We start from the raw sequence: 224,919 nt of genomic DNA, 5'->3' as shown, positions 1-224,919 counted from the left end.
TTTCCCCTAGGAAAGTTTTTTAACTTTGGGAAGTCCAAGTGAATAAGATTTGGTCATCTTCTTTGGCTGATTGTGACATAATCATAATTTGGGCCAAATACACTGCTCATTATTTTAGGATTATAAACTATCAGCTTCTAATAGTGAAAAATATAAATTATATAGAAAAATAATATATAAACCTATCTGACCATTATGTTTTCTCCAGAAGCCCGACTCATTGTTTAATAGGTAAATGTATAAGACAGGGACCAATGCTATCCTTTAGAAATCCCCCCCCTTTTTTTTTCTTTTAATGTAAAAAAAGAATGAGGGATCCACTTCATTAATTAAAGTTTATTTGATTCTTTATATTTCAAATGATGTTTTCAGACTTGTCTGGTTTTATTGTGATAAGCAACCTGGCATTCAATGCAATAATTCAAGAGAACTAAGAGCGCCAATGCCAGGTTTCTTGCGTCCTTCTACCTCAATATTCTTACTTTGAGAGATTTCAGACAACTTTTACTTTATTTATTATAATCTGATCCTTTTTTTACTGTAGAATTTAATTTGGGATCCTTCTGCATAAGTGCCATTTGTTTTACTATTGTACTATGGTGCTTTCCCTTTATATATATTACATACAAGCCATACAACACCAATGTATTATGTATTATGTATTATGTGAAGTGCAGGACCAAAGTAAGACATTAAAAAAGAAAGAAAGAAAATACAAGCAGGAAATAAGGGAAGAGAAACTGTTATTTTATTTCTCTTCCATATACAAAGCTGCTAAGTTAAATATGAACAAGACAGTGTGATCATCACACAATGGATTCTGCACTGAGCCCATAAGAACTCAGTTTGGGCTGATCCCTTGATTTATTTCCATAGGGTGCTGCTGCTCTCTTGTGATATAGCATGGGATAGCAAGGGTTGGTAGCACAGGAAAACAGCTGTTTTCAGATGATGAGGATTACTGGTACACATAGAATTCTGACTTAACTGATAAGTCCTGAAATTATACAGCTTGTACTTTTCTGCCAGTTAAGTTAAACAATTTTTGCTACACTACGAAGTATGACTCAGTTTTTATTGAGGAAGTTTTGTCACTTCCCGAAAAACAAAGTTTATTCTGAAAACGTAATTATGTCTTTCTTAACTAGAATGGTGAGCAGGCACCTCCTACTTATTTCAGACATAATTTTGAACAAAGAATATGAAGAAGCCTAAACAGAGCTGAGTTGGGTGACCAGCCTAATTAGACTCAAAGAGCATTGTGTGAATGTTATGCTTATATGAAGAGGGGAGGAAAAGCTGCCAGATAGTGAATTAATTTTAGCTGTTCATAAAATGAATACATTTTATATAAAAATTCCATATAGTTCACCAACTCCATCAGCAACCGTATTCTATACTGAAGATGCCTTTTCTTTTTGTTTTTATCTAAACTCAAAAGCCAGCTGACTTTTCATGCTATGTCCATCTGAAATGTTGGGGTGTCCATAAAACCATTGGGTCTTGAAGCTTTTTGCTTTTGAATTTGTGTGTTACCATAAATTGTTATGCTCCATATTTAATATTTATAGATGTAATAGAACATAAAAGATATAATTATTCTCTCATCCTGGCCCAGTATTAGTTTATGTTTTTAGTTGCCATGATTTAAAAAAGATGTTGAGATTCTAGAAAGAGTGCCAGGAAGAACAACAATGATGATTAGGGGACTGGAGGCTAAAACATATAAAGAACAGTTGCTGGAATTGGATATATCTAGCTTAATGAAAATAACTAGAGGTGACATGATAGCAATATTCCGGTATCTAAGGGACTGCCACAAAGGAAAGAAGGTCAACCTATTCTCAAAGCACTTGAAGTCAGGACAAAAGCAATGGATAGAAACTAATCAAGGAGAGAACCAACCTAGAACTAAGGAGAAATTTCCTGACAGAACAATTAATCAGTGGAAGGACCTGCCTCCAGAGGTTGTGAGTGTGTCAACACTGGAGGTTTTTAAGAGTTTGTCTGAAATGGTATAGGGTTTCTTGCTTGAGCAGGGGATTGGACAAGAAGACTTCCAAGGTCCCTTCCAATTCTATTATTCTGTTAACCTCATCATTTCAGTGAAAGACCAGGTCCACATGTGAAGATCCAATTAAACCAATTTATTGCTATAGGAATCTTCTCAATTAATGGTTAGCACCTGCTTAGAGTTAGATAAGGGTCAATGGAATGTAGGGATATAGGGATTCTAAGCTGATTCCTCTTTTGACTTGGTCTCCAGGTTCTGCCACCCCTTCTCCTATATCATGTCAGAAAAAGTCCATTAAGAGTTATCAAAATAACAGGATACTTATCTTGATCAATTAACCAACTTTATATTCTTTCTTTTTACTTTTAACAATCTCATCTTTAATCTCTTCAAATAATATCCTAGAAATTGATTTCTTTTTTTTTCTTTGTTTCTAAAACAAACAAAAAACAATTTCCCCATGCGAAAGTTTTTTTAAGAATTAATTCCAAAATCTTATTTCAAATTTATCTGGCCCCTTAAGTCAATTTGGAACTTTTTAAATCGAACTTTTAGTTTTAGCAAACTTTTTTGCTGTTTATTTCCTCCATTCCCAATTATTTTAAGTTCTTAAACTTGTCTTTAAACGTCTCGCGCTAATGTTTGAAGAAAATTCATCTAGTCTGTTGCTATATAACATGTTGCTCCAAAGGTTCTTAATAGCTGAAAAGCATTAACAAGCAATTTCCAAAAGTGATTAGAAAAGGGAGAAAGCAAATATAGTATCCTTTCAAAGGTGCCAACCTTTGTTTGACCAAAATGACTATTCCCTCATCTTGCAGAGCTCTACATCCTATCTTGTAGTCTTTTCATGAGGAGCAGCAATCTGGAGAGATCTCAACTCCTTGTCCAGAGAAAAATTGCAAACAACTGGTCTATTCACTGGCTCTTCATTCCACCACAGTCATTGGTCCTATTTTTCAGAGCCATCTTCAGTCCATTGTTCCCCAGGAATTGGGGTTCTTTCACCTGTTTCTTAAGGTTTTGCCCATTACTTGTATATACAATTAATTATCAGGCATCATTCATTGAATATGCTTTTTGAGTAGAACAATCCTATGTTTTGTTTCTTGATAAAATCATCCTAAACGAGTTATGAGAAAGACAGGGGAAAAAATCTTGGATGTTTCTGCTTTATTGCACCTGGCCTAGTTTGCATTGCCATATCTAATTGGAATTAACATACGCGACACTGTTTTGCGCAATAAGCTAAAAATGATGTGCTAATTAATTCATATCTTTGCAACTGTGTAATAGCCCTGCATCATAGTTGTGAGCTAAAGTTGCAGCTAGCTAAAGAGCACAAGTATTTTAGAAGGCTAAAGAGGATAACCTGGCTAAAACATAATTTGCCTGAAAATTCTAACCACAGCAGTGAAATCATTGCTCCTTTCTTGCAAGTCCTTTAGTCAGTCTTTTGCTGTTTATTTCCTCCACCCCCAATTATTTTAAGTTCTTAAACTTGTAATTAAAACTCCTTTCACTAAGATTGGGGGGGAACTTCACCTGGTGGTGTAAAACATGTTGATCCAAAGGTTCCTAATAGCTGAAAAGCATTAACAAGCCATTTCCAAATTTGATTAGAAAAGGGAGAAAGCAAATGTAGCGTCTTTTCAAAGATTCCAACCTTTGTTTGAGCAAAATGGCAAGGGTGGCTTTTCTGCACCTGATTTATTCTAGAAATATTGGACCTCAATTTCCCAAATTCACACTTTCACAAGTTGGGAGATTGTTGGAATAGAAATCCCATCTATCTGTGGGTCACCCAATTGGAGAAGGTATTTTCTGTTGCATATACATCTTCTGTTACTTCTTCTGGCCAGAGCAGTGGAAAAGCAGACAACGATTGGCTTATTCTAAACTTTTTTATATACATAGTTGTGCTATAATTTAATTTAGGAGAAGAATTTCCATTCTGGGGGGAAAAGAAGCTGAGGTGGAGGTGGGATTGAGGTTGAATAGAAAAATAAACCTAAGGAAAACAAACAGTAACGTCTCCTACTTTTTCTCCATACAAATGTAATGCTTTTTGAGGATGTTCTCAAATGACTGATTTCTAAATCAACTAGGAACTATACAGCAAAAGTACTCATAATCAAAAGCATTTCCAGGTTACCATTTTATGCCATTTTCAAGTTTTGCTAAATACAATGTCAAATATATACATTCAGATATAAACTACTGCATCTTCATACTTATTTCTGTTCCAACATTCGTAACGTTATGCTTTGCCCATTGACTGCTCTGTGCCGTGCAAAGAACATTGGCATGTTTGCTGCGTGAACTGACCCCTTAAGTTGTTCCTGCTGTTTGTCTGCAGATCCTTTCCCAATTGCCTTTAGCTTTTACAGGTACTGATACATCTCTCTGCAGCAAGGCAAAAAAGAAACTAGGGATTTGTTATCCCTTCCATAAATCAATCCAGTTATTTGTTTATTCTAAACAGGACCACAGGTCCCTTGAGAGCTAGCTAGTTGAACAAAATAGCACAGTTGAGTGCACTTTAGAATGAGTGAACTCTTTGACATGAACATTATGAAAAATTGTTCTATCTAGTGGAAGTGAAAAGAATGGCAGAATGTCCTGATATTTCAGTTAAGCCAGACATGAGAGTTGATGGTGGAAGCACTTGGGTTCTGAAGGAAAAACATATTCCTTATTGGATGAGGTTAGCATCATCAGGACAAGCAGGAATTTTTGTATGAATGAGATGTTTTGCTGGTGCAATAAATTGGTCATCTTCCAAAAAGATCAAGCCTTTTAAAGAACCTTTTAAAAGACAAAATGTTAATGATTTCCAAGATTTGTTTGTTTGTTTGTTTGTTTCCTCCTTATTATCCTTATAAATAATGGAAGTCCCAATACCTAATACCTAACATACCTAATATTCCTTCCTCCTATTTTCTCCACAACAACAACTCCATGGGGTAGGGTGGGTTGAGAGAGAGTGACTTGCCCAATATTACCCATCCTGCTTTCAAGCCTAAGGCAGGACTAGAACTCAGTCTCCTGACTTCTAGGCCAGCACATTCACCATAAAGAAAACTGGGTCCCATAGTGCAAATTTATTTAATGCAATTTAGTGCAAACACTTGGAAGTGCTTGGGAGAACAAATAGAGCTCACTCCGTTTTAGAGACACTGAACAGCCTTCTAAATCTATTGCCCTCTGGATGATAGATAGATAGATAGATAGATAGATAGATAGATAGATAGATAGATAGATAGATAGATAGATAAATAGATGAGAGAGAGAGAAAGAGATGGAATACACACACACTATCTATATCTATATCTATATCATCTATCTATTGATCTATCTATCTATCTATCTATCTATCTATCTATCTATCTATCTATCTATCTATGGAGTGGATCTGTTATGAGGAGGGCTATAGAAGTTCATTCAATGATAGGGTAATCAGGGACAGAGGGAATACACAAAGAAGGATTTGTAAACAGATTTACAAACAGAAGTTTGTAAAAGGACAACTTACAGCAGAGAAGCCCAAGCCAGTAAGTGGTCCCAAGACAATTGTTGGTAAGCAGATAATGTCCTGACTTGTGTGATGATAATAATGAGTCTGGAGCCGGAACATATGTTGGGAGTACAGACTAGTAGCCTTTCCTTGGCACATTCAACAACATAACAGCTGAGAATCCTAGCATGACTCAGTCTGTTTACAATGTCCTGGGTTGTGTGGGACAGGACCCAAGGCATATCTTGCATTCAAAAGCTGAGTTATCATTCCAGAGCCTTGGGTCAGGGAGGAAAGATTGGGCTAGTTGCTTGGTTGATATATTTTACAGTATTTGTAATCTATCCCAATGACAGAAATTTTGGGAAGAGTGTGACATAACATCCACAGAATATAACATCACCTCAATTACAATAAGTCCAGTTAATGCAGTTGCTTCATAAGATGAATTAATAGAATAGAACAGCATTCTATGGAACAGTCTCCCCACACCCCAATATCCAAAGTTCCTGCCCTCATGGTTTTCAGAAAAGTCATTAAAACATGGCTATTCTAGTAGGACTAGGGGAATGAAATGGTGGCAATAGAAGATTGACTTAACAGATAGATTAATGTTCCAAGTGCAATATTTTACTGATTAGTATAAACAATCTGAGAAATTACCTTGAAGCAAATATTTGGAAGCTATTATGTAAACAAAAAGAGAGAAAAGCTTTCTTTAAGCCTGAGAAGGAAAATAGTATTCAGAAGAGACTGAGGTGCTGACTCTTCCTTAACTCACAGAGCGGGGAGGAGAAACACAAGTAGACTTGCAATAAGGTATGCAGGTAGTCCTCAATTTACGACTTCAATGGAGCCGAACATTTATGTTGCTAAGTGAGAAAATTGTTAAGTGAGTTTTGCCCCATTTTATGATTTTTCTTGCCACATTTGTTAAGTGAATCATTGCAGTTGTTAAATTAGTAACACCATTGTTAAGTGAATTTGGCTTTCCCATTGACTTTACCTACCAGAAGGTCACAAAAGAGGACCTCATGATCCTAACCCCTGGACACTGCAACCGTTGTACATATGAACCAGTGATCAAGCATCCGAACGTAAATCACATGACCATGGGGATGCTGCAATGGTCATAAGTGTGAAAAATGGTCATAAATAAAAAAGTTTCAGTGCTGTTGTGACTTTGAACGGTCACTAAACAAACTGTTGTAAATTGAGGACTACCTGTAATTTTCATCTCTGAACTTGGTTTCCTGTTCTGATCTATCTCATAAGGCTGACAGTTATGATGTTTGATATATTTTGGCTTATTGCACTATTGCTTTTTAAGCTGACATATATTTATTGCAGTGGTGGGTTGCTCCCAGTTCGCACCGGTTCTATAGAACCGGTAGTAAAACCGGGGGGAAGCTCCACCCACTGACCCCGACATCATCAAAATGCTTCTGCACATGCGCAGAAGAGCGCACACACGGCCCCGTTGCGAACCAGTAGTAAAGGTAAGTAGAACCCACCCCTGATTTATTGGGATGTGTGCCATACAGAGTTCTTCATGACTGGAACTGCCCATAAACTTAGTACAATAAGCAAATTAATAAATAAAATAAACATTATATAAATATCATCCATAATGCAGTACGTTCAGTTATGGTTCATGAGATAGAATTGGTAGAATGGGAGCGGAACAACCTGGATCATTGGCCACTGTTAGGTTCTAAACTAGAGAAGGGAACTATTCCCCTATTTTGTCAAAGGTTTTATGAAACAAATGAGTCATACAAAAACAGAATAAGTCAAGGGACCTTAAGTACCACAATACAGTTTGAAAAACCCTTGTTTGTTTGGTAATTTGTTTATTGGATCCCATCTTTTGTCCGGAATTTCAAAATACCTTACACGTAAAGAACTGACTTTCTAATAATCTTAAAATACGATTGGTAGTTTGAAAGAAAGATGTTATTTTAGTTTTGTTATTCCAAAATCTGAAAAGAGTTTAAAAATGTTTTAATCTGTCTGCTCTTGTGTGCAAGTCTGCTATAATATTCTTCCAAACTCGAGCTTCCAGACTGTTTTTAGGAAGGTCACATTACTAAGTTATTCTGTGGGTTACCAAGCCATTATTAATTTGGCTGTCTGTGAAGAAATAAAGTTAGCCTGTCAGATAAGACTGCATGCCTTTAATGCCATGTCCTTGATCCTGACCAGACGTGAACTTTCTCATAGAGGTATATCATCTAAACAGATTGATCAGGGTTGACAACATGTGTTCTTGCAGACATTGCTGCAACTTCCAAATTCCTCATCATTGACCATGATGGCTAAGACTGCATTTAAGAGAGATGACACACTCCCAGAGCCTTTGTTCCTCACCCAATGCCATTTCCACAATCCAAATTTAGTTTGTCAACCATCTGACCCAGTCTCCAAGTTCCCGGTCTCATTCAGAATAATTACATTTGTTCCTTGTTATTTGGTTTTAAAAATACATACTGATGAGTAAATGACATGCCACCTCAAAGTTTTGTATATCCTCACCCAGCGGCTTCAGATATACAGGTAGACCTGGACTTAGAACAGTTCATTTAGTGACCCATTCAAAGTTACAACGGCATTGAAAAAAGTGACGTATGACCATTTTTTCACATGACCATTGCAGCATTCCGATGGTTATGTGATCAAAATTTGGATGCTTGGCAACTAGTTCATATTTATGACCACTGCAGTGTCCTGGGGTCATGTAATCCACCTTTTGTGACCTTCTGACAAGCAAAGTCAATGGGGATACTAGATTCACTTAATAATAGTGTTACTAACTTAACAAATGCAATGGTTCACTTAACAGCTGTAGCAAGAAAAGTTGTAAAATGTGGCAAACTCATAAGGAATGTTTTACTTAGCAACATAAATTTTGGGCTCAATTGTGGTCGTAACTTGAGGACTACCTGTATAAGTTAAATAAAGTATGAGACAAAATAGTATAATAACCCATTCCCCTACCTACATCTACTCAGTTTGATTCCACTGTTAGTGGGCCAAAGTTCTTTTTCATTTTCAGTTTCAAAGGGAGGGCCAGCTTGTAAGACCATTTTAGCCCAGCTCATTTCCCCTTCATTAGTTCTTTTCAATTATTATCATCAGATTACAGTATGTTGTACATTTGGAAACAGTTCTCCCCATAATAAGTTGCAAATTGCAGGTAACAGCTGCATGTGGTGAGCAATCTATGAAGTACCAAATTAGTAACACTTTGGCTTAAGAACAACATGTTGAGTTAAAAACATTTTACATGACTTCTTAAGTGTCTTAACATTTACAATCATATCTAACCCTAGGGGCAAGTGGGGGGAGGATTCCCCTTAGATTGTCTCTTTATTTCCTCCTTAGATCTTAGATCTTTTCAATGTCCAGACAGCTGCCATTCCTTTAGTTTCTAGTGACTGCAATATAGCACTGACGCTCCTGCATTTCCCTGTCTCAGATCAAGCCACCTGTCTCCTCACCCATCACCTAGCCAAAGCATCCACATCCATTATTAACAACTGATATCCTCACTACTTTTTTTCATGTGAGTGCATTGAGCAAGAACTAAATTGTTTTCTGTGGTGCAGTAGGAAGTGTCAGAGTAATGAAACCCATGCAAGAGTGAAATCCAGCAGGTTCTAACAGGTTCTGGAGAACCAGTAGCGGAAATTTTGAGTAGTTCGGAGAACCACCAAATACCACCTCTGGCTGGCCCCAGAGTGGGGTGGGAATGGAGATTTTGCAATATCCTTCCCCTGTCACGCCCACCAAGCCACACCCACAGAACCGGTAGGGAAAAATTTTGAATTTCACCCCTGCCCTGAACCCATGGTATATGAAAAATAGTTGAACACAAGTGCATAATATTTAAGCACAAGCATGTCATTCAAAGGTCTTTGAATGGGGCAATAATGTATTGAGTCATGGGGCAATAATGTATTGTAATAATGTATTTCTAATTGAGATGTATTGTGAAGAACAGTTCTTAGCTACCATAATGAACTTTTGAATAGATCATTCAGGTTCTAATACGCTTAGAAAACTGGGCATTATTAATGCATTCAGGATTTTGAATACATTATTTCATGAACCTATTATACCACAATAAATTTGGAGCAATGTTTTTGGACTTTGATTCAGGTAGGTCTCAATAGTTTGCAGTTGGGCTTTGACAGCAACCCTCTGTGATTTCTCATGTAAATCACTCTGCCATAGGCTGAGTCAGGTGGGCTGCTTACATGCATGTAAGATCAGTTTTGTGCAATGGATTGCAAAAAGATGAGAAATGGTAGCTCTCCAATCTAGAGTAAGATCTATTTGCCAGTAGGATTCTGGTGGCCATGAATCTTCCCAACTATAGTCTGTTTTCTTTTCCCCTACTTGGGAAAATAAAGTATATAGCCTAGCCACAGACTGAATACTTGACAAACATGCCTATTCAGAACTTGATGGGAGAAGGAAGGTTTCTGCAATCTCACTACTCTCTTCTGCATAATTATTGTATTTTGATATGCTGGAAATGCTTGAAATATAAAATTTATATAATGTAACTCAGCTTTCCACACCTTGGAATGAATTGATGAATTGGGACTTGCTGCTTCATCCACACTGGCTGGGAATTTTAGGAATTGAAATTTCAACACATCTGAAGGGCATCCTGTTGGGAAAGCCTGCAATATGTTCCACCCCAAACAAATATTGGAGCAACTTCTAAGGGAGGGTATTAACTCCTCATCGCCCCACAATGGCAGTTTTGCCATGACAGTCATGTGAATCATCCCTTGGTCACCAGCCATGGTGTATACATTTCACACTTTCATGTCCACAAGAACTCATAAGCCATAATCCAACACAAAGGTAAGCCTGCTTAAGACCATTGAAATCAATAAGCTTACACATGTTCATCTCTGCACTGAATTCTAGTACCAGTCTCAAACACCAACTAACATTCCATCTCTAAGCAGGCTCTTGACAGCAGGGAGGACAATTCATCACTTTAACCTGACTTTAACCTTTCTGTTCCTAAGACTACAGAAAGATTGTTAGCACCTGCCATACTGCAAAGAAGAAATGGACGGGTGCCAGATACAAACTAAAATTGTTTGTATACTTTCATTTCTATTGAATTAAGTTAATAGAATTATTCTTCACTGGCATATTTAATTATTTGGGTCATCTAGCCCATCAAGAACTGCAGCTAGGTAACAGATGTTAGACATTCTTGTAGAGTGTACCCAAAACTTGGGAGTGGGCAGGGGAGTACATGTAGACTCAGGCCTCAGTTTGGACATTTCTATTGTTAAGGGAATAGGATAGAAATTAGAATAGAGTAGAGTAGAGTAGAGTAGAGTAGAGTAGAATAGAATAGAATAGAATAGAATAGAATAGAATAGAATAGAATAGAATAGAATAGAATAGAATAGAATAGAATAGTTGGAAGGGACTTTAGATGTCTTCTAGTCCAACCCCCTGCTTAGGCAAGAAACCCTACACCACTTCAGACAAATGGTTATGCAATATCTTATTAAAAATTTCCAGTGTTAGAGAAAGTTTAATTTACAACTTCTGGAGGCAAGTTGTTCCACTGATTAATTGTTCTGTCAGGAAATTTCTCTTTGGTTCTAGGTTGCTTCTCTCCTTGATTAGTTTCCATCCATTGCTTCTTGACCTACCCTCAGGTGCTTTGGAGAATAGCTTGACTCCTTCTTTGTGGCAACCCCTGAGATATTCGAACACTGCTATCATGTCACCCCTAGTCCTTCTTTTCATCAGACTAAACATACCCAGTTCCTGCAACCGTTCTTTATAACTTTTAGCCTCCAGTCCCCTAATCATCTTTGTTGCTCTTCTCTACACTCTTTCTAGAATCTCAACATCTTTTTTACATCATGGCGACCAAAACTGAATGCAATATTCCAAGTGTGGCCTTACCAAGGCATTATAAAGTGGTATTAACACTTCATGTGATCTTGATTCTATCCTTCTGTTTATGCAGCCCAGAACTGTGTGGCTTTTTTGGCAGCTGCAGCACACTGCTGGCTCATATTTAAGTGATTGTCCATTAGGATTTCAAGATCCCTGTCACAGTTCTACATTTCTATTGTTAAGGCTCCTTAAAAAGAAACTATTTGGCCTAGATATTTCAATTGCTCAAATCCAGAAAAACCCTGGTGTCTTCTGGGTGCTGCTGTGCAACTTGCCATTACAGTTACAACCAGGACCACTGGTGTCCAGGGAGAGGTTGCACAACAACGCATATCAGCACAGCATCTGTTCCCTTCAATTCAGGCTGCACTGACTCTCCCCGGAAGGAGGCTGCTTGGAAACTTTGTGTGTCACCAGCGCAGGGAAAAAGACTGTTTCACATTCCACAAGAAGGGATAAGAGAGCGGGTGGAGTCAACCTAGCATCTTAGGGCAGGGTTAGAACAGCTGTTCCAAAATATGTTGCAACTTGTCATTGTCAAAGCAGCAGGGATATATGCTACGTGAATGGAAAGAAGCAGGGATTTGAGTGTTGGTAAGAAAGACAGTAGAGGAAAACCTGGAAAGAAAGTATAGAATTATCCTTTAAGCATCCAAGAAGCAGGAGGAGATACAATTGGGCATCAGTTTGATAGTCAGGAAACAATAGGCCTAGCAGTAAGAAAGAGTGATCTGAAATATTTTGAAAGAATCTCACTGTATTCATTCTAAATGTATCTTTCAATCCTTTGTTTAGTCAGGTCCCTACAAGCTAATAATAGCCACGTTATACATGAGGGAAAAAATGTAAAATGAATTCACTTTAACAGCAAGAATTAATATTTCCCAAACTGCAGATTTTACCAATATTTGTTTTCTGTTATCTTCCCAGCAAACATCATGAGAGGTGTCCTTAAATGAAAATTAGTATCACTTCACATCTGGTAAGAACCCGCTTACATGTCTAAAGGTTGCAATCATTCCATCTAACAATGTAAGTGGTGTAGGCATCATTCCAAAAACAATAAAGATAAGTTTTCCCCACCACCTTCATATTTTTTCTAACCAGCTTATCTGATAAAGTGCTCTTGAAACTCAACGGTTGCAGCAATGTTGTAAAGCCTGAGTTCAGTTGCAACTTTGAATTGTTTAGGCAGAAAAAAGTTAAGTTCAGTTTAATGCTGTAAAAAATACAATATACCACAATACTATTTTGTCTTCGCTGGATATGAGAAGCTGGAGAACAGAAACAGCCATTCCAAGTATGCAATATAGTTTTCTGCTGTTCAAACTGGGGATGAAGCCTTTGAGGTTAAAAAAGAGGTTAATTTAACATAACTAACTAAAAGCATACAGAGGAAGAGCCAAATGAAAAATCTGCAAAAATCTGTTCCTGGCATGGATTCAGTGCTTCTATTTAAAAGTATCAGGTTGTCATACAAGTATAACAAATGGAAGATGTAATCAGGGTACAAAAACAATGTCAAGATGAAAGGTCACTATTGCCTTCAGTAAGTTCATCATCCTTCCAAAAGGCCTTGATTATGCTGTAGTTCCAACCACATTGGATCCCTTTAATCCTCTTTATTTGCTACCGGTACTTTTGAAGACAATAGTAAAGAAGCAGTTGTTACAAAGTTTGTTACTAAGGCTAGGATATGGATGGAGGGTTGATGATGTTGCAAAACTATAGTTCCTGGCATCCTTGCTATATTGATCGTGTTGGCTGAGGCCAATGGAAATGAAATGCAGCAATATCTGTAGGGTTGCAACCTTGGGCTAAGAATGGAGCTTATTCTGTCAGCTTTCTCTAATTTATGGCGCTGCCATCTTGGGGCTCATGTTCTTGGCTTTAAGCCTTACATAATCAGGGACTAAACATTTAGGGATCATCCTAAAAAGTCCTTCAGATTCCCTCTACATAGCCAGCATCTCAATTAACAGGTGTGTGGGAAAGCTTCCATCATTGTATCCAGATGGGAAAATGTCCTGGCAATACTTTGTCTGACTCAGAATATGTATTGTTGTTCTTTAATCAAAATATAGGTAACCCTTGCTTAACAACTACAATTGGGACTGGCAACTCTGTCTCTAAGCAATGTGGTTAAACGAGGCTTATACCTTCACTTGTGTTGTGGTTATAAACCAAATACTCTTTATTAAGTTATTGAACAAGACATCCTGTGACTGCAATTTGCAATTTTGCTGCCAGCTTTTCAATGGACTCTGCTTGTTGAAAGCCGGTTGTGAAACATGGAAATAGCAATCACATTACTGTGGGACACTGAATATCATAAATGCCCACAGTGGTGAAGCACCTGAATCTCAATCAGTGATAGTCATAAAGGCCAGCAACAGGTCAGCAAAACTTTTTCATCATGCTGTAGTTTTGAACAGCCTATAAACAAAGCAGTTGTTAAGTAAGGACTACCCTTAACACTGTTTTCATTATTACTTTGCATCTGATGTCTTAGCTTGTTTTGTTATTTAGAGTAGATCTCTGGCAATGTATGGTCAAATATCTGCCATCTTGACCTATTCCCTGTGATACTGTAGCTAAATCTAGATAATCTATTCATCTTATTTGATGTTCTCTTCCTGCCCTTCCTTCAGTCTTGCCAAGCACATAGTTTTCTGTCCATCATCTGCTCACCTCACATGCTTAAAATGTATGTTTCTGCATGCTAATTATCACCTTAAACAATTAGTCAGTTTTTATTTGGTTGATTTTCTTTGCAATCCATGGAACTTCAGTAACCCCCTCCAATTCCAGAATTTGAAGGTGGTTCTCCTTTTTTTTCTCTCTTTCTTAATGTTCAATCTTCATAGCTTGTCATTGCCCCTGGGAAACAACTGCTTTAACTATTTTGTTTGTTGTTATCATAGGAATATCTTTGAATTTCATGATCTTAACTAAGTTTGTCCTTTAACCTAGGATTAACCTGTCTATTATTAAATCTAAGAAAAGATAACTGATCTGCCATTAGCTGTGATTTATGAGGCATGCTTAGGTATTACCTAAGCCCTTTCCATATTTGCTTTCATAAGCAAATTATTTATTTAAAAATTTATTCTTCATTTTCAGCTAACAAGGTGGTGTCATCTAAATATGTCAGATTGTCAGCAATCTGGTTTTGATCCCAGCTGCCATCTTTTTCAATCTTGCCATTCTTATAATACATTTGCAACCAATATATGGAGTCAATATGCACTCTTATCTCACTCCTTCACTATTCTGCACATCTGTCTTTCCAGACTTGGTTCTTACAATAATGTATTGTTCATTGTATAGATTCCGCAAAAGAATCAGGTATTTTGCCAATAAAATGAGCCTTTATATATTGTACATTCTGGCATGTGCAGACTGTCAAAGACTACTGTGTAGTCAGTAATGCCCAGATAAATCTCTTCCTTAGATTCTCTGTCTTACTCTGCTCTCATGGCTAATTTTTGAAGTCTCCCTATTTGGCATTATTTTCTCTATGTATACTTCTGTTCTGTTCTTTGCTTGCATAAGAAATTAATGCAATGGTTTGATAATTTATGTATTTTTTGCATCTGTTTTGTATTTCCAGTCCCTAGGCTACATACTCATGTTCCAAAATTGTTGATCTAAAGCTGTTGGCAATTTAACATCTTTTCTCCTGCAGCTTGAAACACAGTTCAATGAATTTTCATCTGTGCCTAATGTTTTCTTCTTTAACAGCTGGTCTTTTGCTTCTCTTACCTTCAGGTAAAGTCAAAATCTGAATATATTTCTTCTGTACAAGAATTACTATCATTTTGTACTTCAGTCTTTCCCTAAGTATTTTAACATAATTGGCCACTATTAGGTATGTTCCATGATTATTCTTGCATATTCTTATCTGAGTTCTTAATTTTCTTGTGATTTCTCTGATCTTAAAAACACCCTTTGTTTTTAAAAGCATTTCATTTTTTGTTTTTTTATTTGGTTACAGTTTTGATTAAGATGTTTTTCTGTGTCCTTTCTTGCTTCTTACTGAAAATATGCATTTATCTGTTATATTATGTATGTCCTTGAGATTTTTGGATTTCTTTTCCATTGTGATTTAATTCCTCAGGTTTTGTTTTGGATGCATTAAATGTACATATACAATTAAATACAGAAGGTGTATGGACACATCAAACATCATTGGCATACTTACTGTGTTTGATTTGTATGCTATGCTTATCCCGTAGATCTGACACCAGTAATTCATGATTTGTTTCACAATCTGAATCTGGAATTGTTTTGGCTTGAATGAATGGTGCTGCTCTCTCTTGTGTTTCCTATTATATAGTCCAATGTTATTCATTTGGTGTAGAATTTGCATTTATATTACTTGAATATAAGCAGGTGTCAGCAATGAACAGAAAAGATCTTTGCAAAGCTCCATTAATCTGTCTCCTGTATTATTGTGTTTACTCAGTTCAAGTATTCCTCTAATCCCAGATCTCTTTATTTCTCTGATTTTTGTCTCCCAGTCACTCAATATAAAATTTATCCAGCATATGGCATATCATACATGGACTAGCAATATATATTAACATTACCCAATATAATACTATGTCTTTTCTTGCATTTAGCATCTCTTGAAATTTACCATAAAATTGCTCAATGTTTTCCACCACTACTTCTGAATAGACTAGAACAGGCTAGTAGTCTTAATATATGTGAATAATATATATTATATTATATATATTATCACATGTATATATTATATGTGAATAATATATTATAAATAAATAATATATTTATTGAGTTAAAGTCAATCATATGCTTTAATATAGAAAAAGCCAAAGAGAAAAGAATTCAGAATGTATTTTTGTGATGTAAACAAGGTTTGGAACACATATTTAGTAATGTACTTTTTAAGTATCATTCATTCCATCATAAGTCTTATGCCCTAAATCAGGGCTGTCAAACTCGCGGCCCGCAGGCCAGGTGCGCCACATTCTGGCCACTCCCACACCCGGATGACACGAGTTTGACACCCCTGCCCTAAATAGTTTATCATGTCATGTGATCATCTTATTTAAAGGAATGTATTCCAGTCCACATATCTTCACTTAGTTCTAAAACTTTCAATTTAATGCACTTCACTTACATTTTGACAATTTCCAGTTTACCTTGCTTCGAGCCTCTCACATTCCATATTTAAACAGTGTGTTTCTGTGTAAAATTATGAATGTTTCTTTCCATATTGGCACTATCAGGGACCTGCCTTCTTTGTGGTATAGAAGCATCACCAGCACCAAATCTACTTGTAAAAGTTTTATGTTCTTCTCCAGTAAATAGAAAATCATCTTCTTTTCTGAAGTTCTCATCATTTGTCAGCCAGTTTATTTAAATGATACAGCCAAGTCCAAACAGTTAGGTGGGAGGGCAATGATACAGAAATGGTTTGCCATTATCTTCCTCCACATTTAATTTTGGAGTTTCTTACCTAGGTTGAAGGCTTCCTTGTGTTTTCAGAACCTTATTTTTATTTGTCCCATTGTAGCCTTAAGAAGGTGGATCTATACCAGGAATTCTTGCTCCCACTGGCAGGGCTACAAAACATACCAAATCTTTGCACTGGTTGTCAGCGAGGAAGAAAGAGTTATGAGAAAATTTTGTGGAAGTAAGGTGGATGGAATGGTTTTGCTGTGAAATTTCTCTGAGAATTTGATGTCTGACAAGCCTCTCTTGAAGTAAGTCAAATCCTGGTTACGTTTCTATACATCTGAACGTCAAGTTTCTTCAGAGATTCTACAGGCATGTATTTTGGATATTTCTCTCCTGAATTCTCCCATAATATACACAAAAGTTGAAAAAAAATCTGAAGCAAATATCTATCTACAGTTGGAGACCCTTGAGGCTTTTAGCAATAGCCATCTTCCCCACCACCACCACTACCAAAACTCACAAACTAAAATTGGAAGTTGCAACTCTTGTGAATCATACCATTAATTTTCCCAAGACAACTATTGTGCTAATGCACTACTACAGGGGTGTCAAACTCAATTTCATTGAGGGCCGCATCAGGGTTGTGTTTGACATTGGGGGCTGGGGTGGGTGTGGCCAGGATGGGCGTGGCCAGCTTGACGTCATTTGTGTCAGGGGTGCCTGTGGTGGCCCAAGCATTCTGCCAGAAAAAATAGGCTCCTGTTTTTGGCTGTGACAGCCTTCTACAACTCTCTGCCAGTGAAAATGGAGCTCGGGAAGGCTGCGTGTGGCTCTCCCAAGCTCCGTTTTCCCTGGCAGAGGCACCGTGGGCTGGTCCTTCACTGTTTCCAAGGCAGCCCCGCAGGCCAGATCTAAGCACCCCGTGGGCCAGATTCAGCCTGCAGACCTTCAGTTTGACACCCCTGCACTACTACATCTTTTAAATTTTACAAATCACTAAAAAAAATAGGCAGGCTATTGTTAGCATTTCACTCTTCCCAGGAGAAAAACCTCTCTAAAATATTTCCTTGAAACCCAACACCAAAATGTTTCTGCTTCACAAACTCAAAAAAAGATCTAATATTTGAAACAGAGAAGTGCAACATCTGCTTGAGAAGCTAATTTCAAAGGTATTCTTAATGTGCTGCCTCCTTTGGAATGCATATTATAGTTTCAGAAAGTATAATCTTATACTTTTCAGTTTGGATAAAATATTGACAGAATGACTTGCTATTTCAAGTATTAACAGCAACCCTTTAGAGTTCATGAAGAAAATAGTTCAGCTTGTTAGCATTAGATATCGTGGAGTGGGGGAAATAGATCCTCTTTATGCATTAGGTGGTAAATTTGCATGATAGATTATCTAAAGTTCTTTATCCAAATAAGGCAACCTGGCGGCCTTCACACATTTTCACCTTCACTTTTTATCATTAGTGGCAAAGAATACAGGAGCTGTAGTTCAAAAGATGAACTACAATACATTTCCTTGCTTTGTTCTTTAGTGATTCTTTTTGCTACTCCAATTTAAATCAGAACATATGCCACTGAAAGACAGGGCTCTGAAGTCTAGATCCTACTGGCCACATGCTTGAAATTACCGGGAGTGGGGGGAAACCTGCAGCACCCAACTTAAGGTCTAAATTTGGTTTTGCTATAATTTATTACAAAAACAACAATATTTCAGTAAAAGTTATGTATTTTCATGTATTTGTGTGTGTGTTAACAACCATCTTTTGAAATTGAGCTTGAAATGAATTATGCTAGATGATACATATTTTAAAACAGATGAGTGAAAAGTTCCTTTTGTCTCATCCACCATAGCTCATAAACCTCTAATTCCATTGCAGTTATAGAATGTTACGTATTTCTACACAATGCAATTCCTCTAATATTTATATATTCCTTGCATATGTGTGTGTTTTATATCGGTTTGTTCATTTAATTCGCCATGAATTGACAGGTCACATTTTAACTGCATATCCTGATACATACAAATCAAATGTAAACAACACAACTCCATGTGCAAATACTCCCAGCAGTTTAATGTTTCCTGAAAATTTCTCCATGCTACTCAACTTTAACAATGAAACTGATTAAAGTTTGCATCATTGAAAGGAAAGGTACACTTTGGGCTCAGTGGAATGTGTTAAAACTATGGCATGTGATTCCTAGAAGGCTGTGCCAGAAAGGTGTTAAGAGCAAAGAGTGAAAGAGCTGGAAGCAAGATCTTCATCAAAAGGAGCAGGTTTAAATTCAGCATCTAGGAAAGAAACATAATGAATACTGCAGATATGTATAACTGATAGGAAACATATGAATCAAGGTAGGTTGAAGGTTTATTTGTGCAGGATGGGCATTTTGGGAGGCACTGTGGCAGCTATTCTCAGAGAACATCCTGAGCACCAGTCAGAATCCAAAGTTTGAAATGAAGGCTCTGCTTCCTCAAAAGTGGCTTTTTTCTTCTTCTTCTTTTGAAACAGGACTCATCTCTGCAACGTAGCTACTTTTTGTCCTCCAGCGTGAGCCTCCCCCACTCTTGGCCCACCAACTATTCTCCTCCTTTTAACACAAAAATGTCAACCCATGACGGATTGGAACACGTTCGCCTCTTATGCGCACAGTATTGCCTTTGTGTTCTTACCATCAGTGGACATCCATCATGTTCTAACCTGACAGCTGGCAGCAGAGCTTTAATCCCTCCAGCCAGTTTGGAATTACGGACCCACAAAAGGACTGTCCCCAGTAGCCTTGTCCTGGCCATATCCAGGAATGGATTGGTTAATTAAACCCTTGCCAAGCACATCAGAAATCCTTCCACACAGACTTTCCCCTATACCAGTGTAACCAAATTTAAGAAAATATGTTACCCAGCTTCACTAGGCAGTAGTCCATTTTACTCTGGGTTCACCCGTCCCCTGAGTCAGAGGGGAATTGTGGGACTCTTGAAGAAATGTAAAAAGGAACAATTTGAAAACTTTTCCAGCTTTTCATCAACAAAGATGGTTTGTTCTATTCCGATGGGATAAGACAGAACCAGCTGTGGAGCAACCAAGTTGCAAATTGATCTCTATTTCTACTTAGTCTGCTGCTGGACAGTTATCCTAGATGGGCAGCTTCAAGGCCCATGTTTGTTCCTCTTATTGCTCTTGATCTTTACATTGAAATTGAACATCAAAGTTCTTCAGATAGACAATTTTCAAAAGAGAATGCCCTCTGTAAAATAGGCTACATTGTAACAAGATGCCAGAGATGCATCTTTTAATAAATGACAAAACCAATCTTATAGAGCATATGAAAAACCCAGTGGGGCTCTAGATTGCCATACATTTATAGCACATTTATCCAGAGTTAATTAAATCTCAGTATATAAAATTATTCCAATTTTATTAGGATTTTAGGATTGCGGATCACAGGAAAACTGTTATTTATAATTTGATTTATATCTCACCTTTCCTTCAGGAGGCCAAGATAAGAAACATAGTGTTCACTTTTCCAATTTTTCTTATGATGACTCTTCCAGATAAAGTAGGCTGAGGGATGGCTGGCTGAACCATGTTCTCTGAGTTGGTATAATATGAGTCACAAACTAGCCAACCAAGTTTGCCTTTAATCATTTTAGTCTAGTGTGTTGTGCTAACCCAACCTGAATGGACTCTGTATGATACTAGTCCAAACTACCATGTTTCCCTGAAAATAAGACCCTGTCTTATATTTTTTTGAACCCTGAAATAAGCGCTTGGCCTTATTGCTATGCGCTCAAAAGCATGATTGGGCTTTTTATCAGGGGATGTCTTATTTTGGGGGAAACAGGGTATGGTTGCCACAACTAGAAAGGACTTGCAACATTCTATATATCCAATATTAGAATGACATTTGGAGCCAAATGATAGTTGTAACGATTGACATAGGATTCATATATTTGGACTTCAATGAACCATCTTCGTTGAATGTCCCGTCTCCCTTATTTCAGGAAGGGAGAATTAGATACAGACCTACACAGAAGCTACAGGCTCTGAAATTGAAGATCTAATGTGCCTCAATGCCTGGTATTTTGCTGGGACAACTTTGATGGGCTGTTCTTTATGACCAAGTTAAAATGCTATACATCATTTCTTGAACTGTCCAAAAATATACCAAAATAAAATTTTCCACTTCCATTGGCAATCGCTACAGGTAGTCCTTGACTTAGTGACCATTCCAAGTTACAATGGCACTGAAAAAAGTGACTTACAGCTGGTCCTCACTCTTATAACCATCCCCATGGTCATGTGATCAACATTTCACCCCATGGCAACTGTATTTGGCAGCTGTATTTATGATGGTTGTAGCATCCTTGGGTCATGTGATGGCCATTTGTGATCTTCCCAGTAGCTTCTGACAAGCGAAGTCAATAGGGAAAGCTGGATTTGCTTAATGACTATATAATTCACTTAACAACCACAGCGATTCTCTTAACAATCATGGCAAAAAGGTTTTAAAATTGAGCACAACTTACTTAACCACCTTATTTAATAATGGAAATTATGGTCTCAACTTTAGTCATAAGTCAATGACTACCTGTGTCATTCTCGCCACCAACATGATACCAGCAAATGATACTGTCCTTCCTTAAAACATTCAGAGCATGCTAGATTGGTGGATTTTGTAGGCTTCATTTCCTCCACTCCCAGCAGATGTGACAGCCTAGGAAACTATTTAGGATGGGGAAAGTGGACATCTTGGATAATTAAATACTATTAAAGTTAATGATTGTTCTCTACCTCAGGAGTAGATTGATCATCATATGAAGGCAATGGATCATGAGGACAGAAGAAAAAAGTGGTTGCCATGGACATGTTTGCTTTACAATTTGATGCAAGTGAGGAAAAAACTCTTCATCAGCAGTAGCTATTATTGTTCTTTATAGGTTCCATTCCTCCTATATAGTTTATTTTCCATCCTGATTTGCCTTACCATTGAGATAGGCATGCACACAAGTAGCTGTTATATCAGTGCATTTTTTTCCAATTGCTTTTTCTTGTTCTAGCATCCCAAATCAGTTTTTTTTTGTTGTTTATTTTTACCATTCATTGGGAGTTCAAGAGATAAACTGTTGTGCTGTATAGATATGAGTGTGTTTCTACATGTGAAATAGTGTGGGCTTTAAACTTGGTTGGGTATAGTCTTTAAGCTTCTTTTTTAACACTGGACTTGCTTTTCCATGTTTCAAACACAAACACATTCTCTCTTTTTATCTCTTATGCAAAAGGGAATTGGGTGAAGGTGTAAAATTTCAGGCCCCTATACACCTGTTATATGATTATCCAATTTATAGTATATGGAAATTTGTGACAGACCTTCTACCAGTTTACAGGTGCTAAAAGGAAAAATAGACAGGACTTAAGTGCTGGACATACTTAGTTTCAGGTACAATAATAATAATAAAAAGGATGACCTTAATACAAATATCAGAAGTATTGCCAGTTTGGAGGAAAGAATGGAGAAAGAATTGAAGGAAAAGATAAGTCGAGCAAGAAATGGAAATGGCCAGGGTTAACAGGGGATGGCAAACAGTATATAGCAGGTTCTATAATGGTAAAATACAGAATAATTAAAGTGCAAACACATCCCATGGATCTGAGAGCAAGAAGTAGACACATAAAAATATATGAACTTTCAGTTGGACTATTGCTGCCACCATCTTGAACTTTTTAGCACAACCTGCATACAGCCCAGTAATTGCAACAACATTTATGTTTTATACAAAAAAATAAATAAATAAATAGGAGAGCAGAAGTACCCAAATGGCCTACATCCAATTTTGGGAAATGTCTGCTTATTCTAATCAAAGGTAATTAAAACAAGCCAGGTTTAAATCATTTAAAAAAAAATCAATTGGGGTTACAAAAAAAAAAAAAACACCACACTGCCAAGAGTTGAGCTGCCTTGAATCACAAAAGTTATGAAGATGTCACTCTTCCTTGTGAGCACATTAATGAAGGAGAATGTGTAAGTACAAGATTCCTCTCGGTTTATTTCTCTCCGCCATTTAACGTTTAGGTGGCTAGCTAGATTTTGAACCATCATTTAGATTATTGTTCAGCCTAGCCCTGCGGTTGTGGTAGTAAAGCAACTCCAAAATTCCAGGTATTGCATGCAATTAGGGCAGACAGGGATGCCCTACTTTTCTTATACTTTAAAGAAAATGTGGCAAGAGAGGATCTTTTTCCAGACGGCTGCTTTTCTCACCCAACAGCATTGTGACTTACTCGATTAGATGAAATTCTCTGCTCTGCATAATAATTAAAATGTACTGATTCTTGAAACTGTATAAACATGTGATATAGAGCAGGCTAAAATAAGGCACATACTTGCAAATAAATGCAAAAGCAAATTTCTTCCGAGTGTGCATGTATGTATTTGCATACATTTTAGGTATGCTACACAGATGCCAAAAATTTGAATATAGCCAAAAATGTGGGTAAGGGAGGAACATTCTCAAAGCAATTATATTTGTGCTCTGTTTAAAATTAAACATCATATTCTGGTCATAAGTGAAGCAGCTCAGTTATGAGCATCCCAAAAAGTCCTAGCCTTCCCTAATGAATCATAGGCTGGTGTGGCTGCTAACTGTGTAGGGCAAATTCGAAACATGCTAGAAATTTGCCTAAAGTCCCTCCCCATTGAGCCTGTGGGCTGAGAAATGTGAATAAAATAGAAAGTCTTTCTGACTGGGTGGGGGGATTTTGAAAGGAAAAATATCACCACTTTTTTTTTCTTTTTTTGCTTACATTCTTTCCATTGACCAGACCCTCAACTGGTATTTGGTCTGGAAGCCATGCTTAGATGAACTGGATGGATGGTCAACTCTCATATCCTAGCATTATGCATGCCAGTCAAATTTAAGCTCTATTGAATGTAGCGTGAATTATTTCTCCAAAAACAATGAAAGAAGAATGTGGATCAAATGAAAAATAAAACTTTACTTAATAAGTAGCTAGAATACAAGATGCCTGGGTGGTGCTAAATAAGGGAATCATTGCAAGGTTTTAAATTTCTCTGTGTTGAATTGAAATAGCCATAGCTGTGCACTTAAATCTAAGAGAGCTACATTCCTGTCAAAGATGATGCAAAGTTGATGCTAGATGTGATGGACATTTTAAATGGATTTCTTTTTTGGTGCCTATCCCATACATAGAAAAAAAATCTATTATACAGAGAGAACAATATTTTTGCTATCAATTATCCTAGCTCAAAACACAGCAATACCTCACAATGAAGCATATCTACAAAATGGGTTCTTTATAACCATTTTTTTTCTTTTTAATCTCACCCAGACCTTTTGAAATCCTCTCCAAAATACTTTCTGTTATTTGGCTAGAACAGAGATGGGACATTAGTGGCACCTCAGATATAGATGATATCTTATCATGACTGTGCTAGCTGAGAATCCAACAGCTCCTGGAAGGTCACAGATTCCCAAGACTACAGTAAAACAATTTTAGGAAAAGACTGACTGATCAACTCAACTTTTAAACCAAAGAATCCTTTGGATTATAAAATGGCAATTTTATTAGGACCAATATTTCATGGACTGGAGTCATTTAGTAAGATGCATAAAGTGCTATCTTCAGTTGAAGAAGGGATTGTATGTGCAGCACTTAAGTTTATCCAAGAACAGAACAGAGTAATCCATTTATATTCGGCAAAGAATATACATCCTTCCATTCACCACTATTCAATCAGAACTGAAGAAGGTTCTTGGATGAGAAGCAAAATGTTTTCAAGGAAAAAAAACCAGGCAAGTCCAGTTGTCTTTTGATAAGCACCTTTGGGATAACCATGATCTGGATGGTTGAGAATCTCCATAGAAAACCATTTATAATAGCAATCCTTCGTGATTATAGGATTACTTACTGGATCCCTGACTAGCTGGATGATTTTTCTACTCTCATAATTGTTGGAAGATTGTCATTTAATTGGGGGAGGGGAGCAGACAAAGGGCCTCCAGAGAAGTACTGTGTTTCCCCGAAAATAAGACCCTGTCTTATTTTTTTTTTTGAACCCTGAAGTAAGGGTTCATTTTCGAGGAGGTCTTATTATTTTGGGGCGCGTGGAGTAAGAGAGGGCTCCTCTTGCTGTCTTATCTGATTTCCAGCTCTGTCTCCCTAACCCTAACCAGAGGAAATGGAGGGGACCAGCTGCACATGCATTTAAATATTTTTGGGGAGGGCTTATTTTTGGGGAGGGCTTATTTTCAGGGGGGCTTATTTTAGCACATGCACTCAAAAGCCTGATTGGGCTTATTATCCAGGGAGGTCCTATTTTTGGGGAAACAGAGTAGGTACTCCATTACACTGGAGGTACCAATGTGGACTAGTGTATAATCCAGTGAATCGGTGTGAATATAGCAAGGATATTAAATAACTATCTTCAGCAAATTTGACTCCTAAGCAGCTGCAGTATGTTCCAGTGGACACACCTGGTAACTATTTGGAAACAGAAGTTATGCTTTATTCAATAGTATTGGAAGCAGCCAAAAGTCTAGATTTTTGATTAATTCTAATTTAAAATGAGTCCAACCTAAGGTTCAAATTCCACCAAATGTTATGCCACAGAACATTTATCCATTTAATTAATTTATTAAATAAATCAGAATTGCCTGACCAAACCCATAAACTAAGTAATTCATATAATTTATAAAATATATAGCAAGATACTTACAACTTGCTTTGACAAAACCAAATAGAATACAGTACAATTAAGTATATGTGAGGGCCGTCTAAAAGAAAGTATTTTGTATAGCCACCCATTAATCTGGCATGGGACCAAACATTTGATACTGCGGCAAGTGGATTGGACAATGGCCGCACAGTGTCATTGCAACTTATAGCCCCCCAAATGCAGTCATCCCCCCTTCCCACCTGCTGCTTGCTGAGATTCTTGCAAAGCATGTTAAATACCCCAGAGTCTGATCTAGCAGCACGCTGCTCTTGGTCTTAAGCAAGGGCCCATTCTCAGAATCACTTAATGGGGATTAGTTATACATTAAGCACTAAGAGATCCTGACTATGAACTTTATGTTCTTCTGGTTGAGTTGGTTCACTCCCAGCACCTTGGGTGAATGACAGAATATGTAAGATGAAGTGTGGAAAGAGATGTAACAGAAGATGGTGCAATGAAGCATACAGAATAGGTTTTCTGTTTGTATTTGTTTATTACAGCAGTTTTAATACACTTCCTTTCTCCGAAAAGGTTACAAGGCATCCCTAAAATAAATAAAAGGAGTCCCTGGGATTTCACTCTGCTAGTCGTTGCCAAATATAGGGAGCAGTGCTCATAAATAGGTACCACTTCAGTGGTAAGGTAACAGCGCTCTGTGACATCATGCTGGCCACATGACCATTGAAAGTCTTCAGTGATCGAGTGCTTGTTGAATAGCCTCAAAATGGAGATAAGCAAATAAATAAATATATATATAAAATAAATAAAGCAAAATAAAAAACATCAAAAGTTATTTCCTGCATTCTGGAACAACAGCTACTTTCCTCTCTGCTCAAAGTGGACAAGGATTGCCCCCCTCCAAGCCTTAGCTAGAGGTACAGCCTGTCTTATCCAGATGCTTTTTATGCCACCAATGCAGCTTAGGCCATACTCCTTTTTTTAGATATGTTAGTTGGTAACTTTTAAACTGTTAGCCAGCTTTGCTGTCTTGGTGTAAAAGGTGGTTAGTTCAATATATTTGGTGGGTGAAAGGCTAGAGAAGTTCAGTACAATTGAAAGCTGACCATCTAGTGGTCATCTGGATTTTTGCAGCTCAGATTTGGTTGCCCTCGTGGTTCCAGATTAGTGATTTTTGAAAATCAAAGCCAGGAAACTGAAGTAAACCAATCTGAGAACAAAAACAGCTGATAAAGGAATAAAATGCCCTGAACTCCTGGCCCATCACTTCTATCCGGGCCCATGGTTTAGCTCATTGTGTGAACTCAACTGGCTCTAAGTTACACAGTAGGTTTCATGGCTAGTGGAGAGTTGGAAGCAAGTCTCCCAGTGTTAGTCTCTGTATGAAGAGCTCCTTACAGTAATCCCATCTCAAGATGGCTAAGGAAAGGATGACATCTGGTGAACGGTTCCTCCATTTTATGGGTAAAGTATGTTTGCACTATTGATTGCATGGGAGTCAATAAATCAACAGTCAAACATCTCCAGCATGGAGCTGCAGTGCTTGTGCAGTTCAGAAGAGTCCGGCCAAATCGTGTCACCTGCTCCAAGAAAGAGGTTGAGGTGAATCTTCCTTTCAGGATATGTTCTGGACTCACCTTTGTGCCTGTCCTGGCACCCTTCTTCCCCCAGACTCTAGGAAGCTTTAGGACTGGCAGGAAGCAATAACTGAAAGGAGCAGATGAGAAAGGAATGTTGCACAGAGCGGCCAGCTCAGCAACTGATCATCAATATCATTGTAGGAGTGCAAGTGAAAATAAATCCACGGGACTGCTGTTGGAGAGGCGGCTGGGCTTCTCTGGAGCACATGCCAGTTCCTTCATCCATTCACCCCCCCAGCCCCCCTTTCAGCCACAACACTGCCCCAAGCAGCCAACTAATCCCCATAGGGAGAGTACATGAAATCAGATGGACAAGTTTTGATGTGAAGCAGCAGCTTAGGGCAAGCTCAGGTTTCCTAGAGATTTGCTATATTTATCTCTGTGATTTAATGCCCACACGGGGTTTAAATGCCACCAAGCAGTTGGTGTGAGGAGCCAGAGTTTCATTCCCCAACACAGACTCTACTTTGCCAGACGCTTGCTATGGAACTCCTAGAGACCAACCCATATATTTTTACAGACCGGTTCTATGATGGGGAAAACTACCTGAGCCCACATTTACACAACTACGAACAGGCCGCCTATCAAGACCGAACGGCCATGACACTTTGTCCTGATGGCCGGGCAGGTATAGAAGAAAAAGTCTCAGTTGTGGCAGACCATAGTCCCGGCCAGTGTCTGCCTTGGGCATGCAAAGTCTGCAAGAGGAAAAGTGTGTCCATCGATAGGCGTCGCGCAGCCACCCTCAGAGAGAAGCGCCGGCTGAAGAAAGTCAACGAAGCCTTTGAAGCTCTGAAACGGAGCACTTTATTAAACCCAAACCAGCGGCTTCCCAAGGTGGAGATCTTGCGCAGTGCCATCCAATACATTGAACGCTTACAAGCTCTGCTCACTACCCTCAATCAACAGGAACGGGACCAATCGGAACTACGCTTCTGTAATGCCATCACCCAGCCAGTGGTAAGTGCCAGGGGTGGGCTCAAACAATTATCTACAGGGAGACAGAACTCACAGCAATAGGAGCCCTTCCAGCTATGTGGGTAGGCCACAGTACTGTAGGCAAGTTACAGTATGTTCAAAATTCACACTGATCACAATACTTTAGCACATACAGTTGATGAGATGATGACTGTCATTTATGTAGCTCTAAAAGTGGACGAGACAAAGTGATGGAGGCTAGTGATGTAAGTACTCTTGAATGACAGGCAATGTTTCTTTATTGGCAGTTTCTGGTAGTGGCAGTGTTTGGCCATCGTATTGAGCAGACTCTGGCACCAGAAGGGCCTTTGGGCTAATCCAAGAGGGCTCTTGTGTTCTTAGCAATGCCAGCTTTAAAATATTGGCATTACCAATACCCAATACTCACTACTGAGTAACTTTACTGAGGTTAAAATGATTCCTGCCTAGATCTATGGAGAACTATACAACATCAACCATTCTGGGTTAGAAAGATTAATAATCCCTTTTTTTAAAAAAAAAAATCTGTGTTTGACTACTTTATTGTTTTTATTTTTTGATTTTTACCACACAAACTCATTTCTTGTGAGATGGGCTGCCATTTAAATGATAAATAAATAAATAATCTGATCCAGCATTATTACCTTTCTATGAGCCTATGAACAGAATAGCCTGACTCAAAGCAAAACCAAGCAAGTCCACAGTCTCATTTATTACTTAGTCCTATTCTAAAGGAGTTATTTTCCAAAGGAGCCCACAGCAGTTCACAAGAGAACGCACATTATCTTAAATGATACCATTGTAATAAACCAACATTCCTTAAAACGGACAAGCATATAAATTATAACAAAAATTTTGTTATACATTGTAGGTAATAAGATAACCATGTTCATTAACATATCTGATCCATTAACAAGCATACAGGCAACTCAATGCTGGTTCAGAAAAGTCTGTATAAACTGGAAGATTATATATCCAGAAGAAGAATGAATTTTATTTTAATATAGCTTTGTTAAATGTATGTGTTGTTAAACATACATTATTAGTTACTGTTGGCCAATCATGTGTATTTCTTCACTGTATCCCTGTAAATTAATTTGTAACTTTTCAGGACTTCTCATTTAAATTGCCTGAACCCATAAATTACTGACTCCACTGTAAAAGTGTGGAAGAACTATAGTAAATAAAGCAACCCCACAATGATCAAATACATTTTACAATGATACTTCAGTTGTTTAGAGACAGCATGCTATCACACCTAGTATTTTTCAAGATAAGCACAAAAAAGGGGGCAATGATTAAAACAGAAGATACTGATAGGTAATGTTATATTCAATGGATGACACTTCAGAATCAAGCTCTAGTAGATGTGCCAAAGTAGAGCGATAGGATGAGTGGTGGGAGCTGACATTTGCTAAGTTCAAGTGGATTCCTAGACATTTCCATTTAAAAACACCCACGGACATTTGGATACCGACCTGGAGTATCAATCGAAAAGGAAGAAAAATGAAAGAGGAGCAGATGCCTGAATGTCTGGGCTCAGTAGCAGAATTTATGATGTGATTTCAGCTTTCCATATTTTTCTATGCCCTTTCAATATATGAGCTTGCCAGAAACATAGTTTTTCTAATAATTAGATTAAGAAAATCAGGAATGTTTGTTTGTATATTTGGGAGAATGAGAGAAATGTGTGTTTGAGAGAGATAAAATCTCACAGAGTAGAGTTGTTATCAAAGCTATTGAAATTACAATGGCAGCTGCTTGAAATTACAATAAAATATTCAGAATTTGTAACTTTTTATTTCTATTCACTCTTATCTGTCATCTTGATTTTTTCAAGGATAGAATTAATGGAACTTTAACATCATACATATTTTTTTTCATCCCCTCTTCTCAATATATCCACATCTTTGGAAGAAAAACTACTTTTTTGCAGAAAGAATATTCAGCCGTTAATTGCAGATAATGACGAGGGCAATTCTATTTATTAGCACTAGATGGAGATAATTTGTTTTTTTACTTAGGAAATCCTTCATACAAATAACACATTCACATTTGTTCTAAATAAAAAGACGAATGTGTTAGCAGAAATTTCATAAGCGATGATCACTGCTATATGTCACTTTTGCACCAATAGATCCAATTTTCCTCTTGCATATCTCCATATTTACAAACTACTTGCTGATTCAATTGGCACAGGTTAAGCAGGTTGTCTTGGACAAGTCATCCAAATTTAATAATTGGGTGTATTTATTTAAGTTCAAAATCCAGAATAACTGTGTCTCTTGTCTTTTTCTAAAATATTTTACTTCAGGAAACTTGCTTTTCACTGCATCTTCCCATACTACACGAACCAAAATCTGGAATGTGTGTGTGTGTGCATGTGTGTGTACACATATGTATGCATATATACATACATACATTTCCAAAAAAAGCCAAGAGGACAGCTGCATGCCAAAACACACAGACGTAAGAAAAAGCTGTTGCACCACTAACACTTAATACTTTGTCATAACATGTATTTCAAACAATGTAAAGGTTAACAAGTACAATACAAATCATATCCAGAAAATCTCATTGTTCTCTCAGTTGCTGGAATATTGGGTTCATGAAGTAATAATATCTTTGATGAGCTAAAGTATTATCAAATTCATACTTTAAAACAGTTAATTCAATCTGCCCTTTAGCGATCCAATTGCATTTATATACATGTTCAGAATCAATTTAATACTCAGCTCCCTCATTATGTAATCATTTGAATATTGTGCAAATGATACATATGAAAATCATATATAGTTATGTATAATATATAATTATATAATATGTGAATATAATCCTGTAAATCTCATGTCTTGCTATCAATTTTGAACAATAGCCAGGTTCATCTCTGAAGCTACCAAAAAACAAGAAGTGGGAGGAAATAACTCCAAGATAAAGAAAAAGCGATAAGCTATGTTGAAAATTTTTGAGCCCATTACATTTTAACTTGGGTTCTTCTTTAAGGCCTTTCTGCCTTTCATGTTCAACACAGGGGAAAATAGCATAATTATACTGTAACCATTTTTCATTTCTGAAACCTTTGGTCTAGGTGTTCATGAAACTATTGTTGCTCGATTTCTCCTCTATCTTATATTTTGTTATGATAACTGTTTTACTCTGTTTCAATAATATCATCAAGGTAGACTCATCAACTTTTTCATTGTGGATTGATATTTTGAACAGGTGCATATATTAAATGTGCATATTTCCTCACAAAATATATTTTGGAAGAACAAAAAGCAATGGTAGGAAAAGCAAGCAATAAAAATAACCTGTTTGATCTAGTACAAAAGAGAATGCAAGGAGGGTACAATCAGTGAAGAACTTTGATTCAATTCCAAACATCTTCATCTTCTTATTGCAGGTGCCAAGTGACCATGGATCTAGTAGCACCTCATGCAGTCCAGAATGGAGCACTCATTTAGAGTTCAGCACTCATCCTACAGGTAGGCTGGGTACAGGTATCCAAATTCAAATCCCAAAATCCTGACCATTCTTATTTGAAAGTAAAGTTCTACCCCATTGTACTGTAACTCTCTGCCAACTTCCGTTCCTGTACATTTTAATATATGCACATTTTTATACTATGTCCATGGAACTACAGACTGGGGAAAATCATGCAATGATAAAACGTTTGTGTTTCTTAAGAAATAGCAATAAATTCTGAATTGTGAAGGAAATTGTAGGCAACTGTGCCTTTTTAGAAGCAAGCATTGTGTGAGACCTGGAGATTCTTCTGAAGATTAGAATTATGTAGAGTTCTCTGAAAAGCAATAGAAATTCCTCAATTTAGATTTTAAAATAAGCTCCTTAAAATAAGGAACTGCTTTATCTGTGATATTTATCCCCAAGGAGTCCTGGTGGCGCAGTGGTTAGAATGCAGTATTGCAGGCTAAATCTGCCAACAGTCTGGAATTCAATCCTGACGGGCTCAAGGTTGACTTAGCCTTCCATCCTTTCAAGGTTGGTAAAATGAGGGCCCAGATTATTGGGACAAATATGCTGACATTGTAAACTGCTCAGAGAGTGCTGTAAAGCACTATGGAGTGGCATATAAGCCTAAGTGCTAATGTTATTGCTAAGGAAGTTTATTTAAACTGATCTTTTTGATACAACCTAAATGTTAAGAAATAAGTGAATAAATTGAACCTCTTCAAGTCACGCCAACAAAAAACACAAAACTCCAATAAGCAATATTGTATTTGAAAATTGTTAATGACCAAGCCCAGATCTCATCACACTGCCAGTATAAGTTGCAATGTTTATGTTTTATCAGTGGCCCAACATTGTAGCTGTCATATTTGTTCCTCCAACTGAAACTAAGGAGGAGAAATGATAACATTTCCATATTTCACTGACAAGGGTGACTGTTTGCCCTACTTTATTAAGCACAGTCCTCCACCTGATTCTGAATGGCTAACAAGATCTAGTTTAAAGTTAAATAATTTTATCACTTATTCTGAAGTTACTATCTGGAAAGCAGAGTGATACTTTTCAATACAGTTCTCCTCCAAGTGGCCATTAATATGTGACTGCATTAGGACCCACTGAACGTGATAATTTTATATACCCACCTATCCATCTTTTAATGATTCTTAGATTCTTCACTTTTTAGATGCAATAAAATACCTTGTAAAAATACATTGAATGACTTTAATAATCAAAATGATAGAAAGTATCTTAGAGACAGACAGATCAAAATTATGACTGAATCCCACCACAAGGTGTCTTCAGATTTTGATTCTCCCATAGCACAGGTGTCAAACTCACCATGTCACGTTGATGTCATGTGACATATCATGGTTTTTTCCTTCATGGAGCTGGGGTGGGCACGGCCTGCACGTGACGCATCTGGCCTGTGGGCTGCCAGTTTGATACCCCCTATAGAGCCATAGGATCTCCCCTCCTTCCTATCTTGTCTAGTAGCAATTGGGTTTTCAGAGAAGGCTCTCTACTTAACATTACTCCCTTGTTCTCCACAGATCACTTGCTGAGTGATGATTCCTCTGAAGACCGCAATCTTCATTCTCTGTCTTCAATTGTGGATAGTATTGTGGTAGAGGATGTAGCTGTTGCGTTCCAGGAAGACAGATCTCAGAACTGAAGCAGCAGCCAACAGTAGCCATCTCTTCATTTTAGTCATTACCAGTGCATTGTAAAATAGAAGAAACAGGATACTAGGACTTTATAATTAGGAGATATTTTTATTCTCACTAATACTGAATGATATTCCAAATAGGGAAGAGTTCCCAGCTAACACTGGATGGCATTTCGTTTCCCAATTCTGATTGTTCTAGATAACAAATGAAGCCACTTATCCAATTCCATATGCCTGAAAGTGGTTTTGTTTTTGTTTTGTAACCCCTCAAATCTAGGCAAGCTAGTGAGAGATGCCTAATCGTACTCATTTAAGCTTCTGCCTGGTTTTCAAAAAGAATATTGTGACTTCAATGAAAAATATGGATCTGAATAGCATGTCCAATGTCATTTGATGTGTTACTGCAAACACTAATTAAAGTTGAAAAAAATAGCAGAACAGCATGCTAACGAAGAATGTGTTTCCTTCCCGGTTTTTAGAAATGTTGTTCCTTTGGGGGCCAATTATTTTTTTTATTGTGGGTGTGTGCAAATGTTGTGTGTGTTTTTAAAAAGATCCTATTCGACCAACTTCTTTTGGCAGTTAGTTTGCAATTTCCAGGTGCAAAAGCTATAGAAAATGCTGCCACTAAAGTTTTCTCTTTCTCTCTCTTCTTTTTTTTATTTTTACTGTGTGCAGTTATCATTTTTGTATTTTGCTAATTTATTGTGAGATTTTTAAAAAAATAAAAAATAAAGGTTTTCTTTGGTTAAATTTATTTTGAGACAGCATGGAATGCTCTCTTGGTTTCTTTTTGAAAGTACTAAAATACTCCCTGAAAAAGAAATGTAATTTCATACAAATTATATTCTCTGTACTGTATATCTTTTGAGTCCACCCCTTCCCCTTTCAGTGCTACATTTGATACATCCACTTTTCTTTGCCAATACAAAACTTAGCAGATGGTATGAATCTCCAGGTATACAAGAGACATACTCTAACTAGTAGACAACCCCCCGGCTAATTTGTTCTAATTATTAACATACATATGCGAAAAGAAAATATGGAGGGAGGACAGTTCTATGGAGATGCCGTCCTAGCAATAGCACTGATTTTCTTGTTGATTACCTTACAAAATTAATGACAAAATATCTGTCCATTTTTCTCATGAAAATTCACTCTGTGACTTTGGGCCAGGCACTCTTTCCAGTCTCCAACCTACATCACTGCGTTCTTGTGGGGGGGGGAATGGAGGAAGACCATATATGCCACCTTGAATTCCTGAAGAGAAAAGTGGAATATAAAACTAACAAATAAATAAATATAGGTGTATAATGACCAGTATAGTCGACTTTAGATTCTTATTTTGAAACCTCTACATTCTGAGGCTATTTGAAAAACATGAGGTCATTTTGTTTTCAGTGCAATCCTCTAAGCCCATATTTCTCTTAAAGAATACTGTATAGAAACAGCCATGGAAATACTATGAATAGCAATTCATTTTTTAATAATGTAATATCGCAGCAATGTTGTAGACATATGCTGTTATTTCCCTTATTTCCTTCCCTGAAGCTAAAATTGAGAAATGCTATAGCCAGCATAATTATTAGCCATTAAATCATAAGAAAAAAAGGCAGGACATTGAATATTCTTACTCAACAAACTCAATCAAAAAAGGCAAGCTAGACACTGCAAAATAATGTTGCAAAATGTGCTTTCAACATTAATTCAGAAACATGTGTCAACTATTAGCAGCTAGGATACAATTCCCCTTGTCTGCAGTGTATACTGGTAGAAAAACAACTAAAATAGCACATAGTTGTGAAGTTGACAAAAGAAGTCAGCACATCCACAGAGACAAAATGTTCTGTGCAGGTCACCCAACAGAGGTGTTTTGCATTTACAGCACTGAGCTCATCTTGCCTGAATAACTCATTGCTAAAGGAAAATGCTCATGTATTAACATGACCAATTTAAAACAGCATAATGAACGGTATCCAGTCATGACACCCAAGTTTATTTTCTCTCTCAGCCAGAGAAATTACAGGAAGCCCCATGTAGCACTTAAGGGGCTGTCTGTCCTCAGTCACAATACCCATCCCACCAGGTGCAGCAGAGGTGACATGTTACAGGTCCTGTCTGCTAAATCTATCCATCTAACAGGACCCAAAGATTAGCCTTTTCTGCTGTGGAATCCATTCTTTGGAACATGATTCCCTGAGGTGAGATTAACCCCAACTTTATTGTCCTTCCAGAAATCTCTTAACATGTGTGGCAGATTTTTTCCCCAACAAGTTTGGGGATCCCATGGTAATAAAGAGCCCATGACATGGTTATATTATATGTGAGATTTTTGTTTGTGATCTTATTTATATTTTATGTTGTTTTAACGATTAAGATGGTTTTGTTGATTTTATTGTACCCTTACTTGGATTCGAACTTGGGCTGCCTGCATGTTAGGCAGTTGTATTAACCTCTGAGCCACAAGTTCTCCTCCCTTCATCAGCTTGAGCCAAGTCTGAATCCAAGTAAGGGTATGGCTAGCTGATGAGGGCTAAATAGCTTGAAATAGATCTATACTAGTCTCCCTTTATTTCTTTATCAGCGAAATATAAATTTGGTATAAAATGGTTTTTCGTGAATGCGATTGCTTGAGGGCTCCTGGATTGGAGCTGAAAGGCGAAAGGGATGCAGTATGCTCCCTCCCACATTACATGCTGGGGTAGATCAGATGTCTCAATAGAAAAACACTTAATATATAGAGAGAGAGGGAGGAAGGGAAATAATAAATTTTCCAAATGGTATAAGTAAATGAGATAAACCTTCCAGTTCAATTACATTCATGATATGATTCTGAGGAGAGACACTGCATTTATGTAGAAGACAAGTATGAATCAATCAGCCTTGTTTTAAAATCAGATTTATTGGAACACACATACACCCATTCCTGACCTATTTGCAGGGTTTGGAATCCATGCAGTACCAATATAACAAAAGAAAGAGATTATTCATATAAAGGGATCACTTACTCTGTAAATTAAAAAAATATTTAATACTGTATTAGGCAAGTCGTACACCAAAAAAGACATTGCAACTGTACAGTCTCTTGGATATTGCACTTTCAAACAGCACTGTATGAATATATGGCATTCCAGCCACCAAGAAATACCACATCAGTAATAGGGGGGCACACAAGGCAAAAGGCATCATGAAGAGACAAACAGATCCTACCCTAGGAGAGAGAAATAGTAACAGCTAAAATTTTGTGGGGATCACAGGCTACCTGTAGATGCAGAGAGAAGGAAAGGGGATTTTCTGTCTGTCTATGTGGAAAAGATAGAGTATTCCTGGTATAACCAACAGAGATGTCCAAGAACATCTTCTTCTTTCCCAGCATCAGGTTTAATTTTCTTCCATACATGAACATGGGATCTAAGAAAAGCCCATACCAAACTTGCTTGGTAACCAACCTCTCCCTTCTTTCCATCAAGCATCAGTCCATTTTGTTTCTAGCCTGGGTATTTCTTAACTGAGGACCTATGTTGTCCATGGTCTTGTGGTGCGATGAGAAGCTCCAGCAGAAGCCCAATGCACCTGAGGAAGAGTTCAGAGCTGGGCTTTCCCATCTTCATTTGCCTTGTTTCTTGGTGATTGTCTTATTAGGTCCAAACTGTACAGTAGGAACAAGCAGCTTCTGCTGCTCTCAGGCATAATGGCAGAGTGTAGCACAGGCAGACAACGGTGCAGGAACTGCTGCAGAGCAGCATTAAGGTGCACCCACTTCTTACCAAACCTATGTCAAAATCATTGTGTCATACATAGTGCAGACGTAGAGACAGAGAAGCCTGTTCTCTTTCTCAATGAGGGTATCTTTAAAGCCAAGGGAAAAGATTTGATTGGGATTTAAGGATACCAAATAGGAGATCAGAGGGTTGTATACAAGCAGGAGGAAGAAAGTTCTGCTGGCCAAGAGGCCTAAAATGATTGACCAGTAGCTTCAGTTCTTTGGAGCTAAAGGAGCAGGCATAATCTCCTACTCCCGGAAAGCAGCCAGCATATAACCATAAAGATAGTGGGAATGTGCTGCAAAAGATCAGAAAAAAGGAGATAATTAAACTTCAATAAGAACAGACACTGTACTGTGAGAAGTTTGTTCTGCATTTCTTTTCATTCTGAACTGGCAATCTAATTTTGCTTTACAACAGCAATTAAGGTTGTCCTGAAATATGTACTGTTTGTTGACAAAAAAAAAATGCACTTTCCAGTAGAATTAGGATCAAGATTTTTAAAACTGTGTGCTTTCAGGTTCAGTCCTAATATATTTCAAGGGCACCTGCCTGGAAAGAGCTCACCTATAGTATTTTAAAGGAATATCGAGAAAAACTAATTTAGCTTTATGTTCTCACATGGCACCTCCAATAACTATTCAGTAGGGCCAGCTCTAAAGGGTGACAGGCTAGGCATCCCCAAAGGACTGAATTCAAGTGAATGACCCACACTACTGAGAACATATGGGAGAATCTCCTGGTTGATGCCTCTTTCCTCTGCTAGGTTACATGATTCCATTAAGGTTGCCTCACCTGGAATTGTCAAAACAGTGGAGCTGGCATATTACATCACTAGGCCTTTATTGAAGAGGCAGAATGTATTCTCTACTGATAAACATAGAACTTGCAGAACAAATGGCAGACACAAACAAAGAAATGGGTGATGCATCTAGAATCCCCAATAAACAAGGACAAGTCTGTTTTTGTCTCTGTTATCAATATCAATGTTGATGTTGCCTTGGGGAGGAAGGGATAAAGTTTGCTATCTTTATCCAACAGCTGTCATCTTCACTTCCACAGAGACCTTCCCTGCCTCTATTCAGCACATTCCTAATGCTCCCTCCTCTTTGTTATTATAACCCACTAAGATTTTGTGGACATTTCAGTCATTTGCATCTTGCAAGCTGATCAGTATCCTGCTGTGTGGAGAAAACATCCCCAATAATCTGGAATAGAAGAAGGTGCCTAAAAGCTCTACTGTGGTAATTGATATGTCATAAAATAGATCTTCAGTGCCAATGTTATAATTATTAACATGGTTTTGAATACAGTTTCCTTTTAATAAGTGTTTTGAAAAAGTTGCATTTCATTCTAGGATACTGTCACTGTTACTGACATTGTTATAGCCACTTGATAGCTATTCTTTCCTGTATAATTTGAGTTAAAATATAATATTCTCTCATATACTATTAGCATTTTTCTTTATTTTATTTCTTGTTCTTTATTTATTTTAATTTCTTTATTTTATTTTTCTTTCAAAAAACTCAGGAGAGCACTTCAGGAGACATTCAGAAAGCTTCACAGCCAAGCAGGAATCCATATAAAAACTAATAAATCTCATTTTAAACCATACTTTCTACTGTCCAACATTATTTTATCCATTTAAGGGATAAAGCTGGAATTAAAAAGGTCAATTATTTTTATCATTTCTTTGCTGGCTCATGTCATATAACAAGATTTCTTGGTTGGAGGTGAAGTGCTTTCTTTTTCTTAATATTGTCTCTTGAAAATTAAATGTAGAGAGAACTGGTTTTACAACTTTTCTTGCCAATTGTTAAGTGAATCATTGCAATTGTTAAGTTAAGGTTAGTTAAGTGAATCTGGCTTCTCCATTGACTTTGTTTGTCAGAAGGTTGCAAAGACCCAGGACACTGCAACTATCATCAATATGAATCAGTTGCCAAGCATTTGAATTTTGATCATGTCACCAGGAGATGCTGTAACAGTAATAAGTGTGAAAAACAGTCATAAGTCATTTTTTTAGTGCTGTTGTAACTGAATGGTTGCTAAACGAACAGTTGAGGTCGAGGACTACCCGTACATCAAGTAACTTCTAGTTTCATCCATTATTTTCTAGATCCTCTATGGAATATGAAAACTGTGTTTGTTCTGTCCTAGTTTCTAAACTTACCTGGAGCCTTGGCCAATTCCCACTGGAAATTGCATTTCAGCAGGAATATGTCCGAACTGTGGATGTTTCCAGCCTTTGGGACCCAGGTGCACCAACTGCAAACCATTTAGCACAGCACATAAAAGCATGCAATTAGTGGGGTCAATACGCTCTCATGCAAAGCTAATTAAATTTTGGTTGCCTGCCTACTGACTGCCTATTTTATCTTATTATGGATTTCAGAATTTCTTAGTGGATATATTTTAATAAATTATATCCAACAAGCTTAAAAGCCATGAAACACATAATCCTGGTCCAGTTGTGGGTTTCAAAAATTTTTACTGCCGGTTCTGTGGGTGTGGCTTGGTGGGCATGGCATGGCTTGGTGGGCATGGCTTGGTGGGTGTGGCTTGGTGGGCATGGCAGGGGAAGGATACTGTAAAATCTCCATTCCCACCCCACTCCAGAGGAAGGATACTGTAAAATCTCCATTCCCTCCCCAATCCAGGGGAAGGTTCCTGCAAAATTCTCATTTCCTTCCGATCAGCTGGGATTTGGGAGGCAGAGAATCGATGGGGGCGGGGCCAGTCAGAATTTTTACTACCAGTTCTCCAAACTATTCAAAATTTCCGCTACCGGTTCTCCAGAACTGGTCAGAGGTGCTGAAACCCACCTCTGTCCTGGTCTCACCAATAAATGGTTTAGGATATGGTAGCAGAACTTTTAAAACCTGAAAAGTAGTGAAATGAATTTCATAGTTTATGATCATTGACCATGGAAATTGTTAATTCTAAATTATTTTAGAATTCAAATATTTTTATACTATATTTTAATTATATTTTATTTATATTTTATTTTATATGGGTGGTTTCTATTTTAGCTCTTTCGGCCAAATTATTTAATATTTTTAAATTGTCTTTTAACTTTCATATAGTTGCGGCTTTTATTTTTGGCTGTACACCGCCCTGAGTCCTTCGGGAGAAGGGCGGTATAAAAATTTAATTAAATAAATAAATAAATAAATAAATAAATAAATAAATAAATAAATAAATAAATAAATAAATAAATAAATATTTTGTTTGTTTGTTTGTATCCCGCCTTTATTATTTTTACAAACAACCCAAGGCAGCGAACATATTAGCAACTAATCAGTAATTTATTTATTTTTTGGGTATTAGAAACTTCTCATAAAATAATTTGCTCTTTCCTTAACCCCAACTAAGGCAACTAAGGAAATGCTCTGAATGGAATTCAGATATACCCTGTTTCCCCCCAAATAAGACATCCCCTGATAATACACCCAATCGGGCTTTTGAACGGTTTGGCAATAAGGCCAAGCGCTTATTTCAGTTCAAAAAAATATAAGACGAGGTTTTATTTTTGGGGAAACATGGTATGTTTTTCAGCAAACATTAATTATTCTTCTAATTTTTTGTCTATGTCAAACCTATGTCCAGGAACTCAAAGGCTTGAATGTGTTGGAGGTAAAAATTCAATGCACAATATTCATTTAGTAGTTAGGCTGATGCTTAAAAGAACTTTGCATATCAGCAGAGAATATACCATACACACCATGCAGGATCCAGAGAATCATCTAAGTTTTTAGAATGGTGTAATTCATGTCTCATGAATAATAGTAGAGTTTCACCCTACCTTCTGGTGGCATTTTTTTCGGTGGTGCTGAAGGAGGTGGCAGAGGCACCAAAGAGGTCACTCGAAAACCTGCTGGAAGTGTTTCTGCTGACCCACTAACCATGGTGATACTGTGAAAGTCTCGAGGGCGGAAACGTTTTCGCCAAGAAGGAGTTCGCCGAAAAGTCTTGTCTTCACCCTATAAAGAAAAGAATACTCATATATCGCACAGAGTAACCACAGGAGAATACATAAACTCCAGAGGGAGATCAAAGATTAGGACAGCCTGTAAAAACTGGGTTAATTATACATGGGTTTCAAGTAGAACTGGGTTTCTCAGAAGACATTTTTTTTCTTTTTGAGAAAACCTTTGAACTTTTTCTCTCATCATATTAGAAAAAAGGAAGCAGAAATTTCTCCAAATATTATTCACGGTATACAAGTATGTATTAATGGATTAAAGACTATAGTCAGATCTAGCAACACTATGCTTTGAAATTAGTCCATAATTTTGGAATCATGATGTTGGATGAAAAATTGGAAACAGGCTGTCCCACAGTTTGTCACTACTATCTCCTGCAATGGCAATACAGGCAATCCTAAAGTTATGCCTGCAGTTGGGGTTAGGATTGCCATTGCTAAGTGATGTGGTTGTTACATGACAGCATTGTTTACTGCATGTAAGCAAAGGGAGGAAGGAGGAGGGATGCAAACAAAGAAAGGGTGTGTGTGGGGCGAGAAAATTACTCAAGCAACTTGCAATCTTCCCTGCTGGTGTACCACTAACTTTCTATGTGGGAAGCCAGCAGGGGAAGTCACAAATGGCTATTATGTAATGTGGGACACTACAACTGGTCACTAAGTGCCCAAATTTTGTTCATGTGTCCATGGGGGCACTGCAATGGCTGGAACTTTGAGAACCAGCCATAAATCCCTTTGTTCAGTGCCCTCATTAACTTTGAATGCTAGCTGAACAAATGATAGTAACTTGAGGAATACCTGTAATGGAAATAGAAAATGACAAAGAGGTATTCTACTTGCAGCTGAAGATAGCAGTATTTCCAAAGATCTTCAGATCTTTGCCCAGAGGAATTTAGGAACATATATCATTCTTACTACTTTTTAGGAGTTGATTCTATGATACAGAAAATGAAATTTTGTTTACAGAATTTGTTACAATGCTGGCTGGGGAATTCAAGGAACTGAAGTCCACACAGGTTAAAATCGCCAAGGTTGAGAAACACTGTCTTAGATTAGCTCTGTTCATCTGAAAGTGTTTAAATTAATCTAAATTAGATTATCAACACAGGGTTGTTATGTATGCATTTCTTTAAAAACAAGGTTGCTGAAATTGGTTTTGACAAGCAACTGTTGCTCGCAGATCTAAAAGAAGAGAAAATAGCATATGCTCTGCCAATCCTTAGGCTTTGTCTCTCAAGAAATAAGGTGGCTTCCATCTCAATTCTTGCCCTGCCACCTAATTTTATAATATCTCTCTCACCCCATGCATGTTTGCAATGTGGAAATGCTCACTTCTACTTTTCCTCCACATAATTGAACATTACAGTGAAACCTCCCAGAAGATAACTACAATATCAGTTCTATTTCCAGATCTATAGTTGCTTCCTAACTGACAGTATAAGCACAATATTTCTTAAATTCCCATCCTGTTTTAGTAAGTACTTTATGCTCACATCATCAAGTCGTCTGTCAGTACCCAAGGCAAGAAGATTGTTGAATTCTCTCTCCATCACCTGTCGTGCCTGTAAACAATATTGAATAATTAAATAGAAGCAATCTAGGCAAATAAAACTACTAATGCAAATTGTTTATTATCAGAACGAAAGAAGAAGATAAATTGATATTTATACTAGTATATCTCTTCATAGTTTTTGGTAGACCAGCAAGATTTCCCTAGTAACACAGGGGTAGGTTTCTATATATCTATTTGCATAACTCTAGTATTTGGCATAGCAGTTGTGGGAAACTACCAGCTCCAACTAGAGTGTTTTTACTGCATTTGGTTTCACTCATCCATTTTTAGCATAATTCCTCCTGTTGGTAGAACTTAGTGCAAATAAATTAGATCTCCCAAACTAGAAGCTTATCACTCCTGGTCAAGGTAAATCAATTGCCTCCATCTAGTTCAGCATTCTGCCTTTCAAAATAACAATACAAAATGATTTTTTGAATGTTAAAAAAAAAGATGCATTCATCCATATCCTAAAATTCTGAAAATCGGGACTCTGGTTGGTTCAGTTCTCATAACGGTATAGAGCAGGGGTGAAATCCAGCAGGTTCTGACATGTTCTGGAGAACCGGTAGCGGAAATTTTGAGTAGTTCAAAGAACTGGCAAATGCCACCTCTGGCTGGCCCCAGAGTGGGGTAGGAATGGAGGTTTTGCAATATCCTTCTCCCAGGAGTGGGGAGGGAATGGGGATTTTGCAGTATCCTTCCCCTGAAGTGGAGTGGGAATGGAGATTTTGCAGTATCCTTCCCCTGCCACGCCCACCAAGCCACGCCCACAGAACCAGTAGTAAAAAAAATTGAATTTCACCACTAGAGATACAGAAAAGGGATTTCATAAACAGATTTGCAATGAACAGTAAAATAAACTTTCAATCTCAGACTTTGGTTACCCTTAAGAGGAAGAAATATGTAACTGAAATAACTTATAGCACAACAAAGTAACTTTTATTGTATCATTTCTGTTTTAATTTAATAGTGTTAGATTAAAAATTCAAGGAAGATGTTCTTCATAAAGAACAGAAGGTTTATTAATTATATGAGAAATAACCATCAACTCTGTTGGTGTAAAACATTTTTTCCTACCTGAGTATTCTGAGTGGGAATTTGTAAAATAAGTGCCAGACTATTATAATCAAAATTTTCATCCAGAGCAATAAGTGCACCATGGACTCCACTTTCAATGATGTTGTTGGCATATTCTCTAAGCCCAATGGATTGAATCCAGTGTATTACTTGATCGTTTGTCCAGACCAACACATCTAGAAGACATTGAAATTATATACAGAAATGAAATTACCCAGAAGAATGCTCACTTTTTCTGAGCTGTTCATGACATAAAAAGAACAAAATACTGATGTAGTATCTAAAAATAGTCCAACTTGTGTATTCAAGTCATATTCTTCTAGTATTGTTTCAGGGGAAATAAGTCCCACTGTAAAATGTCAAACAAGTATGTGCTAATTTATTTATACACCAAAAATCTATATTTACACCTTTAACTTGAAGACAATCCAGAAAGAAGATGTAGCAGGCAGAACAGAAGTGTTCCTGACATATGGCTGAGATTAACTACACAGTGAATATAAATGAACACGATGAAAACAAATACAGTAACATGAACAGTTCAAAATGACATAAGCAGCAGCTATAAAATCAGCAAAGCCATGAAAAACAGAAATCAACAAAGCAAAATAAAGAATATTTACAATATGCCATAATATTGCTTAACGCATTGTAAGCTGCCCCAAGTCTCCGGAAAAAGGCGGCATATAAATTGAACCAATAAATAAATAAATAAATAATATCTTAAGGATTTTTTTTTAAAAAAAATTTGCTTAGATGATATTAACTTTGCAAAGATAATATCAAAGTTAGTACCAGACAAGCCTCTCTGGTGAGGCATTCCATATGTAGAACAGCATGACTGAATTAATCCTTGCCAGGATGATCATCTGGCACCATAAAAAAGCTTTGGAGGACATCTTCTGATGAAGTATGAAGAGTTGGAGTGTGTTCTTTTGTATGTATTCCCAGAACAAAGCCTGGCCCGGCCCAGCAGCAAAGCGCAAAAGAATCTCTTGCTCTCTCAAGAAACCCCAGCCACCTAAGCCCAGTCTCAGCCACCCTGCACCCCTGGCAGTTACTTATACTCCAAGACTACAATCTCCCATCAGCCAGAATCCCCCTACAAGGACACGTGAGCATGATGTATAAAATAACAGGAAATGTATTGAAATATAATAATATAAGAAACATTAAAGTGATAAATCTGAGACAGATTTCACAGGCAACAAATCCTGCTGAAAAGTCAGTAACTGGAAAACCTCTGGAGTATTTCTACTCTCTATAACTTGGAAATTTGATTTTGTAAACAGCATTGACTAAAAAAAGGTCTATATTTCATAAAGAGATTTGACTTTTTTGAATAATAGAAAGGAAAAAGCAGCTTTAAAAACTATACTTCAAAATCTGAACTACAGTCATGTCCAGAGAACCAGGAACCTTAATTGGACTACTTCTGAATAGTTCTTTTATTGTTGCTCACCTACAAAAAGTATATTACCAAACTAAAGCAATTAACTGAAATAATTATAGGTAAACCTCCAGAAGTTTGCCTCCAGAAGTTGTAGGTGCTCCAACACTGGAGTTTTGAAAGAAAAGATTGGACAACCATTTTGTCTGAAATAGTATAGAGTTAGAAAGACCTCCAACGTCCCTTCCAACTCGGTTATTCTGTTATACTCTGAGAATTGCTAGGGACTGTCTTTCTGCCTCCAGACATTCCAAATTCTACTTCACTTTGTTTTCTGGGAAAGAGCCCCTCCTTCTTGCGACTCCTGACTATATTCCACTACAACTGTATTTTTGCAGCTTGCCTTGAATTCATTTCTAAATTGCTACTTGCCTTTGATTTCATGCTGGCTTTCTTCCCGCCTCTTCTCCAGCTCCTTTCTATCATAGTTCAATCTTTTGAGGCACATAATCCCGTACTGGAGACTTGTTCTGCAACAATGCAATACTTAGAACATACTTAGAATACTTTTACTTTCAAGAGGTGTGCATGTGAATATGTATTTTTTGCCTATGGCATAAATACATAGCTACTTTTGACACTATTTCAAAAATACTGAACTGTCTACACTATTCATCCAATTTTCTGATTTTTGGCTTTAATGTAGTATAACCTTTAATATTTATGGGATAAGCTACTACTCAGCCTATAAAAATCTTACCATGCCTGTTATTATTGCTCTTCATTCAGAGGAAGGACTGATAAAAGCCAGAGTGTACAAGTTGAACTTCTAGGATCACATGCAACTCTCAAAAGCATTGGATGCAGTTTCCAGAGCCTCTCCACAAGCTGTCACTAAACTGTAGCTTTTTTAATGTAACAGAAGCAGAAAGTTATGAAATACATGGGGGATAACTGTATCAAAGTTATTATTTATCCATTAAATTTCAACTTTAAATTAAATCAAGTTTAGGATATTTATTTATTTATTTATTTATTAGTCATATTTCTATGACCCCCACTCTCCAAGGACTCTTGGTGGCTTACACCAAAGACAATATACTAAATAGCATATTGCCCCCAACAATCTGGGTCCTCATTTTACCCACCTCGGAAGGATGGAAGGCTGAGTCAACCTTGAGCCGGTGAGATTTGATCTGCTGATCTGCTGAACTAGCAGTCAGCTGAAGTAGCTGCAGTACTTCACTCTAACCACTGCGCCACCTCGGCTCACATATGGTCTCAGAGATGTTTAATATTTGTTTTCAAATATTTAATTATATTAATTTTAATATGATCAATTATAACTGTTAAACATATAACTGCAGAGTATTATATTAACTTTGTTTAAATAATTTAAATGTAAAGATACAGTGACTCAGTGCTTCGGATTTAAAGGCAAAAAAGTGTTTGGAGCACATACTCGTGAAGCACTTTTACGCAAGTACTTGAAGCAGCTTCATTTCTTTACCCCATGGTTGCCTTTTGGAGCAGAAGTAGGATCCTGAAAAAGATGTGTTTGATTTAAAGAGTTTCAGACAACTGCTGTATTTGTATCCTGGCATGTTCCCAAACCCTTTCTTGCCTTTGAATCCAAAGCACTGCACAACCCTATTGAATAAAATGAAATCAGATTTGGGGTCTGTCCAGGCTTCACCTCTTTTTGGAGTATAGCCCTATTCTCCAAAGCAAAATATGGACCTCAGCCTGAAAAAAAATTACACACCCTTTGACTATAGGAATTTAAGGTGGCTGCAAGAGTGCTTCAAACATTATCCCAAGAAAACTTGCTCACCGATGGAAACTGTCTACCATCTTCAAGTGTACTCGAAGGTCTTTCTTAGTCAGATGATCCAACATTCGTGCATCCACAAGACATTCCATGAAGTAACTGCGATACTGTGGTAGACCTAGACTAGGAAGCCATTCATTGCCTATCCATTCATGGTTCATGTCCCCATAAGCCAGAGTCTGTGGAAATTTTAAAAAGAAAAAGCAAATAACATACACAGGATATTTAATTGGGTTGTTCCTCTTGTTAAACGGTGTCCAACTCTCAAAGACTGGCCAGAAAAGTTCCTACAGTTTTCTTGGAAAGGTTTTTCAAAAGTGGTTTGCCATTTCCTCCTTCCTGGGGCTATGAGAAAAAGACTGCTGCAACATCACCCAGCTGGCTTTGTGTGTAAGGTGGGACTAGAACTGACAGTCTTTCAGTTTCTAGCTTATTCTCTTAATTACCACACCAAACTGGCTTTCACATATAAATATACCTATTAGCAATACTGAAATAATCCAAAGTGGGAGGTCTACAGATTGGAGTTAGAACATTTTAGTAGAGAAAAACTACCAGAGATAACTGAAATCTTCTATCTTAGATCTAAAATTCCTAATGAAATATACTAGTGAGTTGTGTCACAAAAATAAGTGATATAACAGCTTTAAAATGCTTCAGGACCATGTTCAGTAGATCTGAAATAATTCTATTACCTCAACAATTTTTGTTGAGTAACAATTTTCAAACAAAAATTGTAACTTCTAAATAATATACATATATTGAAATACATTTTTCAATATATGACAGTATGACATACTGACGGTTGTAACAAAATCTCAAATCAATTGCCTGAGTATTATTAACCATGCATATTATATGTCATAATATAAGTATGCCACACTTCAAAAATCTTAAACACAATAAAGCATTTATATTCTGTTTTCAATACCTTAGGAATAAATACACTACATAGCTTTTTCTAATAGTGCAACTTATCTGAAGGATATTTTTAGGTGAATGTTAATTTTATTTGAGTCTGAAGACACAGTTAAATAGAATTTGTTACATGCTAAGCACAGAATTAATAGATAAAGTAAGCAACGGAGTTGCTGGAAAATTTGGCTCAGAAGATCTTATCTTCAAAGGAAGATCTGTCCTCTTAGCTGTCAAAATTTTCAATGGTAAAGAAGCAAAATCTGAAAATAAAAGATAACTATTCCCTATTAATTCCTGACAGGATTCTTTACTTTCTGCTTGTCAAACAAGAAATATCTGATTTTTTAAAAAGAAAGTTAAAGAACATACTAGAGATATATTAATGGTTTGTATGGGGAAACAGGAAGAATAAAGAATCTGGTTAGGTATAAGTAATGCTAAAATTAAATGAAAAGCACCAATAAAATCAATATAGCAGATTTTATATGTTGATATCCTTGACAAGGAATTAGTTATTATTAAATGAAATATGACTAGCTTCCCATTTGGATAAAATAGTAAGGTACTACAATAGCAACTAAAAGGAAGTATAGGAAGATTTTCAAATATTCTGCATTTGTTTCCATTATTCCCTAAGAGGATCTTAAATGAATCTAGAGAAACTGCTCAAAAAGACAATTTGATATAATTGTTGATTTTGATACATAACTCCATTTCACTGGAAATTACTGAGTTTTGTATTTCCAGTACAAGGGGGAAAAACCCACAAAATAATGCAGGAGTCTCACCTGTGCCCAACTGCCTTCCTCAGTATCCTAAATGTGACAGCGCAGCATGTCAATAAAATAAGTAAAATCAGATACCACAGAAAACCGCATTTGTTTCTCCCCTTCCCCAATAAAGCAGAGGCACTGTCTATCATGAACATGATCAAAAAACTGTCACATAAACACGGTTACAAGTTAAGAGGCTCCCATTATTCACCATTTCTAATTTAAAGGATCTCACTGTAGTTGGCATTTGATCTCTCAAGAATGTGCTGAAGTTTTGAAAACAAACAACAAACAAAACTCTCAGTTAATTATTCTTGTTCTTAAGGAGCTATCAAAATGAGGTGCCAAACTGGTAATCTTACAATTGGCTTTGCCCAAATGGTGATTTGGATGTTTGTTGCCACTAAGCACAACTAATGTATTTCTGTTCCCAGAGCTGCGAACAGATTTAAGCAAAATGCCACACACAGTCATCAAAAAGCATGTACTAGATATTTAAAGATATGCTATCCGCACAAAGAGTTAAATAGACAAAAAGATCAGATAGGTGAACATGTTTCTCTTGTTCCTATCTAAACACGAAAGTTTTTATTTTATTTATAACATATTCATTTTTTAATATAATGCACTCATATAATGCACGCCTTGGTGGCGCAGCAGACTAAAGTGCTGTTAAATAGCACCAGCTGCCTAAAATTACTGCAAGTTCAAATCTCACCAGGCTCAAGGTTGACTCAGCCTTCCATCCTTTCGAGGTAGGTAAAATGAGGACCTGGATTGTGGGGGCAATAAGCTGACTTTGTATAAAAAAGAACACCGCTTGGGGGGGCCCGAAAGCCCTACTAAGCAGGTATATACAAAAGTATGAAGGCTATTGCTTAATCCATTGTTAGCCACCCTGAGTCTCCGGAGAAGGGCGGCATATAAATTGAACCAATAAATAAATAAATAAATCTCCACTTGAATAAGAACAAGTGATCTATCCACTGACTCGCTCTGGCACTAATATACAAATATTAGTGCAGTAAGTAAAATAGCTGTTATAGCCAGCCTAGTGCCAGAATACATCACAAAAGAGCCCCTTACTAGAACAAATCAGTTACTATGCATTTGCATTCAGGTTGGCTTTCTGAACATGAAGTAGATCATTTGTATCCCATAAGAAAAGGCATATTTGGAGTTTTGGCCATTTAGGCCCTGTCTTTCCAACTATTTTCAGAATTCCCAACATGGCTTGGAACAATTGATATTACTCCAATGTTATCTCAATTATTCTTATTATCTAAACCAAAGAATTAAATTGCTTGTTGAAAATTGAGCTTTCTTTTCTTTTTTTTTTAATCAGAAGCAAAATTATTTTCCTGTCGCTTACAATGAGGACAAGATGGCAGAATTCTCTTACACAAAAAAAAAAATTACCATTTTGGTTGAAGGAGCCATGGTTTCCATTTCTTCATGAGTAACCCAGACATTTCCAGATGACTAGGGTGAAAATATGACACACATCAATCAGAAAGCAAGGAATATTCAATAAAACTTTTCAACTCAAAACCACTGCTGTGTCCATAGTTTAGGCCATAGAATCAATAGTTGTGACAATGTCAAAAACAGTTAAAAGCTCCCTTGAGTTGAACTCCTGGAAACAACTTATTTTCTTTTACAAGATGTAGCTAGTATTATTGCACAATATCAATAGCTTATAGCCTTAGAATTTCCTGAAGGTTTTCTATCCAAATATCAGGGGTATCTGCCATCTTGACTTCTCTTGTAACACCCTGCTGACACCCCTGTTAAATATTAATTATGGTTTTGTAACAGATATTTTCTCCCAGCTGGTAAACCACGGACTGTTGTAGTATCAAGCTGTTGTAGACTGAAGAAAGTACCTTTCAGAAATTCCACATTAAAAGACCTACAACTATAGCCTGTTTCTTCAATTTTCAGCATATTACTTGCTCTTCCTGTTGGGTGGGCACAGGAAAGAATCTCAATACATATTGTTCCATATATTTCTGCCTATAGTATTAATATTTTTCAGACAGCAAGCAGGGAATACAAAGCAACTACATCATTACATTTCAGGAAGAAATAACTGTCATAGCTGCTAATAATGCACATTTAAGTTGGCCAGAAAGTCAACTTACAAATGGGAATAATAACAATAACTCAGCACTTCATATAAAGCTATTGTGAAATTATTTCTGGCAAGTATAGAAAGATGAAAAAGGCACGATATCCTTTACTGATCTTACAAACATATATTACAATGGGACAGAAAGGGTACGATACAATTAACTTTCTCTGAGGAATATGGGGATTTCAATTTTCATCAGAATGCTAGCGAGGACCTGCAGTCTTGAGTCTGACTAAAGGGATATGTGTTTGTTTTACATCTATTCAAATGCAGGTTCTTAGTGTTAAATATGGAAAGAAAGCCCAGATTATAAATCCCAAGAAGCCAAGATAGAGTGCTTACTGTTCTGGAGGTGGGTGGAGCAGAAGGGCTTGTGAGAGACACCATTTCCTGGATTGCCAAGCGCAGTTTTAACCTGTGAAGGGCATTACTAATTCCAATTTCCCTCTGGATCTCTGTATCTGACAAGGCAGACATAATAGCACCGCTTTTCACATTAGCTCTGCAAGCTGCAACATACCAGGCAGGCATGCCCACCCAAAGCTACAACATAAAAGGCCAGAGATGAGTCTGCATTTTGAACTGCACAAATTTCACATACTAAGAATTTACAATGAACAAAAGCACTGAAAGATGAGATTTTGACTGACTATTAAATTCTTCTGATTCTTATGACATACATTCTTATGACAATGCTGTATATTTCTTCTATCATCTCCACATTTCATGGTATAAGATACATTATGCTGAATTATTAACATCTGGGAAGGGTAGTCAAAACAACAATACTCAAAAAATATCTATGCTCTATATTTACATAATATTTTCAATATTTTTACTTAAATTTGATAGGATCCAAAGAGAAAATTATTTTTTTTTATTAATACAGTTTAAATCAAAGTTTGTGACATTATATATATTTGTATATATTTCAAACTTGAGAAAGGTTGTCAGTTTACCCTTAGGGCAGTGAGTAGCCAAAACCTTCCCTATGTTGCCTGCTCACTTTTACTGCTATTACGAACATAGTCACATGCCTCTACTTAAAAAAACGATCCTAGGAAATTAAAAATCAGACTTTGCAACACAGCACAGAAAAAAGGTCTGTGCATGTGATTATATTGCAAAGTCAATTCAAAATGATGATAAAACTCCAGATCCTCACACTATGAATGTGTAAAATGGAAATTCTATGTGCAGATACTTCCCCCAAATGTCTTCATTTGCCTTAAATCTAGATATGCAACACCGGTTTCCAAATATATCAGTCCATTATGAACTCAGGTTGCCTGGCCAAACATGATTATTTAAACTGAATAGGTAAAAGAAGCTTACCTCCAGCCAGGAGACCACAGTTGGCCCATCCCACTGAGCAAAGGGAATACCCTTTCTTCTAGCATCTTCCAAAAGTTCATGTCTGGAAAGGGAAGCAGTAATATAACAATTCTTACTAGCTGTGCATTCCTCCAGAAAACAAACAAAGCCCCAAAACTGAAATTTTATCTAAACAATTGATAACAAATTTAGCAAGCTGTCCCACAGAATGTGGCAACAGGAAAGCATGCAATATGCAGTTAATATCATTTGGTATTATTCTACCCTGATCATATATTTTGAGTTCACTGAGCAAAACTGGAAAGCCAGCAACAGCTTTCCCGTATGAATACTGATAGACATTTTGGCAGCATGCTTCCTTCACACATCTCAGCTGTTCAACACCACATGTGCTCTGGCATAAGACACAAGAATGAGCAGCTGGCACCATTAAAGAAAAATTGGTTCTATTCCTTGGCGAAAGAGAGTTAACAAGCCTCTTGACTAAGTTTTAGTTGGAAGGTAGCAGCTATAGAGTTACATATGAGTGTGGAAGGGTGGTCTTTAGCATCAGGACTAGAGTCAACTTTCTGTAGGTAAAGAATTATCATATTCTAGGAAGTGAGTGGGTGCCAGATGTGATACCTGGACCATTGGTTATAAAAAATCTGGGGAAAGATTTTTTTTAGGTTTTTTTTTTAATTAAACCAGGTTTTGTTTTAACTGAATAGGCTCTTAGGAAGTTTCTGAAAGAGATATGTCTTGATCGCTTGCCCAGATAGTGACAGGCAAGTCTATTCTGATAAACTGTGATAATCCTTTTATAACAGTTTCACAATGTAGAGACGAAAGCCTTTGAAAGATGAGAATCATGAAGTTTCAGATCTCCCTCTTTCTTGTTAAGCTGCCATCCTTTAATATCTCCATCTTTCTGTTTAATTAAATTGTTTCTTAAGAAACTTGAAAATGTTATAAAGTATTTCTTTCAGGAGAAGGAAACAGAATAGTTCTCACAAAGCAGTTAATTAAACTTTTCTAACAATTTATTTCAGGAAAAAATGAGCTTATTCTAGGATGATAATTCAGTCCAATCAATGTGGAAACTTGTGCTAAAATATTTCCCAAATATTCTACAGTGACCCGCAATTCATCAAGAGTCTACCCAAATCAAGACATAAATTTTCACTAACTGCTACAATATTTATCAAGACAGTAAATACAACTTTCCTCACTTTTTTTTGAGTCGTCGATCTTTTTCTGCTTGTGCTCCTAGCTTGCCAAGACCAAGAGAGTCCTGTATATTCATTTCTGAATCTGTTAGCAAAACTATGAAACACAATAGATGAAGAATTAGATACTCCTTGTGATATATAATAGGTGTGATATATAATATTATAAAAATATAATAAGCCTTTTTTAAAAAATCAAAAACAAACTAATTTATGCCTACTCAGGAAATTCAATTTGCTATCAAGAAATTTAAACTCAGTAATTCTATCTGCCAAGAGTAGCAAGCTTTACTTAGCTTAATTTAAGCTTGAAGATTTAATATTTGACAATATCCATGAAAATCCAACAGTATTGACAAAGAGATTCTTTTTATACTACCACAATACACTAGCCTTAAATATATACAATTATAAAATTATCTCCCATCCTCACCCAATGTTTCAATTTTTTCATGTATATTAGTAATCACTGTTTTATTGTGGCATGATAGACAGGCTTATGAAAAATTTAAGGAAGAAAGTACTTAAGCTGGGATGAAACCAATTTATCCTGGGTTTCATCCTAGATTAGGTCCTTTCTTCCTTAATTTTTTTATAATCCTGTCAATCCAGACCTTTTCAGTTCTACTTCCATGCTTCCCTTCTGCTGGTCTCATTACATTATTACTTTCAAGATCCAGGTCTATGACTCCTTGCCATCACTATATTTACAAAAGCCTAATTAGACTACTATCAGCCATCCTGATTCATTCCCATACTTTGAAAGTGGGTTGAAGGAAAGAACACCCAATGATGCACACACACAAAAATAAACAGGATCCCCAAGACTCCATTTCCTGTTCTTGAAATCTTCTGTGGATAATTCTGTAAACCTCATGCTACATTGACATTCTTATTGACTGCTAAACTATGGCATGCTTTTGCAAACGTTTGGACTCCTAGTCCTTCCTTGTTTCAAAACTTTTCAATCGTCCACCAGTGAACTAATCCAGCCTGTGTAATAATATATGCTAATTTAGGCAAATAGAAAGATTTCTATCTCTATCTCTAATCTTATGAATAAGATTAGAAATAAGATTATTGCTCAGTTTCCAATACTGTATATTAAAAAGGGTGACCATTTTTTGTTATTTCTCATATTCAGTCTAGAAGTAAGCAGTGGAATCAATCATCCAGAAGAGTGTTGGGCATCTATTCAATACAAATGTTCAGAGGATAGGTAGCTACTTCAGTATGCTTTAATTTGGATTCATACACTGATCAGAGGATTGGACTCCTTGATATAAATGGCCTCTTCCATCCTGATAAAAAATTTGAATGAATCAAGGGCGTCCTTTGGGCGATTTCTCTGCTTCTGCTATAGTACTTTCAAGCTATGCCACTCCTTATCCATCCAGGAGTTCTATGTGATCAAGTCATTAGCTTTATTCACTGCTTCTGATAATTCATAGCTCAAATTCCTATTTAGAAGATCTGATTACTGCAATCATATTGATAGGCCAAAGGCTAACACTTTATTGATATAAGTGGGATATTATCAACATACATTTTGCAGCCCTGTATTATTTCTTTCTAATGCCTTTGACGGATCTCTACAGCTATTATATCATATTTTATTGTATTAAAATATTCAACAATCCAAGCAAATGAAAATATAATCCTGGAATTTGTAAAAGACAAATGGTCAGCTTCCACAAAATTTGTGGAATTCCTTTATTTAGAAAAGGTGAAGACAATCAATTACCTTGCCCAGTAGTGCCTTCTCTGCTCAGTTGGATTAAGCGCCCTTTTTCTTTCTTTCCAAACAAGCGTCCAATTGAAGATTTGATGCCTTTCCTCTTGGAGCCTTTATGCAGTGAATCCTGGCTGCTATTACTGCTGCTGGGGTTACTTGCTTGATCCTCTAGAGAACTAAAGGATGGGAAAGAAAGTTACTAAAAATAGTGTCATTAAAAATAGTGAAGTTAAGGTCCTCCTCTTGGGATCAGCCACATTCCCCCCATACCTGTTTTCAAAATGCCCTAATTCTTCTCAGAGACCATATTCAGCTAATCTCTAAAGGACAGCAGTGCAAAACATCTAGAGAAAACACAACTGAGACGTGTAACTGAAATTCTGCGGAATAGTATCAGCTGCATAAATCTTTCATATATGAATAATTATTTCGTTAGTTAGTTAGAACCCAGAAAAGAACCCCAAGATTTTTTGTTACAGACTATTATGCACTGAATGTTATACACTATAATAAGACTTCCATTAACAGATTTTCTATCCATCATCGTTCTATCATCATTAAAGTATCAAAGAAAGGAAACTTCAGTGACTGTAACAACTGGAGGGGCATAACATTGCTATCAGTCCTTGGAAATGGAAAAGTTCTATGCCTTGTGTTGCTCAGGAGATTGGAGCATCAATTGGATGCACATCTAGGTCAAGAACAAGCAGCATTCAGGAAAAGACGCTCCTATAACAACCAGTTCCTGACCTTAAGACAGTGTTTCTCAACCTTGGTAGCTTGAAGATGGGTGGACTTCAACTCCCAGAATCCCCCAGCCAGCAATTCTGGGAGTTGAAGTCCACCCATCTTCAAGCTTCCAAGGTTGAGAAACACTGCCTTAAGATATATCACTGAACAGAGTTTAGAATTCCAGAAGCCAATGGTAATTAATTTTATTGACTTCAAAAAAGGCATTTGACTCAATTCATTGAGAATCACAATGGAATATTGTAAAGTCCTATGGTATTCCTCAACATTTTATCAACAGCTTTAAGAACCTGTATTATAACTCTAGCTGCTGTGTACAAATAGAATCTGGCAACACAACCTTCTTTAACATCAATACAGGAGTAAGACAGGGATGTATACTATCACCAATCTTGTTTTTCCTCTCCATGTACTTTGTTATGAATAAAGCGATGGATAACCCTAGCTTTGGAATCCTATGGGCAACAGCCCATCTAATAAATTTAGATTTTGCAGATGACAATGCACTGCTTGGTGAAGCAAAGGGGTGTTTGCAAGAAATGACCAGCAGTTTAGCTAATGAGACCAACTAGATCAGCTAATATATAAATTATGAGAAGACTAAGTCATGCAAATCAGAAGTGCTCAGGATAATATGCCTATAATAGTCTGTGGCCAGACTATAGAACAAGTCCAACAATTTACTTATCTCTATCGATGAAGGTAGATAAGGATATTAACTCTCAAATTCGAATGGCAGCAGCTGTGTTTCAATGCATGCATCCAATTTGGTCTATGGCAGCCATACATATTATCACAAAGTATTATCAGTCTTCTAGGATTGTTGTTATACCAACTGCAATATATGTTTGTGAAACATGGAAGTATACAACCAAGATGATTAAACAGTTAGATATTTTCCAATAACCCTGCTTGAGAAGACTCCTCCGCGTCTGATATTCTTCTACTATTCCTCCATATAGAAGGAAAAAATAGTATTAAGCACATTCTTCAAGAAGTTTTTATAGATGTAGTATACTGAATAAATAACTTATCTGTCCATCCTAATTCAATAGAGCAAAAGTTTGAAAACACTTTTTTATAATCTGCCTTTTCACCTCATATAGTTGAACATAACTGACAGCCTATAAAATGACAGATTGCATCTGTTCTCTTCCCAGACATGTACCTCTTGCCTTCATCTTGACTAAAAGCAGGATGTCCAAGTTTCTCCAGCCTGAGGCTCCTGGGTGAAGAAGGAGGAGAAGTCTCACATTTGATGGTCGTTTTATCTTCTCGATTCTCATCTCGACCAGCTGGTGACTGAACAGATAAGGTAAACTCAGACTTAGGCGAGAGATTCCTGTCTAAAAACTTTCCTCCAATCTCTACCACGCTTATCAGAAACTTGCTAATTAATTAAAGAAGAAGACAGAACAGAATCACATGCATCAAGTATATCATGGGAATTACTGCTCACCGTATGCCCAACAAAAGGACTGAATGGTCAAGTTATAATTATGAGTGTTATTTGGAATGATATAGTCATAATATGAGGCAATAGAGCCAACAGCAACAGGAAGGAGCCGGCAGATTGTGACACATTAGCAATATGGAGTCTGTAATATGTAGCAATCAGGGAAGGAGCCTTTGACTTGCCATCATTTAAATAGCAATTCATATATTTCTATTTTAGATTTGTATGAATCATATACAAAGTAGTACTCTATGGGCATAAGGATTATTTTTGAAATAACAATTGCTAATATATTTTGTCAGATGGGAGTAGGCAATTTGCTACCTAAGCCAAGGACCTGGGACCCTCTCATCAGGATTGGAAGAAGTACCCTGCAGAAACTGCCTATTCAAAATCATCGGAAGTACAGTTTAAGGAGCACTGCCTACGTAACTGAAAATAATAGAAAAGTAACCCCCAAAAATGGAAGATATATCAATACACACACTGTTTTCCAAGAATTTGGTCTTGAACAAAGCCACTGTTACTGCCTCATAAAAATACGTTCACAATTCTCACTCATAGAAATTTCTGAACTCTCACTGGCAAATCAGCAAAGAAACCGATTCAGCATATCTTAGAACACAAACCATTCTTCTTAAAATAAACAGAGTTTGACACTACAAATAGTTATTTAAGCATCCAGAAATAAAGAGCAGTGACCTTTCTAAAAGAGAAATAAATTATAAGCCCCTAGCAGAGAAAAATTACTTCTAAAATAGGAATTGGGCGCAAATCGATTTATTCTGAACACAGAATGATCAGGCATTCTAGTTTAATGCAAAGATGTATAAAAGGGAGACGTAGGTGAAAGCATGCGAGAAATAGCAGGAATATGGCACGAATAGCACTGTCCTAAAGGAAAATCTGGATTAAATATCAAACCCCAAGTCCCAATTTAAATAAGCAGAAATACAATGAAGAGAAACCTACTTTTCAACTTCTCCACCTCTCACGAAAGATATTCTCTATTTACAACCTAAGACTTGCAATATTCTCTAATCTGTTGTAGTTTATGGGGTGGGATATAGTTATGGGAAATTAGCACCGTGTGCCTTTTATTGACCAGCTATTCTTTATCTTACAAAATCTTATCCTTTAATTATTTTAATATCTCAATATACTCGCTTTAAAGCTTCCTGTCTAATTTACTTTTTTAACACACTTCCTACTGTATTACATAGTTAGGTGCATCTTGAATGTCTGCATTTGGGATTTTTGGATTTCAATGTTTACCTACTAACTTGTTTAATATATACCCTGCCTTTCTATGCTAGCAAATACTCAAGATAACTTTACTTGAAGCATACATGAACAAATCAAATACATATATCTATTCACTCTTGGAAAAAGTGTGATATTGTAAACATTCTAACAATTTACAAATAAGCACAGCAACATGGATTCTATGTAAGTTGATATAAGTACTAATTATATGAATCCATTATATATAAATAATTACTACTTACAACCTCCCAGCAGCAATCTGTTATGATCTGAATGGCTTGAAACGAACGCATGAGCTCTCAGCAACAAAACTTAATTTGGAAAAGAATACTGCAATACTTATAGCTCTGTATTTATGGTAGACCATTTATATCTATATGTAGGACGAAGGAAACCACCTACAGGACTAGAGCTATACAGTATGGTAACATTTTATCCGCATCTGAGAATGACACATTTTCAAATAATAGCCTAAGTAAACATTGCTTTATTCTTTAAAATATTTTCAGCATAACTTTATTGTTTGGAAGACCACAATTGCAATGTTGTAAATTAGATTGTGTTTGTTTAAGATGACAAAATACAGATACAGAAAAGGAGCATGAACATAAATCTACAAAGAAGAGCAAAGAAAGGGACAGACTCACAAGTAGTTTCCTCCGGTGTTTCCTCAAGTCACTTGGCTGTCAAAAGATTGACATAAAAACAGTGGAAGTTAGCTCAAAATTACCCTAGGGAGCAGATGGCACACTATTCAATACAACTGGGACTAGAGAGGGCTAAAGAAACTATGAGCAACAGCCATGGTGGAGGACTTGTCAAGAGAAAAAAAATGTGGCATTGTAATATTGGACTAAATAGCTTTAGATTTTAAATAGAAACAAATTAGAAATGCTAAAGGCCATCGTGGTTGAGCAATACAGCTGACCATTATAGAACATAATGGCAGCATAGCATACCACCAAAAATCCCACTTCCCAGTGGAACACACTTTTTATTATTTATTTATTTTTCAACTCTTACCAGGGTCATACTGCATATCCGATCAAGGTCCTGAGCTGTGCTGCGAGAGGTGAGTTTTGGAGTAGAACGCCCACTGACAGGAGGAGATGAGCTTGCCAGAGACAGGGCAGTTAAAGATGTGGGAATGGATGCTCTCTTGCGTAACTGGGTCAGATTTAGGGCTTCCATGCTACCACTGGTGACACGGCTCTCCAACTGTTCAGCCCGCAGCTCAGTTGATTCTTTCTCCTCCTGGATCATTCTAGACCAGATCATAATTTGAATGAATGCTCTATGTGACTCCGTTGTTACAGCCTCAAACCCTCTCAGCTTCAACCTCAAGCTGTCTACCGTGGACCTCACCCCATTCCTAAGAGGTCCGTAAAGGGGACGTGCATAAGCGCAACTGCGTGCCTACCGTCCCTGTCTTACTATCCCCATTCATCTGTACTTACTTGCTCTGTTTATGTTGCTATCTTGTACATGTTTGACAAACAAAACAAAACAAAACAAAACAAAACAACCAAGACAAGACAAGACAAGACAAGACAAGACAAGACAAGACAAGACAAGACAAGACAAGACAAGACAAGACAAGACAAGACAAGACAAGACAAGACAAGACAAGACAAGACAAGACAAGACAAGACAAGACAAGACAAGACAAGACAAGACAAGACAAAACAAAACAAAACAAAACATAACATAAAAATACATAAAATAATTTAATCTCAACTGGGATTTTACTATTTTTCATAAGGAGGGACAGATAGAAGCATTCAAGATTTGTATGTTAAACACAATTCTAGTTCACAGAGCAATTCGGTATAACATGCTTATATACTACACCAAAAGAAACTGGAACCATCTAAGTAGTAGTTGGGTTTATTCAAACGGATACAAGAGCTCATTTTTAAAATAATATTTTGAAATATTTATCCATACAACCTAAAACTGTTCTGATGCACTCCTTACTTATAGTCCACGTTTTCTATGTTCTCAGAATCCAAAATGCTTGAAAAGTCAACTTTTTTTTAATAGCTCAAAACTGTGATGTGGTCAAATGACTCCACATATTGAATCTCCTTGTATTTTAATCTATGGCTATATTTTATTTTCTGGAAAATCATCAGTATAACTTTATTACTACATTAATGTAATGTAATTTCCATTACAAAATTAAGACAATCATATGATTTGTTTCCTGTATGTCATTGCACACATTAGGCAAACCTTTGTTAAATCAGATTTGTCATTAGTTTAAAAAAAAAAAACCTCTTGCAGGCAGTAGAGCCAAAAAATGTTTGTGATGGACTTTCAACTATAAGATTGAGGTTGTGACAGAAATAAAATTGCTCATTAACTTCTACCTGACTTGGTAGTAGATTCATCTGGGATAAGATATACCTATTTCGTACCATGTTGATTCACCTTATTTATTCATTTATTGTTTTTATGTTTGTATCTCTATACTCCACAAGGACTCATGACAATTAACAATTAAAACTAACATTTATTCATGAAACAATCAGTAATTGTGGACCACGCTCCATCATGCTCTAACTGTCCTCTTGGAACAACCCATGGGTCTGAGGCAACTGAACTAAGAGCTCATCCAGACAACCATTTTAATTTAATTGATTTGGTATCATTAAACTCTATTACCTCATAACATAAGAAAGAAGATAAAATACAATACAATTCAAAAACACCATCAGCAAAAAATAAATAAATAAATAAATACAAGCAAATAAAACACAAGATGGTAAACCCAGCAAACAGCAGAACTCAGGTAGCTGGGGTGAGTTCTGTTGTTGTTTAGATTTATCATTTTGTCCAATACCAGATTTTCAAGGACCTCCAAAATGCTATTAAAATGGGAGCCACCCAGAATGCATTTAATATTTTTCCCTACTATCTACTCATATTTAATGTGCTTTCTTCCAATTTCTGGGGTGGCAAAATGTATTCCAGCCTAATTAGCTTTTTTCCAGGAACAAGTCTCCCTTTCCCCTTATAATTACGCTAGTAAGCAATGCTGCCCTTACAGGTTGAATATGGAACAAGACACTTCCTCCCCCACCAAAATTTCTGTTCCACCTGTTGAATAGGGAAAGCAACCATTAATTGGTCTCCTCAAGACTGTGATGCAATAGAATTGGTCATAGGAACCTACCAAGTAAAGACCAGGCCCACTTCTTTCACCCAAAACTATTATAACCATGAAGACGTTTAATGGTCATATTTAAAACAAAATAAACATTCTGTACCATCCTTCAAGTTGCCTAAATAATAGGTGTCCAGCAGAAAGATACTCCGCAACAATAGGTTGTTACCAGTGGTGAAATCTGAACCGGTTTGCTGTTCGTGCATGCGCGGTGTGTGCCAAATGCATGCTGTGTGCGGATGCATAGTACATGCCAAAAGAAGGCTTTGGAAGGTAAATAGAACAGTGGGGGGGGGGGGTCAGCTGTGCCACAGGATTTCCTGCTTTCTAGCAAAGCTAAACTGCATAGCACAGCTGATCATCGGAAATACCCATTCAGAGGAACCGGTAGCTTTTTTTAACTACCGGTTCGAACGAACCCATAGCTTTTTTTTACTATTGGTTTGCCCGAACCGGTAGTTTTTATCACTACCCGTTCGCCCGAACCGAAGCTAACCGGTAGCATTTCACCCCTGGTTGTTACCTGGGCTAGATCTAAACAGCTGCCTAGTTCTGGGAGAGTGATGTGTGTAAGTGTATGTATATGTGCATAGGCATGTCAAAGAACCTCAAGAAACCAGCTGACAAGTCAATGGCATGGTGAACAAAAGCAGAATGGAACACCGAAATAGTCTCAACTGAAACCTGTTCTGTTGCACTCATAACAACATATCCTTTTCTTACAGTTAGCTGTGAAGATCACTGTATAACACTGTTCCTAATGCGCTCAAATACACACACACTTACATATATTTTCACCCAAGTACTCGATACGTTTTTGAGCAGGTCTAGCACAATTTTACAGGAATGGTGAATACAGGAATACATGTAAGAGCTGATTTACATTTCAGAAAGCACCAGCCAGGCATGAAAACAGGCAGCTGCCTGTGGAAACCGGTTGTCATGTCAACCAAGCTACACAAACCAACTGGCCATGAAGGGTGATGCTCAGCAAGCATACAGGATAGCATATATACCTGCAGCTAAAAGCATCCAGTAGGAGCTGGGCAGATCTTAATTCCTGGCTAAACATCACCACAGCTATTGCCAATATGCCTGTATAATGAGGCCTGCTGCCAAATACATACACCATTAGATTGGATTTGCAGGTTCTTCTAAGTGGTAGTCTCTCAACCTTCTCTGACAATCTACTATACTCTTTCACATCCCTGATGACAGCCTTTTCACTTTACTGACACTATCCATTTTTCCCCAAAGAAATCTCTCTGGTGCTGAAGTATTTGGGTATAGGTGAAATGGAGACCACCTCTCTGCCTGCCTGCCTGCCTGCCTGCCTGCCTGCCTTCCTTCCTTCCTTCCTTCCTTCCTTCCTTCCTTCCTTCCTTCCTTCCTTCCTTCCTTCCTCCCTCCCTCCCTCCCTTTTCATAGCTTAAGCAAAATGAAGACATATGCTTTTGAGAATGAGTGTGCTGATTTAGAAAAAATGTGTTGCAGGGCTTATGGCTGTGTCCCAGCAGGAATACACAATCTACATAGATAGATATGAACATAGACAGGACAAATTAACAAAGCACAGCAACAACACACACTTCAAACGATTTTCCATAAAATATCCCCTCTTGGTCTGTTCCTCCAGCAACATTTTTTTTTAGCAATGAAAGAAACTAAAATTACACACTTAATACTCTTCATTTATTACAGAAAGTATAGATTTTGCATTGTGTTACCCAGACCGAGATCTTTGGAGAGATGGTATTAGAGATAAATAAATGTGCTATTTCTGGGGGCAGTCCAATCAAACTGCTCATATATTTTCTCTCAAACATTTCATTACCGCTCACAGAATTCCTTATCATCTACATGCAAACATTTGGAAGTATCAATCCAGACAATGTCTTCCTAATTTATTTCTTGGAGACAAATCTCACACTTTTGTATCCAGTCCTTGGACACATACAAAATCAGCTAAAATATACAGAATATATACACCTGATGTAGATACCTAATCTCCTCGTTGATGGCATCCAGTTGTTCCTGCAGCATCATGGCAAGAGTCTGGGCATCAGAGTGCCCACTGGGAGACAGCATGTCCATAGAGCTGAAGACTGTCTCTTGGTCATCCTCATCAACATCCGAAATCTCCGGGTCACTATCAAAACTGTGAGCTGAAGTACTCAGGATGCCACTTGTTTGACCATGCTCCCAATCCTGGACACAAAAAATCATAAGGTATCCTACGTAAGGTATGATTCCCACATAATTGCAATACCAATTTCACCATCTTGCTGAAATGTCTGTTTGACATGATGGATTGTTATGTATGTAATTTAAATGATTCCAATGTTTCACCTAAGCAAACAAGAAAATTCTGCTGAGAACAGGGCCTTCAGAAGATAGATTTAGTTCTTTGAGAATCTCCTGCATTTGAAAGGAATGCATAGCATACAGTGCAGGCCTTCATCTTGTTGCCAAGCAAAAGAGCAAGCCTGTGCCAGAGATGTAATTTCCACATTACTCATTCCCTAGTTTATCTCTTCCAAGCCTTATGAACATGGCTTGACTGCTTGTTAAGAATTTTTGCCTCCAAAAGTTGTGGGTTAAAAACACTGAAGGTTTTTAAGAAGGGACTGGATAACAATTTGTCTGAAATGGCATAGTGTTTCCTGCTTGAACAGGGATTGGACTAGAAGACCTCCAAGGTCCCTTCCAACTCAGTTATTCTGTTAAAGAATGGTCATGTACACAGACATAAAGCCAGGAAAGAAACAAAAGGGTGGGGGGATTTCAATAATTCTTCAATGCTTCAGATATTTGAGTACAGGTTGGGGCACAGATTCTGGCTTAGTAAAACAGCTGCATTTTACTCATAATAAGCTATATTGTGCAACATTAATTTTAGTGGTTTAAGTCATCAGCCCCCAAACCTTTGGGCACCAGGGACCAGTTCTGTGGAGAGAGGTTTTTTTGCGGACTAGAGGGGACGTGGTTTTGCATACTGCCTGCATCCTGCAGATGGGGCTTCGTTTGTTTGTGCTGCCCAGTGCAAACGGACTGGTGCCGGTCCTTGGAACAGGGTCTCCTGGCTTAAGTGTTTTATGCAAACACTTTAAAAAGCATAAAGTTGTATTTATAATGCTATAGATATACAAACAGCAAAATAATACCCCTCAGCAATTTAGACAAGAAAATATTAAATTATCAGGTTAACAAGCAGATTACTTTGACTTTCAGCTGATTCAACCAAGAATCTCGGTTCTTAAAATAATGAGTTTAGATTCTGGGTGAGCAATTTCATCCACTCCAGATGTTCCAGATTGCTTATTTTACAACCTGAGATGCTAGAGGCCATCTCAGGGCTCTGTTCTCCAGACTTATGGTTTGGGGGGACTTCAATCTGCCATCCCTGGGTTCGGCCTCAAAAGCGGCTTAGGAACATATGACCATTATGAAGGCCATGGGCTTATCCCAGATCATTTCAGGTCTGACTCAGGACAGTGGTAACAGACCAGATTTGATCTTCTTTTTGGAGCAATGGCAACATAATCTGAAGAGATCGCATTGCCACTGCTCCAAAAAGAAGATCAAATCTAATATTATCCCTCCTGCAATGGTCATATCACGCCCTGGTGTCCTTGAGACTTTTTTATGTCGCCCCCTCCACAGGGAGGCCAGGTCCATTTGAGAGGTTCACCTCCAGAGACTGATGGACTCGATTGAGTTTCAGAGGGTACTGTGAGATATCTCAGAGACTTTGCGGCACAGTTCTGCCAAAGCCTTGGTAACATCCTGGAATCAAAGGGCAGCTAGGGACTGGACAAGATTGCGCATCTCCAGATCCATCACACCTGACTTTCCCCATGGTTCACAGGGGAATGGCAGGTTCTGGAAAGGGTTAAGAGATGCTAGCACACCATTGCAGTAAAATGAAGGATGACTCTGACTAGACACAACTTAGAGTTGCTATTATAGCCTACCTCGTGACAATAAGTGCTATATGGGGCTAACCTTGAAGAGCATTCAGAATCTACAACTGGCATCATGGGCAATCTTTGGGTCCCCGCAGTGGTCCATGTTTCACCACTCTTCCACAAGCTGCACTGGTTGTCAATTTGCTTCCAGGAGCAATTCAAGGTTTGTGGGATCACCTTTAAAGCTTTGCATGGCATGAGGTCCAAATTACCTGAGGAACTATCTCACCCCAATAGGACTGGCCTGCCCCACCAGTGCTGGGAGAGGAGGGATACTGTAAATCCCATTGATCAAGGAATTCTGGCTGATGGGGTCCAGGAGAAGAAACTTCTCTGCCATGCCTCCTGCCTTCTGGAACATTTTGCTCCCTAGGGTGAGATATGATCCCACCCTCCTGACCTTCAGGCAAAGAGCCTGAAGACCTGGCTCTGCCAGTTGGCTTGGGCCCCCAATGGGGGAGTATCATGCTGAAGGTGGTTGATGGACCATCTCCCCCCCACCATGCATTTTGCTCCCTCCCTTCCTACTTTTAATAATAATTTGTGTTATTAGAAATATATGTTTTTTTCATGGTTTATTGCTAAACCACTCAGAGTTGCCTGTGGCTAAATATGCAGCAAATAAATTTAATAATAAACAAATCTCTTACAATACGCTTTATAGGCTGGGAATGATTGAAGTTGATACTCAAAAACCTGGGTGGATACAGTAATGGTTCATAGTAAAGTGATTGTGGAGGAGTATGGAGGTGGCCTTATTTATTTATTTATTTATAATTAAATTTATATACTGCCCTACTCCCGAAGGACTCAGGGCGGTGAACAGACAGAAAGTAAAATATACATAATACAAACGTTAAAAACCCTTTAAAATACATTAAATACATTGGCCAGATTTAAAACACCCCAATTATAAAACCAATTAAAAAACAATTAAAAAGGGAGGTTAGGCCAGACCAGCCTGCTGGAATAAGAGTGTTTTGAGGGCGCGGCGGAAAGTGCACAGATCCGGGATCCTCCGTATCTCCGCGGGGAGCTCGTTCCAGATGGCAGGTGCCCCCACAGAGAAGGCTCTCCCCCTGGGGGCCGCCAGTCGACATTGTTTGACCGACGGCACTCTGAGAAGATTCCTTGAAGAAGGAATTCAAACCTTTGTGTAAACATCAACTTAGCCTGGATAGATAGAACAGAGTAGCGACAAACTCAGAATTTGCCTTGCCTTGATCCTCCTTAGTGTAAGAGAAGAGAGCGAAAACCTCTGTCAGGCTTTCAAGATTCTGTTATTATACCCTATAACAATATTAATTCAGTAATACTGTAATTATTACAGTAATTATTATGTGGCATTTATTTCTTGACCTAGTTTATCTCAAAAAGCAGGTAGTGATCCTTTATTAACTTTACAGCTGTCTTGATTTTATATGGGAGTTGCAGGCCCTATACAGAATTTTAATATTTATATTAGAATTTAAGAAGTTTATTACCCTTTATTCTGCAGCTGATTTGACCCTTTCAACTCTCAAGATTTATGGGAAGCAGTTTGGAAATATATTTATTTAATTTATGTATGTATGTATCTATCTATCTATGTATGTACTGGTGTCTTGAGTTCCATGAAAAATATTTTCTTAATAAAAAGAATTGTTAATACATTTGCTATGATACTGAGTGCATTGGATTGAGGAATGACTTAATTACATGATTAAAAAATAGGCAGAAATATAATTAATTTCAAAATTGTAGTTTCAAAGAAGCACACAGAAAAGATATCTATTTATTTCAATATATCATTTTACCCAAAATAAATAATACTTATTTGAGCAGTTCACTGATCCCCGAAAATTTTTTAAAAAATATATACATGGCTAGCTCAAATTTCCAACATGGGTGGTGAAAATAATTACAAAATAAAATATGAGAAAATAAATAGCAACACCGCATCCCAACCAAGTATTGAAATACAAAAGCTAAGAGCTCTTTCTTTGTTTTCCAGATTTCACAGTATTGCAAAGATCCTTTGAAATTTCATCTTACCACCTTCTTCTGTATAAGCCCATCCCATAAGTATTGTCCTGGCCACCATCCAGTGAAGTAGCCTTTCTGCACAACAGGGAGTCTCTTTCCTTTAGAGGGGTTTAGGTTTGCAGCTGTCACTGCCAAGCGAAAGGCCATTGTGCCCCCCCTCTATTTTAAAAACACAAAACAGCTGTTGCAGCTGTTGCCAATACAAAGATTTTATGGTGCACTCCAAGATGTAACTGGAGCTGCCCCCTAGAGATTGGTTTGCAGCAAGGCAAACATCAGGAGTTTTACCTTGGAGGGTTCTTCCTGCAGAGCTACAAAACGGCTCTTTGGTGCCCGATGAAGACTAGAAGGTGTTGCAAAGGGGTCCGTGGATGGATGGACCATAGTACTCAGGGGATATCTGAGATCAGGAGTACTTCCAACAAGGGACCTATTAAAAATTAAAATGGGAAAAAAATATTTATTTTAAAGAAATAATGGAAGTTGTATTGCTTAAAGTTTAGCTTTCTATAGAGATATCCTTAATTTAAAGACATCCAATATGGTATTTTTTATCTTCTATCAATATCCTAAAATACAGACATATTGTCAGAGATTATGCATTGAAAATCACAGGATAGGATGGGTCCTTTATTTTTTCTGGCTGGTGTGAAAATTTGGGGCTAATAAACATTTCTAGAGCAGTTGTAACTATGCTATAGATATTCTTACACAAAGATTGCCATGATGAGTATGACCCCCATCGACATACCAAAGGAAAATAAAGAACCAGACTATTTCATTATCTATGGATGTTCTGTTTTAAAGCAGCATTGACTGGGTCTTTCAGAGGCATAGGTTAGTGGTTTCCAGGATGCTAGCTAGCGGAGTACTGAAAAGCATCTGCAAGTAAACAACAAAGCTCAGGAGGCACCAAGAACTCCACAGTAAATTTCTTGAAACAGTAAAGAACTTCTGGAAGCTAGTAGACCATCTTTGTATACCACATCCAGTAGAAAAATTGAACTTTTCAGTGTTGAACTTTTGAAAATTGAACTTTTCCTAGAACATTCTGTCCTGAGAAGGTAAATTTTATCTTGACTTTATGTGTAGATCAAGTCTTTTTGGAAATATAGATTATACTTAAGACTGCTGCTTTGCCTTGTAGCATCCCAGCTTCCCATTGGATAAGTTTTAATCAAAAGACTTATTTAAAATAAAATAAGGTAGGACAGGATGCTGGGCAAATACTGAGGAAAATGTCAGCAGATATGTCCTTTGTTTCTCCAAGGCCTTATCAAAGACTAAGCCAACAATAATACCAACATTTTCTAAGAAATAGCCAAAATCCTAATACATTTATAAGCAAATAAGCAACCTTTGTCGAAAAACTTATCTTATTATCATAATCTAGATATATTGAACAGAGACTTAGATAATGGGGGCTGAACAAATATCTCCAAGACTCTAAGTCCTGAAACAAAAATATAGTCAAAGTGGCTCAGAATAAATTAATTAATTAATTAATTAATTAATTAATTAATTAATTAAAGAATAAATTTAAGTAGCAGGTGGGGTAGAGTACTGCTAAATATCAGTGAGGAAACACTTGGTGTCCTGAAGATTAAGACCTTTTTCAGGAATACTTTCTCATCTCCAGGGAACAGAGACACAATTGTTTTTCTCTCCTTCCTCCCTCCCTCCCTCCCTTTTTTACTTTAAAATTTTATTGAACAACAATACAGTATCTAATGTACAGTATGTAGAAATACACTTATTTCCTTCTTGTAAGAAGCTACGCAAAAGTGCTCAAAGCTTGGTTTATTTTTTAGACTTATTATTAATCCTTTTTATTTTATTTAAAACAGGGGAATTTTCAAAAAAGATATTACCTATGCAGGCACAAATAACTATTGGGGTTAAACAATTACTGCTCAATTAAGCATTAGTAAAAGATACCAAGCAGAGTGTGTTAAGTTGGTTTTATGATATAAAAAATATATAGGTAAGTATTTAATTTCCCCTTTCTATGAGTCCAACCAATTTTGCAATACCTGATGGCTTAAGCTTTAGAATCCATAATCTAGAAACACAAGCTATTTTGGATAAGATAAAAAGAAAAGAATTGAAGAAATTTCCAGAGAAGGTAACTATCAGTATTTCTCAATAAACTAACCTTTTAAAACAACAGTTATCTATGTTAACAGTAAAAGAAATGAAATGAATTATGTAAAGTAAAAAAAAATTGCAAATAAATCAGGAAATGGCTGAAATACAAATTATGAAAAGAAAATGATACTGAAATTACAAGAGGGGAATATTGTATTAATAGACAATGTAACCAGACAAAATTTGATCAATACTGTTCCAATTTTTATAAAAGAAGTGATGTCTCTCTAGAGAAAATAGATGAATATCTAAAGAATCAAAATTTACTGAGGATTACAGAGGAACAGAGACAGGTTATGAATGTACTTATAACAATAAAGGAAATTTCTGAAACTTAAAAAAAATTAAACCAGGAAGAATGCCTAGGCCAGGTGGATTATCAAGTTTTATTATACATGATTTAAGGATTTTACAACCTTTACAAAAAACAATGAACTCTAAATTGCAGGAGGAAAGATGTTGGAGCGTTGGAAAGAGGTCAGCAATAGAACTAATATTTAAAGAGGGACAGTTTTGACTTGAATAAAAAACTATAGGCTGATATTAAGACTGAAAACAATTTTGCAAGAATTTATGCATGAGGATCAATGGGGGTTTTTATCTAAAAGACAGTTAAGGGACAATGTTTAGAAATGCATTGAGCATTTTGGAATATTTAGAGCAATATAATGAAAAACAAGCCACCTTGACTTTCTTAGATGGGGGAGAAGACCTTTGATTATTTGAACTGGCTTTCTTGTTCAATATTTTGGAAGATATTAATTTTGAACATTATAAAATGAGTAAAATCAATTTACACTTCACAGAAATCACAAATAATTGTTAATGGAGGTATCAACAAAACCATGTAAGATACTAAAAGGAACAAAATACGGTTGCACACTGTAGTTCTTGAAATATTGAATAGAGATATAACACAAGGTGAGAAGATTGTGGGAATATAGATTTTAAAAGACACTTGTTAAGAGTTTTGGCAGATAACTTGGTTTTTTGTTCTGGAAGATCCTTTAAAGGGAATTGAAACATTAATAGACTATTTTAAAAAATGGTTACATTAACAAGTTTCAAGATTGATAAACAGAAGATAAATATAATAACAAATAGAAGAGCAAATAGAATTGTTGAATAAAATAGGTTTTAAAATTAAGAAGGTAAAATGTCTGAATATCACTATGTCAAATATGAACTGTAAGATTTCAAAATAACTATGGTAAAATATGGAATTGAGTTCAATGGCTAAGTTAAGATAGGAGAAATTGCAACTGTCATTGCTGGAGGAATTTCTGTGATAAAAATGAAAGTTTTGCCTAGAATGATACTTTTGTTTCAGACAATATCTGATTTGACAATTGATGATCCATTTAACAGAAGGCTGAAGGATATATCTATATTTGTGTGCTGGGGGAAAACATGACTTAAATATAAGGTGTTACAAAATGCAAAGGAAAGGAGGATTGAATCTACGTGATTTTAAATTATATTTTGCAGCTTGCTGTTTAGTTTGGATAAAAGAATGGATATTGCTGAGAAAAAGAAGGCTCTTGGAGTTAGAAGGACACAACCTAACATTTCGGTTGCATGAGTGTTTGTGGTATGATAAAGTCCAGGTTAATTTAGATTTTAAAAATGATTATGCTAGGCATGCCCTATGGAGAATATGGAATAGATACAAATCCAGATTGTGCCGGAACACATCTCTATGGATCTCAGCACAAGATTCATTTTATAGATGAGAAATAATAGAGAAAGAGAAATCATGAGATAATAGAATTTTATCAAGGGTAATGTACTGTAAATAAACTCAAGGGAAGAACTAGTGGCAGTAGGATATAGTTGCTAGTGTTTTTTTTTATTTATTTGTCATATTTTAAAACTCCTACCAAAATGGAACAGATTCAATTAATTAAGGGCAATTAACTAAATTATAAACTTGGTTAATAGATAGTATAGCCTTTATTGTCATTGTACATCATGTATACAATGAAATTGGTTTTAGCCTCACTGGTGCAATTTATGACAGAGAGAAAGAGAGAAAGAGCATTACATAGATCTCCAGAGGAAGCATATTTTAGAGCGTGGGGGCCACTACCGAGAAGGCCTGGTGCTTAACGTAGGTCCTATGTATGAGACGGAAGAGAAGGAGAGAGAGAGGGAGGGAGAAGGAGAGGGAGAGAAAGAGAGAGGGAGGGAGGGAGGGAGGGAGAGAGATCTAATGGTATGTAAATATAATAAATAAATACGCAAATGTAACAGGAATGTAACATGTAAGTATTTCAAGATAAAAGTGGGTATAAAAAAATAAAATAAAAATAATCAGATTTAAAGAATTTGTACCTGAATATCAAAAGAAATTCAGAAATATTTTGAATATTAAATAATAAGCAGCCATTGGTGATACTTAAAATTCAACCCAGGCCTAGAAAATCCATAAAGTGTGCCAAAGGATTTCAGTGATTTAAAAACATACTTGAAATGTACTGTCTAAAAATATTTATTTTTAAATAATGTATATGTGCATGTTTAAAATTAATGATTCCCATGATATAACTGAAGTCCTCAGTTCTCTTTTAAATGTTTATCTGTTAAGCTTGTCATATGCCACATTAAGCTCCCTCCCAGGCCAGCAACCACTCTCTCATCGCAAGGCATATTTCTGAGAGCCTCATTTCATTCTGGAGAGAATAAAATCAAAAGGAAAAGCAACAGCTGTGATCTCTACTGGATACAAGTCTTTTCAGCCCTACCAACTGGCTTCTTCTTACACGTGACTTCCAACTTCATGCTCTGCCAATACTTGACAAGGAACCTTCTATAACATTCAATAGATAGTAAGTCTCATCACATGACACACAACAATATTATTTTTTTAAAATGTTCTACTTTATTTTGCATCACATACAAATTTTGTTACATTACTACAAGCAAAATATGAAATCTCAATGCTGAACAGTTGGGGGACTTGTGAGGATGTGTTTAAAGGAGTGCTAAATGTGCAATTTACTCAGCATGGAATTGATGAACACCAAAACTGAGAGTGTTTTTATGTTTTTATTTCAATTTTATAAAGTTTGTACAGCTATTAAAATAATTTTGGGCATGTCTCCAAAGATAATCATTTGAAGTTAGAAAATTTGGTAAATACTATTCAAACAGCTGTTGGATATGGGATGTTCTAAAATATTAATTCGTTTCTATGTGAAATAGGTTTTAGAAAAGCATCCTGTCTTTTTTGCTGTCCCTTGCTACAAAACTTACTTATTTGTAACTGTGGCTCTTCATAGGATCATCCATCCATTCACAGATATGAGATCTGAATCTACACAGAAGCCTACTAGAATATTCTCTAGCTGAGATTTTTGATGGGAAGTCTATTTCATTGTGCATATCTAACAATATGGTTCCCAATGTTTCTTCGATTTTCCCAAGGTAAACACAACAGTTCTAGAAACAAAGCAGTTACTACAATAAGCATCTATACAGACAAATGGGTTATGTGTATGGGTTATGTGTACGCAAAATGACAATTCAAAGAACACAATCACAGGTGAGCAATCATTTTTTTTCACCATGCTTTCTGTGCAACACATATAAAAGAAAATATCAGGTGTACCTTAGACAGTGTGCAGTACTTCAGGTGAGGTTAAAGACAGCACAATTCTGGCAATTTGCTTATGCTTGGACATCCATCTATAATACAGGTAAGTCCTGTCCTCGACTTACAATCACAATTGAGCCCAAAATTTCTGTTGCTAATTAAGACATTTGTTAAGTGAATTTTGCTCCCTTTTATGACCTTTCTTGTCACAGTAGTTAAGTGAAAAACTGCAGTTGTTAAATTAGTAATATGGTTTTTCAGTGAATCTGGCTTTCCCATAGACTTTGCTTGTCAGAAACGGTTGCAAACCTGGTAGTAAAGATAAGTAGAACCCACCCCTGCATATTGATTATGGGTGGCTCTTTTTGGTCTGGTATAAACTGAAGTTGAGAGTTCTGAGATCATAGGAATGGGTTCCAGTTTGAACAATCCTGATCCACACACCTTAGTTTGAATGAAAAAAAGGAAGCAATGGCCAGCCCAGTGCCAGGTCAGCGCAGAAAAAGAGACAGAGAATGAATGCTAGTATTAAATGGCAGGTGTCTGTTGGGAGTAGCTACTGGAAAGGGCTATGAGAGTGCTTCTATTGGTAAAGTGTAATTTACTCCCCCACCCATTCTGGTAGGGTTTTTGCACAGATGGAGGATCCATATATGGAATGTGATGCACAGAGACCAAAATAAACCAAAAATAATTAAAAAGTGTAGAACCAAAAATAATTATTAACTGGGAAGATTAAAAGAGAAGATCAATTCCTAAGTTCAAAACTGTATATATGCTACCCGCTAATCAACTATACAACCAAGGGACAGCTTAATTGAGAGATATCTGTCTCGCTTTTCCTCCAATTAGAAACAAGGGGGAAAAGTCAATGTTATTTAAACAGGAATTAATCAGACAAAAAGCTTAGGCAGAAATAATATTCTTTAGACCACAGTGACTAAACATACAGAGCTGCATTTCATACATTTTGCTAAGAAACAAATAGCAAGCTTACAAAAATGCTGTACATTTTCTTTTTCAATAAAGCATGAGTGCATATTTTTTCTCAGGCAGAGGGCCTCATAATATACTGTCTCTACAACAGATGAATTGGAGTCTGATTTGGTATGGTAGCATCAACAATGGTTAAAACAATCAGCTACAAAGTGAAATGTACATACAGTAGTTGACAATCCAGATAATAATTTCAACAAATTTTATTACATTGAAGTAATATTCTCATATGAATTGTAAACGGCATGAGAAAAAGAGTTCAGTACACTATACAGAGATAATTCCTATTCCTATTTGCAGCAACATTGCAAAATAAAAACTAAACAAAGCAATTGCATTTTATGTGTTTGGCTGCTTTACTTAATGTGTTGGCATGTTATATAAATGCACCCTCTACTGGATCCCAAAATTACAGCAACTATCCAGATTTTAAGATAAGGATAAAAATTTCTCTGAGTAAAGATCACCTTATAATGATTACATGGGAAAATTAATCATTCAATTTATTTTCTTATTTAAAACATGCAAAAAGTTCTCCCTTCTTTCTTGTAGGATTTTTTTTTTTTTTAATAACCAGTCTAGCCACTATCCTTGCAATTTCCTGGTGATCTTCGTGTTGAGATATAATGATACCCGATTCTGCATAGATAGCTGACAAGCCAATTTCACCTTCTTTTAAATTTTATTAGACTTATTTCGCAGCCTGAAAATGCAGAAGAATGTCAAACACCTTCTTTGAACATACAGCAAGATGTAAAGTCATTATTGTAAATCTCCTTTAACAGTCTAATTAATATCCCTCGCTCAAAAGAGATCTTTTTGTACTTCTGTGTCTCTTGAGATTACTCAAACCCTACTGAAACCACCCTTCTTGTCAAGTATTATTTAGCTACATAAAGGATATATGCTAAATGTATTTGTTGTTAATATACAAGTTACTTTATAATTTAGTAAAAGTTTCACAGGGTTTTCAAATCTCAAAGTCTGGCTCCCAAATTAGTGGCATCTATAATATCCTCCTTACATAAAATAATGTTCCCACTAGTAATCAGGTCTGATCAGGCTTACAAAATAATTTTATTGAATGAAAAACAAAAAGAACTATTTATTTTCCTTATCTGATAATGATAACATATCATTCTCCTATCTTGAATGGAATGCTATCTTAAACCAAATCAGACTCCAATTCATTAGAACAACAGCTTTTCCTCCAGGGTTTCAGGCAAGAGCCTCTTCCAGGTGCCAGGAGTCAGTCTGAGTTGCAAACGGTACATTTTGTCATTGAAAAAAATAGCACTTTTCTGCCAATAAATGAATCATCATGAGGTTGATCTCCTTGTTGTGTTCCAAAGAGTTTGAGAGGTGCTTAAGAGGAGATAACTAGCTTACTGGCATTGAGTCCTTTGATGTGTTGTCCCTGAACCCAATCCTTCCCCTCTGCCCATAATAATTATTTTGGGAAAAGTGAGCTTTTCTTCCCACCTTGAAACAGAAAAGTACACAAAGAAGTAAAACTATGAATTATTCCTTTGTTCTCTCAAGTATGCAAGATTCTAGTCATGATTTAAAAAAAAAACTTATGAGTTCAGAACTTACCAATAAAATTCAAAAGTACAAGGGACTATCATAAAACGCATGCTGCTGTGAAGCAACCACTAAATAAGTGGAAAATACGAATTCGAACTGCCTTATATAAAGACAATTTGTGACTCAGTTGAATCAAAGTAGCCTTTTTACTTCTGAGACATAAAAATAATACAGTATCTATCACAATAACATTGGATTTAATAAAGGGGAACAGTTTCTATTGGATAACAAGGTTTTTTTCCAAGTTTGAATGAACACATTTTTCCCAACAGTGGGAAAAATTCAAAAAGGTGCAAGAAACTGCCTACGGATAGGTTTTTCAGCAGATTTAATTATTATTCCAGAAAGAATCATAGATAAAGATGTTCCTCACAGAAGTATTAATTTCTGAAAGTGTTAATAAAATAAAAAAGAAATAACTGTCCTCACCTGGTATGTACACTGTCAAGTAAAGGACCACTTCTTGCCTTTAACTGGTCGATTTCTAGCCTCAACCTGTCAATTTCATCAGACAGCCTCCTCTGTTCAGAATAAAAGCAGAAATTGTTTCTCTACAATCTCTAGGCAATTATAACTAATTTTCAAAATGAATGCATTTGTGAAGTTAAAATGCAGAGCCAAGCCAGAGGTGGGTTTCAGCAGGTTCTGACCAGTTCTGGAGAACTGGTAATTGAAATTTTGAGCAGTTCGGAGAACCAGTAGTAAAAATTCTGACTGGCCCCACCCCCATCTATTCTCTGCCTCCCAAGTCCCAGCTGATCGGGAGGAAATGGGGATTTTGCAGTATCCTTCCCCTGCCATGCCCACCAAGCCACACCTACCAAGCCATGCCCACCAAGCCATGCCACGCCCACCAAGCAACACCCAGAGAACCAGTAGTAAATTTTTTTGAAACCCACCACTGATACAAGCAAATAACAATGAAACAAAGCAGGAAATAGAAAAATACTAGTACAAAGAGACAGAAGGAACATTTCTGAAGTGCTACCCAAAAAAGCTGAGACTGATAGAAAATATTATTTCAGAGAAGAATCTATAACTGTACTACCAAAGAGCCTTGGTAGTACAGTGGACTAAAGCACTATTATTAACATCTGCTGCTTGCAATTACTGCAAGTTCAAATCTCACCAGGCTCAAGGTTGACTCAGCCTTCCATCCTTTCAAAGGTAGGTAAAATGAGGACCCAGATTGTGGGGGGCAATAAGCTGACTTTGTATAAATATACAAAAGTATGAAGGCTATTGCTTAACGCATTGTAAGCCGCCCTGAGTCTCCGGAGAAGGGCGGCATATAAATTAAAGCAAAATAATAATAATAATAATAATAATAATAATAATAATAATAATAACAACAACAACAACAACAACAACAACAACAACAACTAAATATAGAATAAATCTCACATATGTGACCTGTTTATCTAAATTTTTACTGAATGGAAGGCTCAACAATATATTTTCTAGATTATGACTTTGTACTTAATTTACCTTTGGTTTACTTGCATATGTATAGAGCAGGGGTCTCCAACCTTGGCAACTTTAAGACTTGTGAACTTCAACTTCCAGAATTCCTCAGGCAGCGTTGAAGTCCACAAGTCTTAAAGTTGCCAAGGTTGGAGACCCCTGGTATAGAGGTCGAAATTATGCTTTTCTAATCAGAAAAAGAAGCAGTAGGTGCTTCATTATACAAGTTACATTTACTGTTGGTTATTACTATGTAAACTATCAGTCATGCCAGTATGACTATTCAATATCTTCTGACTATGTTACTTGAATATATTAAAAGTAATTCTGATATATATATGTCTGGTACTTCTTACACAAGGTTTAGTAATAGCATTTACCTTGTCATGCTGCTGCTCTTCAATCTGTTTTTGAGTATTTTCCAATTCTTGCAACAATGTGTTCTTAAAAACCAAAAGATGAGTAGTTAGAAACATAAGGGGCCTGAGATAAGATCGTAGAAGGTATACCCATCAAAATAAATTATTTATTTTATCACAATTATTAAAATAAGTAATTAATAAGGAGCAACACTCAAGGGAATAGTGCTAATTACACTAAAAGGAACAATATCACAGAAAAAATTACACATAACAGACATGGAAGAAAGGATGATTCTTCTTAGATTATCATAGACATGGCCAAAGAGTAAAAATCTCTCTCCTCTCCCTGCCTGATCCCAATTCAATCCCATTGCCATTATTCTACCTAATTACTTCTGAAACTTTTATAGAGAAGATTAACCATAGGACAAATGGAAAAATTGTAAATATTTCATGAAAATGGACCAGAAATCTTTTTCACAGTGCTGTACAGGAATAATATTCACCAGTTATAATAGAGCTGTAGCAATTATACATAATTTATAATGATAATTCTTTGTTTATCTTCATGAATTGAAAATTTATCAGAAAAACTACAATACATGCTTTCAAATATAATTTGAAACTGAAGTATCTTGGGGTCTTTAAGTATATTTAGTAGCATCACTGAAGATATGGGGGCGGGGTGCCAAAATCATTTAAACTTTGCAGTGTCAAATATAAAAACAACAAGTTTCTTAAAACCTGACAGCATTTGAAGATAATTTTTTCTTAGATGGGCAACAACTGGATTTTCAGTCCAGAAATGACTCCCTGAATTTACAAAATATCATTTATATCTGGAAGTAATGTACCCTGTTTCCCCGAAAATAAGACATCCCCTGATAATAAGCCCACTCAGACTTTTGAGTGCACAGCAATAAGGCCAAGCGCTTATTTCAGGGTTCAAAAAAATATAAGACAGGGTCTTATTTTCGGGGAAACATGGTAGTTTAAATGATATTGTTATTCAGCACTGATATAAATGAAAAAAGCAAGTAGCAATGGCACCAAAATGCCATGAAATTTAGGCTCATTCGCTAGAGAGGAGCATTTTATTATAAATGGTACTGACTATCATTCTTGTTTGTGATCCTTGAAAATGGCATTCCCTGAGCAAAGAAATGTGAAGACAGCCTGGTTCACCAGATCTAACTGGATGGACAGATACTACTACTACTTGTGCAGACACTTTAAGGGTGGCAACTTTCAATTGCACCCAGAAGTCAACTGGAAACCAATGCAGCTTGCACAGTAATAGTGTTATATGGGTAAATCAAGATACATGTGTAATGAGTATTTTGTAATCCTGTGTATATTTATTTAGTAGGACTACCTCATCACAAAAGTCAACCAATTTGCAGTTAATCAAAAGTACCTTTCTCACCCATAAACTCTCAACTGCATCTCAACAAGCAACCAAAATCTGGCTTTTTGATAGTGTATGTGTGTGACTGTGTGTCACACACATACATATACATGCACAGAGGAAGACAGGATAAGTTTCTCAGATATTCAAGATGTGAATGTGGATTGATAAAATAAAGGGATTTCAAAAAAATTTTAAAAGCCAGAATTCTATTCCATACTTATTGCAACAGCTATTTGAATCTACTTCATAGTTCATAGTTCATGATAAGAACAAAGAGAAAAATCCCAGAAAGAAGGCAAACTCTGGTAAAAACCAAGGCAGCAAAGAATCAACCCCTCGAGCTAACCTATTCCCGTGCTCTAATGCGAGGCAGCACCAATAATTTTCTAATATTCCTTCTCCATAAATCACTGGCTGAATACAGCTGCTACACTTACTACAGGTAGTCCTCGACTTACAACCACAATTGAGCCCAAAATTTCTGTGGTTAAGTGAGACATTTGTTAAGTGAGTTTTGCCCCATTTTGCAATCTGTCTTGCCACAGTTGCTAAGTGAATCACTGCGGTTGATAAGTTAGTAACCAAGCTGTTAAGTGAATCTGGTTCCCCTACTGATTTTGCTTGTCAGAAGGTTGCAAAAGGTGATCACATAACCTTGGGACACAGCAACAGTCCTAAGTATGAACCAGTTGCCAAACATCTGAATTTGTATCACATGATCATGGAGACGCTGCAAAGATTGTAACTGTGAAAAATGGTCATAATCACATTTTTCAGTGCCGTTGTAACTTGGAACGGTCACTAAATGAACTGTGGTAAATCAAGGATTACCTGTATTCAAAACATCTATGATATGACCCATCAAATGTCTTAGCTTCTTTTTAAAGATGGATTTTTGAGGTTATGAACATTCCGGTACCATTTTAGTTATCAGCAAAATTAATTTTCCTATTTGAATATAAAATAGTAAAAAGAACTGCACTATACCTTTTCTTCAAGGGCTGCCATTCTTTCTTTAAGATGAAGCTGAAGTCTCTCATTGGATTCACTCAGCAGCCTGTCCACAGTATCAGAGAGCCTCTTGTTATGTTCCTCATTCATTTTCTCCCGTTGACGGGCCTGGGGGACATATCAAGATCAGCCAAATATTCCCAAGCAGTTTGCTCTGAGACTGCATTAAAATTAACCTTAATGATTCAAGAAAACAGAAATTACTATTTCACTATAACTAGCCCATTATAATGTAAGAAGATATTTACAACAATGTCAAGGTCATTTTATTGACTGGAAAATGTTGAGACTTACCCTCTAAACTTTTTTTTAACTTAACACCAGTTGAGAGAACTCTATAAATATTAAATGCACTGAAAATCAGAGGTGAATTGTGCTATAATTTGAGCATATATTTATTCTAGGATATAATAATATTCAAAAATTTATCGCCATTAACTGTTGTTGAAATTTTAATCAGCATATCATAGAATTATAGGGTTGGCAGTGACTATGAAGTCTTCTAGGGCAGAAATCACAGACCATTCCAAACAAACAGCTGTCCAACTTTTGTTGGAAAACCTCGAGTTAAGGATGGAGTCACCCACAACTCTAGGAGGGAGGCTCTTCCCCTGCTTAATAGCTCTCAGAGTAGGAAAATCCTCCTGATTTCAAGTCTGCATATCTTTATATAAAGCTTCTATCTATTGGTTCTTGTCTTACCCTTGGAAACTATGGTGAATAAATCCACATCCTCTTCTAGTATTCAAGTATTGGAAAATTTATAAAATGCCTCCCTTTTGCCTACTTCTCTAGGCTATACATACCCACTTATTTTAAATTACTCTTCATAGGATTTAGCCCAAAGTCTCTCAATATGATTGTGTTTTTCTTTACTCTCTTTCCAGTTCTTCAGTATCCCTCTTGTATTATGGCAATCAAAACTAGATACAGTATTCCAGATGCAGTCTGAATAGGTCATCATAGACCAGAAGTATCATTTCTCAAATCAACATTATTGATTCAGGCCAAGACTGAAACTTCTGCTAGCTCATGTTTAATCTGTGGTCTATACTAGTGGTGGGATTCAAATTTTCTTACTGCTGGTTCTGTGGGCATGGCTTGGGGGACATGGTGTGGCTTGGTGGGCGTGGCTTGGGGCGTGTGGCAAGGGAAGGATACTGTAAAATCTTCATCCCCTCCCCACTCCAGGGGAAGGTTACTACAAAATCCCCATTCCCTCCCAATCAGCTGGGACTCGGAAGGCAGAGAATAGATGGGGGCGGGGTCAGTCACAGGTGGTATTTACCGGTTCTCCAAACTACTCAAAATTTCCGCTACCGGTTTCCCAGAACTGGTCAGAACCTGCTGAATACCACCTCTGATCTACACCCTACAGGACAACCAGGTTTTTCTCCTGAGTACTACTACCAACCCAAGTTCAGCCTATCTTGTACCTGTGCATCTGGGTTTTTTCGTCCTAAATGCAGAACCTTACAGTTATTGCCATTGAACAGTGTTTTGCTGGATAAAGCTCATAGTTTAAATCTATCAAATTCCCTTTGAACCTTTAAGCTATCTTCTGTGTTGTTAGCAATCCTTCCTAGCTTTGTGTCACCTGCAAATTTGACACGTATTGCCTTTATCTCTTTTTCTAAATTATAAAAATATTGTTCCTTTCTAAGTGCTTGCAAACCCACTGCTTGATTATCCTTTTTTTTTTAAGGATTTTCTCAGATACCAATGACAAATTGAATGATCCACTTTTCCTTTTCTTTAAAACAGGGGAATGATGTTAACTCTACTCCAGTCTTCTGACCTGTATTCTATATCAGTGGTCACCAACTGGTGGTCTGTGAAAAAATTTTGGTGGTCCGCAGAAAAATTATTTGCATTTTTTATATTGCACTAAATCAGAGGTCCTCAAACTACGGCCCTTGGGACAGATGCTTGCAATGGATGTTTGTGTTGCTGCAGAGAGTCTCCCCCTTCGAGATCTTCTTGTGTGGATCGGAGGGGGCAGAGATTCTGACTTGGGGTCTGCTTCAGTTTCCTGGTGTGGGGCTTTGGGCGAAGGCTGGAGGGAAGTGCCGCTGGTGGCGAAGAGCCGGAAGACCTTGTTCCAATGGGACTGCATCAAGGCCTGGAACTGGCTGACCATCTCACCCGCTGAACCTTCAGGCACCAGAACCTGGCCTTGCACTCCCACAGGTCTTCGCTCTGCTTGGAAAGCCTATGTTTATAGTCCTTAGTGAGGTGCTTCGGCTAAGCCTCATTCTCAGTCAGATCCAATTTGAACCGAGTTCTTTTGCCAACTCTTTCTCGTGGTGGCTGGTTAGCTCCAACAACTGCTTCCTGTTGGGACCCTAAGGAGCCCAGGTGGGGAGGCGAGGAGTTGGCTACACCCATCCAGTCACATAACCACCTAGCCATGCTCACCCAGCCGGACATTAGGCAGATCATATTAGTGGTCCACAGGATTTAAAATTATGAACTTAGTGGTCCCTGAGGTCTGAAAGGTTGGTGACCCCTGTTCTATATGAAGGGCCACAACATGACAGGCAGAACCAGGGAAAGGGGAATGTAGAAATAGGGTTCAGAAAGAAAAGTCATCATAGATGGGACCAACTGATATTATAACATTAAATTAATTTAATTAAATCAGGAAGTGAAGCTAATTATTTAGATAACTATATCTAACACAACTATACTACATTTGCATATAATAAACATGGGGTTAAAGTGATTTCTTCTATTGCTTCAGTGCCACAGATTTAACTACATTGTAACAACCTATCACTTAACCATAACTTAAGAGTGTGGCTGAAGATGTAAAACAACCATGTGGGATCCCAAAGGTGCTTTTTCAAGAGGCAACTGGACTTTCTGGTTTTTCTTTAAAGCTGTCTGCAAAGAGTATAAATCCTTCCATTCCTCACCATCCAATCAGAGCTGAAGAAGCTTTTTGGATGAGAAGCAAAACGTCTTCAAAGAAAAATCAGAAAGTCCAGTTGCCTCTTGAAAAAGCACCTTTGGAACAACCATGACCTGGATGACTGAGAATCTCCACAGACAATCATTTGGGATATTCGTTCTCACAACAAGCTATCCATATGATACCACATTTGTAAAAAAAAAAAATCATTAATATCATAGAAGAAAACATAACAAGTAATACCAAGTTACCATTTTCAATTTGACAATAGTCTGACCTGAAATGAAATAAAGCTACGTTCTCTAGAGAAAAAAACTTACCCTTCCCAATTCTTGGTTCTTCTCCTCCAACTGAGTTTCCAGTTGCCGCAGTCGTTCTTCGATACTGCCATGCCTTTCCTCAGCCTACATAGAAAAAGACATTCTCTAAAATGATGGTTGTCAGCCTCCACAAGCAATGAATCTGAATCTGAACCTGAATCCCACCAAAGTAAAAACAAAGCTCTGAGTTTTTAAAGAACATTTCTATATTTATATGTCCTCTGTTATTGATTATTGTTAGTTTTAACTATATGAAAAATTGTTCTTAACAATAATTTGTACATTTATAATTGTAAAAGCAAACAGATAATAAATACTTTCATATTAGCCTGTGGTTATATTTTACTAATTGGCATCTCAGTAAAAAAAAAAATCTAATATTTACTTTCATTGGAGTAAGACATTGTGATTGTATTCTGAGACTCTCTTTATTTTACTCCAGTGCTAGAAGAAATCTTGATTTTCTTCAGAGATATTCAACCAATAAGAATGAAGTTTCTGTTTCAGTCCAGATGTAATTTCTGCACAACCCTTAATCTAGCAACTACTGAGATGTAAACCTCACTGATGATTCAAAAGATCAGTCTTTCTCCAATAAACAGCTTCTTTTAGCTCATTTTATTGGCGGCGGCAGCTAGAAGCTGGGAAGACCATAAAGCTAAACTGGAGACAGGTTGCTTGCCCTTCTATCAGTTTCTCTCATCTTCTCCCATGCATTGATTTAAATACAGGTAGCCCTCAATGTACAACCACAATTGAGCCTAAAATTTCTGTCGCTAAACAAGACAATTATTTAGTGAGTTTTCTTCCATTTTATGACCTTTGTTGCCACAGTTGTTAAGTGAATCACTGCAGCGTTAAGTCAGTAACATGGTTGTTAAATGAATCTGGCTTCCCCATTGATTTTGCTTGTCAGAAGATTGCAAAAGGTTTAAGCATGACCTTGAGACACTGCAACTGTCATAAATACGAGTCAGTTGCCAAGCATCTGAATTTTGATCACATGACCTTGGGGAGACTGCAACAATTGAAAGTATGAAAAATGGACATTGTAACTTTAAACAGTCTCTAAATGAACTGTTGTAAATCAAGGACTACCTGTAAATTAATCCTATCCTATCCAGGGGCTACCTGTATATCATCAATGATATTGCTAAGCACTGCTCTAAGGAATTAACAAATCAGCTATGGAAATATGGGTTGGGAAAAATGGTGAAGACTTGTTCTTATGTAAGATTGCACTTATATACCACATAGATAAAACTAAGCATCCAGGATATAACCAATGTGGATTTACTTTTATAAAATATTTGGAAAGGCAGCAAATTATTCTCTGAGAGATTCTAGAAATAGACCCTCTCAACCCTAGGGCACAGACATGAGTTCCTTGTTGAATTCATTACTTGATGGTTGAGAAAGTTATTTGAATCTCAAAGCATATTTCTTGGATAGTTCTAGTTTATATCAAGCCTTGTAAGTATATATTTCATTCAAGAAGTATACAAAATGCTCCCATCTGATTCCTTAAATGCATCTATGTGAAAATAACAGACTTTATAGCAATACCACAGGCTTGGTAAATGGATCTTAATCCCAAAACTAAAATAAGCACACAAAATATCTGACAATTTAATGGGATAAAATCTGCTTTAAAACATCCTTGGACAGCAGTTACTGCCCTCCAATCCTGTGTGCATTAAATAGTAAAGCCTAGTATAATCCATTGAAAAGTTCAGCACCACCAATCTTACCTAAATACCAGCGTAGGAAGCAGCTATACACAAATTGAATATAAACTGGATTTCTCAATCAGTTCCAAAAGTTTAGCTCAAAATAACCCAATCCAGTGCTTCAACTATTCAGAGCCCCAGCTTTTCTGATTTGGGTAGCATCAACTATTTGAATCACATTAGAGCTTAACTGTACATCACTAGTAGCTACTTCTTAGGATAATTATAGCCCTAAGAGAACTTTATGCTGGTCCAATTGATAATGCTGAACTTTCCATTTTTTTAAAAAAAAATCAATTTTTAGAAAACAAATGAGTAGTTCATGACTTTTTCTAACTTGCTTTCCATTGCAAGAAAGTCATATGGCCTGGATAGATGCCAAACTATCTAGTAACCTAGGTTTTATTGAAAGCTCATTACAGTCCTATCTACTTGCCTTGGTAAGAGCTGCTATTCTTTGTGCTAGCTCAGCTTCCACCTCAGGCAGAGTCTCAGCTTTCCTCATTGTCTGCTGCAGTTTCTGCTCTGCCAGCTCCAGAAGCTCCTGAAGATGCCTTGCCTTCTCTTCACACTGTGGAATGATGCAGAATGGCAGTAATGTATACCAGGAGCCAGAAATGCTAAGGATAATTCCAAACTATGCCAGAGCTCTGTATTCTAATGCATATATTCCAACCAGAAACAAAGGAAAAACTTGAATGCCAGTTTTCATTCCACATGCTTTTGATTCTGATTTTTAAAAAGCTGAATATCAACATTTACTGCTATAGGATTATGGAATATTTACATTATGTTCATTAGATCATGTTTTAAACCTGTATAAAATGTTCTGAATTGAAACACTCTGGCTCCAAAACATCCTGTCTCTATTCTAACTACGTAAGAAATTATTTAAAATGTAAAATAGGCTGTTTTGAACATTTTACATGATTCAACCTGAAACAGTGCATTTTGTATTTGAAACAGAAGTGTTCTCATCTTAAAACATTTCTAAGATGCTCAAAATGGAATGTTTTTACTCAGAATGTTTCAAAATCAGAACATCTTGCATGCCCCTACTAATTTTATATATTATAAAGTTCCTTCATATACATTTTATTGGATTTATTTGTCACTCATAAAGTTTTCATAATGGAAGTTATTAAATATCTTCCCAAATAAATAAATAAAATGTTAAGCACAGCAGTAAATCCATACAAACATTTTAAAATTACAGTCTTGTAATTTTAACACTCTGAATATTAAACCACTAAGGTAAATGGATTTGAGGCCTGTACAAAAGTTTAATATTAGGCATCGCTTGGAACCTGTACATAAAAATTGCATTCTCCCACATGAATCAACATAATAGGCCATTGTCTAAATGTTCCACAATCAGAAAATAGGACTTTTCAATTGCGATGCCCCATTTGTAAAAAGGTTGCATGGTACCTAATTTAATAGCCAAGGAATCGTTGGCAAAGACAAGGCTTTAAACATTTTTTACTCAAAGAAAGTTGTCTTTTAATTTTAACTGTCTTTACATTTAAACATTATTTAAAAATTCTGTAGTTTTATTATAGATTTATGTGCAAGAATAGCCAAGCCCAATCTTTCACTTGAACAGTGGGTACAGTGCTAGTCATGAAGGCAAAGTAGTAGTACTCCTGGGAAAGATCATCTCAACAAGAAGAATATCTAGGAAGAAAGTTCTGGAAAGGAGGTAAAATGGGCCTTCACAAATAGAGTGCATCATCCATGAAGCTCTCCATCAGATTGACACTGTCATTCCATTTGCCATGGCATTAAACCCCCATTACCTGACGATGGAGAGACTCTTTATTGGCAAGCTCATTCTCCAACTTGTCATTAAGGTCATGAATGGAAGTGGCTTCTCTCTGGGCTGCCAGATAGCGTTTCTCTAGGGTGGTTATCCTCTCCTCCATGTCTTCTTTTTGTGCCAAAGCCTGGGAAAGAAAATATTAAAAATGCAGGTTTACTTCTGCAGTAGAGTCTAACATAGTCTAGTTCCATTGTAAATCAGATTCAGCCTATATCCATTTTTCCACTGTTATAGTTGGGAGTGGGGCAACAAGTGCTGGAAAACTCCATCACAGTTAAATCCTCTGATACCTGGCAGCAAATTATATTCTACACATCATTTGCAGCTGTAGAACGTCTGTCCAGTACTGATTGGTGCCTTTCACTATCTGTCAAAGATATTATTACAGGGGCTGGTAGGAAAAAAATGTAACCTGGATTTTCAAGAACTTGCACTAAATATATAAGGAACCTGCTGAGCTTTTTCAAGAATTTTAACCAAATATTCTAAACTAGATTACGTTTCTGGAAGGGTTTAGAACAGGGGTGAAATGCTCCTGGTTCGGACCGGATCACCTGATCCGGTAGCGATGGTGACGGGTGGTTCAGAGAACCGGTAGCAAAAATCCCTGCCCCCTCCCCATGCCTAGCTGAGCCGCATAATCATCAGAGGCTTTTTTATTATTTTTAAAAGCATTTGTTCTACAACCTCTTCAGCCGAAAAAATGCTTTTAATAGTAAAAAAAATAAAAGCCTCTGATGATCGTGCGGCTCAGCTAGGATTGTCAGAGGCTTTTAAAAACATTTTTTAAACAACCTCTTCGGCCGAAGAGGTTGTAGAAAAAATGTTTTTAAAAGAAAGAAAAAAAGCCTCTGCTGATCAGGCAACTCAGCTGGGATCATCAGAGGTTTTTAAAAGTATTTTTTTTACAACCTCTTCAGCTGAAGAAAAAATGAAAAAAAATGCTTTTAAAAGCCTCTGACGATCCCAGCTGAGTTGCCTGATCGGCAGAGCCTTTTAAACGCATTTTTTTACAACCTCTTCAGCTGAAGAGGTTGTAGAAAAAAATGGTTTTAAAAGTAAAAAAAAAAAGTTGGCCATGCCCACACAGTCACATTACCCACCACCACCAAGCCACACCCACAGAACCAGTAGTAACGAATTTTACATTTCACCACTGGTTTAGAATAATTTAATAATTCATTACTGCATAGCTAAACCCACTTCTTCAGTTACTTCAATAAACTCAGGATTCAGTCTAGCTGAATTATTTTAAATTGATTTAGAAGAGGAGTTTTTCTATGCCATCACTTTCACAACTGGAATTTAGCACTCTGACCTCTCGTAGGTCTCTCTGGTACTTGCTGCTCATTTCTTCAGATTTGATGAGGTCCCTCCTGGCTGTGCTTAGATCTTCTTCAAGCTCAGCAACACTGGCAGCCAGACCGGCTAACCGTTCTTTAGCTTGTGCTAGTTCAAAGTTTTGTTTCTCTAGAAGCTCCTGCAATTCCACAATCTGACTTGCCCCATCATCTGGGTGTATAGAGCCATTAGGGAGTCTCTGTCAAGTAATATGGAAAAAGATTCCAACGTTTCATATCAATAGAGAATAGATAACTTAGAATATTGAACTAATATTCAATGAATATTGAACAAGTGTCATTGCATGTTTCTAAAATCTATTCAACAATCATCCTTTTTATTTGCAAACCACATAATAAGGTGGGTTTTTTCTTCCATTCAATTGTGTCAGAGGCTGCCTGGACAAGTTCCTGCAGTTTTTTTGGCAAGATTTTCAAGGTTTGCCATTGCCTACTTCCTAGGGCTGCGAGAAAGTGACTAGCCCATTAGGTCACCCAGGTGGTTTTGTGCTTAAGATAAAACCAAAACTCAGAGTTTCCTGGTCTGTAGACTGATTCCTTACCCACTACACCAAACGGGGTCTACATAAATGCATAGCTCTACACAATGTACCTTTTGAAAATAAGGTGTCTTAAATCAGATGAAATTTTAGAACATGTTCAATCAGCCTATTTCAAAATTTTAGAAACACAGCAAAGAAAACACAAAATTTGTCTACAGGCTGAAGAGTCCCATGGAACATAACTGTCTGACTCACAATTGCAGACATACAGTATTTCAATTGTATCTTGGCTATTTTCCAATTCCCAGAAAGTTGCCTCTTACCTTCCAAAGCATTTTTTGTCCAGATTCTTTGCCCTCAGTCCTTTTTTCATCTTCTCCTACAGGTGCTTCCCTTTGGGAAGATCCTTGCTGAAGAGCATTTACCTGGAAAATACAGATTCAGTAGAATTTACAGTTCTCATAAACATGAAAACATTGCAAAGCAGATCTATAGAACAAGAGATTTGGAACACTTCTGACAGTTAAACTGATATTTTAAAAGCTTTCAAAGGAGGAGGCGCACCTACTTTTTACTTACGACAAATTATTGGAAAGAAAACTCCACATCCAATAAGTTATTTTGTGCAGTTTAAACTTCATGATATAATAAATGCATGCATGTACCGTGTTTCCCCGAAAATAAGACTCTTGTCTTATATCTTTTTGAACCCTGAAATAAGCGCTTGGCCTTATTGCCATGCGCTCAAAAGCCTGAGTGGACTTATTATCAGGGGATGTCTTATTTTGAGGGAAACAGGGTATTTAATTAATCTTACTCATTACATTGCTGCCATCTATTCTGTTATTTTCTCTTTTTTTCCCTCTTCCTTAGATATGATATTGTCTAGACATTATTTATTTTATTTGAAGCCCATTTTTATTATTATTACAAATAACTCAAGGTGGCAAACTTATCAAACACATTTTCCTCCTCCTATTTTCCCCACAAGAACCTTGTGAGGTAGCTTGGGCTGAGAGACAGTGACTGGCCCAAAGTCATTCAGCTGGCTTTCATGGCTAAGGCACGACTTAAACACATGGTCTCCTGCTTTCTAGCCTAGTGCTGTAACCATTAGACTAAACTGGCTCTCTATTACAATAAAGACAGACTATTCTGCATGTTTACATTGGGCTTTGTTGCTCTATGTGCTTGTGTAAACAGAACTGATAGATTACTTGAGAAATATTCCTACAAAATCTGGGATAGAAAATGAAATGCATATTTACTTGCTGGTGGGCACTGGATAGCTGTTCTTCTAGTGTTGCTACTCGTTCCAGTGCTGCCCTTAGGCGTTCTCTTACCTGAAAATGTAAAGAAACTGAATTGTTATTTAAAAGAGAAACTGATGAATAGAGAGGTTTCTTGGAATTTATTGGACTAAGGTGCCAGATTTCAGAACACCTAGCATCTGAAACTCCATTTCATAATACAAACAATTTAATGAGATCACTCTCCTCTTGAATTATTTGCCAGAAAGGTGCAGAACTGTCAACAATAGGAGCCTGGATCTCATTCAAATAACAGAATGCTCTTGTGGAAGACTATGATCTTTCATATAGTGACTTGGACTGCATGTGGAAAGAGTACTGTCTGTAAGTATAAACAGAAGATGATTTCAGAAAGTTGTCTAAATTAGTATTTTTCAACTTCAGCAACTTTAATGTTTGAACCAACTCCCAGAATCATCTAGTCAGCATCCTGTGAATTGAAATACAGAGTTAAATTAGAATGGAAGTGGACTGCTGGAATATCCTTTAGAGGAGCACTTGTACAAATTCAGTTTTGACAGTAGCTTCCTGGAATGTAAAGCAATAATATTTGAGAATTTTCTTCAAAGGGCAAAACCTTTTAATATGGAAATCATTTAGTGGAAGGATCAAAAGATGCATGAGAGTTCTAAGGAAGTGCTGAGCCAAAGCAATACTAGAGATCACCACAGCTTTGTTATTAAAAGGCTATGAGTTAAAAACAGATGGCTTTATTAAAGCTAAACTTTCTCCAACAAAACTAACCACTAAGTAAGTCTCACCTTCTCATCCAATGCTTTATGATGTTCAAATAAAGACTTCAGGGCCTTCAGAACTTCAACCTCACTGGAGACACCTGATGGAGACTGAGCTTGCCGCTTTACTACTGTCATCCTCAGAGAGCGTTCATGCCTTGAGACCAGGCACTCCAAGTGCTCCAACAAAAGCTGAAAATCAAACAGCAGCTCCAGTTATTCCTTATGTAAGTCACCGTAAGCAAGATAAAGCCTTCAATCCTTGATTTGAATAATTACCAGGTTTAACTGCAAGGGCATTTTCTGCACTAGAAATATAGACATCAGACTAAGGCTGAAGTCTTAAAACCTAATAGATAAAATTTTATGTATAAAAATAAATTAATAAACATACATACATCAAGAGATTATTCACAGGAAATGAAGCAGAGGAAAAGATACGTAAACTTTATTAAACTGTCCTTGGATTAATCCAGAAATTATCCCATTTTTTAAAAAAAACGTATTATAAGATGATTTACTAGATTGGGGTCTCCAGAATGGTGGTTGTAACACCCTAAGATAGTTACAATTTACCAGGAACAGGTATTTTGTCTTAAGTTGATCACATTTATGCAGGCAAAATGGGAGTAGTGTTAAAATTCACTCATACTTTATCTTGACAAATTTACTTTGGTCTTGTGTTGCCAAAACTGAGGAAAAAAGTCCAGTCTTAAATTTTGAGAGATGGCTAAACCCCTGAGTGTAGCCATCTGTCAAAACCATTTGCCAATCATAACAGCATTGTGTCTGGCAGATGGTTTCTTGCTAGTGTGGCATGTAGTAGTACATCCAAACTTTGAAGCATCTCTAAGTATAGAATTAGACAATTCTTCTATTTCTCATTTTAAATTTCTAGCATTTCAAATGGAAAATGTATTGACGTGTAGTTGAAAAAGATAACCATCTTCCAGTAATGCTGAAAACAGTAAACCTAAGCAAAGAAAGCATGGTGAAAGTTATGTATCTTTTGCCCAAGTTTAACTCTCAAAAGAATCATTAGTTATATTCATGAAGTAATCATATAAATTAGCAATTTTTCTCAACAGAACTTGGCTTTTCTTTAGAGATTGCCTTTTTTCTGTTCAATTGTGCCCAATTCTCAGAGACTGCCTGGGCAAATCCCTGCAGTTTTCTTTCCAAAGCTTCTCAGAAATGGTTTGCCATTACCTTCTTCCTGGGACTGAGAGAGAGTAACTACCCCAAGGTCACCCAGGTGACGTTAAGGTGAAACTAGAACTCATGGTCTCCTGGTTTCTAGCCTGTTCCCTTAATCACTGCACCAAACTAACTTTCTGAGAGATTGCCTTTAACAAGTCCCTAATGTTCTTTGCAGTGGTTTACAAATCTTGAAGGACTGTCACAGACAGAAGGGTACGAATTTATTCTCCATAACTAGATACGGTCTTAAACTGCCTCTGCAGGTATGAAAACCAAGCTGCATTCTAAGAAATATAAAAAACAAGGACAACATTCTATAGAAATTACACTGAATTTAACAGAGATTATGTTAAATCCTGTCATAATCAAAAGAACAAGAGAACAGTAATATTAAATATTACTGAAGATGGCAAATTCTACAAAAAGCTTTCAATCCTCTTAAAACCTAGGGCTGGGGAAAACTGCAAATTTTCTGAATAATTGTCTATTAGATAGAATTGGGGGAACCTTAGCAAAAGGCAGACCATGCTGCATCTCAATTAACCTAGGTAGTTAATTCTAGGTTCATAAAGGAAACCATACTGATTTCTTTCCTTTTGGCCTAGAATGATACACAAATCAGGCCATTATGGCATATTCAACAACTTATGATTAGAGCATGGCTGAATGTTATCTGCAAATATAAATGTTGCTTTTGGATTAAGCTAAGAACAGAACTATGTCCAGCATAAAACTCATTTATTACTCACCCGCGTATTATTGCGTTCTGCTTTCAGCTCAGAGATTTCCTCTTCCCTTTCCAACAGCTGTTCTCGACATGCATTGAGTTCCCTGGTCAGTGTTGCAAATTCCTGCAAGACAATCATAAGCTCCACAATTGAGTTAGGTTCCTATAGATTTTGCCTAAATAAAAGTAATGCCATAAAAATGATAATTGTATCCCTATCCTTCCCAGCCTCCCTATCCTACCCAAGAAGATCACAAAATATTTCAATTACCCAAACTGGATTTATGTTGCCCATCTCATTATGAATTATAAAATCAGCTAAATAAAATGCATAGTCATTCTTCAGCAAACAAAAATTTTAAAAAATGTTTTTTATTCTGACACTTATCAGCAGGTTTTTATACTTCACAAGGTATTCAAGTGTTCCAAAGTTACATTTATTACTTTGGTGTAATCTGAAATGGCAGTAAGATTCCACTACCACCAGTACCTCTGCCCTCAGTTCCTTTCCAATGTGAATTCAAGAAAATAAGAAACAGCAAGTAAAGTGTTTCAGTCTGTTCACATAAGACAGTTACTAGTAAGTGCATTTTTAGTATATAAAATATCTTGAGACTTATATGCCAGCTCAAATTGCCATCTAATTTTTTGTAGCAGAACAAAACATAGTTTTGCTTGTTTGTTTTCCCACCAAGCAAGATTTGGATCAGCTTTCTGAGTTTTTGTGCATGGCTTACACTGGGGCCTCCTTTAATTTTATTCGCACAGTAAACCCAAGAGGTATTTTGGGCTGAGAATGGCTGCCTAACATTATTCAATGAGTTCTGAGCTTGAATCTGGGCACGTTAAGACCTTAAGATGACTATAATCATTATGCTACATGGATTCTGTGAAGTTAGAATGGTGTAAGCATTTTTTTTATTATCAAAGGGTAATATCACCTGAAAAGGAGGGGGCAGCCCTGGTATGAAAGGTTGTACTTACAGTCCTGGTGTGATAGAAGGTTCTTCCACCCACATGCACAGAGACATGGTTGACTGGTCTTTCTTGCTCCCATGTAGGATATCCAGCTCTCCCACCCTCAACTGTCTTGCACCCTCCTACAATTTCTGGGCAAGAATCTACTCAGTAAATATCGCCATTATCCTCTTCATTCCAGAGAAAGTGCTTCTCTGCACTGACTTACATTTGGAGAGGGCAGAAGTAGCATACTGCTTTCTTTCCTTCATTCTTGCTTAGACAAGCAACCAGGCAAATGATAAAAGTTAAATTCTCTATTAGAACAATTCAATAAAAAATGTAATACTTTCTAATGAGTAGCAAAGTTAAGGTACTTAAGATAAAGATAAAGCCAGAAAGAGAAAGGGAAATAGGAGAAAATAACAATTGAGTTTGTAGGAGGTTTCTCAGTAGCTGCTCCTCTCGACAAGAAATGCATATACAGAACACATAAAACAAGGTACAGCTCAGATCATTTCCCATTAAACAAATTAAGGTTATAATTTGCATCAAGCTTTTACTAGTTCTTAGACTGCTGTTGCATTCCCAATTTCCAGCTTCTGTGGAACTGGAGTGCTGCTTTTCTAGTTGTGAGCCAGCTGGGAGAGATACTTTGTCTTCTCATGGGAGGAAATCACAAAACCAAGACAAAATTGATTTTGCCACCACCATGCACACTCTGAAGGAAATCTCTTCACTACTGATTGTTTTTTAACTCTAGTCTGACAGGTTAGATGTTGGTTCTTCTCTTACGGGATGAGATTTTTTTCACACTAGCATTCCATGGTGGCCTCCCATTCAAATAGCAATAGCACTTAGACTTATATATTGCTTCACAGTGCTTTACAGCCCTCTGTGAACTGTTTACAGAGTCAGTGTATTGCCTCCAACAATCTGGGTCCTCATTTTACCAACCTCGGAAGGATGGAAGGCTGAGTCACCCTTGAACCGGTGAGAATCAAACTGCTGGCAGTCAGCAGTATTAGTCTGCAATATTGAATTCTAACCACTGCGCCATCATGGCTCCGTCAAAAAATAAACTCTAAAATAGTTCTCAATTTTTAGCTTACAATTCATCTATACATTGTATACCACTCCAGTCTGAGTACTCTCCATGTCAATATTTTTCTCCCGTGGACCACAACATAAGAAAGTCTAGCACTGGTTAGAAATACTAACACTGATTAGCTTCTAAACCCAGACAAGATCAAACAGGTACTGTCACCTGCCAAAGTGAAAGTACTAAACCACAGTTCATAATTTATCATTTGCCACTGAATGTTGGTGGCATTGTCCTGGGGGAGAAGCAAGAGAATCAACAAAAAGGTACTGATTGCGGCTGCCCTCTCTGACATACAATATTGTCTCTGACAGTGCAAAGCTACAGCTGCCCTTCAATGAACCTTTCACTGCTATGAGACACTATATATTTCCAAGAAAACTCCGATAACTAGTTTTTTTTTGCCTTTTCATTAGGATGGTGTTGCCATGTGTTTATCAATTAGAGAACCTGCTGTGATGATGACTCTGTTAGAGATGTAAAACATTCCTGATGATAGGGAGAAAGAAGAAAGCTAAAAAAACCAATAGCCATCTCTCACTTACTCTCTCTCAAATATCCCTTCTATAATTTCAGAGGACTTTAAAAAGTAAATGACAATTGGAGAAATTTCTACAGATACAGTTTACCTCAAAAAGGGCAGAAATAAAGCAGTGTACGAAAACAGGGAAATACAATAGGAACTATTTTGGGAGATACTTGATTCTCTTTGACGAGAAGGTGAAGGTATTAATAAATTGTATTTTCATAATATAGAGCCGTGATGACGAACCTATGGCACGCATGTCACAGGTGGCACACGGAGCCATATCAGTGGGCATGCGAGCGTTGCCCTAGCTCAGCTCAGTGGGACCGGAAGTTGGCAAACGGGCCGTTTCCGGCCTCCGGAGGTCCTTCAGGGGGGATGGGGAAGGCCGTTTTCACCCTCCCCAGGCTCCTAGATAGGCTCTGGAGCCTGGGAAGAGCGAAAAACGGACCTACTGGGCCCACAGTGCCATCGCGTGCCAAAAGGGGGGGAAGCGCTGGGGGGGGTCATGCGTGCAGGTGCGGGGGGTCGCATGTGCATGTGGGGGGGGCGAGGCACACTGAATTATGGGTGTGGGCACGCACGCGCATGACTCCCCATGCTCCCCCTGCTTTTGGCACGTGACGGCAAAAAGGTTAGCCATTACTGATATAAGCATATGAAATAGCTCAGAGTGCTCTTAATGGGCTATCTTTCCCAAATATTAGAATGCAGACAAGAGAACGGCATTCAGATAATCAGCTTGAATTTTCTCTGGCTTGATATTTTGGTAAAATAACTGTAGTGTAGCATAAGAGAGGGACGTAGTGGCTCAGTGGCTAAGACACTGAGCTTGTTGATCAAAAGGTCAGCAGTTCAGCGGTTCGAATCCCTAGTGCCACGTAACGGGGTGAGCTCCCATTACTCGTCCCAGCTTCTGCTAGCAGTTCGAAAGCATGTAAAAAATTCAAGTAGAAAAACAGGGACCACCTTTGGTGGGAAGGTAACAGCATTCCATGCATCTTTGGTGTTTAGTCATGCCGGCCACATGACCACTGAGACGTCTTCAAACTGCACTGGCTCTTCAGCTTTGAAACGGAGATGAGCACCGCCCTCTAGAGTCGGGAACGACTAGCACATATGTGCAAGGGGAATCTTTACCTTTACCTTTAGCATAAAAGATGAGAAGGGAGAAATCCTCCTGTGTGTGTCTTTCACTGAGGCAAAATCCAAGTACATGTATACCACAAGTAGTAGTGGGTAAGAAAAATTAGGAAAGTCAATGCAAAAGATAATTATCTGATTTATTATACTGTAATGTAAGTAACAGCAGGTTGACTTGCAAGGTAACCTTTGAACCAAAGATCCTTGCTTGCATATTGTAATGTGAATATGTCTGGGGTGGAACTACATTTCATTTGTGCTTGAGGCACAGTAACTAATATGTGCTCAACTGATTGGTGTTATGTCCTTACTGTTAAAAGGGAATGCTGCATGTGACATGGTTATACTGTAACTAGGACTGATAACCTACTTCTTGATGAGTGATGGAGGTCAATATTCATGAGCCCATTGGTTGGCGAAGATGGTTTATGGAAGATTGCAACTTGGACTTTAACAGAAGTAAATGATAAAGCATATGAATTAATGAATGAAATGAATGAAAGAAAAAATAGATACTGTATATTTTTGTGACTGTGAAACAAATGAAAGGGGAATGATGAAATAGATCTGATTGACAATGACCTGATTTAAAGTAACAGAATTGATGAATACACACAGGGAAGTGAAGGTGTAGGTTTAATTATGAACAAAAGCACTAAAATATATCTCAGAAAGTATGATTTGGTATCATCTAAGTTATTGTGCATGTGCGTAGGAATTCATTAGGTAATAAAATTGATTGATTGATTGACTGACTGACTGACTGACTGGGGGATAGTGAGAGAATTAGTGAAGGATATTAAGATGAAGAGAGATTGTACCATTATTTGGTAGAGTCAAAAATCAATTTTGGGAGAAAATGGACATCCAAAGAACTAAATTATGTCAGAATGAAGGAAGAATGACAACAGGAAGAAAAAGGTTGACAAATTAACAAAATTAACAAAAATGATTGACAAATAGCTGTAAAGAAAGGCAAGATGAAATTGCTTGGAACAAATAAAAATAATCATGTTACAAAGTACTAGAGAAGCACATGGAGTTATGTTAATAGGAAGTATGAAAAAGGTTGCTTGATGGAATGATGAAGGGAAAGGGGTGTGGATGGGAAGAAATCCATATATAAGAGAATAACTGCTGCAAAAAAATGAAGGGAGGAAGACAGAAGATCTATGGTGGAACTACCAGCTAAAGGAGAGGCAAGCACTTCTAGGAGGAGTAAAAAGACATTCCAGCTTGGAGTCAGTTCAGGGGACAAAACATCGGAGGTCTGCCATTTTCCAAGGGAAGTCTGATGAGATGTTTGTAATATAAGGTAAGCAATGATAAAAGTATCTACTATGGATTAGTTCTGTTTGTTTGCACCTGGCCAATCAGGTGTTTAATAAGAAAATGGTCATAGCAAAATATATATCAAAAGGAGTAAGGAATTAGTTAAGGTACAGTTTTGATGGAAATAAAACATTGTTTGGAAATCTGTGATAAAGGCTATGCAAGAAGACTTCAGCAGAGTAAATAGAATTAAAATTAAAAGTGGTTGTAGATGACCAGGCTGAGCCCAAGGCGTCAAACGTGTCATCAGTGTTGAGTCCCTTCCCACCAATAAGAGATAAAAGTCCAGCCCATCTTGAATTCCATTGATTCTTATCTATCACCAATTTGCTTTGACCATTAATAGTTCAGATTCTTGTACAGTGCATAAGATTGCAATAAACCTTTATATTCATTTGAACTGCTTGGACTTCTGGTTTTCCTGTACTTGACAGTGGTAATAAAATTTGGAATGCAACTGAAGTTAGGGAATGTTGGAAAGAGTGTTTCTATCAGAATTTATAGAGTTGTAGTAGAATTGAAATAATTACCATAAATTATGAACCTCAAAAATGCTGTGAGAAAGTTGAATAATGTAAGGTTGCAAGAATAGATGATATAACATGGAGAAATACTAAAATATTTGATATGATTTGCTTATGGTGAGGCTAGGTAATTGTTCCACTTTAATGTAAGTACTACATCTATGTCTGATGGTTAGAAATATACTATTATTATTCCCTTATATAAAAGGAAGAGTAGCAAGAGTATATGCAAAAACTACAGAGATTTTTTTTCTTATGAATGCCAGGAAAGATTTTAGCAGAATTTCAGGTCACAAGAAAGTTGCTTAAAAGGGAATAGTGTGATTGGTATACGGCAGTGGTGGGTTGCTACCGGTTCTACCCGGATCTGCAAACCGGTAGTGGCGGCAGCGGGAGGCTACACCTACCCATGCCGGATGCTTCTGCACATGTGCAAAAGCTTCATGCGCACGCACAAGCGCACATGCATGCACGAGCAAACCAGTAGCAATGGGTTTTGCAACCCACTACTGGTATACAGTACAATATGTAAAGTTTTTTTAAAGAAACATTTAAGTATTTTTGCATGGGACTCAAGATTCCTTTGTAAGTTTGTAAGTTCCTTTGTAACAGCAAAATTCTGTTAATGTAAATTAACAGTTAGTATTCATGGTTGTGCTTCTTATCTGGACTATCTCAAAGGGTTAACATAAATCTTGCAAGACTGAAAGTACTTTTCCCCTCTTTTCTCTTTCCCCTCCAAAACACGAGAGAGGGCCACTTCTGAAACTCTTGGTTTCTCCACCTGTAGAATGAGATAACTTTTACATGCCTGTTTGTCTAATCTGCAGCTCTTCCTCCTGCCTATCAAGATAATTCTCACACGGCATTATAGATACAGATTTGTGAGATTTCCTTAATGTTTAAGCTAAACAGCAATTTAAAACTGTTACCTTTTGGAACCCAATATTACCTTGTCTCATTGGTATCATGGTTCTTGTAGATACATTTAACAAGTTTTTCCTCCTTTTATTAATGCAATTCTTTATAAGATGATATTATGTTGAATGATAAAATGTACAGTCATAAACTTGGCAAGACACCAGGATCAGCTTTAGTTATGGCACCGGCCCAGGACACCAAAGCTTAAGGGGCTCCATTACCATCCTCCTTCCAAATTATTCTAAAAATACATTTTCACATCAGCAGGAAGTGGCACCATCATTCAACATGGCCTAGGGGTGCCATATACTCTTAAGTTGACTATATGAATTGTTGTTGTTGTTGTTAGTTGAGAAGTCGTGTCCGACCCATCGCGACCCCATGGATAGTCTTCCTACATCTCACCCTATACAGCAAGAATGATAACACTTGTTGCTTTTAAATTTAAATATTTAATAATTATTAGTTTATGGTTTTTTCAGAAACAAAATCCAGTAATATATGAGGTTGTCAAACTCTTTTATATTTCCTATCAAGTTGTTTCATTCTTTTTAAAAAAACCTTTTAAAGTATCTTAATAAGATCCATACATCATAATATCTAGAATAAGTATATCCACTAAAATCAATGGAATTTTAACATGACTGACTAGAATGCCATCTATTTGAATAGATCAATTCTAAGCATGACTATGTCTGGATGGGATCCATAATAAACCATTCTTTATTTATTTTTATTTTTTCTTAATAGAAGGAAGAAATAAATAATTCTGGAGTACTGGTCTCATTTGAGGCCTCTAATTGGAATAATGGTTTCTGCCAAACTTATTTTGTGAGTCAAAACAGATGCCAAAGCAATCAGTACTATTGACTAAGCATCACACAAATAATTAGCCCAATGGGTAGCCAGAAAAACCCTTCAAAACCCCTCAAAAAAGGGGGGGGCAGAAAATAATGTCCCAATCAATCAGCACAGTGGTTTCAAACTTCTCATAATTGTCAATATGCCTCTTTAGTTTGCAGAAACAAATATTAGCTGAAATGTTAGAAAATAAAATAGCAGTAGTGATAGCTGTAATAATAATAAAACAACAAAATTTTCTTAGCCATCTTTCATGTCTGGGGCTTTGCCCAAAAATTAAGAAATATTGGATAAAAATAAAAATTTGGATATCAGAAATAATTGCGGAGGATATTGAGTTAGAACCAGAAATCTTTTTGTTAGGAATGCTTAAACAAAACATTAGAAAAGAAAAAAAGTACCTAATATTACATATAATTACGGCAGCTAGGTTAGCCCTAGCACAAGTCTGGAAAACAGATCAATTGCCAACGGAGCAGCAAATAATTCAAAAAATTTATACATGTGCAGAAATGGATAGACTAACGTTGAAATTGAAAGATAAGGAAGACTCACAGTATTTTAAGATATGGGACAGTTGGTATGAGTGGATAAACCAATGGAAAAGAAGGTAAAGTCAAATTTAGTAAGAAATTAAAAGTAATAATTATACACCGTCATTAAGGAAAAAAGGAAATAAGTCACTGTGTATATTTGTATTTATATACATTATATATACTTAGTTTGTTTGTTGTTTGTTAATACTGTTGATTGTATTTTAAGGTTGTGAATGTTTTATATAATTTTATTTTTTAAAAAATCTAATAAAGTTTGTTTTTTAAAACTAAAAAAAAATAATAATAATAAAACAACAAAATTTTCTTAGCCATCAGAGTTCAAGCTCAGTTTTTCTGAGATTGCACATGAGCACAGCTGAACTGTCTCTGCAGCCATTATTTCAAACATAAAAATCTCTGTTGGATTATCTAAAAAAAACCCCACTAGTTCACCATACTATTTCTCACATGGTAAAGTGGGAAGCTTTTAGAAAGCCCACAACAAATATGACAGCCCCTTTCTCCTGTTCTTCCCCATTCAAAGTATTCAGAATGGGGTATTCAAAGCGTGCTGCCTCTGATTTTGGCCTTGGCATAAAAGCATCTTCAAAAAGAAGAGGGTGAACAATCACTGTCAGTTGAACCCCTGTTATCAGTAGAACTTAATTTTGTAGCTATTTAAACATACAGACTGAAGTGTGTGAAACAAAAAAGATAAAAACTAACAGGAACTCATAATTAAAATGAAAGAAAGAGAGAACAAAGCCAAAAGTGTAGGAAGAAAAGGAAGAAAAAAGGAATATAAAGAAATGGGTTCTGATTTTCTTTTATAACAGTTATAAGCAGGGGTGGGTTCTAAAAATTTTTACTACCGGTTCTGTGGGCGTGGCTTATTTTGTGGGTGTGGCTTGATGGTCATGTGACAATTCTTTAGGATTTAGCAGAGGTACTGGTCTACCAGGCTTTTAATTGCTTGCAGAGCTGTACCGGTCTAGTCATTTGTTTTTGGAGGCACTGGTCTACCCATTTATTTTTGCAGACACCGGTCTACTCATTTGTTTTTGGAGGCACTGGTCTACTACCACACTGCCTTTTAACACTGATCAGCTGTAGGGCGGCCCTTTGAAGTCCCGCGGCAAGAGTTTAAACAGTTTTTTTCCTTCTAGACGATCAGCTGGGACTCAGGAGGCAGCAATAGATTGGGGGTGGGGCCAAATAAAAGGTAAGAATAACGCGGAGGGGCAGGGGAGGCACAGAACCGGTTCAGTGACGATATACCGGCTCGGAGGAACAGGGCGGAACCCACCACTGGTTATAAGTATAAATTTAGATTGACTTCTTTAAAATTACAATATTAATTTCATTAGAGGGAAATATTAAAATTGTCAAAGTACAATATACAAAGAAGCAATACTAATCATGTCTCTGGAGCTAACTTATCTAAAAGTACAGCTTAAAGCACAATCAAATCGTGCAAGCTTATTTGACCAGAAAAGACTATAAAAGAACTGGGGGAGGGTGGTGGTGGAGAAATTAATTTCAGGATTTTTTTAAAATATCCTAATTTTAATATATCATTTCTACATAAGATTTCTACAACTCTTGGTAAACGCACTCTGGGAACATAGGCGTATAGAACAAAGTATAAATGTCTGCCCTTTTAATCAACAAACACAGCATGCAGTTTGAAACAGCAGGGGGGATTTAATAAACTGCAAATTCATACTCACTCAGCTATTACTCACTTCCAGAACCCTATACACAATTTTCTGTGATTGTTCAAGTAACCTAAAGCAAAGAACAAACATTTCTAAATGAGTAGTTTCCAAAAGTCAAGGGCCCCATTTCTTACATACAAATGCCAATCATACCAGGACACCTTTGAGGGGCATATTTGTTTCCAGGAAGCAGCCCTAGAACTATTAGCTCTTAATGTTGGTGGTATAACCAGCAGCACTAACACTGCCCAAGTCCTCTTGCCCTCACAAAGACTTTTGGCGCTACCAATTGCAACTTGGTTTCCATTGCTTAACAAAGAAAAAAAGCAGGATGTCATGCCCGCAAATAACTTCTGAAAGAAGATGCAAATCTGTATGAAAGTATAGACAGGCCTGAAAACCTAATAACCCTGGAGTATTTCTATCTAGAAAAAGGAAATTGTAGGATGGATAGGTATTGCAAGCAATACCCTGCTTACCTGAAACATGAACATGCTGAAATTAATGCCATTGGGAAGATGGATGTTTATGAATTGGTGCCCTGTATTCATGCAGGAAAATCATAGCCACCTTGATCAATAAATCCATAGCTCTACAGACTGAAGGGAGAGTAGCAACTAAGTCCAGGAAGGAAGGTTAGAAACAGCACAGATTCTAGATGCCACTGCACACCTTGGTTTGAGATTCAAATCAGTAGGAAATCACTTCCTATTGTACCTAGAAGGATGAGGCGGATTGGGCACTGTAACAGTGTCACCAAAGCTTGCAGAAATTCCCCATCTGCTGCCTGTGTTAATCACATCGCTTTTCAAGATACAGAGAAGGCAGATGTATGATTTGGTAAGAGAGGCACAGGAGCTACAAGCAGGAGCTGGGAGCCAAAAGAGCCAGCAGCCTCCCCCAGAGGATCTCGCAGATACACAAATGACCTAGTTTGCTTTGCATTGCTTGCATGTTCCCTACCCTGAATGTTAGAGGCAGAGGAATTGAAGCAGGAGCAGAAAGTAAATCACTGGATAGCCCCTTAATCCAAGCGGCTGCAGAGCCCAGGAGGCATAACCCTCCCTTGGTGACCTGGCATGCTCTCTGCCCAGCTGCTCAGCATGAACAGATACTATTGCTAGGGCTCTCACTCCAAAAGATGAGCGATTAGCAGGAAGGTAGCAAATTGAAGGCGGGAAGGGGAGAGTTACGCAAAAGTTAGTTGGAACCTTCAGCATGGACCGTAGCATATATATTGATAGAACTGGGTGACCCAGCTAGAGAACGGCCAAAGGGCAGATGGTTCAGTGAGGAAGGAGCAAGACCATAACATGAGAGGGCCAGCTCAAGTATTTAGCTTTTCCCATCCTTGTCAAGTTCTTATAGGATAACTGTGGCAGCTTAGCAGTAGAAGGGGGTTGGCACCATCATAAAACAGCAAGTGGTGAAGTCAAACTCTTTAGTTCAGCAGACAATTTATTAAGGAATTTCATCAAAATACAGACACATGTTAATTCAAACCCCAATCACTATGATGCTAACAACAGACACTTGCACTGCCTTCAAACAACTCCCTTACCCTTAGTTTAATTTTATTTTTCTGAAGAAAAACTCCCCATCCCCACAACAATAGTATTAAGTAGATAAAACAATGAAATGCTGACAATTATATTTCAATATACTGCTATCTCTATGACACTTTGTCAAGTCAACATTTCTCTACACTGCTACACCTATACCTGGTGGTACAGTAATGAGACCAGGTGCTTAGACCAAGAATTGGTTAGTTAAAGTATCCATGTTTAAAATAAAATATTTTTTATTTAAGAAAATTTATATAGCTGCCCAACTCAGTCTGTGACTCCGGCAGGCTTACAAGAATAAAATATCAATTAAAATACTGGAGGGGAGCCCTGCTTCCCACATGTAGCTTTCACTAAACGCCTTTCATTCCTAAGAACAAAACAGTGAAACAAAAGAAACAGTAAAGTATTTATCACTATACTTGTTATTTATTATATTTGTAAGCCATATACTTCCAATACAACCAACCAAGTCATCTAAGATTAATTCAAGTTAGCAGACTGGATTGTGTTTATTCACAGATGACCACTCAAAGAACTGTACTTATAGTTCAATAACCTTTTTTTCCTTTCATTGTGGATTTTCATGAGTCACAAACTATGTCACTAGCCAGTTTACCAGAAGAAGAAATTTGTTATCATACGGCAACTGAAAATGGATCAGCTCTTCCAATAATTGCATCTGTCTTATAATGATGTCCAATCTACAGCCCTTAATAAATAATTGAGCTTATATGGCCATCAGATATAACTGAAGAGAAAAAATTGTCTATGGAGATACTCAATTAACCAGAGCACCCATCCCCAGTCATCTTTCCTGGTTTCTTAGAGAAGCAATAAAAATGCTTACAAGGCAAAAGGATTCGAATAACAAGGAGAAAGCATACTTGATGGCAAGGAAAGCTATGACAAGTAAAAGGAGACAACACTTAGACATGATTCACTAAACAATCTTTATTCTAAAATACAGAACCTTTCTTTTCTCAATAAACCATTGTTTATTGTCATTACCTCACTACCTCTGGCCTCATAGATATATGCATGCTTAGAGCTACAAAAATGCATTTATAGGGTTGCATCCCTGCCTTTTTAGGTTTGTTATTGTAGTTACCAATTTCAAAATAAATGCAATTTTTGCTTTTACCAATTGATAGGTATTGTGGTCTCTGTAATTAACAAACCCATAAAAGAGAAATTTCTTCTACAGTACTACTACTGCTCTTGTGGAGTCAGTGCAAAGCATAAGAGGCTATACATATTTAGTCAGTCTGTAGAAAAACTTGATGGTTGTCATTATTCATCTGGAGAAATGCCTTGCTGAAAAAAACCATGCCCTTTAGATAGAATGTAGAAGGCCAGGAATGAATTTGGTTTTATAAAATTATAACAGTTAAAAAGGAAGAACATAACAAACATCCAAAATTAATGAAATGAAATGAAATGAAATGAAATGAAATGAAATGAAATGAAATGAAATGAAATGAAGAATGAAATGTTTCAAATGATGTTGAGAAGTTGGGTGAATTGGAAGACAATATTATGTCTTCAAAAAAATGAAAGAACTTTAAAAGAATGAATTTACAAAAAATAAAAGTATGTTGTAAAGGATTGGTTTTTTGAAAAAGGAAGGAAGGCAAGATTTTTTTCACAAGGCACAAAATTCTCCAGCTCAATAAACCCAACATAATGGGCTCTTAAAAAGCCACTTTCAATGAGTAAATGTGATTCAAGGAGGTAAAAAATAGGGTGTTTTTAGATTTAAACAGTTCCAAAATGGCATTGTGAAGAAAAAACCCATCTGTGTGGTTTTTAGAGGCCATTTAGAAACAATGAAGAATACATCAATCAATCTGAAGTCAGTCTTTGAAAGACTCTGCTTATCAAGTTTTACTAATTATATAAATATAAAGAGGATACACTCACATTTCTTTGTAAATCAGATACTATACTATCTACCAGGTCACAAAAGTAACTTAATGTGATTCAACTTTGTAAAAACATTTTAGAACAGTAATTTCTAACTGCAGAACCAGATGTAAAAATAAAGTTAATATTTGCCCCTTCTTAATATAGTTTGTGTATTTTATTTCTTTATTTGAATCCCAGATTTATTGAGCTGAAAGAACTCCATATTAATGTCACAAATGAAGGAATGTGCGGGAAAGGAAAAATGAACAGATAACCAATCTTTGAGGTGCGAAATATCATAACCCATATTCATTTGTCAATAGATTACATTAGCTGCTTATACATTATTAGGGAGTCTTCCATATATACTTTGTTATATATTAATCCTGCACATTCCACACTTTTCTATTTGACTGGCAGAATGAAAGCAAAATTCAAGCAGAAACTTTATTTAATCATATATAGACAAAGATATTACCATTTTGCTGAAAACTAGTTTGTTGCAGTGATTAAAATGCTGACCTAGAAGCCAGGAAATGGTCAGAACTAGGCCTCCTCAGGCATGAAAGCCAGCTGGCCAGTCACTCTGTCAGCCCAATCTATTTCATAGTTATTGTGGAAAAAATAGGATGCAGGAACATTATATATATTTAGATATGTTTGCTACCTTGAATTATTTATTTTAAAAAGTAGAATGAAATAATAATTATTGTGGTTCATCACAAAGTCATTCTGGTATTTAAATTGGTTTGGCATTTTAATCGACCAAGGTATTGCACAGGATGTAAACTGCTCTAAGTAAAGCTGCCTTTTGCAATTGACTGATGGTGATTTCAATGGTGTTCAAATGGTGCTCCAGATGTTCTGGGATTGCACCCAAGGACCCCATTACTATTGGTACTATTTTTGCTTTCTTTTGCCACAATCATTCTACTTCTATTTGCAGGTCTCTGTATTTTGGGATTTTTCTCCAGTTCTTACTTTTATTCTGCCATCTCCAGATAGTGCAACGACCACTATCCAGTGTTTTTGTCTTTCTTATTGACAATTGTAAAGTCTGGGGTGTTATGTGACAGATGCTTGTCTGTTTGAATTTCTAAAGTCCTAGAGTAATTTAGCTTCTTCATTTTCTTTGACTTTCTCTCTTTTATGGTCCCACCAGTTCTTGCTTGCAAGCAAATGGTATTTCTTGCAGATCTTCCAATGCACCATTGTTCCTACTTTGTCATGCAGTTGTTTGTAATCAGTCTGTGTGATCTTCTTGCACAGAATGTAGCAACTCGCCATGGCCAACTCACTGCAGGACAACTTGCCACAAGAAAATTCAATGATGTAGGACAGCCATAACCTGATTTATTCAGTATTATTGACAGAGGAATTAATGCAATAACAAACGGGAATAGTGATAGGGAGTCTCCTTGAAAGATCATTCTCTTAATATTAACCTCTCTCAGTCTGGCACCATTGACCAGCAATTGTGTCTTCCACAAAGCTGCCAATGTTTCTACTGACTCCTGTTACTTCTAGGCACTTGATTATCCAATCATGTGGCAGGGAGTTGACTGTCTTCTTGTGATCAGACCAGGGGTGAAATCCAGCAGGTTCTGGAGAACCCGTAGCGGAAATTTTGAGTACTTTGGAGAACCAGTAGCGGAAATTTTGAGTAGTTCAGAGAACCAGCGAATACCACCTCTGGCTGGCCCCAGAGTGGAGTGGGGATGGAGATTTTGCAATATCTTTCCCTCAGGAGTCGGGTGGGAATGGGGATTTTGCAGTATCCTTCCCCTGGAGTGGGGTGGAAATTGAGATTTTGTAATATCCTTCCCCTGCTCACCAAGCCACACCCACCAAGCCACGCCCACAGAACAAGAAGTTTTAAAAAATTTCACCACTGGATCAGACCAAACTATATTCAAGTCGATCTTCCTTCTCTTACAGTTTTCCAAAGTCACTATGTCAATTAGGAGTTGATCTTTTGTTCCTCTGCTTTTAGAACTTTCCTTTCAGCTCAGGTGGAAAGAACTTGTTTTCAACTAGATGCTGTTGGACTGCATCAGCTACAAACCAGTTAGCAATTTAAAAGTTGTTGGTAATCAGGTAATTGGTTTGTAGTTGCCTGGTGCTGTCCCTTTTGTTGAATCATTCCTTATCAAGTAGGTTTTGCCAAATGTTAGCACTCTTTAATTTCACCTCCTTGCAGTATGTTGTTAAACTGCTTGGTAATGAATGAGTGTAGACCAGTTAGATCAGAGATGGGTTTCAGCAGGTTCTGACCAGTTCGGGAGAACCGGTAGCAGAAATTTTGAGTAGTTCGGAGAAACGGTAGTAAAAATTCTGACTGGCCCTACCCCCATCTATTCTCGGCCTCCCAAGTCCCAGCTGATCTGGAGGAAATGGGGATTTTGCAGTAACCTTCCCCTGGATTGGGGTGGGAATGGAGATTTTACAGTAACCTTCCCTTGGATTGGGGTGGGAATGGAGATTTTACAGTATCCTTCCCCTGCCACACCTACCAAGCCACGCCCACCAAGCCATGCCACGCCCACCAAGCTACATCCACAGAACCGGTAGTAAAAAATTTTGAAACCCACTACTGAGTCAGATGTTTCAACCAAAAACCTGCAGTTCATCTTCACCTGGTGCTGACCAATTCTTGATCTTCCTTGCTCTTTTCTCTACAATTTCTGCTGTTATTATAAATTGTTCCATCTCATCTTCTTTTTTATTCTCATCCGCCTCCTTTAACCAAGCTGAATCCTTGTATTTCTTTGGGTTATCACATATCTGCGCCCAGAACTGCACTGTTTCTTCCTTGTCAGGTATTAACTATAGTTTATTTCAGTTTCTCCATGGGTCGATTGATGAAATGTTTCTGATTTTATTTAAATTGGAGATTTTATCTATAGTATTCAATTCAAATTTCATAGATGATTATCTTTTATTATTTGCTGATTTTTTATTTCCAGTGCTTCTTTAATATTCCTAGTTTTTAGATGATACTTCTTGATGAAGTATTCTATAGTCTTCTAGTTTCTCAGCTTCTTTTCTTTAAATTGCTTAAACTTATTTGCATCTGATTTTAGCATGTTGATTTTATTTTCCAGTCTGATCTTCCATTTTAGTGGTGCAATGTTTAGCTTTCTTTTTCTTTGATTCTGCATCCTGGGTATTCAATTATAACTGCAGCCATACTGTACAGTATTCAGTTTGTTTCTTGAAGTGAGCTAGTGTCTATATTTAATATTACAGACTGGCATCTCTTAGTATTTGTACTCGCTGTTTCTTTGGAGCAATCTTCAATGAAGGCAACCTTATTTCATTGTTTTATGCTGTTCTTTTCTTTGTTTCAATTCTTCATTTTCAGTTAGAAGGCTTTTGTTCTTTCTGAAACGAAGGCAGAGGAGAGAGTGACTGGTTTGGGAATGAAAATGAGTCAGTAGAAATGCTGGCTGCCTCTACTGCTGGTTTCCTCTGGTTTGCCTCTATAGTCTGAGCTACTTTTGGCAAGGTTTTGATTTCTTTACCCTGGGTAGACCTTTGCAGTTCTCCCAATTCTGCTCCTGTGAATACTTTACTTTGTGTTATAAATTGCTGTTGATCTGCTATTCCCTGTTCTGTTACTTTCTGATTCTGGATGTTGCTCTTTCCAGACTAGCTATATTCTTTCTGATATCCTTTTCTTGCTGGACTTGATTTGTAATAACATATCATTATTTCTTTGTTTTCAATCTTTGTATATTTGTGACTGATAAACAACTTTTCTTCCAATAGTCCTGCTCCTGCTGGCCTTGGTTGCTCAGCCAACAGTCCTGAGCCCTGTAGCCCATTTGTCACCAGACAATGTCACCAGAGGTCCAGGAATTCCAACACCTAGCATGGTCCTTGTTGACCTAGATGATTATCAATCTGGTATGGGTTACTGCAAATTACTGTATACCTCATCATTTTATTTACTGGGGAAACATTCTTTGTCTGGGTCTTCTGATAAGATTTGCAAATACAAGTAGAATGACTGTTGAAAAGGTCAGGGAAAAATGTGCTACCATAAGTAACTGTTCCTTGAGGGAAGAAATCTTGCAGTTGTGGCAAAACAGACAATGAGCTAGACGTTTTGGAATATTTAAACACCCATATTGTTGCGGCATAATTTTTAGAGCAAAAATCCAGGCCCATAATGCTATGAGATTTAATTCTCACACAATCAGTGAAAAATTATATAAAAGCAAACGTATCATGATAGCAAAACATGATAATGTGACAATGACAAAAACAAAGACTGCAAAGAGGCAAGCTAATCTGCTCAAAAGAGAGAGGATGTATTCCTAGATACAGTGGGAAGGAAAATGAAATGTAAGAGTGTTAGGTTATACTGAACTTCATATGGAACAGTGCAGTTGCTGAAATACTTTTGTTACGACTTCCTACTTCCTTTAATATACATTTCAATACAATATCCAACAAAATGGATCCACATGGAACTTTATCAAAAAAAAAAAAAAAGCCGGACTGCTGAACTCACTATAGCACAAACCAACACAAACTATGAAAAGGATAAAACTACTATACATTAAAAACATCTCAGAAACAATAAACAGACTGCCATTTGACATTATTGTAGCATACAAACCAACTAAAGCTCTCCAAAATCTACATCTACATCTACAACACAAGAGTTTAAGGCCACTTATATAGGACAGGTAGGCAGAAGACTAGCAGACTGCATCCATGAACACCAACTAGCTATCAGAAGACACAATGAAAACTCTTTAATTTCATAACATATGGATAAATGTAATCTGAGAAAGCTTCCTAGATCAAGCTACCGGTAAATCAAAAATGGTAGGGAATTCCTGGAAGCTTGGAAGTCAAGCAAATCGGCCATCAAAAGGCAACTAGAGATAAATAACACACACCATTCCAAGACAATAAAAAAGCTAAAAAGGGAACTAAAAGACCAGAACACCTCCTTGAAAGTAATCAACACTCAGTTAAGCATGAAGTAACACCAGGATTATCACCAGACAAACAATCAAGCAGTAAATAATACCCTAATAATGGAACCACCAACTCAGGCAAACAATCAAGCAGTAAACAGCTTAATTAAAGAATTACCAAAGAGAAAACAATGCCTCCACCAACACTGACAAGGCAAGCAATGGTATATAAACACAGCAAATCCCACTTGCTTCTAGTACTGAAGATGTTACCTAGTCTGGTAATAAAATGTTTGCAAGCAAATAACTAAGCTCATAGAACATCAAAAACTCCATAGTTGAGCCCTGAGCTACATACCTTCTCTTCTATTAGTATATCTTTATTACTTGTCATTCTTGAAATTTTTGCTAAAGGTTTATTCTTGAATATGATAATTCCTTCTTGTCACTGTATCCAAATCTTATTTATTTATTTAAATTTATTATAGCCACCCAACACTTATGGATTCTGGGTGGTGGTACAAAACTAAACCAAATAAACAAGCACACACCAAATCCATAAAAACAAGCAAAACCTAAAACCACAAAGTCGCCCCAGACTAAAATGATCTAAATAATACAAAGCAAAGCAAAAGACTACTACTTCAAAACAATATTAACCCCAGGCCTGGGTCCAAAGACAGGCTTTCCAGAATCATAGGAGACAAGGTGCTATCCCTTTCATTAAATTACTATCAACTGTAAATCCCTTTGGAATCCAACCTAGTAAAAATACGTGCTTTTTGTAATTATTATAATAGTTCATACATGAGGGAGACAGTGTAATATTTGCTGTCAAGCCCTTACAGAAGGACACAGAGACTTTAATATGGAGTTTAAAAACATGAATCGAGGAAAAGATATAAAGACTTGGAAATGGAGTTCCCATTGATTAGATAAGCCATTAAAGAATCTTGCCATCAATTAATTGTTTATTGCTCCTCCTGTTTCTCTCTAAACTCCTCACAATTCTTACAGAGTTCAGAAACCTATAATAAGGAACCAGCCTTCTTTTTAACAACAGTAACAACAAAATGAATGTTGGCTAAAGTTGCAGAAAAAAATGAAGCTTTTTAAACAGTTGTCTTTATCTGGTTCTTTCAGTTTTGATATGGGTTAGCAATATTTTGCAGGAATCTGAGGCCTAAGAATAAGGTCACAAAACTGATGGGGAGGTACAATCTGTGATTCCAATTCTCACACGTATGACCAAAGCCAGAATACTTAGGCTAAAATATGGGGAAATTCCTTCTGTACCGTGCTGTGCTGAGCAAAGGTAAGGGGCATGAAGCCATGGAGGTAATGAGTGTTGTATGCATGGGAACTCAGTGTAATGCTTTCCCAAATGGATTATGAGCTTGATGACAATCTATTTCCTGCAACTATCAGAAATTGTAATAAGAAAACCAAATAAAATTAAGTGACTCTTCCGATTTCATGAGATTTCAGCTGAACCACAAACATTGGAATCAATAATTTCCATTTTCACAAGGCTGAATGTGCAAGATATACCCATTACATGCGACTGAAGATTTTATCAAGTTGCCCATGGCACCAGAATAAAATAAGTTCTGGCGCTTTACAGTTGAGCAGTCTAGGCCTTAAAGGTTACACAAATGATTAAATGTCAATGGGTAGTCTCACATATCTGACCTTTACTTAACTTTCAGATGTTATCACATCTGATATTGGGATTGATTTGTTTGTGAAGAAGCCAGATCTGGTTGTTTGTTTATTGCAAAATGTACAATATTTTATGGACATTTCAGAAGGGGGTGGTCTCTTAGAAGGGCACTCTTCTGGAACATAACTAGGTTCTTCAAATAATACACATAGATCTTGTGTGTATTGACCTAGCTCTTCTCAGAGAGAAGAGCTGTCCAGTCTCCTAGCTGCGGGAGTTCAATATTCAAAACCACTGATGAAAGAGAGGAAGTGGGAATGATGGAACCAAAGAAAATAATGTAGGGAACTCAAAGAATATTTCTTCTCTTGACAATAGAGTGCCATAATTCTTCAAATATTTTATTGATTCCCAAGTAGAATTGTATTAATGCATACAAAATCTTTGCAGTAATAGATACATTTCTCCTATACTTTTCCTGGCAGACCCTTTCAAATTGGGATTTAAGCCTCATTAATTCCAACCCACATCTGAGTTAACAATTGAAAATCAACAAAATATTATCTCACTGAGCATTTATCTTGTCTTAGGTTATAGCTTTTGTGACTGGCAGTCATCTGTTTGAAACATTCATCAAAAAAGCCCTGAACAGTGTCACAAAACTGACATAGTTATTCACATCTGGGCTGCCTCTCTCTCTATCAGAACACTAATTATAAATCCCACATTAATTCAGTCCAAGAGGTCTTAGAAAGATGTACAACTCATTGAGAAAGGAAAGTACTAAATCTGCCCTGATTTCATTGTACATCAACCAAAAAAGCAACAGCTCAGCGATTGAGAACTGATGCAACTCCCACTACCGCTGATGGACCCTGGATTGCATGTGAGTTGTCACTAGGAATGAATTCCATCCACCATATTTGTGGCACTGGTTTATTACTCATTAGCCAATCATTCTCAGTTGCCACACGATTATGACACTAAAAAAATGCTAGCAATTTGTTCCACATAAAATTCAAGAGATTTACAAGTATAAGCATAGTTTATTTCTGGCGTATTGGTACTTTTTCTCATTCTTCATGGATGAGATGAGTAGCTGATCCTACTGTCAGAGCTTCATTCAGGCCACATTTAACAGTGGGAGAGTTAAGGATAAAGCTGAGGTAGATATGTTGTTTTTACTACAGATATAAGAAGACCTAATAATAAACATCATACACCACAGAATCCAAACTACATTTCACAGAATCCAGCCTCTATTTTTTGTTTCTCTTTCTCCCATCCTTATGTGGTGACAGACTTCTTGCTATTTGTTTCTCAGCCTTGGATCATAATGGCACCTGCATTGTCTTTTGATAAAAGTCCTGTCTTGTTTGCAAGCTACCCACTCATAGTCTAAAAGCTCGTAAGATAAATCATAGATAGATCCAAAAGCTTAGATAAATTCACACATAATTCTTACACCGAATATTATGTAGAAACTTGTGTATAAGTAAGCACTGCAGCTTGCTGCAAAACTAGCTTATGTAACTTCAAGAACACATGGCACCACACAGTTTAAGAATGCTAATGAGGAATAAACCATAATTTAAATAATTACAGATGTTAGAAATTTACTATGATAATCATACTCTATATTTCAAAATTGCTGTAATTAAATATGAATAATTAAGACTAAAGAGCTCTTTTCTTTAGCCTGAGGCATTTAAAACTACCTGGCGAAAGGAGCAATTACAAAATAAACTAATTCCATATGTAACATCAGAGAAATTTTCAAGATTTAAGATTTAATGTTCATCACATAATCTTTATAAAACATGTTGCCAGAAGTAGAGTGGATAATGTCATCTATAACAGATATGCAGTCCAGGCCATTTATGATTTATACTACTACAGTACTTGTGATCCTTGAATGCTACTTGAAAAAGCCAATATTATAACAGATGGGTGAAGTTACCAATGGATGTCAAAATGACTTAAGTTTATATTTTGCAAGAATCAGCTGATCAAAGCATTTATACTGCTATTGTAAAAATGCTAACTGTCCCTTCAGGGAGAATAGTGATGCATTTCACCACAATCCTAAATTGAGTACCGTATTTTCCGGCGTATAAGACGACTGGGCGTATAAGACGACCCCCAACTTTTCCTGTTAAAATATAGGGTTTGGGCTATACTCGCCATATAAGACTGCCCCTCTTCCAATGCACACCAAATAAAAATTAAAAAACATCAACTGGCTCACCTACAATGTAAAAGCAGCTATGCTAGACCCAAAATGTCAGATCGTCAGAGTAAAAGGGAAAAAACTTTTTTTCTTTTACATGGTTTCTGGCGATCCAAGCTGAGTTGCAGGGAACTCAGCTGGGATTGTCAGAGCTGGGATCGTCAGAGCTGGGATCGCCAGAGCCATTTAAGGCTCGTCAGAGCCTTTTGGGCTGGTCTGCCTGGTTACAGGAGAACGACACTCGGCGTATAAGACGACCCCCAACTTTTGAGAAAATTTTCATGTGTTAAAAAGTCGTCTTATACGCCGGAAAATACGGTACCTCAGTCGTTTTAGCTAGATTAAATTTATATTTATTAGGGCTGGACAAGTTTGGTTTCAATTCAAAAGAGGTGCTTTGGAGAGCTTAGGAGTGTGAATAAAACACCTGCCTGTAACTCATTAAAGCAACTTTTCCAGCTGCAGCTGCACAATCCTGAAAACCGAAACAGGTACTTTAATTTCTCACAGTTAACAGTATTCGCTCTAGCATTTTTTTCAAAGAATCTCTTCCTAAATGAATCCAAAGCATTACACATCCCTAAAATTATTCTCTCTCCATTAAATTGAAAATGAGTCTGTAACTTTTCAAAGAATCTAATGGACATTCAGCTGTTGAGGTAGTTTTTCATTTTCATGGTCTTCATCTTGCATAGCTAGACAGACTATCTTTTCTAAATAGTGATGGTAGAAAATTGTTCTAAATGATAAATCCAACACTACTTTAGAAGCATTACCTCTGTCAAACATTGGTGACAAATAAGAAAGCAATGAATACAGTATCATCATTATGTCTTAATGCTTTAGTTTAGCGATTACAGTGTAAAAGCTATTTTCTCTGTGGTAAATCACACAAGAGCAATACACTTGCGCCTAACTATACCTGCTGCTTGTTTATATTTCAGCTAACAAAAATCTGGTCTATTTATCTTCTTACCTGAGGTAGAGCAGAGTTTAACTGTCTCTGCAATTGGTCACGTTCATGCAAAGTCTCTTGCAGCCGGCCCTGACTCACAGATAGTGTCTCACGTGTTTCCCGAAGAGTCTCTAGCAGTTTGTCTCTCTCATCAAGCATGTTCACCATCAGCTGTTCAAAGTTGGCATCAGAATCAGAGCCTGGCTGTGGCCCTAAGGGGTCACCCTCACTAATGGTAGGCATTACCTCACACATCATGGCAATATTTTGCCTGTGCTAGAGGAAGAGCTTGAATTGCCAAGGAAATCTCCCTAGAATGCCACTTAAGGCAGTAGAAACAGCAAGTTAAGGTCACATGGTTACTGTAGGCCACTGCAGATTGTGGCAACTGTCAAATGTAGATGATAAAGTCCATAAAATCTCCATTTCCTTTTGCAAATAACTGAAACTAACATTACATATCTAGAAAAATCAAAAAAAGTCATCACATCGTTACGCTCAATGTATATATAAAGTAATTAAGATCAGCAAGGCCCCTAGATTGAACTGACAATGTAATCTTGTGAGAGTCATTCCCATAATCTTCGACAGATATTCCTTTGATCTCTCAGATGATGACCATCAACCAGGGCAAAGAATTCTTTGTTGTTAAAAATGTTCATTGTTTCCATTCAGCACCAAAATCCTTGCTGTTTTAAGATCTAGAAAGGATTAGAAAGCCTACAAAACATTTCACTTGTCTTGATATGATCAATAAAAATCAACTTAGGTAGCTCAACTAATAGTTTATGAAATCCAAAGGGAAAGTAGACTGATCATTCTTGAAGCAAGATTAAACTTTTGCCAAAGATTCATCTTTCATTCTTCATTTAGAATCTGTTGGAAAAGAAAATATTTAGAGATTAGAATGGTCAATTGTGTTTAATTTAGATCAAAAGTTTTTCATTTCAAGCCAAAATTCAGAAGGGGAACAATTTATGGAGAATTCTGGAAATTATGGAGATTAATACAGTTTACCATTTGTTCCCTATAGCCATTCTTAATTTAACAATCAGGTTTTTAATGTAAATACCATAGAGCATTTATTCTAATTTCAGAGCTTTAATGTTTATTGAACATTGTATCTTTTGCAGACCACTTTACTGTAATGTATCTTGAAATTAAGTATATTTTGCCTAGATCCTTTTAACCTAAATTCTATTGCAGAATATTTGCTTATTTTTATCAGAATACTAGACGACCCATGACTCTTTGGATCATAGTTTCAGAGATATTTCCTTACTAGATTCGTCAATGTCTTCAACAATGACAGAGTTTCTACTGTCCTGCCTCCCCAAACCAGCTGGAATACATTCGGAGATGTATCTGTTTGAAAATAGCCCAGTCAAACATCCACACAGGAAATATTTTATGACATTTTATATTATCATAAACTGTTTTATGATCATTTTATGTCATAAAATGATTTATAAAATTTACCAAATTTCAAAACCCATTTGAAGTACCTTGGTTCAAAAGATTTTACCTTATGGCCATGATGACGAACCTATGGCACACAGAGCCCTCTTCTGGCACGCGCACCGTCGCCCCAGGTCATATCTCTGTGGCGTTTCTTTCGGGAGCTACTGTTTCCCTGCAAATGACGAAACAGAAGCTCACGAAAGAAAAAGATCTTACCTCCTGCCACACCGCCGGTGTTGGGATGCCCCGCCTCCCGCCAGCCAGCTAGTGTTCGGGTCAGCATGTCCGCACATGCACACATTTGTGCATGCCTGCACATGTCCGCACATGCGTGTGTTTGCACACATGCACACCTTTCAGTTTGGGCATGCACGCACATGCATTTTGGGCATTCGGTGCCTAAAAGGTTCACCATCACTACCAGTAGTGGGTTTCAAATCCCATTGCTACCAGTTCGCTCATGAGCGGGTGCGGGTGCAGCACTTCTGCGCATGCGCAGAAGCATCCAGGTGGTGGGTGGAGCCTCTCGCTGCCGCTGCTACCAGTTTGCCCAATCCGGGGTGAACCGGTAGTAACCCACCATTGATCACTGCCCTATGGTGTGTGGGAAAACCCCTCTTCCTACAACAATGAAATATTTTGGGGAATATTAAAAGAGGCAGAATATTATATTTCCCCAAATGAAAAATGGAGAAAAATCTTAACAAAGGCAGAAAGCAGCCCCCAGCAGATGCCTGAAGTCTTCAGAGATGGAGATTTTCTGCCCATTAAGAAATCCGAGCCAATCTATTCATAAACAAAACACCTTCAGGTCCAGGTGATGGGATTAAGAAGGACAGAACATGACCTTCAAAACATAATAGGATTAACCCACCACCATTGAAATAGCAAGAGACACAAAAGCCCCTTTATTGCACAATCCCAAGAACAGTTGAAACTTCAAAGTCATAGAAACCAATAAAGCTCCATCCACTCATTCAACCAATTTATCAGATGTCCCAGAACTACATGCTGTTGGTGGTTCAGCTCATCAATAAACAAGAGTCCTTCTTTCCAATCAACCTCCATTTTATTTCCAGGGCCTTTCCCCCAGCTTGGAACTGGACCAGATTTTTCTTCCTACAGGTGTACAATTTCACCCAATTAAAGGTTACAGGAATTAGAGTTGTATTACTATATAAATTTTTCATATTCTTGTACTGCCTCTTGCTTTAGAGTAATGATTTGGTTGTTCCTGCTGCTACCATCCAACTTTACTAAAGTATATCACTTCCAATGTGTGAAAAAGAGAGATCACAACCAGTACTATTTTTCTTGCAATAAAAAGATAAAATCAACATTAAAATTATTTCTCTAGCACCACCTCCTGATCATATAGTACCAAGCCACATGAGTACAGCACTGAATTATTTAATCTCATTCTTTTTAAAATATGACTAATATGATTTATTGAACAAATATTTTGAGTTTATATTCTATGGGAGATGGGCAGTCTAGAAATATGAAATATAAACAAATAAATATTGTGTGAAATAAAACAATACAAGTAGAAGAACCAGAACAAAAAACAATTTAAAACAAGAATAAGTGAAAAAAGAGGGTGCATTTGAATGTCGGTGGCAAAATAGAATGAATTTTTCTCCCACCAAAATTAAGAGTAAATATGGGAGTAGAATATCTCAGAGAGTTCTGACACCAAATACTATTTGAAATCCCTAATAGTCCTAAACCTACAATTTTACAGGCTGATTGCAACTCAATGTTTTTGCTTTGTTCAGATTTTTAAGAGTTTAAGTGGAAGTGAGAAATATGTGCAAGGCAAATCCTCCCACTTATCTTTCAACCCTCTTCTCCAAACCTAAAATTGGCCTAAAATGGCTGCTGGGGAAAAGTTGTTTTAAGAGTGCGCTTTGTCCTTCCCAGAGGTGTCTTGTTCCCATCACCGCCCTCAAAACATTGGAAATACACCCACACACAAACACAAGGAGAAAAATATCAGCCTTATTCCTTTCAGTGGCATAAACACATCGGCAACTTCTGCAGTCTTATAGATTCAGAATAGGAATTATCCACGCCTATATATAAAAGCACTAGCAATAGCTAGATCAAATAAATATATGGCAGGTTGGGGATTGATTTGCACGTGAAATCATCTTGAAATCTTGAACCTGGCCTGGAATGTCATCAAAAAGAGAGTTTAAAATATGGCATTCCAAACCTGGAAATGTTTTTAAAAAAACGTATTATGCATTTACCAAAAAATGACATATTAATTTCAATACCGAACATGCATTCTCAAGACACATGGTACACATGGTAGCACTATTTTTTGTATTGTTGCCAATTCAGAATGGCAACAATAATATATTTTGAATTCAATCAAATAATGCACTGAAGCCAGAATTCACAAAACCGTTATCCAGTAGGCCCGTGATGGTAAACCTATGGCATGCGTGCCAGAGATGGCACGCAGCGCCCTCTCTGTGGGCACACAAGCCGTCACCCCAGTTCAGCTCTGCCATGCATGCATGCGCGCCTCCCATCAGCCAGCTAGCCTTTGGGTCTCTGCTGCGCATGCACAGGGGTGGGGCATGTGCAGGGGGGCACACGTGCATGCACAGGGAACGGGGCATGTGCAGGGGCCACACACACATGCGTGGGGGCAGGGGAAATGAAGTGGGCCGTGCCCCCGTGAAGTGGGCTCAGGAGTGGGCGCAAGGGCTGTGCATGCATTGCATTTTGGGGGTTCGAGGGGCACGTGCATTTGCGCATGCGCACTTTGGGCACTCGGTCTGGAAAAGGTTAGCCATCACTGCAGTAGGCTAATGTTCTCCATAAGTCTGGAAGTACCATCTGTATGTATATTCATAGACTAAGTAGATTTTAGTCTTTCCACTACTATGACAGCCTTCCGCTGAAGAAGTTCACTAAGATATATTATCTACCAAAAAAAATGCCAGGAAAAGCTATCCATAAGTCTCATGAAAACACACTCAAGGGGAAAATTTATCATACTATAAGATTAATGGAAGCCGAAATAGTTCTACCGTTAATACAAGTCAACATATTGCCAAGTATTTCTGAGAAAAGACTCTTGAGTACCACTCTTCCTAAACAAAAAATACCAGATGCCACCAGCAAAACACAATATGCACTCAAACTATTCTACAATTAATTAACATGTAAATATAGTTTTAAAAGCTCAGCTGTACTGAAGGGGCTGCTACTGAATGCTAGAATTGGAACAATGCCCTGTTCAAATTAAGCTTTTCTGGTCAAGGCCATATATACATTTTAATATAGAAGCATTATTACCACACATTCCCATAAATTCCTTCCATTATAACAAGCTAAAACCAGCTTGTTATAATGATAAACGATGATCTTCGCAGAGATGAAATACTGGCCACAAAAAGAATCAATAATATCAAGCAAAGAAATTAACACATAGAAACAATCACTGTATGATCAGCAGCCCAGAAATCATATTTCTTAAAAAATAAGACAAATATGAAGAACCAAATGAAAATATGTAAATGAATGCAAAATTCAATATGCTCTTACAACATATAATACAGCACTTACGCATATGATCCAACTTTATTCTACTTTTTCCATTTTTTGCTTAAGTTTAGTACAGTTGGAAAATAATCAGAATAAACTATTTCCAATCTTGTGTTCAACAGATGGTAACATAAATATCAGTAGCAGTTTTCATTTAATAAGGAGATATGAGATCAAAATACATGCATTATTAGATTCAAGATGAGTAACGCTATTTTCCTCTGACTTCATTTTATCTTATTTCTACGCCACATCCAGAGAGTACAAATCTAACCATAAGAGGCCAAGAATGCAAATGTCGTCCTGAAATCCTATTCTAAAATATCAGCTACAGCTAACTTGCATTTTTAGGTGCATATGTATATCAAACTGTCATTTTCCATGGCAGGCTAGAACCCATCTGAATCTTACCTGTACAGATAATCCTTGACATATGACAGAAATGGAGCCTGCCCATTACAGTCATGTCATAACAGGCATAAAATGAGTGAGTTGTGTGACTGATCCAATTTTATGACCTTTTTGTCGTGGTTGTTAAGCAAACACTTTGGTCGTTAAGTGAACCAATGGTTTGCTATGGGCGCAGTTTTCAATTTTTGGCAAAACCATCATAAAATGTTATTGCATGATGCTGCAAATGGCCATAAATGTGTCTGTGTTGCCAAGCATCAAAAGTTTGGTCATGTAACCCCAAAGAGGGCCTGACAATGTCCACCCTCTATTTCAATACCTACAATGGTTGCCAGTTTGCTTCCTGTTGCAATTCAAAGTGCTGATTATTGCCTATAAACCCCTGCATGGCATGGGGCCTGGTTACTTGAGACACTAGCTGTCTCTATATATTTCTGCCCTTCTAGGGAGATCACCTAGAGTGGATAATTCCCATTAATTAAGTAGTATCATCTTATAGGATCTAGAAAGCATGCCTTCTTGGAGATGGCTTCTATACTGTGGAACAATTTTCCTCTAGAGATCAGTACTGCTGACACTCTTTTGATCTTATGTAACCTGCTAAAGACCCAGTTCTTCTAGGCCTAGGATTAAGATGATGGTTAGATCTCAATGGTTTGATTTCTTTGGTCTTTCTGGTTCTGTCTTCCAGTGAGTTATCTTCTTTGACGGGGTGTCTTTTTTTTTCTTTTATTTGTAAGCCTCCAAAAGTCACTGCAGAGTCAAGCAATCTATTTTATTCAGTTTTTTTATGAGAGTACTATTTTAACTATTTTATCAGAATTTTAGTCATGTTTGTCCATTCAACTTGAAGAAAGAGAAGATAGAATTTCCTTCACCCACAATCCCACATCACTAACTTTTTCCCAAAATCTGAGTAGCGCATAACTGTAAACTTTGTTTTATCTCAAATCACTACAAAACTGTATAAAATAACATTTGTGCATTTTATTTATTTTATTTTGGAAATGTTTTTGCCGCCCATCTCATATCCAATGACTCTGGGCGGTATAACAGAATAAAAACTTTAAAGCATTAAAAAACATTAAAATCAACAATCATAGAACACAGCAGACAAAAATAATTAACAAATACAAATCATTAACATCAGATGGGAAAGGAAGGAGCCAGACACACTGGGGTGGGGGGGATTATGTTTTAGTTAGTCAACCACCTCCAGTATGAAGCTCCCCGATTGGGTCCCCAAACCATCTGGCAGACCCAGATCTTGAGGCATTTCAAAATGCCAAGAGGGTGAGAGCCAATCTCACCTCAGGTGGTAAAATGTTCCAGAGATCAAGAGCCATGGCAGAGAAGGCTCTTCTGCTAGATCCCACCAGTTGAAATTCATTTGCTGATGGGATTTGCAGTTTGACCCCTCTGCTCCGCAATATGCCCCCTCTGCTATCGTGGGATGAGGAGGTTCTCACATATTGTCTTGAATTAGGATACTATTTGGAGAAGAGTAGACAACCTGTGTCCAACTGGGTGTTCATTTCAGAGGTATTTCCTTACCTAAACAGAGAAACAGAATGACTATGGGAGGGCGAAAAAGAAATGGAAGCAGGAAAGTCCACTGAGTTTCTTTATAGGAAGCTGGCAGGAAGCATCCAAAATCTTCCTTCCCTTCCTTCCCTTCCTTTCCCTCCCTCCCTCCCTCCCTTCCTTCCTTCCTTCCACAGAGCTTCAGAACTGGTCCATAACCCCTTCATGTTACAAAGAGTGGGGACTCTGAACACAAATTCAGATAGAAAGCCAGAAGCTGCAGCTCATTCTAGAAGGTAAGTGCACCAGCATAAACTGTAGTTTAAAATGGGCATCTGTTTGAAAACCTTCCTTGTTCTACAAATGCAAGGAAATACCAATATAGCTTTAATATTCACTTTAAAATATCAGGATAGGAAAAACACTTAATGACATTCAAGTATCAATATCTTAACTAGCAATTATTAGTATCTAAATGATGCAGCTATGCAGCTGCAACAAACTCTGATTTCTGAGCACAAACACGTACAATTCCTCCTCTGCATTAAATCACAATAAGTGCTAATTTATTCAGAGGTACCAGCACTAAGCAGTACTGCCGAAGTCTACACTGTAACACACTAAAGCTTTGACAAGACAAATAATTACGCATTGGTCCACATCAGTTGAAACCTTTAATATATCATGTCGCTTGCCTTAGCACCAAGTTACAATAGGAAATTATTTGTTCTATAACTTGGATAATATGTAGCATCCAAAGTCATTGCAAGGCCAGATACAGGTAGTCTTTGACTTACAACCATTTGCTTAGTAACTGTTCAAAGTTACAACAGTACTGAAAAAAGTGACTTATGACCATTTTTCACACTTACAACTATTGCAGTATCCCCATGATCAAAAGTTGGATGCCTGGCAACTGGCATTATCTATAACAGTTGTAGTTTCCCAGGGCCATGTGATCAACTTTTACAACCTTCTGACAAACAAAGTCAATGGAGAAGCCAGATTCACTTAACAACTGTGTTACTAATTTAACAACTGCAGTGATTCACTTAACAACTATGGCAAGAAAAAACATAAAATGGGGCAAAACTCATGTAACAACTGTCTTGCTTAGCAATGGAAATTTTGGCCTCAACTGTGTTTTTAAGTTGAGAACTACTGTAGATCTCTTATTTCCATCAAGTTTTACTAATCTGCAGTAGCAATTACCGGTAGTTATATATTTTTGTCAAAAATATATGCAAAGAAACACAAGGACTGTAATTTTGAGTGTGTGCTTTAAGAGCCACAGAGGAAGAAACATGGTTGAGATCTAGCTCTGATTAAGTGTTTGACAAAGAAAAAACTATAAAAAGAGAAATATATATATATAAAAAGAAAGGAAGGTAACATATGCACAAGTTTTCATACTGCCAGTAAAGTGATAGTTTCTCTTTTAGGAAGACAATTAAAAATTAAAATCAAACTAAAGAGCCAAGAAAAATGCAAATTGCTAAAAATATAGGTTGTCAGCAGAGAGAGACATATTCTATACTCCCTCTACTTCTAAAATCTGTGCTTTTTTTCAAAAAACAAAACATCTGAATGCTGTAACTAAAATAATACATACAGAGAAGTTTATAAAATTCAGCTAATGGGCAAAAGGCAAAAGACAGTAGGCTGGTTGGAAGATTGTATTGTTTTCCAGACATCTTGGTTAAAAAAAAAACCTCAGAAGGCAATGACCCTCTGTATACATGCAGAGGTGAAATGCTCCCGGTTCGGACTGGATCGCCTGATCCAGTAGCGATGGCAGCGGGTGGTTCGGAGAACCGGTAGCAAAAATCCCTGGCCCCCCCATGCCCAGCTGAGCCACGCGATCATCAGAATCTTTTTTTTTTTTTTTTACTTTTTCGGCCAAAAAAATGCTTTTAAAAGTAAAAAAAAAAGCCTCTGATGATCGGGCAGCTCAGCTGGGATCGTCAGAGCCTTTTAAAAGCATTTTTTCTACAACCTCTTCGGCTGAAGAGGTTGTTAAAAAAATGCTTTAAAAGGCTCTGACGATCCCAGCTGAGTTGCCTGATCGTCAGAGGCTTTTAAAGAGGTTGTAGAAAAAATGCTTTTAAAAGTTAAAAAAAAAAGAAGTTGGCCACACCCACCCAGTCATATTACCCCACCACCACCAAGCCAAGCCCACAGAACCGTAGTAACAAATTTTACATTTCACCACTGTGCCTCAGTGCCTCAGATGCTATGTTATTCATGAGCATACCTAGATCTAAATCCATATAAATCTAGAAGTACGGGTAATACCTTGATTGATAAAAAGATGTGAAATATAGCATGTTTCTTTTCTCAATTCTCAATTGCTACTGTTGATGCTTTAGAAAAATGGAATAAGTCTCTGATTCTTATAAATGAAGAGTGTGTGATCTAAAATTTGCAGGGAAGGGAAGAATTACCTTGTAAAGTTTAGTAAAAAAAAAAAAAAAGCTTTCCAAAACATTTTGAAAAATATTGTGCCAGAAACTGGCAACGTGTTATATATGACAACCCAAGGAACAAATTGAAAAAAACTAGCAACACAGCAAAATGCAAGAAGGATTACTGCACAGTTTGATCATTATTTCCAGCTCTAAAAAGTGTGGACCTCATGGATGCTTCTGTCACTTGGGCTTTTTGGAAAGCTGAATAGAAGACACCCAAAAAAATCTCAAATGTAACACTATAGCATTGAATTGCTGAGTGCACAAGTATTTGGGGGGGGGGATCTCTTTCTTTTTTGGAACACATGAGTCAGATTCTCTATTACTACAGCTCCAAGCATTATTTCAGTTCAATTCCCACTAAGTATTTTCTGAAAATGTCAAATACAACAGTCTCAGTTAATTTGGTGACCTCTTGCATATTCCATCACATTCTTTGAATACTATAGTGTTATTGAGCAATTTCTTTTCAAATTCCTCCATCTTCTACACTTGCATCTCTGAAATTTATTTTGTAGGAAATTTTCCCCACTTTCTTGTCATCTCTGACTCTAGTCCAGGATCTCCCCATTGACTCAGATTTTCATCTCAGTCTCTGACATTAGTCATGTCATCTTATTTTTCAACATTGTTTTCTTATTCCTTTTAGTTTTAATGATCTTCTTAATATTCGGCATTGCTATATTTTGCTCCTTCAGTGAGCTCTACTCATTTTAAAGCACTATCTATTCCATTTTGACTTTTCATTTTTATTATTATAATTTGAAAATAATTATCCAGTGATATCAATTTTATTTATTTATATAAACAATTTATAGCCGCCCATCTCGCAGCCTTGATACTAACACTTCATGTGAACTTGAATCTACCTTCAAAGAATTTCATGTAACAATATTGCTTGAAATTTTCTGGAATTCTTAAATTCAGTCATATTTATTCAGATATATTCTCAGTTATGTAGAAAAACTTTTTCTATTGATGTATATCTCCGTCTATCTCTTTTGATATTATATGTTCAGAGTCATGTTTTTTTTTAATTTAAAAATGGAAAATAGTGTCAGTATATAAATCAAAAGGGATGATTCATTTGCATTTAAACCTCTTATGTGAATCCAGTCTATTCACCAATTCAGTGGTTCTCATACAACTGTATGCATTGTGTCTCTATGCCTGCATGTTAAACAGATCAAAATGTTCAACAGGATTTATAAGATTCTAATGATTATTTTGAAAAGATTCTAATTATTTTCACTACCTAATTATTTCAGGCTAAAATGACCAACATGGTAGCAAGGCAGTTTATATGCAATGTCAAAGCAGATCAGAGCAGCCAATTAATGTTTTATGGCCAGGCTATGACACTGTCAGACAATTATGAAATTGCCTCCAACAAATTCTGGTCTCCATTTCTCCAGTCCACCCAGGACTTTTTGCTTCAGAAAGAAAATGATTTGATAATTTAGGGTTTTGATGATTAGAAAGGTTATAGAAAGAAGGGAATTAGGATGAAATTGGAGAAAACAGTTTGATTAGAACTGTATGTATAATTGCTGAGAGGATATCAGAAGTCTGTTCTTTATATACGTAATTTTTTTCATGCTTTCTTTTTTCTATGTTCTCCCTGTTTTTTTCTTTTCTTGTTCACATTTACTTTGATTTAGTTTTCTTTCTTTCTTCTTTCAATTGTATTATTTGTTATCTAAGAAGAGTCAATTCCCACTGTCTCTGTAGGTAGGTCCTATACCCAACCTACAAATGAAGAACCACCAAACTCTTTCAGATGATGGCAATGCCTAGTCAAAAGCCAAATACAAAAATGTCTAATTTCAAAGAAGTTCACTCTCCACCACCACCACCACCCAATCCATGACAGTAGAAATTATCTTTTGCTTTCCAGTAGCTTTGGCCTGGCCTTAACTTATGGCTGATTATTATCAGCTGGATTTTGAGTTTCATATATAAAAATTCTGCCTGAGAACAGTTACCTGAATAACGTTTATGATCTTGAGATGTCATCATTTTAAAACACCAATTCTGCCACTGATCTCCAGTACCATTTGATCTTGCTGTTGCCTTAACTATGTTTTACCACTAAGTTTCTGAAGCACACTAGTAATGTTCACTGTAGTAGTACTAATTTGACTTTCAATTGCTCTTCAACTACTACGTTTGCTTGATTCTTATAGCATGAATCAAATCCCTATACTGGACTAAACTTTGACTATAATGTAATTTGTCCATAAGCTGTTATACATGCATCTGACACCAAATGGATTGACCTTACCCACCATGGTAACCACTTTGTCTATGAGCAAACTTTTCCATTCTAGCCATTTTGTGAGAATATACACTACTAAGCAAGTATATACAAAAATATGAAGGCTATTGCTTAACGCATTGTAAGCCGCCCTGAGTCTCTGGAGAAGGGCGGCATATAAATAGAACCAATAAATAAATAAATAAATAAATAAACAAACAAACAAACAAACAAACAAACAAACATGCTCATAAAATTCTAGATGTCTGTTCAAAGAAGTTTATGTACCTATATTGTAGAGTTTCATTCATTAAGAACCTAACTTTCAAACTGGAGTAACAATAGTGGGGTATAACGTCTTTGATCAGCTGTTAATTTTGATCATTGATTCTTAATTATATATATTTTTAGTGGCCTACGGCTAAGGAAAACAGATACTTATTATAAGTAAAGAGCTTCTTTATTATAATTCTCACTGATTACAAGTCCTTTAATTTGTGTCCTGTGCTGTCAGATCCCTAAAGCTATAAAGTGAGACTATTATGGAGACAAAAAAAAATATTATACTCAGAATATCTAATTCCAAGACTCCCACATCATTTCTATTTCAGACAGAAAAATAATGTTTTGAATTAATAATGATTAATTCTATATCCTAGCCACAAGCAACAACAGCATACCCACACAGTATCTTGTTCAAATATGTTAGAAATGTTCATAATATAATAATTGCCTGCAGTAAAATGATAAACTATATGAGGAAATTATATGAGTAAGATATTTAAAGATGCATACTAATAGCACAATTTGAAGTGTACAAACAGAAAATAATATTTAAGGGATTTATATTCTGCCTTTTCATCAATCAAGATGTAATGGCCATAAACTCTCACATTTAAAATATTACCAATATGTCCTAAAGCTGAATATATGACACAACATTTATTATAGCTAAACAGAGACTACAAATCTTTTTTGTATTTCAAAGCAACTGGGGAAAATAATTTCTGCCTATTCTCTGAAAATGGAAGTATCTTCCACAAAGTTGTAGAATTGGAAGAGGTCATTTTGGTCAAGAGGTTAAATCCCCTGCACCACTCAAAAATTCAATTAAAGCATCCCCAACAAAAGATTCTCTACTTAAACAATTCTAGTGAAGAGGAATTCAACATCTCAAATGTATAGTGAACAAATATTATAAGGAGCCTTGGTGGCGCAGCGGACTAAAGTGCTGTTAAGTAGCACTTAGCTGCCAGCTGCCTGCAATTACTGCGAGTTCTAATCTCACCAGGCTCAAGGTTGACACAGCCTTCCATCCTTCCGAGATAGGTAAAATGAGGAACCGGATTGTGGGGGCAATAAGCTGACTTTGTATAAAAAAGAACACCGCTTGGGGGGGGGGGCAAAGCCCTACTAAGCAGGTATATACAAAAGTATGAAGGCTATTGCTTAACGCATTGTAAGCCGCCCTGAGTCTCTGGAGAAGGGCGGCATATAAATCGAACCAATAAATAAATAAACAAACAAACAAACAAACAAACAAACAAATAAATAAATAAAGACTCAAAACAGTTCACTATTATCCACTATCAAATATAATAATAATAGTAACAGAGTTGGAAGGGACCTTGATGGTCATCTAGTCCAACCCCCTGCTCATGCAGGAGACCTATACTAGGGATTCGAACTGCCGAACTGCCAACCTTTCTGATCGACAAGCTCAGCGTCTTAGTCACTTAGCCAGGCTATAATCAGGTCATCTACAAATGATTTAGCACCGGGTTCCCCACAAACTTGTGCTTTGCCATGGGTGAGAGGAGGCCCCCTTCCGGCCATGCTCCGCTCCCGTAACGGATGGCTCTCCACACTGGGCCGGATGGTGCGGCTATCCGAGGCCCACCTAGGCTCCTCAGCACTGCAGTATTGTTATGTTTAGGGGGGATTCTGACTTAGAGACGTTCAGTCAAAATCCCACCGATGGTAGCTTAGCCCCATTGGCTCCTCAGCCAAGCACGTACACCAAAAGTCTGAACCTGCAGTTCCTCTTGTACTGAGCAGGATTACTACGCAGCAACACATCATCAGTAGGGTAAAACTAACCTGTCTCACAATGGTCTAAATATAAGAAAAGCTTTCCTAAGATTCAACTGGAATATATCCTTTTGGTAATATATTTTGGTTTTATGACAGATTATGCTGTCGGGACTGTCAGAGAACCAGTACACTGTGTGGCACACTCTTTTCACATCTTGCTTAATTATCTTTTCTTAAAGCTCAACATTTTAGACTTAAGTTTTCAGTCTCCTGACCACTGTCTAGATCTGGGGTGTCCAACTCCCGGTCAATGGACCGGCACTGGGCCTTGGCATGCCAGAAACCGGGCTGCACAAATAACTGAAGCTCCATCTGCAGAATGCAGGCAGCATGCAAAACCACGTCCCCTCCGCTCCACGGAAAAACCTCTCATTACAGAAACGGTCCCCAGTGGCCAAAAGGTTGGGGGCCACTGGTCTTGATGACAATGATCAGATCTTTGCATCTATGTCAGTTTGTCTGAATCTTTCTTCAAAAGTGGTTTCCAGAAGCAGACACTATACTGAAGACAGAGTCTGAACAATGTAAAATACAGTAGAACTAGGGTTCAGATCAAATTATCCATCCAAGGATATGACCTTAAATTTGGGTGGCATGGATATTTGTGATAGAATAAAGTCAAGGTTAATACAGATTTCAAAAATCATTATGTTAGATATGCCATATTGAGAATATGGGATAGAAACAAATCCAGCCGGTACACAAAAACATCTTTGCAGCTGTCAGTCCAAGAAGCACTCTGTGGAATAGATGAATTTATCCCAACTAGTGAGCAGCAGTTTCTCTATGTCCTTGAACCTTGAGTAAGATAAATTTAAATTTACCAACAAAGAAATAAAGGGAGACTAGTATAGCTATTTCAAGCTGTTTAGCTCTCAAACAGAAGCAGTATGCTCCACCCCATATTTGGGTAGACCAGGTTGCCCTGATAAACCGGTCTCACTGGAAAAACACTTGATACTTGATTTGGAGAACTAAAACTTCCAAAACTGTAATTTAGCCTTCATTAAGAAAATATCACGATAAAGTTGTGACTTTGAGTTCAATTAACAATTAATCAGTGGAATAACTTGCCTGAAGAAGTTGTGGGTGCCCAACACTGGAGGTTTTTAAGAAGAGACTGGACAGCCATTTGTCTGAAATGGTAGGGTCCCCTGCTTCAGACTTGAAGACCTCCAAGGTCCCTTCCAAATCCTGTTATTCTGTTATTCTTTAATAAGATTGCATGGCTTCCAGGTTTCAGCCTACAAAAGGTGCTTCAAAGCATGTGGGAGCATAACTATAACACATATCTGCAACACCCAAAAGATGCTGCTCCGTTTCCCAGGATATCAAACTCAAAAGAGGCACTAATGGGGTACTGAAGATGCTTTGAAGCAGGCATGGACACAACTTTAATAAGTTGTTAACTCAAGTACCTATTTTTCTGGGAGTCAGGGAAAAGATATTACTTTTTTCCAGAGATACTCTGCCTATTACAGCATGAACACCCTTCAAAAACAACTTTTCATCTCCAAAGCAGAGCACATCCCTAATCTCATGCTATACAATTCTGAAAACAGGAAGCACAAAGCTACAAATAACTAGTAAGTGTACAATATTTAAGATAAATTCAAGTATGAGAGTAGATAGAGGCTAAGTCAAAGAAAAATACAATGTACTAGACTAGAGGACACAATAGAAACTAAATTTCAAGAGGATATGTTTGACTACATAATATACTTACTGTATATTACTGCGTAGAACCTGATCTGGAATATGTATATTCCTCCAGTATATTAAGAATCGTGACAAAATATAATCTCTATAATTTGGAAACAAAATCTTTATTTGACTAATAAATATCAATACATTATCAATATATTCACTTCTTTGTGTGGGTCCAATTAATTTAACTCTGTTTTTTCAAGCTATGAAAAAATTAACAAATACCCTAAATGATATTAAAAGAGGCATAATTATGTGGGTGCTCGAGAAAAATGCCAAACAAATACTTGATTTTATATTAAGCATACAGTACAATGGATTCTTTGTACTTTTTCATATTCAGTTAAATTCCAGCTTGTGACCCTAAATATGATGCATGTGGCTTGAAATTGATTTCTGCTTTGGTTGCTAAGTGACTGCTTTGATTTAGAAATCTTACTGTTCATTGACACTGATTACTGAGTAGCAGAACTCCTAGAATTAGAATTCAAGTGACATATATACTGAAGAATAGTTTATGCAAATTTAATAACAGGGAATGCCTTTCTGGAGGGCTTTGACTATCATTCCATCCAGAAAATATTATGATTAAAGAATCTGAGCCCCTATATTTTGTCACAGAACAATTTAGTGACATCTTCTAGATTATTTAAATAGCAAATATATTCAAGATCAGGAGTGCAATATCAGTTCAAAATATAATTAGGACATGTTCACTTTCACTCTACAAAAACAATTTCAGAGACTATCACACTCACTTATTACTCAGTTATTAAGCAAATAAAGTACCTATAACCACAAAGCAATTATTCTGCAAGGCAACATTTAATTACTTAAATGCCAAACACAATTTTTAAAAGCAAGCTTACAATCTTAGCCTCTACCATGACAATCAATATATCACTTTCTGTATTTATATTTCCTACTACTATTATACAGTTATTGTACAATTTACAAAAATATTGTGAAATATCAAATAATTAGAGGGTAATCCAGTTGATATATTATAGTTGTTCAGGTAGATCTTCAGTATGCAACAGTAATAGATTTAGTTTTAATACTGAGTTTTAATATGTATTGCACTTTTAAAACGTTTAGGCTTACAGGCTGCCTTGAGCATGTAAGTAGGTGGCATGCAAATAATTGTACTGTAAACAAAAAAATGGATAGGGTGTTCTTTTCAAGAGTATATTTAACAGGTAACACATGTTGTTCTTTAACTACTACAAACTTTACACAACATAGGGACAATAATACAAATTGCTTGTTAAGCATCCTATATGTCTTAAATGTAATACAGGTAGTCCTCAATTTACGATCACAACTGAGCCCAACATTTCTGTTGCTAAGTGGGACATTTGTTAAGTGAGTTTTGCCCCATTTTACATTTTTCTTGCCACAGCTGTTAAGTGAGTCACTGCTTTTGTTAAATTAGTAACATAGTTGTTAAGTGAATCTGGCTTCCCCATTGACTTTGCTTCTCAGAAGATGGCAAAAAGTGATCACATGACCCTGGTACACTGCACCCGTCATAAAAATGAGTCAGTTGCAAAGCATTTGAATTTTGATCACATAACCATAAGGGATGCTGTAACGATTGTAAGTGTGAAAAATGGTCATGTCACTTTTTCAGTAATATTGTAACTTTGAACAGTCACTAAACAAACGGTTGTAAATCGAGGACCACCTGTACAGATTTCTGTTTCCTTTCTCAGTAGACATTTAAAAATACTAAACAAAATTATTTACTTTAAAAATAGAGACAGCTTGAAATTAATAAGCTTTTGCTGATACCGTAGAAGTCATTCATCAGCAAAATAGAATGATTTTCAATAATTCTGCCTCCTACCAAATAAAATATCTTTGGATCGGTATGGTATGTGAATTGTTCTTCTTCCTATTCCACCAGCAAATGCTTTCATCAGCAGAAGGATATCAACTGGATACTACTATCATGCTGTACCCATATTGATTCCTATTGCAAAGCCCTATAGATCAAACAATTTACTTCTGAACAATTAACAACAGGATCAGATTGCAGTGCTGGTAACTAAACTGTTTCCTTTAAGAAAAAAAAATGGTGCAAATTTTAAAGTCACTGACATACATTTAGCACTTCTGAAATTCCATAAACAAATTTCAACAATGGTCAGAACAGTTCATGATTATGCAAATGGACAATAACAATAGGTAATTTTCTAATTTTCAGCTGCATATCTTCCTTGCCCTGGTGCCAGGATGGCCTAGTTATAGTTTGGGAGACATGAATGCAAAATATCATCATCAATTGACTCCTAGCTCATCTCAACAACCATCCATCTCTTCTACTGCAAATGATAACAAGAAAAGTGGTATGTCCCAAACCCTGTAACGGACTGGTGAAATGCCCATCCTGAGCAAGCAATTCCTGTACTGAATTGGATATTGGATTAAATAACTTTTGACGTGACATTCTAATTGTATAGGTCTATGATTCTATGACTATTGGATGCTTTTCACTTATGCAGATAGAAACTGTATGTTTACAAATAGCAATGATTGGTGTTTGCTTTCCCAGCATGAATGGGTGAAGGAGGGAAATTTATCAATGGGAGTCTGGAGTAACTGCTGTCCTGACAGGACATCTAGCCAAACTTCGACATCTGGAGAGTGATTTCCCAAGTCAATTTCATTTCTAGCTGATATCAGCATGAAAGACAGACAGCTTAAGGCCACTGTAGAATTGCTCTCAGTCTTTTCAGTAGCATTATCCAATAGCATTCTATAAAAATAGGGATCTTTTCAAAGAAAAGCATCAGTGGTCATTAATTGTAAAAGTATACTGTATTGTCCCATGGGGGAACACCAAGGTTAATATCATATAACCACACAAAGAGATATACAGTGCTTCTGTTCTCTAAACTCAAATAACATTAGTGGAAAATTTAACTGAGGGGGCAAATCTGGTATAAATATTGCAATGCAATATATATATGACTCAATGCTTCATTAACACTTCTGTCAGAAACATTGAAAATAAGAAGTGGGAACTGTTCACTAAAGATAGTATTAAAGAAAATCTTCACAACACAACACCCTGGGGAAATCAAATAGCGACAAAATATTCAACATCAGCATAGCATACCTTTCCATAAAAAGAACTAGAAAAGTAATGCCCATTCCTTCCTTATTTAACCTGCTTAAATGAGGGTATGATGAAGGATAATAGGTTCATGTAAGCTGTCTATGGACATTCTCAGTCATACAGGTATTGTTCTAGAACTGAAGAAGCTTCAATTGAAAGCTTTTTCAGGATGAAAAGCAAAATGTTTTCAAGGGAAAAAAACCCTAAGAAAGTCCAGTTGTCTTTTGAATAGCACCTTTGGGACTTCATGTAAGCTCTTTTAAGTACATCAAAGCAACACCTTTCAAATACTGTCAAGTGAAGAAATGAGTGCAATTAAACATGTTTTAACACACAAAAAGCATTAATAGTTGACAAGGTGAGTATTGCTTTGGGGCAAGTATTAATATAACGATTAGATATTTAATCTGCACCATAAGCTTTTACAACACATTGATTAATACAATTTGTTCAAAAAGAATAGAAAGTATTAAAATAAAAGTCATTTATTCACTGTTACTCTAGTGTTGGCTTTATACCAGCCCGACACATTCCAAAACTTCTTGAGTTTAGAAATCCTAATTAAAGGTGAAAACTAGAACCATTTGAGAGCTTACTTTTGGGAACAGGAAAATCTCCTACATTGATCCTATCCAGATTCAAGGAATGAAAAGGTGGGGGGACTCCCCTCTTCAAACCAGGTGATGGCAACTTACTTAATGTCTCTGAGTAGAACTTTTTTACTTGAGAAAACAGCTATACCCAAATGTTCCACAATTCAGGTAAAATCTTAGGAAGGTAAAGATCCCAGGAGTGCATTCAGTAGGCTTGTATTAAGTTGTGTTTAACACCAAGATTTTGCTCCACTGCTCAACTAAAGAGAAGATACAGATGATGCAAACTGCAGATTGTAAACTACTGATTGCAAAAAAAAAAAAAAAAAAAAGTAACTCAAGTAATACTGGCAGGAAACTTTAATTGCCCCAATATCTGTTGAGAAACAAACAGATTTCAGAAATTCCTGAATTGTGTTGCTGACAACCTTGTCCATCACAGAGTGCAGGAAAGTACAAAAGGACCATATATTCTTTACTTGATATTGACCAGTAGGAAAAACTATATTGAGGAAATGGAATATACAAAAACACTAAGAAATCATGCAATTCTGAAGTTCTTAATTTCAGGGGAAAGTAAGATTGTGTATAGTTAAATGTATAGCCTGGACTATAATGAAATAAAATTTAATAATCCTAGAGCAATTATAAGCAGGGTCTCGTTAAAGGAGATGTAATGGGGGGGGGACTCTAAGAGTTCCCAAAAAGAAGATAGATACAAAAAACAAACCTCCAAATAATTCCAAGGAAGGAAAAATAAGGAGGACAGCAGAAAAAACCAATTTAGTTACCTAAAAGGCTAGGGTGGGATAGAAACATATATAGATGTTGTAAAGAGGACAGATCCCAGATCTCTTCTAAGCTTACAGACAAGTAGCCAGAAGTATAGAAAGAGAAGATAAAGCTCCAAATGGTCTAACATTGAGGAAGGATGCGACCAACAATTAAAAAGTCCTTGTGATTTTTAGGACTTGATGGGTGGATAAAAATGCCAAACCCAGTCTAAATATCTGGCTGATTATGCAATGAACTTTAATAATAATAATATGACATTCTTGTTTTTTGGTTAAAAACTTGATGTGTGTGAAGGCCAACACCAGAATAAGAAAATAATAGTTTCCAGCAAAAAAAAATCCACCCCAAACCGCTGCAAACAATCATAAATGCAGGCTGGTTGCCAAATGCCCAACATGCAAAAATGTGATCATCTTGGAATTTTGAAACCAGGTCATAAGTAGCTCTGGGGAGGTCGATCATCACTTCAAAATGTCGCTAAGTAACCCATTGTAAACCGAGGACTACCCATATTTAATTTTTGTCCCATTTTCTCACTGTGCTCCATCACTTTTATTAATAGTCTTTGCAGATCTTTTGTATTTGGTTAAGAGAGTAGTGTCAATAGGACAGATTATTGATGTTTCTTCCTCCAATTCTAAAACATGGTCATCCTCTTCCAATTTAGCTTCCTTTAATATGAATTCAGCATATAGGGTGAATATATAAGAGGAACATAGTTTTGTCTTATTTCTTTGTCAACTTGGAGCCAATCTTTCACAATATTCTGTATATAGTGTTTTCTCATGATAACAATGGGATGTTTTGGGATTCCCATTATTCTCAGTATATTCCACAGCTGGTCATGATTCACAATAACTGAAGGAATTTCTACAATGAATGGAGCATGAAACGACTTCTTTTTGGTACTCTTGGCTTTGTCAATTATCCTGTATGCCTTGTGCTTCTCAGCTTTCTCTAGAGTCAACTTGAGGGAGTGTAGTGGCTCACGAGGTTAGGACGTGGGACTGACAAATAGCAGGTATGTGTTTGAGACCTAGTTGCTGCCTTGGGATGGGGTGAGGTCCCTGTCACATGTTCTAGCTCCTGCTGACACAGCAGTTCAAATTGCCTGCTTTCGTGAGTAGGTAGATGAGTACCACTTCGGAGAGCAACGTAATGGGGATATGAAAGGAGCCCCAAACTAGGTGGTCCCCGGGCAACGGTGATATCACTGTTCAGTCCTTTCAACCTGAAAGTACTTCAGTGTTCCTGACACAACTGTAGGAGTAGTAACTTGATCAGCTGCATACGAAATTATACATATTGTATGATAGTTTGTATACTCTGTTGAATTTCCTTCTTTGGTAATGGAATGTAGACTGGCAATTTCATGGCCATAGTGTCAGTCTCCAAATGTTCTGGCTTAGCTTGGTTAGAATCTTTACTGGTTTCTTTTCTAGTGCTTGCCAAATTTCAAGGGAAATATTTGTAGCATATTTAACTACCCAAGGATTATGGATCAAAGGCCAAATAAATCCATTTTTAATCCACCTATTACTATTACTCCTGGATTACCGCCCTTTAAAAACTGACAACATAGACAGATTCTGTATGGGAGTGTATGAAATCCAGTTGAATTTCATTGAGAGATTAGTCTGAACACGCTTACTATTAGTTAGATTTGCATCCTGACTTTAAGGAGTTCTACATCTGCTTTAAGTATACTTTTTATTTATTTTTTTGTTATTTTGATTACTAGTTTTTAAAGGTCATTATTTTACAGGTTCTTAGATACTAATGAACATTATTGTAAATATTATAAAAAATACTATCTTATTCTAATTAAGATTAGTTTAGGTTTAATTAATTCTATGGTGCTTAATGTGTCTTAAATTTCATTGGGTTTAATTTTATAAATTTTAGCTTAGTAGCCTCTCTATAGTGTTCATGTTGTCATTATCATTTAATATTATAAATCTATTAATTTAATGGTGTTTTTAGTCAACACTTGATAATTTTGTCATTGATATTTATTTTACACTTTTATTATTTAAAAACAGAAATGACAATTTATATTATAATGATGAATCAGAAAAAGCTAAATATTGCATCAATGTTTCTAGGACGTGTCTCAAAACAAAAACTTTTATAAAAAAATGAAGCAAAAAGTCAAATTAAGATTTATATATTTTTAAATGACAAAAGACATTTAACCTCTAAAAGTGTAAACATTTCAATTAAAAATTTGTGTTTTTTCAGGAGGATTTTTTAAAATGGATTAGACCAGTGGTTCTCAACCTGTGGTCCACAGACCATTGGGGGGGACTACAATGTCATCACAGGGGGTCTGCAAAGGCTTGAAGAAATTTTATGATCTTGTGAAGAAATCTTAAGTTTTGGGAGTCTGTGGCCATGGCCCATGACCACAAAAAGTATTTAAAGGGGGTCCATGGTGAAGAAAAGTTTGAAAACCATTGGATTAGACAAATGCATCAGAAATTATGATGAATGTTACAAAATACGATTCAAGATGAAATAGGAAGATTTTTACTATTATGATTTCAGTTTATCAATTTATTGATTTCAGTTTGTTTCAATTTATATTCCATTCACTTCTTGAAATCGTGGAAGGAGATCTTTTGTTAGAGATCTGAATGGAACTCTTTCCCCAAATCTTGACAAATCTGTTCATATAAAAGTAACTCAGCTAAACTCCCCAAAACGTTTTAAACTCTACTGTACACCAGTACTTTCCCTTTCAGACCTATGGCTATAAACACATCTTTTGGACATTTTTGCCTTTTTTGTCTTTCGCCCTTGTCCAGTTCATTTTTAACCACATTTCACCTCTCTCTAGAGAAACACGTAGGACTGTAAGTTTTCATTTTTGTCTGCTGTTGTATAACTGTGCTAGTCATTAATTATTGATCATTGTAATTATATGATATTCTTCTCTTCTGTATATCTATGTATAAAAAAGAACAGAACTTGGATTAGAAACAATAACATTTTTGCCTCTTGATTTCTTTCCTATTCCACTTGGAGCAGCTTCAAATATCTTGGGATGTATTACATGAAAACCTTCAATGAGTAGATCAGCTATCATCTCAATAATCAAAAACATGGCAAATAAATAAACATTATAGAAATTTATACATCAAAATACCTTGAGGGTACTATGTACTCTTTTGGTAATATGAACTGGACTTCCAGAGTCTAACATACATACAAATCAGCTGAAAGAATTGCTTTGTAATTATTATTTAATAATAGATTGTATTAATTAGGCAATATAATAAATCAAACAGACAAATTTTTCTTGAGGTTAAATTTAAAGCGTACACAAATGAAGAGTTAGGGAGACACAGCAAGAAAGCTGGGAACAGGTATTACAAACTTTCTGACACCTGTTTATTCTCTGTCTGATGCTAGGGCCTTGAAATTATTTTCCTTCTTGCATGTTTGTCCTAAAAGGCAGAAATTGCAACCTCCCATTGACTCTTACTTTGTAACAACCACTGCAAAATCTTTCCTGATACCTCAGACAATCTTTCTAAGCTAATTCTATACAAAGCCTCAACACTGTGAATAGGAATGACTGGCCTACTTCACACTGTGTGCAGGTATTAAAAACACAGAAACAGGCAACCTGGCTCTTCAAACAAGTCTTGGAGCTTCTGCCTTCAAGTGGAACAAGAGGATGCATATGTTTAAATCTAAGGTACAATCAGATAACAAAGGAGAAATAGTTTTGTAAAATCTAATTCAGAACACTGAGAATATTTTAATCTTATAGTGGGATCTGTGTATATACATAGTTCTACAATCTGATGCTTGGAGAACACACAAAAATGGTTCAGCAGCTGCTATGTTATGGCAGCTGTTTCTCTTGTTCTGTACCGTCATGCTGTCCCTGTTTATTTCAACCATTTGTCAATCCATCTGTTATTTCAAACCAGATTTCAAAAGCTTCTGGATGGAGAGAGGCTATTCAAGTTACAAACTACCTTTGGAAATGCATCTGTCCCATGTGAGCATTATGATAATCAAATTAAGGTTATCTTTGCATCTCATCCCCTCAAGTAAGCCATTCATCCATGATACAGTTTTACTTTTTCACAATACATCCAGGGATTAAGATATATTATTCATTTCTAGGAAGAAACATCATCACATAATACTACCGGTACCTGGTTTCACATAGGCTTCTGATAACACCTAAGGCTGTTAGCCTAAAAAAAAACCCAGAACCTCCAATAAGGCGGCATTCAGTGAAAACCGAGCTACTGCGATAGATGCCAACTGCAAAACTGCCTTAAATCTTGGCGAAAAAATCGATGCGACCCAGTCTACGTTATTCAGAGACCTTTCAAAAAAATAGATCTCAGCCCATTTTTCAAGTATTAAATACAACCGCTTTTGAGGGACGCCAAAATCAGTTGGCTTTGAATACTATTCAAGACATCGTGGCAGGAGCCGTCTCTCTACGGCTGAAGGAGCAACAGGCTAGGGCTTTTTTCATTTATTTATTTTTTACAGTAGTTTTCCCAGCTAAGAGCCACAAGCCAGCCTCGTACCGTCGGGGTACAAAGGACGCACGTTCCCCCTCCGTCTCTCTCAGCAGCGTTAATGTTCCGGGCGGAGCTGGCCATCCCCAGCTTACCACATCTCTTTCCCTGAGCTCAGCATCGCGGCGGCCGTCTGTCTACGCCCATCGCCTCTACCGCCTTCGCTCGGAGCCAGGCTGCCGGCTCACTCCTTGGAGCAGCTGCCCCGAAGCGATGGGCGGCGGGGACCACCAAGCTGGAAGGCAGGGAACCCGCCGCTCAGCCCTCCAGAGAGCTGCACGGGAAGCCCACCGCTTAAGCTCCCGAGGGGCGGCATCCTCCGTGGCAGAAAAGCCCAAGGCATCCAGAGACCCTGGCGCTCGCCGCCTCGCTTGCTCTTCCACTCCCGCGGCAGTATCAGGGGAGGGGGCTGACGTGATGCGGCAAGGATGGATAGGCGGAGGCCTCTGGAGCGGGCGGCGCACTTGTCTCACGCGCTCAGGCCACGAAAGCGCCGGCTCGCCGAACCGTCCGGGCTCCGGTATCCCGCTACCGACCGACCGACCGCAGCACCTCACGCCGGCGCGATCGCCACGACCAGCCCAGATTCCCTCAAAGCAACAGAGAAGCAAGTCTTGGCTTAGCTCTTTGCCCATCCGCGCACGTCTCGCCTAGTGGGAAAGGGATGAACGAAGGATGAAAGCCGGCAGGGGGACGCCATCGCGCTCGGCCCCTCCGGATACAAACCGCTACTCACCGCTTGGACAGCAGCTTCGCCTCGCAGCGGGTACAACAGCGTCCCGGCTCGGGAGAAGCCACGCCCCCAAACCCGTCCCTATCCCACGTCTCGCCACGCCCCCTTTTCCATTCCAACCAGTTCTCCTGAATATTACTCAGCGCTGTTTCGATTGGTAGAAGCGACGCTCTGCTTCTGCTCCGCCGGGAAGATGTTTTCTTGGCCCCGCCTCTCCCCATGCGGATAAAGGAATGACAGCACAGGGGCGGGCTTCTTACGTTTATGCTGTGGACGACCCTAAATGAAGAACGCTGATAATTCAGTTGAACAGGTTCCCATGTGTGCATGTGTATGTCGTGTGTGTGTGTAATGTATGCTTGTGTCATATATGACACATGCATACACATACAGATACCCATATATATATATGCATATTAAAAGAATATCCCAGTCAGGTACACTTCCTCCTCTCTTCCTTGTTGAGCAAGAAATCAAAAAATGGAAACACACACTGTAGTAGATTTAATATATTTCCATTTATTTCCATTTATCAACTTGGTTTGAGACTTGTTTTGTTAAACTACATCCATTATTTAGCAACTGCTGCTTTAAAAACTTGCTTTGAATAAATAGGCACAGATCAAGTTGTATTTATTGTACTTATAAATCACACAGTGTATCACTAAGGATCCAGTCTTACTCCAATTTCGGCAATGCCGAAACTGTTATTCACTCAGATAACTCTAAGACATGTACAAGAAAAACATCCAGAGGCAATGCAACAATAAAATGACAAATTATATAAAATGTAACACAATGTACAATTAATCATAATATAATAATTCCATTTCTGGCACAGGGAGCTCCACAATATTCACATCCTCCAAGATCCCCTGAAACAGTCCTATTTTTACAAGCGTCTTTCTGTAGTAAGCTTCCTTCTTGTATTAAACTACATAAGATTATTCTATTTTAATTCTGAATTTATAGTTTGGAATTTTAATTAATTTCTGAATTTTAATTAATTTAAATTCTGATTTTTTATTAATTTAAATTCTGAATTTTAATTAATTTAATTCAGAATTAATTCTGTAATAAGCTTATTCAGTAATAAGCCACTTAAGCTTTTTCTATAAGCTTCCTTCCAATAATATGCCACAAGATCTGCTACAGTAAGCATATCTGCTGTTTTAAAAAACTGACCTCTATTCAAGTTTTTCTGCCTTGTACCACCACTTCTAAGTGTATTGATGCAAAATACATACATTAACTATACCATGAGAGTTTGTACATCAAGCCATCTAAACAGAACAATTTTATTTATAACTAAACCTAATATGAAATTCAATAAAAATTAATGGGAATAAAACATAGAAGGTACTTCATTAGGTACACCATCATTTATAAGTTGACTTATTTTTAAATTGTTTTTACAGTTAGGCCTATAATTACATTTTGATTGCTAGTAAAACAGAATATAAACAGTTTTGACTAAATGTTGTAGATTAAATCATAAAGATAAGACATTTTTACTGTTGGCTGAAATGACACAATTATACTAGGCTAAAATAAGGCTGGCTACCTTTACCCCAGTATGATGCAGCTCAGTGATTAATTTATGATTTAGAGCAGAGTTCCCCAACCTTTCTGGCTTTGCAGACCAGTGGTGGGGAGGGGAATGGTTCTGTGCAAGTGGTGGGCAAGCGCAGCCAAACTCCATTTGCATGACCAGCAGGCACATGCTCCCATCACTCATGCAAATAAAACGTGCATACATGCGCTCATCCACAGCTCGCACAAGTGGGGATGCGTGCGCATGGACTTGCCTGCCATTCCCGTAGCCCGGTTCCAAACTGCTCAAGGCCCAGTAGTGGGCCTTAGCCTGGGGGCTGGAGACCCAATTTAGAGTGTTCTGCATGCCCAATCAATTTACTATGTTTTATGAATATATAACACATACAACATATTGAAGTACGAAGTACCCAATTGCATTTTAGCCTAGGGGCGGTGCAATAGCTCAGCAATTAGATGCTATGCTTGTCAGCTGGAAAGCAGACAGCCCAGATTCAAGTGCTGCATGATGGGATGAACTCCTATTAATCACCCTCAACTCCTGCCAACCTAGCATTTTGAAAGCATGCAAATGCAAGAAGATAAATAGGTACCGCTGACAGGAAGGTTACTGCATGCCATACTTTCATGATGGTGGAAGCATCTCTCAGACAATGCAGGCTCCCTTGGCTGAGATCCAAGATGAGCAATGCCCCCTTGAATCAGTGACAACTGGAAAGGGGAAATCTTTTTTTTATCCTTATGTGTTCTGGAAACTCAACCACTATGAGTAGTTTACGATTCAATAATTCTATAAATTCAGGTAATGGGTTAAGTAAACTAGGGTTTTATGTATTGTACTGAATGAACATAGTTTTATAATGTATGTATATTAAATTACACAGAAATCCTAATCTTGATTAATTGCCCAAAACCTGTATAAAATGTGTATTGTTTGTTTGTGTGTGTGTGTGTGTGTGTGTCTATTAGCCAAAACTACAGCTAACAAAAATCCAGGCAATCTGAGCTTTTTGGTGCCATTTAGGATAAATCTGGGTTTTGCTGTTTTAGGCTCTCTAAATTCATAGTTAAGATGGCTTAGCTAAAAAATTACATCTACAAAACCAGTTCAAATGGAAGAAATAAACTTCAGCTATTACATAAAAGAGATGAAGAACTGAGTCTGAAAGTTTTTCTTGTCCAGAAGTATCTGCAGCTAAGTTTACTAGGATAAATAACATGCTTGGAGGCTTCTGCTAGGACATGCTTTAATATAAAGCACATTCTATCTGTGCAGCCAGGAACAAAAAGAAATTAATCTGATGCGTTCTGCTTGAAATTATGGAGAGAGAAATTATTGTAGAATTAATACTGTATTCTTGAGCTTGGCAAGAGGAAACCAAGGGGAAGGAATTGAACATGTCCTACAGGTATTAGATGATTATTTCTCAGTCTTTGGGAGCTCAATGGAGATTCACTTTTAATTAGGTTGTCCATCAGGGGTAAAATCCAGCAGGTTCTGACAGGTTCTGGAGAACCGGGAGGGGAAATTTTGAGCAGTTTGGAGAATAGGTAGCGGAAATTTTGAGTAGTTCAGAGAACCGGCAAATACCACCTCTGGCTGGCCTCAGAGTGGGGTGGGAATGGGTATTTTGCAGTATCCTTCCCCTGGAGTGGGAAGAGAATGGAGATTTTGCAGTATCCTTCCTTCCCCTGGAGTGGGGAGGGAATGGGGATTTTGCAGTATCCTTCCCCTGCCACGCCCACCAAGCCACGCCCACAGAACCGGTAAAAAAAATTGGATTTCACCACTTGTCCATCCTATCTTTTCCCTGATTTCCAGAGGAAATGTTTTTTCTCTGGTTTGCAGAAGAGTTTCCTTTGTGGCAAGGCAGGAAAATGAAATGAGGAAAAAACGAGTACGCCTAAGGATGGACTGTGGCGCCTATGACCATTACAGTACTATAATGCTGTTCTGTGCACTGCTGTGTCCAATTAATCCCCCCCTTCCAGCCGAAATTACCTTTCTCGCTTCTTTTTTTTTAAAAAAATGTTAAAAAACGACGGGGGAGGGAGTGTTTATTCACGACACAAGTTGAACAAGCATGCTACCTGCCATGCCATTCTTCGGGTAAGAAAATTCAAGGCCGAGAATGGAAAAGAAATCCTATCGGAAAGAGACCACCCACTGCCGGGGGAAAAATAGAATGCCACCCACTGCCACTATAGCTCAGGGGTCTCCAATCTTGGCCACTTTAAGACTTGTGGACTTCAACTCCCAGAATTCCTCAGCCAGCTTTGCTGGCAAAGCTGGCTGAGGAATTCTGGGAGTTGAAGTCCACAAGTCTTAAAGTGGCCAAGATTGGAGACCCCTGCTATAGCTGAAAACGAACACCGTCTCTGACAAAATTCAAAATAATCCGAGGCCGCCTCGAAGCCGGGAGACAAGAGCCGCTCCGCCACGCCCGACCGCGGATCCGCTTCCCGTCTCAAACTAATGACGCCTCCTGTGGGCGCAGTCAGCTCGTCCCGTCCTTCTCCGAGCCGAGGTGTTTCTGGGTACCGCGAGAATTGCCCTGTCGGCAGGTCACTATGCCGGTAGGGCCGGGATGGCTGAGGAGCTGCGCGAAGCCGACTCGGTAGGCTCAGCCCTTCGGCCATCTCTGACAAAATGGCACCCCGAGACCGTCCGGTAGTGGCACCTCAGGCCGCCATGCGCAAACGCGGGGCTCGAAAGCGCCTCAAGTTTCGGGCCGAAGACGTCTGCTTGGAGCGGAGTGAGTAGCGAGGCCTCGGCGTCGTGTCCGATGGCGGCCATTGTCCCCTGATCAGCTGCCCTGAACAGTCGCTTTCTTTCCGCAGTGACCGTGGCCGACTATGCAAATTCGGATCCGGCTGTAGTGAAATCTGGACGCGTCAAAAAGGCTGTGGCCAATGCGGTGCAACAGGAAGGTGAGTTTGGCCGAAAATGCTCACGGGGGTTTAAACTTTACACCTGTTCCTACACCTGGACTCGGGTTTTCTGGGTTTATATAGTAGCATTCTGAAGCATAAAGGAACTACTGTGACATTCCATGACAGGACAGGTGAATTTGTGGCTCAAGTGACACCTGGAAACCCAAGGCTACCAGAGGTGGTCCAGCAGTAAAATCAATTACACTTCGATCTTTTTTAAAAATACGTTTTGCGATATTTGTGAACAGTCCTATACAGTGATAAAATCCAAATTTTTTTACTACCGGTTCTGTGGGCGTGGCTTGGTAGGCGTGACGGGAAGGATACTGCAAAATCCCCATTCCCTCCCCACTTCTGGGGGATGAATATTGCAAAATCCCCATTCCCTCCCCACTCCTGGGGGAAGGATATTGCAAAATTCCCATTCCCACCCCACTCTGGGGCCAGCCAGAGGTGGTATTTGCCGGTTCTCTGAACTACTCAAAATTTCCGCTACCGGTTTTCCAGAACCTGCTGGATTTCACCCCTGGGCCTATAGCTTCTCTGGAACACCGTCTTATTTTCTATGACAACAAAATCACTTTTGACAGTATGCTTGCAAACTTTTCTGTGTTATCTTTTTAGCATTTTAATTGATGTTTATTTTTTTCTGTCTCGTTAGTCATATTTGTTTTATGCAAGTCTTCTATATGGCAAGTATATCACAACCGCCTGTCAGATGTTAAGTAGATGTTTCCTGTTTTTTTTTTTTCAAACTTTCAAACTCTTTTAGGACTGAATGTATTCAAATTCATATAGGATATACGTTGAAAGCAAGATATAAATTGAATAGAGAACTTGATTAACAATAGTTCTACATAAATTTATTCAAATTAGTATTTTAATATGTCTCTTAATTGGATAGCTGTAGCAAATAAAATCAAAATGAGAAAGGCATTACAGTCTGAAATTACAAATTCTTGAGTGTTTATTTGTATCTTCTAATCTAAAAAGATAGTCTGAAACATTCATCACAGAACTGTTTAAACATATTTAGATTACAAATTTGACAATCAATTCTATCTTAGTAGTCAAATAAAAGTTTATGCAAGGGTATGTTTTAAGAACTCACTGCCACTATCCAGAAATAGTTTAAGAGTCTATATTAGTCTAAATTGATCTTGTCCCTTTTATCCGTTTTCCTAGTAACATTTATATGAAGGATGGAGGTGTATTTCCCTGTTCTCAGGGAATAATGATAAACATTTATCAATAGGTCTTAAAAGACAAATTGTTTCCGTTTAAAGACAGTGAAATAAACAATGTGTGTTTAATTACAACATGAACATTTGACTTTTTACAATGAATTTCCATGTTTTTCCCTTATAGAAATATGTTTTCACATTTTTTCTTATTGTCTACCTATGAGCTATATTCAACTCTCTAAGCTCTTTTAATTTTATGAACATAAATGTGTAAACAGTTCACCTTCTAAACTATCAGCAACATTTTTTTTGTATCATGATAGCACTTAATTTTCAAGGATAAATGAGCAAGAATATTTGCTTGAGAGAAGTTCCTAAAATAACAGAGAAAACAAAAATGTCATTTAATAGTGAATGCATTAACATTAGCCTAAAAATGGCTTAGGATCTCTTGCTTCTGGATTGAAATACCGTGTTTCCTCAAAAATAAGACCCTGTCTTATATTTTTTTTGAACCCTGAAATAGGTGCTTGGTCTTATTGCCATGTGCTCAAAAGCCCGATTGGGCTTATTATCAGGAGATGTCTTATTTTGGAGGAAACAGGGTATTGACTCACACATACTTGCTGTAGTAGTTCACTTTCTACTCAAGAACAAACAGGTAGAAGTCAAAGCTTGCAAACTGAAACAGAATCTTTAAGAGACACTTACCTGAATAGTTTTTTAACAAAAGCAAACAGAAAAAGTTCAAAATTAATCCAAGGTTCTGAGAACCAGATCAGGGTTGTCATCCAGGTAGCATCCACACAAATTGCCACCCAAAAGCCAGAGATCAGGCATTTTTTTTCCAGCAAAGGAAAATGAGTTAGGGCTGTTTCTTAAATCAGGCAATAGCCAACTGTCACTAATCAAGAAATGTACTCCTTTGCTTGGCAAGGAGCCTCATAGAATAGCTCTGCTCTCCTCTCAACTTACTGGGGTGCAGAAGCTGGGAAGTCATACATCATCTAACTGTTCCAGCTGTCTAGGTGCTGTTCTTTATCAGCCTCATGTGATTCTCAGCTTTGTGTCTCCTGAGGTTGACATTCCACAGGTTTTGCTGGAGCTTTTTCTTCAAAGTCAGAGCCAGCGTCTGAGTCTAAGCACTTGCTTTCCTCAAAATCATTTAACCTAGCTAGGGAAATCATGTTTGTGGTTCCACAGGTGGGTCTTGCGGCAATACCATGGGAAGGGTATTGGTCTTTTTCTGTGACAGCCTCAATTAATAAATTTCCTCCTAAGGGAGGCATGAGTGCCTATGCTGTTTTATTTATATTTCTAATTGGTTTATTGAGGATTGCACCACTTGTAAAGTCTTCAGAACAGAGAACAAGATGAAAATAGAATAATATTTGCTTCAATTTTAATTTCCTTGTAATTTTTCCTGATTTTAAAATAACTGTATATCCCATTCATTTGACCAGAGGTTTTCCTTTTGGGATTGATGGACAAACAGCTGGGGAACAATCATGGAACTTTGTTTTTGTATACGATAATCGCAGTGAGAGTATTGTATGTACAAAGATAGAAAGATTTGGCAATACTTACAATGGAGGAATGATTGGAGAAGATAATGGAACTTGCTGAGGTGACCAAATTAACTTGTTTGATTAGAGAAAAGATAATATCTACATTTATTGCTGAGTGGAAATCCTTATGGATTTTTTGTATAAAACAGAAAAATAAGCTTAAAATAAGTTTGATGATTAGACAGGATAATTATTGAAAGAAAAGAGTCATAACTTTAGAGAAAGAGCTAAATCTCTAAGTTAGTCCTCAACATTGTCTTAAAAAAATAAGTTGATTTTACAATTGTAGTGGCCAAACAAAACAAAATCCTTAGGTTAATAATGTTGGGAGTCTTGACCACTGTAGGTCACTATAAAAAATAAAAGTCTACCATAATCTTAATATAGGAAAAAATAATATCCAAATGTTTGGACTAGTTTTTCAGGATTTTTCACCTACCCCATATCTTGCTAATTCAGCTAGTGCAAATCACTATATTTGAGTTTTTTTCTTGTCCTAGTCTAACATCCATCTTGATCCTCTTTTATCCAGCTGCATGTCTCCACTATCCATTTATTCAGTATATTTGTTTTCAGGTCACTGCCCTTTTTCTTACTTCCTCTACCAGAATGTCTGTTGGCTACCTTTCCTAATACACTCCCTTGGTTCCATTCTAATTAGCCTGTCTCTGCTTTCCTCCAAAATTCAGATTCTTTATCATCTCTCTTTTTCTCAAGCCTCATCTGTCTAGTTTTTCTTCATATTTCTTATAAACCAATGCTTGTTCTATAATTTTTGTTCAAATCATCTTATTTTAATGTCCCTTCCTTAACTTGTCTGGTTCTTGGGGTAACTTTCAGTCTTTCACTCTCTCTTGTGAAACTTTCCTTCTTAAATGAACCTTAACCACATGTTTCTTAATGCAGGCCATGCTACCAAGCCATTTCAAGCAGCTGGAGGTTTCCTCGCCACAGGAATGGAGTAATAATAGACAAACAGGTTGTCTTTCATATAAAGGAATGCATGTTGTCCCACATGACAATCAAAATGACAGGATGACCTTCAACACCTTTCTTTGTGCCTACTGGCCCCAAAAAGAATTTGGACTTGGATCTTCCTATGTTTCCAATTGTTTTTTCTCTGGGGGTTTGGATTATCAACATGAATTTATTTTACACTCTTGATTCTTATGTCTCAAATTCTTCCATTTATTTATGATTATAGTGAAATCACTCTGTGGTTTGGAAGCATCTTTTGTACCCACTGATGAAATACTATCTGTGGCAGAGTCTTATGACAGTGGCGATGAAATGGATTCTAAATATTTCACCACTGATGAATATTTCATGACTGATAGAAAAAAGAAAAGCAAGAGGCATAAAGGTAAGATCTATCATTTTAACTGTTAGTTTTTAACATAATTTCACTAACAATAAAATACTTTTATCTCTTCAAATAAAATCATGCTGCTTTCTTCTTGAAGCATGTCCAGTTATATTGCTTGTTTTTTGTTTCAGAAAGCTCCGAGAGTGTGGTAGGCAAAGAATATCCAATTGACATATGGTTGATGTTGGCATCCTATATACGCCCAGAAGACACTGTGAGTTTTTCTCTAATTTGCAAAAGGGCCTGGATTGTTACTTGTACAGCTGTATTCTGGACCAGACTTTATAGAAGGTATGACAGCTTGTAGAATCTTTATTCTATACTGTGCGTATATTTTAATAGTTATGGGGCTTTTTATAGATTATTTGTGGTGGACAGCCTTATGAACAGCATGCCTATTTGAGTATAAAAGATCAACGTTTCAATACTTAATGTTGTATTTGGTTCTGAGATACAATTTTCCCAGACCTGTCCACTGATTCTTTTATATTCTTTTTGATAAGAACAGTAAGAGATAACATACATCAAAATATTACGGCTGTGCCTCACTTCAGATTTGATATAAAAAGGTATCTCATAGCATGTGGGGGAACATCTGTCTGCAACTCCATAACCAAGGAACACTTTTCCTGGTATCACACAGTAATTGCCACACAACCACAGAAAACTGCAACTGCTTTAAGGTTGCTTGTTTGAAAAACTAATGTGTTTACATTCTGATACTCTAAAGTGCTTTTTTGTCTTTGAATCCAAAGCCTGCATAGCTGTATAAAATATGCATATATAATTGGTAGTATGGATTACAAAATATACATATGGTATAAAAACAAAACTGCATTATTGTCAAAGAAATTGCTGGGATTCATAGGAAGGTACTTGAGAGCTCGTAAATTAATAATTGCTACAGTTCTTTGGGCTTGCAGAACTTCTGTGGCTACAAAATCAACTTCCATTATATAACTTAAGTAATTGCATTGATTTCCTTGAATCAGTTAAAACAGATTGTTTTAGATTAATGACTATTGCATGATAGAAAATGAGTCATATGTCCTCCCTTGCATATAATACAAATTTACAGGAATGGTTTCCATTAGAATGGGCAATGCTATATTGATAAGAAAGGGCATTATGCAGGAATTTTTCTGTTTTTATAATTTTTTCTTTCTCTAATCCTTCAGCAGGAAATTGAATTCAAGCTAGCCTTTCTTTTAGGTAAACACAGTAATTCCTAACATCAGACCTTTAGCTGGCAACCCGTGATCTGTTGGGTCATTATTTCAGAACTATTTCCTTATCAGATTCCTCAATGACTGAGCCTCAATTCAGAAAAATATTCAGAGATATATCTACCTTCAAAATTGAACTAAATGGCACAGTCAAATATCAGTAGTTGACAAAGTTTACCAGAGGAAATATGCTGTGATATTTTGTATTATGTCATAAAATAGTTTTTAAATTTGCCAGATTTCAATTTTAAGGAAATTGTGGATTCTGGAGTTCAGACACATTCTGTTAGTCCATTTGAGGTACCTTGGTACAAAAATTGTTTCACCTAATTAGAGGTTAGGGGAATAAGAGTTTTAGTAGGATATAGATGGTCTAGAAATATTATTTAACCTATATGAGAGTGCCTGAATGCAGCTCACAGAGAAAAAATTGAAGCATTTGATAAAAAATAGATTAATGGGGATTAGAGAAGAGGCATTATGCTAGTTGGAGCATTCAACCAGAGTAGCTTCCTAATCTCTTTTCTATGAGAGTTCAGAAGCTACATCTTGACTTTCTGGAGGTCTGCAGTTTACAATGATGGATGATACAAGGTTGGAACTGCACTACTTAAATTGTACTGTTATTATTTTGTTTTCGATGAATTAAGGATGGAAATGTTGGCAGGAGGCCTTTAGTCCCCGTCAATGCAATTTCAGTGCCATAGTAACTGACAGTATGATTTCATAAGCATCACAGAGAGGCAGTTAAAAGTGAGAATTAAAACAGTTTGCTTCCCAAATGCCTCTTGCTTCTATTCCTATCCTTTACTTTGAAAAAAATGCCACCAAAGTCAGCTTTATGCTTCCAGATTTCAGTGGCATGATCTCAGAGCGCATAGCATGTATCATCCATAACTTATTCTTACAATTTTAATTTTTCTTATTTAGGCATTACAATAGGAGTGCATCCCTCCCAATCCGTTTACAGCCAGAATCAATGGAAAAGATGCACTGCCTTCGTGCGTGTGTAATTCGTTCCTTATACCATACGTATAGACCTTTTGTTTCCCGGATAGCCAGAAATCCAACTATCCCGGAAGCTACTCCAAGCAGTCTAAAAAATTCAAAAGTAAGTAACACTTTGAGAAGAAGAATTACTCTACTGAGTATTAGCAGGTTTCTTTCAAGCTAGTGAAAAGCATGCAAATGGGTTCGCTTCCCAGTACATATTTTAGACAGATGTTGTCTTGACTAGGGGTGGTTTTTTAGACCTCTACAAGCTTGTTAATAATGTTTTAGGTTTATTATGCTTGGCTGTTTATTCTACCAATACAGAAATCAAAATGTTGAACCTTAAAATAAGTTTATTATTTTTGGTTTCATGTTTGAGATAGTTTTTTAAGCAATAAGATAAATGAAGTTTAACATCTGGATCAAGCAATTTACAACTATGTATTACAAAATAAATTCAGCTCATTAAGGTGGGTTTAGTTGACACCCAATCCAGCACAAAAAAATTGATTTGCATCGTAAATTTCACATCACAACGGCTTTGGTGTCCACAGTTAGTATCATACCAACAATTTGTATATCCTTTTGTGGGTAAAATTGGCATTAAAAAAGGAAATTAAATGTAAAAAATCTGTATTGCAGTAACAGTTACAAATTTGGTTACATTCCAAAAACAATGAAATTATTCAGTTGCTCCTTACAATTGTTGAAATGCACATCTTCCATATGTGCATGGCACTATCTTTGTACACTATATAGTCAAAGAGCCTGTATGCTTAGACTTTGTTTTTATTCATTTAGAATCTCCTCTCATTTGTGGAGTTCACCACAAACATTGAGCATGCAAAGTAGGAAGAGACTGGTATTTTTCTTTTTGGTTACTGAATCCAGCTTTTTCCTATTTAATTTCCCTTTCTTTTTCTCAGTGTAGCTTCTGTGGGACACTGGAGCTGTTGTGGTGTCAGCAAAAGTTGCCCTTAAAGACAGATCCACTGTTTGGAGCAGCATACCAGTTGGTACACATCTGAAGGGTAGGACAGCTGACATGTGGATTATCTATGTCTTAGGAAATTCTTAAGTTACTTTCCTCCTTTTAACTAATATTCCATGTTTCACAGACAAGAGGCTAATTCCACTAGCCGCATCCCTCTGAATCAAATGCAGGTAGTCCTCTTTAGTGACTGCCTCATTTAGCAACTATTCACAGTTATGACAGTAATAAAAAGGTAACTTTGTGACCAATCCTTGCATTTATAACTTTCTCATGTCTGTAAAGCAAAGGAAAGCTGAAGTAAGATTATAAGCATAGTTGCAATTTCTCTTAGTGACCATTTTGCTTGTGGTCACTAAATAAGGGTTAGTTGTATACACCTGTAATAATTTGCTTTATAAAGATGAGATGCTTACTCCTTTTTTTCCTATAGTAAAAAAAAAAAAGTAATATTGCTGTGCATATCTAGACTTTTGATTAAAAAAAGAATATTCTATTAGTTGTTACGTTAGCAAGATCTGCCCTGCTTATTAATTTATTTAAACTTGTATGCCACTCAGTTCCCAATACCTCTGGCTCACAACAATCAACACAAAGAAATTATAATAAAACCAATAAAAGGATAAACAATTAAGCTTGGATTATATTGATATATTCACTGTAGAACAGCTTTTGTCATAAAAGGTGATATGTTACTTTTCAAATCAAATGGATGTCTAATAAAGTTTGTGAATGGGCATCTTGTATGATAGTTATCTTCTCCATAAAAATCTGGAATATCTGCCCTATTCTGGTTTCAGTAGTTTCTTGATTTTTTCTTGATAAAGCAAATAATGAGTGATTCTTAGCAATATTTTGAAATCATTATCTCTAGATTCAATTGTGGAAATATTTGTTTAAGTTCAACCACAGAGCTTTCATTTTATTTCCATGTATCTATTTATGTTCAGAAGAGGAAGTGCACAGTTACAATACAATGATATCCTTTTTTGAAATTGATGCCAATGTTTACTTTATCCTTAAAGTGATTTGTTCAAGTATAGAAACTCCAGACTGGATTGTTTTAATGTTCAATAATCCAAGATCTTCATTCCAAAGAGGTTGGAAGCCTAGTGCTTTATTGCTTTATGTCTGTATAACACTATGTCCACAGACCACAACCCTTTCTCTTTTGCTCAACTAGTGCCTGCTCTTCTGGTCTAAAAGGATTAACCAGCAGTCTTCACTGTGGGAATTCAGCTTCAAATTCCAAAGGCAGGTATGAAAGCTAAATATTTGTATTAATGTCAAAATTTCATATTTCAGAATAGCTCACGGTATGTATAACTCCTTGTTATACTTATGCATATAACAGAGTGCATCTTGTTTGGCAAGATGCATGTCTAGATTACAGTCCAAAAAAGATTCTGTTCATAATGGGGAATAGTGAGGAATTTGGAGTATTTTGTAAAAATGCACTGCTGCCCAATCTGTTCGTTTTCCTTGCTCATCAGAAACTTTCATAACAGATAAAACAGCATGAAATAGCATGTAGTGAAACTAATATAAACTACATAAAATTTGTTATTGTGCAGGGTGGGGTGTTAATATCAAACTTGAGTGCAATAGTTCCCATAGGTTTATTTGCTGTAAAGGTAATTCCTATAGATAGAAATTGTTTGTAGTTTAGTTAAAGTATATCAGGGTTGTTGCTATTAATTCAATGTGCTGTTAATCTTACTAACTACTATGTGTCATATTCAGACTATACTTTTAGCATCTGAAATCATATCCATAGCAAAAGCAAGGGCCCATATTCAGACAAATATAACAATTCCATTATAGCCAAGATTTGTTATATTAAAACTATTAAATGTCACATTATTTTCCAAAAAACATATAACATATGTAAGTCAGTCCTAATCCTTCAAAGACAAATTCTCCTGATTTGGTACATAACTCTTCTCCAAGCATGTAATTTGAAAGTTTGTAGAAATGGAATCAGTTTCTGGTTAACTGAGTGAAATATTTCTCTTGAGTCTCCCAAGTTCAAGAATAAATGTTTGAAACCACTTCAACCACCTGTCCGGTATGCAGATGTCCATATGAACCCTGACCAAGACTGCTGTCTGTTGCAGATAACTACTATCGACTTTATATATATTCCTATAATAATGGGCATGACAGTTACATTGGTAAGTGTTATGATTTCTTTGCTAATTTTCTGGTCTTTATATCAGGAATTTTGTTCACTTAATCTTGACCAAATAATTTCTAAATTTGAAGTATTGTACTGGTAGTTCCTAGATTATAGCTCTATTTGGGATCAGAATTTCCATCACTAAGCAAAGTGATTGTTAAGAGAAACATCATATCAATGCACTGCTTAGCAATAAGTCCCAATTGTGGTCATTAGGAGAGGACTGTGTGGTCATTAGACAAAGATCTCACACTTCTGCCCTGTGTGAACTGCCTCCACTTTAACTGCTCTACCACCCAGTGCTCCGTAGGCCCTGTTGCACCCAGCTGACCTTCACTGTCTTCCTTCAACTGCTGATGAGCACCCAATTTGGCCTATGTGAGGCGGCTTCTGGCAGTGCTAGGATTTCTTCTCAAAGGCCGCTTGCTCGTTCTCATAATGCATTGGAAGGCTTATGAGATGTTTTGAAACCTGCCAGGAGGCTGGCTGCAGAACAGAATTTAAGGCAGCTCCACAGTAGTGTTGAGGCTGAACTAGAAGCCCAGAGGCCCGTGGCAGCTGACTGAGACCCCATGCCTCTCTTTCAGCCCTAATGCTACTGCCCCCAGAGTGTTGCTGCATAGGGCAGCCAAAAGGATAGAGATGTGGGGAGACAGGCAGGTGGGGAGTTGAAGCGCTTTTGTGGTTGTAAGTGAGGGCAAACTGCCAAGTGCCTGAATTTTGATCACATGACACATCACAGCGTTGCTGCCCCCCATAACTTCAGAGATTGGGCATAAGTACCATTTGTTCAACACCGCCATAACTTTGAATGATTCCTGAACAAATGGTCATTAAGATAGGACTACCTATATTTTTGAAATAGAAAAGTCTTCAAGCAGGCACAGATAAGAAAAATATAACTTTGAAAACTATATTGAATAGTCAAATAAGGAATGGCTACCAATGTGATTTTATTATAGACTACTGTATAAAGTTTCAGGAAAAGCAAATATTGCCTGGAAGGACTTGCTCAAAGATATAGTTTATTTTTAAAATATTTACAGACAAAATCAGTTTAAAATATTGAATAAAATGCCATTTGATTTTGGAGTTAAGGAAGCCTGTGTGATCCAAGTTATTGAATAGCTTTTTTTTTTTCTTTTGCAGTTCACAATAAATGTGAGCACTGACATGCGGCACCACAGAGTGAAATTAGTATTCCATGATTCTCCAGTATGGAGTGGCAAGAAACCCAGATTTGACCATGGAATGCAGGTTGTAATGGACCCTGTGCACAGTGTGCATCTGTTTGATTGGTGGCATCCACAGTTTCCATCTTCACACATCTGAAGACTCCCAAGTTTACATCATAAATTGTATTCTGTGCTATTTCCATAAACAACAAAATTTGATAAGCCAGTCTGTGTATATGTTTAATCACCGCTTGGGAAATAATTTGTGCTAATAAGATTAGAAAGAACTTCTGTAAAGCATTTTATTACATGAAAAATAATTCATCTGCAAATATTTTGGTGCTAATGAAATTTGTCCTTTTGCTTTTTGATAACAAAACACAGTAGAAATGTGTAACCAAAAGCCAACATGGGTTTCTCAAAAACAAACATGCCTGATAAATCTTACTGCATTCTTTGACAAAGTGACAAAATTAGTGGACCAGAGAAATACTTGGACTTCATTCAGCATCTGATAAAGTAGACCAGAACCTACTTCTTGATAAGATAAAAAAATGTGGGTAAGACAGTATCACTACCAGATGGATTCATAACTGGCTGACCAACTATACTCATCATATAGTTGTTAATGGAAGTGCATCTACATGGAGGGAGGTATGCAATGGGGTACCTGAAGGCTCTGTCTTAGGCCCAGTACTCTTCAATATCTTCATCAATGATTTACATGAGATGGGGAACTTTGCAGATAATACCAAACTGGCAGGAATAGCCAACACTCCAGAAGATAGGCTTAACATACAGAAGGATCTTGACAGACTTGAACACTGGGCCCTAGCTAACAAAACAATATTCAATGGTGAAAAAAATAAGGTTCAACATTTAGCCAAGAAAAAACATTGCACAAGTATAGTATAGGTGGTACCTTGCTCAATATTAGTAACTGCAAGAGGGAACTTGGAGTCAGAGTGGACAATCACTTAAATATGAGCCAGCAGGCTGCTGCAACTGCCAAAAAAAGCCAACACAATCCTAATCTGCATTAACTGGGATAGAATCAAGATTACGTGTTAACATCACTTTATAATATCTTGGTAAGACCACACTTGGAGTATAGCATCCAGTTTTGATTGTGATGATATAAAGATGATGTTGAAATTCTAAAAAGAGTACAGAGAAGAGCAACAAAGATTATTAGGCTAAAACATGAACAGTTGCAGGAATTGGGCATGTCTGATTTAATGAAAAGAACTAGGAGTGACATGGTAGCAGTGTTGCAATATCTAAGGGGCTGCCACAAAAAAGAGGAAGTCAACCTGTTTTCCAAAGCACCTGAAGGGAGAACAGGAAGCAATGGATTGAAACTAATCAAGGAGAGAACCTAGAACTAAGAAATTTCCTGACAGAACAACTAATCAATGGGACGACTTGCCTCCAGAAGTTGTGGGCACTCAATACTCGAAGTTTGGAAGAAGACGTTGGACAACCATCTGAAGTGGTATAGGTTTCCTGCCAGAGCAGGGAGCTGGACTAGAAGACTTCCAAGGTTCCTTCCAACTCTTGTTCTGTGTAAGCTGGCCCATTTTAGAGTGATCCAACTCTGGAATGTTCATTTTCACCACAAAAGGGCCTATATAAACATCAGGCAGTGAGTTTTTGAAGTAGATTGTCTGGAACTGGAAGCTCTAGGTTGCCATGATGATATGGATGTGACCAAGCCCCAAATACATCAGCCTGTTTCATTTCAGTGTGAATATTCTGGAAACTGATCGGTGCAATACGGAACATTCTAATCACACACCCCTCCTTTGTAGCTAGTAACATTCACAATTCACACAATAGGTAGATATCCATTTCTCTTCCACATGCAAAAGTATTTCAATGTTCCACTCCTATAAAAGTATTTGTTTTACTAGTTCCAAAGACTCAATCATGTATTTATGGCAAAGAACTTTCAGATTGTTGACATTGATTACATCTTCACAGAATATAAGTGGTCCTTATTTAAAAATTGCCTAGTTTAGAGACTGCAGTTACAATAGTGATAAAAAATAACTTTATGACTAATCCATCCGTAGGTCTGTAAAGCAAAGAAAAGCTGAACTTTTAAACACAATCACAGTATTTCATTTACCAACTGCTTTGCTTAATGACCAAATTATTAATCCCAGTTGTAGTCACTGAAGCAAGGACTACCTGTATAGGAAAAACAATGGTGCTGATTCCCTTAAGTATGAATTTTACAGGTATGCTAGGATAGGTTAGACTTTTCATGTTTAAAATAGATTAATAAAGATTGATGTTTAATTATTTAGTATATTTTTATCCTGTCTTTTTTTATATATAACAAGGTAGCGAACACACCTAATATTCCAGCCTCTTGTTTTCCCCACTGTGTCATTGGATACGAAATGAGGTGGGTTGGATTGAGAGAGAGTGACTGGCCCAAAGTCACTCAAATAGTTTTCATGCCTAAAGGTGGCGTAGAACTTAGTTTCCTGATTTGATATTGTGATGAAGGCTACCCGTTCATCCCAATATCAAACTGACGCTCATTTACATGTGGTTAATTTGATATCTATCATACAGAAATGAAGGTTTCCTCTAGAAACCAAGGCCTACTTGCTAGTTGTGAAATGAAAAAATTTGGGGACCGTGGCTTGAAGAATAGGTAGGGGGTAACTGGGTAAAAAATAGTCTGGTTATAGGAAGAAAGGAGGTAAGCAAGCTAAGAATAGATGATCAAGTTAGCATAAAAGGAAATATGAATTGGTGTTAAACTACCATTCCTAACTTAAGAGCTTTTTTCCATCTGTACACAGCTGCTTGCTGTATAACTTACCTTTGTGCTCTAAAAATCGCTCAAATTGAATTGTCAGTTTTAATCGAGTGAAATCCAGCAGGTTCTGACAGGTTCTGGAGAACCGGTAGCAGAAATTTTGAGTAGTTCAGAGAACCAGCAAATACCACCTCTGGCTGGCCCCAGAGTGGGATGGGAATGGAGATTTTGCAATATCCTTTCCCCTACCACGCCCACCAAGCCACACCACCCCCACCAAACCATGCCCACAGAACTGGTAGTAAAAAAATTTGAATTCCACTACTAGTTTTAATATAATATATATTACTATGTGTTAATTGGGGTATAAAATGGCCTAATATTTCAAACAGGTTCAAGTTAAATATTATTTTAAAGCTTTTCTTATATTCAATATATCTCATAAGAGTTTATCAATATATCTCATAAGAGTTTACAGGATCTTTAATATTACATCGCAAGAACTTCTAAAATCAGGCAGCTTTGGCTATCAAGCGAATTTTGAAACCAGCAATGTGACTGATGATCTAGCTTTCTCTTTCATAAGCAAGTTCCACATTTAATGTTTATCACTTTGCCCTATTATCCATTACCCTATGAATATTAGTTTTGTTCTCCACTTAACGTTCATTTATAGATCTTACACTGTGTTACATTTAATATAGTAGCCAAGTGTAAAGTAAGGCTATGCAGTCAGGCAGTAGTGTACGATAGATTTCCATTAAATGATTTTAATATCCACATTGAATAAAAGGTGTAGCTTTCTCTGTCTGCACATAGTCATGTTGAATATGTATCCCAAGTACGTTTTAGCTTTTGTTTTTTGTGGCTTCAAATCAGTCTTAATTCCTGGTGATTTAATGAAGAAACCTATCCGATTTTTCAATAGTGGCTTGCTAGTATCATCTTACTAGGGTTGACTGGCCCAAAGTTACCCATCTGACTTTCTGCCTAAGGCAAGACTAGATCTCATGATTTCAGGGTTCCTAATCTTCCACTACACCAAACTGGCTCTCCTATACCAAACTATAGGAATCCTAGTATAGGATTGTACCTCTGCATGTTCATACTGTATTTTATATATTATTTCTTCATATTTTAAGTGAATGGGTTTTGCCATTCTTAAATTAATAAACCTGTGGGGAAGGGAATAACATTTTTTATTCAATAAGGAACGACTACCGGTAGTTCTATAATTGAATGCAATTCAGATAATTAAAATTAAACAATGCTAGTGTGCCTTTCTATTCTTTAGGTTTATGTTCACAGGTAATTTTCTTAGCATAATCTCATCTGCACCTAGATAATAATTTACCAATGACTTATAGATGCTATAATAAATTCAGTGTTTAATTAAGCATAGTAGATGGAAGATAACCAGAGAACTATCCTCTCATAACAGAAGACAGGCTTGGTGCTGTCGGCATTTGTAAAAGAGGACTGGATTTTAGAATGAAACCAAGTTACTGGATTACAACACTGAAGAAAGTATTCTACCCTCTTCTAGCCATAATTGGCATTCCATGTAAGTAGGGGAAACAACAGGAGTTGAAGGCTGCATAATTGGAAATGATGTGCAAGGTAATACCAACAGGGTGCAAATTAATGCACAATCAATGTTGGAAGGGCAAGAACCAGCAATGTGTTGGGACACTTGATCTAGGGAAGAAAAGAGAACAGGAATAACTGAGTGACAGGAAAGAACAGAAAGCTCCTGTGAAAGAAATTCATTGTTTTTGGATCCTCAACAGCCAGAATAGTTACCTATAAATTGCAATGTACCTTGATTCCAAATTGGAATTCAATCTGTGACTATTCACTGACTATTTTCAGTTTAATTATGTAAACTGCATTCTATGTTTACATCAAATATGTCTGTAATGATAATGTCATGAGTATCTTTTAAAGAGAAAAGGAATGGAAGAGTTGAATGCTTGCATATTTCTGATCCTTACTAGAATCAATAACCAAATTTCCAGCTGCTGATACCAAGCTTCTGCAAGGAATCACTGAGCACTTGAAAATTCTGTTTTGATCTTTTTTCATTGTAATTTGGATTGTGTGATCTTGTGTGTACTGGCAGAGAAACCCATGGTTAATTAATTTTCTTGCCACACAATGCAAGCAGATATCAGAAATTAGCTTTTTGTAAGAATATGGTGAAAAGAGGAAAGATTTTTGGCATTTTGCTCTGGAAGATTTTGAGAACAGCACAGTAGTAGTTTAACTCATTTGCACTAATCTTGATTGTGACAAGGCCTTTGAAAACCGAGTGAGCTGATGGAATAGGAATATACCCAATGAATAAGCTACAAGGGAACTTTAGTAGCCAACTTCCGCATGGGAGAGGAATATGGCATGCTGGATCCGAACTTAAATAGATGCATGGAGGGTGTCAACAATAAGAATAAACACTTTTGCATATTCTTATTTCATTTTGCAGCAAACGTGATGATATTAGTGATCTTCAGTCAAAAAAACTGTTTTATTTCCACCTCCAGTCGCTACTTCCTCATGGCTATGTCATTGGCTGACACAGTGGTCCTTATTCTTGTGGTTGGCATTGAGATAATTGTAGAATGCTTTTTCACAAGTCCATTCTGGTACAGAGATCCTTGGTGCAAGTTGCGAGATGTGTTCAACTATGGTGCAGTTAACACTTCTGTCTGGCTGATGGTTTCTTTCACCATTGAGCGTTTCATTGCAATCAACAATATCAAGCTCAGGATGAAAATATCTTCTCCCAGAAAAACACTTCATATTATTGTTATGATTCATGTTTGCTGTTATACTGTGGCCATCCCCCACTACTGGTCTAACTATTCAGAAATGGAGAATGGTACGGGACATGTCACCTGCAAATATAACCCTGAACTCCCCAGTGCATATGTGAAAGGACTTGTGTGGTTCCAGACTTCTGTGATCTACATTATTCCATACATCATTATCTTCACCTTAAACAGCCTCATTCTAAGGCAGATAATTCACAGTAACAAAGTACACAGTGTCACTTGGCCAGTCATGCACAGAACCCTGCCTGCAACCCATTTTCGTAACTGGAAGAAATCAATCATCCTTTTGGTTACAGTTTCAATGACATTTGCCTGTCTCTGCACCACCAGGTTTGTGACTCAAATCATCATAAAAACCTCCTACTATGACATAGATAGGCAAGATTATTCAAAGACCATTAATATCATAACAGATATTGGTACTATGCTGGAAATGACTAACACTGCTATCAATATGTATCTGTATGCTTGTACCCAGTCTGCTTTCCGAAAGGAGCTTATCCGATATTTGCAGAGTATATTGTGTTACTGGCCAACAAAAAGAAAGCATCCACTGAATGTACTTTCAGTATTGAGCTAGATAGGCAGAAGTGGTACTGTTTGGTTGAGCTGCAAATCACCGGAAGTGTATGGTGTTTTACTTGCAGAAATGCTGGACTATTCCCTTTTAATTACAATAAAGCTGCTAATTCTGCATTAAATTTCCTCTGCCATTATTCCGCTAAAAGCATGCATTTCCTCATCTTCTCAATTTATTTCAAAACAACATAAATGCTTTTTCTAAATATAAATTCTAAATGATTTTCTTTGATATTTATTATTCTGGTAGGCCTTAATTCCATTGCTATAGGACAGTGATGGCTAACCTTTTTGCCATCACGTGCCAAAAGTGGGGATCGTGTGGGGATATCACGCGCGTGTGTGCCCACACCCATAATTCAATGTGCCCCGCCCCCACTGTGCATGCGCATGTGACCCCCCGCACTCACCCCACTTTTGGCACATGATGGCACAGTGGGCCTGTTTTTCACTCTCCCCAGGCTCCAAAGGCTTTCTTGGAGCCTGGGGAGGGCAAAAACGGTGTTCCCACCTCCTTTGGAGGCTCTCCGGAGGCCAGAAACAGTCTTTTTCCCGACTTCCGGTAGGCCTGGAAGGCCTGAAAATCAGGTGGCCGGCGCGCACATGCACGCTAGAGCTGAACTAAGGCAATGCTTGCATGCCCACAGATATGGCTCCGCGTGCCACCTGTGGGATGCGTGTCATAGATTCGCCATCACTGCTATTGGAAATGTCTAATCCAGATTTCAAGTCTAGAAAGTGACTTGAGCCCAACGGTCAATTTTATATAATGGCCAGCACAATCACCAGAGGAACTACCAAGGCCCACAAGGGTTCTTCTACTCCAAGCATACAAGGCTGCTGCTGGAACAACGGGGGATTAAGGAGCAGCAGTGGAGGAGGGGATGGGAGTGGTCACAACAGTAGTTCTTCCCATCCTTGCTTCCTTATCTATCTTTCTCGCTTCGTTGCCCCTATTGGGACCCTCCACGTTAGCTACAATGTCTTGGCTGCAAAATCCAAAATTCTAAATTGTTGCAGTTCACAGATGATTCCTCATGCAATCAATCCAATTTGTTGAAAGTGTGAGGCGAGGAAGGCGTGGCCCAGCATTGTTGCCTTGTGCCCATAGGCTCTGTGGCAAACACTGCCCTTCTCAATATTTATAGCACTGAGTCTGAGTGCTACCTGTTTCTTTGGAGCTATTTTGATTTAAAGCTATGAGATTTTGGTTTTCATTTGTACATGGGGTTAGGAGACCTGGCCTATCAGTGAAGCTACACAGATCTCATTTTAAATATCCCAGGATACTTAGTTGTGCTAAGAAACAACATCATTCATTCCAGTCTCTAATTACTCTTGGGCTTCTAATGGATGTTATCAAATACACAAATATTTTAAAAGAATATAATATTTTATTCTGTACTTTCTCTTTTTATTCTGTATTAATTATTTCTATAACTTGCACCTTTTAGTAAATCTGTATACTTATGTGTCCTCTTTCTTCTAATACATTGGTTAAAAACTTAGGTGGCAAGTTAAATTTTCTGGCCTTTTTTGGTATGTTAAAAGGAATAAATTGGAAAAAGGAATAAATTGATCATGTCTTTGTACATTGTCATATGATCATGCATAACAAATGTGCCTTTATCATATATTCAATTGAATTATATAGAATTGTATAGAATAATATAGAATTGTTAAAAATATGTTGCTTTGAGACTCAATCTGAGTTCACCTCCCCTGGTCTGGGAACTTTGAATGAAAGAGTCATCCACAGTTATTTTGTCTGTATATCTTTCTTATAATTATTTGAAAGAAAACAGTTTATCTTCAGTCTTGAGCAGACCATAAATCAATGGTTTATCTTCCCAGCCCTGCAACAGGGAATTTCTCTCAAATCTGGGGAAGAAAAGGAATGGTGTCTCTGTGGAAGAAAAGTTGCTGGGCTATCAGCCTGCAATGTGTAGATCTGTTGGGTACAGATAATCCTCAATGTACAATCACAATTTGGACCAGAACTTCAGTCACTAAGTGATGCAGTTGTTAAGTGTAATCACGTGACTGTGCCCAATTTCACAAGATTTTTATCACAGTCATTAAGGAAACTCAGTTTCCTTATTGACTTTGCCTGTCAGAAGCCAACTGGGAAAGTCACAACTGATGATCACATGATCTCAGAACACTGCAACTGTTATAAATACATGCCAGTTGATGCTCCAATAGTTGTAAGTGTGAGAACTGGTTGTAAGTCACTTTTTTCATCACAAAATTGTTAATTTTAAGTGATAAGAAGTCAAGGATGGCCCGTATTAGACAATTACAAAATGAACGATTAAGCTGACTTGATGCTGAAGTTATGAAATCTATATGAAATCATAGTCTTACGTGAAGTGTAGGTGGAAAGTTCCATTGGTATAATTTGCACCAAGCTTTGTAAGGCATATTGAGACTTATGACCTCCCACAGCCCACAGAGTTTGAGAGGAGCAAATTATATACTGGCAGACTGAATGCAGCCTGCAAATTGCTCTTTTTGTTTCCCAGAACTTAGAGCCACAGTAAAGAATTAAATAACTACATCCTGGCAGTGAAAGTAAGAGCAGATAAAAAAAGATAAAATAAGATTTTTATTTGTCAGTTTGCTTGCTTCAATAAAATTAAACATCTCTAACATATTTTATTAACCTTGAATAAACTTGTATTAGGAAAAATATGTTTGTGTAACCAGTTCTGTATACATTTAATTTCCTGTGTCACAGTAATTCATTATCTGATTTCTGATTTCCAAGAACAGGAGTCTTAACAGAGGTTTTGCAACTTCCTTTGCCTTCTCATATTTTATTGTTAATGCTGCTGGTTTTTCTCTTTTCACAGAAAAGCTGCTATGCTAGAAAAATACAATAGGTACAGAGTGATTTTTCACTTGGATTGTTAGAATACGCCATTTGAAAATGCCCTGTGTTGCTTTTGCTGCAATACACACAGAGGCATGGAGAGGAAAAGGGGACAGGAAGACAGAAACGGAGAGAGAGACACAAAAGCCTGGAAGTGGAGCTTTTACAATAAATATTAGTCAAAGATGATAACTAACACATATGCATGCTAATTCCATAACTACATTTACTGTAGCTTAGGAAATATTTTCCATATCAAAAAAAAAAAAAAAGGTTCTGCTATTCACTTCAAAACCATAAATATGGTTTCTTGGACCAAATTCAAATATTTCACTTTCCTGCAACAAAGCACTCCTAGAGATCAGGCTTGTAAAACAAGGAAATACTTAAAATTGTACTCTTTTTCTTAATTAATTTTAGCAGGATTATGCCAATACGTCCAATATTTCAGAGCCCTGTTTGTCCCCCTTCTGTAGCTTTTTTATATTGGTCCAACTTCCAGGATGCATTGGTTACAGCCTGTGGAGGCTGCCGGGAGTGGGGCGAAAAGAAGGTTCAACTGCAGTCTGATTAAAGGAGGCTCTTTAGCTACACAGCCCCACATTCAGTCCATTCGCTCCTCTGCTCAGGTTGGCTGATTTCTTTTGTTATCCAAAGGAACCGAGCACCTCTGAGGCTGCAATATGAAGCTACCTCTTACAGAGGCTCACTGATAACTCCCACAGCTCTTGTGCTGCAGACTGAAGTGTTTTTCGAAGGCAGCTGAGTCACAATTATTAATGTTCCCAGCACCACCCAAAGTTGAGCATGTAAGTATCTCTTTTCCTTCTGAACTTGGTATGGTGTAGTATAAGAGGCAAGGGAGCTACTGCAGAACTAGAAATGATATGGCGAGAGGAACAAATAACTTGGGACTCAAACTTTTATCTGGAGGGCTATGTTGAGGACTAGGGCTTGTCAACCATGCCTCTAACCTGGGAGTACTCCAGGTATATTGAGATTTTGGCAATCACTCCCAGCTAGCATGGCCATTACTCCCAAAAGACACTAAGGTGGGAAAGGTTCTCCTCCTGTGGAGAAGGAGCCACAATGGGGGAAAAGAAGCTCCACACCTTGAAAAGTTTACTTTCTGCCAAAGCCAGGGATGTAACAACTTCAAGCCTGATTCTAAAGAAAATAAATTAAGTTGGTATGAAAGTGTTTAAGATCATGAGCTGAGTTTCTTCTTTACGGCTCTTTTCTCTGGCCAAGATGATCAAAAATTAATTATTGTAAATAATATCAATATAAAGTACAGCATTACATTCATCGCCCCAAGTGTAGTTATAATGAAGTCATTAAATAATAAAACGATTCGGATTACCTGTTTACATGTAACTATATAAGTTTTAATGTGGAAAATACTTCATGTAGTAGGCATATACAAGGAGAAAGTTAATGCTGCAGGGTTTAAGGAATCTGTGGGTTGTCTTCACCTTGTATCTGCTTTTCCAATTACTGGGAGAGCTTAATTAATTAAGGCCCAGGGGAACAAAGGCACTGTCCCTGGATTTTGCAGTTTCCTATTTCTGCAGTCATATGGTAGAACTGAGACATTTTGAAACTGCAAGCAACATGATAGTAGCTGTTGCCCTGCATCTTATAAACCCACTTTCCAGAGTAGACAAAGAAGCAATGACATATGTGGAGGCTTGGATTTTTGTAATAACTACCTTCTTGTGTATCAACAGTTTGAATTTTATTCTTTATAATATTGTGTCACAGAAAAATGGGGTAATAGTCCTGGTCATATCAATTCTCAGATGCTGCTGCTACCATAAGTAGCAGCAGTTCTTATATCTTGATTGGTGATGAAGAAAAGAATACTGTTGAATATTTTATGTTTTTCAAATATATTTCAAATATATGTTTATAATTCCCACATTCATAAGCAAGAAACTTATTTTCAAGATTCGGGTTGTTCTTGGGACAGATCTGAATATAACCATGAGAAAAATAAGCTACATTATAGCAACAGCATTTGGACTTATATACTGCTTCATAAGTGCTTTACAGCCCTCTCAAAGCAGTTTACAGAGTCAGCATATTGTTCCCAACAATCTGGGTCCTCATTTTACCGACCTTGGAAGGAGGGAAGGCTGAGTCAACTTTGAGCCGGTGAGAATTGAACTGCCCAACTGCTGGCAACCAGCAATCAGCAGAAGTAGCCTGCAGTACTGCATTCTAACCACTGTGCCACCACGGCTCTTATAATTTACATTATATGCACAATCTGTTAATATGTAAAATCTTTCTCAAATTGAATTTGAATGTTGGTAACCCGGTAGAAAAGTCCTTGTTGTTTTGAGCCAAAAATCGTAAGACAACCTTCTTGTCTGGTAGTGTGTGGGGTGGATATGGGACGGGGTTATGCCCTGGAGCACTATGGTATGCAATGACTTGTGTTTAACCAGTTTATTGAATTAATCCATATCTAGGTTGCTCAATATATAAGGAATCAAGCTAATGAGATTTTGGGCAGAAAAAATAGAACCAATATTAACACTAAGTAAGCTTAGTATTTTGTGCAAATTCCAGTAGTAAGATCATCTGACCAAATTAAGTGTGTTATGCAAACAGAGGCATTTGGCTGTTAGCACCATAAATCTAAGCCTATTCACAAGTATGGCATTGGGTTTATTTATTTATTTATTTATTTATTTATTTATTTATTTATTTATTTATTTATTTATTTATTTATTTATTTATTTATTTATTTATTTATTTATTTATTTATTTATTTATTTATTTATTTATTTATTTATTTAATAAATTTGTATACCACACTTCTCCCGAAGGACTCAGGGCGGTGAACAGCCAAAATTAAAATACATACAATATAAAATTTAAAATAATTTAAAAGCAGAATTAAATCAAATTGGCTTCCCAAAAATTAAAACCCATTTCCCTTAAAATAACCCATTAAAATTTTAAGCCAGCCCAGCTTGCTGAAATAGGAAGGTCTTCAAAGCTCGACAGAAGGTCCGGAGGTCCGGGATTAGTTGTATTCCTGGGGGTAGCTTGTTCCAGAGGGCGGGTGCCCCCACAGAGAAGGCTCTCCCCCTGGGGGTCGTCAGTCAACATTGCTTGACCGACGGCACCCTAAGGAGGCCCTCTCTGTGGGACCGAGTTGGCCGGTGGGAGGTTATCGGTGGCAGAAGGTAGTCTCATAAATAACCGGGCCCTAAGCCATGGAGCACTTTAAAGGTGAGAACCAATACCTTGAAGCGCACCCGGAAGACCACCGGAAGCCAGTGCAGCTCACGTAGGCAAGGTGTCACATGGGAGCGCCATGTCGCCCCCATAATTACCCGCGCGGCCGCATTCTGGACCAGCTGGAGCTTCCGAGTGCTCCTCAAGGGGAGCCCCATGTAGAGAGCATTGCAGTAGTCCAGGCGAGAGGTGACGAGGGCATGAGTGACCGTGCATAGGGAGTCCCGATCCAGAAAGGGACGCAACTGGCGTATCAGGCGAACCTGATAGAAAGCCCCCCTGGCCACGGCCGTCATATGCTCTTCTAAAGACAGCCGTGCATCCAGGAGGACACCCAAGTTGCGAGCCCTCTCCGTGGGGGCCAATGACTCGCCCCCAATAGCCAGAGATGGCACCAGCTGGCTATATCGGGACGCCGGCATCCACAGCCACTCGGTCTTGGAAGGGTTGAGTCGAAGCCTGTTCCTCCCCATCCAGACCCGCACGGCCTCCAGGCACCGGGACATCACTTCAAGGGCATCGTTGTTATATAATCCAATGTGAGACTTTCAAGACTTCTTCTGATGAGGTGGGAAAAAACATGTTTAAAGTTTTTGAAAATCAGGCTAGTTTACAAAACACGATACTAGGGGTAATTGAGTAGGTAAAACATCTATAATACTTTGGGGCTTTTTATTCTAGTATGACGCCTTTTCTGGAGCTACTTAATAATCTCATCCATTTCATTGTGTAGTTTCACATAAATAGCCTCTTTGAATTATCCTAGCAACTACAGTACATCATGTGAAAATGGATAAAATGGCAAGAGGCTACAGCAGACTGCCAATCACTGATATTTGTAAATTATGCTTAATGGCCATGTTTTGTGTGTGCTTTTTAATTATTTCATATGAATTTTGCTCTCGATTTTCTATCTTGTTTCTAAATAACTCAGATGAATCACTCTAAAAGCAGAATTTACTATAATATAAATTCAATTTATATTATAATAGCTTAGCTCCTGGAGTTGTGGGTGCACCATCACTGAAGTTTCCAAGAAAATATTGGACCACCATTTGTCTGGGATGATATAAAGGCTCCTGCCATAGGCAGGAGGTTAGACCAGCAGACCTCCAAGGTCCCTTCCAATCCTAGGATTCTATGATTCAATTTAAGTTACATTTAGTTGTGCCCTGTCCCTTCTATTTCTTGAAAATCTACTTTAAAGGTGTGCTATTCAAACTTCAGAGACATTTATTGTATCACAAAAGAACACATACTCTGATGTATACAGTGATACTTCAGATATATTCTACATATAAAATCTAACCAAGAATTACAATAGTAGTGTCCCAAAAGCAGAATATGATGTTTCTCTGAACAATTTTTCTTGGCAGATCAAAGAAGGTACATCAGCTCTTACATTAATAGCTGCCATGTCAAACATAATCTTGGAAATAAGAGCTTTTCTTTAGCTTTCTTTTTATTATTGAAAAAATTACAAAAGGGAGGGTAACAGCAGTGTCACAATACAAGCTTTACCCCTGTGTACATGTATTGTGATATCATATGCATATAAAAAAAGAGCAGAGCTCATGGCATATATTAACAATGCATCCAATCATGTAGACACCTCCATTACTGTACAACAAAGGTAGGAATGTCACTTTAGATTGATGGTGTCAACTGACATAAGAACTTTTTAGCTATGCAACTTAATATGCAATAAAATGCAACATTAGTTACTTTGTACTCCAGCTTTAGTGCGCCTACCAAACAAAACTCTCAAACCTATTTATAAAAACAGTTGTGGAGTTTGGGGGGTCTCCATGTAACATCAGTTTTAGTGAATGGGATTTGCTCACTCAGAGAACACCAAGGAGTTAACTGTTCAATTCTGAGCTACATATATTGTCTTCTATTATTATTAAATTGTCATTCAATTTATAGTTTTTATTCCATTGTTAAAGGGGACCATTCTTGCTAGCTGGATTGTTATAGCAGGAAAGAGGCATTCAAACGATGACATTTTGTCACTGAGATAAATTATGCAAATCTTTCTTTTCCTGTCATACCACCCAGTGGCATTTGAAATGTCATGAACTTGTGCAAACATCAGAGGCTGGTACTTAGTAATATTGCTAATAATCAGTTATCTTGCTTTTGCCAAGCCCTGTATCACTTTACGAATGTGTTTTCCTGATTGCTGCAAAGTTGTTTTCCCCACTCTGGATTTCTCCAGATATTTTAGAACTACAACTCCTAGAACTCCCAATCCATTCCAAACACGAAAAGGGTCTTGTTGGGAAAGGATATTTTAAATAGGGAGCAATGTTCATTACATTAATCTGTATGGCTTTAAAAATTAGTTGTCTCTAAATCTGTTTCTCCTAAAGAACTTTAAAACAGTTGTCCCACTGCATTTGTAGTATCATAAGGGGCACTTGGCAGGTATGATCCCTGAAGTTAGATGGACAAATAGCTAGCCTTTTCAATACATTCTAAAGAATATATGCCTTCTTTGACATAATGCACTGTCCCAGAATTCTTTCTACAGAATTAATCTGTTCAGAGATAACAATGTCCTACTTATTTTTTTCTAATCCACAGGGTTTCAGTAATGTTTATTTTGTAATAGAATAGAATAACAGAGTTGGAAAGGATCTTGAACGTCTTCCAGAAAATCCTATAACATTTCAGACAAATGGTTGCCCAGTCTCTTCCTAAAAACCTCCAGTATTAGAGCCACAACTTCTGGAAGCAAGTCGTTCCACTGTTTAATTGTGTCCTCTAGATCACACATTATAATTTACCTCTTTGGGCTTAGTAGCTCAGAGAACTCTATTCCAAATGCATCATTACTTTTTCCCATGTGGTCTTTTTGGTTGGTATATAAGATAAAGTAGCCAGTGTCTTATATAAAGTTCTTTCAAGATTAATTATCAGGGTAAGTTCAATCAAAATAGATTTCTTTTTCTATAAGCTTGTTAATGTCCATTAGAAACCAAAGGTAGATAATTTTATCTTAATTCTAGAAGTATTTTGAATGACTCAAATATGATTTGAAAGCTATTCTATTTTATCACTCAAAGGTTTAAAGACAAGTGCACATAAGTAAACAGATTTGGGGGGGGGAGGGGAATCAGGACAAGGGTGCCCAATTTGCCAGTTAGTCAAGGAATGGGAACTACCAAATAGGAAATCTCAAAAATTGCAGACCGGATTGAGATGCTGAATAAAAAGGCGGCGGCGGGGGGGGGGGGACCTTCTGGGTGGGAGGCTTTCATATTCCACAGTTCCCCAGGAAGCTTTTCCCTTAAGTCCCCCTGATTTCAACCCTGTGGGAGCAAATGCGAGAGCTGGGGGGAAAGAAATGAAGGAAGAGCTGTGGGAGGAAACACAACTTGCTGGGAGTTCAGTGTCGCAAGTGCGCAGGGCGGCGAGAATGGTCAGAAGGTTCCTTAGCAAGAAATAGCCCTCCCCACACATTCGTGGAAAGTGGAGAAACAGCCATCAGTGGGGCTGAATAACCGCGCTGGAAGCCTGTTGGAAAAGCTGCTCTAAAGTTGGCGAAGAAACAAGAGTGAGCCGCGGCGCCCAGACATGCCGGAGCGAGGTGGGCCCAGAGGCGGGCGGTGCTCAACGAATTGCGGGGATGCCCCAATCAAAGCAAGCAGCAGCGGCGGAACCCGGGAGAGCCTCGAAACTGGTTTCCGCGTTTCGCTCGAGCTTTTTCTTCGTCGTCAGGCGGCCGGGCAAGGCTGCACGCGGAGGTTTGGCCAACGGGAACGTTTCCCGTCAAACGCTCCCTAAGTGGCTTATAGCCCCACTGGTGGGCTGCGCGTCGCGGGAAACGGACAAGGCGAAATGGAAGCCGGTCTCTCGCCGAGGACGAAGTGAACGAGGAAGGCGGGAGTCAAAGGCTCGCAAGGCGAAGCTCGGCGTTTCCCTCAGAGAGACGCCTCCTCGGAGGCTGGAGTTTAAGGAGAGAGACCGAGAAAGAAAGACCGAGAGAGAGAGAGAGAGAGAAAGAGCCCCACCGACCGGCGGAGAAAGAACTGCTGCGTCGCGGCTGAGGAGCCGGCGACATCTGCTCGGCGTGGGCATGACGGCTCACTAGGAAAGTAAGGCTGGGCTCGAAGGAGACGCCCGTTTCGATCCCGAGCTTAGCCCACCACAGTTGCTGACCGCGCGGCAGGGTAGGCCGCTCTCTTGTTCTGCCCCCCGAAGTGCATATAAATCTCGCGGGCCTTTTCGCTATTTTCTCTTGCAGGCTCTGGGCACGTGTCTGTTGTCGAAATGGCATCCAATTAAAGGAAGGAGCGTTAAGGCGAGGTCTGCGTTTCTCGGACAAAGGTCAGTTTGCGTCGGGGTTGGGCTGCTTAGACAAAAGACCGGAGAGGCGCTTTACTTCTGTCGGGAGCAACGGATTTTTGGGGTGGAGGAGTTGCTGGGAAGTTCCCCCGAAAGGGTGTTGCGGAAACCGCCTCTTTTCGGATTGCTCATTGCACGAAGCCCGAGCAACGGATGTGGCGCTCCGGTTTGAGCTGGGAGAAGTTAACAAAATTCAGTTGCAGTTTCTCCAAGTAAGTCATCCTTCGACCTGTTTTAGGTTTCCCGGCTCTACTATTTTTCCAAAACCTCGGAAAAGCTCCAAAATATACGACCCGTTTCTAAATATAGTTAGCTCTCTCTCAGATTTTAAAAAAATGTCTGCTATGGGGGTAGAGTATTTGTTTATCACTAATTGTTTAAGCTTTCATCTGGGAGCTTAGATCGTCAAAGTTACTTTTTTGACACATGCTTATTCACATCTCTAAAGATTGCAAGAGCAAGCAGCTGTTACTTGGCAGAGATGTCCAACTGCCTTGATTTATAGCTTTTCAGTGGACCTGTTAAAGGAGTCCATTCAGGGAAATTACTTGTTACCAGGATCTGCTGTTGACTTTGAATGTTGACTCATCAGACTATTATGGAAAAACAAAAAGTTGTGATACCTTGTTAATGCCTTATTCTACTGTAACAGAGAGAGTACGAAGTCAATGCTTCTTTTTCTTTCCTTATCCTTCCTCACTTTTCCTCCTTTTTCCTTCCCCCTCGTCCTCTTATTTGCTTTTGTATTTTGTATTTTACAATACCTTATAACTTAATAAAAAATGTGATACATGAATGTTGACTCATGTAGTTTAGTGAGTCTGATTAAGTGCTTAGGGATAGAACTCCGTCCTGATAGTGACATCAATATTTCTGTTGCGGCTCATTTTGAGAAGCTTATTCAGAGCTTACCAAAAATTGATCTCAAGGAAGCAGTTAAATGCATTAATCTGCAAGTTGATTTGAGCAGGGGGACAACTTCCGTAGGAATTTTTATGATATATATAAAGCCAGACCCTCTGATAGGACCATTGGACTGTGTCTGGAAATTAATAGAAGTACAAAATCCTTTTTAAAAGATAAAAAGAGGCTGGGTATATAGGGACAGCTAGTTATACCTCCAGAGATAATGATATAGCCAAATTCTGACTTGTATTGAGCAGTGGACCCAAAACTGCATGTCATATTCCAATAGAACTCTGGGAGCTCTTTTCCAAATTTTATATGCTTGTCCTCAATAACAGCCTCTACCCAATCTAGTAGCCGACTCCCAATCCAACTTGACTTTCTGTATGTATTGCCAAAATTGAGAAATCAACCAAATGAAAGGGCTTAAAATTTCCAATAGCAATCTTATTTAGCTGAAATGCTTAAATTTAATGTTAATGTGGGGAAAACCATTCTGGCACTGCTATTCCCCTTTATTGTTAAAACAGTTTAATTTTTAAATGATTGGAGCATAAGCAGACTTTATTTGCATCAGTACAATAAATTGTGCGATAAACATAAGAACTCCACAATTGACGAAATTATACAAAAATAAAATGTTGAAGTTAAAGTTAATGTCAAGTACAGGAAATCAGGACGTTCAAATAAATATAGGTTTATTGCATGCTAATGCTCTTTACAAGAATTTGAACTACCAAAAGTCAAAGCAAATTTGCGATAGATTAGAATAAATAAAATTCAAGGTGGGCTGGACTTAGATCTCTTGTGGATGCAAAGGAGCTGGAAACTGATGATGCATTTGACCCCTCCCTTGGGCTCAGCCTGGTTGTCTCCTGCAGTTTAATGCCAATGGTCAACTTTTTAACCCCACTAGAAATCTTTTTAACTTAGATTTTTAACCTAGTGATACTATCATATTCCGTATTTGGCTTTAGGAGAGCCTGAAGATTCAATATTGCTTTCAGAGCTTAGCCTGTAATTAAATAATTAAAGTTGAAGATTATGATCTTCACTGACCAGCTAGGGATATACAAGCAATAGTGTTAATGAACAGACTACCGTAGTTGCTGTAAATAAAAATAGGTGCTGAGTGGCTGCTGAATTTCATTACCTGAAGACTTAAGACATTTTTCCTGAGATTGTTTTTATAGACAAGGACGCAGTGGCCCTGAAGCCCTTTATGGCCAAATTGCTGGGTGGAGCTCAATTAGACTTAAATCCAAGTTTGTGTCTATATCTGAGTGCTCTGTTTCAGCCAACAAGACATATGCCTTATGCTGTAGTCAGAAATACTGAGAGTTGATAGAAGAGTAAAGTTTTTCATGTTCAAATACTGATGGAAATTATAATTTTACCCATTAGTTCTAGCCAGATGCGTAACTACAACAGCCAGCTACTGTGTGAATATTTGACAGTAATCTCTAAGCCCATATATTTCTATCTGCTCTTTGCGCTCTAGTGCAGTGGTCACCAACTGGTGGTCCGTGAGAAAATTTTGGTGGTCAACAGAAAAATTATTTGCATTTTTTATATTGCACTAAATACTATTTATATTTTTAAAAAATTCATGTTAGTGGTCCGCAGGATTTAAAATTATGAATTTAGTGGCCCCTGACGTCCTAAAGGTTGGTGGATCTCTGCTCTCGTGGGCTATTCAACAATATAATATTATGTCGCTTTCCTTGAAGATTGACAACAGTCAGAACTATTGGATGCATCCATTTTTTCTTCCATAAACGTTTACATAAGGCATTGTTATTTATTTTATTATTATATTTTTACAGCACTTGTCTCCCAGCAGTTCTGAGCAGTTCACAAATAAAAAGCATAAACAAAAAACAATAAAAGTATAATAATAAAAACAAGAAATAAAACCAAGCAACCAAAACAAAACCCACACTACCCAGAAGAGAGCTTCAGTCACCCTCATCCAAGGCCTGGGCTTTGAGACCCTCTGAAAATACCATCAGTGTGGAGGCCATTCAGGTCTCGGGGAGAACCTCAACATATATCAGCATTACACTATTTCCAACACAGAAACTTATGGTGTTTTTAGAATTCATTAGAACATTCTAGTGGAACCTCTGCCTCATTTGTAAATGGGATATTTTTATTATATTTCTGTTAAATTTTAAATATGTCTTATTTACGCAATGAGGCATGAAAGATGTTGGACTATAATAAAGAGTTGTCTTGTGGGACTTCTCAAGTAGCAGTTAACATTGCAAGAGCTGAGTTGTTCTTTTGAAACAGCTGCTTGAAAAAGCTGCAGAACAAATCTAAAGGGATCAATTTTTCAACCGCCTATGAATGTAGCCTAAAACATATACAGGAGGAAAGAGTTTTTGTTCAGCCTTAGCAAATCTCTATGTATTATTCCTTCTGTTTTTTTTAATCAAAGCATAAACCTGAACATGTGCATTTAGTATAATCTAATTCCACCAAGTAAGAGTCACTCCCATTCCTATTTTAAGAATCTACTTCAATCTGACTGAAGGCCTGGTTTTCAACAGTTGCTACCTTGGCCAGCCTCTGAGAAAGGTTGTATCAGGAAACAGGCAGAGTGGATGAGATTCGGTTGCTCCTTAGAACCGTCAGTGTCTTTCCATTTCCCTGCATTATGGTATCCTTCTCCAACAGGCTGCCTGGGCTGATTAATGGAAGTGTTTTGTCTCTCTCCAGTGTCTGCATGAAACTATTAAAGAGATGTTTTGTTGCCTATTTTTATTTAATGGGCTGGCAGTAGGAAGGATGAAAAAACTGCTGATGTTCAAATCCATATAGCATTTGGCAAGATGGTAAGCAAAGCAATACATGATGTTGAGTTGGTATAATAAGGATATTACTCTATTAGGTATATGGAGGTTTTTCTTATGATTGCATTATTTTTCTCAACAATTTAATGTTGCTTTTGGCAAAAGGTGTTGGAAAATACGAAGATTTAATTATGATTATAGGAAGATGTCCAACCATTAATGCATTTAACCTTAGAAATACAACAGGGTTTGAAACAGCCTAAGGCAGTGGGTGAGTGATGAGACTTTTGGTGATTGTAGCTGATGGTAATGTTGTTCTTTTAATATATGATAAAAATCAGTCAAACAGTAGAAGTAATATACTAATTTAAAATAATTTCTCAAAGTATTAGTAGTAAATAGCTGAATCAATCAGATGCCACTTCTTTGAGCCATATCCACTAAGGCCACTAGATTGGAAGGAGATAATTCTTTCCAGTAAGCTTGCAGACTACTTATCAATATAAATGTCATCTGAATTCAGCTTCCTTCTCCTCAAGAAATTCCTTCTAAATAAGAATCTGAGGTTGAAATCTTGACCATTTGAGGTCCAGCAGCATGCTATTGCTCCCAATTTATGGGGATTGTTGTTTGAAGGTTCTTTAGATTAAGGAGCCTCAGACTTAAACCCTATAATGCAGGTTAGTGTCTAACCCAGTTTTCTTGATACTAACAAGCAACAGAATGTCCTGACTTTGCCTGGGTTAAAAGAGAAGAGTTGAAATGTGGCTAATACTCTGATGGATGACCACTCTCAGGGCTTCATATCAGATTATCACAATTAATCTCTTCCCAAACTGGCCCAATAAATTTAGCATAGTATATTTATTGCAGAAAATTAAGAAGTCAATGCATACAGATCTGTCCCTAATAGCTATTCAGAATCCTTCCTTCTATAGAAGTAAAAGTTTAAATCCCGGGTCTCTTCTTTCTACCTTTGTGAGTCAGCAATCGTGATTGCTCATTTCCTTTTCTTTGAGGGTTTCTACTGTGCATCCTTTACAAAATGGCTTAATTTGGTGTGAGAATTAGAGATTCCTGCCTTAACTTTACCCTTTGTTCAAAGAATTCCAGAGATATAGTGTAGACAGGGAAGTAAAAAGCAGCAAAGAGGAGGAAGAAAAATGGCATTGAATACACTTCATGAGCAGCTCCTCCTTAATAATGTTTTATATAATCAAACCTTCCTAGAGAAGCGGACAGACTGGATTTCTCTCTCTTGCTTCAGAGACTGGAACTACCAGTATATACAGTCCAAATGAAGTTCAGAGATTTTTTATATTTGCTATAACCTCTGTAGAAATTCTTAACACTCTTAATATCTGACATGGAATTCCAAAAATACCTCTTTTGCTTCCATATCTCTAACTTGAAAAAAAAAAAGTACTATACCACCAGTTCAATTTAGCTTTTCTAATTGCCCACTAACCTGAATGGAAAAAAATTCCCCTCATGGATTCAACAGTGACTGATCCTGAATCTCCTTGGCTAGCAGGCTCCTACAAATCTTTGTCACTGCTTTCTGGGAATATTGCCATTAGGGAAATGTCTATGGAGATTCTCAGTCATCCAGATCATGGTTGTTACAAAGGTGCTTTTTCAAAGGTACAGTCCAGTTGCCTTTGAAAAAGCACCTTTGGGACATGCCAGTTGGAAAAGGAATTTTGCATTTTTGTCCTGTGTTATCCAATTTGATATCCTTCTGTTCCAGAAAACATGGTGAGTCAATAACTTGCATATTGAGAGCTAAATATTCCTGAAACTTCCAGCAGTATCCAGAATGGGTCAAGGAAGACACTGTGCAGGATTAAGTATCCATGTCTCAGCCTTAACATCAAGATTCTCCGTAAGAATCTGAGCCTTGCTTCCATCTCAACTTTCTAATCAGAATTTGCTGTTGATAACTGTTTATATTCCTCCCTCTATCTCTTATCCCCATATTCCAGAAATTTGGTCAATAGCAGAAGTCTATAGCATCAGGCTAGAAACAAGGAGACCATGAGTTCTAATCTGGCCTTAGGCACAAAGCCAGCTGGATGACCTTGGGCTCGTCTTTTTCTCTCAGCTCTTGGAAGGAGGCAATGCCAAGCCAACTCTAAAAAATACTTCAGGGACTTGTCCAGGCAGTGTCTGAGAATTGGACCAACTCCATTGTGTGCTCCTTTGGACTTCCCACGGAAGGCCCTTTTTCAGAGGACCAAGAGAACGGGGGCCCACCTCACCTCCAGGAGAATAATATTCCATAGGGCATAGGCAGAGAAAGCTTTCTTCCTAGACCCCACCAGCCAGAATTCTTTAATTGATGGGGTCTGCAATATATCTTGCCTGCCTGACTGGGTGGGCTGGGCCAATGTGATGTGGCAAAGCCGGTTCTGTAGGTAGCCTGGCCCATGCGATGTAGGGCTTTATAAGTCATAACTACCAGCTTAAACTGGACCCGGAAGCAAACTGGTGCAGTTCACAGTGCAAAGGTGTTACATTTGCCCTTTTTTGGTACCCAAAAGAGCTCACACAGCTGCACTTTGCACTAGTTGAATCTTTCAGATACTTTTCAATATATACCAAGCTATTGAACGTAGGGATAGTTTCTGGAGTAAGAAAGATTTACTGCCATAGCTGTATGAAATCTGTCATACATTGCTGTGTTCATGAAGTAATCCATAATTGAATTTCACTCAAAATCTAAAGATAAAAATAGATCTTATCAATACTATAGTTAATATTTCCCATAACTTAGAATGCCATCCATAGAGAACAATCGAAATTCGGGCTATTGTTTTTAATTTTTTTCACTTGAATTTTCTTCATATTGAATGAAATGCACACAACTACCTTCTAATAGAATAGAATATAATTCATTATTGGCCAAGTATGATTGGACACATAAGGAATTTGTCTTTGGTGCATATGCTCTCAGTGTACATAAAAGAAAAGATATATTCGTCAAGAATAATAAGGTACAACACTTAATGATAGTCATAGGGAACAAATAAGCAATCAAATCATATTAAGAAACAGTCAATATAAATCGTAAGGATACCAGCAACAAGGTTACAGTCATACAGTCATAAGTGGTAGGAGATGGGTGATAGGAACGATGAGAAGATTAATAGTAATGCAGACTTAATAACTAGTTTGACAGTGTTGAGGGAATTATTTGTTTAGCAGAGTGATGGAGTTCGGGAAAAAACTGTTCTTGTGTCTAGTTGTTCTGGTGTGCAGTGCTCTATAGCATCATTTTGAGGGAAGGAGTTGAAACAGTTTATGTCCAGGATGCGAGGGGTCTATAAATATGTTCAAAGCCCTCTTTTTGACTCGTGCAGTATACAGGACCTCAATGGAAGGCAGGTTGGTAATAATTGTTTTTTCTGCAGTTCTAATTATCCTCTAAAGTCTGTGTCTGTCTTGTTGGGTTGCAGAACCAAACCAGACAATTATAGAGGTGCAGATGACAGACTCAATAATTCCTCTGTAGAACTGTATCAGCAGCTCCTTGGGCAGTTTGAGCTTCCTGAGTTGGCGCAGAAAGAACATTCTTTGTTGTGTTTTTGATGTTAGGTGTCCATTTTAGGTCTTGAGATATGGTAGAACCTAGAAATTTGAAGGTCTCTACTGTTGATACTGTCTTGTCTAGTATTGTAAGAGGTGGTAGTATTGTAAGAAGTGGTAGGAGGGTTTCTCCTAAAGACCACTACCATTTTTACAGTTTTGAGTGTGTTCAGTTCCAGATTGTTCTGGTTGCACCACGAGGCTAGTTGTTCAACCTCCCGTCTCGAATGAGACCAATTACTGTTGTGTCATCTGCGAACTTCAGTGGTTTAACAGATGGATCGTTTGAGATGCAGTCATTGGTATATAGAGAGAAAAGTGGAGAGAGCACACATCCTTGTGGGGCCCCTGTGCTAATTGTACAGGTATCTGATGTGATTCTGCTTAGCTTCACCTGCTGCTTCATGTCTGTTAGGAAGCTTATGATCCACTTACAAGTGTGTTCAGGTACTGCTAGCTGGTTTAGCTTAGTTAGAAGAATGTCTGGAATGATGGTGTTGAATGCTGAACTAAAGTCTACAAAGAGGACCTTGCGTAGGTTTTTGGAGATTCAAGGTGGTGTAGGATGTAGTGCAGAGCCATATTAACAGCATCATCTGTTGATCTATTTGCTCGGTATGGTTTTCAAGTGAGACAGTACTAGCTTTTCAAAGGTTTTCATAACTACAGATGTTAGAGGAACTGGTCTGTAGTCATTCAGTTCCTTGACGGTGGGCTTCTTCGGCACTGGAATGATAGTAGACCCATAATACCCAGAAAATGTTCATAGGATCAATCATCAACAAGCAGTCAATATCTTACAATTTCTAGCTGTACTTCAAAGCTCTTTATGAGTGTTCCTTCGGATTCGCTTCAAGGTGCTGGTACTTACCTATAAAGCCCTGCATGGCATGGGCCCGGGGTATCTACAGGACCACCTTCTGCCTGCCTCCCACCGCCCTGTGCGCTCACATAGGACTGCCCTCCGGGTGCCGTCGACCAGACAATGTCGGCTGGTGGCACCCAGGGTGAAGGCGTTCTCTGTGGCCACACCGACCCCCTGGAATGAGTTACCCACGAAGCTCAGGATGGCCCCCGACCTCTGCTCTTTCCGCCGATAGCTGAAGACATGGCTTTTCCAACAAATTTGCTGATCTGAGGATTGGTTTTTTAATTGGATGGATTTTATATTGATTGTATGTGTAGTTATTTTTTTCACTGTTTTTATTGTCTTAATTTCTGTAAGCCGCCCCAAGTCCCTTGGTAGAGGGGCGGCATATAAGTATAATAAAATAAATAAATAAATAAATCATCTTGACGTATATTACTGCTGATAAAATTATTTTAAGGAGCGTGTTTATTCATTGCTTGAACCAAGAAAGATAATTTATTACAGAGCTTTATTTATTTGATTGTTTGCCAATGTATGACTCAGTACACTAATTGCAATATATACTAGAATATGGTTTTAACTCAGAGGATATTAAAAATTTGGCTTATCTCTTCTAATAACAGAGTTTCACTGCATTGGCAGAGGGATAGTGAATAATCTACTCAAATTAAAATAATTCTTTACTGTAAAACCATTAACAAATTATTCCTCTGTTGTTGCGAGCTCAGTTACAAAAATCTATTTTGGATGGTGAAGTCCTTGGTATTTTGGTCTTTTTGATTCCTCCTTAGGTTTTTTTATAGTCTGTTTTGGATGGATGGAATGAATGGAATCTGTCTGAATGTAATTAGATTCAACATGTATTTTTACAGACAAATATACTGAGCCACCTATAAATTAGATGAACAACTGCTGAAAGAACTTGACTTTGAGGTAACACTGCAGAGAAACACTTTGAATAGCTTTCAAAACCACAATACTAGACTTCTTGTCTGAAAACCGAGAGTTGTGTTTGCCACTGATTTCTCACAGTATAAGCTGGCAGCAGTTCAGTTTAAGTGAATTAGCATTGGCTTGGAATACTGTACTGAAATCCCTCTGATAAATATATTTGCATCAGAATTAAACTGCTACACAACTACATTGACTGATTTAACCTCAGGAAGTCTGGAAACAAACAGTTTATCAAACTTCCAAGTGACTGGGTTCACAATTTCTTCACAGTCCTCAATGCAGCCTATCACAAATCCAGTTGAAGAAAGTCCAGTCCTAGACTATTGTTGTATGGGATATCTTAGGGCTTGATTCTCTCTCCTGTTTAATATTTACATGAGGCTATTGGGTGATGTCATCTATAAGCATGGAGTTGACAATTATACATCTCTTCCCATCTATACCTGAGTTGCCAATTATACATCTCAGCCCCTGACTGCTCAAGTGTTCTGGCTCAGTGTCAGATGAGATGGAAGGAACAGACATAGACTGAAATCTAGCAAGACTGGTTGGGAATATTAAAGCATCCTAGATCTGGAACAGTGTCTCTCAACCTTGGCAACTTGAAGATGTGTGGACTCCAACTCCCAGAATTCCAAGGCAGCAAGGGGAAATTAGCATTTAGACCTAATGGTATAGTGGGTCCTACTAGGGCAGTACGGTGGGTCAGCGGTTAAGATGCTGGGCTTGTCACCTGGAAGGCCAGCAGTTGAGCTTCAAGACCCAAGTGCCACGCAAAGAGGTAAACTCCCATCCTCACCCTAACTCCTGCCAATCTAGCAGTTCAAAAGCATGCAAATGAAAGTAGATAAACAGGTACCACTTTTATGGGAAGGTAACAGTGCTCTGAGATGTCATGCTGGCGACATGACTGTAGAAATGTCTTCAGAGAACGCTGGCTTAATGGCCTTGAAACAGAGAAGAGCACCACCCCCTATAGTTGGCATTGACTAGCGGAGTAAAATCTGCAGGGACTCCATTTTTTATCTAGATCGACAAGTCTTTCTTGATAGTAGCTAGCAGCCACTGCTCAGAGGGCTTCTGAGCAAATCTATCTTATGCACCAATTGTACCCATTCTGGGATTAACAGAATCTACACATAATTCATGCCTTGGTCACTTCTCGTCTGTATTACTACAGTGTACTTTATATGGGGCTACCCTCAGAAACTATATTTGGTTCAGAATATAGCAGTTCAGGTGGTTATGGGGATACCTGAACATGTCCATGTAATACCTCTATTTATGAGCTGTTCCGGTCACCAGTACAATTCAAGGTGCTTTAAAGCCTTCAAGAGTCTGGTTATTTGTGGAACTGCCCATCTCCAAATAACTCTACCAATAGAAGATCTAGCTAGATCCATCTCTCAAGCCAAGTCATTTCAGGACCCAGGAAATGTGCCTTCTCAGCACTTCCTATAAAATATTATCTCTCCCAGGATCCATATGGCTCTAGCCTTATCTTGCTTTTGTGAGGTTTTGAAGACCATATCCCCACTCCACCCCAAAGCATTGGGTCAAGAGGATTTATGAGCCTGACCACTCTGATTGTTCTGATTGTTGAATTTGCCTCTGGTGGAGTATACTTTATAGTGTATTATATTTTAGGTTTTTAAACTTTATGTTGTTTTCATTACCCTCCTGAGTAATTTTTCAGTGGATTCAATTTTTCAATTTCAGCTAAATTAACTTACTAAATAAATAAAATCAGGTATTTTCTTAACATTTATACTTTATCGATATAACTAATTCAATTAAAACTTTTATAATTAGTTTATTAAATAACTATTATAAAATAACTTCCTGTCTTCTTACTTTTCCATTTTTTCTTTGTATTTTATACTTTGATGAACTATTAAAAATTTTTAGTTGATATAGCTAATTAATTTCAGAACATTTGCTCCCAAAGATAACAATTGCATTTCCTTCCCATGTTCTCTGCTTAACCGGGCACAAATAATAACTGCAAAGATGTTGGAAATGTGCAAGTAATGTCTATGTAAACTTCAGAAACCAAGAAGTATGGTGGGAGGAGTAATACTGCAAGTATTGAAAAACCAAATGTAATGGAGAAGGTATAATTTCTGATTTGGAAAGATTGTCAGACAGAAAAAGATGCACATTTATTATCTTTCTGATTGATAGGAAAAGCACAGAAGTAGATTGTAACTGAACATGTGGAGAAATGTGTTAGCATTTCAACCCCTATCCAATCCTGAGTCTTCCCATTCTAGCATTATATGATATCCAGTAGTTAGTATTAGAAAAGCAGGGTATGGTGAAGACGCTCGCCTCCCACTTGGAAGGTTGAGAGTTCAATCCTCAATAGTGGCAGCAATTTCTCTCCTAGGGGGCAAAGAAAAAACATCTGCTGCAAACTTCCCATAGGCATCCAGGAAGGGCATCCAGCAAGTAAACAGCTCCATCCAGTCACCCTGATTCTATCCTGAATAGGGATTGCAGCATCATAAAAAGGGAGTTTAGTAGACAGGATTAGATTAAAAGAATTGTGAGTTGAGTGGACTGGTAATTTGAAACCTCATTAGCAGAGCTGTTTTTTCAAGAGTCCCTCAATAAAATATGCTTATGAATGTTGCCTGGCCAGACTAAATTTCCTGACATACTCTTCTTTGTAAAGCTGAGACCTCCTATCAAGGCTTTTTCTCTTCAGAGCAGCCTTAGATTTTAGAGCTTGCCAGGATATGACAATTAATCACTAGAAACTCAATATTTCAAACCTAGCAGTAGAAAAGGCAAAGATCAGGCTTAGATAAATAATCTGTTTTGTGGATGCAAGAAGCTCTTGAATTTTTGAAGGACTTTTGTTAGCATCTTCTTGATACTTCTGTAATATTAAACTGCCTGACAAGGCTGTCAATAAAATCTCATTATTTGACTTGAATCATTTTTACATTTCCTGGTTTCTTTATCAATTGTACCTTTTATATTAACAAAGATAAATGTTACAATTTACAATCAACTGCTGTTAAACTTTTGGGACCTGATTTACCTCCAGTACAGATATGTTGGCAATACCGTTAGTGTCTGACTCCGGCATGATTGTATTGTATAAGGACATTGAGAAATGTTTATAATATCTTCTTATTTTTTTTTCCAGATGACATGGTGAGAACTGAATGCTTGCAGATTCACTAGCTTCTAACACATTCTTTCCAAAGTGTCTGTTGTCATGAGGTGTTCCCTGAAACGATCACTTGCAACAGCCATTTCTCTCTTTCTGTTCCTACTAATCATGAATCTGGCTTCTTGGCACCATGAAGATCTTGTGATGGTAAGTGTAACAACACATTTGCTGAGAGAAAGAGAGAGACGAGAGAGAAACAGAGAGAGAGAGAGAGAAACAGAGAGAGAGAGAGAGAGAGAGAGAGAGAGAGAGAGAGAGAGAGAGAGAGAGAGAATAACACATGTTGTTGAGTTCTTGTTCTATTAGAAGTCCCAAAATTGCTTCATAAATTTTGAGTATTTTCAAGAAACTGTTTTAACTAAATTATGTCCTCTCTTGGATGCAAGTTCTCTCTTTATTTTCATGCTGATTTGTCCACCGTTTTATAGTAAACATGAGGATAGAGATAAGCAGCCTAGAAATTAGCAGCCCCTTGTTAAAACTTTTTGGCAGAAAATCAAGCAGAATGTCAGTGCTGATCTGTACAAAGAAATAATGATGGAATTGACAATTTGCTGCCTAGTTTTCTCCCGATACTGTCTGAGGTAAGGAAAGCACAGTGTAGTGCTGTTTTTTGAAAGAACTGGTGTTCCATCCAGGTTGTGGCCACTATGGAAAGAAAAGCCTCTGTCCATTTCTTCAAAGGTCATACATCTGTACCGTTAAATTTTTATTTTATCTAACTCTTAAAAAAACAATTACGCTAAGTATGCATTATTATTACTCTAAAATGCAGTCTTTTAATTAAAACGTGTCACAAAAATTGTGTGTATGCCTTCAAGTCAGGTTTTTACACCTGAGAACTGCATGGACAACTGCATGTGCAGATTTTTTCAGAAGTAGTTTACCATTGCCTGTTTCTAGGGCTGAGGGACAGTGACTGGCTGACTTTGTTCCTAAAATGGGACTAGAACTCAGGGCCTACCAGCTTCTAGCCTGATGCCCTAGCCACAACAACAAACCAGTTCCATAAAACTTGGGAATGCAAAAATTCAATCAGCATCTTAGTCTAGAAAGTACAGATCTAGTTGATACTCTTAAAAATATGAATTGAATGAAATTCTAAGACACATCTATCTTCAACCTTGTCATGGCAAGAGTTTTTAGAACCAGAGGGTGAAGCAGTGGCATATATAGAGACTTCTGCTTCAAAACTAAAATGTATTTCCAGTTCCTAAGAAGATTATTATTACTTCAGATACCAGACTTGCCTGATAAAGGAGACTTTTCGTTATATAGCTGCCAAACTAATATTTTATTAGCATACATGGAAGAAGAGTTATCTGTATTCAATGGGATGGAAAGCAGATTTCCTTTACCTAAAATGAAACACTCCTGCAGAATGCAACAAAAGGCATCATTACGGTGCCTATGACATCCTATGAACATTGACTCACCATTTCAGGACTTGCAGGTATTGCGAATACACAAAAAGAAGGGGAACATTGTCCTGTAGTTTTATTTGTAAGATAAATGGGTAGGTGCCAATATGGAGTCTTCAACTAATAAAAATCTGTCCTCCTTTAGCCTTATTTTAAATCATTATTTTCTCCCTGAACCCAGGCAGAAATGAATGCACAGAAAATTTTGATTGGCACCAGGTATAGCCCCACCCCTCAAATAAAAAGCAGAAGCAGCAGACATAAGTCTGGTCCTTGATGTTCAACCAATGGCCTTTTTCTCCAGATACTTGTAATCAGATGAAATACATTTAGGCAATAAAAATCAAATGCACAGGTATAGTATAGTACTAATTGTGAGATGGATCATGGAGACCTAGTGAACAATCACTTAAATGTGAGCCAGCAGTGTGCTGCAGCTGCCAAAAAAGCCAATGGGGTCCCTCTGCATTAACAGAGGGATAAAAATAAAAAAATCACATGAAGTGTTAATTACATTTTATAATGCCTTGGTAAAACTACATTGGAATATTGCATCCACTTTTGGTTGCCACGATGTAAAAAAGATACTGAGACTCTAGAAAAGAGTGCAGAGTAGAGCAACAAAGCTGGTTAGAGGACTGGAGGCTAAAACATATAAAGAATGGTTGCTGGAATTGCGTATGTCTAGTTTAATGAAAAGAAGGACTAGGAGTGACATATAGCAATGTTCCAATATCTAAGAAAAAAAGAAAAAGAAAGAAAGAAAGAAAAGAAAGAAAGATGATAGAATTCTTTATTGGCCAAGTGTGTATTCAGTTCCAAATTGTTCCGGTCGCACCATGAGGTTAATTGTTCAACCTCCTGTCTGTATGCAGATTCATCATCTCAAATGAGATCAATCACTGTTGTATCATCTGCAAACTTCAGTAGTTTAACAGATGGATCGTTTGAGATGCAGTCATTGGTATATAGAGAGAAGAGAAGTGGAGAGAGCGCACATCCTTGGGGGGCCCTGTGCTAAATGTACAGGTATCCGATGTGATTCTACTTAGCTTTACCTGCTGCTTCCTGTCTGTTGCCACAAAGGGCTTCCACAAAGAAGTGGGAGTCAAGCTATTTTCCAAAGCACCTGAAGGCAGAACAAGGAAGCAATGGATGGAAACTAATCAAGGAAAGAAGCAACCTAGAAGAAATTTCTTGACAGAACAATTAATCTGTGGAACAACTTGCTCCCAGAAGTTGTGGAATCTTCAACATTGGAAGTTTTTAAGAAGAGATTGGACAACCATTTGTCTGAAATGGTATAGGGTTTCCTGCCTGAACAGGGGGCTGGACTAGAAGACCTCCAAAGTCTCTTCCAACTCTGTTATTCTATTCTGAGTTTCCATTTCTTTTTTTTTCTTTTTTTTAAAGGTTTATTAAACTTTGGAAGTTCAGAGACACTTTTTGTGTTTTAGTCCTGCTTTACTGAAATAATTTCATAGCCATAGAAAGCTACTGCACTGATTTGGTGAAAGTTTACTATTATTGTCTCTTTCTTCACAGAATGATGTTCGGAAGTGGGCTAAAACAGTGGGTCTGCACAATATTGCAACTCACTGGACCGTTTATAGCCTCCGAAAGTTTATCAATGCCACCAACACGCTGAATATCTCTTATGACTACCTTGCTGGATTGCCTCCACTCCAGAAAAGTAAGTAGCAGCAAAAGGCAGATCAAATATAGGTAATTCTTGATTTATGACCACAAGCGGGACCAGAATTTCCATCATAAGTTAGTGCAGTCATAAAAGGAGTCATCACATGACCAGACCCAATTTTATAATCGTTTTGACCACAGGCATTTAAGTGAATCAGCATGGATAATAAACAAATTACCCAGTCATTAAGCAAATTCTGCTTCTCCAGTTGACTTTCCTTACAGGAAGCCAGCTGGAAAGGTTACAAATAGCAATCATGTCACTGCAAATACAAGCTGGTTACCAAGAGCCTGAATTGCGATCATGTGGTGGTGCAACAGTTGTAACGTCGAGGACTAGCTCCAAAGATAAGTGGAATTCATTTTAGGACATCAAAACAAGCAGGCCTTTGTGGTGGCTAAGGTTTTTAAAGCAAAAATAAAGCTCTGTTCCTACCTTTAGTCAAAAGAGCAATAATATTCATGCCAATTTATCTCTAAAGATAGGACAACTATGCAGTTTTTTCTGCTCAGTGGTAGCCTCATGCTGCCACCCGGTGGGTAATAGAGCTGGTAGAGCAGAATGTATAATGGCAGATCTTTCTTCATTCCTATTTCCAAGTAGAGAAGGAATGGGGCCGTTGCTATTGCTCAGGCTCTCATTCTCAAGAGGATGCAGTTGGCTGGTGTGTCTCATTTCCAGCTCAACGGTTAATTCGGTATGTGTCTCCCTTCTCCTTTAGCAATCAGAATTGTTGGTTATAGTTAAGGAGAGGAAAGGATGCAAGCAGAGGAATAGGCACCTACTATATATCCTTTTTTGGTATGTGTGATTCCTTTGAGTCAGTTTTGACTCTTGAAGTCTGCCTAGACAAGTCTCTGCAGTTTCCTTAGCAACATTTTTGAAAATGTTTGCCATTGTTTCCTTCATAGGGCTGAGAGAAATTAAGTAGCCTCAAAGTTACCCAGCTGGCTTTGTACCTAAGGCAAGATTAGAACCCACAGTCTCTGGTTTCTAGGCTAGTGCCTTGACTACTACAACAAACTGCCTTTTACATCTTTCCTACTGCCTAAGAAATATAAAAAGAAGAGTGACTGATTTAAGAGGAAACAGTAGTACTTCTGGATTGAGTGTCTATGTTGTGGGCAATTGACCAAATATGCCTTTATGGAGCCATTGTCACCTACACTGCTGATCTTCTTCCTAGTGTATTCCCGCAATCCCCTTTTCGGATCATCAAATGCCACTTTGCACGGTCAGTTGCGTCTCCAGAGTGCAGACCCGTAGCTTGCATATCTTTGTTGATGGTGTCTTGCCATCTCCGTTTTGGACGCCTGTGAGGTTGCTGGCCATTAACTTCTAGTTGGAAGGCAGTCTTGGCAATGGTGGAAGGTGCTGCTCTCAGGACATGTCCATACCAGCAGAGCCAGCCTTCTCTAATTTTCTCTAAAATCGGTGCCACACCAAAATGTTGTTGAATAGTGTCATTTGTGATGTCATCACAAAGTGATGTACTGCACTGCACTTGCACTTTTGATGGAAATAAGAAATATGCAGCTATTGGTGTTTGGTCAGCTTCATCCTCCACCATGCTTCTGCTCCTTACTTTATTGTACTTTTATCGTGGAGAGCCATTTTTTTCCTTCTCTTTATTTCTGATTTGACTTTGCCAGCAAACCAGTAGCTGCATATTGTAAACTCAATGAAATTTGTCAATGCACCTTAAGGAAATGCACTGCTGTTCCAGGTAGCTATAGTTTTTTCTTGGAATATTTAAAGGAGATAAAAACAAAGTATGACCTAACATGTTTGAAATTAACAGATTTATTACATTGCAGGATTCTTGTTTCTGTTAAATGGCCCAGGCTTTCCAATCAGGCTCCATGTATAGATAACAGGAGTTCAATTTCCACAGTCCCATAACGAACATGTTGTGTTGGAAAGGCTGATTTAGAGAATTACATTCATTTAGCAATGCATGAAAGTGATATAGGAACACAGAACATAATAAAACTTCTGCTGCATAAGATAGTAACTTTTTTTTTTGAAAACATACATGAAGGCAGTCATCTCTCCTTTTCTATTTATTGTCTCTACACCTGGACGTGGAATTTGTCTAAATATACTGCTCAAAAAAATAAAGGGAACACAAGCAGAAGATATCCGAGATCAGAATGAATGAAATAGTCTTATTAAATACTGTGTTCTTTACATACAGTAGTTTATACACTGTTCAAACAACTAAAGGGAACACAAAACTACTGTATGTAACGAATGAAGTATTTAATAAGGCTATTTCATTCATTCCGATCTCGGATGTCTTCTGCTTGTGTTCCCTTTATTTTTTTGAGCAGTGTATTTTAAAATCCCTAAAACTAGAGTTGTTACTGTCTCTTGTAATAATTTCCATCAGTGCAAAATTACTTTACTTGTTTATTCTAAACCTAGTGACAATCGTTTTTAATTAGTGCCTTGGGTTTCTTGTTGATTGATGCATATATCAGCTACATAAGGCTGCAAATATACAGAACAAATAGGTATGTGATTTGACACCCTGGGTAGCGGGATTCAAACTTACAAGGTGCATACATTTTTTTCTTTTCACTGCAGAGTTTCTGACATTAGGACTCTGTTCTATCCAGCGGATGAGACAAAACTATCTCCTGGATACCCTGACATCCATCTTTGAACAATCTTCAGAAGAAGAGCTGAAGGAAATGGTGGTGGTGGTACATTTAACGGATACAGACCATAAGTGGAATTCTCAAATGGCGTTGGAAATTGCCAGAAGGTTTCCTGATCAGCTCCATCAGAGAAACGTAGTAGTTATCCACACACCTCTTGAGTATTATCCTCCCTTGGAAGGCCTAAAAAGGAATTTTAATGATCCTGAGGAACGGGTGCGCTTTCGATCAAAACAGAATGTTGATTATGCTTACCTCATGAACTTTGCATCCAACCTCTCCACCTACTACCTCATGATTGAGGATGATGTCCGTTGCACCAAACATTTCCTCACAGTAATCAAAAGAAATCTGGCATCCCAGGAGGGTACCTCTTGGGTCACTTTGGAATTTTCCAAACTTGGTTACATTGCCAAGCTCTACCATTCTACTGACATCCCCCGGCTTGCTCGATTCCTCATGCTCTTTTACCAAGAGATGCCTTGTGATTGGCTTTTTGTGCATTTCCGTCTCCTGCTTACACAAAAGGAGGAAATTCGTTTCAGGCAATCCCTTTTCCAGCATGTTGGTCACTATTCCTCCTTCCAGGGCACACTAAACAAACTGAAAGATGAAGACTTTGAAGAGGATTTCTCTAAGATCCCTGACAATCCCCCAGCAGATATAATAACCGATATTGGAACATTTCAGGATTATACGCCCAGTAAGGCTTACAGTAGTGTGATAGGCTACTTTTGGGGTAAGGCCCCTTCTGCTGGCAACTCCTTCACACTTCTCTTTAGGCAGGCTGCCCCCATCTTCCGCATCCAGATCTATACAGGCTCTCAGGAGTACCCAGATTGCTATCTCCATGAAGGGCTTGTAGCATTGGGCACTTACAAATCACATACATCAAGACCAAGGTGTGCTAACTATATCCCCATTGGGCACTTTGCCAAAGGAAATTTTGACAAGCAGAACCTAGAGAATAGTACCACCTTTGACCCTAATTGTGTGCATATTTTGGTAACTAACACTCAGTCTGACTCATTGATCATAAGTAACATAAGCATCTGGATAAAGCCTAAAGCCTGACTCCATTTGAATCATCAGGATGTCTCACAGTATAAGAACATTGCTTACAGACAGATCCTTTCTGGATATAAGAATCAAAGATGCAGTGGAAGAAATCAGTTCTGTGTTCTCAGTCCTAATGATGATATATCTGATCATCTTACAGCATAAGAGCCCACTAACAATGTTCTTCAAATGATGGCTACAACTTGCATTGTCTTCTGCTTGTCAGAGACCCTCCTTTTCCAATTGAGTCTTTCCAGGATTATTTTGCATCAATCTGTTTTTCCCCACAAGAAGAGAGGTTTGTAGCTCTATATGAAAAAACAGTATGATAGGACCCGATCCATGGCCTGTTAGGAACCGGACTGCATAGCTGGAGTGAGCAGCGAATGAAAGTGAAACTGCACTTGTGTGGAATCTAGTTTGTGTTCTCCATCTCCCCCCCACTTCCCGGTTCTTGGAAAAATTGTCTTCCATAAAATAGGTCCCTGGTGCCAAAAAGGTTGGGGACCACTGAGATAGGAAGCTGAAATAAGCTAAGCTGGTAGTATTAGGAAACAACTGTATTTCAAAAACAACTTCCTGTGTTTCTGCTATTCAAGCTTAGTATCTTTAAATGATAGTTTAGAGAGATGAAGGTGATGTGATAAAAGTTCCTTGAAGCATAATGTGTAACTTTAGATCTGTTAACTTCTAAATCAAACTCAAGGATGGGCTCTTTGGCTTCAGAGATAGCTAGTTCTAGCTCCATCACTGTTAGTACTTGAATTGAGAAGCCACATAAAGAAAAATGATTGTGTTTGTGTGCGGGGGTTTTCAATAAGGATTTAAATATATCTATAGGAGTAAGTAGGGCCAATGAGTCACTTCTGTGGTTTTCATCCTTGCAACACGGCCTTGCAAATGACAGGACAATAAGTGACTCAGGTGAGTAACTAACTGTTCACAGATGAAGTAATTTTTACAGAAGTGCAATCTTTTTTCTAAAACCATAGGAACGATATTTTGTACATCAGCACTGCTGAAGAAATATTTTTAGATATTTTTTCTTAACAAAATGTGTCCAGACACATATTTAATGAATCTTTCTAATTTAAAATTATGATTGCATAATATTTTACATAAAATGCTGACTGATGAATGTAATTTAAACAGCTGTCCCATAATCTAATATAGTTTTTCCCAACCTTGGTCCTCCAGAACTCATATCATTCTGCAGAAGGAATAGCCTTAAAGTTAGGAGGAAGAACTGCTACCAAGACAATAGTCAGATAAAAAAAGGCCTGAACCTCAGTCAAGAAAGTAACTTGAGAAAATATCTCGCACAAGCCCTTCTCTAGATCACATAGCGATAGACGAAGGAAGAATGATGCATATTCAGACTTGCAAGATTATGTTGTTATACCTTTACAACAAAATGTCCCAGTGCCTGGAGGCCGTGCGGGTCTGGATGGGGAGAAACAGGCTTCGACTCAACCCTTCCAAGACCGAGTGGCTGTGGCTGCCGGCGTCCCGGTATAGCCCGCTGACGCCATCGATGGTTATTGGGGGCGAATCATTGGCCCCCACGGAGAGGGCCCGCAACTTGGGTCTCCTCCTGGATGCACAGCTGTCTTTAGAAGGGCATATGACGGCCGTGGCCAGGGGGGCTTTTTATCAGGTTCGCCTGATATGCCAGTTGCGCCCCTTTCTGGACCGGGACTCCCTACGCACGGTCACTCAAGCACTCGTCACCTCTCGTCTGGACTATTGTAACGCTCTCTACATGGGGCTCCCCTTGGGGTATACCTGGAGGCTCCAACTGGTGCAGAATGCAGCCGCGTGGGGGATTATGGGAGCGACGGGGCGCTCCCATGTGACTCCTCTCCTGCGCAAGCTGCATTGGCTTCCGGTGGACTTCCGGGTGCGCTTCAAGGTGTTGGTGATCACCTTTAAAGTGCTCCATGGCTTAGGGCCAAGGTACTTACGGGATCGCCTTCTGCCACCAATAGCCTCCCACCGGCCGGTTCGCTCCCACAGAGAGGGCCTCCTCAGGGTGCCGTCGGCCAGACAATGCCGGCTGGCGACCCCCAGGAGGAGAGCCTTCTCTGTGGTGGCACCTACCCTATGGAACAATCTACCCCCAGAGATACGAGTGATCTCCGACCTCCGGACTTTTCGTCGGGCCCTAAAAACTTATTTTTTTCAGTTAGCCGGTCTGTCTTGATTTTAGGGTTAGTTTAAAATTTTTTAATATTGATTTTAAATTGACAAGTTTTAAATTACGGGCCAAATTTATAAATTATTTTAACTCTATTTTTAATTGTAATGTTATATATAGATGTTTTTATTTTGGCTGTTCACTGCCCTGAGTCCGAAAGGAGAAGGGCGGTATAGAAAGTTGAAAAATAATAAATAATAAAATAAATAAATAAATAAATAAATAAATAAATAAATAAATAAATAAATAAATAAATAAAATAATACTGACCTATATGGTATTTCTGAAAACAGAAGGCTTTGAAGTTTAATATATTTTGGGAGAGTTAACAGTTAACAGCTTTTTTACAGTGAACTGGTATTTAGTCAATTTGATAATAGATTTGTATATTTGAGATATTTGTTAAGAGAATGTGATGTAAAATAGTAATATACAATATACAAGTATGGTATAGATGAAAAATGTATAGCCATTTGTAGAACCGCAATGCAAGGGATTGAATTAATTAGATCGTGTGAGATCAAGCTGTTAACTGTTAATGCCCCAAAATATATTAAATTGAAAGCCCTCTGCTAATAGTCCCTTATTATATTTAACTTGCAGAAATTCCATAAATGGCTTCCAAACTTATCCAAACCATTGTGTCTAATCAACACAGTTAATTTTGCCTTCTCTGCCAATTCCGGCAGTTTCAAAATCCATTTGTCCAGTGTCAGCACATTCTTTTTTCTTTCCAATATTTGGCACACACAATCCTTGCAGCTGACACTGTATACAAAAATAACTAGGGTGGAGGTCATATGTTTACTGTTAATTTTATGTTTGTTGCATAAACCTTTTTTCCATTTTCATTTTTCTGTATCTTGTTTATAATTCTTGCTTTGTTGTTTTCTTTTATTCAGTATTTGTATTTTATTTTTGGAAAAATAATTTTTTTTAGAAAAAAACTGTAAAAGGTGTTTCAGATCAACATAAAATGTGACATTGTCACCTGGAATGCAAATTTACTCCATGGCCCAAGCCCAAAGCAAAGCAGCTGTTTACAGCAGAGTCAACTGACCCAACCTTAAGTGGTAGCTATTCTACTGAGCACTTTCAACTCCATTTTATTCAGGTTTTCTAATTTTCTTTAAACAAACACATTGGGAACCATTTAACAACATTTCTGATTTCTCCATAAGAATTACAAAGTCCTCATGGATAGTTAGCATCCATATTTTAAAAAACTATCGAAGATTTACAGGAAATCATTATACATTAAATTGATTGCCATTTCAACATATATTCTGAATTTTAATTCTGGATTCCTTTTTATTATGTGATTTTGTTCTCTGAACTCTGTTCTCAGGCATATTTGAATCAAAATATAATCAAATATTTATACAGGTTTATTACGTGGCAATATAATGTAACATGGTACATTAAAGTAATGATATTTAAAGTGTAACCTATCATAAAATGTAACTAATCCAACTAATATGAGTAACTATAGACCCCCCCCTTTGGTTAAGTTATACTGTCTATTCTGAATTTTTGGGGTTTTTTGGCTTTCTTAATATGAACCAAAACTTTCTAATCTACTGGAATAAGGTGACATTCTCTAAATCTCAGAAGCATTTTTTTCCTTCTTTTTGCTTTTGCATATCTGGAAAATTCTTAGCATGGCCAGTGACTTCCCATGTAGGCAATTAATATGCAGATAGATGTGTCCTAAAATAAAATTAACAACAATGTAAACTATGCTGCTTGTATTAGTATTTGTAATGCAGCTTTTGCAGAGTACTGAAAATTAGGATCTCTATAATGGAGAGAAGCTCCCTGGAAGTAGCTACATGATATATTAGCACATAATTTGGATTGTACATTTGTATTGACCAAATATCCCCTTTCAGGTAAATAATGTTATACAGAATAAAGAAAAAGAATAAGAAATAATATTCCAAATAAATTAAAGGAATAGGGTATATTTGAATCTGAATTACAGAATATACCTAAAGCTGAAGAGTTCAGCGAGGCTCGACCAAGCAGCCTTTCTGGGCCTAGTCCCTTCAATCTTTGTTCTCTGGGGCAATGGCTGTTTCTCTCTGCAATGCTGGGAAAGCGTCTTGGGCAATTTAGCAGCTGTGAGCCGCCGCTTTCCTCTTAAATTCCATCTGGAAAGCGCTGCGGTTGAGAGAAACAGCATTCAACAAGGCTGCTGCTTCTGGATGGGACTTAGAGGAAAGCAGTGGCTCACAGCTGCTAAATTGCACAAGACGCTCTCTCAGCAAGAGCAGCGTCACCATCCTATTCCAAAAAAAAGTTTGTCGAAGACTGAACAACTTTTTCTCTGGTGTCTTCTCCAGGATTCTCTGAAATTGCTGTAAATCTCAAGTATTTCTTTTTCAATCCCAGTAAAGCCACATTGTCTAAACCAGTGATGGCAAACCTTTTCGGCACTGAGTGCCGAAAAGGGAGTGCATGCGTGCGGGGCAACGATTGCCAAAAAGGGAGCACTTCACGCACTTGTCTGGGCCGTGACCAGGAAGAGGAGCTGGCATGGGGAAATTAACTTCTGGTCAGCAAGTCTTCAAGTTACTGCTGTGCAGGCGCAGGTGCCGATCAGCTGGCCGGCGTGCATGCTCACCCCGGAAAATGGAAGACCAGCTTTTCTAGTTTCCGGCACTGCTGCACACACAAAGGCCAGCTGATCGTCGCGGGCGCATGTGCACCAGAAACCCAGAAGAGGAACGGGCGACGCCATGCATGCCAAAAGGCATGACTCCACATGCCACTTTGGGCACCCATGCCATAGGTTCGCCATCATGGGTCTAAACCTTTTCTCATCTTTCTATTTATTATTCTATTTCACTTTCTAAAATTTCCACTTTGTCATTAATTTAACTTCTCCTGTAACTTTATTTTACTATTTTATTTATGTACATCCCACTTGTGTTTGTACTAGTAACTCAAGGCAGTGAACATATCCAACACACATTCCTCCAATTTTCCTCACAACAACCACCCTGTGAGGTGAGTTGGGTTGAGAGACAGTGACTGGCCAAAATCAGCCAGCCAGCTTTCATGGCTAAGGCAGTACTTGAACTCATGATCTCCTGCTTTCTAGTTTTGTGCCTTAACCACTAGACTAAGTGGCTCTCTTGTCATGTAGTTTCTTTAATTTGCTTTTTAAGTTTTTTCATCTTTACAGATTGTTGCTCCAATAATCCTCTCCTTCCCTCACCCTTGCAGCTCTGATGGTTGCCATTCTTTTACTTATAATTCAAAAGTGAAAGTAAGTCAATTACAAAGATGAAAAAAAGGCAAGTTTCTCCTCCCATCTTTTATCTTTTTGTCTTGTTGCTTTCAAAGACCATTTTTTTTCCAACTGTTAATTGACTATATGAAAGTAATTAAAGTGAGCATTTGGTCAAACTGAATATCCTTTAAAAGGCTGCACTTGCATATGTGAGCACAGTGTTTCTTCCTCAATCCAATTCCATCTACTGATGAGAAAACCACAGGACTTCCATCCCATCTCAGCACAAGGAGAGGTCCAGAGTGCAGGTGGGCAATCATTTGATCTCTCCTTTATCCAGAAAAGCTTTGTTGGTTAGAAATCACTACTGGCTTTCATTCACTACTTTCAGCTCTTTCTGTCTTCAGAGACATCTAATCTGCCATAGAACCTCACCTGGAAGTCCAGCAAGCTCCACGAGGATCTTGAGGTGGTGAGTGTACATAACAGACGCATGTCCATCACTGTCAATGTTGCTACATTTGGACCAGTTGAAGCTTCAAGTATTCTTCAAGGGCAGATCAATGTAAAGACACTGCAGTAGTTGAGCCATGAGTTGACTAGGGCATGAATGACTGTACATATTGTTCTATAGTCTGTTAATAATAGTACTATGGCATATATTTTGCTTTTATTCTATTTTTAAAGGATATACATGAATTTCATCTTGTGTATTTATTTATCATGTTTGAATACTGATATAATAAAGGAATAACTCCAGGGGAATCCAAGATTCAAAAAAATCAAGCTAGTGGCAATGACACAAGTAAAAAAAAGGTACAGCTTTGATCACACAGTTGCAATCACCACCTTGACTTTTTCTGAACCCGCCTATAGACCTTCACCCCCTCACCTTTAAACAATTTAAATTGGCAAAGTTGTTGTTTGATCATTTTTAGTTGTCTGAGGTAAGGAATGGGATTGGGATAATCTATGTCTAACACTCATACCAGTCCATGTACTGTGGTCAAATAGACTGCCAGAACTGCAGTAACATTCAAGTACCAAGAGTATCCTTTCTTTCACCAACCAGCAGTACATGTAGTTTTTTGAATTCTTGTCACCATTTTTTCATTTTTACATCTAGCATCTATTGAATACCCACTGAATTGTTATTAATACACAAATGGTAGTATTATGCCCCTGCAAACAGCAATGCAGATAAAGCATTTACAGTGATGATCTAAAATGAGAAATATTAAAATACCAAATCAAGGCATTTTAAGCAGGGCTGAAATACTTGATAAGAACACAACTTACGATGAGTCTCTCACATAAAATTTACTCCAGTGGGCCAACATGTATTAGAGAAAGGGGCTTTAGAAGGCAAGAGACATTTCTCTTCTCACACTGACAAAGAAACATGAAGAACGGTTGCAGGAACTGGGTACGTCTAATTTAATGAAAAGAAGGACTAGGGGAGACATGATAGCAGTGTTCCAATATCTCAGGGGCTGCCACAAAGAAGAGGGAGTCAAGCTATTCTCCAAAGCACCTGAGGGTAGGACAAGAAGCAATGGGTGGCAACTAATCAAGGAGAGAAGCAACTTAGAACTAAGGAGAAATTTCCTGATAGAACAATTAATCAATGGAACAACTTGCCTCCAGAAGTTGTGAATGCTCCAACACTGGAAGTTTTTAAGATGATGTTGGATAACCATTTGTCTGAGGTGATGTAGGGTTTCCTGCCTAAGCAGGGGGTTGGACTAGAAGACCGCCAAGGTCCCTTCCAACTCTGTTATTCTACGCACCAAGATAAAAAAAAGTAGGTGCAGGGCCTGAGATGACAATGGTGTTCCAACTAGGACCCCCCACATCTCTACTAGGGCTGCAGGTACCTTGTACCCATGATTCCTCAGCTGGGCCTTTCAAGTTTTGGAGTATCTGAAAGATAGTGCTTCTATCCTTTTTAAAAAAAAACTAAAACATGAAATACCAATACATTTTCCCAGTATTGTATGTTTAATTTTCTCCTGAATTAGCAAGCTAGATCAATCATCTAATTTGCGATGCAGGTACCATGCAGTTGCCATAACAAATATCTGAAACAAATATCAAGATTGATATATTAGTTCAACTTCCAACTGCCTCAGGGTTTTGTTTAAGCTAGAATATAACATCAATTTAAGAAGCAAATTTCCTCTTTCCAGAAGGAAATCATGCCTGGTTAATAAAAAAAAAGTAAGAAATCAGAATATTTAGGAACAAACTAGCTCCCCTCCCTCTTATTTTTTGTGTAGTTCCATTATTTCTATAAGAGATTTTGATATATCAAGAGAAGTAATTTTCTTTGCCCATGATTGAAACCCAAAGTAAAACTTATTTAATTAATAAATTTATACTCCATCTTTTAGGGAGAATCTTCACAAGGGATATAAAGCAAATAAAAAACAAGTACATCAAATGCTGATCATCTGAAGCTATAATTTGTTAGCCATGGTTTGTACTTTCTGGAAAGAATCAACACATTAAATTAAATAAACCACACTATTGAATCTAATAAAGGGGGAGGGCCAAAGGAAAATATGAAGCTTACTTCACAAATAGACTCATGCCTGCTTACCTCAGCAGCTAATACTCCTAAACAACAGCCCACAAAAGTCCATGTGTACCAAGAAAAGAAATATGCAATTACTTGGGAGCAGCCCTATAATAAATAAAAGAATCATTATGCAAATTTCTCCAGCATTAAAGTAACCCAAATACACAACATGAATATCTCTCAAGATGTTGACTTGTAGAAGGGCTTGCTATACTATATATCTGGTTAGCAGATGGTTTCTCATCCTCTCTACATGTCCTGAGAATTCCTTTGAAAGAAAAGTGGGGCCCAATTTAAGCACCATATTTGGACTATTTGAGAGTTGATACTGATAGTTTCAAATTGAATTTATATATGCTGAAAAGCAATTGTTAAATTGTAAAGCTGGTACGCATGACTAAAATAAACCTTAAAAGATATTCCAGTGATAACGTAAACACCTTTTGGGGAGAGGGGGTTTTAAGTTAATTTTAACTAAATCCTGGCAATTATGTGGACAAGTCTATGATATGTGATAACATATCAGAAGTGGTTTGTCATTGCCTTCTTCCTAGGGTTGAGAGAAAATGACTGGCCCAAGGTCACTCAGCTTTTTTTCTGTGTCTAAGGTGTGACCTAGAACTTCGGTTTTGCCAGTCCTAATCCAACTTCTTAACCATTACACAGAATTTGCTCTCCTAATAATTATTGTGTATGTCAGCCTTTGAGTCAGTACTGATGAATAAGATGCTAAACTTTCTAAGAGATTCAACATTCTCTTTTGGCAGGCAAGCATGTGAGAATTTTAAAAATGCAAATATTAATTACTTACATTATTAGAGTCCAAAGCAGGAGAGCAATTATATCAATAAAGGTCCTATTTAACAGTTATCAGTAAATTTCTCTCTAGAACTCTTTGTCTAAGGATTACAGTGATTATATAGCATGCAGATGAGCAAACATCCTTACTAAATTATTGACATATCCATCTTTTCCTTCCTGACAGAGCTTCACATCCAGAATTTCCTCAGGTTCAGGGGATTTGCCTCGAGTACAGCAAGCTTGTGGCCATGAGTCACGGGGCTGCTTTTCTTTGAAAAATTCAGCATCCTGAAAATCTCTAGATCCTAAAATTCCACAACACTGAAACTAAAAAAGAACAAAAGTATAGAAATAAAATCTTAGCCCCCTAAAGTTATTTAATTAAGTTAATTACTTTCAGATACTTTCTGCTATCTGAATTTCTAAATTTTTGCAACCATTTCTCTCTACAATTCCTGGGATTATTTATTTTATTTTGCTGATGTGTTTAGAAGAATTCAAGAATAGTGACATTAGGCTGTCAATAAATAGTATCATGTTCTGATAATTTCATAATAATGTCCGGTAGTAATGATAAATGGTGATAAAGTATTTAGAAAAGGTAATTTTCATAAGTTTGCATTATTTACCACTTTTCTTCAACATCTTTGGATATCATTTCTCTATTCTTTCTGTATCAGGTTAATTCTTATAAGAAACAAGATGTAGAAGTAACTGTATTTAAGGATGCTAGACTAGTTTTATGTTTATGATTAGAATGGTTGCGCCTATATTGTGATGAAGGCTAATGTCTGAAGCTTTTCCCTAGGAATGAGGAATGCTTATTAAGAACAAGTTATAACTCTCATTTTATGCATTGTGTGCACCAGTATTGTAATTTTACTGGTTATCACTCTGTTTAAATGAAAGTCCTAAATGGTTTATAGCTAAAGTAAGTGAAGGATCACTTGCTCCTGTTTAAATTCTGTACAACTATTCAAAATTTAATCAGAATTTCTTTGACTTTTGTAACACCTATAAAACAGCTACTCTCCCTCATACTTGTTTAACCAAATTTTCTACTCTGAAGTGTGGGAAGAAAGAAAAATTACAACCAATCTCTGTATGGATCTTTTTTTTCCTCCTTCTCCCTAGGGGAGAAATTGGAGAAGAAGGGATTGCAATAGAGTAAGCGGGCACACAATGGAAAATATAAAACATCATGCTATGTTTGCATAGCATAATGGCTGTTCCCAGCACATTGCTTTTGATGTGTATTCCCCCTTGTGTGCCTGATTACTTATTGTAGTCCTTCCTCTCCAATGAATTTAATACAAACATTAATTCCCTTCTTACTAAATATCCCAGTTTGGGTGAGCATTCCCATAGGGCAACAGAAAATGTGAAACTAATTAATCATGTAATTTATAGGCAGCAACTGCCAGTAAGTTGCCTCAAGCTGCAGGGTAAGTATTCCAAAGGGTAGAGGAGAGTGAAAAGGAAAGAACAGTCACAATTACATGATTTGCCATTTAGTAACTACTTTAAGAGCAGAGCTTCTAGTCCCAACTATGTTTACCAAACAAGGGCTACCTATATGTATACATAATCAAACTTTAACTAAATTTAAGTAAGAATGGCTTCATATACTATATATTACATAGCAAGGCAAATATAGAAATGCACACATGCACATGTACACACACACACCCTATGGGTCGTATGTGTCCTGCTCAATCTCTATTCCCCTACCAGAGGCCTGGGAGTTTAAGGGTTCTGCATATTATCTTAACTGTTCCTAGCACTGCCCTCTTCAGGGCAGAGAGCTCTGATGTTGTTCCTGGGATCTGTTGGAGCCACTCTCCCAGCCTAGGCCTCACAGTCTCTAATGCTCCTACTATGTTGGGATACACACCAGTGGTGAGTTGCTCCCAGTTCTGTCCGGTTCTTTAGAACCAGTAGTAAAAGCGGTGGGAGATTCCACCCCCCACCCCCCGGATGTCATAATTGATGATCTGCTCATGCGCAAAAGCTTCTGTGCATGCAAGCGAAGTGCACGCAAGCGAAGAGAGCGTGCTCCCGTTGTGAACCAGTAGTAAAGGTAAGTAAAACCCACCCCAATACACACACATAGTCACACATATCTAATTTTAAAGAGAGAAATATTTTCAAATAAAGTATTTCTATCCAAAATATATTTCTATAAATAGAGGTGATCTATTACAAGTTTTTGTTGATATAACTTAAAAACAGAGACTAAATATGAGCAAAACCTTCTGTTTTAAGAATCAGTTAAAGGATCCTTTAAGATTATTTTGTGCTATGTTAATTTTTAAGCCATTATTATATATTATAGTATCAAGTACACTGTCTTATATTTTTTTGAACCCCGAAATAAGTGCTTGGCCTTATTTTCAGGGAGGTCTTATTATTTTGGAATGCGTGGAGCAAGATGGGGCTCTTCTTGCCGTCTTACCTGATTTCCAGCTCTGCATTTAAATATTTTTGGAGAGGGCTTACTTTTGGGGGAGGCTTATTTTTAGCGCATGCGCTCAAAAGCCCAATTGGTCTTATTATCAGGAGATGTCTTATTTTCGGGGAAACGGGGTACCATGGATTCAAAGAAAGACTTTAGTTTTTCATTATTTTGTTATGTTACACCTGAGACCTAACAACAAAAAAGATTTAACTTGTTTTGTTACTCATTTGTATGTCCTTAGGAAAATAGATTTAAACCTACAGTTTTATTAAATATTAAAAGCTCTTGTATAATCTTTCCAGTTTCTTCAAAAATGTTCAACTAAATGATAACACAGATCAATTTGATTACATCTCTTTCAAATTAGTATACAAATTTCAATTTATCTAATTAAGGAAATGGCCAATACTTGTTTGTTTTCTGAAATACATGTAAAAGGAATTTATATTAATTATAATATAACATTTATATTAATTCCTCTTTCAATTTTAAGGCTTTTGAGAGAACATATTGCATTGGATATAAGACTTTTATATAATATTTAGGTGTCACACTCATTTTACATATTGTGGTTATATACCATTTTGCAAATGTACATGACTGACAAAATCTCATGACCTTAAGATAAAAGTATTGCTCATTCTTGATTACCATGATCATGAAGCCATTTAAAGCTTTAGAGTATACATTAGTGCCATCATCTCCCTCATACTTCTTGGCCAGCTGATTTACAAGGTATTTGTCACGGATCTGAAAAAAAGTGTAGAATTTATCTCGCTACCAAGTACAAAGCCTCAAGTGGTTATAGTAGACATGATAGAGATGTCAAAGCATGTGAAGTTTTATGTCAGCAATCATATTTTCTAAATATTCTTTTACCAGTTATTATACATTAGAAATACAAAGAAGAGGCATTTTTTTCCTCAAGATTCATCCACAAGGCCAGTGTATGACAAATTCAATAAGCAATCTATTTCCCTATGATCCTCTCTAGCAAGTGGGAATCTATTGATTCAAAGATATGTCTACATGAAAAAAGCTCATGTTTATATGAAGAGAGTTCTTAAAGCAATAGAACTGTTTTGGAGGTTTTAGGATAGCAAAGGAAGCAATAAGGATGAGAAATTTCAGATATGTGGTCTAATCCCTGACTCATTATTACCTTTGCTGCAAAGAAATAAAGGAGTATAGTGACCAGAAGCTTCACAATGGAGATCACCAGGACCACTATGACGAGCTGTAAAGTGAAAATAACATGCAGAATTAGGCCCATCTCTTCCATACATACACAAAAAACTACAACTTGCAGGTGATATTCTCCTCATGGAGAACAATCAAATCCCCAAGATGGCAGTGAGATGGACCCCCCACCCACAATTCCAAATGACCAGGAGGACATCTCAAAATACATTCTGAAGAATGTTCATGGAAGATTTAAGGACTCAAAGCATCACATGGGAAGACACAAACTGCTAGAGATACTTTGCTGTCCGATATGCTACATAGCATGGGAGGATCTAATCCTAATGCTTCCGTACAAAATGTTACAACTGGATGTCATGTATCAGCCTAATCAGGAGATCTCTATTAATGACAATATACTTTAATCCTAAATTCATTTTCTCGTAATAATTTTTGCTGCATCTAGTAGAAATATGCAGGATTAAACCACAGGTCTCACAACTACCGGACTGCATTATTCTTAGCCATTGCACATGATGTTTCAAAGCCATGATATGAATTCCAAACTTACAAATCTCTTGTAATGTATGTTTGCATCAATATTCAGTCTTCATACCAGTGAACTCCCTTCACTTACATTCTTCAACAGCTTTACATCTTCAGCAACAGTTGCATATATGCCCAAATAGCTCAGCCATGAGAGCAGTAGACCCATAAGGAGGATGATAGAAGCTGCTATTTTTAAGAAATAGTTTGGATGGATATCCAGAATTCTTTTAGGGTCAATTATTGCCCAGATAGCCACAATAATAAGGCAGAGTGATCCAATCTGAAAAATACACAGAATAACCATTCAATGTAAAAGTCCTCTATAAATACTGTTTTAAAAATTCTAGCAGTGTTTAACTTAGCTAACAGTTTTTCTGATGAGAAATTAGTATTCCCTTAGGAATCCAGTTCCAAGGGGAAGACTGGCTCATAAGGCAAGGGTAGTTGGATACAATTTTGGGCAAGATTAACAAGAGGTCTGGCTGCCATCTGGACACCGAAGCACACCTTTAACAGACATTCCAAGTCTCACATATCAGCGTTCTGTGGAAAATCTTTTGGCAATTTAAAGCTGCAAGATTCTATTTCAAAGGGACAAGGCAGTATTGGAAGAATATTAACTCTAGATCCCATTCCAGGTAGACAATTTTTCAACGTATCTAGGTATTTTCCTTTAGCAAAAACCCAGAAATTATCTATTGTATGGCAGGTTACTGTTTTTCTTTAGTCAAAGAGGCTAGCTAGTCCCATGCAAACTTCCTGCAGATTGCTGGTGAATTCATAAGAGTTTGTGGTAGACCACCAGGTGAATTTCTGCAGACCAATGTTGATCTACAGAACACAGATTGAGAATTTTAAAAATTTGAGAATTCTGTCCTAGACATATAAAATTACACATAAAACAGAAAATAACAGGACAAAAATAACAAATGGCAGACATCATTCAATGTGAGCAAATGTAAAATGCCAAAAGGGGATATGATCGAGCATATAAATGTACACATGGTGTGGATAAAGGAGACAAGAATATTTTCCCCTCTTAAAATACTAGAACTAGACATACAGTAAGCCTATGAAACTGAATCTTGGAAGAATTGGGCAAAAAAATTTTTTTTACACAATGTAATTTTGGAATTTGCTTCCACAAGAATGATGTTGGCTACCAGTTTGGCCTTTAAAAAATGGGTTGGAGAAATTCATGGGAGTCATGGGAATCAGTTTTTATTAGCACTGATGGCCGTGTGACTGTTTCTGAAGACTATCTGCTTGGAATTAGTGGGCCTTCCTTCTTTAATTGGTTGGCATCTATGACAACAAATTGCTGGATCTAATCCAGTAGGGCATTGCTTATGTTGAAGTACAGTCTATCAGAGTTTTCCTGAATTTCATTATTTCATTATAAGAATTTTAACATTTATAAGCATACCTGTTTTTTCTCCACTGTGTATATACACAATAGGGTTCCCAACCCCGGGGCCATGGCTCATTTGGAACCGGGCCACAGAAGCAGCGGGGGGGGGGGTGGGGGAGAAGCAAGCACGCATAGCTCCATTTACTTGTGCAGAACCATGCTCTCCCCCATCCCCCATCCCCCATCCCCACTGGTCCACAAATCCGGAAAGGTTGAGGAACGCTGCACGATAAGGAAGCATTTCAGATTTTAGCAAATGAGATAACCGACCATCCACCTGAGATGATGCACGAGGCTTAAGCAGTTCTCATTTAGGTAATGAACCAAGTTTGAAGGGGGATTTATTTTAAGCACAGTCCTATAATACTTACAAACACCAGAACACAGAAGAAAAACATCAGGTATTTCATGCAAAGTACAGTATCCATTTTAAGGCTAATATGAGTTGTTTGGATTTCGGCAGAAATAAGTAACAATCTCTAGAGAGAAAGGAGAGAGATCAATATGGGTTTGTCTTAGTTTTATCTTATCATCCTTTATCTGAATACAGTACTCAAATGGCAAACCTAAATTAGACAATGAGTTACAGTTGTTATTATTATTCAGCCTTAAACCAGATATATACTGGTAATATTAGTCTTACCTTGTTCATAAATTTCCCAGAATGAACCTGCATTCTTAACTGAACATCTATTCTGATTGTTTAACACTATCTTGGTTGTTTAAAATTGGCTAACATTTATCTGAATTGGATGGTATTTAGCTATTCTGAAAACTAAATATGTTACCTGAAATTTCGGCAAACTGTACATCTAATATCTTTAGATACAGTAGTTCATGATTGCAAAGGTTTCTAATGGTTGTAGGGCAAGGGCAATTTAGAAGCTTATTGTATGCTTCAAATCTTGTATGTAAATAGTGGCACAGATATATAAAGATCAGCAGTTCTAAAAGCATATTACAGCTACGTGAAAAGTTAAGTTATTTACTGGGGACTTCTGGCTCTGTTAAAATCTCTTTGTAATTCCTCTCTTGACAAGGAGAGGACTTGAAATTACCCATAAATTCTCCAGACAGTTGCTTCTTGCGAGGAGACATCCGTTTGGAGCTCTGGGAGACAAAGGAAAACCATCTTCACTACATTTGGTGACTTCAAAATGACCCCAGGTTCATATATTTCCTTTTCTATTTTTTTTTTAAATTGCTTATTAACTGCTTTTCAGCTATTAGAGTTATCTAGCCATGTTGGCTCAGGTTAGAATGTAGTACTGTAGGCTACTTCTGCTGACTGCCGGCTGCCAGCAGTTCAATTCTCACTGGCTCTAGGTTGACTCAGCCTTCCATCCTTCCGAGGTCGGTAAACTGAGGACTCAAATTATTGGGGACAATATACTGACACTGTAAATTCTTAGAGCTGTAAGCACTATGAAGTGGTATATAAATCTAAGAGCTATTGCTATTGCTATTAGAAACCATTGGAATGACAAATTTTATTGGGCACGGGTGAGTTTCCTTCAATCCTTACCAAAAGAGGCTTTAAATACAAGGACTTTAAAAAAATTGTTTTAATAAACAGCAAAAGGATGATTAGAACATTGATTTTGGAAAGTTAAAAAGGGACCAAGAATCCAAATGTTTTTGAAATAAGATTTTAAAATTCATTATAAGAATTCTGGCCACAGGAAAATGCTGTTATTTTGAATTCTTTTAAAAAACATGTTAGGATGGGACTTTGAAGATTGGACACTAGAGGGAACCAGAAGAAACTGAAGTTACAATTAAAGGAAAAGAACATTTAAATTTGACTTACTAATACAGAATGGAGCAAAATACTTTTACACTTTGTGTACTGATGGATATTTGTGATCCAGAAGTTAATTTTAAGAGTGTTTGCCATTATAGATAGGCTGTTTTTAAAAGTCATTATGGAAGAAGAACAAGTTTTATCACACGGGGTTAAGATTGATCTGAAAGCGATCTAAAAATGGCAGGCTACAAGAATTATATAAAAAAAGATGCTACACTTGATATACAAATGAAACCAGATAAAGTCTTAAAAATTAAAAGGATACTCAATTAACAAACCAAAAGAATGACCTAGATAACTTTTCCAAATTAAATTTACAAAGGAGACTTGTTAAAGTTTTGAAGAGTTTTGTGAGAAGAAACAAAGAAAAAAATGAAAATAAATCAAGTTTATTTCAAGAGCCTTGGTAGAACAGTGGTTTAATGCACCCTGTTATTAACACAGCTGCCTGCAATTTCTGCAGGTTCGAATCTTACCAGGCTCAAGGTTGACTCAGCCTTCCATCCTTTCTAAGGTAGGTTAAATGAGGACCCAGTTTGTGGGGGCAGTAAGCTGACTTTGTATAAATATACAAAAGTATGAAGGCTATTGCTTAGCGCATTGTAAGCCGCCCTGAGTCTCCGGAGAAGGGCGGCATATAAATCAAATTAAAAAAAAAAAAAGTTTTAAGACATTATTTGAGGGGATTAAGGATCAAGATTGTTCAAAATGAAATAGTTTATTTGATCAAAGTTAAAATAGGTATGTTGTTATCTCTAGCAACCCTTAATGCAGGGCTGTCAAATTCGCAGCCCGCATGCGTCGCGTGCTGGCCATGACCCGCCCAGGCTAGCAAAGGGTTCAGATACGTCACGTGATGCCGTCATGCTGATGCAAGTTTGACACCCCGCCTTAATGGGCTTTTGTTCACCAGGACTGAATGACCAAGCTTTAAGGGTTTGTAGATAAGATATGATGAGCTACAGAAAGAAGAAATCTTTTGTTGCCTTTTAAGAGAAGGTATAAATTACAAAAATTGTTTATACTGCATATAACTGAGAAGCCAGTTCTTTAAATATTTATTTTCTTTCTCTTACTTTCCTTTCCTGCACTTTCTCTTTTTATTATTTTATTTTTTTACTTTGTATTCTTTAATTGTAACATTTACTAAAATTATCATTAAAAAGTTAACCACTTTACTGAATGCAGCCAGCTGACTCTTTTATATACTATACATACTATGGAATATCCTGGAAAACAGTTTTGCAGACTATTTACTCATTTTCTGGGTCAAAACAGTATAAAGTAAGAATATGAAGTTATTATTGGCTTGAATTATGTTGCAGTTAAATAGAACAATGGTAAATTTAAGTACTTGGAAGTGTAAACTTGTAGAGAAAGTCTAATTCTTTTTTTTAAAGGAATCAGAAGCTTCAAATATAAAATTATTGATGGACGTATGTAGAAGGAAATGTAATGATTGAAAAATAGAAAATGTTATGATCAGGGAGGATAAAAACAGATATAGGCCTGTTATAACATTCTGTTATAGGGAATGTTAAGGTTCTCCAACTTTTTTGATGCAGAGAGAGAGAGAGAGACTCATCTGAAATTTTTAAAGCAGGTAATGGACACTCTCACAAAATGGTAGTCATGGTGGCTGTGGTCAGTTACAAAAGAGCTGGAAACCAAAAGCAAACAAAGCATTGGGTAACTACTTATTGATGCCTCTGGAGTCCATGTGGCACCCAGAGGAATTGTTGGAAATGCAGGTGTATTTGAAGTTGGTATTTTCTTTCTCATTTTAAAATTATTTTTTTAAAAAACTAAATGGAAATAAAACAGGTGAGAAAAAATTGCTAACAAATTGTCATCGTACAGTACCTCTTAAGACCTAGGTGATATGTTCTGTTTAGATATGTAAATGTTCCAATATGAAAGAGCAAATATATTCAGTGTTAATTGGCGGTGGGGAGGTAGATAAAACTGTTATGGGATCATAATAGCAACATTTCTGATTCATTTGTAAATAGGTATTTGTTTGATAAGCAGAGTAAGTGTATACAGTAAGTGTATACTTATTGCTATTTGAAAAAAAATAATCTATGTAATCACTGTTTAGATGACTCTGAATAATAGCTTAACTAATCACATTATAGCTTAGTATGTTGTCAAAAGCTGTATCATTAGTACCATGTTTATCAATATTCACAATAAGAGAAAGAGATATACAAAATTCTATTTATTTGCTTGTTATTATTGCCATTGTTCCCTTCACCCCAGTGGCATTCTGTCTCTCAAGCCTGAAAAGCATTGATCCACCAAAATAAAATAAACATAATTTACATGCATGAGAACATTCTTCCCCTAAACCCAGACCAGAATGTAGACTACCCAAAGAATGAGAGCTAACTGCACATAACAAATTGTGGTAGGGTGGGGACTGGAAAAGTAGTGCTGCATTTACTTATCTCTACTGGCAGAAAGCTCATCAGTTCTCTTGAGGGTTTTAGTTTGTAAGCATTTACTAAAAAGTTTACTTATTGTGTTTATCCTATGCTTAATTTTCTCTATTCCCTTTATAATGTGGAGTCTAGTAGAGAATCAAGCACGTTTTACAAAAAGGCATGTTTCCTTTCCCAGGTGGCCTTTTTAACTGCAGAGTGTGAGGAAATGAATTTAGTTTTGTGATGTTTGTGGTTAGATATTGATGTCAGCATAGTAGTTATTTTAACAATAATGTTTTCAATAAGCAAGGATTGTACATCTAATCAGACTGTAGGGAAAAAAATCTCGTGTGTCAAAAATTCTGCCTGGGAATAAAACACTGCCTAGGGAAAGCCATTTGCCTTCTCTCTCTCTTTCTGGCACATAGCATTTTTTGCTGTTGACTCCTATATTCCAAGTTCTGTTCATTTCTCTTTTCTCTGAACTTCCTAATTTCATTAGTAAAAGTACTGGTGCAAGCAGCGATATAGACATCAAGGAGATGGACTGGAGACAAAGGATGAGTGTTGCTGCATTGGTTCGGTTGAGGAAGATGCAAAGACAGCACCCACCATTTCATTCTTCATGATAACATAACGCAGCTCCATCTCAGAAGTTATTTGGGATGACAGCACCAGCCTAAATTGAACAGGGCATCATTTTCAGGCATTTAGGGCATTTTCTAACAAACATTATTGCTGTTTCAACCAAACTAAGACTGTTGGCAGACATATTGTGGTTCAGTGTACCCTGACAATATGAAAAAATTGGGTGAATTCAAAACCCTGATTAACCATGGATTAATATAGCACTATAGCATTTATATATATCGCTTCACAGTGCTTTACAACCTTCCACAAGCAGTTTACAGAGTCAGCTGTTTACAGAGTTAGCACATATTCATTGTTGGGGACTACCTACAATTCAAATATAGCCTTCAGAGGTCTGTCTTGTGATTTTCCATGATTCTCCCTCTCTTGCTGCTTGCCCCCTTACCCTCCTACCACTGCCGTTGTCACCATTGTTTATAGTGAAGTTGCTAACACCACTGCTCAAACCCTGAGATGTTAGGAGCCATTCTGGCAGTTGCTCTGAGGACTCTATGCTCCAACTAGGGCTCAGAGCAGCTGCCAACACTTGCAGGCCAGTTCTGTTAGTTCTAGAGAACTCTATGGTTCTATGATTAACCATAAAGTTGTCTCAGAGCAACTGCCAGAGTGGTTGATTACACTTGCAGGGACTAAGCATCAATTGACAGCCTCAGAAGAGATTGCATAATCACCATCATCATCATTTGGGGAGGAAAAAAGATTAAATCAGCTAGAAAGCAGGGTGAAGGAAAAGCTTCTTTTTGTGCCATTGATCAAATGCATCTGAAGTGATCAACTTGTGTACTGCACAGTACACAAGACATGGCAATACAATCTGGTCTGATTTTAGGAACTTTTGTGGGATCTTTTTGTTCATCCTGTTCTATGAAGTCATAAAGCGTGAGGAATACTGGAACATTCAAAAACATTCAATGTCTCATCGTGTATCTCAATTGTGGCCTAATTTAAGTAGAAATTTGCAAGGATAGAACACACATAAAAACCCAAATAATTTGATAATTGTGAATTTATTAGAGCTAACTTCTTAGAATAGTTTTATCTAAAAATCTTCAGTATTATTGAATCCCATTGTGCTATTGACATGTAATTGTCCATGCAAGACAGTAAATTCAATTCTTATTTAAAATGACAACAATCCTGGGGCTGTACTACTTTAGAGTACAGATAGGAACTCTCAAGACTTCAAATTTTTCCACATGAAGAATGAATTTAAGCTCTGTCTTCTCTATTAAGATAAATTATCTTTGTATAATTAAATGCTTATCTGAAATGGTGCAGCCCAGCCACGGTTGACTACTTCAAGACAATGCAAAAAGCACAGAAAGTTGATACATGTATGAATTCGTACAGAAGATGCATTTTAAAATGTAACAATAAAACACAGGTGCCCTTGGAGGGTAGTAATTTAATTTTAGCTTCAGAAAGACTATTCTGTGTTGCCAGATTTTTTGTAACTAATAACACATAAATAAGATCTATAATAAGGCTGTTCAGTGCTTTAGATCAGCGGTCCACAATCTTTCTGGCACCAGAAAGATTGGTTTCATGGAAGAATAATTGTTCCACGGACCAGGGGTGGGCGGGTGGGAAAGGGATGGTTTCACGTGCAACCTAGATCCCACACGTGCACACAAAACTTTGCTCGCTTGCGCACCACTTGTGCGACCCAGATCCTGACAGGTTGGGGACCCCTGCTTTAGATTACTAGGAATAAAGTTATTTTAGTGTGCATTGGGTATGCATGTAGCAACTCCAGACCACATAAGTCTTTTCTCAACATCATGCTACCATTATGGAGGATAGGCATGCAATCTTAGGAAGACATGGCTGCTTTAACAAGTTGCCAACAGATGCTATATGAACAACCCCCAGGCATTCCGAATCATGTTTTTCCCTTGGCATGTGAAACGCTGCACATCCCTAACTCTATTCTTTTTTTCCAAACTAGTTAACAAGTTCATACAGCATTTTGTCTTGTTAAAGCAATACTTCATTCTCATGTTTAGTCTAAAACAGGTAATATATTTCTATTCTTTGTATAATTACTTGGGAAAAAATAGTAAATTCATTTAAAACAGACAACAGTTGAAAACACACAAGCTTCAGATAAGACTGTTATGAAGGACAATCGTGTTGTTGTGCAGATAGGGTAAGGAACTTTAGACATGCAAAGTACACCATCTGATCACAAACATTTCATCCACTGTGACATGAACAGCATATAAGACTTATTTTCCAAAGATTAAAAAAGCTCAAGAAAAAAAAACAGATTTCTTGCCAAAAATAGTCCTTGAATCTTTTGCCAACATAATATATCCTTTTAAATATTCAGTAAAGAACTATTATGATCTCCCTTAATATTTTATTCTCACTATGGAGAGTTATATTAACTTTACAAGAAAATTGAAAGGAAATTAAATATTTCTTCTTTACTTTGTACCTCTTTCTGATTACCTGGAAGGAAACACGACGCAGCTCACTGCAGATGTCTGTTACCAGCACATATTCTGCTAGTGCATTCTGTAAGTTTTCATATTACATGGTGGTTATATCCCCAGTGATATAATCTGTATTACACTGAAAAAGGCCACAGATCCATATGTTGCTTGATCCTTAAGATAAGGAATATCTATGGAGTTTGCAGGCATTTCATATTTATTTTACAGTGATAATTTCTATTCATAATCCTTTAAATATTGTGAAAAATACAGTAACATCTACATGTACACATCCGATGAAAAGTCTTCAAATGAGGCTGCATTTTGCTTCTCCTTTTAAAGGTAAAACTTTAAAGTTCAACAGAAACAGGAGAAATCATTGGTACTGCCTGTAGTCTCCAAAGGGAGAGGCTTGTAACTGAGATGGGTCTTCAGAAAGCTGAGGACCTGCAATTAAAAAAAAACAGCAATTGTTTATCACTCTGCAGTATATTGCTGCCCTGAATGTTTCCATTAGGGTCAAGGGAGAAAGTTGGAGTTCTTAGGGTATGATTGTATCATACTAACATGCAATTGGGAAGGCACCAACAGTTAAGAAACTACTGTCATGTGTATGGAACTAAAATTGGCAACTCTATGAAACCACTACTACATAATTTTTGATGCCTGTTTTGTGAAAGTATTAAAAGTTTGCAGATAATTTTAAGTATCCACAAATGTTTTAGTTTGAATGCTTTCAAATTTATTGCAGTGAAAATAACTCCCATAATATTTAATGGAACTTTTAAAAGAAGTAAAATTGTTTTTCAGTGAGAGAATTAAATATCAGATTTTACAGCATATGAAACTAAGCAATTGTCTTACCATTTGGAAATTGAGCAGATGCAAATCTTGTTAACAGGATACCAGCTCCTTCAATTAAAGCTAGAAGAATTCCCCCCATAGCTGCAGATCCAACCATGGCAATTGGTCCATCTAATAAAAGGGATTAAAAAAAAGGAGTAGAATAATCTTTAAAAATCATTCTATAATAATACATCAGATTACATGTTATGTTGGAAATGTCAATCTAATTATTATTATTATTATTATTATTATTATTATTATTATTATTATTATTTGATACCTAGGACACTGACAGCAACCTGTATCAATCATTAGCACCAGTCAATCGTATTTGTGACATATTTTTAAATGTTCAGTTGACTGAGTTTCATGTTTAATGAATAAAAGAGATAATAATTCAATTAATAACCATCCAGCTTTCAGCACTTTGTAATTGTTAAACATTTATGTCTGGCTAGGTGGCTCAATGGCTAAGACACTGAGCTTGTCGACCAGAAAGGTCGGCAGTTCAGCAGTTCGAATTCCTAGTATAGGTCTCCTGCGTGAGCAGGGGGTTGGACTAGATGACCTCCAAGGTCCCTTCCAACTCTGTTACTGTTATCTGTTATTTAAAAACAAAGAACAATACAAAACATAAAAACATAATGGGACAAAAGAATAAAAATAGTAATAAAATAAACCCAGAGGAGACTAGAAAGGAAGAAAGGGATATCAGTCATTCTTTCCAAAGGCGAAAATGGGAATGTAAAGCTAAAAAACATTGAAAATTAAAGTGTAGATTCTTTATATAGCAGGTGGGTACAACCTGCAGCCCCAAAGGTCATGTATATCACTCCAAAACTTTAGGTACAACTTCCCTCCATCCTTTCAAGAAAGTCTAATGTTGTTAAAAAATTAAGAATAATAGAATATGCATTGATAAAGCCTCGTTATACATTTTAATCATCTGTCAGAAAGTTTTAAAAATGTTCGTAGGTAGTATCTCTACAATAGTCCTTACTTCTTGAAGCTAAAATGGCCCCTGTTAAAGCACCACTGGAAATAGAATTCCAGGGATCTTCTTTTCCTCTTGCTTTCACCAGGCTGCAGTCGATCATGGAGAAGAGGCCACCCCAGATAGCAAAGCTACCTATTTGAATGAAAAATAATTCAAAATTTATAACCAAAGTTTTAGTGGTCATTTTTAAATTTGGATCCTAGCAAAAGAAGCTAGAGAAATGTTTATCTTAAGTTCAAAAAGAAACAAAATAGCTCAGCAGACTAATGCATTGTAATTTAACTCCAGCTGTCTGCAATTAGTAAGTTCGAATCTTGCCAGGCTCAAGGTTGACTCAGCCTTCCATCCTTTCTAACGTAGGTAAATTGAGGACCCAGTTTGTGGGGGCAATAAGCTGACTTTGTATAAATATACAAAAGTATGAAGGCTATTGCTTAACGCATTGTAAGCTGCCCTGAGTGTCCAGAGAAGGGCGGCATATAAATAAATTTTTTAAAAAAATCTATGGTTATGAACAAACATGTCAAATATTCAAGAATTTAACACAAAAAGGAAGTATAATTAACGCCAACCAAAGTTCCTTAGGGATATTCCAAAAGATAAGAACATTTGATTAAATTCTGCATCTCCTTAATTTTTCAAAGCAGTTCGCTTAATAAATAAGATACTTCTCCCCCTTCTTTCTTCTTCACTCTGGATTATATGGACAAGACCATGTAGTTTCTGGAAATTGCTTGCCACCCCCCCCCCAAAAGGCTGAGAGTATTTGGCTCAAAAACCACCCATGTGGCTTTTGTACCCACGACACATTTAGAACTCAGGCCTCACCACTCCTGGCCCAGGCCTTAATCTCTAGGCCAAGCTAGTTCTCAGTTCATACATTAAATGACAACAATTTACTCTCTTTTACTCTATTTTAAGATAACTATTTTGTTCTGTCATTGGAATTGAACACAGACATATTTTATCACAAATGTATATGCTTGTTGAAAGTATTGATCTATGCTTCTAAATAACTTTATGTCCTTACTTAGACAGGAAAGAAGAAATCTACTTTCTAGCCAGGCAAAAAAAGTTTCTCATATCTTGAATCTTGAAAGATAATTATCAAGTGTTCTTTTCTCCCTGCTTAGGTAGACAGGGCACTTGAAAAAGGTGGTCTTCCTTCTCCACCTAGGAAGGAAACGCTCAAGTAAAAAATATATTGACAAATGTAATATGAGTGTTATCTTTTCCTGATTTAAAATAGACTTTTGTTCTCTTCTTTCCATTGTCAAAAGCACAGAGCAGATAATGGCACAGCTATAGTAGCCCCTTCTTCAGAAAAGAAAAGTAAAGATCATGTCCATCAAGAAATGTTATCACTTTTTAAAACAGAGAATAATAATATACAACAATAATTACCTCCCAGCTGAGGTGCTCTGGTTTTAATAGCTGTCAAACTACCCCGCAACCGGTAATTTACACCCTGGAAAAGGTAAAAATACACTATTAAGAGTAATACCAAAGGTTTTTATTCAATTTACAATCTATAGAGTTTAATCTATGATCCTGAGACTGATAATGCTAAGCTAAAATTCTACTCATCACCATGCTGAGACAGGCAGCAACAGCTGTAAAGAGCTCTCCCAAAAGTAAAAAGGGTTTTTTCTTTTACTTTGTATTTTTAACCCATATCTGACTTTTTGTAAAGTACGTATATTAGACAGGCTACCAATTTGTTTTAGCTACATGTGATCTTGCACAATTTCAGGCACCCATCCACTTTTGCAGAGCATGGGTGCCTGAAGTCACGCAAGATCATGGCCCCCAGAACCTCTCACTCTCGGCATGAAAAGCATTTGCAAGCTGAACTGTAGGGTGGAAATCATCCTGCTCTCCTCTCTCTCTCTCTCAAAGACAAAGAAACCGCAAAACTGCGGCAGAGAGGAGACAGATCTTTGCAAGATAGCATGTTTGATGGATATAAGTTTTATGGGACCTGTTTTAACTGGTTATTTTGTTTTAATTATATTGTGGTTTTGATTCTTGTTTGCTGCCCAAAGTTGTTTCTGATAGATGAATGGCTATATGTGCTTGTTTGTTTAATAAATAAATAAAAATAAAGATAACATTCTTCATCCCTGGAGGTTTTTAAGAAGAAGCTGAGCAGCCACTTCTCAAGTGTGGGTTAATTGATTTTCCTGCACACTGCAGAGAATTGGGTTACATGATACTTGTGGATCCTTCCACAATTATATGATTTTATTATTTCAGAGAAATAGGCATTTTTTAAAATGTGCTTCATGTTGTATATATAAATAAATTTATGATGTTACAGTGGATTCGTTACGATGGATTCATAACTGGCTGACCAACCACACTCAACGTGTAGTCCTCAATGGAACTGCATCTACATGGAGGGAAGTATGCAGTGGAGTACCCCAGGGCTCTGTTTTAGGCCCAGTGCTCTTCAACATCTTCATCAATGACTTGGACGAGGGGATAGATGGGGAACTCATCAAATTTGCAGATGAGCTGGAAGGAATAGCCAACACTCCAGAAGATAGGCTCAAGATACAGAAGGATCTTGACAGACTTGAACATTGGGCGCTATCTAACAAAATGAAATTCAACAGTGAAAAAAGCAAGGTTCTACAGAAAAACAAAATGCACAGGTACCGTATAAGTGGTACCTTGTTCAATAGTAGTAACTGTGAGAGGGATCTTGGAGTCCTAGTGGACAACCATTTAGATATGAGCCAGCAGTGTGCAGCAGCTGCCAAAAAAGCCAACACAGTTCTGGGCTGCATAAACAGAGGGATAGAATCAAGATCACGTGAAGTGTTAATACCACTTTATAATGCCTTGGTGAGGCCACACTTGGAATATTGCATTCAGTTTTGGTCGCCACGATGTAAAAAAGATGTTGAGACTCTAGAAAGAGTGCAGAGAAGAGCAACAAAGATGATTAGGGGACTGGAGGCTAAAACATATGAAGAACGGTTCCAGGAACTGAGTATGCCTAGTTTAATGAAGAGAAGGACTAGGGAGACATGATAGCAGTGTTCCAATATCTCAGGGGTTGCCACAAAGAAGAGGGAGTCAAACTATTCTTCAAAGCATTTGAGGGTAGAACAAGAAGCAATGGGTGGAAACTAATCAAGGAGAGAAGCAATTTAGAACTAAGGAGAAATTTCCTGACAGTTAGAACAATTAATAAGTGGAACAACTTGCCTGCAGAAGTTGCGAATGCTCCAACACTGGAAATTTTTAAGATGATGTTGGATAACCATTTGTCTGAAGAGGTGTAGGGTTTTCTGCCTGGGCAGGGGGTTGGATTAGAAGACCTCCAAGGTCCCTTCCAACTCTGTTATTCTATTCTATTCTAAATATAACATATATAATTTTATAAATTTAAAATATAAAAAATTATTTTCACCGAATTATTTCCAAAACTCTGTATTTAAATACTATAGAAAAAGAAATCATAAACTTGTCTCTAGAAATTAACTTACCACTGGGGAATTTCTGAATCCTTTGATGGCTTGAAAGATGCCTCCGCCAATGGCTCCCATTGTGAAAGCTCCACCACAATCATCCACTATTCTCCAGGGGCTAAATATACATATATATATATATATATAAATCTTGTAACTTGATCACAGCAAACAATTCCTCAGATACTTCAGCTTCAATGTATTATGTCCATTAGCTTGCTAAAAATACACAACCTCAAAAAATCAAAACAAAAACCAACAGACAAATACAGTATATGTTTCAAAGTTATTTTTCATTGTGGACCCTCTACTACAGTCTTGAGTCTAGGTAACAAAACCTTGCAACATTATATGTTGCATAAAACATCTTGTCAGAAGAAAGAAATCAACATACAAATCATCTGAAAGGCCTAGGACTGCTGGTAAAAAAAAAAAGAAAAGAAAATAAGATTATCGTGTTTTATCAAATAACATCTATTCTACAGTATTAAAAGACATGTGTGATTGATTGAACTTCTATACCACACAAATATTTGGAAAAGCTCCGGGAGACAATGGAGAATAGGGGAGCCTGGAGTGCTATGGTCCATGGAGTCATGAAGAACCGGACAGTGACTTGCACAACCACCACCACACAAAGATGATGCGCTAAAGGAACACTGTAGTATCTGCGCTGTAACAGTGCTGAGGGGAGAGCATTGCAACATGCCCTAATAAAGGCCATTGATATTTTTGATTTATCAATGTATGATGATAGGAAACTACCGTATATGTCTCCAATTAAATATTCTGGCAATACTGTGTAATCATTAATAGCAGAGATGGGGGTACCCTCTACTGCAGCGGTCACCAACTGGTGGTCCACGAGAAAATTTTGGTGGTCCGCAGGAAAATTATTTGCATTTTTTATATTGCATTAAATCAGGGATCCTCAAACTACAATGAACGTTTGTGTTGCTGCAGAGAGTCTCTCCCTTCGGGGTCTTTTTGTGCGGGTCGGAGGGGGACAGAAATTCTGACTTGGGGTCTGCTTCAGCCTCCTGGTGTGGGCCTTTGGGTGAAGGCTGGAGGGAAGAGCCCCTGGTGACAAAGAGCCGGAGAGCCTTGTTCCAATGGGACTGCATCATGGCCTGGAACTGGCTGACCATCTCAGCCCGCTGAACCTCCAGGCACCGGTACCTGGCCTTGCACTCCCGCAGGTCTTCCCTCTGCTTGGAAAGCCTATGCTCGTAGTCCCAGTGAGGCGCTTCTGCTGAGCCTCCTCAGTCAGATCCAATTTGAACTGAGCCAGCTGTTTTGCCAACTCTTTCTTGTGGTGGCTGCTTAGGTCCAACAACTGCTTCTTGTTGGGGCCCTAAGGAGCCCGGGTGGGCAGGCGAGGAGTGAGTAGAGGCTGGCGAGGCGCCCCTCAACATGAGTGACATCGAGTTGGCCACGCCCAGTCACATGATCACCTAGCCACGCCCACCCAGTCATTAGGCAGATCCACACTAGTGGTCCGTGCGGGATTTAAAATTATGAATTTAGTGGTCCCTGAGGTCCGAAAGATTAGAGACCCCTTGCTCTATTGTACATATGGCGCTGAGTTACCATTTACAAGACCCTTTGGCTAGCTACTGGGAACTGAACTGATCAAATAGTGCTGCATTGATGGGGTTGGTTAGCTGCTGGGAACTGTACAGTAATTCTACAGCACCTAAAGCCCGCAGACCAGTGTTTCTCAACCTTGGCCGCTGGACGATGTGTGGACTTCAACTCCCAGAATTCCCCAGCCAGCAGAGCTGGCTGGGGAATTCTGGGAGTTGAAGTCCACACATCGTCCAGCGGCCAAGGTTGAGAAACACTGCCGCAGACTCTCCTACCTCCCACAGAAGATGGGAGTAGAAATTGGGCTGCTATTTTCAAGGCGACCCGTTTGCCAAACCGGCAAGGAGTCCCTCAGGGCACGTCCAATCTAACAAAGCCGCGCGCAGCCATGTCATTCCACGTGCCTTCTCGTGGCTAGGAGTCGCTTCTCGGTCAAAGGCCGCCGGGTTCCGGCCACCCTTAAAAGAAGCATCCACTTTTAAAAGGAGCCGCGCGGACTGCAAGGCGTCCCCGCCCCGAGGATACCTCCGAGTCCTTTGCCCTCTATGAGGAACGAACAGCTGATTCGCCCAAGGTGACCTGCTGGAGAAAGGACAAGGACGCGGGTCTCCAGGCGCCCCCATTAAGGACGGAGCCGGCTGCCGCTCGGGAGGGGAAAAAAAACAACAGGCAGGGAGAGGCCGGGGCAACGGCCACAGCCACGGCCATTGCTTACCAAGGCTCTCGCGCGTATTCCTCCATCTTCGTCCCGGTTTCCACACCGCGGCGTGACGCGCAGAGTCAGACGGTTGCCGGCTTGTGAATCAGGCGGCTTTCGAGGCCCGGCGACGCCAGGCGCAGCCATTGGCTGCCAGTCCTGAAGGGGGCCGGCTCTACTAACGAGGCCCGGTTCCGGAGCTTAACGGCGGCTCACGTGTTGCCCTCCGATTGCATGAGGGACGCCGGGCCGAAGGAAAATTCTGGAGGAGGAAAATTAGTTTGGGATCTCTGTGCTATAAAGGAAGGGAGGAGGGCGGGCGGAGGCAGTCCCTAAACTAGCATCAGGGGTCCCGTAAGAAAGCAAAAGAATAACTCGCTGTTAAACGATCTGCTTGGATCGATTCGGTATACTCGATTCGACGGATGCTTTCAATTTTGACGACGGGCATGCTGAGGATAAAACGAAAGGGACCAAAAAGTCAAGGTCGAATAGTTTTTATCGGGAGCTTAAATGACGTCTCCTTACCATTTCCTGACACTCTGGCTCACGTGCGAAAGGGTTAAGTTCTTTTTACTGCACAGTACTTGTACATTCATCTGAATGGCCTAGGGCAGGGGTGGGCAAATGTGGCTCTTTTACAACCTGTGGACTTCAACTCCCAGAATTCCTGAGACAGCCAAGCTGGCTCAGGAATTCTGGGAGTTGAAGTCCACAGGTTGTAAAAGAGTCACATTTGCCCACCCCTGGCCTAGGGCAGTGACGGCTAACCTTTTTGCTGTAGTGTGCCAAAAGCGGGGGTAATGGGGATTGCATGCGCATGTGCCCACACCCATAATTCAATGTGCCCCGTCCCCCCACGCATGTGCGTGTGACCCCCCCTGCTCTCCCCCTGCTTTTGGGACGGTGGGCCCGGTAGGCCCATTTTTTTTGCCCTCCCCAGGCTCCAGAGCCTTTCTAGGACCCTGCGGAGGCTGAAAACAGCCTTCCCCACTCCCCTGGAGGCCCAGAAACAGCCCATTTCCCGACTTCCAGTAGGCCTGGAAGGTCCAAAAATCAGTTGGCCAGCGCGCACATGCGTGCTGGACTGAGGTAGGGCAATGCTCATGTGCCCACAGATATGGCTCTGTGTGCCACCTGTGGCACCCGTGCTATAGGTTTGCCATCACGGGCCTAGGGTTGCTGCTAAAAAAAGAAAAGAAAATAAGATGATTGTGCTTGGTCAAAATCCTCGGTAAAAAAAGGACATGTGTGATTGGTTGAACTTGTGTACCACATGGATAATTGGGCAAACTCCGGGAGACAGTGGAAAATAAGGGAGCCTGGCGTACTTTGGTCCTTTGAGTCACAGAGATGGACATGATTTATAGATGGACACTACTTAATAACTACATAACCTCCAGCACACAGATAAAGGTGTTGCACTAAAGGAACACTGGTATATCTGCGCTGTTAATGGTGCAGTGTCTAAAGAAAAGCTTAAGATGGAAAAATTATAAAGCTGCAAATTCTACCTTCTGCCTCTTTCTGCCCCTTGGCACACTGTTTTTCCCATGTCCCTCTGCTGCCTCTGGTCCCTGTCTATTTGCACATGTGAATTAGACCAGCCCGAGACTACTAAATAACCCAAATATGGCCATGTTTGCTTTGCTGAGATAGCCTTTTTATCCCGTCACAAGAATAATGAAAAGCCCTCACTGAAACTTCATCTAGGAAGCAAGAGGTGAGAAATGTACAGTACAGTAATGACATTTGAAGAGTGGTCTCTTGTGTTGGAGAGAGATCCTAGCATCCGGTAATTGGATCTTTTATGACTGAATAGGACTGCCCTTTGCATGCCAAAATAAGGAGTGAACCAGGGAAAGAACATTCCTGAGCATGGACGTGTGCAGATTTTTCGACCTCTGTCACAAAGGCTTTATTTTGGAGATTGATGATGCATATCAAATGAATTGAGACTATACATTGTAGAAGGAGAGCCAAGTTAGTGTATGGTGGCAAAAAAACTTTAATATCTCTTCTGGTAGTAATACTTATTAACAAATTTCATTAAGATTTAAATGGTGATGACATAGGGAGGAAGGGAAAGGAAAGTACTTGTAGTCCTCAACGTACGACCACAATTGAGCCCCAAATTTCTGTTGCTAAGCGAACCATTTATTAAACGAATTTTGCCCCATTTTACGACCTTTCTTGCCACAGTTGTTAAATGAATCACTGCAGTTAAGTTAGTAACATGGTGATTAAGTGAACCTGGCTTCCCCATTGGCTTTGCTTGTCAGAAGGTCGCAAAAGGGGATCACGACCTCAGGACACTGCAACCATTATAAATATGAATCAGTTATGAAGCATCTGAATTTTGATCACATGACCATGGGAATGCTGCAATGGTCCTAAGTGTGAAAACTGGTCATAACTCACTTTTTTTCAGTGCCATTGTAACTTTGATCACTAAATGAACTGTTGTAAGTCAAGGACCACCTGTAGTTGGTTATGCAGGCTATATGTGAGCCGGATTGCATCTACCTTATTTAACAATTTCCCCTTCATTCCAATTTAAATCCTACATCGATCAAGCCACTTCATGCATCTGATGAAATGAGCTGCTGCTCAAGACCTATGCCTTTTAATAAAAAAAAAGTTGGAAATATTGCTACCGGACTCTTGATGTTTTTGTCAGGAAAATATACAAACTGTATTACCACGTTTCCTTCTTGGCACTGCGTTGAAGAAGCCCCAAATACTGAAACTAAAAGCAAAGTAACAACATCATACCTCAAACATCTATCTAGTTCAACAAAAGTAGAGGACTGAAGGCCAGTGAGGTTTTTATTTACAGTAACACAAAGTTGAAGTATTGCACTATATTTACATCATATAATAACATTTTTACATGTCATGTAATATTAGTGACTGCCAGCAGATGGAGTGCATTGTTTGTAAAAATTATGTTTAGGAAAGGTCTGAGGGGGATGGGAGAAAAACCTAGATTAAAAAAATATATTTTGACTTTTGCTTTGGCAATTATTAGATTGAGCTAAAATTTACAGGGCCTGATAATGTGCACTTTGAAAACACATTTTTAAATAGTGTAAGTATGCATTAATACAGTGATAATTAATTTGATATGTTCATTCAATCATGTTTCTTAATGACATAATCCAGTTTCGATTATATAAGTACTGTAGCATTTTGGGAATTACATTTTTCTATTTTGACATCAGCCTATTATTTCTTTCAAATATCATTAAGACATACTGTAATAAATTATGATGCAAACCAACCATCCCCAAGGTGATACTCTCCAACATGCTATTGGCTAGCTCATTTTGAAGTTGAATAGAGCTGAAACCAGTAAACTGGATAAAATTTAATGCAAATGTCAAACAATGAAGCAAGCATTAATTTTTCAGCATCATTTCTATATATGACCTTCCAACATGAACGCTAGCCGTTACAAAGCAGGTGAAAGAAGATGGAGAAGGTGAGTCACAGAAAAAGCAGAACGAGGTATGAACCCTCCATATTATTTGCATAATAAAAGATAGGAAATATTTGGGTCAGAATTCCCCAACCTGGAATGCTCAT

The 224,919-nt window shown here is 37.6% G+C and overlaps 7 protein-coding genes across 19 annotated transcripts; 4 read left to right on the top strand and 3 right to left on the bottom strand.

Moving 5' to 3' along the window:
- Positions 1-27,496: 27,496 nt before the first annotated feature.
- MYOG (myogenin) lies at positions 27,497-34,095 on the top strand. Its single transcript, XM_034414170.3, has 3 exons — positions 27,497-28,204; positions 31,605-31,686; positions 33,223-34,095. The coding sequence occupies exons 1-3, from the start codon at positions 27,653-27,655 to the stop codon at positions 33,342-33,344; spliced, it is 756 nt and encodes a 251-aa protein (XP_034270061.2). The 5' UTR covers positions 27,497-27,652; the 3' UTR covers positions 33,345-34,095.
- A 2,126-nt stretch (positions 34,096-36,221) lies between these two features.
- PPFIA4 (PPFI scaffold protein A4) lies at positions 36,222-141,245 on the bottom strand. Of its 6 annotated transcripts, none has more exons than XM_034414165.3 (31): positions 141,011-141,245; positions 115,748-116,602; positions 92,874-92,975; positions 90,952-91,116; positions 90,149-90,223; positions 89,204-89,305; positions 88,356-88,577; positions 87,015-87,161; positions 85,652-85,786; positions 83,486-83,569; positions 80,228-80,359; positions 77,848-77,910; positions 76,433-76,524; positions 67,966-68,107; positions 63,687-63,892; positions 59,539-59,779; positions 59,163-59,198; positions 56,962-57,095; positions 55,053-55,219; positions 53,312-53,405; positions 52,101-52,182; positions 51,108-51,308; positions 50,051-50,113; positions 48,647-48,673; positions 46,944-47,119; positions 45,542-45,639; positions 43,720-43,895; positions 42,581-42,649; positions 40,908-41,085; positions 39,276-39,370; positions 36,222-37,400 (listed from the first exon to the last, which is right to left on the bottom strand). In XM_034414165.3, exons 2-30 carry the CDS (start codon positions 115,982-115,984, stop codon positions 39,312-39,314), a joined length of 3,705 nt encoding a protein of 1,234 aa, XP_034270056.1. In that variant the 5' UTR covers positions 115,985-116,602; positions 141,011-141,245; the 3' UTR covers positions 36,222-37,400; positions 39,276-39,311. The 6 variants fall into 6 exon arrangements, with proteins under 6 accessions (XP_034270056.1, XP_034270057.1, XP_034270060.1 ...); XM_034414166.3 differs by having other exon boundaries at positions 140,370-141,028; XM_034414169.3 differs by lacking the exon at positions 48,647-48,673.
- Positions 141,246-144,749: 3,504 nt separating this feature from the next.
- TMEM183A (transmembrane protein 183A) lies at positions 144,750-156,403 on the top strand. Of its 2 annotated transcripts, none has more exons than XM_034414164.3 (8): positions 144,750-145,317; positions 145,403-145,492; positions 149,452-149,610; positions 149,745-149,904; positions 151,770-151,950; positions 154,007-154,081; positions 154,851-154,997; positions 156,152-156,403. In XM_034414164.3, exons 1-8 carry the CDS (start codon positions 145,212-145,214, stop codon positions 156,332-156,334), a joined length of 1,101 nt encoding a protein of 366 aa, XP_034270055.1. In that variant the 5' UTR covers positions 144,750-145,211; the 3' UTR covers positions 156,335-156,403. The 2 variants fall into 2 exon arrangements, with proteins under 2 accessions (XP_034270055.1, XP_034270054.1); XM_034414163.3 differs by having other exon boundaries at positions 154,842-154,997.
- A 3,087-nt stretch (positions 156,404-159,490) lies between these two features.
- LOC148114548 (putative G protein-coupled receptor 139) lies at positions 159,491-162,437 on the top strand. The gene is made up of 2 exons (XM_087888785.1): positions 159,491-160,517; positions 161,436-162,437. Exons 1-2 carry the CDS (start codon positions 160,445-160,447, stop codon positions 162,362-162,364), a joined length of 1,002 nt encoding a protein of 333 aa, XP_087744911.1. The 5' UTR covers positions 159,491-160,444; the 3' UTR covers positions 162,365-162,437.
- Positions 162,438-172,742: 10,305 nt separating this feature from the next.
- LOC117663738 (alpha-1,6-mannosyl-glycoprotein 4-beta-N-acetylglucosaminyltransferase-like) lies at positions 172,743-192,389 on the top strand. Its single transcript, XM_034414156.3, has 4 exons — positions 172,743-172,825; positions 185,118-185,291; positions 188,111-188,258; positions 190,854-192,389. Exons 2-4 carry the CDS (start codon positions 185,190-185,192, stop codon positions 191,999-192,001), a joined length of 1,398 nt encoding a protein of 465 aa, XP_034270047.1. The 5' UTR covers positions 172,743-172,825; positions 185,118-185,189; the 3' UTR covers positions 192,002-192,389.
- LOC117663739 (tetraspanin-18-like) lies at positions 184,905-211,796 on the bottom strand. Of its 7 annotated transcripts, none has more exons than XM_034414159.3 (9): positions 211,673-211,783; positions 207,462-207,513; positions 206,775-206,882; positions 205,081-205,272; positions 204,424-204,498; positions 203,913-204,011; positions 200,951-201,130; positions 200,024-200,107; positions 184,905-185,282 (listed from the first exon to the last, which is right to left on the bottom strand). In XM_034414159.3, exons 1-9 carry the CDS (start codon positions 211,696-211,698, stop codon positions 185,247-185,249), a joined length of 852 nt encoding a protein of 283 aa, XP_034270050.1. In that variant the 5' UTR covers positions 211,699-211,783; the 3' UTR covers positions 184,905-185,246. The 7 variants fall into 7 exon arrangements, with proteins under 7 accessions (XP_034270050.1, XP_034270051.1, XP_087745408.1 ...); XM_034414157.3 differs by having other exon boundaries at positions 185,227-185,312; XM_034414158.3 differs by lacking the exon at positions 184,905-185,282 and adding an exon at positions 199,404-199,502.
- Positions 211,797-212,275: 479 nt separating this feature from the next.
- TIMM17A (translocase of inner mitochondrial membrane 17A) lies at positions 212,276-221,962 on the bottom strand. The gene is made up of 6 exons (XM_034414162.3): positions 221,350-221,962; positions 219,066-219,165; positions 216,973-217,036; positions 215,572-215,700; positions 214,590-214,700; positions 212,276-214,172 (listed from the first exon to the last, which is right to left on the bottom strand). The coding sequence occupies exons 1-6, from the start codon at positions 221,373-221,375 to the stop codon at positions 214,102-214,104; spliced, it is 501 nt and encodes a 166-aa protein (XP_034270053.1). The 5' UTR covers positions 221,376-221,962; the 3' UTR covers positions 212,276-214,101.
- Positions 221,963-224,919: the final 2,957 nt, after the last annotated feature.

This window comes from Pantherophis guttatus, chromosome 3, assembly GCF_059756535.1.
Source record: "Pantherophis guttatus breed Tessera chromosome 3, ASM5975653v1, whole genome shotgun sequence".
NCBI classification, from domain to species: Eukaryota; Metazoa; Chordata; class Lepidosauria; order Squamata; family Colubridae; genus Pantherophis; species Pantherophis guttatus.
This window is presented reverse-complemented; position numbering and strand designations above follow the sequence as displayed.

Bases quoted from the DNA above. Each gene is read 5' to 3' on its own strand.
- LOC148114548 (XM_087888785.1), top strand. From the start codon at position 160,445: ATGAAACCAAGTTACTGGATTACAACACTGAAGAAAGTATTCTACCCT. The intron at 160,518-161,435 runs GTAAGTAGGGGA...TTCATTTTGCAG, and splicing joins AGCCATAATTGGCATTCCAT to CAAACGTGATGATATTAGTG.
- PPFIA4 (XM_034414165.3), bottom strand. From the start codon at position 115,984: ATGATGTGTGAGGTAATGCCTACCATTAGTGAGGGTGACCCCTTAGGG. The intron at 43,896-45,541 runs GCAAGTAGCAAT...AATGTCTTCTAG, and splicing joins AAGCCAGCATGAAATCAAAG to ATGTGTTGGTCTGGACAAAC. The intron at 42,650-43,719 runs GTAGGAAAAAAT...TATTGTTTACAG, and splicing joins TTCCCACTCAGAATACTCAG to GCACGACAGGTGATGGAGAG.
- LOC117663738 (XM_034414156.3), top strand. From the start codon at position 185,190: ATGAGGTGTTCCCTGAAACGATCACTTGCAACAGCCATTTCTCTCTTT. The intron at 185,292-188,110 runs GTAAGTGTAACA...CTTTCTTCACAG, and splicing joins ACCATGAAGATCTTGTGATG to AATGATGTTCGGAAGTGGGC. The intron at 188,259-190,853 runs GTAAGTAGCAGC...TTTTCACTGCAG, and splicing joins ATTGCCTCCACTCCAGAAAA to AGTTTCTGACATTAGGACTC.
- TIMM17A (XM_034414162.3), bottom strand. From the start codon at position 221,375: ATGGAGGAATACGCGCGAGAGCCTTG. The intron at 217,037-219,065 runs GTAAGTTAATTT...TACCTTTTCCAG, and splicing joins GATTCAGAAATTCCCCAGTG to GGTGTAAATTACCGGTTGCG. The intron at 215,701-216,972 runs GTAATTATTGTT...TCATTCAAATAG, and splicing joins CAGAGCACCTCAGCTGGGAG to GTAGCTTTGCTATCTGGGGT.
- MYOG (XM_034414170.3), top strand. From the start codon at position 27,653: ATGCCACCAAGCAGTTGGTGTGAGGAGCCAGAGTTTCATTCCCCAACA. The intron at 28,205-31,604 runs GTAAGTGCCAGG...TTCTTATTGCAG, and splicing joins ATGCCATCACCCAGCCAGTG to GTGCCAAGTGACCATGGATC. The intron at 31,687-33,222 runs GTAGGCTGGGTA...TGTTCTCCACAG, and splicing joins GTTCAGCACTCATCCTACAG to ATCACTTGCTGAGTGATGAT.
- LOC117663739 (XM_034414157.3), bottom strand. From the start codon at position 211,698: ATGGTGACAACGGCAGTGGTAGGAGG. The intron at 204,499-205,080 runs GTAAGTGAAGGG...TTCACTTTACAG, and splicing joins ATGTAAAGCTGTTGAAGAAT to CTCGTCATAGTGGTCCTGGT. The intron at 201,131-203,912 runs GTAATCAAGAAT...GTTCTTTTTTAG, and splicing joins TAAATGGCTTCATGATCATG to TTTCAGTGTTGTGGAATTTT.
- TMEM183A (XM_034414163.3), top strand. From the start codon at position 145,212: ATGGCACCCCGAGACCGTCCGGTAGTGGCACCTCAGGCCGCCATGCGC. The intron at 145,493-149,451 runs GTGAGTTTGGCC...TTATGATTATAG, and splicing joins CAATGCGGTGCAACAGGAAG to TGAAATCACTCTGTGGTTTG. The intron at 149,905-151,769 runs GTATGACAGCTT...TTTCTTATTTAG, and splicing joins TGGACCAGACTTTATAGAAG to GCATTACAATAGGAGTGCAT.